This window comes from Pagrus pagrus (genome assembly GCF_965226575.1).
Source record: "Pagrus pagrus genome assembly, chromosome: 8".
NCBI lineage: Eukaryota > Metazoa > Chordata > Actinopteri > Spariformes > Sparidae > Pagrus > Pagrus pagrus.
The window spans coordinates 17,742,472-18,028,055 of record NC_140192.1 but is presented as its reverse complement, the minus strand read 5'-3'; the positions used below and the strand labels follow the sequence as shown (position 1 = coordinate 18,028,055).

The 285,584-nt window shown below is 40.3% G+C and overlaps 19 protein-coding genes across 32 annotated transcripts; 9 read left to right on the top strand and 10 right to left on the bottom strand.

Moving 5' to 3' along the window:
- Positions 1-4,278: 4,278 nt before the first annotated feature.
- On the bottom strand, positions 4,279-16,189 carry p2rx7 (purinergic receptor P2X, ligand-gated ion channel, 7). The gene is made up of 13 exons (XM_084360814.1): positions 15,943-16,189; positions 14,832-14,979; positions 14,665-14,736; positions 14,226-14,298; positions 13,423-13,519; positions 12,744-12,824; positions 12,064-12,199; positions 10,941-11,077; positions 10,176-10,266; positions 9,819-9,884; positions 7,510-7,614; positions 7,253-7,360; positions 4,279-6,379 (listed from the first exon to the last, which is right to left on the bottom strand). Exons 1-13 carry the CDS (start codon positions 16,053-16,055, stop codon positions 5,873-5,875), a joined length of 1,734 nt encoding a protein of 577 aa, XP_084216940.1. The 5' UTR covers positions 16,056-16,189; the 3' UTR covers positions 4,279-5,872.
- Positions 16,190-18,721: 2,532 nt separating this feature from the next.
- Positions 18,722-21,577, bottom strand: gstt1a (glutathione S-transferase theta 1a). The gene is made up of 5 exons (XM_084359347.1): positions 21,359-21,577; positions 20,501-20,588; positions 19,669-19,825; positions 19,210-19,386; positions 18,722-18,977 (listed from the first exon to the last, which is right to left on the bottom strand). Exons 1-5 carry the CDS (start codon positions 21,465-21,467, stop codon positions 18,777-18,779), a joined length of 732 nt encoding a protein of 243 aa, XP_084215473.1. The 5' UTR covers positions 21,468-21,577; the 3' UTR covers positions 18,722-18,776.
- Positions 21,578-23,136: 1,559 nt separating this feature from the next.
- Positions 23,137-24,219, top strand: LOC311261891 (uncharacterized protein; the record flags this gene model as incomplete). Its single annotated transcript, XM_084360904.1, has 1 exon — positions 23,137-24,219. The coding sequence occupies one exon, from the start codon at positions 23,137-23,139 to the stop codon at positions 24,097-24,099; it is 963 nt and encodes a 320-aa protein (XP_084217030.1). The 3' UTR covers positions 24,100-24,219.
- A 9,569-nt stretch (positions 24,220-33,788) lies between these two features.
- mmp11a (matrix metallopeptidase 11a) lies at positions 33,789-60,493 on the top strand. Its single transcript, XM_084359443.1, has 8 exons — positions 33,789-33,989; positions 48,425-48,651; positions 52,602-52,745; positions 54,563-54,696; positions 55,803-56,047; positions 57,452-57,656; positions 58,171-58,431; positions 58,653-60,493. Exons 1-8 carry the CDS (start codon positions 33,885-33,887, stop codon positions 58,769-58,771), a joined length of 1,440 nt encoding a protein of 479 aa, XP_084215569.1. The 5' UTR covers positions 33,789-33,884; the 3' UTR covers positions 58,772-60,493.
- Positions 60,494-63,932: 3,439 nt separating this feature from the next.
- On the top strand, positions 63,933-70,607 carry derl3 (derlin 3; the record flags this gene model as incomplete). The annotated part of the gene is made up of 7 exons (XM_084360444.1): positions 63,933-64,049; positions 64,968-65,033; positions 65,121-65,194; positions 65,336-65,429; positions 67,187-67,382; positions 67,816-67,906; positions 68,251-70,607. The coding sequence occupies 7 exons, from the start codon at positions 63,933-63,935 to the stop codon at positions 68,336-68,338; spliced, it is 726 nt and encodes a 241-aa protein (XP_084216570.1). The 3' UTR covers positions 68,339-70,607.
- On the bottom strand, positions 70,419-78,406 carry smarcb1a (SWI/SNF related BAF chromatin remodeling complex subunit B1a). The gene is made up of 9 exons (XM_084360443.1): positions 78,288-78,406; positions 76,778-76,889; positions 76,289-76,418; positions 75,956-76,093; positions 74,697-74,824; positions 74,407-74,573; positions 74,097-74,287; positions 72,702-72,833; positions 70,419-70,882 (listed from the first exon to the last, which is right to left on the bottom strand). Exons 1-9 carry the CDS (start codon positions 78,369-78,371, stop codon positions 70,843-70,845), a joined length of 1,122 nt encoding a protein of 373 aa, XP_084216569.1. The 5' UTR covers positions 78,372-78,406; the 3' UTR covers positions 70,419-70,842.
- Positions 78,407-80,865: 2,459 nt separating this feature from the next.
- ralgds (ral guanine nucleotide dissociation stimulator) lies at positions 80,866-133,428 on the bottom strand. 6 transcript variants are annotated; one of them, XM_084360409.1, is made up of 19 exons: positions 132,705-133,428; positions 94,710-95,014; positions 93,388-93,462; positions 92,187-92,380; positions 91,644-91,768; positions 91,295-91,510; positions 91,000-91,103; positions 90,777-90,861; positions 89,073-89,150; positions 88,685-88,771; positions 88,543-88,575; positions 88,303-88,424; positions 87,500-87,595; positions 87,125-87,329; positions 86,820-86,894; positions 86,330-86,368; positions 85,327-85,593; positions 84,985-85,099; positions 80,866-83,826 (listed from the first exon to the last, which is right to left on the bottom strand). In XM_084360409.1, the coding sequence occupies exons 1-19, from the start codon at positions 132,723-132,725 to the stop codon at positions 83,651-83,653; spliced, it is 2,418 nt and encodes an 805-aa protein (XP_084216535.1). In that variant the 5' UTR covers positions 132,726-133,428; the 3' UTR covers positions 80,866-83,650. The 6 variants fall into 6 exon arrangements, with proteins under 6 accessions (XP_084216535.1, XP_084216534.1, XP_084216531.1 ...); XM_084360408.1 differs by lacking the exon at positions 132,705-133,428 and adding an exon at positions 123,127-123,425; XM_084360405.1 differs by lacking the exon at positions 132,705-133,428 and adding an exon at positions 109,401-109,705.
- A 2,271-nt stretch (positions 133,429-135,699) lies between these two features.
- ptgesl (prostaglandin E synthase 2-like) lies at positions 135,700-141,260 on the top strand. The gene is made up of 7 exons (XM_084358874.1): positions 135,700-136,005; positions 136,822-137,010; positions 137,444-137,499; positions 138,234-138,386; positions 138,679-138,879; positions 139,068-139,185; positions 139,944-141,260. Exons 1-7 carry the CDS (start codon positions 135,715-135,717, stop codon positions 140,070-140,072), a joined length of 1,137 nt encoding a protein of 378 aa, XP_084215000.1. The 5' UTR covers positions 135,700-135,714; the 3' UTR covers positions 140,073-141,260.
- Positions 141,261-142,114: 854 nt separating this feature from the next.
- gle1 (GLE1 RNA export mediator) lies at positions 142,115-151,093 on the bottom strand. Its single transcript, XM_084360050.1, has 15 exons — positions 150,775-151,093; positions 149,824-150,066; positions 149,133-149,291; positions 148,358-148,506; positions 148,207-148,267; positions 147,302-147,559; positions 146,910-147,132; positions 146,228-146,340; positions 145,696-145,908; positions 145,179-145,369; positions 144,935-145,064; positions 144,738-144,842; positions 144,363-144,445; positions 144,167-144,230; positions 142,115-142,903 (listed from the first exon to the last, which is right to left on the bottom strand). Exons 1-15 carry the CDS (start codon positions 150,871-150,873, stop codon positions 142,835-142,837), a joined length of 2,160 nt encoding a protein of 719 aa, XP_084216176.1. The 5' UTR covers positions 150,874-151,093; the 3' UTR covers positions 142,115-142,834.
- Positions 151,094-151,542: 449 nt separating this feature from the next.
- Positions 151,543-159,314, bottom strand: odf2b (outer dense fiber of sperm tails 2b). 2 transcript variants are annotated; one of them, XM_084360288.1, is made up of 17 exons: positions 159,064-159,314; positions 158,642-158,737; positions 157,858-157,997; positions 157,211-157,343; positions 156,986-157,117; positions 156,831-156,905; positions 156,660-156,731; positions 156,389-156,505; positions 155,425-155,622; positions 154,782-154,891; positions 153,954-154,089; positions 153,649-153,759; positions 153,069-153,332; positions 152,777-152,877; positions 152,508-152,667; positions 152,254-152,379; positions 151,543-151,817 (listed from the first exon to the last, which is right to left on the bottom strand). In XM_084360288.1, exons 1-17 carry the CDS (start codon positions 159,160-159,162, stop codon positions 151,671-151,673), a joined length of 2,217 nt encoding a protein of 738 aa, XP_084216414.1. In that variant the 5' UTR covers positions 159,163-159,314; the 3' UTR covers positions 151,543-151,670. The 2 variants fall into 2 exon arrangements, with proteins under 2 accessions (XP_084216414.1, XP_084216413.1); XM_084360287.1 differs by having other exon boundaries at positions 152,508-152,670; positions 159,064-159,313.
- A 172-nt stretch (positions 159,315-159,486) lies between these two features.
- On the top strand, positions 159,487-161,918 carry LOC311261547 (protein cereblon). 2 transcript variants are annotated; one of them, XM_084360293.1, is made up of 3 exons: positions 159,487-159,655; positions 160,151-160,481; positions 161,471-161,918. In XM_084360293.1, the coding sequence occupies exons 1-3, from the start codon at positions 159,581-159,583 to the stop codon at positions 161,623-161,625; spliced, it is 561 nt and encodes a 186-aa protein (XP_084216419.1). In that variant the 5' UTR covers positions 159,487-159,580; the 3' UTR covers positions 161,626-161,918. The 2 variants fall into 2 exon arrangements, with proteins under 2 accessions (XP_084216419.1, XP_084216418.1); XM_084360292.1 differs by having other exon boundaries at positions 159,498-160,481.
- On the bottom strand, positions 161,727-165,919 carry seta (SET nuclear proto-oncogene a). Its single transcript, XM_084360289.1, has 8 exons — positions 165,694-165,919; positions 164,485-164,542; positions 164,026-164,168; positions 163,789-163,892; positions 163,594-163,707; positions 163,065-163,235; positions 162,695-162,826; positions 161,727-162,615 (listed from the first exon to the last, which is right to left on the bottom strand). Exons 1-8 carry the CDS (start codon positions 165,764-165,766, stop codon positions 162,592-162,594), a joined length of 819 nt encoding a protein of 272 aa, XP_084216415.1. The 5' UTR covers positions 165,767-165,919; the 3' UTR covers positions 161,727-162,591.
- LOC311261543 (serine/threonine-protein kinase N2-like) lies at positions 164,184-184,846 on the top strand. 5 transcript variants are annotated; one of them, XM_084360284.1, is made up of 21 exons: positions 164,184-164,439; positions 166,747-167,321; positions 167,618-167,780; positions 169,916-170,067; positions 170,635-170,848; positions 171,815-171,907; positions 174,362-174,471; positions 176,300-176,443; positions 176,887-176,962; positions 177,049-177,241; positions 177,724-177,862; positions 178,360-178,412; positions 178,503-178,560; positions 178,654-178,745; positions 179,081-179,257; positions 179,570-179,632; positions 179,722-179,798; positions 179,908-180,050; positions 180,232-180,339; positions 180,712-180,792; positions 181,453-184,846. In XM_084360284.1, exons 3-21 carry the CDS (start codon positions 167,624-167,626, stop codon positions 181,654-181,656), a joined length of 2,334 nt encoding a protein of 777 aa, XP_084216410.1. In that variant the 5' UTR covers positions 164,184-164,439; positions 166,747-167,321; positions 167,618-167,623; the 3' UTR covers positions 181,657-184,846. The 5 variants fall into 5 exon arrangements, with proteins under 5 accessions (XP_084216410.1, XP_084216409.1, XP_084216412.1 ...); XM_084360283.1 differs by lacking the exon at positions 164,184-164,439 and adding an exon at positions 166,076-166,514; XM_084360285.1 differs by lacking the exon at positions 164,184-164,439 and adding an exon at positions 166,259-166,273.
- Positions 184,847-185,995: 1,149 nt separating this feature from the next.
- zdhhc12a (zDHHC palmitoyltransferase 12a) lies at positions 185,996-191,619 on the bottom strand. Of its 2 annotated transcripts, none has more exons than XM_084360290.1 (5): positions 191,278-191,619; positions 190,161-190,294; positions 189,715-189,804; positions 188,341-188,510; positions 185,996-188,129 (listed from the first exon to the last, which is right to left on the bottom strand). In XM_084360290.1, the coding sequence occupies exons 1-5, from the start codon at positions 191,372-191,374 to the stop codon at positions 187,814-187,816; spliced, it is 807 nt and encodes a 268-aa protein (XP_084216416.1). In that variant the 5' UTR covers positions 191,375-191,619; the 3' UTR covers positions 185,996-187,813. The 2 variants fall into 2 exon arrangements, with proteins under 2 accessions (XP_084216416.1, XP_084216417.1); XM_084360291.1 differs by having other exon boundaries at positions 188,341-188,507.
- Positions 191,620-193,601: 1,982 nt separating this feature from the next.
- Positions 193,602-202,039, bottom strand: slc25a25a (solute carrier family 25 member 25a). The gene is made up of 10 exons (XM_084359026.1): positions 201,790-202,039; positions 199,943-200,069; positions 199,728-199,815; positions 199,527-199,638; positions 197,749-197,907; positions 196,704-196,856; positions 196,502-196,609; positions 196,233-196,400; positions 195,624-195,774; positions 193,602-194,966 (listed from the first exon to the last, which is right to left on the bottom strand). Exons 1-10 carry the CDS (start codon positions 201,949-201,951, stop codon positions 194,782-194,784), a joined length of 1,413 nt encoding a protein of 470 aa, XP_084215152.1. The 5' UTR covers positions 201,952-202,039; the 3' UTR covers positions 193,602-194,781.
- Positions 202,040-209,141: 7,102 nt separating this feature from the next.
- eeig1a (estrogen-induced osteoclastogenesis regulator 1a) lies at positions 209,142-241,246 on the top strand. The gene is made up of 12 exons (XM_084359815.1): positions 209,142-209,267; positions 209,357-209,669; positions 228,094-228,214; positions 228,949-228,978; positions 230,530-230,646; positions 232,890-232,936; positions 233,679-233,830; positions 234,880-234,984; positions 235,671-235,866; positions 235,991-236,112; positions 237,140-237,209; positions 237,783-241,246. The coding sequence occupies exons 2-12, from the start codon at positions 209,527-209,529 to the stop codon at positions 237,826-237,828; spliced, it is 1,149 nt and encodes a 382-aa protein (XP_084215941.1). The 5' UTR covers positions 209,142-209,267; positions 209,357-209,526; the 3' UTR covers positions 237,829-241,246.
- A 9,182-nt stretch (positions 241,247-250,428) lies between these two features.
- On the top strand, positions 250,429-255,395 carry cxcl13 (chemokine (C-X-C motif) ligand 13). Of its 2 annotated transcripts, XM_084360960.1 has the most exons (6): positions 250,429-250,512; positions 251,019-251,127; positions 251,517-251,637; positions 251,963-252,043; positions 252,472-252,528; positions 252,690-255,395. In XM_084360960.1, exons 2-5 carry the CDS (start codon positions 251,067-251,069, stop codon positions 252,521-252,523), a joined length of 315 nt encoding a protein of 104 aa, XP_084217086.1. In that variant the 5' UTR covers positions 250,429-250,512; positions 251,019-251,066; the 3' UTR covers positions 252,524-252,528; positions 252,690-255,395. The 2 variants fall into 2 exon arrangements, with proteins under 2 accessions (XP_084217086.1, XP_084217085.1); XM_084360959.1 differs by lacking the exon at positions 252,472-252,528 and having other exon boundaries at positions 250,432-250,512.
- A 516-nt stretch (positions 255,396-255,911) lies between these two features.
- cnot6l (CCR4-NOT transcription complex, subunit 6-like) lies at positions 255,912-273,482 on the bottom strand. The gene is made up of 12 exons (XM_084360948.1): positions 273,371-273,482; positions 269,655-269,776; positions 268,983-269,169; positions 267,749-267,834; positions 267,425-267,514; positions 267,193-267,261; positions 266,371-266,528; positions 264,469-264,623; positions 264,200-264,351; positions 262,873-263,100; positions 262,327-262,529; positions 255,912-259,349 (listed from the first exon to the last, which is right to left on the bottom strand). The coding sequence occupies exons 2-12, from the start codon at positions 269,764-269,766 to the stop codon at positions 259,128-259,130; spliced, it is 1,662 nt and encodes a 553-aa protein (XP_084217074.1). The 5' UTR covers positions 269,767-269,776; positions 273,371-273,482; the 3' UTR covers positions 255,912-259,127.
- A 90-nt stretch (positions 273,483-273,572) lies between these two features.
- On the top strand, positions 273,573-284,901 carry mrpl1 (mitochondrial ribosomal protein L1). Its single transcript, XM_084360958.1, has 10 exons — positions 273,573-273,649; positions 274,060-274,143; positions 275,905-276,013; positions 276,247-276,514; positions 277,471-277,554; positions 277,894-277,965; positions 279,035-279,146; positions 279,374-279,474; positions 279,613-279,694; positions 284,753-284,901. The coding sequence occupies exons 2-10, from the start codon at positions 274,113-274,115 to the stop codon at positions 284,848-284,850; spliced, it is 957 nt and encodes a 318-aa protein (XP_084217084.1). The 5' UTR covers positions 273,573-273,649; positions 274,060-274,112; the 3' UTR covers positions 284,851-284,901.
- The last annotated feature ends 683 nt before the right edge of the window (positions 284,902-285,584 follow it).

The following is a 285,584-nucleotide window of genomic DNA, read 5'->3' as shown; positions in this document are numbered from 1 at the left end:
TACAGTTCCTATCTCAAATGCATTTTTTTTGTTTTGATTTTAACTCGTGGAAATAAATAAACCACAGAGGGAGCCAGCAGCACGGTGACTGCAGGTGAACCACAGCAACAGGTGGCCCTCTGTTTTGTAAAGGTGCGTCTGCTGCTGCAGAGGGTCTCATATACAGAAGTTGTGGAAGAAGGAGGGGGGATAGGTTCACCTCTGGACCTCAGCTCTCCTACTGGTGCTGGAGCGGTGAAGTAGGGGGTTCAGAATCAGAATCAGAATTCCTTTATTAGTATAAGTTCAATATAACAATAAACAATAATAATAGTAAAAAATAAACAATATAATAAAAAGGTAAGAAATAGAAATAGAATTGTATTATGTACACATTAAACAGTGTAATTATAGACAGTGTGAGCAGTGTATTGTTATTAATAAATAATAAATATGAGTATGAAAATTGCCCAGTTAGCATGAAGGTGAGGTTCACCCAGGGCGTCATGTAAGCTAGGACCGCCACTGTTTCCCAGCATTCAAGGCATCAGTCAGGGCCTTTTGACTGGACGCTGTGTAATATCATTTTTATAGATTCATTTGATTGAATATCCGGATATCTACAAGACTGAATAAAAACTGTCCCTGCCAATTTAACTTCACTTAGAGGACAATAAGGTCCCCAGAACACTGTTTGAAGCTAGAAAGGAGGCAGGGTCCGCCACATACTGTATAAACGAAGTAAAACGGTATGAAATCGTGTTGTTCTTAAGGTCAGTTTGTTTATTATAAATATTCAGTCATGAAAACAGATTGTTTATTTAGTTTGATTAGCTATAAAATAATCAGTTAACAAAGATCTTTCTCTACTGATCTAAATTTCTTCCCCAAAACTACATAGTGCACCTTTAATTTCTAATTACCTTCAGTTTTGTGTCAGTAGTGTAATGAAGTGTGATGTTGAACACATGTTGGCCTCAGACTGAACTCATATCTCAAAAACACTAAAGCGAACAAACTGGCTCCATGCCTGTTTTTACTCGATCCATTAAATGTCTGAGTAAACAAAACTACAGAGACGTGATGGTGAGAGTCCAGACTGGACGTTTACATCATGCTCTTTATCATGTTTTATGCCCCACTACTTAATTCAAATATATTTAGTCCGACTGATGTATATTATTTACATTCCACATTATTTGCAGTATATTGATGGATTTGGTGATTTTTCTGGAGAATGCTCAGGAACGCCTCCAACCTCCTGTTTCACCTCAAATTAACTTTAAGGTGCAGAATAAACTGAAGGAAATACATTTTGTTTGTTTTTTTAAAAACTGACTCACTGAACCACTAATGCCTTTTATTAATATAATGTTGTTTGTGTCAATAGGGGCATAGTGTGTCTCTGGAGACAGACACACTTTGCTCCCATTAACACAAACAACATTATATCAGTAAAGGCATTAGTGTTGACTGACTGATTATCTTCTTTATTTCCTCGGAGGAAAAACAAGGGGAAAATAGCTGGTATGTTGCCAGTAATATCACATTTGTTCAGTTATGAGAGGGGGGATTGAGGACAAGTTCAACAGGGACAGGAGGGAAACAAACAACTGTTTCAGAGTGAAAACAGACTCAAGCCATGTTATCATATGTGAATGTAAAAGAGCTATTGAACCTACTGTCCAGTGTATTGGACAGTATGAGAAAATTTTTTGAGCATTAAAGCGTGTAAACCTTTTCTAATAGTAACCCAAAATAAAATCATTAACCAGGAAATAAGCATAATATGTCTCCTTTAAGGTCAGATTAAAGTAATAGTTTGACCATTTGGAAAATACGCTTATTTCCTTTGTTGAGAGTTCGGGAGGATGCCAGTCGGTCTGAAGCTCCACATTTGTCAGAAAAAATGTAATCTGTGCTTGCTGGCTGCTCTCACTTAAGTTTGAACTCAACCAGTGAGAGGTTTCTGCCCCCAAGAACTACAAACCAGTGATGGAGGAAGTATTCAGGCCCTTTATTGCAGTAAAATACTAATACTGTCATACTTGCGTATCATTAAATTATTATGAATTTCACGTGTTTTGTGTGCAAAAATCTTAATGTGAAACGTTACCAGTAACTAATGTCGCATTAAAGGGGCAGGGAAGGTCTTATTTTTCTATGTCGCGTTACAATCAGCTCACATCTGGCCAATAAAAAAGTGATTAATACATATAAATTGCTACAGATTGCAAAGTAAAAAGATCAGATTTCCCTCTGAAATTAAGCGGAGTAGAAGAAGAAGGTGGCATGAGAAGAAAAGACTCAAGTAAAGAACAAGTGCCTCGACTTTAAATTTAAGGATCGTACTTGAGTAAATGTACTTAGTTACATTAACCATTACTAAAAGCCCAGTCAGTGCAGAACAACCACACGTCACGCAGTCAATGTAGCCGCTGTTTGACCCCCGAGACTCACGTGTGTTTTTGTGATAAGTTAACACAACGTACACTTTTACTGTATTGTTCTGTAGGTGCACTGTGATCCATCCATCCATTAATTTAATCATCTACTGTTTGTGTCCATCCTCCATCCATCTGCAAATCCATCCATCCATTAAACCATCTGCCAGTGTGCACCAGATCATCCGTCCACCTCCACTTCCATTAGATAATCCATCCGCACTGGGTTTCACCCTACTTACACTTCACATGCGTCCATCCACAATCTGCAGGTTGACACTGTCAGCATACAGAATTAGAAATCACAGCAGTAAATGATTTATTTTTAGCTGCACAGGCTCTGTGGAAAATATACTCACTGTCAGATGAACATGTAAAGAAAACACACATAACACAAGTTATTTGTTCAGGGAGAATATAGGCCAATCTAATTTACTGGAAACCAGCCCTGTACAGTGATTCCTCATTCCAGGCCATTTTAAAAACAAGATTAAATCAAAAAGACACAAGTGAACAGATTAGCCACCAGTGGGTCCTGTTCATACTCCAGTGAACCAACGCAGCAGTGAGGGGTCAGTGGATGAGTAATGGGAGGAAACAGGGATGTCTGCCGCTGAAACAAGTTGTCGGGAGCTATTTCAGGCCGCCGGCTGTCTAACAAAGAGCCCTTATTTTGTTCAAATGGACCATTTATAAAAACAATGGTCGAGGCCTGGAGGCAGAGTCAGGAAAGTGAAAGGTTGAGAGTGCTCATAAATGTCAAATAGACCACCTGAAGAATGGCCGAGGGTGCGAACAGCTGATATTACTCCAACTATTATTGTACAGAAGAAGTGTTGGACTGTGTAAGGGTTGACAGGTAGAAGTATTTGTTAAAGCTGAACTAGGTTTTTATGTGAAATATATTTGTTTTATTGGCATAAATCAGAGGTGGAGGTGTAGCAACGGCCATTCTACACCAACCAGCCACAGATTTGTGATTTTTCTGCGCTGATTTTTTGGGCCGAATGTCAGGCTTTTCATTGGCCCGTAACTGAATAGATTACATGGCGTTATGCATACTTAAGTACCAGTAAAACTACAGATGAACAAATGCTCATGAAAGTACAAGTACCCAAGAAATCACAGAAATTTGAGTAGCTGTATTTAGTTACTTCCACCCTGGTTCGGAGAAGGGTTCAAGTTCAAGTCTGACTGTTGCATCTTTTATGGAAAATGTAACATAGCCCGTTTTAATGACTCAAATGCCAAAATGTTAGGGCTAATTTAGCTAAAGACAGGTTTTATGGTTATGCTCACATATCATGTGAATGTTTCCGGTGGAATTTTCTTGAGTTCAGGAGGATCTGTACCAGGAATATGTGGAGGGTAATGAGAAGATCTCTGTTGGTCTTCTTTGGCCAACTTTGTTGCTATCGAGTATATTTCATTAGAAAGCAAAATTCCTAATTTGGGCCTGAAGCGTTTTGCTTTTCAACACTTTAAATAAGGTCGGCTGCTTCATATACAGCAGGGATTATGGTTAATGTATGAGCATGCTCCCTGCTATCACACTGAAACCTTGTCCTGATTTGATAAATGAAGCTCCTTATCTTTGCCTGGAGACGTATGTACTTATTTTGGACCCTGCAGTGTTTTCTCGTTTCTGGCCAGAGCAGCGGTTTGATCTCTCTGAAGTTGACTTCAAGTCCTGTTGTATAATCCCCGAAAACTACAGAGCTAATACCACTTTCAACCTTGACACCGTTAAGTGCAGTCCTTACCTGTGAGAAACAAGTTAACAGTGTGCACGTGGCATGATGGGAAATATCATGAGACAAAGCACAGCAGAGCCACTCAATGAGAAAAGAAACAGTTCAACATGTGAATAGGTTTATTCTCTTTCCTGCAAAAAGTGAAATCAGAAGATCAATACCACTGTCATTGTCTGTACCGCAAATATGAAGCTACAGCAAGCAGCTAGTTAGCTTAGCATTAAGGCACAGGAAGGGAAACAGCTAGCTGGATACTCAAAACAAATAGGGGGCAGCGCATTACCAGAGTGACCGCTAACTGCTGCTAACTGTAGCTGCTGTTAGCTAGTTAGCTCGGTTAGCTGTGCAGCTAGTGGCTCGGACTGGGAGCTCGGCACACCAACAGTTGGTGTTTTACAGCAATACCACAGAAGCTTTGGACCAGGACAGGCCAGGGCTAGCAGGTTAGCATGCTAACTTCAGTAGATATATCTGCAATACAATACAAACACATCATAATGTAAAAGCTGTTATTTCTACACCTTCTGTTGAGGTTCTTACATGTTGCACCTTTATACTTCATGCCTATGCATCATCCCTGTCAACTAACAAAAAATAAAAAGTATGTCAGTAGTTGCCTAGCTTAGCATAAAGACTGGAAGCAGGGGGAAAAAGCTTACCTTGTTCTAATAACACCTACCAACACCACTAAAGCTCACTAATTAACAACTTGTCACAATGGCTATTTGTTGTTTTCGAAAAAGCTAAACGCTGGAATGATTTTCTGACAGTTTATCCATCCACTTAGCACTTCTACGTAGCATCTCCGGCTATAGTGCCGGTTGCTATATTTGGTCGGTGAGAACAGTTTTTGATTTTGGTCTCTGTGTAGGCACGATGTTACTTCACTATGATTATTTGTGTTTTTATTAAAGAAATAATTCCAGCAAATAACTCCCCCTAAAGTCACACACAGCATTCACACTTCATGAGACCTTGCCGCATGAAAACTTGACTAGTTTTATACAGTCTTCATTGCGTTTTATCCTCTCATGAGGACTCTTCTGAGTCAAGGCACATTTGTTTATTCCAGGATTTTAATAATTATTATTAAAGTGTCTCCTTTTCAGCCTGCTAACCAGTACCATGGACTTCCATTATGAGCTCACTGTTTATTATTTTTACTCTACCGTGAACCCTGTTCTTGAAGAGCACCTGATTTTTCACTTTTATATTACTTCATTATACTGATCCTGACCCAGAGCAGCACTTGGCATATTTTTTCTTCTTTTCTTAAAATGTTGCATCTCTATGATTTGATGGATGTGAGCACATTCCTGGCATGAGAAATCATTTCTCTAAATATGTTAGAGATGTTAAAAATGCTATTTCTGCCCTATAAAGGCAAAAGGCTGCTTAGAGGGAGTGAAACTGAGAAGGATGCTTCATGGATGTTTCTATTAAGCAACCAAATGACAGATGTTAGGTGACAGATGATCTTAGAAAATGCAGTGATTTATTGACTCAGTGAGGTTTTTCTCCTCTGACGGAAGGCAAGCTGACGAAACGCTGACTAATTTTCATTTTCTACCCAGTTTAGTAAACTGTTAGTTTAGTTATTACATGTTTTTCTTTGTAAGGCAGCTGTAACATAAGGACACTGTTAGTAGGTAAGTCAGCGGGGAGTCCCTGCTCTGTTATGTGGAATCACTCCTCTCACAGCTTTCCATTAGTGCAGGCCTGCGTGGACTTTATCCTGACGTGTCCGAAGCCGCTGTACTGTCCGTCCGGGCTCGGGTACTCCTCCCTGACTCTCCTGACGCAGCAGCTGGGGATGACCGGGTGGGTGCCATTAGGTGGGACGCCAAACCTCCAGCTGATGTACTGTCTGTAGGCGCAGTGACGCAGGGCGGCCATCTGGCCTCGATCAGCCAATGAAGACAGAGGGTCCCGGTACAGAAGGACAGCCTCCAGCAGAGAGCGATGTAACACAAGCTGCTCAAACAAAGGAGACGAGGTGATGCAGGTGCCGACGCTCCGCCGACAACACAGCTCCTCCTGAGGGACGGAGGAGGGAGCGCAGTGGTCGCACTTGCACCAGGCTGGACGACAGGGTTTTCTGTCAGGGTCGGGTTTATGGTCGAGGGAAGGCTGAACGTCATGATTCGCGCCAACATCCGACTGTAGCAGAGAGAGAACGGCTCTCAGGTGTCCTGCGTCCTCCTGTCAAGAAAATAATACATCACTGAAGTCATGACAAGGTTTAGCCTGTAACTGTAGTCAATTCAATTCGCTGCATACCAATGGTATCATAATACAGTTCTACAATCCTGCGGTATTTGATACTGACAATCATCTATGATATATCATGATTTCTGTGCTACTGAAGAGGGAAAAATGTGTATTTATTTATGCACTTTGGTGTCTGTTTCACAGAATTTCACAACCGAGATGAAAAAAAAGTTCATCAAGTCTTAGTGCTTAGTGCTAAGTGTCCATGTGTGCCATCATTATTAATGTGAAATGTACGGCAGGGCTGCCAAATAACAACAGTTCTTCAATTAAAATGTTTAAAAGGAAGGATGCAACTATGTCTCACTTAATTCTCTATAAATAAAAGTTACAGAGGTTTACACCATGAGTAGTGATGAAGTAATGACTTGTGAAGTCAAATTGTCAGGGAACTCTGTTGAGAGCTCCTGCATGTTAAAAAATATTGATTTTTTTGGCACCAGTGTACAGATAAAGTATCACAATAGAAAGCATACACCACCCCTAACCCCTACCCAAAAATTGGTGTCTTGTTGTTGCTCGGATCACATACTGAAAATCTGTCACTTTGTCATTGTGTTGGTGAACAAAGCCAGGTTATGAAACAGCCCAACAGAAGCGTATTTCACTCTAAATGTAAAGTCGAGACAAACTGAATGCTGAATCTACAAACACACAGTGATGCTTCATGTTCAAGTTGGCAGAAATTCATCAATCCTCAACTTATTTGAAGCTGATGTCTTGAAACAACAGGTTGAGTTTTAGGTCTTAATTTCCACGTTATATCTTTGGATATCTGAACGGGTCTCTGTGCAGCAGGTCTACCTTGCGTGGCTGAACGGACGTCGGCTTGATGTCTTGTAAACTTTTCTTCTGTGATCTCTTCACTAGTAGAATGTTGTTCTCATCAACGTGGGACACACAGAGGATGCACTGCAACACAGTCACATCGTCCCGGAGGACGTTCAGAATGACCGTAAACTACAGTTATCAGATTGAGTAATATACAATACGTGTTCGTATGAAACTGTAAAAAGTTTGACAGTGGGTTTACATATCGGTCATATCAAACCGTTCATCACCTTCTGTTTGTCCTGGACTGACTCCACTTTCTTCTCAGAGTAGTTCTGTCCGACCTCCGCAGAGTAACAGCGGGTTCCAATCAGCCAGTCGATCAATATGGTCGTCTGGAGGAAAAGACCCACACAGAGGCTCAGCTGGCAGTCAGCAGCTCACCCTTCAACATCAGCTGCACTAGCAATCAACCGCACCAATGTGTCAACATACATGTGATTTGTGTTTAACACCAATTAGACTTTATCCGATTGAGGTAACTGATTAAATCTGGAGGGAACATGTACGCTTTGCCAAATCACAGCAAGAATTCAGTGTGTCTACATTTTTGAGATTTCTGATCAACTCTGGAGATGAAGTTCTGTAATAGCTCACTGTGTGACGTAATAAAGGCCAGGTAAAGTTCACTGTCTACTGTTATGGAGACACTTTTGGATTTTAAATTAAGTTTAATTCCAAATGAAACTAAATTCATGAGAAAGGCAAAAGGTGAGTCCAGCTTTCTCTGGACCAACCACTGTTGGACCCTCCTGTGTCTTAAAGGGGCACTATGTAGACTCAGAAATATTAATTTTTTCCATAACTGAATAAACAGCCTGTTCTCTGAAGGAAATAAGGTCCCCAGAACACAGTTTGAAGCTAGAAAGCTGGCAGGGTCCGCCAAATGAACACTGAACAAAGTAAAACATTATGAAACTGTGTTGTCCTTTAAAGTGAAACTCTCGCCAAAAAGCAACCGAGGCTTTATTTATGATTGGGTATGAGTCAAACCTTCACGTACAAGCACACTCATGACCAAAGAGGCACTTTTAAGATTTACCGTAGTTTCGTTTTGGGGCAAGCTCATTTTGAACGGGAGTACATAGGGCATACCACGACGGCATCAAAATGTCTATTTTTAGACCACTAAGAAGGCTCCACACATCATGAAACTTTACTGGTAGCATCACCAGGGTCTCTACTCATGACACGAGCAGTAAGAACATTGTTTGTGTACACAAAGTGTGTGAAAAAGACGGTTTTGAACTACTTACGCTTAGCTACTGGGACTCCGGCGCGTGGATAATTCGTTGTTCTGTCGTTAGTCAAAAGCAACAACATGGACGTCAGTGTTGCTTTTGACTAACGACAGAACAACGAATTATCCGCGAATTCATCTGGAAATAAGCCCGAGGAGCGTCCCACCGTTACTCTCCGTCATGATGGCCGCACTCGGAGATCGACACTTTTTGCCTGGAATGGCGGCGGCACGCCGGAGTCCCAGTAGCTAAGCGTAAGTAGTTCAAAACCGTCTTTTTCACACACTTTGTGTACACAAACAATGTTCTTACTGCTCGTGTCATGAGTAGAGACCCTGGTGATGCTACCAGTAAAGTTTCATGATGTGTGGAGCCTTCTTAGTGGTCTAAAAATAGACATTTTGATGCCGTCGTGGTATGCCCTATGTACTCCCGTTCAAAATGAGCTTGCCCCAAAACGAAACTACGGTAAATCTTAAAAGTGCCTCTTTGGTCATGAGTGTGCTTGTACGTGAAGGTTTGACTCATACCCAATCATAAATAAAGCCTCGGTTGCTTTTTGGCGAGAGTTTCACTTTAAGGTCAGTTTATTTATTAAGTCATGAAAACAAAGAGAGGTTGTTTAGTTAATAAAGATCTTTCTTTTCTGATTAACATGTCTTTCCAAAACTACCGTGTACCTTTAACCTGCAGTTCTTTTAACAGCCACTAGATGCTGCATCCAAGAAAACCCCTCACCTCTTTCTCTAAAGCTCATCACAGTGAAAATAAATGTTTCAGTCATAAAAAATTAAAGTTTTTTGTGGTGCGTTTGTCTTGACTGACACATGCTGCTTGGTCACACACTCTTCAGGAGGTCATGATGACCTTTGACCACCAAAATATAACCAGTTAATCTTCGAGTTGTGGGCATTTGCGCCAAATTAGGAGAAAATCCTTCGAGATCTCACATTCATGAACATGGAACGAATAATAAAGCGACTTAAATTACGTATAAGTACCTAAAATTTTAAACTTAAGTACAGTTCTTGACTAAATGTATTGACATAAGTTATACTACACTACTAGTGTTTGAGACATCTCATATAATCTTAATCTTTACACCCAATCTTTTGCCTCCTGTAGCCTTCAGCTCACAGATTATTCTTATTTAGCTCTTTCTGATCACTTCATTCAGTTCATCCACATGCAGCCACTGTGGACTCCAACACTGACCACCACTGTGTTCAGGACTGACAGAGGGTGAATGCATGAATGGACACTTGTGTGACAGCAACTAACACTGGGTGGTCTCTCACCAGAGCGTAGTACGACAGCGTTGATCCGATGTAGATGATGAACTGGATGAAGCTGAACTTTCCAGCCTGGAAAACACAGCAAACTGTCACTTGTTTGTTTTTACTGAACACCTTCAGAGTTGGAGCCAAAACTGTAGAAATCATTGGTCATGTGTGCAAAGAAGGCGTGGACAAATACAACAAAAACAATAGATGCCTCATCAAGGCAGTATACATTGTGTCATTAAACAGAGGCCTATTGAACATTCAAAAAACTCTAATTGGTTTAAATTTAAGGTTCAGTCATATTAAGTCTAAAAGAATGGAAAATCCTTTACAAAAACATTTGAATTATGTGAGGAAAAAGAACAAACTCACCTGTCCGAACACCATGACATCAAACCTGATCCCGAATGCTTTGTACAGCGTTCGCTCCTCCACTCCGTCCACTGTGTTGTACTTTGCATACCTGATCAGGGGACAGTAAATATGATTAACAATAAAAAACAAGGCAGCTTGTTGTTACAGAGGAGCCTTTAACATGAAGCAGAGTTATTTACCCCGAATCTGAAATAACATGATGTGCCAGTTTGTTACGCAGTTTACTTATACACTTATCGTCTTGTACAGAAACTGCGTCATTTAGCTTAAGAAGGAGGGGAATTTTCTCAGTCCATAAGGAAATACACTTTTTCCTTCAGATTGTTAGAAAAATAAACATTTCACATCATCAAATGAGGAGATGTAAGTGTTTCACTGGACAGGAAGGGGATGAGAACATTTGTAATACGTAAAGTAACAAGTAACTATAGCTGTCAGTCAAATGTTGTGGAGTAAAACGTACGATATTTGCCTCTGAGATGTAGCGGAGTAGAAGTATACAGTTGTACAGCATGATACTCAAAGCACAAGTACCCCAAATCTGAATTTAAGTACAGTACTTTTGTAATAGTACTTTAGACTAAAAACATGTCAGGGTTTATTTTATTAATTTTCAGAAGCCAAGTTTTTACTTTCTCTTGATGGTTTTCATCCCAACAGAAATATAATTGTTGAAACAGGAAAAGTTTAACGATTGTGGACTAAACCAAAGCTCCTATAATGGTCCTGAACTGGTAAACTTGACCTTTGACCCTCACTCACCTGAAGTTGAGGCCGGGGTAGAGCGTCCTGTTGCTCTCTTTCTCATCCAGCCGTCTGAAGGAGTATTTAGGAAGGCAGCGCTCCATGAGCCAGTCCAGGTTGCACTCCCAATTGATCAGGATGCCAATGACGCCCCCCTGTGGCCATCAGAGGAAAATGGGGGAAAAAAACTCACTGAGCATGAAGCAGTTCAGTGTTGGCAGAAGATCTTGTACGCAAGTAAAAAATGTAAAACTACAGAGTAAAAAATGTGTGAAAGTCCCGCATTCAAAATCTTACTACATCAAAATATACTTACTGTAAGTACTTGCTATGCAGAATGGCCCATTTCAGAATCATATTATATTATTGGATTAATAATTATTGATGCATTAGTGTGTACATCACTTGCAGCTGGTAAAGGGAGAGACAGTTTTAATAACTGCTGGGCAGTTTAATTTATAATATATTTATTTATTAGTTGATTAACTGTATATTTGTATTAATAGTCTAAATTGTTTAGTACCTAGTTACTTAAAATACATAAAATTGTTTATCGATAAGTATTTATTTATAAGTTTATGCAACCTGATTTTTACAAAATACTTCTAATTTTCACTGAGAGGATGATATATTCTCACAGCGCAGATACATTTGTCTCGACTTGTTTCAAGAAAATAATACTTTAAGACCAAAATGATTAAATAAGAAAGACTTGATGTGAAGAAACACCAGTTTATTAAGTAATTATTCTGAGAAAAATGAGAAATTCTTCTTGGAGAAAGCAACAATTTATTAATATCCACAGTTACTCAGATAATGCTGACTTTTCACTTTCACCCAGACTGAAGAAAGTTTGCTGTGGTAGCACTTCCTCTATTTGGCTGTTTCAAATAGAGGAAGTGAACTTTACTTGATCTCTTGCTGAGGACAAGTGGCCTCAAAAAGCCCCAAAAAGAGAGAGTGGGTGTAAAAAGCTGCTCTGGCACTGTTTCTGCATCCTGAGATGTCAGCATTGAAGTCGGTCAGTAAAATGTCATCATAAGTGACTGTGATGGATGAGACAAGTGCAAAAATAAGACCCAGGATGTAAGAAAACTGAACTTTACTTTCACAGAAGAAACATATGAACATGTAACCCCACCTCTATTGCCATTTGAGAGAACTTTTCACCCGCCTCTCGAACAATGTCTCCCAGTCTGAAGATGGGACACAGCGGGTCGTTCACTCTCTGACAGCTCCACAGGTACGGACCTTTCATCGTTGGGAGGATGTTTCTTCTGTCACACCAAAAATAGACTTGAATATTCCCAGAAAGTCAGAGTTTCTCTTTCACTAGAGAAGGGATAAAGAGCTTGATAACAGCCAGAAATGTCATCAGTTTGTTTTTTAGTAGAGAGTTTAATGATAGTCTGAATGTTTCATTAGCTTTTCTTATTTGATGAGAATAATTTAATGCAGGAAAATACTTGACAGTCAGGCAAACTCTTTAGCTCTATTTCAACATGATAAAAATGTGCAATATGTAGGAATTTGCTACCTGTTGAATTCATACTCCAAACCAACAGGGGGAAGCATATCCCCAGAGCACCCGCTAACTGCTGCTAACTGTAGCTGCCATTAGGTAATTAGCTAACATTGCCGTGCAGGGGGGTGATGGTGTTTACACCACTAGCAGAGGGGCTAGCACTGGAGCTTTGGACCATGATAAACTGGGGCTAACACACAGAGATGAGGCTGCACTGCATTTAGTTAATAAACAGTTTCCAACACCATCAGTAGAGGTTTGTAGCCTCGGCACCATCAATCATAAAGCTGTCTCACCGGATGAAGTTGAACGCAGGGAACCTGATGTTGTTTTTGATGAGGACTGTGAAGTTCTCGGCTGCTGCCAGCAGAGCAGGCCTGCATCATGGACAATTGGAAAGTTATTACAGACTAAAATACACTGAATCTTTATCAGAAGGAGACTCAAAACTAAATATAGTTACTAAGCAGTGAGGCAGTGAGATTCTCAAGACACAGTTTGATTGACTGATGGTGACAGTGCTGTAACTAATTAAGTTTAGTACATAGCATGTGCTTTGTACAGTAAGTGTGTTGCATGGACTTGTCTCCAGCTACAATGGTGGCTCTGTGAAGCTGCAAGCTGTCTGCTGAAGATCATTTCACACCAGAAAACAAATGCATAGATTTAAAATAAAGGGACAAGTGTTGTTCTCAGGTCTCACCACTTGCATTTAGCAGCTAAAGAGCCAGATATTTCAGATATTTAGAGAAAAAAGAGTGAATATTGGACTTACATTTACACAACTGACACAACAATGAGTGATCATACAGTATTGCTCTGTAACTGCTAAATGTGTAAATAAGCAAATGTTTGCTAAAAACTTCTTATCAACTTCAAAGGTGATGATATGTCAAAATGCGAGGATTGCAAAAAGTTAAATTACCCTGTGAGATGTAACCTGAGGCTCTTATCTGACAACAAAATAGATTTTACCTCGGAGGGTTCCCCTTCTTCTCGATTGGACACCACGCAGAAACCTCACAAGTTCTAGTCAACACATCAAACTTCACACAAGATCCCGTCTGAATCCCTGCAGGAGATAAACAAACAGTCTTGAACTTAAAGCAACATTATGTAACATTTGTACCTTAAATAACACAGCTCAACACGTCTTAACAAACAACAGTGTTATGACATGTGGAGTTTCGATCATAGTTAGAAACGTTAGATTACAGCTGACACATTGTTACAGAATCCTTAGATTATTTTTGCCTTTAATTCAAAATAAGAGCGCACTGTTATTCAAGATAACTTCATCCAGGATTAACAAATCAATCCTCCTTTGGAAGAACCGAATTAGCTGGATGAGAATAAACAGGGTTATTTTAGCCTGATGACAGCCTGTTAGCCTGAATTAGCTAACAGGCTGAAGAACAGGGCCCTGGATACTTGTGGTTTCTGTACATCCACATGGATCTGCTCGAGGTTTCTGCTGGTTAAAAGGCAGCTATTTTCTCACCACCGTCGCCAAGTGCCTGCTCAAGGGGGAAATGTTGGGTTTCTGTAAATAAATTAATTAAAGAGTATGGTCTAGACCTGCACAAATTGGAAAGTGTCATGAGATAACTTTTGTTGTGAATTTGTGCTATACAAATAAAGATTGATTGATTGATTGATTGATTGATTGATTGATACTAACCAGGGTCCTGTTCTTCAAAATGTGTGCTTGGAAACACATTCTCCAGTTACCTCTGTAACCTGGTTTCTTGTGTGCATGTGAGATGAAGTTACTGTACCATGGCTCCGCAGATCCCAGGCTCCTCGCTCACAGTCCCTATCAGTGCGACATGATCTGCCTATCCGGGGAACCTGGAATATAAACAACGCTGCAAAATAAGAAAGGTTCGCTAACATTTCATCTGAATCATTGTACTATTAGCAGCACTTTTATACAGGAGCAACTGTCGCAGATTAAACTGCTTCAACTACTTAAAGCTGCTGTAAGTGTTTGGTCAGTAACCCGTGTCTCTGCTCCTCCTGCTCATGCAGTAGATATTTTCTGGTATCCCTGCCCACTTTATCCAATCAGGACAGAGAACTCCATACATAAGACTTCCTGGGGGCTTGGATTGCTAACTGCAAAAGTGACAGGAAGTTAGCTAAAGCGGCGACAACGCTCACAGCAGCTTTAAAATGAGATAAGTAATAATGATAATGATGATGATGAAAGAGCACCTCTGGACATTTTCCTTGCTTCTGATTCTTTGTCACAATGACGTTGGTCACCACAAAGAAGGAGTTTTTGTCCTAAAAAGAAAAAATATATATATAAATATATATATATATTTTCCTTCATGCTGAAAACCCCAGAGGACTGAGGACCATGAGGATCCAGCTCCTACCTGTGAGGGCCCGCTGTAGTCCACCCCATCCCAAACCACGTCCCCAACCCCGGTCAGGTGGGTCTGAGCTACACCCTTCACCTTGGTGGTGACAGAGCTCACCACCAGGTCAAACTCCTGGTACTTCCTGTTCCACAACATCATGATGCTGCCAAAATAAAAACAAATATTTAGTATGTCCTATGCCAGCATGTTTTTTCCGGCTATGCTGACCCACAGTGCTCTGTGCAGTGGAAGATACATCACATACGTCACAGTGTGTCACGCAAATATATACAAAGCCGAGAGAGCACCACGATGACATGTAAGTGTAAGTATGACGTTCTTTGTACTCGTGCTAAGGCTGCGACGGATATAGGAGAAAGAGGGTCAAAGTTCAAGGCCCACTGTCATCACAAAGTAGTATGTCTCAGTTGTGTGCATACTGCATGCAAAAGAATGAACTTTGTAAGTGCAGCTGCAGTACGTACTAAAAGTAGAAATAAAAAGTATGTGATTCTGGGCACATGCAGCTCTAGTCAGGTTATCTCTGCAGCTCAGGTCAGGTCATCTCTGCAGCTCTGGTCAGGTTATCTCTGCAGCTCTAGTCAGGTTATCTCTGCAGCTCTGGTCAGGTTATCTCTGCAGCTCTAGTCAGGTTATCTCTGCAGCTAGTCAGGTTATCTCTGCAGCTCTGGTCAGGTTATCTCTGCAGCTCAGGTCAGGTTATCTCTGCAGCTAGTCAGGTTATCTCTGCAGTGATAGTGAGATTATCTCTGCAGCTCTAGTCAGGTTATCTCTGCAGCTCTGGTCAGGTTATCTCTGCAGTGATAGTGAGATCATCTCTGCTGCTTCAGTTTGAACCATTCTGGTTTAATTGTCTCTCCTATGAGTCTCACAGTGTGGACGTCCAGCACTGAATGACTGGGCTTTATAAAATAAAAACAAACAAAGAAGTTGTTCATATTTTTCATCTGGAGAAATACTGCAGCCGGGAGTAAATCGCTTTCAGCAGCGTTAACGGGACCTTTGACGGTGAATATTAATTAGGAGGCAGCCGCAGAGTGCAGCCGCTCCCCGACAGACAGCACAGAGACACGCGGGGGCTGAAGTATTTCACATGTTCACTCACCAGATGAAGAGCAGAATGAACGCGTTCAGACTCCACTTCATGGAGCCGAGCCGGACGCTCTGGATCCGGACCAGCTTGTTGGTTTCATAATTACACAGACCGCACCAAGGCATGATGGTAGACTGCTACTGGCGCTGCTGGTGCTGCTGGAGGAGTTTGAGCTGTTTTTTTGTCTGATTTGTTTCAGGAGGAATCTCTGACTCATTTCTTCACTCTTCTTCCTGTGTGGACGGTCACATGTCCAGACTCCTGCAGCTGCTCTCACTTCACCACAGCAGCTGCAGCGCGCGCACACACACACACACGCACACACAAACGCAAGGAAAATCAATTGTTTTACATCACTTGATCGATTCAATCTTTTTATTATTATTATTATTATTATTATTATTATTATTATTATTTATTTGGTTGTCCATTAGCTTCCTGGGATCCACAAATAATCACGACAGATGGAAATATAACAATTCAAAATAACACACAAGAAAAAAGCTGATAACGTGAAGACAAATCGCTTTCATTGACTAAACAAGCGCAGCATTTACAAACTCTGATTTAGCAGATGACTGCACCTTGAGAGTTGGTTTGTGATCCCCCATAAACAGAAGAAGAAGAAGAAGAAGAAGAAGTAAGCGTGTCTTCACTGGTCAGTATGTTACTAAGGACAGTTTTATTACATCAAATCATATTAGAGCTGTGGAATATTAAAGGTGCATTATGTAGTTTTAGAAGAGATCTTTATTGGCTGTTTTTTATCATGACTGAATAAACTGGATAAACAAACTGACCTTAAAGGACACACAGTTTCACACTGTTCTACTTTGTTTATATGTGGCGGACCCTGCCACCTTTCTAGCTTCAAACAGTGCTCTGGGGACCTTATTTTCCTCTGAGAACAGCTTGTTTATTCAGTTATGGTAAAAATAACTATTTCTGAGTTTGTACTATTAATGTAGGAACAAAATGTATCATTACTTTATATGAACTTGAAGTTTTCATCAGACCTGAAGTAAACTGGTGTCCCCGGTACGTTTCATTAATGCTTGTGAAACTTGCTCTGCTGGTTGGGGCGACAGACGAACATGAACATCTCATGAAACTTTTCAGCTCAAAGCAGGTGGATGTGATTGTGATCAGTCACAACCACTAATATTTCTCCCTCGCTCTCTTTCTGATGTGTTTCAGCAACAAATGTACAAATGTGCGACTGTCTTTGTGCCTCTTTGTCAGACTCACCAAGTCCACTCCTGTCAACTGAGCTCTGTCCTTTCACCTGAAACAGACTGACGCTGTTATACTCTGTTATACTGTTTATCATTCTGTTAAATAAAACAAAGCCCTTTTTGTTGATCAACCTTTTATTTTTTCACTTCTCTACAATGAAATACAATAATTTCTTCCACAATTACTTCATTATATTGTAAAAACATTACGATTCTAAGTTTGAATTTCTTCTCCAAAACAACATATAGTAGTGCCCCTTTAAATAATGTCTTTTTGCTCACTACATCTGAGCTTTTCTTAACCTCAGGTTTGCATAAACTGCTGATTTAGAACTTAAAGAAAATGCAAAATGCAAAATTGTTAATTGTTATTATTATTGTTAATGGAACGATTACAAAACAGCAATAATTAAAAATAAGATCTTGAGATAAGCTTTTATTTTAAGTGTTTCTTTCTGAGTTTGTATTATTACTTCATTATTATTGTAGATATTAAAATTCTGAGGTCAAATTTCTTCTCCAACACTACGTAGTGCCCCTTTAAAGGGGACTAACCAAGAACATGCACTAGATGTCAGTGCTGTCCCTACTAGCCTGCTCTACACTCACTAGAATGATCTGACTTCAAATCAGTCCACAGACTTAACCAGTAAACATTTCCTCACCGTGTGCAGAGATAAACATGCTGACAAACTGATAAACAGATATTCTGATTATCTCCCCATAATATAGTGTAAATATTTGAGAACAAATCCAAAAGTTTCCTGTTTTCTATCTGACTCTCTTCCCTGATTTTCTTGGCGATAAAGACCTTCTTGTTCCCAGCACGACAAGTGGACCGCTGTCACGAAAATTTATCGGACAAACTGTCCCATGAGGAAACAATGACTCAGCCTCTGCAATGGTCATGTGTGCAGAACTGGAATGTAGCTGTGAACATCTGCTTGACGACAGTGGTTTTGGTAAACTTTGTGTTCTTCTTCTTCTGCTGCACCACACCTCATTGTGTTGAAATCATCATTGTGGTGACTGTGCATTTATTCAGGACAGTTAAAGGGGCAGTTACTAAGATTTCAGTTATAAATACAATCTAAAATTAACTAAAATGATCACCAAAATTTTAAGAAATATCAGTTTTGACATTAATATATCTATAATTTGTGTTGCAGAGATATCTAATGAAGTTAGCATGCTAACCAGCTAGCTACAACCTGTCCTAGTCCAAAGCTCCTGTGCTAGCGGCGTAGACATCAACACTTCCCCAGTGCTGCGAGTTCCCAGTCCTGACTGTTAGCTGCATGGCTGACTAAGGGTAGCCAGCTAAAGGCAGCTACAGTTAGCAGAAGTTAGCGTTCACCCAAGTGATATCCTGCCCCCTATTTGTTTTGAGTATGAATTTGACATGCGGATGGATGCATGGATTTCTTTGTGTCAATGTGATCTTTAACATGAGTTTTAACATAAATCAGCACAACACATTAAAGATTTTTTAATAATGCGGACACAGCTGCAGGATTCCAAATAGTTAAAACCACAAAATTAAAAACAAATGAAAATAATTTCTGACACCAATTCCAGTCGTTTTATTTCTGTTTGTACACAGAAACTTATTCAGCTGAAAATCTTCCGAAACTTTGGAATGAGCATCTCCAGGTTGCTGTTGCTCTGCATCTTCTGCGGCAGGCTGGTCACCTTCATGATCGCCTCGTGAGCTTCGTTGAACAACTTTTCGCCGAGCTCCTTCTTCAGCCGCTCCCTCCAGGCGATCAACTTTGGCCGGCCTTCAAACACATCCAGGCCAGTTCCAACGGGCTGCGAAACACATACAGCTTGTAAGGCGCAAAAAAAGTTTTTTGCAATCTTGGGGTCAAGATCCCTCTTTTATATAAATTCAGATTAAGACATTTCACTAAAATATCAAAACTACACATTTCCCCTCTTACCTGTATTGCTATTTATCCATCTAGATTGCTTAGTTGCCAAGTTTTGGAGATATCAGCTAGTAGCAGTACTGTAGTAGTAGTAGAAATAGTAACAGTATTACCTGCATGATCTCAACTACAGCCACCAGATCAGCCAGAGAGATTTTGTCGCCAATGATGAACGGTTTGTTCTGCAGGAACTTCTCCTCCAGCAGGTTGAGCGACTGATTCAGATCCTCGACAGCAGCGTCCATCTTCTCCTTCGGGACCTCAGAGCCCATGATGATGGGATACAGAGCCTGCTCAGAGAGACACCATCATCAGTCAGACCTTGGTAGTGTCAGTGGCAGCAGTCAGTGAAGTATTCATCATTCCCAGATGACAGCTGCAAATGACTGATGATTTGTAATTTTGGATTCATTAAATATAATGTCAATATATTCAAACACATGAACAGTTATTATTTAACTAAACATTTCAGTGCTACAAAAAGGAACAGGTCGAGCACATGAACTCTGAAGTCTGAACTGTTGAAGCAGGCCACGTGAGGATAAAGCACCAGGTGGATCTGGAACTCGTACCCTGAGCAGGAAGACCTTTGACCCATGAGCTCTGAGGTTCATGTGCTGCCAGGACAGGTATTCATTAACACAAGCTCGCTGCTTCAGGTCGGCTGGATACCAGTGATCTGCCACTGATGACGAATGTTTCTGTGCCAGGTACTTCAGGATCGCAACACTGCAACACAGATGGCATGAGGGAAATAAGAGGAACCAAAGGATGTTTAGGGGACCAACCCAGAGCTTCAGGAGCTGCAGATATGGGGGCCCCAAAGCATCAATATTATTCAGAACAACAATCAGATATGCTCAAAAAAAAACAGATCAATCTGACTGGACCTTTGATACAGTTTCCCTCTTTTAGAAAAGAGTGTAGAGTTAACAATAATGTGTTTTCTCACACAAGTCGTTTAAAAAGTAGACAAAAGACTTTTTTCAACATTTGTAGTGTTCTTGTTTGGACGTCACCTAGAGGCTGCAAATCTTTATACACCTGCTTGGCTGATATCTCTCAGATGAATGGGCAGGGAAACTTTTCAAAGCTTTCAGTAAGTAAGTAGAGAGGCCAATAGTGCCGACCTAAATACATCAGCAGATACTTTAAAAGCAGAAGTGGGGAGGTGGAAAATGTGAACAGACCCTTGTGAATTTTTGAAAGCAGCCTTTGAAAGAGTTCAACAAACTTCTCCTTACAGGTATCCATCTTAACCGAGTAATCGGACTGACTTGTTTTTAAAGAAATTTAAGTCAAATTCTCTGATCTCAGCTGCTTAAATGTGAATGTTTTCTGTTTTCTGCTTTGGGAAACACTGATCGACAGTCTAAGTCAGTCTTAAAACCTCAACCGTTGTACCTTTCGGTCAGAACGAAGCTTCCATCCTTCATGACAGGAACCTTCCTCATGACGCTGATCTTTCCAAACTCCTCAGTGTACTGCTGCCCTGAGACAAACATATAAATGAGAATCACAGATGTGTAAAAATGAGCAAAAAACATCTGCTTGCAGTTTGTTTGAATACATGAATACATAGCACATAACTGAGTGACGCTTGGGCTTTAGGAGAAAAAGAGATGAATAAAACATGTGATTGTGCAATCATCAAACTAAATATGCTGTTTTTTGTAACTCTCCCTCCCTGTTTCCTTCTTATCTGCTTCGAAAACGCATCTTGTTTCCTTTATCTTCCTTCCCAGCATGTCTCTGTTGAACTCGATCACCTCAGGGACGCAGGAATGTTTTGTCTGGATGCTTTGACCTCCGACCCGTGACACTTTCCTCCACTGTTTGCTTGTAAAGTTGGTCGTCTAGGAGTTAACTCCTACTGGATGAGACTTTGAGCTCTCTGGGTGAAATGTGAAAATGTAAACTGATAGCCCAGAGGTTCGTGCTTACAGAACGAAGTCCAAAAGTCCAAATCCTGCAGGACATTCAACTCACTGCAAAATGTGTCTCGAGCCACAATCTCAAACATGGTGAAAAAAAATGGCAGGACAGATATCCATGCAGCTCTCTGGGCCCGGAGCTTATGTAACCAGTTCAAAGTTTGCAGGTCATTCAACTCTACAGCTGGTAACTTTCTGTACATGAACAGAAGCTCGAATTAACCACTTTCTTAAGGCAGAACGTAAACTTAAAATCTCAAAAAAACCTATGTGTGAATTTAAAAAGTCTCCACTCTCTCCCTGTGTCTGTCTGGCAGTGTGGGATTACCTGCAGCGAGGTCCACAAGCTTAAACTCAAAGGGAATCCCGACCGCTTTGGCAAACATGAAAACAGAGCGGCAGGGCTGCGAGTGCAGGTCCAGATAGAGCTCCATCATGTCAGAGTCCGAAGGCTGCAGATGCTTCGTTTCCACCACGTTCCCTCGGTGTCTTCAGTCCTCGCCTGTTATCCTCCGTCTGCTCAGAACTCCGCCTCTCCTCGCTGTGAGGCTCACTGATTTTTAAATGGTGGTGACAGTTCAAAGTAAGCAGGCCGTCTTGGTTGAGCAGTCTGACCTTCGGCCTTGGCTCGGCCCAACATTTTGTAAACACAGCTCAGATAATCACATTTTTATCTGCTCAGGGTGCCTGCAATCTGTGATTGACTGTCTTCGTAATGAGTCTACAGCAGTGAGGAGAGGGTAACATCTGTCATCACCACCGATCATGTAGATTTTGAAATTTGTTTATGTCCTCATGATTTGCACCACATTTCCCAATGCAATTCTTCGCAAGGGTAGAGGGTTGAAACTAGTCGTCATTTAAAAATAAAAGAAACAAAAGACGAGTGTCAAAGCTGAGAGAAACTGCAGAGTCTTGTTGAGAGGCAATTGGGTGAAGTGTTCCCATGAGGGTCGAGGTCCCCTGGCCTGTTGCGTGCCCTCAGGAACAATGGATCTGTGGCTACAGTAGTAACAGGGTCTTTGCTCTGTGGAGGAGAGACAGGATGATGGAACGGGAGGAGACTGACGGGAAGCAACTAAATCAGTTAACTCCAGCATTAGTCTTAAGAGACTTTATAGTTTGGATCCACCACATTTCTGTTGAGCAAAGTTTATAGATTCTCAAGTTTCCAAGTCATAACAAAAGCTTTTGGCAGTGATGCTAGGCTCCAGACTTGGAGGACCCGACTGGTTCGAGGTCAGTGATCTGCAGTTTCTGTCTTCGACTGCTCTTCTCAGTGGAGATGTTGAGGGTGGAGCCAGTTTCCTTGGGGGGCGACATTGTCCAAGTTTGTCCGGCAGCAGCCTGTTCATTTTCCACCGAGTGTCAGGCGTGTCCTCTGAGTCCTGCAGAGGAGAAAACACCACAGCTTCAACAATCAGAAATGATCTCAACACAGACACACATTTTTTCTCATGTTATTGAGCTACTTGAATTTCACTGTAACACATCAGCACAATTGAGAAGCGTTTATACAATCAAGCCTCTCTGTCTTTTTAATTGCTTCTATAAAGCCCACTAGTTCTCGTTTTAAAAATTCCCAGTGTTTTAACAGTAAGTAGCCTTAATCTGTGTCTCTATTGCCATGTATGGTCCTCTAATTTGAGAGAATTAGGGATGGAAAGTCCTTAATAAATCCTTAAATTTGATGTTTAAGAAGGTTGATGTTGTTAATTCAACTGAATAAAATGTAAATGCTGGTAAAGGACCTGACCTCAGAATAGGGGAATAAAACCCATCACCATGAAAACAATTACAGACACATAAAGAAGCAGAAATAAACAAACAAAACATCCATACACTCAGCCTGCATGTCAGGTCAAATCTGTAATAGCTCAGTTTATATTCAAGGTCTGTCCTATAAATGAACAAAGCAGTGTGGTGACTAATCTAACTGATGTCTAATTTCTGTTTTCACATGCAGCAGCATTCACTGGTGACTCGAGGGGAACACATTTGCATGCTGGGTATTTTCATTTCCTGTGCAAGGACCCTGGGCATGCCATTCTGCTCCAAAGCCGGGAGGAATGAAGCAGGACCCATCTGCGCCGTGCCTCTGCAACCATGTTTGGAGCTGCTGATCTGAAGCTGTGCGGCACCGCCCTCCTGCTGGTCCTGGGAGTGCTCGCCAACGTCTTCAACTTCGGGGTCATGCTGCGGCATCAGTGGAGGTCCGGAGGTGTGAAAACTGTGGCCGTCATCATCTGCTTCATCTCGCTGGGCAACATCCTGCTGCAGATCTGCACCTTCGTGCTCGTGGCCTCGGTGTGGGCCGGGGTGCTCTGTAGACCGGACTTACCTTTCTTCTTCTGTGTCGTCCTGTTCATGTGGCTCAGCAGCAGCTCCGTTAGCTTCTGGTCTGTCGCCTGGCTGAGCGTCTTCTACTGCATGAGGGTTTTGAGCTTCTCCTCGGTTCTTTTTAGAACGCTCAAGGAGAACATCACAACCATCCTGAACATCACCATGGTGGTGACCTTGCTGACCTCCTGCGTGATGTTCACCCCTTTCCTCTACCTCCATTTCCAAAGCAAAACTCTTCCAAACGTGACAGAAAAGGCTGCGTGTGTCATCAGAAAGCCTCTGCTCCCCAACTGGGTTGACATCAATGTTTATGTGATCGTCTTCATCAGCTACCTCACCCTGATGCCGCTGATGATCATGCTTCCGACGTCACTGCGGCTGGTCGTCTACCTCTGCAAACACACCTTGGCCATGCAGAGCAGCTCTCACGCTGCAGACTCGTACCTGCTCGTCTGCAGGCTGACGGTGGCTCTGGTCTGGGTTTACCTCACCACATTGCTCACCATCTCCCTCTACTATTTCCATGCCATCTTCGCCTCTGGGCTGAGAGCGGACATGCTCTTCCTCAGCTTGTCGTTTTATTGCGTGGCTTCTGCGATCCTCCTCACCTGCTCCAACAAAAACCTGAGAGAGAAGCTCAGAGTGTTACTTTTTCCAGGAAAGACCACAAAGACGCTGGCCAGGAGGAGTGCTGAGGATAAGAGTGGAGTAACAGCCACGGTTTGACTGAACATGTATCCTGCATCTCATGTTGTTGTCTACACGTTGAATTATGTTCGCTTCTTGTTCGTAAAACTGCTGTAAGCGCTGTCGTCGTTTTAGCTAACTTCGCCCTTGAACTGCACATTCACGAGCAGACAGAACGGCTTATTGATGATGTCCTCTGCCCTGATGAGCGGGGAGAGGAAAGACATAGGTTACTGACCAAATACTCAGTGATTACTGTTGTTGAGTAAAGAGCTATTTAACACTTATTTTAATAAAAACTATATCACTTACAGCAGCTTTAAATTATGTGAATGTTCTTATTAAAAACATTAAAGTGGACCTGATTATCCAGAAAAAGCAGCCGTCATGCTCTCTACCCATGTCTCGTTAGAACGGTGGCTCTATCTCAGTGTGTGTGTGTGTGTGTGTGTGTGTGTGTGTGTGTATCTTAAAGGCAGTGGGTCCTTGTTGTTGCAGCTCCTCCTTATCACCAACAGAGGTCAACACAGGCCTTGAGTTCCTTATCATCCCTTGAAGTTCACATCAGTTCATGGGAGTTTGAGTCTGTGCAGTGGAAGTCAAACCCGCTGGTGAATTACAGTTTTGTTTATGGAGGAGACGACACAGAGGTGGCCGTGAGACAGACGGGATACCTCCACTTGGAATGCAGAAGGCAGAGGAAGAGGTCAGCCGGAGCAATTAATCAGACTGACTGACTGAGTGCTTTTCAACAATGTCCTGAACCCTATAATACAGTTATGTTACAGGAAGCCTGAGGTCATTTTAAGATACTACTTTACTACTACTACTACTCCTTTGCAACCACTTTTGGTCAAAATATTTCAGAAGAAAAGCATTCAGTACTAAGAGATTTAGAAAGATACGGTAAATATGAATCAGTCAAAGGAATTATTATCTTTCTGTATAAAACAATTACATTCACAATCACTTTTACAGGCCAAAGTCAAATAAAAAAACAACCCTTAATCCAAACAAACCAACTTCTGTGTATCTACTTCTTCTTTTCTCTCAACTACTTACTATTTTTAAAGTTACAAGAGGGAACCATCTCTACATAACACCCAAAACTTGCTGACAGCACTGCACAGTATGGTAGAGAAGAAAAAGGGTAATTTCAGGACTATAAACAAAGTGGAGGTGGACGTTCACTTGAAGGAGCGATATGTAAGAATTAGCCACCTGTCACATTCATACATATAGAGAAGAGCATATCACCAGAGCAACCGCTGGATGCTGCTGACTGTAGCTGCCATTAGTTAGTTAGCTCAGCTAGCCATGCAGCTAGCGGTTCAGACTGGGAGCTCAGGGACCAGTTGAGTGCTGGTGTTTATGCTGCTGGTAAGATTTTTTGGACTGGCCAGGGCTAGCTGATTAGCATACTAACTTCCACAGATATTGCTACAACACAATACACAGACGTCATAATACCAAAACTGCTATTTCTTCACATGGTGCTGAGAATTTTAGTGCATTTTTTAAATGTTTTCAACTAAAATTCTTGCATATTGCCCCTTTAATATACTTATTGTACAGGTTAGGAGCCACCAGACTCAAATACTTTGGTCCAGTCACAAGCAAGTCCTGAGTCATTCTTTCTCGGGCAAGTCGAGTCGAGAGTTCTTGGTCAAGGCAAGTTAAGTCCAAAGTCAGTCTTACTGCTTAAAGAAGTCTGTCTAATAATGATATCTTGGGCCTGAAAAAAGTCTGACAATGAATTGAAATTATATTACAATTATTGATATTCAGTGAAATAAATGTAATAAATTAAAAAGAAAATTCCTTTATAAATGAAAATATTCATTTAAATATTCACTCCCCATCACTTTTAAACGTTGATCTACTGAAGTCAGATACAAACTTAAAACTTTGTTGGTTAGAAAACTAAACGTGTGAAAGGAAAGCTGCGTAAATGTTCAAATGTTCTGCATGTATTTAATTATTTTAACAATATCAATGGAGACAGAAGTACCATAAAGTACAGTAAGTCCACTATAATACTGCAAATCCCTGTATTCCTATAAAATTAAGTTTTAATTAAATTGTGTAAGATTTCTGGAGCAGCTGCAGGTATTTTATCTTAAAGCCACAGCCTGAGGTCAAACTGCTTTGAAATGCAAAGTATTTCAACCATGCTGGCGATCAAAAGTCTTGAACACCCGCAACATCAAACTTGTTTTTATCACAGAAACGGCAGCAAATTGTTTGCTGACGTAAACTCAAAGCTGGAAAACTCATTATTTGACCACAGAGGATGCTGAGGCATGAGGTCCTTAAAGGGAAACCAAGATTAGCAGCAGCAGCAGCAGCAGCAATGCACGTTCCTGGGTCTGTTTTGATCTCCCCTCTTTCCACCTTTACCCCTTTGGCCTTTTTGTTGTGGCGAGGTCTGCCAGGGGTCATCTGGGGTCATGCCAAAAGGAGAAACTGAGGTTTAATGCCCTCAAACCCACTAATAACCCCCAGTGAGTCCCCCTGTCCCCCTCCCCAGAGTCATTTTTCATAGCTCCCCACACGGCCAGACAGAGGAGGCAGGCAGCTGGAGGCTGGTCGCTTCCATCTACCCGTCTGGTTTGCATTAAATGGACACATGTGGTCTTTGTTTCGTGAAGTGCGGCTGACACGAACTCATAACCAGCCTTATGAAAAATGAATTTAGCAGGCAGCGGGTTTCGGCTAAACTTTGTTCAGGGCCAGCGTTTCACTTTAAACAGGAGGTATCGTAATGACAGGAAGTGCATGATTCCACTTAAGTCCTTCGTTAAGGATGACGGGCAGAGTATCGCTGCAATGTGGAAGAGTCAGTCTGAGAGGGACTTTGTACGTCAGATATGAATCTATTGTCAGGCTCACGTATGTTAGATGTTTGGGCTCAAACGTATATATCACATGTCAGAGCTTTACAGCTGGATGTTGCCGTAAAAAGCAAGCCAACTTTTCTGTCCACGATGGAGATTTATCCTCCAGGCTCCCACACAATGGCTCAGTGTTTAGCTCAGGGACACGTGCCGGTTGATGGACACATTAGCTGTGGCGGCGATCAAACCTGTGACCTTTTTTTATGACCGGACAACCTATTCAACCACTAGACCACCCGGCAACAACAAACAACCGCTGGATGCTTTAATAAAGTTTCTTAAAGGATTTTCTTTATTTTTCTTGCAGGAAAAAAACAAAACCACCAATGAAGTAACTAGTAACATGTATTGTGTGTAATATATCTTATTCACCTCTGCCATAGAGCTGCACTGGTGCCCAAAAACTATTAAAAAACACATATATTAGTGTTGGTGATATATTCCTTGTTTACCATGAAGACACACACACTGTAGTAGTAATAGTAGTGGAGTATTCTCACTCAGTCCCACATAGACTGTCCTGCTGCCCCAAATACTCACCAGAGCACCAAATGCAGATTAATCCACTGCTGAAAATAGTCCCCAATAAATGCAGTACTTCCTCCTGTTTGAACAGCGCCAGAGTGTCCAGCTCTTTGAGGTAATAACTGAGTCTTTTTAAAGATGAAAAGACTTACAAAAGGTAGGCATGGGAAGTCAGAACGGACTGAAAGTCAGACTCATTGTTGGTTTTATCCTTTAAATAATCATTTTGGCGCCTTTTTGACTTCCTTCACATCTTTATAGGTCACGTCTGCATAGCTGCCAGTATCACAGCTCTTTTTTTCTTCTTCAGTGGAATTAATGTTGTGCCATTAATTCTTGTACGATACAGGAAACACTACCAAAAAGCAAGATAAAACCTTTGAGTAACCATAAGGGAGACATTTTCAGTTTATCAGTGGTGCATTGTATTCAGCTCTGTTTCCGCTCAATCACCTGAAAACAACAGGAAGATTGTTCTCACCTCACTGAGCCATAAGCAATACCAATTTGCAAGAACACACACAGTCACTCTGGTTCAAAAGGTGAGACTGAAGTGAGTCTCAAGTTTTGGCTATAATGCTCCACTTCAAGACCAACAAGTCCCAAGTGGGATCAGGACATACGTTTGCCTCCTGCTCATGTGGGAATTGATTTAAAGTAAATCTGTTGTCAGAAAAATAAGGGTTATAATTTTAATCTTATATCAGGATATCAGGTCATTGACAAAACATGGTGTTAAAATCAAATTCCTAATTCTATCCAAAGTTTTGATTTTGCCAAGTTGAGTCAAAAGTCACAAGATTTATCATGCAGCATGACCTTGGGGGAACCCTGGCACGACATGACAAGAGACTCGTCTCAGCTCCCAAGTACCACCAGCAACAAAGTATCTGTAGCCATTTTACAGGTTTATTTAAAATATATTAGACAAAGAACTAGAATGCTGAGAGAGGAGAGAAGACAGGACCTGGGAGCAGACGGCCTTAAAACTGGCTGGAACCAATCAACATTCACTCAATCAGCTAAACACACCTGCAGCCAATCACACACTCACACAGGTAACACAACAGAGGTGCATTAAAGCACAGAGGACATTAAGATGAATGATATGCACACTGTTTCTTGCCAATAAGAGAGGAGAGAAAACCGATTCGTTATCATTGGAACAAAAGGAGTCAATGGATTTTGCCAACTCATGCGTCAGAACAGAATTGATCACCAGTTTTTTACATTCTCATCTTCATTTTGTCATGTCGATAAGGAGAGCACCAGCAGGATAATGTGGGCAAAACAGTAACTTTCAGTGAAGAACAGATTGGCCCCTTTGTGAATTGAAGTGATGTCAGCAAAAGCCTGAATAAGCATATTTCCCAAAATGTCAAACTACCCCCTCAAATCCACACCACTCTGCACCTTCATATATTATCTGCCAAGTCCAACCCCAATCTGAGCTGTCGTCAATTTAAGGGGATTATGTACCTTGCTCTAGGGTACATCAGTAATCGGGGGGTGATGTATGATCAAATGTATCAAGCTTTTTTTCTCTCTTTTATCACAGAATACAGATACAGAATGCAGTTTGTATTTGACTGTGCTGTGAGCTCAGGTGTGTACGTGGGCAGATGTAGATGGAGGGTTAACAAAGTCAAACCCTTGGAAGGAACAACCCTCATCACACACATGCAAACACCAACTCAGCATTAGCTCACTGGAATGTCACGCCGTGCGCTTTTGTTGTGTGCCTTTTTTATGGTTTTTGAATTTTCACCAAAAGGAGAGCACTGATGATCTGCGCATGTGATAAACAGACCAAAGACTCCATTCATATGGGACCAACAGCTGCTGCATCAGGACCAGATGGAAACCACAAAAAAACTTTCCTTTGAAAACCTCTTCAGCTTGATTTGACCTGGACAAAGACACGGTAAGACAAGATGGATGTAGGACGGGAACTAACTTGCAGGTGTCAGATTGGGATAATTATAATGTAGATATGGATATTTATGTTTTAATCAATACAAAGTGTATATGGATATTGAATGGTTAGTGTATACATTCAAACCACTTTAAAACACTTGGACTTGGACCAAAGTTCTGGGCTACTGAAGCATTAAAAGTCCTCAGCCTCTGTTTTCTCGTAGGCCAACTGTGAGAGCAGGAATTAGCCTAATATCTGAGCCTCCTCTTATAAATTCAATTATTCTTGAACACAGGTGGAAAGTATTAACTTCTGCTTCTGCTCAGCTGTTTACTGTAGAAACAACAAAATGCAAAACCAAACAGCAAGAAGGGACCGGGAACTTTGTTTGAGCAGTAGGCTGAATGTTGAAGTTAGCATGCTAATGATAGATCATCAAAGTCACTGAGACTCACTGATCCTCTGCCAACAAAGAATGTCTTTAATAAATTCAGATACAACTGTTGCTGATATACTTTAGTGTGAATCCATAGACCTCCCAATACTGCCACCCATACTGCAAGTGACGCCCTAACTCTGCTAAAGGGGGAACAAACACCGTAGCATCAGTGATTTAACACATTATTTCTTAAGAGACATGTTGCAGCGTAAACCTTCTGCTACTGACCAAAGCTGGAAAATAAATAAATTGGGGATTTTCTGGGTCACCAACATAAAATTGTTGCTTTCTTGGAGCCTGTGTCTAGTGGTCATCAGAGAAACTGCAGCATTTTTCATTGTTTTTACCTTTTTAACGCATCTGTTGCCATTTTAACTTTCACAGTTGCTGCCGCTGTCGTCTCAGATAACTTTATACTCATTAACATCTTGTCACAGCTGTTTAAAACTCATTTCGAATGGGGTTTCCCAGTATGTCCTTTTTGTGCTTTAACCTGCATCACTCTGTCAGCATCTTATGTGAAACTCCAGTTGGTTTTCAGCTTTTCCCTGCACCAGTGTCACTCGCGCAGATCTCTTTATATTTATTGCACTTGGCAGTGACTTGGATCCCGATTTTGAAGCGTATTTCTTCTTTAATTGATAGCTGCTGTCATGTGTTGGACCGCTGCCACCTCTTGTAAAAAGTACTGAGGAGGAAAATGTATTCAGAACATCTGTGGGGAACATGAGATAGCTTGTTTATATAATTCACGTGATGACAATGGCCGGCGCAGCGGGGGATACTTTAGAGTTACAAGAGCAGGAGTCTGCGACCGTAAAGACAATAAAGAGTTTGTGGACGGTTCAGAGTCAAATAGCAAACCTGGAGATCAAAAACACTCTCCACTCAAACACAATAAAAATAAATAGAGCGCGATGAAAACGCAGATCATTTGACTTTAAGTAACAAACCTTTCTCAGATGCATGCCTGAAGCACCAATTGTCTCGTTGGTTGAGTTAAATCTTAAGGGCGGAGACACATATACATTTTTTGGAGGGTAGGTGAACTATAAGTGAACTAGTGAGTACCAATTGTGGATCAAGACACCAGACTGCACTTCAGTCAAAGTCTAACACAAGCAACGACTGTATAGGTCTTTGTGTTAAAGATCAGTCCACATCATTTAAGGAGAAGAGTAGCGCGGTTGCCACTTCGTACTCTAGTGAGCTTCAGTGATCCTGCTGAAAGTTGTTTTCTCCAAATAAATGATCTTGTTATCTCAAGGGTCTGCCTTTTGTCATGTGGTAACGAGATAAATTGTTCATGAGAAAACAAGCTTTGTTATTTCGAGAGAACAAAATATTCACTCCAAAGCTGATCTGAAAGGGCTTTAAAAAACTTTAAAACTGTAAGCGCAGCCGCAAACACTGTTTTATTAGCTGTAATAAATGAATCGTAACAACCAGCAATGCCCAAATTTTGGCAACATTGTGTTAAAAGCTGGTATTTTGTGCGATTTGGCGCCCCCGCAGTGACTGAAGGCAACACAACCATTGTAAATAGAAATCACAAGTTTCTCAGATTTGTGTCCATCTTTTCATCTCACTCTCGACAGGAAAGCAAACAAGTTTATTTCCCCAAATTTTAAACCACTCCTTCACCCTGCACACAATAGGAGCGCCCAATTTGGCCTAGAAGGTGTTAAAAATACATTTAAAATGATACATCTGATTCGAATTTGTGTAAAACCCTAATTATTGTAATGCTTGCATCCATTAGATATCGCTGTTGCCTTGCTTAACTTCAGGACCACCACCTGACATAAACGTGAATGTGATATGACACATACTGTTAAAAAATGTCAATGTCACGGTGCATGTGTCATGTATAACTGCCCATTTTAGTGGTTTGCAGAAACGTTAACCAGCAAAATTTTATTTTTCTGACTAAATATATTGTGTCTGCCCACAGACATCTGACCAATCCAGCATCAGCTTTAACTCTAATTAGCCTCTCTACGTAAGACATCTGCATCGGTAACATTGATTACAGTCTCCCGTCCAGAAATTAGTAGTGTCACTTTCTTATAAAGCCTTTCCCTTTTCTCTTTCATTACACTTATAAGATAACAGGCCTGCTGTAGTGCCAAGCTTGCAATTCCTTGTCAGGCAATCAGAGTTTATTAGAGCCCTGTGTTGTGTCCAAATAGCCCTCCGAAACCTGACAGCCATTACACAGGAAAGCTCTGCAAAATTCTTTACTGCTATTAGTGGTTGTAATTATAGAAATGATCTCAAACTGACTCACAGAGAGTTTTTCCTGCACAAAGGGACGGAGGAGGGTCAGAAACCTCCAGTGGGTCCGACTGCGGTGCTTGTGCATTTTATCTTACAGCTGCAAAAATAAATCAACAGCTTCCCTCCCTCCAAGTTGTTTTCTTTCTTTTATGTTTTGTTCTTTTGCTGCACTTCACACACACACAGTCTCCACTGTTGTGTTAACGATCATCGTAATTATTCCCTTTTATCCGTAGTGGATTTAGTGGATCAGACGGACATTTTCTGTTTCTGAGAGTTAGATAATGATTATTGATCAATTTGCATCAAAGGATAAGTTCAACCAAAAATGAAAACTAAGTCATTCTCTATTTAAAACCTCATACCAGCGGAAAGTCAGGTGAAGTTGTGTCGTTCACAAAACATTTCTGGAGTTTCACTGTAAAACAACATTCTCCTAAATAAATGAAGTAGATGGAGATTTGTTTTAAATGTAAAAAAACAACTGAAAAATAAATAACATCGCATTGACGTCACAACAAAGCTGGTGTGTGAGTCATCAGCCCCTTCAAGGGGTTTGCAGTTTGTACACTAGCTAACGTTGCCAACACTAGCTAGCCGACATTAAGGCAGAACAGTCAGCCAGTTTTAAATTTTTTCCCTGCAAACTGGCAACTACCAAGACTCTTGATGCTGACGCAACAGAAATACCACGTGGTACCAACCTCTGGAAGCATCACAAACTGGCGTGGTTCGTGCACAGCCCAGGACAGGAAGGCTCTACAGCGCATCAGCGACATCGGTGATGCCCAAAGGGCACTAAAAGACAACACCCTGCTGCCATTTGGCAAAAGATACAGAAGTATCCGCTGCCGTACCAGCAGACTACAGAGCAGCTTCACTCCTGCAGGCTGTGAGACTCCTGAACTCATCCTCAGCACTCTAAATAGATGGAGCAGGACTCAAGGACTAAAACTTCATTTCATTTAAGGTACAAGGTACATTTATTATTTGGAAATACTTTTAATCTGCACCTTTCTACGAGCTCTGTTGGGTTTTTTTTTTTTTTTTTTCCAACATTAAAATGTTCTCAATGTGACCTTTAACTATATAAAACCCATCTGAAAAACGCCCTTCTTTTGCTCCAGAGACTAAAAAATATAAAAACTTTATTAAATATAAAGACATTATTTTTGGTGTGCATCCGCTCTGTTGTGCTTCAATGTGTTTCTCCTCATGCAAAGGATTTAAACAGGAGTTGTGGTGTGTTTAGTGGTGGTTGATTAAGACTTTTGTGTCCTTGTAATACTCTTACAATAATCCTATAACATTCCCATATAGGTACTGGAGTGTGCCTGGCTGTGCGTGCTGTGTCGTGGTGTTTATTGTGGTCCATATGGGGATATTATGTATGTTTAATGTTTCCTCCTAAAAGTTAAAATTGGGTTTCTTGGTTTCCTTATTAAAAAAAATCAAAAACCACAGGTGGGAGAAAAACGCACAGCCATCATCATCTGTTTTGAGTTGACGGGCACACGGGAGAGAAAGAGTTAAGAGTCACATGGTACCGGGTGGTATTATCAGCCCTGGGCTGTAAAAGAAAGAGAGAAAAAAAAGTGTATGTGGAAGAAAAAAAAAACCTTAGGAGAACAAAGAAATCAGAGTCTATTTAAAGAGAAGTCGCCCCGGATCCTGCAGCCGTGTGACTCCCGGCACTGCGCCCCGCACTCAGCTGCGCCAGAACCAGCCTGCCTGTGCACCACCACGGCTCGGGACGGCGGTGAGGATGCGGACTTCTCTGCTCGTGTGCTGCTGCGTCTTCGCGCTGCAAGTCCTCCCGAGCACGCTTTGTCTTCCAGTGCGAGGAGCCAGCAGGTACAAAGTGGCACCGGTGAGTGAGAGGACGCCTCATTTGTTTTCTCTTTTACTTGTTGCAAAAGTCGACGCAGAAACAACCCCCCAAATATACTTTATTCTGCAGCAGTTTGGACATTTTCGGATGTTTTGCTGCAGAAGGAGGAGGTTTATTTGAACGTGTTGCACGCATGATGAATGATTCACTCTTTTGCATTTTAAAGGAATCTGCAGTGTTTGACTTTCTTCATTCTTCCTCCTGCTACAAGTGCGCCCCCCGCCTCCTAAACACACACTGACACTACATGTGCACACACACACACACACACTCATGCACAATAGTTTGCTTTTTTAAATTTCTTTCTCACTTTGCTCCAAAATCGAAAATCTACCTTATTGTGTGCGGGATTGCGTTCAGGTGTAAATAAATAAATGTCCTGGGACTCATCAGGACCAATGACACTTGTGTTGTAATTAAGAAAATGGCTATTTTAGGAGCTGACCTGTCACTGTAATCAGCACAGGGGGGCTGCTCTAACTTTAAAATGACTATCATCACTATTTATTTTTTGTCTGCTCAGCAGCTCTGGGAGCAGTGATGACTTTGCAGCTAAATACCTGACGTCTTCTCTTCATGCATGCAGGATGACAGCAGAGTGTTTTGGTTTTGCTTCAGTGGTGCCAGGTTTGATCTCTGAGGGAGAGAGAGAGAGAGAAAAAAAAAATAAAGGTTGCTGAGTTCCCCTGTCTGCAGGCCAGGAAGCAGTAATAACAGGTCTTAAAGGCATTTTGTCAACAACACCATAAAAGCGAGGGGTCCTCCATATGGACCCGTCATGAAGGCGTCAGTGGCACGCTTCACACATGCACAGATGCTGTCACAGTCATGAGTCCTGGTGGCTTTTTTCTAACTGCTTTTCCATGTTGTTTATTGTCATTTTAGTCAGTTTATTGCAAGGCTTTGGTCTGCACACCTGAGCACATGCTGCAACTCACTGTTTCTCTTTCCAGCCTTTCCTGTTATGTAATTTTGCATTCCACTATATTATCATAACAGCCTTAATTTGTATTTCCCTTGTTTACATCCTCTCCTCTTCTGTATCGTATTACTCCTTCCTGATCTTTTTTAAAAAACACTTAGCGTGCATGCTTCACCCACAGGAATGTCTTGTTTACAGGTACACAGAGAAGTAAATAGATTAATTTACAGCACAGATAAGCAGTTACAGGGAAGAAAGGAGTAAATAACAAGGATAGTCTTGAATTTCCAGAGAAGGGTTATTTATTTTGTTTAGTGTCCAGTGAATCACGTTTGGTTTGTTCCTGAAGCATCAGCCAATCAAAGTGTTTTGAAGCAAAGCTGATGGACAGAAGATGGCAAGAGAGCTTTACAGAGAAATAAATACAACAAGGAAAACAATCTTATTATGATAAAATGCCATGGTGAGTGTTCTTAACAGTCCAGTAAATAACTGTTCGAGGACTATAATCAAACATGCTCTTGAAGAAAAGGGTCCGCACATACTGTAAGAGGAAAACAACAAACGTCAGGCACTCATGCGTGGATCAGGAACAAAAATACTTAGATTTTAGATAATTAGATTTAAAAGCCTTTATTCAAAACATGGCTTCTTATAGAACAATGAAACACTGACCGGTCACGACCTTTAAGATCTTTATCAGGATATAAAATGGTGGACAAAGATCAGGCAAACATTTTATAAACTTGGTGAGGGCTGTCACCCAATCTTGATTGGGAGAATGCAGGTGGTGATATCGATGAACCCCATGTGAAGATGAAGTGTTTTAACACTTCTGGTGTCTTTAACCTAATTCAAGTATTTGAGTGCCTGAAGTTTGGCTCACATCATATATTTATTAACAATTGTATTTGTACCATTGACTCCTGTCTTCTTTATGGAGAAGATAGGAGAGGAAGGTTATATAAAAGTGGATGGTGCAACACAGCTAATAGCCTCTGATAGCTTCCTCCATCTTTGATTCTGATTCACAGATTTCCTTTGTGACTCGAGCGAATCAGCTGGTTGCTCTGAAATCAACTGATTGCTACCAGAGCTTTCGCCATTTTACTGCTGGTCTGACCGGACCTTAATTTCCTGGATCGGACTGCGCAATTATCAGCACGGTAATGGGCTGAGCCGACAGGTGTGCGGCGTTGGAAAAACCAAAATGAGTGTCAGGCAGGACAATTACTCATTTTAAACTGAGAAGTGTGAAATAATGAGGCCACACAACGTCCCAACAAAGAGCTTCTCTTTTAGAGTTTAACAGCTGATGCGTTCTGTGACAAAGCCTGATTATTAAAGTAATAGTTTCAATAGATGGAGACGTGGTGAGGAGACGGGAGTAATACTGGTCTCCCCTTAATAATGGGTTGAGAAGTGGCTTTTCCCAGTTTTGAACTCACATGTCAAAAATGAACAATCTTTCCATAACGATCAGTTAACAGGCTTTGAGATGTTGTGCTTCATTAATATCCTCACTATGTCTTGGCATACTTGTAATATTTTTCCAGTTTAATTCACACTAATCTGAAGTCAAGCCACTGTAATGTTATGACATGTCTTTGTCAACAGTGTGATTTGCTGTTGAGCTGAAAACCTGGTTTCAACACATGATAAATGACTCTCTCTTAGCAACACTTAACAGCAGCTAAGTTGCACCTGTGGTGACAACTTTGTTATGTCTGCTGGTCATTTCACTGGAAAGTCTAATCAGTAGTTTTCAATTTGTTCCCCCATCGTTGACAAAGGAGTGAGTGATTACACAGGCCTGGACAGGCCTCAGTGTCTGTGGCATTCAGGGCAGCGGGATTCACAAAGTGCCTGTTTTCTCTCTGAGTGAAGAGGAGGGGCTAACAGATAACTGTTTGAGTATTGCTTTTGTCAATAAAACCTGAGTCCTTGGGTTTTCCTTTCTGGTTTGCCCCATCATGTTGATGTCTTCGGGCAAAGCGATTGGTTGGGGAACCGTGAGAGCAAAGGTGACATCAGAGCCAGCCTGGGTTCCCATCGAATAGATCTAGGTCACAGCTGCGCTGGGCTGTGAGTGGCTGATGAGACACAACAGAGGGGGATGCAGTTAAAAGGCACATGCACCCCTCCTTCATGAAGTTAATCAGATGCTTTTGTTAGTTAGCGAGTGGAGCCCTTCGCCTCATTCTGAAGCCTTCACTAACAAGGTGAGAGGAGGGGGGACAAGAAATATTTACAGTTCAGGTGATTCTGCAGACTGAATGAACCCTGTCAGGACTGGGTGAGTCTGGCAGGATGGTGTTGGTACTTGAATTTATTAAAGTGCACATCACTGAGCTTCTGGATGGCACAGAGCCGCAGTTTGAACCTTGATTAATTTCATATGGTGCGTCTCCATCTCTTGATCCAAACAAAGATTGCAACTGGAAATTGGTCTTTCATCTTTGTCTATTGTAAGTAATGTAAAGGCAGCTTAAGAGTCAAAATCCACCCTCACTGTAAACCAAACAGAATATAAAGAACTGGTTGTTGATAGTAGATGGGATGTCAACTTCCAAAAAATAGCCAGCAAGCTGTCTACCCTGATGGTGTGTTCACACCAAACTTGAAGCAATTTTTTCACGCAGTCGATGCAAAGATGCAAATTCTCTCTTTGTTGACTACTGACTGAATGGGAAATGTGCGAAACATCATGAATGTATCGAGAAGATGGAGGAAAAGGAAGAGAACTGGAGTCTCTGGTGAGTGCTGAACTTAGTCAGAGGCTGAACTGAAGACAAACATGCAGATACACACACCCTCGGCGACTGTCGTTGTTCGCTAGCTTACGCCTAATGTACAGTAAGGTAGTCTGGCTGATTTGGGCAAATAAAAACGATGCAAACGTGCATTGCTTTCTGTGGGAACACAAAGAAAATTGAACAATGTTGAGCGATGAGAGTGCTCCCAAAAACTCTAAACTCACTACACTCTCTGCTGTAGCTATCTTTGGCTGTATTGATGGGCTTCCGTTAGCAAGTAGCTCAGTTAGCAGTGGAGCTATGTGGCCCCGTTAGCTGAAAGGAGTCTCGGATGACTGGGGAGAGTCATGTGGCTCGGCCTGACTGTGCTCCTCCTAGTGAACATGACTGGACACGAGACTGGGACTGAACACAGTCTGCAAGACCGACAGATGCCAGTTTGAAGACAGGAGAGAGTATGGAGGCGATTTACAGCTGTGACGTGGCAGAGGACTGGTGAGCAGTCGGACATCAGCAGTGGGTGAATGAGTGCGTAGAGCTGGAATATTTTCACATCTTACTTTATGAATTGAGGATTTACTTCGACCAAACCATAGGTGTTTGTAAAAAAGAAAAAACATGACTGTTTTGGTGAGTTTTATGTTGTTTATGTTGAGTTTGAATGAAGTGTTACATGGTTATTATTTAATTCAGAAGGCGCATCTTGTATTTTTCTGTTTAGTGAGGAAAATAGGTGTAGAAATAGTTTTTTTTTTTTTTTTACATTTTGTGCGTTTATTCTGTGTATTTGTTGGAGTAAGTAATGAACTTCCTGATTTGTCATTTGTCACAGGCCGGGTCTAGCTGGTTAACATGCTAACTTTGGTAGACATCTCTGCAACACAATACAAAGGACTTTATTTTTTCTTTTTTACACTCTGCTGATCATGTTACTTCATCTTTTGAATGTTTTAAACTAAAATTGTGGCCATTTCTTACAAATTGCCCTTTTAAGTATCAATGATAACCTTTCAAGCACCACATGTTGCTCCAGATGGAACTTTATTTTGGCCCAGCAATCAATGCTGTGGTTTTAAAATAATTCCTTTCCCTAGAAAGAGAAATCTTTTGTTAACTTGGATGACCCCAAATTACTGTGATGTCCTGACTTCAACTCCGACATGGAACTTTTCTTGACTCAAGTCTTATCATTCTTATCTAAATCAGCCATCTCTGTCTGTTCCTACCAAACGGAGGCCGTCTGAAAAAGAGAAGATGCAAAAAATAAAACAAACCTTTAAACCATAGATAAAGAATGCATGATCTACCTGGTAACTATTACTCTCCTGCAGATGTGCTCTCTTTAATAATCAAAATCAACAATGAAATCATTAGTACTGTATGTCGTCCTGTAGCCAGAAGATCTGCAAGTCTGAAGTCTCAGCGGAAGTTTTTTGTGCCAGCAAAGATAAGAGATTTATGCAGTTGCCCAGATGGTTTATATCACCTTCCACTGCCGGGTGTTTTTGATTTTCAGTCGATATATAGGATTAGGAGACTAAGAGGGACGATAACAAGGTATTTGTTGATGAAAAATCGTACATCCCCTCCTCCTCCTATCTATCCTATCTATCTATAAATCCCGTCTCACTGTAAGCAATCCTTTGTCGCCTGTTTTTTCATTGAGAGCACACCCTTCAAATTGAAACCTTATCTGTCTCCTCATGTAAACACTCGCTTATGACTTACTTCCTATCATCCGGATTCAGTGTTATTAGGTTTAGACAGTGTCTTTTGGACAGTTAGCGATCATGTTGATGAAAGAGCTTCTGACTTTACCAGACGCTTCTTGTTTTTGTGCTTGAATAGATTCGTGTTAGAAGCATTGGCAGGCTCGACTGTAGCTACTTTGAATCAATCAATATCCTGCTTTAAATGTAAATCCTTTTTATCGTCAGAATTTCAGGAGGGATTTTTCAATCAGCTTTTGTCATTTCCTTATAAACCCACTGTCCCTCAACCTTTCTTTTCTACTTCTGCAGCAGTTGTACATTTCCTACCACTCTTATTCAAAACACATGTTGTGTGGCTGCAAAGCATTGTGGTTTGTTGACGCTAATGCTAGTGTACAAATTGGTCTCTACGCCTTTTTGTGATGGTTTTCCCACAGAATGATTGTTAGACATGCCTTTTACGAACTGATTATTGTTTTAGATTGTTAAAACATTTCTGAATTAGCGGATATATTTTACCAACATTTGTCAAAGCATGAAACCTTGAATACTGTTCTTAAACAGCAGGCCACTGTAGTTTTCAGCCAACAAAATATGGTATTTAGTGGGGACTACTTTCAGTGGCGGATTGATCCATTTTTTCTGTGGCACAGTGAAAAAAGATGTGTCAGGCTTTGATACACACACAATACTCGTTAGTAGGATACAGTCACTGTTGGTTTAAAGGCCCCAAATACCCAGTCTGCTCTGATTGGTCAGCTCACACATGCCTGAGCCAGCACCGCTCACCCTGTCTCCAGGGGACTCTGTCATGTTTTCAGCCTCCAGTTAGCTTCACTTCTACCATGAATGTAGGCATAAATTATGCAAATATGTGACATGGTGACGTAGTGTGATGTCAAGAAGTCACAGAATTAAAGGCAGGACTACAGACTACAGGCGTTTCAGGAGGACAGAGGAGGTGCCGTGTCCGCAGACTCTGGGACTTTTTAACTTACATGACCTTTCACATGCACAAGAACATATATAAAACCCTGAAGGAGAGGAAAACTAAAAAAGCATACAAGGTCATTTTCAGTACAAGATAACAAGTTGCCTTATTAGCTGTAAATGTAAATTTTACTGTCAGGATTTTTGTGCTTTCACATGAAAAGAGGGAAAGTTGAAAGCGTCACTATATGGAGAAAAAAAAGCAAGTGAAAAGCCAGAAATACCAAACCTTACTGTGTTTAAGTACTACAGTTGAGTTGATGCACCTAATTGCTTTCCACCTTTGCTTTTAAGGTATTAAGTTAAGAATCGCTCTCCTCAAGTGGTTTGGCTGAAAGAGGACTTGAAGTTGGACTCTGATGAAAGGTTTTCAGATAAAGCAGCAGTGAAAACGTCCTGACTGGCTCCCTGCAGCTTCTTGGTCATGTCAAAGTCAAGCACAGTGACCTGGTGGGGGTGATGGTGGTGGGTTTGTTGTTAGACTGGAGACGCTCTTCAGACGCAGCGTGTACAGACATGTTTCTTTGAATACCACTGTCAGATCCCCAGCACCGTAGATCTTGTCATCACTGTAACCAGAAGCTAGATATGTCCATACTTGTAATGGACGTCCCCCTCGCCCTCCACTACCACTTTCATCACAAACTCCCTCACATGTTCGCAGCATGAAGAAGCATCCGTGATGCCCGCGGGCTCTTTGGGAGTTTCATGTCTCATCACCGACTTCTTGCACTCTCAGCAGAAAGTGACAGACTAATAGTCCCGAGGGTATTTTTTTCTCTCTCTCAAACATCGTCACAAAGTCTCCTGACAGGACTCTCTTTGTCTGCTACAAAATTACACGTGAAGACACGGGCATGGCTACAAAACTTCTGTTTCGGCGGCTGAGTCACTGACATGGGATCTCCTGGAGAGCACTCAAGTTGCAAAACAAACCCTTTCCCATTTAAACGCCTGTCAGAACTAGTTAGAAGTTATTGACACCACAATAACTCAGCATTTTGCATCAAACGTTTCCCAAAAATACACGTCCCTTTGAAATGAGAGTAGAGAGCAGAATTATAAACACCGTTCAAAGTTAGTTTCTGTAAAACTAGCTTTAAATTGTTTCACTGGTTTTGCCGAAAAGCTCAAACACAGTCCTGAGTCTATCTATATTCTCTAATGAATGAGAATCTACTGTTTTCTCCATCAAACCTGAGCGATGTCATTTCACAAAGCACTGTGTTGTTGGCCAATAAAATATAAGTGCATTGCAGGTATTACACCTTGTAAAGTGATTCAGCTGTTTGCCTTGTGGTCATTAGCTTGGAGGATAATAGTGGTTAAATCCCAGCTTAAATCATTTTGGGAAATAGACTTACTCACATCCTTGACGAGCAAGATGAGGAGATTGATGACGCTTTGTTGTGTGCCTGCTAAGCTATAGTCAGCAGCTGCAACAAGAAGGTAACAGAAACTACCAGCACCTCCAAAGCTCACTTACTTACAAAATTTATTAATATTGAACGTGTTGCGCATCCAAACTGCACCAAATTCAACACTGCACTTCTTTGGGTCCTCAGCAATAAACCTGCCAAGTATGAAGTAGATCAGTTGAAAGGTTCTGGAGATACAGAAAGAAAAAACAGACAAGACAGACGGAGAGTCCTTGCTTTATAGTTCGATGGTAACAAAAGGCTAGTTATTTCACCCAGTTTCCAGTCTTTATGCTAAGCTAAGTTAGCGTACAGAGGTCCGTCAGAGTGACATCAATCGTCTCATCTGACAAATGTTTTTTCCAAACGTTTCAAAATGTTCCTTAATTCAAGAGATAAACCTGCAGATATTCTAACCACATGACACGTTCCTTCATTACCATGAACCTTATCTGACATACGCCATCCTGCTGCCCCAAATACTCACTCAATCACCAAACACGGATTAATCTTCCACTTAAAATAGTCCCCGACTGCACTATTTGCTCCTGTTTGGGTCACGTTAAACTACATTGTCCAGCTGTTTTAGGTAATTACTGAGCCTTTCTCAGCCTTTATGAGGTGCTTTTTAAAAGAAAATGTCTTCAGGTGCATCTGGGTTGGGAAGACCTTTGGGGGTTCTTAAAGTATATTCAGTGGTGTAAGAATCAGTTTTTGTATTTTTGTCTGCAAGAGCAAAAGAATGAAGGGCAGGTAAATTCGGTTAAAATAGATGAAGTTTTGTGTTTATAGATAAGAGCTGCTCAATAAAGCAAGAAAACATACAGGATACTCTAGATCAGGCTAATGCTCTTGTTTGGGTTTGACCTTGAACTTTGATGTGGAACCTGTTGGGAATCAGGCACATTTAGGGGTTTACTCGACGGTGGGGTCAGACAGGTCAAACAATCCATTTGACACACAGGCAGGGGGGGTTTAAGTCCTTTAACCACACTTTTTAGGTTTTTTTTCATCTCCCTCTTTGAAATGACAGAGGCGGCTCCCCGTGCACCCACCACTTAGAATTAGCCAAAGTTTTACGAACCTGAAAGCCGACACTCCCTCCACTTCACCTCGCTGATTGGGATCAGGCAGCGGGCAGCTTCAGTCTAAACTGTCTCGTTTGGGGACAGAGGTCGGCTCGCGAGCAGGTGATTTACAGTTCAAATCCTAGTCCTCAACAAAGGACGCTGTCCGCACCATGCAGCAAAACAACAGCAGCATCAGTCGGTTGTTCAGATACCTAAAATGACCTGTGTTTGCATTACCCTGACAACGACCAAGGGCAGATTACCAGCCAGGCAAAGCCGGTTACTGCCCAGGAACCCAGACCCAGAGGGGCCACAAAAAACCCTGAGCCACTGCATGTTAATTGGTCACGGTAATCGGATTAATAGCAATTTTTTAGGGAATTTTCATCACTATTGTTGTGTTCATGTCTTGTAGAGGGAGGTTTTATTAATTTAGTCTATACTGTGGTCACATGATGCATCCTCCTAATGAAGTTGTGATTAACCCTTTCATGCATGAATTGTTCAATCCCAAAGTTATATTTTTAACTTTTACTCCTGAACTAATACAAAATCATGGCAATAACTTTTCTTCTGTATGTTATTTTGAAGGGGTTTCTACGTAAAGCAGGGGTTCCCAACCTCCAGGCCATGGACCAGTGCCGGGGCTTGTGTTGTTCAGTACTGGGCTGCGAAAACCCAATAGGATCTAAGGGGGCTGCTGTAATTGCTATTTATGTACTGCACTGTGTTTTGTCATTTATTTTTCTGGAAGTGGCAACCTTTTATTACATATCACAAGGCCAAACATTTTAATTTAACATTAAGTGTAATTATGACATTGAAAACATTGTATTTACATCACATATGGGTCAACGTGTTTTTTACAGACTGTTGAAAAACGGCCCACAGACAGAGAAGATAATGGAGGCAAAATGCAACTGAAACAGCTTATTTAAGTGTATATTGGCTAACACCAAAGCTCCTCAGCTTCCTAATGGCTGGCTGCAGTAGGCCTCCTCATGCCTGTCAGGAGAAGACCAACAAGGGCCATGTCATCCGCATACTTAAACAGCTTGACATCACTGCTATGAACAGTCAATTCATTTGGGTAAATGGAAAACAGCAATGGTGACAGCACACAGTCTTGTGGTAGCCCAGTGTTTTAAAACATCTGCGTAGACCCCATTCATCATAACGCTTTGAGTGCGGTCAGTTCAGTCCGCTAGCAGTCTTCTCTCTTGACTTTCCTGCTGCGTGTCTCCAACTGTCAGCAGTGAAATATCAGAAAACCCTCAGCAGGAATTCATACGTACTTTTGCGTGCAAGAGCACAAATAAACACCACGAGTGGCTAGAAAACATTGTTGTAGTTTTTGAGGCTAAAACTTCATCCACACAGAGGGAAGATGCTTTGGAAGGCACTGAGAAGCAACCTGTTTTATTGTTAAAGGAGCACTACGTAGTTTTGGGGGAGAAATTTTAATCAGAAGAGAAAGATCTTTTTATGCCTAAACAAACTAAATAAACTTTTTCGTTTTCATGATTGAATGAACTGAATAAACATACACAACAAACAGTGTTGTGAGTACAGCTTGTTTGTTCAGTTATGGAAAAGATACATATTAATGAGTTTGTGTTATTTCCTCGATATTATCGTAAACATTGAAATACTACAAAATTGCATAATAGCCCCTTTAAGGTTGGAGGACATTATGACAAATGTTGAATCCCAAATTTTAATTTAACTTCATTATTTTTCCCAAATAAGTCACATTTAAAGCATTCAAAGAATATCAAAATGAAACCTTAAAAACGTACATAAATCCGTAGTGTATGACATAAACTCCTCAGAGGGTCATTAAAAATCCCCAAATTCCAACGAACAATACTGAGGACATGAACTCATTGTCCTCAGTGGCGGCTACGGGCCTGTAAGGCTCGCTCAGCGTCTCCAAGGTTAAACAAATAGCGACTGAATTCCAGCTAGTTTCTTGTAGCTTTTACATTGATATGTTTCAGACCTGCTTTACACTACGATAAGGCTTTTGTGTTTATCAGAGGGTTTTGTTGTCAGTCTGTACCGCAGATAACAGTTAAGAGAGACAAACATCAGATCGGACTCCTCTCAGAAAAAAAAGAGCGAAAGAAGCTGAACAACAAGCGATTTCCAGTTTGGGGGCCACATCTCTTTTAGCTCATTTAACAACACAAACAAGCCATTTAGGGAAAACTGTAGGACGTGGGCTAAAACCTCCCCCCTAACGTGAGTAAGTACTTTGTGCGACAGAGTAAGCAGCTGAAATCCCCTTTAAACAAAGTGAAACACAGGAGGTGGAGAGGTGGAGGGGGGGCTCAGGGAGGTGTGTACTGTTTGCTCTGTGATCCAGACCCATCAGTCACTGTTTCTGCAGTCTGGAGCACATTCCATGAATCCTGCTGGGTTTTGTTCCCCTTAAACTACAACAACGACATGGTTTGAGTCCTGCGGAGCTGAGTGAGGCTCGTTTAAACACAACAAAAACGCGATTGTGACTTCGCTCACACAGACAGTTTTATTCCTATAATTATATATCTTATGGATCTATAGTGAATTATTGTAGGGCTTTTGATGTAGGAATGTAAGCTTGATTTAAAAAATGTAATAATGCTTACTGCTGACTTTATTTCCCCACGGCAGTCTTCTTGTCAGGGCGGAAAACCTCTGTATCATTAAATCTGTCTTGGATTGGATTTTTGCCTTCTATTTCTAATTCTAGTGCATCTTCTGATAACACAGACTTAATGAGTTGTGAACATGAGGAAACAAGAACTTCTATGTAGAGAGTTAGTTTTGACTTGTTATTCTGTATCTTTTCGGAGCCTGATTACCAGTGTAGGATAATCAGTATCACTTTACTTTATTTACATTACAGCTCCACAAATTTCATGGTACGTAGGCAGTAATTACCATGTTTTCTTCAAAATTACCCCCAAGTGACCACAATAATTACCTCAAATTTCATTTGAAATTACCCCAAACATTATATAATAATAATGCTAGCTAGTTTCCAATAGGCAGGTAGTAAATACCTGGTAATTTTATTATATTACAAGGAAACCTCCAACTGATTTCTGTCGCTAAATTGAAGTGAGTTGCTGCAGCTTATCAGAAGAAAACCCGAAACATGATGGGACAGTTTGTTTCATTTTTGCACAATCTGAGCAAAATTAAGTCAAAAAGTGTCATAATCAACCAGATGTGTTAGTCGCCCTCCACAGCATATCAGTCATTTCTGTTTTAGTGAGGCTACCAGTTGGAAATTTGGTCAAACGAACCGTCAGTATTAACTTTTGTAAGTAAAAGGCCCAGCCCAAAATTACTTCAGCCCATCCAAAACTGAAATCCTGGTGCTGTGCCTGCTCTTTGTAGAATAATTTCAAGGTACAAGTGGCACGTAGTCTAGTGGTACGGCAGCGGATACTTCTGTATCTTTTGCCAGATGGCAGCAGAGTGAACAGACTTTGCAGACATCTCACATCACTGATGTCGCTGATGCTCGGTAGATGGGTGCCTGTGATGTTTGGGCTGTAAGGCACCTGGCAACACTGGAGGTAACAAAATACTGCCTAATCAATTTTAATCTGGTGACTTTAAGCTTCAAGGTTTGTCTTTATAGTCCCACTATGTTTCTACATTTGGTATCAAGCAGAGATATGGAGTCTTTTATTCCTCCGAACAGGTGCCTTAAAACGTATGGCAATGGTCCTGGCAGTTCAATGAAGCATGAGCCTTCCTGACGACCTGCCTGTTATAAATGAACAAAAGTTCGGCCTGACTCTTCCCTGAGTGAGTGGTGACTTCACACATTACAGTTGACTACTTGGAGACTCTGCAGCTTTGGAGTTTGTGTAAAAATATAGTAGAACTGCAACAGAGCTGGTCTGCACAAGTTTTAGTACCTACAGATGTAGTCTGGTCCTGCCCTGTCAAATATATCAAATACTGAAGAAGCTGTGATCTTTTAATCTTGTTCATCTGTGCAGTAAAACCAGGATTATCAATTCTTGGCAAAAACCATTTAGCCAGGTGTTGGAAATCAAAAGCAAACATTCTCGGTCTTTCCTGGGACACATTCATGGTGTTGTATTCGGTTGTTTACAAGAAAAGTGACGATAGTAAAAATAGCAGAATTACAAATCAGAGCTGTTCGGCCATCCGAGAAGCCATTCTGATGAAGTATACCGGTCCAATACCATTTCAGGTTACAGGTCAGCAGTGTGGCGAGCAGAAACAGCAGACATTGCAGCTAAAAAGTTGGATAGAGAGTGGGGAAGGGGTATGTGTGTTCAACTTGTAGTTATGACCTTCCTCACGCTGAAATATAGTCGTTTAAATGTTGTTAAAACAACCGTTATGCAATTTTCACTTTTCAGCCGAATGTTTTGTTGTTTAGAAGCTTAGGCGTCGTTTTACCTGCACGTCACCGAATTGAGGATTACGTAAGAGAGAAGCTGGGAAGACTCATAGGATGTGATGATGGAGTTAATTACTTTAATCTCGACGCAATATATCGATAGCGTCTTTTCCCACTGAGCTGCAGCGGAAAAGGAAATGCTCATAATTTTGTTGATAGAAGCAGAGAACACCCAACAGTTCCTTGTAAGTGTAGCCCTGCAGATGTGGTTCGGTTTAGAGGCGGAGGACTGAGTCAGATGAGGACTTGGGTTGGGATGGCTCTCCTCTGTAATTTGCTCTGTGGAAATGAGCAGAGCCATTTCCTCTGGATCTGGCGGGGGTGCATTAAGGATAATGGAACACCCTGGGACCGACTGTCTCTTAAACTGGGGCAAAGTACGTGGCTCAGTGACCTGATTATGTGTGCTGTCATTAAACCTACGACAAGAAAGTTTGACTGGTTATGAAACAGTCTCAATTTGATACTGATGTCTCTAAATGACCTACATAAGCAAACAAGACCAACAGTAAGAAGATGGATGGACTCTTACGTGTTCAGTCTTCCCACAGGCAGCTCAAAACCAGAATGTCTTTGGAGCAAACGTACCCAGTTAGATCAGAACTGAGGACACAGAAAATAAAACATTTTATGACACTAAGTCATAATGCAAGTTAGACGTTATGATTTTCCGGACATGTGCTTTTGGGGATTTCTTTCTAACTGGATCTCTTTTCTCTGAATGTTTGTCTCATCTTACATCTCTATGGTTTGTGTTCTCCCATGTAAAAACTCGCCTGCTGGTTATGAGACAAGTCAATGGTACAAAAATATCTTTTGATTAAACTGTGCAAGCTTATTGTGCCTTTATTGACCAAGCCATCATCAGCTTGTTCAATTACTCATTAAGATAAATGATTTTAATCAGAGAGCATCCTTGTGCATCCTTCTTGTCCCTTCTCCGTTTATTAAAACTTTGCTCTTCCCTTTTCTTTCATTTTCTTCTTCCCTTGCATCTTCATCTGAAGTACAAATGATTTTATTGTTTATTTCAGTACACTGTTGCACCATACCAAAGACAATTAGAGCGCATAGCATAAAATATGTTTAATTATTCCTGCATGTGTTCCAGGTCTCTGAAAAGTTCCCCGACCTGAAGAAGATGGGAAAGGTTCCTCACGCTCAGGATTTAGTAAAGGAGACGAGTTTATCAACCAGCGCCTCAAACACATGGAACCGACCTCGCTGTGGCGTACCGGACTACCCCGCCCAGAAGGGGTTGCATTATCGGAGGCGACACCGCCAGAGACGCTTCGTCCTGTACGGAGGACGTTTGGAAAAGACAGACCTCACGTACAGGTACAGATCTGCAGAGCTACGTACCCACACACACACTGCTGCTCAGTGAATGTATTTAAGGAATCAAGTGAACTTTTTATTTAATTTTACGATTTTTCCCAATTCCTTATTGGATATTGAATAAAAAGAGAAATGTTTTTGTATCTTCATAACATTCCCACCAGCTGGCTTGTTGAACTTGCATTCATGCCTGAAATTCAATTGAAAAGACTTTATTTGTGCAGAAAGGGACAATTTAAGATAAAAAAACTAGTGAAAAAAATCTATTCATGCAAGAATTAAAGCAGCTATAAAGAATCTTTCATGTTTTGTTGATTCTGGCAGCCCCTGTGGACAAAAGCGGTATGAGCACCGTCACCTCCTGTCATTAAAGATCTCTCTGTTAATTATAACTCTATTACAGACGAGATCTACTAGATTTCAGACACATTGAATGATGAGCTGAAGGGAAAAAATGTCAAATGTGAAGGCCTATTATAGTACTTAAGTCTTGAAATTATGTTCGGAAAAACGGGTGCTGGTTTTCTTTCATCTGAGGCCTTGGCACCATCCAGTGTCTGGCAGTCCTCTGCTGGCTGCTGCCTCTCTGTCTGTGTCTCCTGGGGTCCCCTCATTGTAGTCATTCTTTAACGTAACACTATATTAAGACAGAGAGAAAGAAGGGGGAGGCAGAGCTCTTTAAACGGCAGTACCGGCCACAGACTAATAAGATTCAGCTGGATCGGACCAATAAAGCGCTCTCGGTGACACCCGACAAAGTGACATGGTTAACCAGGACCATGGCAACAACCTGCAAAGTTAAACTACACTTCTGCACGATCTAACAGGGCCACCGTCCTTACTTAATGCCTAAAATGTGAGTGTTGAAAGAGTGGAGCCTCGCTAATGAGTCCCTGTGTTTACTTTTTATTTAGAATCAGCAAGGATTTGGAGCTTGTGAAGCATGTTGTGGCACGACACGTGAAGTCATGCCGGGTCAGCTGAGAGCAGAGTCGTTTAAACTGCTTTAACGGTTGTTAACGAAACTGAAAAGAAGCTCTCAGGTGGCTGCAAAACGTTAAAGGACTGAGCTTGTTGTGGAGCCGTCGCAGGAGAGGAGGCTGACTGAAAGATCAACTTAGTTTTCCAGTCATAGTTTAATCGTGTTTAAGACTTCATTCTTCACATTTTAATTATAAGTCAGTAGGTGAGTAAGTCTGGTGGCATTCATATTTTACAGTACCATCATACAATCAATGTATCTATTCACAATAACACACACACCATCCTGCTGCCCCAAATACTCACTAGAGCAATCCGCTACTGAAAGTAGTCCCCAACAAATGCACTCTTTCCTCCAGTGTGTTTGCTAAAAACTACAGTGAGCAGCTGTTTTTTGCAAATTAATGAGGCTTTCTTAAACATATTTGTGAGGTGTTTATAAAGTTCCCATGAAACAGCTAATGGAGGACTATTTGCTTCAGCATAGTTACATGTTTCCTGTAAATACAGGAAGCAGCCAACAGCGCAGAATCTAGGTTACATCCCTCTTTCTATATATTCATGGCAGCGTCATAAAATAACGAGTTTATTGGACGAAAAATTAATGTACGCCCCCGAGTGCAGGATGAGCCATCAACATTTTTTATGAGTTTTCAGGAAGTTACAAACTCTAAAATACCATTAAAACCACCTACAAAACTGCTTTTTTGCCACCATTTGGCCTGATATTGGTGTACAGGTGAGATATGGAGCAACACGTATGTGAAATAATCACAGCTATTACGACTTCATGGGAACTTTAAAGGTTGGCTGAGAGAAACAGCAAGAGTCAAGGGGGAGTCAGAAAGTACCAAGAGACAGAGATAGAAGAATGACTGTATTATCCTTCCATAAAATCCAGGTGTAATTACCTGTTCGCAGCTCAAGAATGTGCCTCTGATGACTCAGTCAGAAAATATTTTATATTTAATCTAATCTAATCCTCTGTTGCTGAGGTTTCTTCCATTTTGCCTGTGAAAGGGGGTTTTGCGGGAGTTTTTCCTCATCTTAAAGGGCAGAGGGGAGCATATGCCGTCCAGATTGTAAAACCCCTTGAGGCAAATTTGTGATTTGTGATATTGGGCTATATACATAAAACTGACTTAACTTGACTCAACGTAATCCACAGATAAGGCCGAGGATTTCAACCTATATGTGAACTTTGCACTGGGGAAAGTCCATTTGTGCTTTCTCAAGGCAACCTGCACAAATATTTGCACCTTTGCAGAAGTTGTTTTGCAATGTGCATGCAAACTTCAAATTGACCATGAAACAGGAATTATTTTTTGTCATTTTTTGAAAGCAGTGTGTCAGTCCTGCTCTTTACACCTGAGTTTAAATGAACACTTTTCAGAAAGTGCCATGGTTTAGTTCTACCTTTGCTCCAACAGTAAATACTTTATGTAAACAGAAGAGACAGTGGTTGAGATGAATGCCAGTGGTATTTTTTATTGCTTGTTTGTCTAAATTAAAACCACATTTCCCATAAACCCTGCTACTTCCTGTCCCCCTTGACCCTCCTCGCACGAAAAAAAGACAAGAGCTGATAACAGCCTACATAAATCTTTGCTGCTAACTGACCTGCTCTGAGGCAGACGGCCCTTCTTCCTGTTTCGTGCCGTAAATTGATGCAGCAGATTTCTCTCGAAGTAAGTAAATACAGCAGAGAGGCCGCTAGAGGCGGACACCCTGCATAGAGATGGTCTTGTTTGCCTACAGCAGCTGCAATTATCTCCAACGCCACTTTATTAATGCTGAAAACTTGCTGCAACTATTTCAGATTTATAAGTCAGTCACCATCATGCCAAAAGCAACACCTGTGTGCACCAGTGGCTATTGCCAACCCACGCCATAGCCAGAAACGTTGCAGAGTACAGTGTGAACATGTCCCGGCAGCTTCATACGTGTGGTTTCAATCTTCTCATCTCATTCACAGAGTGCAAAGGAGCATAGTTCATCTTTCATCACTGTGACAGGCTACATACTGTAGTTGGTGGGAAAAGGAAAACTTTGACATTTCGGAAATATGCGTAACAAATCATCAACTAGCTTAGCTTAGCACACAGACTTGTAACAAAATCTGGCTGCCAGATTAAATCATTTATCTTTTTTCAAGTTAGCCGGGCGTTAAACCAGAAGTTAGCCAGCTCGTTCAGCGCAAGTCTCGTGCGCACACTCTTGGGCGTCTCACAATGAGGAAGATCCAAGTAATTTTATACCCCAGAAGTTGAGCTTTGTTGGCTTCATTAACCGCTGAGCTGCTTTCACAGGGACGAATGAGGCTCTGTCTCCAAAGCCGTACGCAGATTTTATTTGTTAGATCCATGGGACGGACCAGTGCTAGATAGTTAGCATGCTAACTCCAGTCGATATCGCTGCATCGCGTGATGTCAAAGTGGCTATATTTTTCACATTCTGTTTAAAGTGTTTTAGCTCCAGTAAAACTCTCCCATGTTGCACCTTTAATAACAGGGTTGAACCTGGGGCCTCTTTTACATACTGAGATAAACTGTATGTTACCAGAGACCATCTTAACAAATGATTATGTCGACCACTCATGTTGATTTATTCCAAACTGAAATGTAAGGCATTCTTTGCATTTTGCTGCAGCAGTAACTGTCTGATCTGAGGTTTGAACAATGTCATATATAAATGATACTTTTTGGATTGTGCATCCTGCTGGAGAGATAAGGAGGTTTCTCTTCTTTTTTTTCACTCATCATACTGGGTGGTTTTATCAAAAAGGAAAGGGAGGAGACCATGATGCAGTGTTTTGTTAGCGTGCCTGGGGGCGTCAGTAACAGCACACCTCCCTGCTGATGAGACGACTGCAGATATCAGATTAGAGGGAGGCCTGCGAGGCCGGTGGTCCCCTTCTACTATACATCCTGTGTGTATGTGTGTTTCACACCTGCCCCGGTCTCCCACAGGATTGTCCGGTTTCCCTGGCAGATGGGCGAGGAAAAGGTTCGACGTGTCTTTCAGGAAGCGCTGAAAATCTGGAGTGACGTCACCCCGCTCACCTTTACAGAGATCCGCAGTGGGAAGGCCGACATCCGCATCGACTTCACAAGGTGGGAGGACTAAGACGTGTAAAAAAAAAACTTTCAAAACATGATTGTAAAAGGAGAAGGAGCCTCAACACAAGCAGATTTGTTTTGTAGCAACAGAACAGACGTGTAATAATTTTAGATGTTAACTATTCGAGGGATTTCCATTAAATTCAGTTTAGATATTGGCAACACACACTGGCGGAGTATGACATGTCAAAACAAACAGGAGCAAAGTTTTCTATTTCAGCCCACAGGCACAAATACACCAGGATATATATCCTTTACTTAACCTGGTAAAAGCCTCCTTGAGATTAAAATCTCTGCTGGAAGAGTGACCTGACCAAGAGGGCAGCATAAACAACAGCGAACGTGATACATACATACACATGCAGCTGTCGCACATTACAAATGAGTGAACATAATCTCAAGCCAAAGTGCAGTTCAAGATCTTGAACTTGATGATACATTTGAACAGAAAAATCCTTAAAACGATTTCAGGCGAGATTTAAGAACAAATGTATTGACCGCGAGTTTTATTCTCGTGATCTTGGATGCACCATTATGATTATTGGATTATTTTCTGGTGTACCCGATTCATCATTTAGTCCATAAATCATCTTTAAAATGGATTCGTCTGATAAACTGTCCAAAACATAAAGATATTGACTAATTTGTAAGTCGGAGAAAAAGCTGAAACAAGCAAATGTTTGTTATTTGTGTCTGGAAAAGGACTAAAAATGCCAATTAATTTTTTAAATGGTTGAAGATTAATTTTATTTTGAGCAATATATCCATGAATCAGCTCATTGCTTAAGCAGTAAATAGAACATTTGATAAAAACCCTGGATTTTACAGAAATACTTCACATTTTAGATTTCAATTACATGAATCATAAGAATAACGTTGGTCACTTTTTCTTGATTTCCTGCATATTCGTTAAACTCTAAGCTTCATGTTGTGGTCACAGCTCAGAAGCCTCCATCCAACATTTACTCAAACTATCTGTTAAGCAAAATGTTTATGTGAGACACCATTACACATCAGTCAACAGTGGCATGGAGTCAAACGTTTTCAATTTGTTTTTGAGTTTAGACTGGCAGAATCAGACCAGCTCACATTGGACATTGACAAAGATCTTTGTTGCAACAAGCGTCAGAGAGCCACAAAGTTAAACAAGAGATAATCGAGCAAGAAATGACACGCAGATACAAACCAGATTCAAAACTACAGTTGTATGAGGGATCTGTGTCATCTCTGAAATGACTCACTCTCTTTCATGTTGCATGTTTTGTTATTCCTGCAGCGATTCCGTGTTTTTCCCCTTCTGAATCATGTTTTCGATCCAAGCTTTATTGTTCGTCACGTCAGCAGTCTGTGTTTTCCCTGCTGCACGAATGCACCTCGGAAAATTGTTCAATTCACAAAAACAGGAATTGATGCTGTCGACGTTTGCGATTTACACTGACAAACCACACACACGCCCTCACATAAGTATCTCATTATCACACAAAAGATAAGATGGTGGGAAACATGGAAAATGCTGTGTGAGGAAAACACTGCAAATGTATGACAAGACTCAAAAAACAGGAAATCTCAGGAGCTGAATTAGACGGTTAGCTAGAGATAAAGCTGAAGGTGAGGTTCGCCCAGGGCGTCATGCAAGCTACGACCGCCACTGGTACCAACTGATTCACTGACGTAATCAGTTATGTTTTCGACTCTTCTAATATGTCAGTTGGCAGACTAGTGGTTGGTGTAGGATTTGTTGAGTCTATCGTGCTTTAAACCATCAGATTGGTGTTAATGTTGATTCGAGTGTTTGTTTCACGGACCTGCAGGTACTGGCATGGAGACAATCTTCCCTTCGACGGCCCGGGTGGGATCCTCGCTCACGCCTTCTTCCCCAAAACGCACCGACAGGGCGACATTCACTTTGACTACGATGAATCATGGACCCTCGGAAACCACATGGGTGAGTGTTTGGCTGAGAGGGTGAAGACAAAGAGAGGAGGATTTTAGTTAACAGGTGGTTGTGTTTTTTTAGTTTAACCAACATTTCTTTCTTTTTACTGCTTTTAAAAAATAAATAGGATAACAGTTAGACCAGGTCAACAGGGGCAATAGATACGTTCATACATTATTAGGATGTGGCTACTGTATGTTAAAGATCCAGTGTGTAGGATTTAGGGGAATCCTGCAATGAGGAAATTTAGTGTATTATTCATGAATAATGAATAATTCATATAATGATGTTTTTCCTCCAGAAAGTGTTTAGGAGCACATTTTAGCCATTTGGAGTCGGTTGGTACCTGTTTGTATTGACACTTTTTTGGATCACATACTGTAGTTGGACCTAGGGTTTGGTTAGAGGCAGGCTTGCAAAGTGAATGGGATGGATCAGAATTTGTTTTTGCGTTTTTAGCATCCGCTGTAGGGGAGGGTTAGATGAGGGGTGTAGTAAAAGGTAAGCAGTAGGGGATAGGGTTTTCAACTAATGTCTCCTCAGGTTCATTACAGCTGCAGGATCAAATACAATATTCAGGCTCATGAAAACAGTGAAAGTTGTGGCCAGGAAGGATTTTTATTCTAGGAAGCATTATTCATTTTCCTTATTCCACATGCATTAAACATTTTGGCCAATATGTAACAAATTCACCAAAAGACTGTGACAGAATGGTTTCTACAAGTCAAATTGTAGAAGATGTTTGTAATGGGTTTTTAACTTTGTTCAGATTATTACTTAAAAAATATTCTACTAAATCTCTAAACCCTGTGTTGATTTTATTTAGTGCTACCAATATTTCTTGGACGCAAAGAGGATCTCAGTTCACAGCGAGGGTAAAAAAAATAAGGTCAAATCTATCTGATGCATCTGTAACACAAGCTTCTTATCAGTGTGTGACAGGAGAACAGGTATATGAGATACAGCAGTATGAGGCAGCAGTGACACTGTGCTGTAGCAAAATCCCCACTGTCTGCCACTGCAAGCAGGTCAAAACAAACACCTAAAACTATTTCCAGACGACATTTGAACCAGGTGTGGTTGCATCCTCTGAGGCTTCTCTACCGCCCCTGCAGGCACAGACCTTCTCCAGGTTGCTGCCCATGAGTTCGGGCATGTCCTGGGCCTGCAACACTCCCGCGAGCGGGGAGCCATCATGTCCGCATACTACTCCTTCTCCTACCCGCTGACGCTGAGCGAGGATGACAAGCAAGGCATCCAGTACCTGTACGGAGCTCATCCGCAAGTCCTGCCCTCACCGCCACCGCCACCCCCGCCTCCACCTCCATCAGACCCAGAAACCAATGAAATCGTCACTAATGTGAGTGGAGCTGATGCAACATCTAAAGAACCAATCAAAAAAAAAAAAAAAAAAAAAAGCCGCATAAGCTCAAAATAACTCAGAACTTCAAAGAGGGAAAAAGGGCTGTGGTATAAAAATTACAATACCGGGCAAGTGGATAGTTATTTATCCCATTATATGCTCATTTTTAGGTTCAAAGTTTTATTTTGGGTGTCTACTACAAAATGTTTACACGCTTTTAATGCTAAAAAACACAATTACTACTCCATTTTACTGTCTGTCTCTTTAAGGCACCTACTCCTGAAAAGCCCAGTCTACTCTGATTGGTCAGCTGTCACAGGCCTGAGCAGACATTCCCACCTCGTTTCCGCATATGTTCACGGCTGGGGGCGATGACTGTGTAGTTGGGACATCACAACTTTCAAAAGTCCTGACGACTCGTTAGAGGCAAAGTTTCTTAATGCAGGTTTTGCTAATTTCCCCATGGATTGAGGATTTTAATATTTTCACAGTATTTATAGAACTTTACCTGCTATATAATAAAAAAAAACACATGTACATAAACTTTGCTCATTAGCAAATGTTAGCAAGGTAACATTCTCATCTAAGATGGTGAATATGATAAACTTGATAAACACCAGCATGTTAGTGTTAGCATTCAGGTCTAAACACTGCTGTTAGCATGTGAAGCTGTCAACAAATCCCACCGAAATATCAAAAATCTAATTATATTATTTTGTCCCTCAACACTTTTTGACTTCCTGTCTGTGGCTCTCAGCTCCAAGCCCATTGGTTCCTACTGTGGGCATTAAACTTTATAAAAAAAAACACCTCAAAAAGAGGGAAAAAATGCATCTGTTGGGGACTATTTTCATCAGGGGATTGATAAACTTTTAGTGTGGGGCTCATTTATGTGTTTTTAATAGTTTTCGGACAACAATGGAGCTCTGTGGCAAGGAGGCATGTGATATCCACAGGGAATACTTGTTTGTAGGATCATCTCAGTTTTATGCAATTTGTTGACAAGAAGAAAAATATATACCACCAGCCTCATCCTTTAAGGAGCAGTGGTTTCTGTGGTTATGACACACTATAAAATAGTGACGCAACACCACATCATACAAGAGAGTATTTTTGAACCAAAGATGATAAATGAGGATTTAAGACAAAACTCTTTTCTTTTTGTCCCGTAAGAGTCACATTCAAGCACCCGGAAAAGGTTCCACTTATTTTCTCTGGTAAAACTTGTGACTGAGAGTTTTTCACTGGACCTTAAGAAGCACAAAAACCCTCCTTACTTTATTTTGGGATCCTTTTCAGACAATAAAACGGATACTTAACACTTGATCCCACTGCAATAAAATGGCTCTTTCTGGAAACGTTAACATGTGGATGTGAACAAGTGATCTGTGTCATTCCCAGCCCGACGCCTGCCAGACGGACTTTGATGCCGTGTCTATGATCCGGGGGGAGCTGTTCTTCTTTAAGTCGGGCTACGTTTGGCGAATCAGAGACGGGCATCTGCAGAGCGGTTACCCAGCACTGGCGTCCCGTCACTGGAGGGGGATTCCCGACAACATCGATGCCGCCTTTGAAGACAAGTCAGGGAATATTTGGTTCTTTCAAGGTGGGCAGTGAGGTTTTAAGTTGCTGTTATGTGGTTTATGGTCTCTTGTGAGCACAGGATCATAAAGTATCATGTGCTTTTAGGCAAGTTTAAACTGGTGTAAAATGTTAATTAACATAGAGCTGTGAAATTATTGCAATGAAGTCTTTATGTCAACATTTCCACTGCATGTGGATAAGGTAGTATGAGCAATTGTGTGTGTTTCAACCAAATATATTGAGTCAGTTTATGACTACAGTTTGCTCAAAAACCCTTCAGCAGGAAACACAGATGTGTTGTCTCCTGTGAGCTACACTGCAGCTCCAATTGACCATTCAGAAATAAATACGTCGTAAGAGAAAAAGAAATGGGGAAAAAATGAAATGGTAACCATGAGGATAATGGTAATGTCACTGTTGTAAGTCAGTGTATAAAATATCATCAGTTGCACTTATTTAGACAAAGAAAACTGAATGAAAATACGTTCCTGAAAAACAGGAAACGTATTAATTGTTCACCATCTCTCTCTCGGCAGGTGAGAACTACTGGGTGTTTGATGCTGAGAGGCAGATCAGAGGACCGGAGTCCATCAGGAGTTTGGGTTTGTCAGTGTCCGGGATCCAGGCGGCACTGCGCTGGGGCCACGACTCCAACTACAACACCTACTTCTTCAAGTCAGGCAGCTACTGGAGGTTCAGCCCCCGGGAGAACCGAGTTGAGTCCGTCTACCCACGCAGCATGCAGGACTGGAGCGGCATCCCTTTCGATGTGGACGCCACTTTCAGGGACATCTATGGTACGGTCCAAAGAACAACAACAACCCCTATTGGGGTTTCAAAAGTTAGTTACAATGGGATTTTGATCGATGCTTGTTTTGACAGCACAAATATAGATCTGATTATCCCACAGCCTGCTTTATAGGATACATCTGGCCCATTTTTTTCTTCCCAATACATGAATATGAATATCACTAAGTTCCTTACACACAGATTTCTCACTGTGTTTTCTATCTTTCAGGCTATGCTCACTTCATCCGAGGGCGACAGTACTGGAAATTCGATCCAGACGGCATGAACTCTTTGGAGGGCTACCCTCGCTACATCGGCGTGGATTTTTTCGGCTGTAGAAACGTGTGAGTCTTTAACCTGTGGAGAATCAGATTAACAATTTTTTTTTTTTTGACAATGAAGAGGAATTTTTTGGAACAGAGACGTTTGTATGCTCAAGGGGATGAGATGATCTCCTTTAAATCTGGTTATGCTTTACTCCATTTATTGATACTCAGATCAGTTACACCTTCTTCTCAGGAAAAACCAAGGTATGTTTCCTCAGACTTGGCACCTCCTGTGCAGCTATACTCATATTTATTTTGCACATTTGTCACCACACGGCTGAGATCTGGGCCCTGCATTAATGATGTGTGATGCTGGTGTGAACTGCATCGTTCTCACCTCCTGTCTCTGAGTCTGAAATTCAGATTTTTGACCGATTTTGGTTCACAGACGGAGCCAGTACTGACTGTAGTGGATCTTTTCCATTAAAACTGTTCTGTTTTTTCATCATGGATGGACTTGCTGATCCTCAGGTGTTTGAAGAGTGACATCAAACCTATGGCGGCAGAAGGTAGATTTATCAGAGTTAACTTTAAACCCTGAAGTGAAATCAGTCAACATGATCGGTTGGTAAACACAATTTTCAGCTACACTTTGCTCTTTAAGGATGTGCTTCACACTGCCAACCTGACTCACACTGACCAGAAATGAAGTTACGTTGTTTTTAAGTTGCTCTTTTATTACACAGAGTTTTGGAAACATGTCGTTTAACCTGCATAAAGATTGTTTGTTGTACCTTCAACCAGGCATTATGGACTAGTGTGTGTGTGTTTGTGCTCTTTATAAGTTAAATGTCTCCTCCTCAGCCTTCACATCATTTGGGATTTCACGTCCAGAAATTAATCTCTTGGGCACCAGTCACTCCCATGCTGTGTATTGTCACCACTAGTCGAGCAAATTTTAACAGAATTTCCTGAATATCGGAGAGGAAAATGCAAATTTAAGCAAGATCCCATCTGCTGGTGTTGTCCAGTCAGGTGCTATTAAAGGATAAGTTCACCCAAAAATGAAAATTCAGTCATTATCCACTCACAACCATGCCGATGGACTGTCGGGTGAAGTTCTGTAGTCCACAAAACATTTCTGGAGCTTCACAACAGCGTCGCATTATTCTCCTAAACAACAACAGTAGATGGGGACTTGTTTTAAATAAAAAACAACTGCAAAAAAAACCATAAAATGGCTCCATAAAGCTCATCCCGCGTAATAACAGTCTCCTGAAGCCCTGACATCCCAAAAGATGTTATTTTTAGACCCCTTTTAAAGCCAAAATCTTAGTAGCTGCTAAGCTTAAAGCGTTGGCACGCATCCCATCTGAAGCGGGTGCACAAATTCAACCGCACACCGAGGGTGTCTTCGGGCTTCCAGATGTTATGGATTATGCCAGACATTTTATGTTGTTGTTTTTTTTGGTTGTTTTTGGTTGTTTTTTTACATTTTAAAACAAGTCCCCATCTACTTCAGTTGTTCAGGAGAATGCTGCAACACTGTTTGGCCGTGAAGCTCCAGAAATGTTTTGTTGACTAAAAAACTTCACCTGACAATGACTGAACTGTCATTTTGGGGTGAACTGTTCCTTTAACCACGTGGAAAAATTGGTGGAAATATTGCATTTGTGTTTATTTCATGTTTTTATTTGAGCAGATTTGATGTTTTCATTTGCCGCTATTTTTTTTTTGTCTTTTTAGTCCTGAGTGACGTTCATGTCACATTTAGCCTTTATCGATGAACCAACTTTTCCACATCAGCCAAGCATAAAAACTTTTTGCCTGAGAGACTCAATTTAGGGCAAGAAAATCCTCCTTCCATGTAGGAGAATGTCAATCTAGTTTCTTCTAGATATAAGGTTGGTTTGGATAATGTTCGCACTCTGTACAGGAGTTAGTCATTGGAGATTTCACTCTGTCATGATTCACGGCTGTTTAAGAGGAAGTTTTGTGTTTATTTTTTCAAATTACAATATACACGTTTCAGTATGTAGGGATGAGTTGCTTCTCTCTGTTGTTGTGACTTTAGCTGTGACACGTCTTGTTTCCAATTTTTCTCCCCAACAAAACAGAAGAAATCTGCATTTATAGACACTAGCTGTTCATATGGGAACAAAAGATGAGTCCATCACTGTGTGTCATACTTTGATGTTGCGCTTCGAACATGATGGTGTGAAGCCTCACTCATCAGTCTGCAGGCATCTGTGGCAATAAAAACAAAAAAGCTCCAGGGCGCCATCTAGAGCGCAGCACTCCCTCCCTGCAGAAGTGTCCTCATTTTTTGTTATCAAGTCTTTGTTGCTCTACATTAAGACATGGTGCTCTATTCAGGTTGGTCAGTGTGGCACGTTCAGGGACAGCAGCTGCTGCGTGGATCAGTGGCTCTCAGCCTGGTCTGGTAGTTACTCCAAAAACTGATGGCTCCGGAGGCCGTTTTGCCCACATAGATTATTGGCGGGATGGCAGTGGTGGAAAGTACATTTACTCAAGTACAATTTTGAAGTATGTATTTTCATGTTCTGCTCCTTTCTACTCCACTTCTTTTCAGACACAAATATTTTTCTGTTACTGCACTACGTTTACGAGAATCACATTTTACATTAAAAATAACCTTGTAAAATACAAGATATATACATAGTACACTGTTAGAATATTAGAATCAACATATTTACTGGAAATAATACAGTGCCTGCAAGATTGGACGTTAATTAAACTGCAATTTTGAAACATCTTAATGTTTTTCCTAACATGTGATACCTATTTTTTGTTTTCAAAGATCTTTCAGGGGCTGTTTCACCTTCATCCACAATTTACTTTAAAGGGGCTCTGTGGAACTTCTCTGTTGTGTTGGAAGCTGGTCATTCATGTTAGCAGACTCCATTTCTAAACTAACGTTAGCTACTGTTACTCTCTGTTAGCGGAGTTGAGAGATGCACTGAGACGAGGCACTCAAGAACGTGCATAAAGTCACATCCTTTGGACTGCCGCGGAAAATCTGACCCTAGTCCTTCTCAAAGAAATCCACAGTCCAACAGCATTAAACAACTGAAACAAAGGTCTCATTTTCCACGTCACATTACAACCCGCTCACAAATGGCCAATAAAAAAGTGATTAATGCATTTGAATTGCAACAAATTGCTCCATACAGCCCCTTTAATGTTTTGCAGCTGTGAGAATCTCCATTTCCTCTGTGCATTGCATTCTGGGAGAATAGTTTGCATCAACAGCACACGTAAAACCGTACTTATTACGCACACTATCTGGTTTGATTATGCTTCATTTTCATTTTCCACTGTGAACACACAACAGACTCAAAACCTGTTCAGAAGTACTATGTAGTCTGGTTCTGGGACACACTGTGAACTGGAGGTTTCCAACATTTTTGGTTTGTGAACTCAGCAGATGTCTATGATATGTTCCACCAAAGAGGAATTTCCCCATTTATTTTTTAAATGTTTCGCATGGTCCCGTTTAAATAACAGTATGAGGCTCAAAGAGGTAAGAGGATCCAATATTTCAGAAAAGGATCCGTAAAAAAACCTGTAAAACTAATAAAAATGTGTCCCATCAATCAACTCAGATGTATGTTGTGGCCTTTTGAAGGGGCCTGACCCCTAAACTTAGTAACTGTATATAAAGTAGACAAAATATCTCCACCTGGATGCAACAGTAAAATGCTGTTTACACATGATGCATCAGTATTAACAATCTAATAACGTCTGCAGTAGTTTGACTTTTGTAACTTAAAGCACATTTTGCAGATAATACTATTTTTTTTATGTAAGTCAGATTTTGAATTCAGAGCTTTTACTTGTAATGGAGTATTATTTTTCACTGTTGTATTGGTACTTTTACTGACGTAAAGGATCTGAATACTTCTCTCACCACTGCTGGATAGTGAAACAACTCATGTCGTTGTGGGTCAGGACACCCAGGTTGAGACCCGCTGATCCAGCTAATGTGACATTTCCTCTGCCATGTCCCTGGTCGCAGCACTTGAAATGTGAAGGCTCAGTGCAAAGTGTCGTGTTCATCAGATGTTAGTTTTTCAGTGCAGGACACTGACGAGTCATTACAGTTTTCACCATTCAGACATTGTTGTTTCTTTTCAGTCTGTTGTTGTTTGAATTATTTCTACAACACATTTCAAGTGTTAATCAGTGAACTCTGACTGCTTTGAAAAACTATTTATACACAAACAACTTAGCAAAAGTTTGTTGTACATACATGTCTTTGTTGATTATTATTATTTTTTACTCGTATGTAGCCTGTACCCTGTACATTGAAATGTATTAACTGCGTATTGTTTTCTTTCTAATAAAACCATAACCTTTTGACCAAACTCTGCTGCCTCTAGAGCTAATTCACCACCCGAAGTGATGCGGGGAAAAATGTCAAGCTAAAAATATTCATATGTTTTTTATAATTCACTTTTAAACAACTTACCGCACCCAAATATTGAGCTAAACTTTCTGCTTAATAAAAGAAAAAATATGTTTGTCTGTTTTTTTTAAGTCGCCAGCAAACATTTTGAAAGACAAAAAGTTCACTTTCCAACCATTGCTTAATATTGGCAGTGTTAATATCCTCAGCATTGTTAATAACTTCTACCACATTTATTGTGTAATATTTTTAGTATGTTTAGAGAAAACAAAGATCTTTGCTGTGACAGAATGATGTTGTGGTTTGTTTAACGAAACTGTTTTTGAAACATCTTTTGTAGACGAATCATCAATGAAGATGATTATATCTGTATTTACAAACGTTGATTGTTTTTGAAGTCTTTCAAAAATTCATAATTTTGTGAATAAACTCTAAAATAATGGCCAGTGAATGTTATTTTCATTCATTTATTTTTGTGTCGTACAATTATCATTGCTATCTAATTTTTCAGCAAGTTTTTTTGTATTCCTTTTTAAATATGAGTTTTATTTCACACACTAAATCCCAATGACATGAAAAAAGTTTAAACATATAATGACACAGGAATTAAATGTAGAGATGTCAGAGAGAAAGAAAAGTCACTCATAAATTATATTTCTACCTCTGTATTCAAACTTTTGGGCATTAGAAGTGACTGTATTGTGTTAAAAGTTTACAGTGTGTGGGCTGGATGGTGTTAATTGAAGCGTGAATGTGATTGGCTGGAGCAGTGAGGGAGGGGCGGGGCCTGTGCTGTTCATTCAGTGAGTAAATCATGGCTGACAGTGAGGCAGCAGCAGCGATGGCTCACAGCTTCGCTCAGGAGTATTTTCAGATCCCTGTGGTGACCCGAGCGTACACGACTGCCTGCGTCCTCACCACCGCTGCTGTGGTAAGAAACAACAACAACAATAACTCAGTAAACAAGAAGAGAACAAACTGTAACCTCCCAGCTCTGACAGACAGGAAACAATTATTAAGATAAAGTAAGAATCCACTGACTCTGATTTGTTTTTGTTTTTTAATAGCTATATTATGAACCAAATAATGAACCTTTAAGAAAGTATGTTGATTTACAAACTAGACACGTTGAAACATGATGACTGCAGTTTGCTTTCTGGTGCTTTTTAAATGTCAAATCAATTGATTTTCCACATTTATTGAGAAAGTAAATGTCTTTCAACCACAGAGTGCTGACCGAAAATGTTAATTATTTGAAATGTAAAAAACATTTTTGTGTTGATAAATCTTTTTCCATTTTTAATAACACATCTACAGAGCTTGTAGAAAGGTGCAGAATAAAAGTATATCTTCCTTAAAAACATTATTATGATTGTGAATTAATAATTTTGACATTTTGGGTTCAAAATGAGGGCAACAGAATTTCATACTGTGTTACTTTGTTTATATGTGGCGGACCCTGCCACCTTTTTTGAGCTTCAAACCGTGTTCTGGGGACCTTATTGTCCTCTGAGAACATCTTGTTGACTCAGTTATGGAAAAGATAAATATTTCTTTAATTTTTTAATTACCTCATTAATATTGTAAAATCTGACTTTGAATTTCTTATCCTAAACTACATAGTGCCCCTTTAAAGTTGTGTTTTTATTGTTATTCAATGTGTTTATACAGCAGCTTCCACTTATAGTTACAGTTGTGGACAAATACATAAGTAAACACTTCAAATGGAAAGTTATTTAATGTTTGTATTCTGCTTACAAATGCAAGTGCAATCATTCAAATACATTACGTATGCATGTCTTGATGCATTCATGATTATTAATCTCAAGCTGTGTGTTGTTCTTTTTAGCAACTTGAGGTCATCACCCCATTTCAACTCTACTTTAACCCAGACCTGATCATCAGAAGATACCAGGTCATATGTATCAACTATTTATGCATTTAAACCCTGGCTATATGGAAGGTTGTTATGTTTACACTCTTTTGTCTTTCTGTCTCTCAGATATGGCGCCTGATAACCAGCTTCCTCTTCTTTGGTTCTCTTGGATTCAGTTTCGTGTTCAACATCATCTTTCTGTATCTTTTAGCTGCGTTTGCTCAGGCAAAAACAGAATGAATATTTTGTTTTATCTATGAAAACACTACCATAAATTATAAACAGCAGTATTATCATTGTCACTGGAGAGAATCTGCCGCAGAGTCCTTAACTAAATCAAGTTATCGATACTGTCGGATGCTGGAGGAAGGCTGTTTCCGAGGGAGAACGGCAGATTTTGTTTTCATGTTCCTGTTCGGAGGAATCGTGATGACTGTATCCTTTTACATGATTTGCAAAAGAACAAAGTGTAGAAATGAATGTTTTACAGCGACTAACAATGGCATGACAAGCGTAAGTCTTTCCTTAAAGGGTCAGTTTACACAAATGACAAAAAAGTAAAATCCTTAGATTCACTTTTATTGCCAGTGCCTTCTGTTGGTGTAATGTAATTTGTCAAACTCTTCCCCTGCCAGTTGCCTCGATTTTATTGGTGTGGAGACAGAAATCTGGGAAACAGGGCCAAATAATGAAGGACTGCTGCCAATACAGGATCCTCATTTCGTTCCAAAAGTAGTGTTAGAAATGAAGAAATCCAGACAAGTAAAACCAAAACTGACCATCTGCATCGTTTAGATACCACAACTAATACAATGTTTTTTGTAATTTGGATGAACTGACCCTTTAAGGTGGAAAAGGTTTTAGTCAATTGGGAGCTGTCAGCTTTCAGGTCGGTCTGCTAACAAGCTTTACGTTGTACTTCAGATTTGTACTGAAGTCCAGTACTTGAGTAAATGTACTGAGAGGCAGCTACTGTACATGCAGCGGTCTCTTTTTGACGATGCTCAGCAGTTTGTCGCCTGGAGCTCTTGTTCACATTCCAGGTTAATGATACGGTCCTGGTTCCCTCCAGGCTGCTGTGAAACGGTCAATGTGCAGGTTTATGGGTTTTTCTGGAGCCGTGTGATGTTTCATGGACAGTTTTAAATGCACGTCTATGAGCACTAATTCTGCTGTAATATCAGGACGGTAGAGCTTTGAGCATGTTACCCGGGCAGTGGCATGCTGAGCTGAAATTAAAGGAATGTTGTAGGTTGGCTTTTATTGTGAAGGGATCAGCATTCAGTAAACAAACAAAAAAAATATCATTGTATTAGGCAGGACCATGTTGTAGTTTAGACTTTAGTCTAACAAATACATGTTATGGAATTGCATCATGTCATCAGGTACTAATTAATGTCCAGTATTTTACATATTGTGTTTTGTTATTTTAATTTTCTGAGGGCAAAACAGTTTTTCTGACTATAAGCGAGAACATGCAGCACCTGTATGGAAGCCCATCTCCCCCCAGAAAAATAAAAGACTTAAATTAATAAGGAATAAAATCTCTAAATGGTGAAAAAAACTTTGTGAAAGTTGTGATAGTCAATAAATATGTTTGACTCAAAATGTCATAAATTTGCCTTTGATTAAATATTGTATATACTGTCATTAGATGTTTTGTCTCAATGAGCCAGAATGAATCAATACTAAAGTTTCACCACCTTTTAATTTAGATTTTTAACCCAATTTATAAATAATCTTAGGGAGTTAAAAGTTGTGAGACACTAAGTCAAATTGTGACTCCTTCAGTAAAATAATTAAATAGTAACTCTGTATTTATTAATCTGATTTAACAAGTCAACATTGTTGGTTATTATCTCATAATTTTGAAAAGCTGTCACCAATCTTGACTTATTTCATAATATCAACTCACTAAGTTTGAATATTTAGAAAGAACGTTTCTGACTTTCTATTTCGTGATTAGGAATCTAGTCACACCATGATTTACCATTTTTACTTCTATCAGCCCAAACTTTCAATCAATTTTATTTATCTTCCGGGCAGAAATGGGCTTCCATACAATAAGCATGAGATAAGAAGGAAGATATTTTATTTGCTGGTTCGTTTTGACATTTAAAGTTATTCATTTCTCCATCTAAAACAAACACTCTCAGCTCTCGATTAGTTTTGATTAACCTGAAGGCCCTCAGCTGTTTGGTCTGTTCGCCAACATCTTCTTCCTGGGTCAGGCCTTCATCATCATGCTTGTGTACGTCTGGAGTAGAAGACATCCGCTCGTACGCATGAACTTCTTCGGCCTCCTGAACTTCCAGGCCCCGTTCCTCCCGTGGGTGCTTATGGGATTTTCACTGCTGCTCGGAAACTCCATCGTGGTCGACCTCCTAGGTATGAGAACTTTCACCAAAACGCAAACCAACAAGATCTGATGTAACCAGACCTTGTTCTTTCTATCTAGGATGAGCATCTTCTCAGATATATGGCTGATATGAAGCAGAGCTCAAGAAGGCTGAACATGACACTGTAGCTTTTAGCAACCAAACAGCAGAAAAGAGTGCCTCTGTTGGGACTATTTTCTGCGGTGGATTAATCCACTTCTGTTGCTCTCGTGATTGTGACCTTCTAGTAGATACGTTAGTGTTGGTTTGGGTCTGCACATGGGATTTGTTCATAAAAAAGAAAAACAGAATGTGTCTTTTCCTTTAACATGAACCAAATGTTGTCATGATGTAGGTGCTCTTATTATTAAGACTAATGCACTGGAGCAATCCAGCGAAATCCTCCAGTAGTCAGATGTAAGATGAGTTCCTCCTCTCCTCAGGTATCAGTGTCGGTCACATGTACTACTTCCTAGAAGACGTGTTTCCAAACCAGCCGGGAGGAAGGAAGCTGCTGATGACACCAGAACTTCTGTGAGTGTAAATGTTTCCCTTTGCAGAAACCTTGTACAAAAATAGAATTAGAAAAGGAGATTTCACACCTAAATCTGGTGCTTTACGGACTCTGCTTATAAACGGCGGCAGCATCATGTTTCGGAAACGTTTTCCATTCTTACTTTTGTATCTTGCATGCTAAAAACTTGGTGAAACAGGCCTCTGTACGTGGGCAGAAGTTGCAGGGAACAATCAGAGCAGATTCATCAGATTTTTCACTTAAACTTAAAGCACTTAGATACAGAAAATCTTTCTACATCTTATTACAAGAAATGCAAAGACATTTTTTGTCAGCTTCATGCGGCCCCATTCTCCATTTACAGGAGGGCCATGTTTGACCAGCCTGAGGACCCGGACTACCGGCCCCTCCATGAAGAGCAGCAGGGTGGAGATCTGCAGCAGGACGACTAACAGCACCAAGAAACCAGCTAGCAGGAGCACAGACAGAGGATGTGGATGTGTGGAGTCCTTGCAGAGGACAGTGGACATGTATGAGGATATTCAGTAACATGTTTATATTTAGCATGTTAACTTTGGCGTCGCAGCGTTCACTTACATTAACAAAAACACAGAAAAAAGCCTGAAAAAGCAAATCTCAATTATCTACTAAGAAGACTGCAGTCTAGTGTCTTCAGGACAGAGAGCACAATTTAAACAAGCAGGGAGAAATGGCGCCAAAATGCAAGGGATTATGGGTAGAAGGAACACTGACGCAGTTAGTTTTTCTTGGAAAGCGGAGCAGACCAGTGTACCCTGTGGAGGACTTGACCACTACTGGACAGAAGTTTTCACGAGGGGGTCACCATGTTTTTGATGTTTTACACGATGAGGAACACTGACTGTAAACAGAAATTGTGCTTGCTTATAAGAAAAGGGATAGGGCATCTTGTGGTGAACTGCCCCTTTAAGGTCCACTAACTAGTTTTTTTTAACCTTTATCCTTAGTTCATGGTCTATATTGGGGATCATCACATCATGACAGGTGATCGCATATGAGGGGAATTAATAACCGCAATTTCCTTAGACTGTGAGATGATGAAGAAGAAGAGATGATGAAGCGTAGCTAGTAAACTGACCTTTAAATCAAGATTATTCTGTCATTTTTAAGGTCAGAACTGGAGCCAAGGAGACAGAGACACTGTTTCACAAAGCTATTCACTTAAACAAATAAAAACATCCTGAGAAAACACACTCCAACTGTGTAAAAGAAGTAAAAACAGTCACAGATTCCTCAGGAAGAACTGAAAGGAGCAGGACTGCCCCACAACACTCTCCCCTGCTGTTGTGACACTGCTGCTGGTGCACAGAACTGCCGACGGCCTGAAATCCCCTCAGCCCCGTCTGCACACTCTGCACTTTCACCCGCTGCCTTTGTGGGTCAAACACTGGGACAAAATGGAAACTGCTTAGCGCAACAGCCCGCAAACAAGTCCCTGTGGGAGCTCGACAACAAAACACATCACAATCATCCCATATAACACAGCGCTGCTCGCAAATATGAATCACAGCTGAGGTGAGACTGATGAGGGTCACTGTCAAGAAACCAAGTCTGTGTTTGCTGAAATGTATGGAAGTCTATTTCTGCCAGCTATAGAACAAAAAGATAAAAACATGATTAAAAAAACTAAATAAAAAACAATCCCATGGTGAGTCATACTTCTTATGTAGAACGTCGAAGTTATGAGAAAAAAAGTCAAAATTGTGACAGATTTTGGTTTTAATCTCATAATCATGACTTTATTTTATAATTTTTGATTAATTTGAACTCATGATTAGTACTTTCTGTCAAATTATATGACTTTTTATTTCATAATTACGATTTACCATGGGAATAATTTATAACTGATGGTGGAAATGGGCTTCCATACAGTAATGACTCCAGCTTTCACCAGGAGTGTTTATTTAGACACAAGAACAAGTGTTTTGTAAGGAAATTGGCTAAATGCTGACGTTTAGCAGGTAGGATGCTTATCATGTCCACCATCTGTTATCATGCTAACATCTGCTAATTTGCTCACAACTTCAGTGGAGCAGAGACTAATGGGATGTCGTTAGTTTTGCCCCGATCCATTGGGCAAAATGAAGCTTTGCCCACTTCAGAGTGGTTGATACCGCTGGCATGGCTACAAATATCTTTATATATATCTTTTATAAATGATTTTAATCCTTACCTTTTCAAACATTAAAAAATGATACTGACTGGTCTAACATCAAGTGTAAATGTTGACCAGGTCACAGCCAAGATGACCTTTAAACTATCTGCTGCTTCGGCATGTTAAGACACTGTTAATTATAAAAGTGGTAATTAAAAGAGAGATTTCAACATTGCACTCTTTCAAATCACAGTTTTGAAATACAAACGATTGCTCGTACAAAAAAACAGCTGATCAGTCAAAACAATAATAGCAGACTCATACATCAGTCTAATCTTAGCTATGGCAGAAATACTTATAACATTTTTAAATGATGCACAATATCACCAGACAGGAAATCAAGCTCTTTCACTTTTTTTTTTTATTTTGTAAGAATTATTAAAATGTACAAAAAGACAACAAATACAACATAACAATATATTATCTGAGCCTGGTTGTGTGGTTTCTTCTCCCTCTGTGGTTAGGTAACGAGAGTCAGTGGTCAAAGTGAGAGAGCAGCTTCTCCACACAGAGGGTCGCAGGGGAAACACGATGGAGGGACATTTTCTACCGGGGGTGGGGGGGCTTTGCCAAACATAACATAAAATTAACATTAATAATAAAAATAAACACGGTGAACAGCTGACTGAGAACCCGGTGGAGGAGGAACGACATCCAGCGCTTGATGGAGGGACTTCAGGACGTCTTCGTTGCTGATGTTGCAAAGCGATCTCCTCAATCAGATGAGCACCGTTCCTGTAGGGGGCGCTGATGCAGCTTCGTCTACCATGCAGGTGCTGTGTTAGCCAGTCGCCTCATTCGCCTGTAGAGCAAACGGGAACAGAGTCAACACCTCAAAAATTGGCGAAAATGCTCCTTTGTCTTGTCATATCAGAGAATATTATAGCTTCGATAAACCGCTTACACTGGTAATCTGTATTTTCAAAACTGTTGTGTTTAAAGTTCCTGTTGATCAGGTAACTGAATAACCGGTATTGCTTTATTTTATGGGTCCATAATTTCCTGGAAATTTTCCTAGAAAGAGGCATGTAGTTTGGTACTAAATACAAGCTGAATGGTGACGACTAGGGCTGTAGCTATCGATTCTTTTTGGAATCGATTAATCTAGCACTTTATCGATCGATTAATCGATTAATCGTATATATATATTTTTTTGCATTTTTAAACAACCAAAACAAATAATGCATGACGAAAATGATGTGGCTGTAAAATGATCAACCATTTGGCTTTTATTTCTTTAAAAAAAAGAGGTATTTCTTTAGGGCTGTAGCTATCGATTCTTTTTGGAATCGATTAATCTAGCACTTTATCGATCGATTAATCGATTAATCGTATATATATATTTTTTTGCATTTTTAAACAACCAAAACAAATAATGCATGACGAAAATGATGTGGCTGTAAAATGATCAACCATTTGGCTTTTATTTCTTTAAAAAAAAGAGGTATTTCTTACAACTCCAACATTTGGCTCCAAAACTTTATTGCAATTTACTCATTTAGTGCAAGTGCAAACAATTAAATAACAATACAGTTTCAACTTACTGTAAAACATGTATAACATGTAACACTATGAATCAATACAAACTTAAATAGTAACGGCCATTTTGCCTTAGTGTTGTCTTATACAACATTACAAAAAGGGATTGCACCTTCTAACCACCTACTAACAAATAATATATAATCTCTGGGATAGGCCTATTTGCTATGGTAACCTAGCAACCTATGTGTGTGGACGCATGCTGTGTTATATATAATTTTATGTTATACATAGCACCAAATCACAACAGAAGTCATTTAAGGTCACTTTTCCTATGAACCGGTCCGGACCGTGTTCATTTAATTAATAATTTCTTCATCGTCGCGCATCTACAATTCTCCTCCGCTCTGTTTTACGAAGGGAGGAGCTCCGGACCGACGTGAACAAACACACGTGCACACACACTTACAGACAGACAGAGAGAGAGAACATGTCACGTCGGTCTCAACTGTCTGTAAAGCAGATATCATATCTACGTTTTTTAAACGCGCACAAACTGATTCTGCTCTGGCATGTCATCTCGAGCCTTCGCAGTTCTCCGTCGTGGTGGCGGATACGCAATGCAATCTCCTGCTGGAGAACCAGCGTGAGGACGTGAGTTTAGAGGACCAATCACAGCCCTTGCAGTCTCCGTTTCCCCTCGACGGAGTGACGGACACTCCGCGCCCGGAGAGTACGGAGAGGCTCTCCGGCTCTCCGGCGGGTCCGTGTGGAACATTCAAGATCGCTGCGCGTCATAGGAATTTAACGACGCTTCGAGGCAGAGTTTTTGCCTCGACCAATTTTTGTAATCGAGTAACTCGAGTAACTCGATGAATCGTTACAGCCCTAGTGACGACAGCTGCGATGATTAGTCAATTAATCGATTAGTTGATTGACAGGAAATTAATCTGCAGCTACTATGATAACTGATTTATTACTTTGAGTTATTTTTTAAGAAAGAATGCCAATATTATTTGGTTGCAGCTTCTCAAAAGTGAATATTTTCTGGTTTCCTTATTCCTCTAGCACAGTTAACGTATTATCATTTCAACTGCTTGTTGAACAAAACAACAACATTTGAAGAACAAACCAACACTGACCTTGTGTTTCTGTCCTGATCTCTGATCTTCTTCTCCATCTCCGCGTCTGTCAGCGTCTCCAGCAGGGGGCACCACTGGTCAGCATCACCTGTGTTTCTAATGGCTATCTCCACTGTGGGCAGCGGGTTCTCACTGCAAAACACCAAAAATAGGAACAAAACACTTCAGTCTGACTGGATTTACTTTACTGCAGTACTCACTGACTTTTTTCTTCTGCAGCCTCAAACTTCATTGTGGCTTTTTCCTGTCATGTGACTCAGATCGGATGTTTTCTAATCGATGTGAAACACAGGGTTACTTTTCTGTTGAAGCTTAAGCGAATCCTAAAACATGCAAATTGTACTTGAAGCTTCAAAGACGGACACCTGACATTGTTTCTGTTACAATAACTAAATATTATGGCATGTATTTAAACATTTATCGTGTTATCTGATGGCCTGGATAAGCAGCGTGAGAACAGACAGGATCATGAAAGAAAACCACATTCCAGACTTTGCTGATATTTTAGGAAACACAACTAAATGGAAACATAAATGAAAAGTGAGAAAACAAACGTGAGAAGCGGAGGTAGACAACGAATCTGACCCTAACCTTATGCATGTGACTGTCGCCTTGAGGACATTCTGGCTTTAGATTCAAGTTATACCCTCAACTAATATATGAACACTTAAACAAAGTTTGTTTCGACACCACCATGAGGCTCATTAATCATCATGAAATGAGCAGGAAAATAAAATCTTTCTTCCACACCAGATGTCTAACTGTGATAGAGATCACAGCTGCTGTCTGGGTTTTGAAATATTTCATAACTTCACATCCTGGGAAACTCAGACAGCAGACTGTCGGCCGTATTTCACCCACAGAAGAAACATCAGAGCAGCAAAAACCAAACAAGACCTTAATTTAACCTCTTTCAACTTCAGTCTGGACATTATGTAAAAACACATCAGGGAAGATAGATTGGCTGGTTTACGATTAGAAAGTGAAATACAGTGACAGGCTTCAGCATCCTGACAAGAGAGAGAGGTCAAAGGTCACAGCCACATCACTATAGCAACAGCATATACAACAAAACACATCTCTCCTCTGTTTAAGCAAGTCTTCGAAAACATTTCAAAACCAGCAAAAGGTCAAATTCTTCTTTTGGATTTGTGTAGGAAAATTTGCCTCACAACAACAAGAGAGTTGTTGCACGGAGAAATCAGACTACACAATCGTTCTAAAGGTCATCAGTAACTTGTAAGAAGATGTCTGTTTAAAAGCAATAAAATACTACAATACAAATCATAATGGCTTTCATAGTTGTCCAACTATACACGTATGAGTATATATATATTCAAAAATGTAGCCAGGATACAAAATGTGTGTATATTCTGCGTGTTGGTGAGACAGTACCTGAAGGCGTATGTCCTCTGGTGCCAGCTCAGCTGACCGCGGATGCTGTAGGCGATGGTGGTGACAAACTCCCCGCCAAGGCCGAGCTCAGAGCAAAGCTTCAGGGCAAACTTCTCAGGAGAGTTCTCCCTCTCAGACATATCCCACTCAAACTGGTCCACCAGGGAGATGTTCCCAACGTGGATGTTCAACTAAAAACAGGACAAACGACAGTTGATGAATCACTCATACTGACTACTAGTCTTGCTCTGAAAACACTTTGAGTTTTAAAAAACTCTCAGTGAAAGCTGTTGGCAGTGTAGAGTGTCACCTTGATGATGACCCTCTGGTCCGCCTGATCCTCCAGGATGCTGTCTGTGGGATAAGACTCGATCTGCTGTCGGATGGCGGAGGCGATGGCAGGGACGAAGGCCAGCGGGCTGAGGTCCAGGTCGTCACAAAGGATCTCAGCGAACATCTCAGGCGTCATCAGCTTCTCTGAACATTTCACAAGGAGGAGAATTTCTTTTAATACTGACACACTGAGATACTCTTTTCAGTGCCATGGAGTCTTTGCTTTGACACCGACAGAGACGTGAGGAAGTGATGATGGGGCGTTACCATTCATATTCCAAGTGAAAGCGTCTCTGAGCTTTTGTCCCTCGATCTCCATGTCCAGACGGATTGGGACCAGAACTTCAGACTGAGTGGCGTTCTCGTGGATCACTGCTGGATCGTGGTCGTCAAAGCTGGCCAAGACAAGCACACAGGGTCAAAACTTAGCTATAATTATACACTGCACTCAATCAATGTGAATCAGTACCATTACCAGCTGTATCAGGAAATGTTTATTTAATTTAATTACATTCGTTGTCTGAAAGAGTAAAGAGTTCATTCCAACAGACATGATGGTAGCAGAGTAATAAACAGAATGAACTGCTCCCTGATGTCCCAACAGTCCCTGGCTGTGTCCAGATCACTCAATTTCTGCTACCTAGTATGCTTTATATACTTCATGCTACTTCATCCAAGCATCCAAACATCCAAATTCTACCTGTGAAATACAACAACCCAACAAAAAAGTGTTTTTGCTAAAAATCTAAAAACAAAATCAGTTATGTGGCACCATTAACACAAAATAACGATGTTTCAGAAGGGTCCCAAATCTTCAGCTCTCTGTAGATTAAAGTACTGGGTGTTATATCGTACGGAAGCACTAAAGGGCCATGCCTTCATACATTTTATTTCCTCCGTCTTCCCGTGATAACGAGTTAATCTCATTTGTTTTCTCGAGATCTCGAGTTATTATCTCGAAATAACAATTGCCGTTTTCCCGAGATAATGGGATCATTTTTCTCAAGATCTCGAGATAATGAAACTTTGTTTTCCCGAGATAACGATATAATTAATTTGAGATCTCAAGATAATGACTGTGATATGATAGGCCTGAGATTATGGAGATGCCCGGGACCTCGTAGCTGGTCAGCTATGTAGTTAACGACGACATCAGGCTCACTTAGATTGCACCGCTGGAGCCTTGATAACCGCCTTTTTAGATTACGAACACTAATGTGTATATCATCTGTAATAGCAAGGCATAATGCTATTTCAGCCTGTGTCAGGCCTTGATTGAAAAGATATGTGACGCGGTCTGCATGCAGTGTGCATAATCGAAAAAGACGGAAAACTGTCCCATTATCCCGGGAAAACGGCAGTTGTTATTATGACTTGAGATCTCGAGAAAACAAATGAAATTAACTCATTATCATGGGGAAATTAAAATGTATGAATGCATGGCCCTTTAGGGCTTCCGTAATATAGGGAATAGTGAGTGAGTGACAATTTCAGACACAGTCCCTGTGCAGGATCCTGTTGCTCACCACAGTGGGAAGGTCCTCTTCTTATCACGGCCCAGTCGGCTGCGGTTGATGGTGGTAGAGCAGGGCACCGCGTCCAGATGGTGAGAGCTGTTGGGCAGCGTAGGAACCCACTGACTGTTCCTCTTTGCCTTCTGTTCCCTGGTGACAGAACAACACATAAGGATGTGTGAAAATCATACAAAACAACAAAGTATACGTCAGTATTGTAGGCTTTATTCATCTCTAATAGGTTAAGAAGGACAGTAATGTAATAACTAAAAGAGGATATCTTCCAAATAAGCAATGTCCACATTTTTACAGACAACGGGTATCACTTGACATTAGTTGAGGTACCTGAGGTAGGCGGGGGGCTCAGTGCTGATGGAGACAGCTTTGTACTTCTCATCATTTCCTTCAAGAATCTCCTCGACCTCCGAGGCCTTCAGCAGGGTCACACTGGTGGCCAGCTGAGTGTAGCCGTGATCTGAATGACAAGAACGACGAGTCAAATCAACAGACTTCACAAACTGCTTACATTATGTTTAGAGCTCATTCCTTTTTTTATTTCTTTAATAGAACTGTACCAGTAGTTTGGCATAATGAAAAAAGATGAATATCACATTTATAGAACTATTATTTTAACTGTAGTTAGTTTACTTAATACTTAATAGTTCTAGGGTTAATACTCTTATTTTCCATATTATTGAATTGACAGATGTAACTTAATTTGTTCTATTCAAGTCTATACTCTTGAATTTCTAAGTACAAACAGCTGCTCAAACTAGAAGAAAGAGATAACAACCCCACCCAGTTGTAGATGTGTTTAGACTGCACTCTACTGACCGTGTGATGACTCCACTATTTTCTTTCGTTCTTCTACTGATGCCAGTTTTCTCCATAACGATGGGTATCTTTTATACAGGGAGCCTCTGAACATACGGAGGTAGTTTCCCACCTGAACGCACACAAACAAACAGACGGAGAAACAAACAGAGAATCAGGAATCATGAAGGCAAAACACTTTGGTTAAATGTAGATTCTTGATGATAATAAAGTAATCATTACAGTCTGTATTTTTTTGCTGGCTACTGTCTAGGTATCAGAGTAAAGTGATTATCTTTAGAATTTGGATTTATGGCATGTCATGTCCCAGAAATAATTGTTTAATCAAGACAACTATTGGCAGATTCATCTAAAATGATAATAATCATGAGTTACAGCTTTATACAACATTTTAGGATAATCTATAATCTATATCACAATAAATCCTCATATTAAGTTATTGAATAAACAAGCTGTTCTCAGAGGAAAATAAGATGTTTGAAGTTAGAAAGGTGACAGGGTCCGCCACTGAAAACAAAGTGAAACAGTATGAAAATGTGTTGTCCTTTAAGGTCAGTTTGTTTATTCAGTCATCATATGTTTATTTAGGCAATGAAGCCTTTTCTCTTGTGATAAAAATGTCTTCCCCAAAACTACATAATAACCCTTTAGGTACAAATGCAGTAGGTTCATGTCAGTGAGAGAGAATGCTTGCGTGTGTATGCTTATAATTAAACCATCGCACAAATTACACATGGTTAGTACCATTAACCCAAATGAAAAATTTCAATTATTTTTTTTTTTACTAATGCTCACTACATGAAGTGAGTATAATAGCTGTTACGAAACAAGGCACACCTGTAGTATTTAGATAAAGTCAAGCATTTTTATAACTGTTGTTTTTGAGTACCTATACACGCAATTCTCTGCTATCACGGCTATCGAAATATTGTGACCCTAGATTAAATACTATCGACTGAAGAGTCTGGTATAACATTCACATTTATTTATTGTGCAAGTAACCTTACAGCCAACATGTACTGTCACAGTTCCTAGGGGGAGCCATTGTCACGTACCAATATACTAGAAAACATGCTCGCATGTATGATTCTTACAATTTTAATATACCAAATGTTAATGTAACTTATATAACACCGAATAAACCAGCTTTGGTTTGCTGAACGTTAGCGCCGGATAAACACTCATAACGTTAGCTAGCTAATTGATTAGCGTTAGCTAGCTCAGACGAAGAAAAATGGGTGAGAAGGACAAACGCTTTCAAAACAAACTTATTTCCGTTACACCCAATTAAAGGATGAATGTCGTGATATTTTAGGCTGTTTTCAGCTGCATTAACAATTAATAAATATACAATAAATGAATGAGTCTTCGTGCGCTGTCCTACCTCTCTGCTAGCATGGTAAGCTAGCTAGCTAGCTGCCAGCGGACCGGCTGCTAGGTTAAACGACACATATCTGCCAGATGCGTGAATCGTTAACACAAGAGTTTGTTAAAGAGGTGAAAAACTAACCTCCGATCCGATCATGTAAAAGTCTCCATCCTCCTCAAGCTGAAATTTGACCGGTTTTTGTCCAAACGTCTTGCTAAGCGCCATACTGAAACGCAATAACAAAGCTCTGTGCTACTGCGCAGGCGCGACCGACAATAACGTCCAGTCGCTGAAAGATGACGTATTACCAATCTCTCTCAAATGACTTTAAACTCCTCTTGAAGAGGAGTTATGTTTAATTACAGGTTTCTTTTTTTAACTATATATGGGTTGAATGTATAATTAATTCTATAATATGAAATGTTTATTTCTTGTCCATTTTTGGTTCCATGTTATTGTTTAATTAAACCTTTTTGTACATTATTCATATATTTATATACTTGCTTACATACTGAGTTGCACTACACTACTTACTTTATTTCATGATGTGCTGAGATTTTACTCTGGAAATGCAGCCGATCATAATAGAAGTGCATTTATGTCACTTTGTATATTGAATTGAACATCAAATTCCCTCTGGAGGAATAAATCCTAACTTGATGCAAAATTCCCGTGCACTGTACTGTATCCATTATCATCTTAGCTCTGATCTGCTGATCATTTTCAGCCCGAGATTGAATTTCGGTGTTATGCTACTGTACGATTTGCTGCAGTTATGGCATGCAGAGATTCTGCAGAAGCGGATCACCATCTCTGTTCCTTGATCTTTACACAAAGGATGCAATAATAAAGACAAAAAGAGTCCTTTCACTTTTATAAACTTAATGTTTATTCGTATATACATGAATATATTAATCTATAACCAAGAAAGGAGAGAATGTACAATGCAAAACAAAATCTCTATATACAAATCAATAAATAAACAAAGACATAATCAAGGACAGTTCTGTATTCTACATGGGTTTGTGTTCTGGGGAAAAGTAGGAAAAGTAAAACAAAGAATAGACTGCAGTTAGAAAAAGTTCTGAAATCCTTTTGTTAAAATGGAAAATGGCACCCGAGCACAGTTCAGGGGAACAAAACAAAATAAGAAATAAAAAAAAAAAAAAAAAAAAAAAAAACAAAACAAAAAAAACACACAGACATACCACACCAGCTGGTTTCCAGTTTTTTTTTTTCTTGTAAACGCAGCCTTTTTGTTCAAACTCGCACAGAATCAGGTCAAATCACAAAAGGGTACGTCATTGTCAACACGGGCTACAACGACACACAGACCAGTCCAACATCAACCTCATCAGTACATAAAACGCTCGCCGGGTCAGGAAATTCAGGTAAAGTTTCACTCATGTGCACAATGTTTACGTTCGCAGAGAACACAAAGACGGACTGAAAGTCAAGATGGAGCTGCTGCAGAATAACAGAGGGGACCGACCTTGTTTTTAATTACAGGCCCAATAAAATTACATTTTTGTTCCAACCAAACTCTACAGAGAGGGAACTGAGGCTTTTTTAAAATGTCTTTAGCAGGAACCAGTGAAGTCAGAAAGTATTGATCGGTGGACTAACACATTCATGGATTTGTGACATCAAGTAACAGATACCAAAACACCAAAACACTTTTTTCCAGACGTTGTGGTGCACTGAAGGTCCTAAACACTTTTAAAGAAGGAAAAAAAAGGCTCTTCACTGCTGTGTTGGATTTTCACCACAGATGAAGTGGTTCTGAAGTGGTTTTATCTTTAAAACTTGACCAAAAAGACAGTAAAAATATCTCGGGCTGGTATAAAATGTGAAGCACCAGCAGGAGGAAATATATACAGTTATATTCAACAGGTCTGTCATCTCGATGAGGGGTGCAGGATCTAAAACTAATGACACCACTGACCACCTGTACTCACTTTATCAACGTTTTGGTCCTGAAACATGGTTAATAAAGTGAGTGGGATTCTGCACCTCAGATGAAAAGTTTGGTTGGAATAAAAACCTGGTTTATGGTTAAAAACTGCTGGTTTTGATGGCAGAGATACTCCAGTTTTGAATATTTGCAAATTCGGCAGCTGTTTGATTGTGAAAGACATTAAAGAAGACATTTAAACGTGAAAAACAGAAGCATAAATTCATGAAAGTGGGATTTCTACAACAGCTTCACCTGCAGCTCCAGACAAATATCTCTGCTTCAAGTTTCTTGGACGACAGTCTAATTCTCCACAGGGAAATGGGTCCAGACATCATAGTGTTCTCACCCTTTTTTTTTTTTTGTTTTCCAGAAAAATGCGACAACAGTAAACATACAAACTTGATTTTTTATTTCACTGTGAAAGGCAGAGGACTCATCTGTTAAAAGCAACCTTTTTCTCTCTTTCCTATTTTTGGCACATGTAGGGTCAAGCCTGTTGCCTCCGCCGCTCGCCAACAAGCTGAGCGGAGGGTGGATGTTCACTACTACACCATTAAGGGGGAACGAGACATTATCATTTCAGTTCACAGTGCTCAACATGACGCGCTGATCAACAGGCAGAGAGGGCAGAGTGGAAGGGTCAAAGGTCACAGTGTTCAACAGCGAAGGATTTCACGCCACAGTCGCACAAACAACATCCACAACGTGCCTCCTGCCGCTTGTCCCCATATTGCTTTTGCAGGTTTTTTTTTTTTTGTGGGGGGGGGGGGGGGGGGCGCGCTTCATTCATTTGATCGCTAAGAGAATTACGAACTTCATGCAGGTGAAAATGACAAAAAAGGCAAAACATGGTCGCAGTGCAATCCAAGCGATCTAGTGTTTAGTTGCAGTGATATGAACAGGAAAAACCCAACCTTAGATATTCAGTCATTTAGTGTGTTTGGGGGACCCACTTTCAACTGATCAGTTAATTTCCTACATTTCCTAGAAGGCTAGTTCAAATATGGTACGTATATTGTATGGTAGTTCAAACGTTGCATTTTAAGTGTTTTAAGTGTGGTTCCTTTTTTAGGTTTTCCAAAACAAAATACACAAAAGCAAAAGGCATAAGAAACGCATTTGTCCACTCTAACGTAAGCTGCAAAAGTGAGCATTTCTGGCTAAATAGTTTACAACCTATTAAGCGCCTCTGTCCTGCTTCTTATTGACTTTGGGAAGGCTTACCAACAGCAACTAAGGGGGTTTTGGGCTTAGCCAACGGTGAACAAAACAGATAACTTAGCAGTGAGCACTGAGAAACTGTGCATAATCCATAAAAGAAAGGAAGGCCCTTAAAAATCATAAAGATCTCATAATTGTATCCATAAGAATAAAATAAATATGGACCCCAAAGATGGAAAGTACACCACCAAAAACTGCCTGTTTAAAAAAAGTGATAATGTGTTTTTAGGTTGGATTTTTCCCTTAAAGAACAGATCACAGACAGCACAGAAAAGTTCCCTTATGTGCGGTTTGGAAGGATCACCGTCGTTCACTGGGGCTCCTATGCACAGCCTCATTGATAACTCTATTCAAGACTCCACGTTTTACAGCCTGATTTTAGGACCTTTCTGTATTTTGGATTTTCCCAGATCTGGAAATAATCAAAATCCATCTTTTTTTTCACACTCCAGCAGAGGAAAGACTCTGCTGTCATCACTGGCACGTAAAACCACAGCCGACACCACAAGAAAAAGTCCTGCAGGATAAATCAGCAGGACTCGTCGGGTGCCTCTGCAACACACAAGCCTGTCATGGCACATTTGGGAAGTGGTTACTGATGGATATGGAGGATGATCCGCCATGTTGGGAGAAACCTCAGACTGTCGCTTCCTCCTATGCAATGTTATGGGCTAAACAAATATATCGGTTTGCTGTTCCAGGAAATTTCATATTATTGTTTTTTTTTGCCAGAAAGAAACACGGAGGTCTGATAGAATATCTTGTTGCTTATTTTAAGTATTTGTTATCAATATTTATTCTTTAAAAAAAGGCCTATCGTATCCCAGAGTTTCAGTTCTGCAGGATTTCGAGAACACAAGAAAAACATACATCGCATCTCAAAGAGACACAAGTGTTTAGTGTCTTGCATGGTCAAAATGTTGTTTCAAAGACAAATACTTTTTTAGGTGTATGAGAGCCCATCTAAACGTCTCACTCAGCAGGTAAGAATAGTGGCTTCTTTTGTCTTCCAACATGGCGGCCGGCGGACAGGAAATAGAGAAAGTGCAGCTCGTACGACCTCCTCAGAGGGATAATTAGCAGCACCATATCAGAGCAGAGGGATGCAAAAAATGTACAAAGCAAAATGAAAAAAAAAGTGTTGATATCGTGATGAGTCTATTAACAAAATCTCATGGTCCATTTCAAAAGAACATACTGCACAGTCGGTGTTAACTGATATATACACTCAGTTTTTTTTTTGTTCTCAGCTCCCTTGTTCTTCTCTCAGTTTTCTAGTGCGATCAAAGGACTGCCACATCCTTCAGGGTGTAGTGGTTACAATTCATTCATTAAAAAAGAAAACATTGGCATGTGATTCATGGCTGTGCCCACTGGATTTTGACACCACATCTCCATTCAGACTCCTCGACCTTTTTGTTTTGTTGTTTTTCTTAAGTAACATGGCAGCGTTCAGAAGTTAGAAGAGTTCAGGTCCCTCCATGCCAGCGTCGCTGGTGGTAAAATGCTGAAACGAGTCCCAGCATCTGAGAGCGGAGAGCGAAACGTTCAGTGCTGCAGTCCAAGAAACACTGTCGACATCAGGAGCCCCGGGTCGAGACGGTAAAGGCGGCGGTACACTCACAACAAAAGTTCCCTGAAAAAATAGAAACATTCGAACACCCAGCTGTTACACACGTCTGTGTTTACTCGCTGCGGCTTCGTATTGTTCGTTTATGTACACTCCATGCCAGGAGGGGGCGTGCATGAAGACTGAAGAGTCAAATACAGGGATGAAGACTGCTGCGGGAGTCTGGGGCTTTAAAAAGTGTTTTACCGAAGGTGCAAATTTCCTCTTGTGAACAAGAGGCTTAACCAAAAATCTTTAAGAGCTGACGAGTGATGTGAAGATGTAAACACTTGTAAACAAAAAGAAATAAAATGGATCTGCTCTTCCGCAAGCCGACACAACCGGTTAGGAGAAATTTCAGAAAGAGCAGCTACGCCTGACACCAACACAGCTGTTTCTCTTCCCCACACGTGTCCCAGCCTCTTTCTGGGCGTTTCCTGCGACAGACTCAGCCTTTTAACGTCCTCGGAGGGTCCTGATGACACGACAGCTGTTACTAAGTGCTAAGGTGCTCCTCTGCTTTCTGCTCATCCACAGAAAGGTTGCTTCGTCATTTATCTCATCTCCTCTGGCATCTCAGTCTTTGTCCAAAGCAAAACTCGGATACTTCAGGTAAGTTCACCTCCAACAGATCCGAACAGAAATGTTTCTTCTGAGGAGCGGAGACCAGAGAGGGTTAAGGGGTCATAGGGGAGGCAGGAAGTGGTGCATTTCTCCTCAGAAAATCCCTTTAGCGATCTTCAGTCCCTTCTGTTTCATGCGAGGCAGCGTCGAACTGGCCACGTTCTTGGCCCGCATGGGCCGGGCCGAGCCGCGCTTCTTTAGCACAAAGTCGTAGTTGGCAGTGGAGTTCATGGCATAGAAAACATTGGCGTTGTCCGGGATCCGGAGCTCTGCAGAACGAGACGAGAGACAAGAAACAACATGTAGTCAGTCGAAACAAATCTTTTATGGTGGGGAGAAATGCCAATAAATCAAAAGAAAAAGAACATTATGATTTATTCTTTCACGACTGAGGCTGTCCCAGATACCATTTATGACGCTTCGATGCTTCAGTGAGAATTTCCTTAAAGGCTTAAAGAAACACACACATGCTATACTTTCCTCAAACTTGCAGCCATTTTTATTTACTTACACACTTACTTTGCTATTAGTGTAATTATGAGTCAAATGAGAGACGAGTGCACGAGGGGAAGACATCAGCCACTGTCTATTCCATCCCCTCCTCAAATTCTCAAAAGTCAACTTGACCAGCCAGCTAGTTTGGAGCAGGTGCACAGGCTCAGGGATTCAGAAATGCTCCCTTGTGGATTCTGTGCTGTGTGCTCGCATCACGTGTGCGTGCCTGGAGGTTTTGAAACTAATCAGATGCCATTAACGAGCTCCATTGCGAGTTCATTATCAGTCTTTGGCCTCTTTTTGGGTGCTGCTGACACAATATCTCCTTTCTCTTAAAAAAAGAAAAAAAAACAAATTGTGCAAAATGGATTTGGACGCCGAATACTATGGCAATGGTAGAAGCTTCAAAGCTTCGAAACATTAGGGTCAACTCATCACTGTGGTGATCTGTATGCAGACTCCACTGCACCAACATATTATTTGGTTTAATTCACAGAATTAGATACTAAAAAGATCACAAGATACTAAGTGCAACATTGTGTTACTGATATACACAGAGGACCACTCTACAGCATTTTCTTTCCTTTGTCCAGGAGGAGGCGGTTACAAGTTCATTTTTGCTGGTGGTGGTTCCAAAATAAATTCTGAGTTCGGTAGGCTGATATATCCAACTGAATAATAAACTTATTAGAAATATTTGGTCAGACTGGGATTCCTCCCTGGCTGCCACAGCAGCCAAAATCCTAGAAAACCTGGTTTACAAACAGTTTATGTCATTTGTAAACCTTTGCTCAATCAATATTTTTACGACAATGAAAAAAATAAGGAAAGTCAAAAAATGAAGGAAATATATCATTGAAGATCTGGCCACTTTTCTGATGTTTCATCTCACATCTACCATCACAGCCAGAATGTTTGTTTTTCAGTTTTACCTTTGTCCTCAGAGATTTTCTGCATCAGCTCGTATTCCTCGGTCTTCTCCCGCTCCAGGTTGTGTTTGATCATGGCCTTCCGGATGACAGCTGGAGTCTTGTCTTGACTCGTCACCTGGATCAAGGCACAAACATCAAAGCCTTGTATCTTTGTCACAGTCAGGCACGCAAAGACAAAGTCTGAGTGTAAAACGAATTTTGTTTCTTACTGCTTTGTCAGCATGTTCTAAGACATTAATATTTCTTACCTGCTTATGCTTTAATATTATTTTTACTAAATCAGCAAAGGGTTCAAAAAGTAATTATTTTCTTACTAACTGAAGATCTAGTAAATGCCCTCACCAGGATGCTCTTGTACATGTTGCCGTTCTCCACGTCCAGGCTGACCCTGATGATGCAGCAGTCATCTACCTGCTGGTTGTACAGCGGCAGCGACAGAGTCGAGTAGTTCGACACCGCCGACACCGAGCGTTTGTGTGAGCGGGAGGCGGATAGCGGGGTCGAGCAGGAGACGGAGGAGGAGGAGGCGCTGCTGGAGCCGGAGGCCGAACCGGAGCTGGAGCCCGTGCCGGAGGTGTCCAGAGACGACAGTGACGTACACTCCCAGAACTGACGACAGGAGAGCAGAGAGGGTGGTGATGACAAAACTAAAGCCATAAACGACATCTGTCCGTATTAAAGGAGTACTACACCAATTTTACATTATCAAGATCAGTTTGTCACAAAAAGTGCGAGCCAGCCTGTGAATGGTTAAGTGAAGTTGTGTCAAGAGTGTGACAGTAACCCTGCTGATGTCACAGTGATGTCATCGGCATGGGCTTGTAGACTTTTAACAGAAAGTGTGTGTCACAAACTCTGGGTGTGGAGTTAAAAAGATGTGGACCATTTACAATTTACCAGGTTTAATAAAGAGATGTAAGATGGAGCTGCATAATGGGATATGAAACCCAGTGCTTTTCAAGCTTGACCCAAACTATGGATGAAGAGTCAGGATATCTCAGCCTCTGCTGCTACAGTTTTTTATTACCATTCTTTTTTTAATCTCTGAAATCCTGGGGGCAAACTCTTCAAGTGATAAATCATTTAGGCTGGAAAATTCAACAAAATAGTGAAAATTTTTCTCAACATTTTTCAGAGCCCAAAAGTGATTTACTATGTTATAAATCAGAAATAAAATCTATTTACTATTTTTGCCTGTTTTATCAAAATCATGTCGATCCAAACTGTTTAAGTGACTAATAATTTCCACATCACCAATACTGCCAATACGGCAAAGTGCAATATCCAAATCACAGAAGCTGGAATTGTTTTTAGGTAAATGAAAAACAGCATTATAATGAAGTACTGTAGGCCTGCAGAGATGTCCTGGTCTACAAATCTTGTTCTACAAATGTAAGAAAACATGTTTGTTTGGTACAGACTCCAACAAATATCACATCATCATGATTTGAATATAGTTTTTTCTGTGAAAATGAAAATTGTGACGCAAAAATGATCATTCCCACTAATCGTGAATCATACTGCAATTGTAATAACTGTCAGAATAATAGCGATATGATTATTTTACGATATCCTGCAGCCCTATTTACTATGTTAACATTTGACATCATTAGCTTGGTGACTTGCTAACACGAAATATCTACTTGATGAACTCAAGTGTTGGGAGAAAGGAACATTATGTATATTCATCTACAGAAATATACAGACCCGGAAGCACTTAGAAGCTTATATAATTGTAGTTAAACATTATTAACTTCAATGTCATACTGCTATCTTTAAACAAGGAAGATCACGTTCTAAGGATAAAAAAATGAAAATCAAAAAAGTCTTGTTACCGTTGACGTTGTATCTGCTGCTGGAGCTTCTCTACCCAAAGCAGAGACACTAAGTTTCACTGAGGGAGTCGACGTCTAGAGAGACAGAGAAGAAAACAGAAGCCATCAGCAAACAGCCACACAGGTGAACATAAAACACTAGAGTGTAATTGCCTGCTTGGAAGTGAAGTCAGCTGCCATAGTTAACCGCATAGATTAACTGTAAAATGCAGCTACCAGGATAAGTAGACAACATTAGTGTTTCAATAAATATCCTGTCACATAATCATCAGCAGTGACTCCTGTAACCCGTCTTCCCTCCTTACCTTTCTCTCATGTCCCTCCGGTGAATCTGACAGGAAGCTGGCGTTCACATCCTCCAGGTCTGAACCACTGGAGCTGACAGACGTGACACTGAGGGCGTCGCCGCTGTCCCCACCGCCCCCTTGATACGGTCTGTAGTGTGAGTGGTCAAAGGACTTGGAATGAGAGCCTGGGGCGCTGCTGCAGCCGGCCTCCGTCAACTGCCGGCTGGACACGAAATAATAACAGGGAGAGGAGTTTTAAACAGTCATGATAGTGGAGAGAAACCATGTTGTGATTATAATGTGAGTGGTAAAACATGTGGACAGCTTATGTGTTGTAAAATGTTTGTCTCTCTGTCAACAGCATATTCTCCACCTCGGTACAGATCGACTTACTCGCTCCAGCGTTTCATGATTCCTCCATTCTTCTTGGCTCTGAGCGTGTTGCTGGCCGACTCTGACAGAGGCTCGATCTCACAGGACAGATTGTAGCTGCAGGAACAGGAAGTCAGGATAGATGACGATGTTAAACTGAACTCATGTCAAAGGATGATGCTGTTTTTCACAGCCATCCTGAACCCAGAAAATCCTGCACTTCAGAAACATGACACAACACTGAGTGCTGCGTAATTTATTTAGTCAACTTACAACAAACTTGCCTGACGCTGCTTTAATACTTTATCTTCTTAAAGTTCAGATGACGTATATAATTTATCTGTTGTTTCCCGATGCAGCCAATGGATTTCACCAGTAGGAACTGCATCTACCACACATCTTCCCTTTAGCGATATTAGAGTTTATAAATAGTTTTCAGTGTCTCTTAAGTGCTCGCGGCCTCCTCCCTCCTCCTAAGTGCTCTGTTGTTTTTGTTCAATAGCAAGCTTATGAGCACACCACTCAAGATTATTGAAACCTATGATGACTAGACAACCTCCACATGCTGTAATGACCACTTCCACCAATATACCGTACATAAATGTTTAAGTCTGAACAGTCAAAAAGGAGCATATACTGAATTAATGAATGACCAAATAACCAAAAAACGATTTACTAATTGATGCAGCAACTTGCACAGAAAAGGAAAAGCATGAGATTTGGATAAAGTCGGTGGATGGAAAGATGAGGGCAACAAGGTCTGTAAACTTTACAGACAGTCGGGCACATATTGATGAGAAAAACAGCTTGAGCGGACGACTAACCTCTCTGCCTCGCTGAGTTTCTCCACGCCTGCGAACCACTCCCTGAAGTGGCTGTCCTGAGTGAAACTGTAGTTGTTGGAGGCCAACTGAAGCAGTTTGATCTGAGCGATCACCTCAAACTCCTGCAGGTAGAGAGCAGAGCAGAGCATTGTACAGTTTTGATTAACCAGATATATTTTCATCTCTTCTGAGGTGAAGGGTTTTCTGATCATTACAACCAAATAAGAAAACAGAATTCACCTTTCTCCTCTTCTCGAAGTTGATCAGACCACCCTACAAAAGAAGAGAAAAAAACATGAAAAGTGAGGAAAGAGGACAAAAATCTGCTAAGGAGTGTAAAAACAAAACTCATGACAGTAAAATCACACGTCAGGTGTCTGACCTCAGTGTAATCCTTCATGGCAGTGTCCATCATCACCAGGTCTGTCAGGAAGGTGCCCAGGTAAGGAATCGTCCCCTGCATCACTCCCTGTTCACAGAGGGACAATGCGTGGAGGTAAACATTGAGGCAGGTAAACATCTCCTGAAGGCAGAATCACTGCCTTCAGGAAACAATTACTCAAGATAGAGACACTCAGATGCATCAAGTCATGTTTTGCAGTTGGGTCTCTTTCTCGTCTGTATGGACGGACTGCAGTGACCCGACTTGCCACTAGATGAGGCTGTTGTCACATAATTAATGCTGCCCGTCGCTCAGAAGAACAACTGTGATGGATCTTTAGTTATTCATAAATAAATAAATAAAGATCAGTTTAAGTTTGTGGACTCACCAGGTCTCTCTGCTGTTGGTGTCTCCTCTGAGCTCGTTTGGGGTTGATTTCCAAAGTGGCGAACTTGGAGGTGCCCTCCTGCAGAATAATAAGAAACAGCATGTCAATGTTACGTACACAAACAAATAAACTGCAACACTTTAGGTCTTGTGTTCCTATCGTCTGTGCCGTTATAACATGAACAGCTAATACTTGCAGCTGGCCTGGATGTCTCAGGGGTCACAAAGTGGGAACCTCCCTTCAAGGATCTCTGAACTTAGGTTTGGAACGCATCCAAAAGCCTCAAAACTGAATTCTCGCACACTTTTAACCCACTGAGGTATTAAATGTAAATAAATTTTTTATGGCCCTAAAAGTGCATGAAAGTAGAAGGAAAACGATTTGACGAAACATTCGTTAATTTGGTTTTTAGGTTTGCAAGAAGTCGTTTCTGTGATAACAAAGCACAAACATAATTGCGACCATACTTTCATACTGGCTGTTCTTTAAAACACTGTTCCTTTTTGCAGAATCTTTGAGGCAAAAAACATCTGAGTAACCTCCTGGTGTTCCCAGTCACATTCCTCAGAGTGATGTAATGCTCAGAGGCCTTCTGCTGCCCGTGTAACTGGAGCTGACCGAGTCAAGTGAACGCAGCCTGCTCTGAGCAGATAACGCGAGACACAGGCAACACCCTGAGGTGATCTCTTGCACGGAGTCAGAGCAGAGCTGTTATCTACACCTGCCAAAGGTTTCCTCCTAACCTTGACGTCAGCGGGGATTCCCTTGGAGGAAACCCGAAGTGTTCGCTCACTGTTACATCAGCAAACTGTTACAAATAATGGCAGTCTTTATTTTCACACATTGAAAAGATATTTGTATGAATGGGAAGAAAGTGGTGCAGTGTCCACGTACAGTACACCTCCGTTTGTTTAATTTGGCAGCAGCAGTTTATACCTCATTAGGGGTTACTGAAAGGATAAGTCTGAATCTATTCTGTGAATGAATGATACGATATGACATCTTTGGAATGTGTGAGTTACTCTGAATGTAAAACATGTGTAACATGTCTGTGTTTTCAGATGATAAAGTAGAGAGGAATTAAGAACTTTTCTTATCATTGTGATCTTTTGTTTGTTTCACTTATTATGACAACAGCACTATACGACACATGTAGATTTACAGTCTCATTTCCCGTTCAGTCACGTTTCTCTGTTTCTCTCACGTGTGTCAGCTCCTGCTGTCCTTGTACCGAGTGCGTCAGTACAAGCTGCAAAACACTTGAGGTGTCAACACCTCCCTGCATTAAACTGCATAAATCAGATTAATGATGACAGCAATCTGTCAGCTGTATGGAGCCCACCCAGGACATCATGAGCAATATAAAGATACTGTGATCCAAGAACAAGGTGTTCTCTCCTGCAGGATGTTTCTGTGGATGTTCCTCTGCAGCTGGTATGAGACCACAGGTGGGACAGGTCACCATGCCATACATCCTGCGGCCATCTGTTCTGCTAAGCATTGACGTTATTTACCGACGCAGAATGATGGACTGATTTGTGAAATTAAAAAGAGCCGTTTACGCAACGCTTTTTACACTGTAATTTGTTTAACAGCAATTTACTGTATAATACTGGATAATATGACTGTATTTTCTGGAAATTTAAATAACGTTGTTTGGTGTTCAGGCATTTCTGTGCGTGCTGTTGAGAAGCGGTGACCCACCTTCACCAGCAGCTCTCGGCTGAGGGAGTAGTTGTTGTCGTCTGAGAAGATCTCGGACAGCTCACGGAAGGTGCGGAAACTCTCTCTGTGAACAAACGCAGAGGTCAGTGCACGCAAAACAAACAAATTAAAACCCAGATAGCTCCTCTGCCTTTGACAGTAATTAATCTTTGCATATATGCAGCAATATACAAGGAGCCCACTGCTTTTAATCAAAACCTACCGTGACACTTCCTCCCAGGTCCTCTTCAGGCGGTGGATGGCGTTGCACTGCAGGGCAGAGAGGATGGCTCGCAACGATGAGAAGTTTTTCAAGATCCGACACTCCTGAATGCAACAGAAACAAATTTCCAGTCAGAAACAGATATAACAAACTGTGCCATAACTTAAAATGTTTTAGTAGCCATATTTGTTTCTGTATGATAACAGCTGTAAGGAGACGGTCAAAAACATAAACCATTGATTTAAATTGTTTCTAAGCGCAAATAAATTGAGTAAACCAGATGATGGTTGCTCACCCTAGCCACGTCTATCCATCTCTCCAGCAGCCTCGCTCTCTGGTTGGGCTTCAGCGTCGGGTTGCTCAGGCAGGTGGTGATGACACAGTTGGTGACTGAGTTGAACTGAGCCACAGTGGCTCTGATGGTGGGAGCCAGGTGCTCCTTTCCCTTCTTATCCCGCTGAGACCAGATCCCCCCCAGGCAGTGGTAGGGCACCACCTTCTTAAACAGATCCTGGACAGAGATGGAAACAGAGAGAGGTGAAATATTGAAAAAAAAAAAGGTTCATTTTGAGTCCATCCTTGACCTTGACAACCTTATAGAGATGAGTGGGCGTAGAACAGAAAGGAAAGGGAAACATGCTCACCGCGTCCATGAGCGTGAACTGCTCGGCCACCATGATGGGGTCAAACGACAGGAAACTAAAAGCAGGAAGTTCGTCCTCAAAGCCGCTCTCTTCCTGCGTTGCAAAAGGGCAGCCGATGTGTTCCCCTGAAGAGATAAAAACATCTTTTTCACAACACCGCCTGGAACTGAGCTCAACCTACACACAGTTCCTACACTTCTCATCCTCTCTTTGACCTTGGTGTTTGTTTCTCCACACAGGGTTTAAAAATTTAACTCAGTGCTTAAACCCATGTGTGCTGATAGTGACTGTCAACTAGTGCCCATTGCTTGTACAACGACAATATTACAACATGTGAACTGACACTGTGTCTGCATCTATATGAAATGCGTTGATATACGTTAAGACAGTTGTTTACATTTACCAAATAAAAGAGTCATAATCAAAATCAACACAAAAAATAAATCTAGCAGGTACATCTTGACCACAGCTTTAGGTTCTACTGGGAGCCCCTTATTCTGGAGGTCCCTGCCCTGTTGTCCCTCTCCTGTCCTGCCTTCATACCATCAGGATCAGGCTCACACTGCTGTCGGCGGTGGAAGTGGGCCAGCAGGTTGCGGGCGCGGCGCTCCAGGTCCGAGCCGGGGAAATGGCGGTGAAGGTAGGAAAGAAGCTGGTGCAGACAGTCGTAGTTCGGAGGGGTCCAGAAGTCCTCAGAGTACTGGTCCAGCCACGCGCCAAGGATGGACGAAACAGTGCTGCAACACACAGAAAAGAAAAGATGTCAGGATATATATTCTCAAATAAATATACATTTTCAATCAGAGTGAAAACTTTAGGCAGGTTTTAGTGTTGCTGTCACTGCCAGCTGCTGGGCTAAATTTAAATCCATCCACTTGCTGCAAATGTTTATCGTTGAGGGTCGCAGGAGTGCTGGGGCCAAGATCACACTCACACCTACGGGCAATTGAGAGGTGCTTGTATTTGGATGTAAATGTCTTTGAGCTGTCGGACAAAACCGTAGCACCATGCCGTGCAAAAATAAAAAATCTTAAAACACTCTTTGAGTGAGGAAAGCCAACGTTATTAAAAAAAAAGTAGTTCAACATTTTGGGAAACAAAGTAAGATGAGAATCTTTTCTGTAAGTATGAAACTGGAGTCAGGACATGGTGAGCCTAGCTTGGTTAAAAGGGGAAACAGCTACTCCAACTCTGTTTAAAGTTTAAAATATATCTCCCAAAATGTTGAATTAGTCCTTCAAAAAAATAACTAAATGTCATTGCCACAGCTTTGACAATACCCAAAATGTAGAGACTTAAACTGGTTGTGTCTTTTTCAAAGAAACAGCAAAAACTTTTTGCTTGTGGGGAATCAAAGGACCACAACTTACATTTTGTTGAACAACCCTGTGTTGTAGAACGGCAAATAAATAAAACCTTGAACTCTGCCCTGTCGTTTCAACGAGCTATGCTAACAATGCTAACGATCTGTTTTAGTAAAACTGAAGCTCTAAAGGGCAGAGTTTAAATGTTTTTTCCTGTGATTTATTACATTTTTATCAGTTCAAGAACAGCGTTTTATCAAACTCCTGCTGCTCCTCCCGCCCCGGGTTTGACAGACGTCTAGAGAAGAAAAATTACCCATTACCACTTCAAACTCTGTTGATATCCCTTTAACCCAAGGAGGGGGGGAGAGGCTCAGTGTTGTGAATGTACTCAGTGATTAATGTTGGCAGCTTGACACTGAAGGTCGCAGCAGACTCACTTTCTCAGCTCTGTGCAGTCGTCCTGGGAGACTCTGTGTGCTGTGGCTGCAGGGACGTTTTGGAGCTTGGCATACCTAAAAACAGAAACACAAGTTGAGTCCAGGTTAATGAAAACATTTAAATTCGGATTCTAAAGAGGAAACTCACTAAGCTTAACATACACTGAACTTGAAAAAAAAAAGAGGACCCTGTGTGGTTTGTGCTTTAACTGTAGGAAAAGGCGATACTTTCGAAAACTGTGAGTCATGCATGGAAAAAACGTTCTAGTTTTAGTAAACTGTAGCCATTTATTAGCCAACTACACTTTTTTAAATTTCTAGAATGCTAAGTTTGGCTGACAGCTGGTGCCATTGTGCTTGTTTTACTAACTTTAATGACCAGAATGGATTTTTATTTAACATGTATAATAACTATCTGGTTTAAATATGGAATATAAAACAAAGCAATTTTTTTTAAAAAAGACAAGGACATTAAAGAAAAAAATTCAAAATGCATTTATGATGTCTTTAACACACAGCTTTAAAATGTGATTAAAATGACATAAAATCACAAGTGTAAAAGAGAAGCCATCTACAATTTAACAGGTTTCTCTGTTCTGCCATTTAAGAATAAAGTAAAAGCTAATCACTACTTCCATTCTCTTTTTTGTTACATATTCATAAAATGGGAATTAACATTTAGGGAAACGGTGCTTTATATTTCCACACATTAATCATTGGGGATGATGTTAGTCTCGTCATTTTGTCAGAACTTTTCTGCTAATTTTCAATTAATTTGACTAAATTGGCAGTAGCTACCCATTTTTGTTAACTTATTTGAACAATTAAATATTTTAAATTCAAAGAAAAGTCAGGCATACATTTTCTGGCTTTAGCCTCTTATAATTAACGACAGTCTTAATGTGGACACTTCGTACTTGCACTCCACGACATTATGAAGGAAAATATTATACTTCTACTCCACTACTTTTATTTGATTATTTTAGGCACTCGTTACTTTGCAGATTACAAGCTGCATCAGAGTGCTTTTTTAAAAATAATTTATTTTATTCGCGATTGGATACATAAAAACACTGAATATGATCTGAAAAATGCTAAATATTGGATTCTACAATTGACCGGTCAATAATTACTCAACCCATAGTATAAAGTGTATAAATATAAATATAGTTTTGATAATAAAGTACCTTAAATATTAAATATTTTACTCAAGTTCTATTCAGTAATATTTTAGCCCAATATCTTTACTTTTACTCAAGTACGACTTCTAGATACTTTTTACAACACTGGCTGTACACACCAGGTGCGTCGGACTGCCATACCTGTTGAGCAGGAGATCCAGCACCTGCTTGGTGGTGGCGAAGGAGCGGTAGGTGCACAGGAAGATGGTGACGTAGGTGGAGTCTTTGCCCCTGAACGCCGACACCATGTACTCCACCAGCCTCTCCAGCGTGCCGGCCTTGATGGTCCGCACCTTGCAGGTCTCGTAGAGGCTCAGGGCCGAGTCCGTCTCCACGCCCAGCCATCGCTGCCCCTTACTGGCCGACTGGTGAAGCTGCACCTTCCTCAGCGTGATGGTGAAGATGGCGTCCTCCTCGGCCTCCTCGCCGATCTCCTGCGTCGAGCTCTGCGAGATAGAGAAGACAGAAAATAAAGACATTTGACTTGGACTAATGACCTTGGTTATTCGCTGCTCTTTGACACAAAGTGCTGTTAGATCCTTAAATTTTGTGTTGGACTTCACACGTTGGAAGCCCTTCAAATATCTAATTTGAGCAGATTAGAGGGAGTTGAAAGCAGAGGAAAGATGCCACTGTTACCATGTGGAACGACTAGTTAAAAGTGACCGACATCTCATTTCGGGATGAAACCCTTTAATTATGACCATCTGTGTGACCCGGCTCTCTTCTTTTTTGGCTCATCTCCCTGTGAGTCATACTTTGTGAATCATGTGCGTGGCCGTGCACAAACAAACAATAGCTTGTTACTAAACAGAGCTTACTGGATAACTGGCACTACAATACAAGCTGCAGCCTGTATATACCCAACAGGGAATTAACACAAGCCGCTTGTTGCATGAATGAGAGCTCTGTAGACTGTTGCATGTCACCATCGCTGCATTTTGTTGTTGTTTTCTCCTGAACGTAAAAAAAAACTAAAATGCAACAAACCACAAAAGAAGACAGTGATGTTGACAGAGTCGGTTTGATTCATCGATAGCCATACATGTAACACATATCAGCACTGCTGAATGTTACCCAACAGAAACTCCACTTAAAACAGCATTATGTAACTTCACTACCATGAAGTAACAGCTTTAAAATCATTTTGATGGTACAGTGTCTTGTAATAAGGTGAATGGTGTCTCTGTCTCAGCCACTGCCCCCATCACTTGTTCCTGCTCTATGTAATTTAAGCGAGAAGGTAGGATCACATCATTACATACATGTTTACTGCAAGATACACGTTTTATAACATTGTTATGATGTAATGTAGTTAGCACCTATAAGTCTGACAAACTGTTACAGACCTGGGATTTGTGCCCTAGAATTACAACAGTGGTGTTGCACTGCGTAAAATGCCAATTTTAGACAATGTTGCTTTAAAGCCAGCTGGTTTGCTAAATAATGAGTGATTTCTAACAGCTTAATAGGAAAACCAGGTCTTTCTCGATCATTTAGTTTGAAAGACAGAGTTGTAACAATCCAACACGTCCTAGTTCTGTCTTCTAACTTAGGAGGATTTGCAGCTTTTCTTTTACCTTATGTAAAAGAAAAGGATTTGGGGCTTTAGAAATGCTTCATTCTTAACATTCAGACTACATATCTGTGATAACACTTTTTTCCCTGGACCGTATCCCACAGCTTCTTCTGTGAAAAGAATGTGCTCCCTTTTCTTAAGCAGCCCATGGGATTCAATCAAGCTTTGGAAAAAGCGAGTGCACCTTGAGTTGACAACAGTTTACTAGTAAAATGCCTACTTTATGAAATAGAAAACTTAATTTCCAAGATCCTGCACAAAAGACTAAATGAACACTGAAAACAAACAACATCAGCTGTCTGTAAACACCAGACTGAAACCAGCTGCGGTATCGGTTGGGAGAGAGGTCACAGTCATCAATACTGTCATATTGATTTTAAAGCACTTGGTCCATTCAATAGTACCTTGTTTCCCTACTAGTATTACCAGAAAGGCATTAAATGACACCAAAAAGCTCAAATTTGTTTTATTCTTAATTGTTCTGTCAGACAATTTGAGATAACAGGCTATGTCAAATAAAACTGACCTCACTTACATTTTTAAAACTAAATTTGTCTTCCTTATATTTGAAATTCCTGGTCTGTCTAATACCAGCTACAAAACAAAACAGTCAATACCCTAAAGGACCTAAGCCATCTGCTATCACTTACAGAGTTACAAAATCTCATTCCAGTTTTATGCAAACATGTCGTACAATTCAGTAGCACAACTAAAATGTGACACAGATCAGTTTCATGAGCCTCCAATCAGCAGCTTGTACCACCGACGATCCTCGACAGTCACACATCCAACCTAAACAGCAGCGCTACAGTGGCATGAGTCATTAAAGCCGAGGCCTCGATGGAGGAATGGCATGTAATCTGGCGTGCCACAGTCATCCGTCATGGCCCCTTGTAGTGCATCCTGGGAGCATTAGTCATCAGAGTCCAGTCCCAAGCCTCCCTGCGACTCCCTGCTTCACTGCCTGCTTTCTTGGTCAGGATGTATTCGGTTACATCTCAGTCAACGCCAAGTCTCTCTGTTGTGTCTTTGTTACCATGGAGACAAGCTCAAATGGGGATGGCTGTGAGCTTGGAAAACCAGTGTAATGAGTGAAACAGTATCTTCAAGCACTACTGCTGTTCTTAAATTTCAGTTTCATTAATTCCTGTATCGTACAGCATACATCTTTTTAACCCTGTTGTGCAGCCCTAAACAAGATCATTCAAACTCAGGTGGTAGCACACAACAACTGAGTCATGTAAAAAGATTAACAAGACAGTGAGATCATCATCTCAACGACCTACACAGAAAAACCTCAAAACACAAGTGACAGAAGAAGGTTGATACGGTTCCACCTGCTTGAAAAACAACAAGTGTACCGTCACGCAATAAAAAAAAGATTGGATTCTTGTGAAATAAAGGCAGAGAAATTGGCTCTAACTGGGACTTTGTCCACCAAACAAGATACTGGTGAGTCATGTGACTTCTGTTTCAACATGAACTTAAAAAAGTACAGCGAACTTTCCCTCTATGATCAGACTACAGCTCACACAGAACATGAACTTCAGTGACCCCAGCGAAGATCCTTACAGTGTGTTACAGAGGGCGGGTGTGTGTGTGACAGATAGATGGGAGTGAGAAAAGGACAAACCCCTGAATGGTTGTAAATCCAGTACAGTATAATGGCTGAGGCACAGCTGCAGCTGAGGGCCTTGACAGCAGGAGAGGTGCTTATCAGCCAAACCACAGAGGCCGCGCTGCTATCACTTCAAGCTCTGAAAAATGCAGCGCTCAAGGGCAGCGCCTCGCTCCATCCGCCGAGTCAATTCCCACCATAATGCTCCTATTCATGGCTCTTCCAGCAAGGACGAGCGTTGCCATGATAACCAAACTCTGCCTACTACTTGAACAAAACACTGAAGGATCAATACTTTAAATAGAAGGGTTCAGTGTCGCTTCAAAAGGCCTGAAACACTTCAATAGAAAGAATGAAACCGATGAAAGCTGAATTTAGCTGAGGCTTCTGAAGGCACAAATATCCAAAAGCAGAAAGTCCAAACAAGCAGAAAAATCATCAAGTAAAGACCAACAGTTTGCCTGTTAACCATCAGGAAGCAGGTGAGCATTTTCTAGTCTAATCTGACAAGAAACCACTTCAATTAAAAGAGTGGCTGTAGCTGCAGTTGGTAGGTTGGTCTTCAAGAAAGCAATTTACACTTGCAGCCAGTGATGAGGGGCTCTTCTCTCACAGAGTCTGTCTGCATGTTTGTCTAGATGCCTCTTAAATGAATAAGATGAAACCTCTCTGGGCACTTAGCGCGCAAATAACTTGGGTGTGAGAAAATGAGGAGAGATTCGTGCAATTCAGGGTCGCAGACTCTCAGCAGACAGACTCAGACAGCTGAACAAGCCACACCATCTGGAACCGGATCCTAGTGCAGCTACATTTTTCTGAAAAAGTCGATACGAAGTGAAAGTGGAAATAGCAGGAAGCTCTCTCTGAAATGAGGACAGGAAGCTATCCCACTCACTTCTTTTTATAAATGTAGGTTTGTTTCACATTCCGTCGGCCTGACTCAGTGCTTAGTCAACCAGATCGGCACCATCCTGGGTACAAACAGACTGGAAGTGGCGACTAAAGATAGGCAGCAAGCTGGTTCAACAGAAGGGGCAGGTTATTATTTAGGGATGCACTGATTGTGAGGGCTGATACCGATGTTTAACACAACAATTTGGCTGATTATTTTGTTTTTTTTGTTATTTATTCTCCAGTTTAATACAATGAAGTGTTATTTTTTAAAAGTAACTGCTTCAAATGCTTTTATTTAACATGCTAGACAACTATCTACTAAATAATAAGCATTTTTCAGTAGTTACCTAGCCTTATAAACTAATTGCAAGGAAAAGTAGAGCCCAGAGATATTTCGGTTAACTGATATTTCTGGTCAATATTGACCTATCAGAGATATATCGATATCTATAAAAACTTTTTTCTAGAGATTATAATGGAGGAGAAGGAAATGGGGTAGAAGGAAATGCTAAAATGTTGAAATGTGTTATTTATTGCTTTGTAGCTTTGTAAATGCTGACTCGTGGTTTTGAGGCTGTAGATCCAGTATGCTGCTCGTAACTTGAGTCTGTCACCACCTCTGATATCCAAAGTTCTGGTCTTCACAGTATACCTGTAACTTCCAATGTGCCACTGATATGGTTAGTTCACTGCTCACATTAGCTCATCTAGAAAAGCGGATGTTTGTCACAATCTTTATGCCATAAAATCACAAATGTTGGGTGACGTTGCAGCGTTGCATCAGGAACACGAGACACTATAAAGTTTTAAAACAACACCTATTTCCCCTTTGTTGTCATGAACTATGGAACTTAATAAACTGCATCAAAGACAGTATTTTGTATTTTCTGGCTGCTCTCCAACAGAGACTGGTCTAAATCCAGTTGCCACATGTTCCTGCACAGGACAACAGAGTGAAACTGGCTCAGGAAGTATTTACAGTAAAAATATAAATGTTTGTATTATCCAGATGGTGGTGGATTGAACATCAGGGCAAATAAAATGCTGACAACTTATTAACTACACAAAAGTTCATCGTTACTGTCTAAACATCCAGAATATGGAGTTACAGCCAGCTCAGCTCATCTGGTTCACCAGGCAGCTTAACACAAACGCCAAGAAACACAAATCAGCAGTTGCACAGTTGTTTGACGCTCTACAGTCACAAATACTAATACATGGACTGAACAGTAATGTTATATGCAAGAAAAACCTAAACGTATTCAGATATGATATTAAATCTACTGCAAAATGTTTCTTGGCTGAATAAAATCAGAAAATAGTGAACCTCCAGCAGGGTCCACGCAGAAATGTCTGGCATCCAGAGTCAGCCTCCTCCACACTCGCACCAACACTTATCAGATCTACATTCACCTACATCATCCTGACCATGAATGACCATGAATGTACATGTGGGCTGGAGGAATGTGAGGCGAATAAAAGTGTCAGCAAAGAGTGATGAGGCAGAGAGAAGGAAATAAGTTTCCAGAGAGAGGAAAAGGGAAAATCAAGTCACATGAGCCTGACTGGAGAATGATTTGTTCTGCTGTAGGATGAATGGATTTACTGTTTTTGTTTCAATGGCCATTTAAATTAATTAAAAGTCAGTGAGTCAAATGTAAATCATCTATCTAAAATAATCGCTTTATCCTTTATCGCACTTAAGTAAAGAAAGCTTTGCACTTTTTTAAGATAAATTTGGCTGATTTAGCTGCTTTAAGCTAACTCTGATAAAAAAAAAAATCAGGATTGGCTTGAATAACTACTAGAATCTATAAACTGCATATCCACAGTGATTTAAGAGAAACAATTGTGTCAAATAAAGCATAAAATATTTAAAAACCTCACGCTGAATTCTGACCACAGCTATTTCTCAATCACAGCTGGATCTAATTTTCATCTCAGAGGGAAAACAGTTTTCTGTGTCTGGTCTGCAAATTAACTGACACCATGCTTCTGACACTGTTTTGCGACTGTAGAGGAATCCTCACAAAGTCTATCAGAGACAAAAAATAGATAAATAAGAGCTTCCCTCAGACACACAGGGACACATCCATGTTCCACTTCATGCAGTGCTGGAACTAAAAACACGCCACAGAGTCTGATTTGAGAAACAGCAGCTCACTTCAGGGTTTCCTGAATCCGTTCTGAGGTTTCTGGCTTTAAGTCATGTATTTAATTCAATGCATGTATCTGCCCATCCTGTAAGACTTAAAAAATCTGTAAAACCTTAACGGACACTGGTATTAGGGCTGTGACTAATGATTATTCTCACTATTAATGAATTGTTTAGTCTATCAAATGTTAAAAAAATTAATAAAAAACATCTGAAGATTGTCAATATACTGGCATATACAACGAAGAAAAGTAGCAAATCCTCATGTGAGAAGCAAAACCAGACAATGTTTTCTTCAGAATCTAAGCTCTATGTCCTATTTTCATTTTCATCCAAACGACCATAGGTTCAAGGACACTTTGACATGCAGACAGGAGGAGCTGAGGACTGAACCACCAACACTATGACCTGTGATGGATGTTTACAATGCACAGTTTGGGATATAATGTTACCAGTTCTCGCCCTGTCTGACCTATATTTAGTTTTCATCTTTTCCTCAGACCTCAAACATGAACTTGATGCATACAAAGTTATTACGACTGATAGGAATAATGGCTTAAACTACAAAAATAAGACCCTGGTTTTATATAAAGAGGAATGATCCATTATGGTAGTTAAATGTTAAGGGCAGTGACATACAGATGTGAACACCTCACAAACATCCAGCCTCACCCTCAGTCTTTATAACCGGCTGAACTATTGGCTGACCTGCTCAGAGAACACAATCACGCTTCTTCATCTAGAAATACAAAAATGTTTATCTCGCCTAACAAACCTCCCATCTTGATATCTGATGGTGTGCAGTCTGTATAAACACAGCCACCTGGCACAGCGACAGATTAAAACAAACACACAGGGACAAAAGTAAACCCTCACTCTGAGCCAAATCCCCTCAAGGCCAAACAGCGCTCTGGGAGGGTGCTCGGAGGCGCCTGCCAAATTCTGACGCTCATCAACAGAAAATACACCTGCCTCAATAGCAAGGGTCCCATATGACCCACATAAAGCCCCTTTGAGCTGATCTCTAAATGTAGTTCATCGGGGAAACTCCCAGTGGAAAGATAAAACCTGCCCCCAAAACAGTCAACACCTAAACAAAGCCAACAATAGCGCGTCCATTACAACCCCGTAGCACAAGCCAGTGACTTCCCCTCGCTAACAATGACTGCTGAAAGCCAGTGAGATCATTTGGATGTGGGGCAAGAGACAGAGGAGGAGAAGGGGTGGAACCAAACGTTCTGAAAACTCTTCAGTTGTCGAAAAATTGAGGCAGCGTGGCCTCGGCTAGCAGAGACCATGTTTGTTCACTGAAATCCTCACATTGGGAGAGCCAGGTTAATGGTTAGTTTGTGAGGCAGACGGATTTACGAGATAACATGTTCGGATGATCTCGAGAATCTATCTCGTCAGGCTTGTGGCCAAATCATGGTGGTCTGGACCGGGCGTGGTTTAGGTGTGATGACCAGAGATTGTTTTTTTTTAAAAAAACAACAATTTTGGCTCCCAAAGAGATTAGCGTAAATGCTACTTCAGCTACATCAGAACTGAAGAGTATTTCCTCATTTATAGAAGAGCAAAGAACGGCACTGAAGGCTTCTCTCGGTGGAGGGATGTTTTCATTCCTCTCAACTGGCTTCAGTAAGACTTTGATTTACCAACTGGCACCGCTGGTGGTAGCACTCTCCTACTGTTGATCTGACTGGTTGAAGTTATCCCCTGATAGACGTTGATAGACAGATGATTTGTCCAATTACCTGCAAGTATCTTGTGAAAAGTGTCTGCCTTTAAAGCCACACAGCTAGCAGGGCTAAAAAGTAGTTCAAATCTATTGGGAAAACTCCAGAAGAAGAAAAAGTGTAAAAGGGGCAAATAAAACACAACAGTGAAAAGATGACAATGATGATGTCCACAGAAGTGTGCCAACATCATAAAAATGTTCTATTTAAATCTCTCATTTAGTGTTGAACCTACTAACAATTACTACACACACTCCCTTCTACTACCACACTACACTGCCTGGATCCAGGGAACGCAGTACTTTTACTGCACTTGAGCTTATCTCAAACGTTCTGATACTTTCCCTTTCAAAAGGGTCTATTTTTGCCTTTGTTTGTTTCCCTTCCAGCACAAGATTGATATGAACATGAGAAAATGTTTCTGTGAAATTAAGTTGACAGACCAGCCGTGGGCCAAAGAGCAACTGATTAGATTTTGGAGAAGACTTCAATCCACTCTTCGTGCAGTTAGATAATTATTTTTATTTGGCTGTAACTTCAGATATACGCCAAATCTTGGGCTTGTTTACAACGTCAGGAAATCAATGTTAATTCAAAGTGACGGGAATGACTTGAGTTTTTTTGAAGTCCCTTCTAGTTATCTGTACTTTTTGCTTAGTCGACTCCCACACACAATTTGATATGATGTCTCTCTTTTTTCATTCTCTATCTTTGGCACACATAAAACCAAAACACTGAATTGGCAAAGTGCACTCACGTCCATGCGTTGCCTAAAACTGGGTGACAGAGCTGTTGTGACAGGTATTAGTAATACATGCCAGCAGCTAAACTGGCTTTGTCAGCCATTATCAATCACCTACATGCATGTAGAGAGTTTCATTAGGAGAATAACCCTCTTAACTTTCAATGTAGTCTGGTGGGGATTCTGGCTGTGCCCTTGTCCCACTTTCTTTTATTTTCACCTTTTCTTGCCTGAACTATTGTTCATTGCTGCTGGGCTTCAGGTGACCCTATTCACACACACACAACTGGTTTTCCTTGAAACTGCAGCTTCTGTTATATGAATATTTACTTGTTTTATATCTTTTACATCATTGTAAATCAAATAGTTGTATTTTTTTTTCTGTTTATATGGTAGAAAACAGAACAAGAGCAACCATGTCTTTAAAACAGTGCACACAGACGCAGCAGAATAACCTCTATACCCCTGTGCAGTGAGCAGATAATCCATCTGAATCAAATCAAATCCCTCCAGAACCTTCTCTACTGCTCTGCTCTTCCTTCCAATACCTAACTCAATAAAGAAAAATACTCAACAATCTTGTTTTGAACAAATTACGAAGGTAAACAGACTGAGTTCTTGAACTTATATGTAATTTCTCTATCTCTTGTGTGTGTGATCACAGGTGTATATCTGTGTTGGTGTCCTCTGCAGGGAATTATTCTCTCAACCCCGCTCATTCTCATTCTGCAGTTTAATTTTCCATTAAGCACCACAAGTGACATGAAATACTCTACATGTCTATACAGAGTAAGAATTACAAAAGATGTCGTATCTGACAGACTCAAAGTTTCAAACTGAGTCAACCAAAAAGCTGATTAAGTCTCTCCATAGCCATCAGGTTGCCAGGTTTGGAACCATGATGCCAGCACAGATACTGAAACCAAAAAATGACCTCACAGGTATCTGGCAACCAGTGTTAAAGCTGGGAATAGACTTGAGTCGGTGTTAGATATTATTATCGAATATAAAGGAAAGCAGCAGATCCACACATTTAAGAAGCTGGAAAAACCCCAGAAAACATGAATCGATTATCAAAAATGTTGGCAATCAATTTTCTTTTAATCAACTAATAAGTAACAACTAACAGCACATGAATGTAATTTGTTTCTCCATAAAGTGAGTTTTCTCTGCTCTAAGTCTTGATGCTCAGATAGACTAATCCTCTCTTGGCTCCAGCTTGTATTTAATGCACAGACACAAGACTGATATCACTTTCTTTTTTAATCTCATCGAAAAAATGCTAAAAATATTCCCTCTACGATTTATAGGCTCAGATTTGAGATTCATGTCAGCTGCATATGAATCACATCTTGTCCCATATTTTAACTCAGTCCAGATGGGAAGTCTAAAAAGGCAACATCCATGCAGCTTGTTGCTGTTCAGGCCGATCAGAAACCATCAGATTTATGTCACATGGAAGGAAAAAAAAAACCTCTGATTTTGGACCTTTGATCAGGAGCTTCTCTACAAAAACACTTTAGTTAATACAGTCTTTCAAAGTGCCTTATGTAAGACCAGCCCAGGTAATTACACTACACCAGAGAGACAGCGAGTGCAGAATCAGACGATTTTAAGTATTTTTCCAGATGTCGGGCCTTCACATTCCAGCCGCTGTCTGTTTCTGTCGTTCTCTGTGCTGCTGAGATCCAGCGCTTGGCTACTCGACTCCCTTCGAAATGAACCGTGGAAACAAAAGCTCCTCTGTACCGACTCGGACGGTCCAGCTCCTGTTTCTCACCGCAACGTTTCCGCATGCGCTTCAATCAATGCTTCAGTCCTAAATTAGAGCTCTCCAGTCATTCACGCTGCAGCTCAGAGTGTTCTGACATGACATCTCAGATCTGATGTTGTATAATCAGTGCTAGCAACAGTGAAGACATACTTTTCTCCTGCAGATCTGGGTCACATGGACATAAATACCAGCATCCAACATAACAATAAGGAAACTCTAAACCAGCATTGTGTACTGTCCTGTTTTTGTAATGAGATAATATGTTTGCTTTTGATTGCCCATGAGATTATTTCTACCATGTGTGTTAACTGGAGTTGTACTGTGTTATTATATCATTCATCTGGGACTGCTTGTAAGCTTGGCTGAGTCACTGTTAGCACTGGGGACAATCAGACCCTGATTGACAGAATGAGCTGTTTTTAGATCAGTTACAGTAGCACAATGTCTCCGATTTCACTGTCTCTTCCTGAGTATTGATCGCCTACTGAAACAATGCTAAAATCTAAAGACACATCAGACACAGTTGCAAAGCTTAAAGGTGAACAGGAGCAGCTCTGTTGTTCAGACTCAGTTGTCCGACAGAACTTATGTCCTCTGCGACCAATACAAACTGATTACTAACAGAATGAGCCGGCAGTTTGAAGGACTCACTGTTTGAGCCCTCTCGAGACAGTCTCAATGAGCAGCAGTCTATCCTTTGTTTCGCAGTGTTTTATGTTGGTTTGGCCTCTAATCCTCCTGTTTTGCTACTGGACTACTGTGTTTGGAAAGCTCACTGAACTCCACTCTTAATTATGGCTATTTTTAGCTTGAATTGCACTGTTGTATACTGTTTGAAGGCAGGTTTTACATCTGCGTCGGTGCAGTTTCAATGGCTCCCATGAAAATGGGATTACAGTAGAATACATGATCATATAAATTCAAATAAAAAGATACACACTACTCAATCTTTTCTTCTCTTCGCTCTATATTATTTAGACAAAGTTCAAATACAGCTGCTTGAATTTAGACTTTTAAATTTGGTAAATTTGGTTTCTTTGTAACATGAAATTGTACGTGAGCTGATTAGTTGATCAATTGTTACTATTCAGATGATTGTTCAAAAGAATGCCAGGTATTTCATGTGTTCAGCATCTTAACTTGGAGATTTTGATGTTTTTCTTTGTCCCATGTGACAGTTAGCTGATCATTTTTTGATTATGGACGCCTTTGGGACCAAACAAGCTATTTGAACCAAATTATTGCATGATCAACTGAAACAAATAATCATTAGATGAATCAATAATAAAAGTAGTTGCTGAATGCTTGTCTACAGCCCTAATCTTTGGAGGTGGTTGCTGCGAATGGTGGCCTTGCTAAGTTCATGTTAGCCACAACTTAATAAATGATTAATAAATCAAGCATCAGCAGCTACCCACCATCAGAAACTTAAGAGGTGCAATATGTAGGAATTGGCCACCTGCTGAATTTATCCTGCAAACAAAACAACAAAACAAAAACAGAGGGCAGCATATCACCCGAGTAACCACTAAGTGCTGCTAACTGTAACTGCTGTTAGCCATGCAGGTAGCGGTCATATTAGCTGACTCTGCCCAGACTTTTGTTGTTGACAGTGTTGGTTTTGTTTACTTTTCGACTTTCACCTGTTGAGGTACAAGTGGATAGAAGTTAGCAGGTTAGCATGCTAACTTCAACAGATCTGTGCAACACAGTACATAGATGTCAAAACGTATTTTTTTCAAATTCTGTTGATAATTTTAGGTAATTTCTGAATGATTTAAAGTAAAATTCTTACATATTGCACCTTTAAATTTCAGATTGTAACAAAAAAAATCTCAAATTATTAGCCAGCATAAAGGCAATCATTAATCATCTGCCAAAGTCAGGTTTGAGCAGCATTTTATGCTAATCCAGTGCTTGTTTCAGGACTATTATGTTAAAAAATAAAAGAAAGAGAAAGCATTAGGCAACGCGGCATCATTTTTCTGCCTCACGCAGCAGCAACCTGATCTCTATTTTAAAGCTATTTGATCCTCAAAGCTATACGATATGTAAGGTACAGACTCTGATGCTGGTACATGAAGCCAGAGGGATCAACAAATGACTGAATCCAACTCAACCTCCTCCTCCATATCAGTCCCAGTGACCCTTTATACTGTAACAGAACCACTGCATTGAATAACGTTCACCTCAGCCTGTGAAGTGAAGGGAAGAAAGGCGGCGATTGTGGAGGAAACCCCTCGGCCTCTGCAGGAGGGGGATTAAGTATTAGGTAATTGTGTTAGAGTAGAGGATTAGATTAGAGCAGAGAGACGAGGCAGAGCAGGTTAGCTGGAGACGAGAGACCAGTGCGACCTCTCTGGACTGGGGATATGCAAAGGGAGACATACAGTTCTTAATAACAAGCTTGTGATATCAGGTCCAGGCCTGATTGATGACAAACAGAGCAGAGTAGATAGTCGGCAGAGACAGGATCGTCTCCATGTGGTATCAGTTAAGATGTTGTCCTTGTGCGAGCCCAGGCCTTATGCTATAAGACCGTTAAACATGATTACTCATCTTCCCTCCTTATCTGATCAAATGTACGAGATACAATAAGCACAGTGCTGGAGAATGTTCCAGTTAATCCATAAAAAAGGACGTTTTTAACAGATATCAGTGAAACTGTATCTCTGAGTAATGGCTCGGAGAGGAAAGTGATGCAGTTGGACATAAAGCAGTGGGCTTATGGATGTAAAATGAGATGTATTTGATGACGACAATAAAGAATACAGCCCAGAGTTTAAAAAATACACTGCCAGAAAAGCATGAGGGTAATAATGTAGCAATGCTGGCTCTTGTGATGGCAATGTCGGTCGGTTAGTCCACAATTTTGATCCACAGTAAAATCTCTGCAACTATTAAAAGGGTTGAAACACAATACAAACATTCATGTTCCTGTGAGGATGAATCCTGATCAATATGGTAATCCATGACCTGTCTCTCGTGGCCACCGCTAGGATCAACTTTGTGCCTTTACACGAAACATCTTAAGTATCAATCTCCTGGGTTTTGGACTGTTGGTTGTACAAAAAAAGTAATGTGAAGATGTCACCTTGGGCATGAGGATCTTTTTTTTTTTAATAGACCAAACGACTAACGTAATCCAAACATTTATCAGCAGATTACTTAATAATATTCAACACAAATTAGCTGCAGGCCGGGCATTTAGCACAAAACAGAGCTGCGCTCAAGTACAGCTTCACAGACCCTGTCACTATGTACCTAATTGTCAATTCTGCTGTGAATTTACGTATTCTCCATATATAAAACGGATTCTCCCCACTACACGGACATACAGTATAGTGTAAAAGCAGTCTCATCATATTAAGCCTCTGCACCTACTTACAGTAAATCTTTAACACCTCAACATGACAGGAAACACCACTCTGTGATACGACAAACATACCACCTATTCTCAATATCAGTATTATTATAACGTGTTTTGTTATGTTTGGCAACTATGACTCACTGACACTTACACTGGAAGATTTCAGTAGGCGTCTCTTCAGTATCGAATTGAATAAGAGTGCACTTAGAGGCAGGAGTGATAACCACAGGGGTGACACCAGCGAAAAAAGCAAGTCATCCTACAGTCCTCTCGTGCCAACGTCTGAGAGAGTCATAACAGTCGCAACGTTTTTCACTTAAAATAATTATTCTGTCTATTTTCTTGGCTTATGTCCATTAAATGGCCTCATAGACAGTCATAGTCCATCATTTCTAGCAATTCAGCATTTGACAGTGATAAACTGTTTAAATAGCATCTACATTAGGTTATAATAAGGATTAAAAACACAGGATTAGTAGAGGTCTTCATGTTGGATTACATAATCTGAGCTAGTTATGACAAGAAAACAGCATCATCTTGTACTTATAAAATAACTTCCTGTGTATTTTGGATACTTAAGTTGTTAAATATGAAATAAACTGTTTAATGTGGGGATTAAAAGTGAGGTAATCAAAGCCAATTAAAGACCCACAGCTAAAGCAGACAACAGTGAAATCATGTCCGTGTCTTAATGTAACATGTAGTATACTTCTACAATAATGTAAACGAGATAAATCGTCTTAAATTGAATTGTTTTTATTATTGCTATCAATCATGTCTTCTTAAGGAACAACCCAGGATCCCCACCCTACACTCTCAGTAACAACAGTCTGGATCCCCCTGAACATCCCCCTGATCACAACACAACAAACCGCATCATCTAACGGACCTCAGCCGCCTCTCATCCCCGCCTCTCCTTCACCCTCCTCCAGCCCCCGGTCCTGCCACTTCCCCCCGGCCTCACCTCCAGCAGCGGCAGGTCCGGGTCCAGGTGTGTGAAGCTGTGCAGGACCACCGGGCTGCGGTCCTCGACCACCTCCAGCCTCACCCCGTCCCAAATGTTCCGCACCCTCCACGACGAGTCAAACATCTCGAACAGCTGTCCCGAATTGACGCCGTGCGCCTCGGTTTGCATCCCCGGGAAATAGACCATGGATGCCAGCGCAGCCGACCGCTCAGTCACAGCGACGGTGGCGACATTTTCACTGTTTTTCTCGGTGTTTTGAAACCAAAGCGTCGCCGTTGCTGCTCCGTGCGGCACCGCGGCCGTGTTGGATCATCGCCGCTGTGTTCAGGAGCGTCATGACTCAGAGAGGGGCTTTTCTAAACCCCGCCCACAGGCTTCTGCTGCATTCAGGGACGTCGGAAATATCAGAGACCGAGGAGGTAACGGTGGATTAACGCTCCTAAAATACTCATTTTCAGAAAAATAGCTTTGCCCTGTAACCAAATGTCACTTCATGCTTCATCTGTCTGATCTCTAAAACTAAAATAATGTGTTTCACCTTCATCCCAGCAGTCAATAACAAATAAAACATATGAGAAATTGTCAAACAAATCTATCAATTGCAATGTGTTTAATATGCTACATACACATCTTTTGAAGCAATGTTTGCATAGTGCATGACTCATATCTATAAGAAAATTACTATAATGTACATGTAATGTACATAGTTTTTCAATATGCTTATTCTTTATCATATTCTGTTTTACATACTGCTTTACCAGGTAAATTTTCCTTCTGGAGATTAGTTCAGTCTTATCTTAATTGTAGTCATTATTTTTAAGTAAAATAACCATTAATGTACTTGTTTTACAACCTATATTTCTTTTGCATTTTAATTTGATGATCGTTTGTGTTGTACAAGTGTTGGTTATACAAATTAATCAGAGTATAACAATACAATTTTAAGTTTCTGCCAAACAGGCCTTCATCAGCATACAATTTCCGTAAGTGACCTTTATGTATACACATCATATGACATTTAATAGTCGACCTACTGCTAATCTTAAACAGTTTTAATGTCTCATGGTGGTGTTACAAGCTGCTCTTTTGGTGGAAATATTGCAGACTTCTAGCATGAAAATGATCAGATGTAAAAACAATGTATTACTTGTAAATGTAAATAAAATAAAAAAGTAAATTTGCTGCAAGAGAATCAGCGTCACTATTGATCATCAGAAACCGCTATCAACGAGGGTTAAACTGTGTGGCAAGCTAATATTTACAACACGTGTTCTATAGAGTACAAGTCTACGAGGTGTCCCTGAAGGTATCGTTACACTCCCCCTCTCTTATGTCATGCCTTTGGGAAATGATGGCAGTGTGTTATTTCTGCTCTCACTATGGCAGCAGGCTGGTATGGAAAAAGAAAACACAGTGATGTACAGCTCACTGTCCCTGCTGTCTGATGGAAACTCACATCTACACTGGATACATCAGAAAGTAACTCAGTACATTTACTCAAGTAGTACTGGACACAATCTTAATGGTACTTCACTTTATGCTAAAAAGTCAGCTTTCCTACAAATTGGACCTTTGAGGGAATACTCTGACTTTGTTGAATTATAACTTATAGAAGTATAGGATTGGAGTAGGGCTGCAACTCATGATTATCTTAATTAAAAATAATACTGCCATGTACTTTTTCAATAAAGTCATTAATCCTTTGGTCTATAAAATGTCAGAAAACAGTGAAAAATGACCATCACAAGTTCCCAGAGCCCAAGGCGACGTCTTCAAACGTCTAGACTAACAGCCTAAAATCAAAATAATATTAATTTACACAGATGTGTAACAAAAAAGCAGCCAAGCATTATGTCTGTAAAGCTTGAATAAGCAATTTCTTTCACTTTTTGCCAATATGTGCACTGAAAAAAACTGACAACAACAGCAGTTTGACTCCTCCTATGACTAACAAACACCACCTTAACTCAAAGATCGGCAGTTCTTCACAAAAAGAAAATAAGATGCTGTCCAATATATTAAATGGCAGAAAGCACGACTCCTGAAAGACCTGATAAACCCATCAGTCCCTGTTTTGTACTCCAGTAAACCTGTTTTATGCATTATGATGACAGTACAAGCCCATACGTCTCTGATGAATTCTGCTGGCAAGTGTTGCAGGAGCCTGATCACAGCAGGAGCCGTCTCAGTTTGACATATAACACTGCCTCCTACTGGCCAATGCCAGGAACAAACATCTCATGCCACACTAAGACATCTATCATCTTAACAAGATGCCTGCCAAGCCTTTAAAATGATTACGTATTCAAATTAATTTAGCCTGGGTTTAAATGAGAAGCAGATATATCAACAAAACAAATGAACACAACACACTGCCGGCCTGTATGTGATAGGATAATTAATGGTGAACTTAAAGGTTCTATTTGTAAGAAAGGTTGATCGAGTCTCATTCATAACTTGTCAAATACTGAAGCTTCGTCCCCGGTCACCACCCCAAAGTGTCAGTATTCAAGACTCAGGAAAAATCAACTTTTCTTACAAATAGGACATTTAAAACGTATGGTCATCTATTTCCAAAATGTTTCTGGAAGAGAGTGAAACATAATCTAAACTGGCTTTTCACACAGATACACCAGCAGGAAGAACAGGTGTGAGAGTGATTGAGCAAATTTAACAAAAACATCTGGTGCACCAGCTGTGGCTGAATCAAACCACAAACATGTCTGACCTCTCTGGCCTTTCTCATCACCAGGCTTCATAAACACTGGTTTTCGCATAACTCGAAAATCTGCAGCTGCTGGAGGAAAAAGACAGCGTGTCTGTGTGTGTGTTTGCGAGAGAAAGAAGGTGATGAAGGACCGATACGGTTTCTGGAGATCAATAGTATTGCAAATATTTTTTTGAAAATCCTTTTGTTTTTGTTTTTTTACATCTGATCATTTTCATGCCAGAAGTCACGATGAGACCCTAAAACTGTCTAGTGAAACAAGAAGTACTGATAATTATACAAAAAGTTACTTAACAATTAAATGTTTATCTAAACGGTGCACAGATTTAAAAAGGCTTAGAGGATAAATATTTACTTATCATTCCGCATTTAAATGATTGGGTTGGTATTTTCTATATTTTTCTTAATGTCAACAAATTTCATCTATCTCTTAAAACTTTCTGATTCACACACGTTATATTTTTGTCACAGTAGTTTTTATCAAAGTGGACTTTGTTGGGGACTATCTTCAGTGGTGGATTAATTCATTGCTACTTCAATATTTAGTAAATTGCAGATAAAAGCAGTCCAATTCCTACTGCCTCCTGATTTATTGCAGTGCGCTTAACACCAAAATGTCGAAACCTGAAAGTTTCCAGAGAGGGTGCAACTGATTCATTTTTTGACCACTTCCTCTCTCATCTGCAAGTAAAAAGTTGCTGTCTTCCAGAAATACAACCTGAGGAGGTACGGCTCTTAAACCTGCAGCACAGTATGTTGATACAAGGAAGAGGAGAAGGAAAGGCAAGCTGGTAAAGAGTTTGAAACTCCTGATCTATATGTTGTTTCAGCAGATTTTTCAACCAGATGAAAAGCAAATAAAACACTTAAAACCTGACTTTTACATTTTGGTTGTTTAAAAATTTGAAAAATCTAAAGTCGCTGGTATCCTTCTTCCCCAAAAACCTGTACTGGCTGAATCCCAGAAATCTCTAAGAGCTCGAAGGGACGGCCAACTTTTAGTCTGCTGTGATTTTACTAAAGCTCTGCTTCCATCGGCTGGAAATCAATACCAGAGGATGTTGTTGTGCTGCTGTGGCTCAGGCTGATTCTCCGACATGTTTTACTGTTCCCTGAGGAGGGTGACGCTAACAGACCCCTTTACTTTACTCTCTCGCACACACAAAAACACCGTCAACCAAACACAGCAAAATATTTCTATCGTGACGTGCTCAAAGTTAAAATCAGAGCAGTGACATCAGGAAGATGTTTTAGTCCAGATGACACTAAACAATGCAAAAATGTCTTGACAAGTTCTGTTTAAGCAAAACTGCTGTCTGAGTGCCATTTAGCAAGACACATCACCCCCAGTGGAGGCTAACTGGGCAGCCTCGGAGGCCTGTGGTTGTTCTGGGCGGCTGCCAGGCGCACAATGTTCCCCAGTGCTTCACAAACAATATATCTGCAACAAATAAAAGCCAATGAGAGTGCCAGACATGGACAGAGTACAGAGTTACGTAACAGGAAAAAAAACAGGCTAATAAATTGAGAATAAACAGATTTATAAATCATAGACACACGTACAAAAGCCTGCTGATGAAGATACGTTTGAAGAAGTCACAGAAAAATAACTAATAAAAAGGATTTGTTTACATCCTCTGGGCTCAGACTTTGATCCTTTGTTCAGCCAAAATGTGTTTTTTGTTTGTTTGACGTATCTGGGTCGAAACCATAGGTACCAAAGGTATTATATTTTCCTTTGCATTTGGACCACAGAGATTCAAAACCAACTCTGCAGCTCTTCTGAGACTTTCAGCTCCATTTTTAGTATTTTTTCTGGATATTTACTTTATGACTCAGTCTCAGCACTCTCATCAACCTCTTTTCTAGCAGCAGCAGGCAGCTGTTGTCACAGCAAAATCTCTAAAAAAAAAAAACCCTCTGTACCACTTGTCCAGCACCAGACGACTGACAGACAGTTCCTGACTAGCTGGTGAACATAGTAAAAGATTTCGCTAAATATTGATATTTTTATCAGGAGTTGGTGGAGAGCAAAGCAGAGCAAATATTAGACTTATATTGAACAGGCAGACACAGAAACAATACCAATGGGAGGATCACGTTGCTCTGTGTCTGCTGGATGTCTAAATAAAAAGCTATTTGCCAAAAACAGGTACAAAAGCAGCTAATTATTTGTTGGTAGCATTTAAAAAACGTTTTTGTACTTTTGAAAACATTACTTTCATTTTTGTGAATGTTTGATGGGCTTTGTTAATATTTTTGTTGTTTTTCAGACTAAATGATTAGTTGCTTAATTGAGAATTTGTTTTTAAATGTTGATTGATGTAGCTGTCAATAAATGTAACTCCTCCTGTCGCAATAACAGGATTTTAGTAAGTAAAGTGACGTGTTCTGTCTGCTCCTTCTACACTTGTGAAAGCCGTACGAAGGCGAGTGGTTACCTTGGCCTACAGACAGCTCGTCAAGATGATCGACAGGTGACCGACTGAGTGGGAGGACGGAGGTAAAAACAACACATTTGGTGAATCCTCACTAAGAAACTTGGCATACGGTTGCTTTCTAAACCCACACCTGATGTCAATTATTCAGGTATTTTCTGCCTCCATATCCCCAAAATCACAAATGTGCCTTTAAGAGGCCTTTAATTGAGACCACAGGTTGAAAATCCTCCCGTATCTGAGGATCCCTGATTGGACGGCAGCTCACGAATCTGAAATGCTGACAGTGAGTCAGACTAATCCAGAATTATCACTTGGGGGTTGACTTCCATTTTAAAGACTCAGTTCATGTGGCTGCTGTTTTTCCAATCCGATGGTCAGACTGAGTGTGATGTGGGCAGAGAAAAGGTTGGCCTTCTGCTCCTCCTGTCAGCTCAGTTCGACAGCTCTTAATGAAAGCAGACAGATGAGGTCAAGCCTCTGTGCCGCTTTCATGATGCTGTGAAGACAGAACACTGTGATGATGGTTGATGGGATCAGATTATAGTCAGGGAAGCATCTATTGTGTCTTTTCAATTGCAACAATCTATTTCTACTGCAGACACATCACGTGAATGTTGTGTTTTGCTTTAATCAGCTCTATGTGTGAGGGGAAATTCTTGACATATTGAAGCTGCCTTAAAAAGCTAATTTAATTCCTTTTTTCAGTTCTCTACGTGCTTTCTACTACAGCGACACTGGATTTGAACAGTTTGATGTCAGTTTAACGGATCGACCAGACATTACCGCCACATTAATTGCAGCCTCTTTAACCATGTTATTACACAATTTACAGTTTCTCCCAGACATAAATTACAGTTATTGAGTCATGGCAGGCAGGTGACTCAGTTTTTAGCGTCACTGCACTCCTGATGCAAAATGTTTAATTTTCTATGTATCGACTATGACTAAGACTAGATATTGGAAGAAAGACTGACTTTAGGTATCAGAATCAGTATGAAGAGAGCAATAGTCAGATTAGTGCATCTTAGACAGCCCACTTACTACATGGACCAGACAATTAAATATGTATAAAGCCTGTGAGAGCGTGCAAGGCCTGCCTGTCTCTGTCTCTTTTAAATTGTTTAAGATTTAACCATGTCAAAAGATGTGGATATTACTGTCAAGTCAAAGTGTGTCATTTGTGACTAAAACCTCAAGCCTGACTAATACTGTTTGAAATGAATACCTACATCAGATACATTAAAAAAAACAAAATCAAGTTTCTTGAGCTCGACTGACACATCATTCAGCAATATAAGCATAAACTCAGCTTTTCAAGATTTCTTTACATCTACTTTAAAATGCCAGTAAAGATACAGACAGATATTAAAAGGAGAGAGAAGACACGCAACACATTTCTCCATCTTAAATTACACCGCTAACATGTGTTTACATGATGTGCACCTTAGCTTTACAAAGCCTATAGTAACTTAACCAAAGCAAAATGTTAGATGCAGATAATTTAAAGAAGAAAGGAAACTGCCTCTCAGCTTCAGATTTAATCACCAACTATCATAACTTTTATCATGGAGATCAATCTTAATTATATCTGTCTCATCAACCAGTCAAACTAAAGAAGTGCTAATTAATGTATTCTAATGTGAAATTAACCTTTAGAAATGCTAATTCATCAGCAGATAAATGGTATCATAACGTTGCCTGTAAACAGTCTAACATGATTTACCTAAAAATAAAAAAAAACTGACTTATTCAGCAAGATAACCTTTTTGTTTCCAGAGAGTTCATTTCTTATAAACGTGGCCTTAGACTCTTAGAGTTACACTGACCACATGCAGCTCAGCCTTCTCACATGTACTGTCAGGAGGTGAGAAATGTGCAGAGAAATAAAACATTGATCAATCCAACCTGTCTGCCGGCTCTCCTGACTGTTCGGTAATAATCCTCGCCGTCCCAACAGACACCTGTCTTGACCAGCAGTCCACAGGCCCACGGGCTCCAGCCCAACATCACGACCAGAAGCCTCAGGATCAAAAAGCAAAAACGAATCCACGAGCCTCCAGAGCTTGTACTCCCCTCATCACAGATTGGCCGGTCCCCTGCCGACCCTCTGCTCATACATATTTACTTTACCAGCTGTGTCAACACACGCAAGGAACAACACTAGAAAAAATTAACTTTTGCTGGGAAATGAGAAAACGGGGTTACCAGAAGCTCAGCAGGTCCGTCTATGTCAGTGTAAGGTGAAGTGAAACCTTTTCAGTGACAACACCACCACAACGCTGTTGCCCTCAGACACTTCATTACTGTCAAACAGAAAATGAAAGCTAAAGATGAAGCAATTAAATTCAAAGGTACTTCCCTGATTACCCTAAGGAGGGAAATACCTCCAACCACAGGCCAGAATCATCAGTGGTTGTTAGTTTAGTTTAACGGCTCTACAACTTTGTCAGGACATGTTGCATTCAGCTGCCAGAAAAATCAGGCTGACGTGCAACTTGTGCAATCAATCATTCATACATTCTGCATTGAATAAGATAAATTAAGCCACTTGTCTGTTATTAAGTTTGTTTGTTGTTAGCCTGATTTTAAGGACTGGACACAGCAGAGTCCATGACTAATCATCTGAACAAAACATACTGAAATGGTTGTTTACTCATGTCGAGTCTCAAGTCCAAAACCCACCTTGAAGTCAGATATGACAAAGAAAAGCATCAGTGTGAATAAGCCTGTATTATGCCACTTAATATACTGATGTTAGTTCATATGTGTCATGTGAGACATAGGTGTGGGGTTTGAAAGGCCCATTTAAAAAAAGAAATTAATGTGAAGGGTTGCCTTGTTTAAAAAAGACTGAGAATGAAAATGAATTCTATAATATATGGTTCAAACAATAAATAACATAGAGCACAAGACAGGGGAAGGGAAAATTGGTCTACCTGTAGAACAACTTAAAATAATCAAGATTTTATTTTTCCATTTACAGACCACACGACGCCCTGTTTCTGCTGCCCTGGGAAATAAACCCCATGAGAGAGTTTCCCAGTAACAGACAAAGACAAAAAGAAGATTCCCATTCACACCCATTGAAGCAGCTCCGGTCTGAGCTGCCTCTGACAGCCTCTGGATTTATTCCCTGCCATTATTTCAGCACGCAGAGCCATTCAGGTGCTCCTCCGAGGTCCTGAGGTCCTGGCATTTAAAAATGCTTTCTCATGCCAACTGCGAGATCACTGGGAGAGCAGCTCTGCTCCAAGAAAAACCTGACAACCGTCACGCAGGCTGAGGAAGAAACAAGCTGGCCTCTCTCTGATCGTTTCTTTTGATTCACTTGATTTCAACAGCTAAATTGTTGTTTTGTCTTTGAAGTCAGATATTGTTGTCAGCACCTGGGATTAATTATTTGACCGGCACTAATTAATGGTTGCATCTCTGCTTTTGCTCATTTCCATCACTGCCTCTACCTGCCACAATACACAACTAAAATAACAACCAAGTATGCAAAGTTATTGTACCAAAACGAAACAGTCCACAAAATGTCATGTCAGGGGCCAGAAGATAACCTCAGAGGGAAACAATAAGAAAAACTGAAATAGTTAAAGCTAAATGTCAAGTAGCCTTTTTTCCTCTGTTGCCAGTTACTGACATCTTCACCCTCCTTGTCCCAGAAGGTTCCCACCGCTCCACATCACCACCATAGCCACCTGCACTCCTGTTCCCCAATGCCCTCATCACTTCTGCTGTATACAAACCCGCCCTTGAGCCACTGTTCCCTGCAGAACTGTTTACTGTCCTATCCAAGCACCAGCTTTTCTCCTGCCTGCTTTGTTTTCTGACCCTTGTCTGCCCTTTTCAGACTTCAGACCGTCTGCTTAAACCCCTTTGGACTTGGTTGCCTGTTGTGACTGCCTATCTGTTGCTGAGCCTCTTCTCTTTTTTTAACGACCCACATCAGCATCAGATCATTTGTGGGGGCTTCAGGGACCAAGTGGGAGCAAAGAGTGAAGGACTAGCAGTACATTAAGTGCCTGAGGAAGAAAATCTGCATACTGTTGGACTTATAAACAAACTAAACACTGGGCAGGAGTGTGATTGTGCAACAAACAAGAAATTAGCTTCAACAATAAAACACTCCACTACTCATCACTTGTTGAAAACCATCTCGAATAAAATACTTGAAGACAGACTAAACACTTACTGAGTGTTCACAGCCAACATTATCAACCAGTCTGCAGACATCCTTTCATTTCCTTTAGAGCCGACCGACAGTTTGACAGCTAGACCACTCGGCAGCTGAGAACCGTTGGCTGCTTCTTACCATCGCTGGCTGTCAACAAGTGATCACACTTCTGCACGGCTGATCGCAGCCATTCAAGAGCTCACAGCTTTTAGCTTAAACATAACAGAGTCAAGACTCCGAAAACTGAACAGCTGCATAAATTATTTGGGCCGATGATGAACTTAAAAAATGTTTGTTTTAAATTTTTTATTAACACTACCCAGTTACTAGGGCCAAGTAATAATGTGAACTGTATCAAACGGAGTCAAACACATGAATTGTTCCTTATGAAAGGAACTAAATACGACCCATTATATAAGAGTGACATTATGAGAAGATTAACCATTTAATCAATGAAAAATCATGATTAATAATTTTGATATAAATACTGTGTGACATCCAATGGTAAACCCAAGACAGATGATGTTGATTTCTTCTGATTATCTCTCCTCTCAGGGCTGTGAGGGTACAAACTGTGCTTGATGAATATATTTGTTGCACCTGTGAGGGCAGGACAAGTTACACTGTTATCATTCTTATTGGTACAAGGCAACCCTGTCATCGAGGAATTACCTTTATATACAACTAATTTGTTTTGCCAATGTGGTGATAACAAGCGTAATAGTTTGCTGTATTATATTAGCGAATAAAGTGCTACATTTTCTGAAGTCATAGGGCGGCTGGAAGCACATCCTGAGGCCCATCTGTGGTCAGGTTTACACAACAGAAGCACTGTGGTTAAGTTCAGGGAAAGGATATGGTTTCAGTGAAATGCTAATACGTTTTGTCTCGTGCACTTTTTTCAGTATCAAACCAAGACTGTGAAATTGAAAAACTTTACCAAGCACTTAAACATAACTAGAAAAAAGGCTGTAGTCACTAGTCACTGGATGTTGTATTGCAAGATATATTCTAGGAATAGCACAAGGCTGTACATTGAGTCCAATGACCTCACGTAACTACCTAAACTGGGCAGGTTTCCATCCAAATAAAATTCAAGTTTATACTTCATTTAGATGCGAGGAGCTTCAGTTGGTATTTAAGTCACACGTTTCATTTAAGTCATGATTTATCTGTTAAGTTACTTTCCATCGCACATCTGCTTTTAATACACCATTTTTTACACCCAGCCAAGTGAAAAACCCTGAATTATCTGCATTTCCACACAGTTTTTTTTAAAAAAACAGGTAGATGCAAACATACCTATCCATTAGTTTCATTGGGAGGTTGCGAACCTATATGTCGTATTCCAGTTAAATAAGCATGTATAACTTTGGTCGAGCTCTAATTAAAAGAGTTCAGTGATTCAGTAGCATATTTTCATTACATCATTTCTCCGCCTCCAGATCATAACAAAGGCTGTCTGTTATAAACATGTAGTCTCCAAGCTGAAGCTGAGATAACCCCGCTGACATCACTATGATTTCATCAACTTTTCGTAGACTTGACAAACAGCCCTCCTCCACAGCCACTGAGCACTTTATACAAGTGTTTCCACAGCCTGGTGGTTTCCTACTGATATAAAACAACTCTTAAAAACATGCCTGAACTTTACTTCAATCACGATGCAACAACAGACTGACAGCAGGGAGAGCGAGTGACTTTGTTTGACCCCGGAGAAGAATTCAGGCCACATGAAACACAATCAGGTGTTGCAGGCTTGAGACACTGAGTGGGTGTGAGAAAGAGTAAGAAAAGGAACAGCAAACAGCTGACAGCACAGCAGAGTGTCAGAGCTAATTAAATATTATTGTTAGAGCACATTTCATACAGCAGTATAACCTCAGGTGCTCTGCAGATGTGATGGAAAACTGTTCAGGGATATGAACAGTAAGTTAATCAAACTCATCAGATCGAAAACAGGAGGTGGAAAGTTTCCTTTGTGGAGTCAACTTCCAGACAAAGCTGCATTCACAAGCTGATTTCTGATGGACGTCACTTTTACGATCTGTGTAACTGAACATGAACGCACCATTCTTCCCAACATCAACACGGATATACGATGAAAGGGACTACAAGGCTATAAGTCTGTGAACACCCAAACATTACACCAATACATTCATCATTTTTTAACATAGAATTTCAAAACCGTCAGCTTTAATCTGTAGCTTCTGGTTTCGGGCTTTCCACCAGATTTTATAACCAGGCTGCAGGGATTAACTGCCACTCAGACACAAGATGATGTTGGCTGATGCAGTCTGGCTCACAGTTGCTGTTCCAGCTCATCCCAAAGGTGTTGGATGGGGTTGAGGTCAATGCTCTGTGAAGGCCAGTGTGGTTCTTCCACAGCAAAACCATTCTCTATGGATCTGACTTCATGCAGGGGGGAAATTTCATGTTAAACCAGGAAAGGGACAAACACAAACTGTTAACACAAAGCTGGAAAAACATTATCGGGCCTTCAAAGCATGAAAATCAGCCCCATGCCTCGAGTACAGTTTGTGCACAAGGGTGTCGACATACTTTTGGCCATATAATGTATTTATACGGGGAAAGCTGAGTAAAATGAGAGGTTACAGTCTCACATCTGCATGTCTAGCACTGCACTGGAGCTCCAATCTAGGGATTATAGGGATTGAGTTTATCTCAACTTTGACACAGATTTTTATTTTTCCTGTAAATCTATATTGGTTTCAATTATCGATTATCAGTCGCTTCGATTACTAGCAATCTGTATCAGCCCTAAAAAAAACATAACCGTTGGCCCCTACTCCATTCTAATCAAATAAAACATAGTCATTTAAACGGATAACTGTTTAGTGGGGACACGAGAACAAAAGGAAACGATGATCTAAAAGTCCAAAAGATCAAAAACAGCCGACAACCCTGCAGGTTTAATATCAGGCTGTGCCCAACATAATTAATCTAATGTTCACCCACAACAGCAGCGGATGTGTCTGCTTTTCAGTCTCAGCATTTATTAACAAGCTGATACGGGAACACATTCATTAGGCACCGTGGGATTATTATAGACACGACCAAACATGACAAAAATATCACATGGCACAGCATCCTCTGTAGGGAGACGGTAACCTTGGTGTGCACCGTTTGGTGGCAGTGGCAGCCCAACACACACACACACACACACACACACACACACACACACTCACACACACACACACACACACACACACACACACATAAGTAACTTGGAAACAAGTAAGAACAATGCTTGGCAAACTTGACAGATACCAAAAAGAAAAACAACCATATGTTCCCATGTGAGACAACCTCACACTGTCATGAGGTGACAGATTTTGAAATCAGATAGCCAGAAGCAAATCCAGGAAGACATAATCAACCAAAGGCAAACTGAGAGTTAAGCTGAGGTGAGAAGCCACCTGATGAACAGCAGAGAAAGTAAAAGACATAAAAAAAAATTGTGTTTATCTCAAATTACAGCTGAACCTATAACCTGTTGGGCTAGAAAGTTTGCAAAACTGCTGAGTCATGTGACTTTTGTTAACAAGCATTAATTGGCTGTTAATTGGTGTGAAGTGTGATATAAAACAAACCGAGTACAAAAATGCAGCAAAAACATCTTCTCCGCTCCGGATCGGAGAACAAGTGCACAAAGCCGCAGCTGTGAGCACATTCACACTATAAAACACACAGATAATAAACAACACCAAATATACACACAAACACACTCATACAGTATTAATTTACATTTGTACAAGTGCACAAATAAACACTAAAGTGCAGCTGCAGGCCTGCACAAGTCTGTGCGTCATATACACACAGACACTCATATATTCAGACTTACAAACCTTACACACACAAGCTCACACTGCGGCACCTGACAAACACACACACACACTTGGGGGTGTCCCTTCAAATATTTGAATATTGTAGTGCTGTCTATTTTATTTATTTAGGATAATATTTTGTGTTTTGCCTGCTAAAATTGCATAAAAATGTGCATTTAACCCTCTTTTCTGTTATCTGAATGATGACAGAGCACTGATCCAGCCACACACACACACACACACACACACAGTATACAATATGCAGTATACAGCATGGCACTCATGAGTACACAGACACACACACACTCCTACACACAATGGGCAAATAGGCATACACACACTTGCACAGTCACATAGAAAAACATAATGTAGCACATGCACACATGCATACATAAACCTACTTCAGTGCACTTGTGGTCTCACACAGATACACACTGCATGAACATGTACACATACACATACACACACACACACACACACACACACACACACACACACCACACATCTGCAGTTTGGTGGTGGAGCTCACCAGATCGTCCAGGATGGTGACAGGGAAATCGAACATGCACATCTTGACGGGCTGAGCGAGGGCTCTGTGCAGGTTGAACAGGGACTTGGTTTCCATGCTGTACACTGAACGCACCGCAGAGATGCAGCTCGTCCGCTCCGCAAGACAAACATACACCAACAGAAAATGTAACAGTGTAAAAAAAATAAAAAATAAAAAATAAAAGAGGGAACTCCCCAAGCTGGCTGCTCACTCGCTCTGCCTCTCGGTGTAGACTGCGAAGAATCCGTCTCGGAGAAAAAAAGAGAAACCCCTACACCTCCACCTCCTCCTGTTCTTCCAAGCCACCAACAACCCTGCGCTCCCCTCGCTTCTCTCCCTCCCTCTTCCTCTTCTCGTCTTTCCTCGCTTCCTCCTCCTCCTCCTCCTCCTCCCCTGCTTTCCACCCTCACCAGGGAACGTCTTAACTGTCAGCAGCTGCTCTCTTGTCTTTCCGTCTTCTGGAGGTATTGCCCAACAGCTCGGCAACACTCAGCTGTTATGCCACGACCGCAGTGTGTTTGCTCTCTCTCTTCTCTCTAACGTTCAGGCTGAAGTGCTTCACAAAACCAAATGCATCTGCCAGGCGGAAAGAAAAAAAACCTCGCCAAATGAAATGCAGCAGGTACAGAGAGGGCTTCTGAGTTGCCGTCTGACTCTCTTCTGCTTCATTATGCTGCAGCGATTTAATCAAGAAAGAGGGACCAGCTCTGTTTTGCTCCTGTAGTGCCAGACTGTCTGTGTGAGCCCATTAAAGATGAAGCAGGGTGACTGCTTCTGAGGCTGATGTATGAATCCGCCTCCCCGCTCATTAATGTTGCTGGTAAATCTGAAACTAGACATTCTGGCATTTTTCCAGCCCCCATCTGAAAATTATTTTCTTTTGTAAATATCTGCTGAGACAATGAAAGTGGCCGATCAAGTCTAAAAATCCTCCAGCTGCTGTGACGATGAATCCTGCTTTCCTATTGAGGGATATTGAATATTTGTTGGTGTTTAGAAAGTCAGTGTTTCGCTCAGAGACCACCTGTCAGCCAAACAGTGTGGGCAGTTCTGTAATATCTTTTCCAGAGTTTTTTTTCGATGATTTCATTCTGACCTTGTCAGGTTCCACTTGGTTTTTCCCACGGACTAAAAATATATCGAAAAGACGTCTTTTCAGCCTCTTTGAACTCTGACGGAGAGCCAGAATTAAGGGTTTTAAACGTCTTTTCAGCGTTCACTAGTGATGTCCAAGTGACATCCTTACAGGGTTGAAAATTTAAGTTTTTACAATGTAATTTTAGACATCTTTTCAACTTCAGTCACAGATGTCTTAAGTACTTCTTGTGGTTCAAAATTAAAGACGGCCGAAGTTTGCTCCATGCAGCAAAAGCTACAGGGAGGATTTGAACCTTGAGCCTCAACCTCAGTGGCCTGAATGAGGCACGCACTTTACCAGGAGACCTATTTATCATATATCATTATAATATGTGCCTGTTGTGTTCAACACCAGTTCAAAACAACCCATTAATACCTGACAGTCGTTTTTTCCTGAGGAGGGACTAATGTGTTTCCTATCAGGTGGTCTTTTAGCAGTAAATGTTAAAGCTTTTCACAATGAATATAAAAAATGTCACAGATTATTAAATGTGCAGAATGTAATGTTAGTGTGAATCTGTCACATCCTCTGAGCTGTTCTGTCAGCTGTCCTACCCTGACAGACTGTCTAATCTGACAGCAGATAACACATGAATGATCTAATTACCTGGTAGATTCATGGTAGGTTATTTCTTGAAGAAATAACATTATGAATCAGGCTAGTATATCAGTGTATGAATGTGTGTATGAATTGGTGAAAAAGTGTTGTAAAGCACTTTGAGTGGTCGGTAGACTAGAGAATAAGAAGACCATTTACCATTTAACTAGAGCAGCAATCGGTAGTTGATTAATCGATCGACATGCATACCTTCGCCAAGGCCCACCAGTCCCCGGTAACAAGCCTAGTCCCATATCAGATAAAAATACTTCGAGAGCCATCCTCCATCGAGGTTTCGTGGAAATGTCTTCAGTGGTTTTTGTGTAATCCTGCTGACAAACCAACCAACCAACAGAAACTTCCTTGGCGGAGGCTAAAATGAATCGACAACTGCAGTATTTTCAAAATCAAATAATCGTTGTCATTTTTAAAGCAAAAATGCCAACATTTAACTTCCACCATCTCAAATGTGACCACTTAATGCTTGTCTTTGTCATACATGACTGAAAGATAGTGTAGTTGGACAAATCAAGACTTTCGAAGACGTTAGCTCGGCTTATAACTGTCATTTTTTGTTATCTTTCATCGACAAAACAGTACATTTATTTATTTTTATCATTTAATTGAGAAAATCTCCAGGTTAATCAATAATAAAAAATAATCATACTCATACACAATATTTTAGACAGTGCATTATTATATATGATTACATAAAGTGAATCTAAATTTAAGTCCTCCAGGTACGAAGTACGCAGACAAGCAGGTGATGCTGCTTGTTTTGCAGCCATGTGTGTGTCTTTGCGTGCATATGTCTTCAAAGCAAGTACATCATGAGCCTTGTGCTTCATTTGCAGTCTAGTTTGATTCAAGTTTCATCATCCAGGTGCACTAAGCTTATTAATAACAAAAAGCTTTCTTTGTACATCAGCAAACACACTGCAGCACTTCCATCAAACTTTCTATGTGGAAACAAACCACAAACACCAAACTGAGGCTTCTGGCTGCCTCTGAGGAGAAGCTAAACCTCTACATTTACCTTCACAGTAAACTGATATTCTCAGTCTGAGTTAGACATTTGTTTCTGCAGTGTATGTGTAAGAGGTTCCCCCACAGCAGCAGGACTGAGTCCATCTGAAACATCTTTTCCTCCACCTGGACTCCATATTGGCTTTTTGATATTTTCCTCATCATCTTTGCAGCCTGAACCTGAAGGCTCAAATAGCCTCTTGCAAACTCGGAATATTTCTAGTCAACCTCGTCGTATGTAGGTCATGCAGCTTTTACCCCAAATGGCTATAACAGTGACAGAGAGGAAGTAAGTTTGCTCTGACCTGAAAAAAAGTCTGCCTCAGAGCTGTGAAAACGTGTCTGTGTTTTGTTTTTGAAAGCTGCTGAGGTCTTTTTATCTCACCTACCACGTGTCATGCTGTCAGTTTTTACTTTCAACACTGCTTCGACCGCTTTGCTTTTGTGTTTCATCATCATGCAAATGTACTAAACTAAACTGAATCTCAACAACCAAAGCTGTGTAATTATTAACTTTGTCTTTGGGGATACATATTGCAAAATAAAACCAGATGATCCTGCGAAATGAGCAAAAGATGGCACTCATTCCTTTCTTTTAGGCTCTTCTTTCTCGGATAATAGTTGCATATTTACGGACAGTCGCCCTAAATATTTTAAGTGTGGGCAGGCTACAAGTCCGAGCTTGAAGTCTTGGGGAATGTAAACAGGTAACAAAAGCAGCCCTGATTCAGATGCAAATGATGTTCGACGTTGTGATTTAAAAGTACAGCCGGCGAGTGAAGATGAATGCTACTGCCTTTAAAAACGCAGACAGTAGAAGAGGAAGAAGAAGCAGCTGAAAGAAAAGAGCGAGAGGGCCTGAGACACCACTGGGAACTGCTTTCAGATGCAGAGGCCGTCCCACGGCTGAATACTGTAGGAGAGCCGTCGTCATGGAAACAGGGAGGCAAAGCCAGCTCTTCATAGTGCTACATAAGACCGACCCCCTCCCCCCTCCACTCCTCCCTTCCTCCTCTACAGATACAGAGCCAGGACAGGAAGCCAGACTGTAACCTGCAGGTCCGCTTCCTGTGGCCTGAGACAAAGACAGGACGGGCGGTACAGGTACGCAAGAGGTCAGTTCATCTGCGACACGTGACTGTAACCTGTCATTTCTGCTCTGTGTCCAGTGTTCATCTGGTTAAACGCTGCTTCAACACAATGATGACGTGTTGATGCAGTTTAGGTGTCCAAAACGCCTTTCAGGACAACATGCAACAGGAGGACAACACTGACATGTCCAGTGAAATGTCTTTTTAATGTTTAAAGATGTTTTCATGTGAAGCAAACGACTAGCACTGTGCCCAAGATGAATTTTCCCTTGGAAAATAAAATGTACTCTATTCTGCTCTATCTCAGGTGACCGTGAGAGGACGGAGGGATGTGAAACTTATCGTACATTCTGTCCACAATCTTTTGAACTGTGCAGCTCTGTTTGCTGAGCTCCGATTTTATCTTGAGTTTTTGTCACCACAGCTGCTTGCTTGCAACCAATGGTTTTGAAGTCAAAGATATTCAGTTGAGTATTGAAGAAATCTCAGAAAAACAGCAATTAATTACATTTGAGAGGCTGCAACCACAGGTGACCTTTGGAGGGCACCAAATTGCACAAAACGCCAATTTCTACACATTATTGCTTTAAATGTTTAGAAATGCTCCGAAAGAATAAAACAGAAAGTTAAAAATAACCAGTGAAAATGTGTCTGTAACTGTCATGTTAAGATGGATGTGATTTTCAATTATTAATATATAAATATATGCCATAATGTTGATGTCAATCCAAATATCAACATTTCATTTTTAAAGCCATAACTGCAGGCAGAAGCAGATGTTTTATTCAAGTTTATTCAGGGAAAATCACATATGATCGAATCAGGCCTGGAAGATAGGGTAAAAGAAAAATCATTTTGTGATTATTCTGACAGATATTGACAGATATGGATTGCGGTATGATTCATGATTAATGGGGACAATCAGTTTTGCATCACAATTTTCATTGTCAGCAAAAAACAAAACAAAACAAAAACACTAAATAATGAGTGATCACGAATATGTGACATTTGTTGAGGTCTGTACCAAACAAACAGACCTTCTTACATCTTGAGAACGAGATTTGTAAGCCAGGGCATCTCTGCAGCACTACAGTACTTCACTATAATGCTGCTTCGTCACACACTTTATCTAAAAATTGCAGCTTCTGTGATTTGGTTATTGCACTTGGCCATATTGCAATTTCAATAATATTGTGATTAATTGTTTATCCCTATATTCCAACGTTACATCAGATCTGATATAAAATGTCATTCAGCTCCAGGCGATGTACAACAGACTTTTTTAAATCACACCTCAGAGGGAGAAGACTTCATGAAGGGACTTCATCCCTCCTCTCTTACTGACAGCCTATTTTGCAGCCTGAGAAAGAAAAACACCTCAAAACCTGAAGAAAAAATCAATAAAAAGTGCGTACGAGCAGCAGCCAGACTTCATGTTTCTGGCCTGCAGAGACTCTGGATGGAAAAAATTGCCTCCAGTCCGCATGAACACGCCTGCAAATGATTACAGTGTCTCCACACATACAAATCTGATCCGGTCACTTGGAAATTACAAACGTGGACAGTCGGCTTTAAAGAGCAGATTTAAAAGACAAATTAGGGCTGTTGCTCACTGAACAAACAGTCCAACAGTGAAACAGTTTGAAACGCTCGGCAACAAGTCGAAATGTTACACAGCTCCTGCAACACTGTTCATCATACACTTCTCCTCCACACAGAAATGCTTCTGACAAGACATTTCAAGGACAGGCCCTTCCTCCACACACACACACACACACACACACACACACACACACACACACACACACACACACACACACACACACACAACTCATGCTTATGAAAAAGAAAAAAAACCCTGGGGACTAAAAAACTGGAGAAAAAATGTATGATTCTTGTCACATTCCATCAGACAAAGAAGTCAGATATGCTTGGAGTGAAGTCAAGCTTCAAGAACAGAGTGCTTTCTGGAGCGCCGTGCAGAAAATGGAGCGCCGTGGCAGCAGCAGAAAAGCTTACAGCTTTATCTACAATTCCTACAATGGTGGAAAAGAGGCAAATAAATGTTTCAAAAGAGGATAAACATCAATAATACCAGCGAGAGGAAACAGGATTTACGTGGAGGGGAGTAAAGAAGAATGAGAAATGGTTGTTTACAGTGAAATCTAGGCGACGTTTTTTGTGTGTGTGTGTGTGTGTGTGTGTGTGTGTGTGTTGAGGGTTAAATAGACCTTTTAAACAGAGGCAGTGGGGAGCCTCACATCCTGAAGCAGCCTCTCTCATCCTGCTTACTCAGACCTTTGACACAGATTCATCATGTTGTGTTGGAATAAACCTTGCAGCATTGGTAAATGTTGGCTTACAAGAAAAAGTTGTAAAGTTTTGTAATAAAACTGCAGTAAAAAAAAGATGTTTGGCTTCGATATTTCATATTACAACTTGGCAGATCAGTGAAGTTTTACACCAAAACAGTTATTTCCTGTTTATGTGAAGTGACCAGGCTTGCACTTGTGACTCATTTCAGCAAACAGGGTTTCAACTTAAAACCTCAGTTTGTCATCTTAGCAATTTGGCAATTTTACAGAGATATGTTGCTCAGGGCTTGCAACGTGTTTGTCTCTTATAGCCAGACCTCCACTGGCAGGTTAACAGCTGCTAGCTTGTTTAGGTCTGTACCATTAGCGACCAGTGTAATGTTAAAGTCACTTGCCATGTTCAGTGTGTTGGTTCGTAGCTTGGAGGTCAACGACCTCGTTGTTATATGGTGTAGCGACGGGGATTTTGAAAACAGTAACACACAGATAGCAGACAGAAGAGGGGAATGCCCCCTGAAATAGGCGCCCAATGAGACAACGACTATCAACGTGTAAGATGTGGCCATCTGGTAAAGGTTGCTCCAAACAGACAGAGGCAGCATATCACCCGCAAACTGCTGCTCACTATACCCTTTGCTATAGCTTTCTTTGGCTAGAGCTACTAGCTGCTGTTAGCTGCTGTCCCTACAGGCAATTAATCATCCATACAACACATGTTCAGTCATCTATAACAGTGGTTTTCAACCTGTTTGTCTAAGAGACAAATGACAACATTAGGCTATAGTGAAGAAAAACTACTTTCCTGAACTCACATGCAGCAGAAACACTTTAAAGTCTTCAACTAATGTGATGTTTTTTTGTTTTTTTTCTGAATAAATATCAGTTTATCCATCCATCTATTTTTTCTACATCCACTTATTCTGTTCAGTGTCATAGGGGGCTGCAGCATATCCCAGCACGCACTGAGCTAAAACACATACTGACACACAAACACATTCACACCTACAGGACCTTCAGATTTTTCCAGTTCACTTCACCTGCTTGTCTTTGGACAGCAGGAGAAAAAAAAACTCAATATAGAAACAATCAATCTTTATTTAACAATTAATAGAAATTGATTAATTTCCAGCTGAGTGACTAATGGATTTATTGACTAAATGTTTCCAGGGGGACAAGTCGGCGACATCGGCTCAAGAATCATCTCCCCCAGTCTCTCCTCTGCCCCTCGTCTTGAGCAGACACACCTCACATCTCTGTAGCTGTGATGTATTATTGATGTGTCAGCTTGGGCTTATGGTCACTGATGCTGCTGTGGGGGGTAAACAAGAGGAAGTAACCCTCCCTTAACATCCTCTGACCCCCCCACACAATTCTTGGACAGAAGAGGCTATGAGCTCCACTGACTGAGGGATTTTCCTCGAGGGCTTCCGGTCTGCAGCAGAAAATAACACCCTCGGTATTATTCTCAGCTGCAGACGAGATCTAATGAGTCGGAACGCAAGAGGACGCGACAAACACCAGCAGGTTTATCTTTAGAAAACAACACCATATTTTTATCCGTTGGTTATTTTTTTGTTTAGTTTCGGGAAACAAGGACAAATGCTCTTTTCAAGTTCCCAGAGCCCAAAGTGTCGTCTTTTGATTGCTTTTTTTGTCTGAACCAGTGTTCAAAACCCAAAGGGAGGCAGTTTTATCATCGTATGAGATTATGAAAAGCTGCTCATTCTCACCCTGTAGAAAGTCCAGCGAGAGAAAACACCAATCGATTAATTGATTAATGCTTTCAGCACTATTTTACACCCTTTGTCAAGAATATCACAATGCATACGTCTGTTGACATTCCCATTACTCACACTACATGTTTCAATGAATATATTACATTACATACTACACTACTATACTACATTGACTTTAAACTGTTTTTACTTATTTAAGGTTGGTATTTCCATGGTCAAGAAATCACTTACTTTATCGACAACCATTTCAATAGATTAATGTGGAGCATAAATGCCAAATTCTCTTATTCCAGGCTCTCAAATGTGAGGATTTGCAGCTTTTTGCAGAAATGTCCTTTCTGGATAGTTGGTAGAAGATGACTAGACATTTGAGGACATCACCTTGGAGCGTGGGAACTTGTGGTCAGTATTTTTCACTAATTTTTCACATATCTTAGCTCATTTTTAAAGGGGCTGTGCAGAATTTCTGTGTTGTGCTGGAAGATGGTCGTTAGTGTATGTTAGCAGACTCCATTTCTATACTAACGTTAGCTACTGTTGCTCTCTGTTAGCAGAGCGAAGAGTCCTTCACAAAGAAATCCACAGTCGAGGAGTACATGTAAATTGCTACAATGTTTTCCATTGTTGGATTGTTGGGATGTGGTAAATTCAGAAAATTCATCACGTCACTGTAATGTAGCCTTCAAAACCAGGAGAATACAACACAATCACGATATCCCAAATCTACACCATGTATAGCCTCACGCCACGATAACAATATAATATTGAGGTATTGCCCAGCCCTAGTACGACACAGAAAATGTATTGACAAAAATTAATACAATTCTTGGAAATGTATTGAGGCAAAAAGGCCAAATCTTCTCATGTTGGTTCAAGATTGTCAAATCTGATGATGTGCTTCTTTTCTCTGGAGATGTCACCTTGGGCTCTGAAGACTTGTGATGGGCAGTATTTGAAAGAAGGCAAGATCACAGAAAAAGAAAGAGTGAGGAATTGTCCTCGCTCTTTCTTTTCATCTTGCCTTCTTTCTGGCTTTTATTCCTTTTACTTGAAATGACTCATATTGCTTTATGGTGTTTTTACATGTTCAGTTCTGCCGTCTTGTCTTGAAATAGGCTCCCTTGTGTTTGGCTCGACCATTGAGTGTTTCTTTTTTTAATATTGTCTTACTTTAGGTTGCTGATTTTGCTTGTTTGCCAAAGCACTCTGCAAACTGTTTTTAAAGCTGCTATATAAATAAAGTTTGTTATATTATCATATCATAATAAGCACAGATTCATGAGGCTGTTATTTCATACCTAATTTGGCACACTACAAAGCCAATCTCCACAGGTTAAATGCCTTCACAAAACAAACAGCAGCTCCAGAGACATGTGGGAGAGAGAGGTTGGCTTTAAGCAGGGCAGAGAGAGAGAGAGAGAGAGAGAGATGGTAGGAAGGTTATAATGACGGGAAATATGTGCAGCAGGGTCATCAATAGAAAAGATATTGATCACCTGAAGAATCACTGCACGAATCCACATTGATGCACGACCATTTGCTCGGACACGAGCTGCGAAAGACCTCTAATTAACGCCTAATCACCACTATGCAAATGAACTCAGGTGTGTATTTGAATATGAACCCTCTGACTCCAAGCTTATTTTTTCCTTACCTGTTTTTCCAGCATGATCATTCTCTCAGTATCATGACCTTCATGGAGTGTGTATCCATGCGAGTTCAGGTTCACCGTTAGACACACTCCTCCTCAGCCAGCATCTTGCTCTTCACGGGGAAAAAATAACGAATAATAAAAAATTTAAAAAACGGGTTAGCTAACGAGCGTTAACGTTGGGAGGCTAGTACACAGCTACGGTGCTTTATCCTTGAGAGAAATGTCCTTAGTGGCTCCAGCATGTCTCGACATCAATATAAAAAAGCATTAAGGAGTGTTTTTTTTTTTTTTTTTTAAACACCACGTCGGTCAGTGAACGGGGGAGGGAGAAAAAAAACAACCCACTGCGAGCTGACTGAGGGCTAGCTAACGTTAGCGTGCTAGCGTTAGCCAGCTAAACCCAGCGATTATCAAAATTTTATTTGTCTCCCCCTGCCTTCATCCATCGCCGCCCCGCTCCCTTCACAGTCACGCTCGAAAAAACACGGCGGAGAGGTCCTCTCGAGCATCGGCTCTCCAATCCCCGCCGTTGCTCGACGCCGACATCCCAATGAGGAGTGGTCAGTCCGGGGGAAGATGTGGTGATTTGACCACTGTAACACTGATGCTTAAATGGATGCTGCCGCTGCTGCTGCTGCTGCTGGCTGATGAGGGGAATCTCCGCTTTCACCAAGACAAGACGCTGCTGCTGCTGCTGCTGCTGCGGTCGGAGAAATCAGAGCGCCTCAGAACAACGACGGTCCTGAACGCACCACACGTAGAACGACGCAGGGGCGACACAGACTCTTGAACAGACTCCAGATACATTTTAATACACATTTATAAGACTTTTAAACAATGTTCGTGTTTTCATATCCTTTTTTTACGACATATTTAATTCATTGAACCTCTCCTTCTTATACTTTCTCAATAAGGCTATAGCAAATTCATTGTTATCCTTCAAAAGAACAATACCAACATTGTAATTACGATCACTGACATTTAATATAGCAGTTTAAATATTTATATAGACAGAGATTGTGCAGTTTTGCAAAGAAGAATGGAGTAAAATTGCAGCATCCAGATGTGCAAGCCTGATTGAGACATATCCACACAAACTAAGTTTGCTGCTGTGATTGTGGCCAAAGATGCATCTGCTAAATACTGACTCAAAGGGGGTGAATAATACTTATGCAATCACTTATTTTACTATTACTTTTGACATTAATCATTTGTCAAAATAGCCAAATTATATTTACCATGATTCCATTTATAAAACCAATCAAAAGGGGAAACATCCAAGGGGGTGAATACTTTTTATAGGCACTGTACATGTGGCATCTATTGCATGCCTGTCCTTCCTGGGAGAGGGATCCTTCTTCTGTGGCTCTTCCTGAGGTTTTCTTTTCCCCTGTTAAAAGGGAATTTCTTTTTTTTCTCGATATGGCAAGATTTTCCTCACTGGAATCGAGGGTCTAAGGACAGAGGACGTGAAACACTGTACAGATTGTAGAGCCCACTGAAGCAATGTGTCTGATTCTGGGCCGCGTAAATAAAATTGATGTGATTTGATTTGATATTTGTCACATGAGCTATCTCCATGACAATAATGGCGATGAAGACCATGAGAAGAAGCTACTAAGTGGACCTTGGACTTTGTTTTTGTCAAACAGAAAATGTTTCATATATAACATATAATAAGCTGATACTGATAATTGGAAAAATGCTGAATATTGGCCCGACCACTACTCTTTATAACGCACAGTTTATAAATTATACATGATGATAGTGGTGGGAGTCAGTTGTGGTGGTTGGGTGTCTGAATTAGATGGGTTACGCCCTCTGGAGGTTTTCTGGACATGATCAACAGGGAGGAGACCCAGGGAAGAAATTGGATAAACTGGATTGATTGCACATCCCATCTGGCCTGGGAGTACCTCCGGATCCACGGCTGAGAAAAGACATTTGCTTGCTGCCACTACAACCTGAACCCAGATTGACAGCACAACATGGATTGATGGATATAAGATACACATATGAAACAAATGTTGAAATGTAAACAGTATGAGTATTGTATAGCTTATCTCAGTTTTCTATGTTTGTAAATTGGATATATTTCAATCCCTTTCACATTTTTCTCTAACCCTGTCTTCTACATTTTTGGGTTTGATTGCATCAAACTGTAGGCTACACATTGGCTTGTCTGTCTCCCTTCAGTTCTCATTCAACAAGAGAATAAGGACAGATTTGACATGAACCAGATAAACAACATAAGTTGATGCTTTATTGATCCACAGAAGTAATACTCAGGTGTCGGGCAAATCAAATCAAATCAAATCAAATTTTAGAAACAGAGCAGAAACAGGTACAGATAAGTAGAGAAAAAGAATTAGATAAATAATTAGAAGTATATAGAATTAAAAAAGAAATCAAATTACAAGGCAAGCAGTATACATACAGTACCCATGACCAGTGTTGCACTTTAACTTTTAAGCTTTGTTGGAGTTATTGAATGCTGTGTTAGTGTTGTCATGCAAGAAAAATTTAAGCCATCATTATTTTACTATAAAACTACCATTTCAGTAGAAAACTAGAGCATTATGATGACAAAACCTTGAAATTTGAGGATGCAACATACAAAACAGAGAGATATCTCATTCCCAGCTGCGATCCTTGGTTGACTGTTGCGGCTCTTGAGATGCCTTCAAAACAATAGTAAGTGCTGTCACATGAAAGTTCAACATGTCGGCCTTCTGTATTTAAGTTTTAAATGTTTTCCTCTTGGTTTGTCCAAATATCAATGGAAAAAGTCTCAAATGTTAAATTAATGCTTGAGTGGCATAAACATGGGCCAACAGGTTTCCATCATGCCCCTACAGATTATAAAGGTTCCTCTTTTATTGCCCTGGTCTCAGACTGAGTGTGCACGGCCCTGTGGCCCAGCGCGCAGCCTGACAGGCTCGACTGAGGGCAACATATCCCAGTTACCTCATCGCTCGCGGTGCATCTTGGGACTTTATGTAAAAGCAACATGGCGGCCGCCTGCGCCAGAACGCTTTGTAAGGTCGGCTGGAACATTTTGGAGTCTCCGGCCGCCCGCCGGTCCGGTACCGTCTCCTACCTGGTGGGGAATGTCGGCGCACAAGGGTCCAGGAGGGCGTACGGTACCGGCGGGACCGGGGTCCGCTCCAAACTGCTGTCCTCTCTGCGGGGAGGAGGAGGCAGAGTGCTCGGCTGTGCCTTCCTGCTCGGTGGAGGTGTGGGTTTATACCAGACTGTGAAGTTCAGTGTCCAGCAGCACCTGGCCGAGGAGGAGAGCAAGGTGAGTCCGTCCACTGGTGACCGTTATGCGGCCACACAGTCAGCCCGGCCCGCGGTGTCCTGGTTGTCTCTGGTGGCAGTTTTCCATTGACAGCAGTTATCTAACTTCACATGTCTGCAGACAGGGTCACCTGAATGCACTGAGGTAACTGAGTATATGTAATCAAGTAACGTACTGTACTTCAGTACACCTGACAGCCACTTGTACTGTATTTTATGCTACTGTTATTTCTGATTCACTACATTTGAGGGGCAATAAATATTGTTTTTATTGAACTTTTCAAGTTTTATACAAGAAACAACACCAACAAAATAAACAGTGTATCTCCCACATTCTGCTATGAATTATATGCCGTGTAACAGATTACTTTCATATAAATCAGCCATGTTTGCTAAATTTGGTGTAGGCAAAGGAAAAGCTCCATGCAACCTGCATTATAACAGTCTACAATTCACATCTTACATCCAGTAATTACAGCATCATAATGCCCTCGTTGATGTTGTTACAAGGGCTGGACATAATAGGACACACGAGGACATAATATATGGATTTCTGTAATGCAATTTTGCTGCTTTTCAGGCATTTTGTTAGTGTTAGCACTTGCTGTTACAGCAGCATATTAATCCATTAGTCCACATAGTACATTTTGAAATGCATGTTCAACATCAGTCACACATCGATGAAACGTTTGGGTGTGGCAGTATTTTTGGAAATCTAGTGTAAACCTAAAAAACTGGAAGATATTGTCTGCTAGAATCAGCCTTTATGAAATGAGCTATAATGGCGGTTCCTCTTCTCTCGTCTGCTTCGTTCCAGGTTTCAGGAGGAGGTCCGAAGTTGACTCTGTACCAGTACAAGACCTGCCCCTTCTGCAGCAAGGTGCGAGCGTTTCTGGACTACCACGGGCTGCCGTATGAGATCGTGGAGGTGAACCCGGTGATGAGGAAGGAGATCAAGTGGTCAACCTACAGAAAGGTTCCCATCCTGATGGTGGATAGCGATGTGGTAAGACGGTTAAGTCTCAAGAGGAGAACTATGGGATCTCTTTCCTAACACCAGATAGAGGTTACAAAATAAAATCATTTGCATTTATTGGAGTGTTATTTGACTATTTCTGGCATTTCCACTACTAAAATACGTCTTTAAACTAAACTCACACTTAGGGAAAGAAAATTGCTGAAAGTTGCACACCTTTCTACTGCCACAGTAAAAAGTCTTATAAAGTGACAAATCTTTCTCAATCACTTTGATTTGGAAATCAAATATGCGAGACAACACCAGGGAGCTGCTTTAAGGCTTTTCCAGTCTAATAAGAACCTTTTGTACTGTTGTAATTAAAAGGTTTTTATAATATAGATTTTTTTAATATCTTCCACAAATGTGCTGTCATTTTCAAACAAAACTTCTGTCTTTTTTGTCTTTTTTTGCTCATCTGCAGCAACTGAATGACTCGTCCGTCATCATCAGCTGCCTCAAGACATATTTAATCAGCAAGTAAGTAACTTTCCTCATGTGATTATACAATATGAGTCATGAGTAGATTTATTTTTACAATAGCTTTTGATATTCAGCCATATAAATGGTTTTGGTTTAATTTGGTTAGGTTTTGTTAAATCTCTTTCTGTGATTTCACCCGTCCACCCCAATATAATGGAGGTGATTACATTTTAGATTTTGTTCAAAACATCAAACAATTATTAAAACAAACAGAAATGTGTCTTTAAATAAAAAATAAAAAGCCCCAGGTATTCTGGACAATCCACAGAATTCACTGTTCACAGTAAAGCTGCGCCGAAAGTTGATTAATCAACTGACAGAAAATTAATTGGCAACTGGTTTGATCATCGATAAAGTCTATTTTTAAGCAAAAATGTAGACGGTTCCAGCCCCTCAAATGGAAATGTTTTATGTTTTTCATTGTCATACATGATGGTAAACTGAATCTGTTTGCGTTTGGGACTGTTGGTGAAGACATCACCTTGGACAGTGGGAAATTCTAACTTGCAATATTTAACGACAAACTGACATTTTACATTCAAAGCAATTAATCAAGAAAATAATGAGCAAATTATTGATAGTGAAACAATTGTTACCTTTTCTATAATTGCAAATAACCAAAACTATCTGCATGGATCGATACTACTGATGTAAGAGAGAAAATACATTGTACTGTATATTTTTGTCATTTGGCAGCACTGACCCTTTACATGTGAACCTTTGTCATCCAGTAACAAAAGTGTCCCTGACATCCTTCGCTGCTACCCGGAGTTGAAGTCGGTGAACGACAGAGGAAAGGAGGTGACAGAGTACTCCAACAAGTACTGGGTGATGCTGAGTGAGGCCGAGATCGCGGTGATTTACCCCGAGAAGGGAATGCAGAAGTAAGTCCAGACCTGCTGCTCACACACAGACCACCAGAGATCAAATTCATTGCACTCAGTGGCTCGGCTGTCATCCAATGGCTACATTTACTACTGGATGTCATAGGGAATTGTTTATATTAGTATCAATACAGACAATATCTCATATTAAGTCATTTCTGTCCCAAATGATTCTGTTTGGCCCACATTTGCTCAGCCTACAGTACAGTTGTACTATGTAAAAAGACATTTAAGTCTCATTACTACTATGATGTAAATTGTTAAAGTGTTTGTTTTCTTTTCATGCTGTCAGAGAGGAGATGAAGTGGCGTGAGTGGGCCGATGACTGGCTTGTGCATCTTATATCTCCCAATGTGTACCGAACCACCGGCGAGGCCCTGTCTGCCTTCGACTACATCGTGCGCGAGGGCAAGTTTGGTACTTACGAAGGTTTCTTTGCTAAATACGTCGGAGCAGCGGCCATGTATCTCATCTCCAAAAGGCTGAAAAGTCGGTGAGTTACACATAAAGAAATATCTTACAATGATCATCGGTCCAGCTTAATTTTCTAAGATGGAGGAACTGCATCTCTGGTATATGGAAATGTTTCTTCTTAGTTGCTTAATGGGTTCGACCTTGTAGATTTTTAAGTCAATGTTAGAATATCAAAGTGTTAATATTTCTGCTTTTTTGACACAACAGACACAACCTGCAGGACGACGTGAGGCAGGATCTCTACAAAGCAGTCAACGACTGGGTGGCAGCCATCGGCAAGAAGAGGAAGTTCATGGGTGGAGATCAACCCAACCTGGCAGACCTGGTGAGGAAATATGCCCGTCTCTCTCTGCAGGGTTTACGCCCACTGTACCTGAACTCGTGAAAAATCACAACAATTATTGATGGATTAAAGATCCATAAAGATGGATTTCCAGAAAATGTGGTCATGGAAACTTGGGCCCCAGAGGATGAATGCTAATTAGTTAAGTGATCCCAACATGCTAGCAAAATGTCTTGTGCAAGACATTAGTTCATGACAGAGTTGTTCTAAAACTAATTTCTGCCAGTCTCCGGTTTATTTTGAGATAAAAGTGATCATAGTTAACATCTAATAGTAAACATGTACTGTATGTTAACGTGCAAACTTTGAGCTTGTTAGCATGCTAACAGGCTAAAAGTTAGCATACTAAATGTTAGCATAACTGTCATCATAGGTAACAATCAGCTTTAGGCATATTAGCATCCTGATAATTTGGCATGTTGGTATACAAGGTGTTGATTGATTGTGTCATTATTAGTTTATAAAATGTCAGAATGTTGGAAATTAAAGCGTAAGTTGACATCTTTGAACAACTCAGTGCTCCTCGATGGCAAACAGATTCTAAGATGTCCTATAAAGGCCAATCTACAGAGGATAAACCTGACATTTCTCAACCTCGCTTGATGTCTCTCTATTTTTCCTCTAAAAATATTGTTGTGCATAATGAACACTGCAGCCTTTACGACCTCACTTCACTGTTTAAGCGGCTTCAGATTGTTTTTTGGGGGTCAACATTTCCCCCGTTTTTCCTCCGTCTACAGGCCGTGTATGGCGTCCTCAGAGTGATGGAGGGCCTGCAGGCGTTTGACGACATGATGGCGAACACCAAGGTCAAAAACTGGTACAGACGCATGGAGAGGGCGTCGCTCAACCACGAGGGCCGCAAGTGAGTCGAGCGTGAAGGAGACCACAGAACACCGAGCACTTTCAGCCTCAAAAAGACTGAAGAGTGAACCCCCAGAAAGACAGTGACCTGCAGCATCAGGAAGCAAGAAGTCCTGATTTTGTTGTGGCTATTTCAGCTTGAGAACGGTTATTACTGCCCAGATTGATTTCCTGCCATACTATGAGTTTAAACCTGCTGATGTGTATGAACAAGTTAACTGTAGACATTTATGTAGAGAAACAGATTGTTAAACACACATGAAGATACTGTTGTCATATATTTAACTTTACCATTTAATGACCAAGCTGCTTCGTGGAGGAACCAGTCTGCTCCTGATTTAAGAGTGTTTTACTAACCTCTGCTGGTTAAGTGTGGTAACTACACTATATCCTAACATACTTGACCAAGACAGCAACGTCCCATTTTCACATTTTGGGGAGGTGAAAATAAATTGTCCCCACAATAGTTAAATATCTCTGGAAATTGGTGTCACAAAAGTTAAAAAAATGTGAAACAGAAATACTTTTCAGTCCTCATCGTTACCAAAAAATGTAATTTTGGAGCAGCTTGTATTTCACATACAGTACTGTGTATTGTTTTGTTTAAAAATCTAGACTGACACAGTCAACTTCTGTGGTTCTCAACCAAAGATTGTAGGCTCCAACAAGGACTTCCAGTTTTATTGTAATTGTGAAAAAAATAACATATAAGTAGACTTTTATGTCTATTTTCTCTCATAAATGTGTCAGTTCTGGTTCTCAATTTAAAAAAGGCCACAACTGAAAAGAGAAACAAGTGGAAGTAAAAGCTAATTTCTAATATAATTTAATTTAAGTTTAAGGGCAGACATGTTGTTTCCCTAGAAAAAAAACTGCTTCTTTTGATTTTCTTCTAGGTTCAGTAGTTTCTGTGTAAACTTGTAACAGAAACCATGAGATCAGGTTCAGGTTGAGATCTGTTGTATCTTGTTCTCTGTGTGTAGCTGATGAAGGATCCGTTTGGCAGCAAGGAATCGATCGCTCATCGCCTGGTGTCCTCTCTGGGGTAAAATGAATAAAAATGTTAAGAACTGGTGAGCTGCCAGTTTGAATGTTATTAATATGCAAACTGCAGATCAATCTCTGAATTAATTGTGTTAAAATGAACTCAATGTGCATAGTTGTAAAAAGGTAAAATAAAAAGGAAACCTGGAGTTGTGTGTTTTTTGTTTTTATTGGAGCACAAGGTAACAGTGGTGCTGAATAGTGAGTTTTAATCTACAGGGTTTGGTGAAACACATAATTAGTTGTTGGGTGTTAAAGTAAAAGAAAACTACAAATACATAAATCAGTATTCTGTAATAACACACATGCAGGATCTGACAAAGGAGGGAACATGCAGCTTGCAGAGGCAAATGTACTTTTTATTCCACTGCATTTATTTGATGACGTAGTTTGCAGATTATAACAAATTACATATTTTCATTAATGAGGGAAAGTTAATTGACCTTGACTAGTAAATTCACAAGTTAACAGTATATAAAGTTACTAAAATATCCTCCATCTTCACCTACTGCAACGTGAAAGCAATGAACACATTTATGCATCAATAATCACGATCCATTTCTATAATGTGTATGATTCTGAAATATTTCACTCTGCATTAGTACTTTTTCTTTTGGTACTTAAAAGTTCAAAAGCATAAATTGCTTTAATTGAGTTAATATTTTAAATGAAGGACTTCTACTTCTAACAATATATTTAAAACTGCTTTATTACTTTAACCAAAGTCAAAGATGTGAGGACTTCTTCCACCGCTGTCGACCATCAGTCCAAAAACCAAAGATGTTTAATTTAAAATGGCACAAATACAAAAATGCAGAGAATCCTCACATTTAAGCCTGAACCAAGTCATTTTTACTTGACAAATTGTTCCTGCCAATCAACTTCTGCTCTTCTCCAGGTTTGAAGTTTCTGATTCATTTTTTCTTCTTGAAAAAAAGAATTTTGCTTTTCAGGAAGGCAAAAAAAACCAAACCAAACAAAAAAAGGTGACAGACATTTCCAATAAAATGCTGATGAGATTTTATTTCAGACATTTGGTTTATGGATTACAATCATTGAGGTTATACGTTACATTAAGAAAACACCTCCAAAATGACTGCGTGAACAAAAAGCACACAGTTCCACTTTGAAGCACCAAGACAGATTTCTGTTTCTACATGAGGATGAAATCATTTGTTTCTCAGCATATTTCTAATCTGGGGATAGTGTCCTTCACAATGATTACACCGACAGTTCATCAGACTACAAATCTTTGTTCCACATGGTGGATTTATAAAAAAAAATAAATAGCAAGGTTTCAAATCATTCAACACACTTTTGATTTGAACAGCGATTTGATAAAAACACAAACCGCAGTGATCGTGTGGTGAACAAGAGCTTTTAAACCTACAGGGATTACAACAAATAAACAAAACAGCTCCACATTATTGTCTTTCAATGCTGGAGAACTTATTCACTTGTACAATTAAGCCTAAGGCACTTTACAAAAGTACATAAATGATGACGTCCTGTATATTTTAAAGCTGTTAAGAAGCAGAAAACTTTACAGTGTTTGAACAATGACACCCGGACAACAGATTGAACGGATGTTGGGAGGATTGATGTGTTGGTGAGACGATGTCTTCAAGAACAGAACACACACAGTTTCCCAGCATCAGACTTCATCCCTTCCTGCTTTATTCAGTACCAAACTACATCATGCAGCAACATCCATCTTCCTCCATCACGTCCTCCAGAACCCGGAGCTCAGCTGGCCTTTGGGCGGATTGATCTGTCGGTTCCGCAGTGACGACTACAGGTGGGAGACAATACAACAATGAAACGATCATTCAAACTAATCAATGCACTTTATAAATGGATATTTTTCTGTTAAATATAATAGAATTGGTTTCTTCTTTATTTCATTACTAAAGTTATTTTTCTTATTATACCCTGGTTTTACTCTATTCACATGTTTTCTGTGTGTGTAGCATTCAGGGGGCTATAACTGCATTTCACTATTTAATCATTTATTGTATAATGGCAAAGCTGATTCCTTAAAGGGGCACCATGTTGTTTTGGAGAAGAAATTCAAAGTCAGAATTTCATTTTTTCATTTAATATTTTTTCAATATTAATGAGGTAATAATACAAACTCAGAAATATTTATTTTTTCCATAACTGAACAAACAAGATACAGGCCCTGTCCACACGTACACGGGTAATTCTTAAAATAAAGCTTTTTATCTGTGTTTCGCCTTCTCTTCTACTACTCTCTCATTTAAGGTCACCGGAGACTGACATTTTGGAAAACTCCCTCCAGGGCAGAGATATTAGAAACTCCGTTTTCGGTGTTTACGTCGGACAGAAATAGAGATTTTTGGAAATGTTGACGGAGACATGTTTATAGCATTATTGGCAAATGTGAACTCTGAGTATCTGTTTTGATATTGGAGTATCTGAGTTTGTACGTTGATGGAATGGATTTTATATGACAATACAATGATGGAAGACAAAAACGGTGAGAATAATTGAGACAGAACATGTCCGCGTAATATCAATTAACACAAAACAATACCATCTAGATGTAATGCGGTTCTTCTGAAACACACAGGCTTGTCAGATATTTCGTGCTCACATATGGAAGTAAAAGTTCAAATCAGCGAGGTGCTGTGGTGCGCTGCTATCAAAAGTCCCCAGATGTCACTGTGCCGCTGCGTTTGAAGCCCTGAAGCTTTGAAGCTTTTTTCAGCACAAATAGAAAGAAAGCTTCATCTTCCCATCACTACTGAAGAAGCATTTTACACGTAGTGTCTAAAACTGTCATCTTGACAGAAACTGCTGTGATATAAATAAAACTAAATTTTGTTGCACAAACAGACTGTCTGTGCATTTCTAAGCAAGAAATAAAAGGTGCAAAGTAACGTTGCCTCTCTTTTTTCGACAACACTTTGAAGTAGCAATCTTGTTTGAATAAAACCAGTGCGAGTAACAAGGCTCTGACCTTCTGAACCTCAACAAGGGCACAGACATTGTAGGTGTTTTGGCTGCGGAGGAAGATTGTAGTTTGAGTTACCTCTAGAAACTGTTTGAGTCTGATGACCGAGCCCATCTGTCCAGTGGTGGTCACCGCTTCAATTCTGGAGACACCACAGAGACACATTCAACACATCACACAGAATGAAGTTAAACTGGTGGCAGCAGCTGCTGGAGAAACACTCGACATGCTGGAGAAACACTCGACATGCTTTAAATGTAAAATGAGTGTGTACCTCTGGAAGTATTCTTCTTTAAGGAGCAGGATGAGCTTCCAGAACTGGCCCTGATACTGCTTCATCAAAGCATTACCACAGACCTGAAGGAGACACAAACAAAAAGAGAGTTAACACTGAAGTTCACATGTTGAACACACACAGCTGCTTTCACTGAACACAGGCTTTAAGAGCGTGACGAGAGCACAGTAACACGATGAGACAATCTCAGTCTGTCTCAGTGAGTGAAGTAGCTCTGACAAACAGTGAAAATTAACCCACATTGATCATAGCATACTTTACTCTTACCTCAAGACAAATCAATGAACAAATAGAGATGCACCAACTGCAATATTCTTGGATGATACGTAGAGAGCTGTTCTAAAATAGGCTCACCTCAAGAAAGTCGAACAGCAGCGTAGCTGTGATGTCTGCCAGAGGCTCCATGTTGAGCATCTGAGCCAACCAGCGCCAGCCGTGGTTCAGACCGTGAGGAGCAGCCTGAAAAACATTAGGTATACGAGTCAAAGTTATAAAGATGCATAGTATTTTCAAATGGTGCTTGGAAGCAAACAAACAGGGACCATTCTTACCCCCTGCTTGGAGCCGTAGGGCCACCTCAGCTGGATAATGGCAGCGTAGAGACGAATCATCCCGGACATCCTCTTCAGGAAACTGTCCTGACCTTCCACCCCGGAGTCGTTCACACGATAACCAAGAATCCTGATGAGTGGAGGATAAAACACCTGACGCAAATCTGTATACTTTTCTGTTTTTGTGATTAATCAGACATAATAACTGAGTAAAAGAGGAGTGACATGTGTCCGTCTCCCAGACCTCTGATAGTCCTCCACTGCTGTGCCTTCCTTCATTGGCGGGTAGTGTGGGACTGCGTACGGACATTTCTTGTGCAGATGGGCCAGGATGAACTCTCCCACTCGAGGGTGCAGCTCCCAGATGCCAGAGGCCACGACAGCGATAGGGAAGGCAGCTTCGTGGTGGGATGCAACCTCCTCCTCCCCTTGTTTCTAAAAAAAGTTTGAATTAGTTGATTTTTTTTCTACCAATAATCCAAAACCCCCAAAATTTCTAATTAACAGTGATATAAACATGGATCAAGCAGCAAATCCACGTGTGAGAAGCTGGAACCAGCAAATGTTCCTTATTTTGCTCAATATATGACAATCATTGCAGCACTAATGCCAACTGTAATGCTATATCATGACATTTTTAAATTAATGTGACCAACTGTGATAATGACTAAAGAATAAGCACATTTTCCTTAACGACCCTGCCTTGTGATTTATTCAAGAGTTTCTGGGATGATATATGAAACTGCACCATCTGGACTCACCACAAACTTCTCAGCTAGTTTATAGCTGACGAAGTCAAGGCCCTGTGGATGATGGGAGGTGGAGACAGACTTCCCCCCCGACACTACCGCCCGTCCTGACAGCAGCTTGTCAATTTTGTCGAAGATTTCTCTGAGCTGCGATCCAGAGTTGCTGGAGATTTGACTGACGGGGATGGTGGCGGCTTTCTGGAGCTCCAGCTTCAGCTTCTTTGTCTGAGTCCAGAGAAGATACATGAAATCACCTGTACAGAGTTCTGCTCACAAGTGAATACTGAAAATGTTAAGGAAGTATCACCATCACTGCACTGTTTTCCTGCCGCATCAGTGCTTAAATATCCTGGCTGGTTATTGAACCATAACAGTTCTGATTTATATAGAAAAACTGTCCCAAATTCAGACTGTATTTTATTTTGGCAAAGCTCTTGTATTGCTTAATCCACATGTGGGGAAACTCCTCGTCTCTGCCTGTAAAAACAATCTGTAATATAACTGGTAATATTATAAACATTCATGCAGAGAATCACACACCCACCTGAGCATCTTTTGTGGCATTGAGTTGTTCAAAGGACTGAGCGCACTGAGCAGCTGACTCCTGCAGCTCCTTGTACCATTTCAGTGTGCTGTCTTCAGCACTGTTTTGTAGCCCTGATGGACGACAATAACCATAAAATATTTTTACATTTACTCATTTTAACTGAAATGTGGTGATAACTGTGCATAAAAGGACCATAGTGGCAGTGCTGTCCAATCAAATAACTAATGTGGCAGCAGAAACCTCTAAAAGGAATTATATCATACAGTGAAACACTGATAAACATCTTAAAAGGTTACTTTCCTGCCTGAAAAATATTGAAGCTTAATAAAATTATATAACAGCATTCCCAGGATAAAAATTATAACAGTTTTAAGCTGCACTCAAAATCCCCACCATCATTGCTGGTTGTGCAAAATGCATTCTGTGGGACTTGGACCTCTGAGCAGTACATGAGCTGTGACTGATTTTACAAGAAAAGAAGTACAGACATGAACACAGATTGAGATAGACCTGGTGTTTTTTGTTACACAGCCACCTGACATAATTTCTCCCAGCTTACAGGTCACAATTCTGATCTTCAATATATTATGAGCAAACCTGTAACTGAAACGTCAGACTTCTAGGTGATATTGATGTATGGTACACAGTATATGATTCTCAATCAGAACAATCCCCTAACCTTTCTTCTTGGCCTTCTCTTTAGCCGACTGTGCTGCCTTCTTCTGCGCCTCCTGCTGCGCCTGCAGTTCCACCTGCTTCCTGTGCTCCTCTTCCTGCTCCTGATCCTTCTTCTTCTTCTCTTGAGCCTTAGCAACCTCCTCCTGCATCAGCCGGATCAGCGCCCTCATCTCGTGAAGGGCTCGCTCGGCCACGGTCATGTCCTCCACGCTGGGAAACTCTCCCTGAAAAACACACGGCAGAAAAGGTTACAAAGAGTCTGAGGAGTGGGATGATCCTCAGAGATCATGATGTACAAAATACAAAACACAGTGACTCCAGACTTCCATCCCGTCAGTGTAGGAAGGAGCCTCGATCCAAACCTAAACTGTACCAATCAGCAGTTAAACTGACCTCTGCAGTCTTTCGCACCACTTCAGACACCTGGGAGCACAGCTGGTTCCCGCGGGTGCTCAGGGAGCTGAGGCTAGCTGTTGGGAGATCAGCTTTGGTCTGGCTGGACGGATCCAGCAGCTGGTTGAGCTGCAGGATCTCCTCCTGGATGGTGTTAAGGTTACGCAGTCTCTCCCTGCCCTCTGCCTGCCGTTGCCGCTCGAGCTCCGCTTCACGCACACGCTGTTGCTCGGCCTCTCTCAGCCGCAGGTTGAGGATCTGATGCAGAGGACGATGAAGAAAACACAATTAATTGTAATTACTTTACAGGATATGCAGTTTCTAAACTTGTAAAGAAACAATAAGGGCCCCACATTAATCGGGCATCTCAGAATCAATCCTTGAAATTGAGCTACAAGTGAAGCTTGGACGACAAACTCAGTCCCAACTCAGAATGGAGCTTGATTATTTTTTAAGCTTCCTACGCAGACTTTCCACAGTGAGAAGGATTACTCCTAAGATAGAGCGTCACGTTGCTGTTCTAAACAATCTCTGTCTCAAACAAAGTTTCTGCAGGTTTCAACAATTTAGGACTTTACAAGACTATTAAGAATGCAATTTTAGTCCTAATTTAAGCCCATACTGGCAAAAAAGGCATGAAGCTCCAAGAGTTTGATTTATTCCTGTCAAAGCTGTTGGTTCAGAAAAACTCCAATAACACAGTTTCAAGCTGCATTTTCCCATAAGTTTGTGAGGACAGGCTTCTAGGCCTAAAAAGGAATATCTTTATACATTTTCAGACAGTGAGGACTGATTTTCTCCTCTGAGATGATTGTTAAATGCAGGATTTGGACACCAGACTTCACACTGTTCCCAAACAGTCAGTCACACCAGTGTCACATCTACAAGTGTTCTGATGATTATACCTTCATTCTGTGTCGCTGTTCCTCCTTCAGCTTCTCCTGACGCCCGATGCTCTCTTTAGTTCTATTGTGCAGAAAGTTGACAAACCAGATGACATAACATTTCAGAAATCTTAAACACCATAAGACTTGAATCCCTGCCAGCGGCTCTTACTCTCTGTCCATCATGTCTCTCATGGTCTGGAACTCCTGCCTCTGCTTCAGCTCCATGAACTCTTCAAAGCGTTTCAGCTGCTCAGACTCGGAGCTAGCCACTGCCGCCACCAGCTTCTCTTGCATTTCCTGCCGCAGTTTCAGTGCCATCTAAGAGCACAGATTTAAGGTGTCAGTCAGGTGAGCCTGCAGAGCTTCCTCACTGCATGCTGGGTTATTCCACTTTATCACATAAACAGGTTTTATCCATATATCAGGGCCGGTATGTAGAAAACAACCAAGCAATAGTCCATTAACTTTTGACAGAAACTGTTTGCAAAAAAGCAGGACTAAGGTGGTTGTGTAAAAAAGCTTGAAGGCCTATAAAGAAAATTGTCCAACATCATATAATTCACTGAAACATGAAAGCTTATATAAACAAACTCTATTTCTCCTGTAAGACATTTTTATTCCTAAAAATCATGAATAATGACCAAAGAAAAAAGTAAAATAAACAAAAAACAGATAAGAATTAACTTACAATAAAACTATTTTGAAAGAATACAGTAAAAGTACATAGAATAAAATTTTTTTTAAAAAAAAGGTTTGAAAGGTTTTTCCTTTAAAAAATAAAGATAAATTTATCAGACTTCTTCAAAACACAAAGAAGGAAAGCAGAGCAGCCGGCACCACAAAATCCTGTGCACATCTGTATAAAACACTACATACCCAAAATGTTCTTATCACACAGCCATTAAGTTGACCTCATGGGATAATCAACAATCTTTGTGTCTGACCTTGGCCTTTTCTCGTTTTCCCTCCTCAAATTTGATAATAAGGCCTGCCGTCTCCATGGCTTTGGGTGACAGCAGGGAAATGGCAGGCAGCGATGCAGGACTGGAAACTTGGCTGACATCTGCCTCTGGGTCATCATCCATCGCCTCATCACTGAGCGCCTGCAGCACATTGAAGAGACAAAAACAGTTAGAAATGAAGTGAAAATGAGTAACAGGCAGTAATAAAAAGTGTGCAGCTGTTCTCAGAGGAAAGCCTTAACAACTAGCTCCACAGAAATGTTAAATAACTTCTTTTAAAAAAAGCAATGTGCACATTTTGAGAGTCAATATTAAAACTTTCACAATCTCATCAATGGAATTATTTAATAGAATTTCTACCACAAAACATTTCAAAGCAATACTTTCAAAAACGTGCCGTCTTTAGACTGCGTTTATATTTAGATTTCATGACCTTTCTGAGTACTGCGCATGTACCATGACTTTCTGAAACCAATATGGTAGTACAAAAAAAAAAGCCATTTTGCTTTTGGGTTTTTTCAAATATATAAATATACTGTACATTTGCTCTCTGAATGCTGACAAACAAATACAATGAAGCTATAAAAAGCTATTACATGACAGAAAATAGTGTGCAAAGCCTTCTTCTCACATACAAACACACAAGGAAATGTAATCAGGAAGAGAGACTTGCCTTCTCACTCTCGGTCCTTGAAGGCCGGGCTGCAAAAAGCGCTGTGTGCTTGGCGTTGATGTCAGAGATGGATCCTGCGGAGGAAACAGAGGCGGACACCTCCTCAGAGAGGCCAGGGCTGGACTCTCCGGAGCTGGAGCCTATGAAGCAGGACTTCTGCAGGGGTGAGGAGTTGAGACGCTGCAATATGACCCCAGAGTGCGATGACAAGCTGAGGGCCTCCTTGCAACCTGCCAGAATGTCCTGGAAGAAAGCAAACACATTAAACATCAAGTATACTTCATGCATTCACATGAAGCTTGTTTAATGTTTAAATATACCAAAGATTTTAAATGTTTTAAGAGGAATGCACACTAAGACACTATGGCTGATATTAACTTAATACTGATTAATCAACATGCAAGTAGCATTATAATGTTGTAGATGCTCGAGGTGGAGCTAGTTTAACTACTTTAAATACAGTTTAGGTAGTTTAATCCAGGGGTTTCCAACCTAGGGGGGGGGTCACAATTTAAATCTGAGGGTCATGAGACGATTAATGGGAGAAGTTCTGCTACATAAATCTGTATCATTTTATGGAGTTTATGCTAACTATAAAAGCTCTAGAAATGTGGTTTAGAGGGGAAATGTCTCCTCTGTGGAAAAACTAACAACTCTTCTCAAACATGACAGGTTTCTACTCGTGTTCAAAGTGAGTCAGGTTGGAAGAGTGAACAGAAATTGAAAGCGTTGACTAATTTTAGACGGTGCTTCCACTTGCTTGTGCTCCTTATTATAAGTCTTTATCAGTTATTAGTTATTTAATAATGGTGTGAAATAGCTAAAAGGTCACTTTAGTAAATTAATTCGTCAAGAGTATGCAGGTAAAGAGGCAGGACAGCTCGGCCTAGCTAACATTAACTATCCATTAGCATAGCCAGCTAATGAGTTTGTTAGCTCGCGTTAACTCACCTCTCCCCTTTCCGACCAGAATGGGTCGTATGTGATATTTGCCTTTGATGAATTTTTTAATGCCTGTAAAGTTTCCCATCGTAGCTTTTCAGAGGGCATCACGACAGAATAGAGAACAGAACCCAAACTACAACACGATAGTGCAGGATACAGGTACCGCTAGGCTAACTTTTGAACAGCCGGATGAGGTTACATAAATTACAATCCGACGAGAAACAGCCCGCCTACTGCAGCGACGTTCTGGGCTGGGCCATGCTGATGTACGTTGTTCTACCTTGTAGTAACAACATTTATTTGACTTTTTATTTATGTGTGACCAGTATGTACAAATGTGGTCACCACATCCCTGACAACCCAATTATAAATGTTGACATTTAAATGTCAAAGATTTTGTTGCATCATATGAATGCCGATTTGAAGAACAGACCCGAGTCATTTAAAAAATGTCATAATTTATGTCTTGAATCGTTTTTATTTTTGTGAATGAGCAAGAATATCTCGAATTGGCACATTTCTAAAAGGCTTTTGGCATAAGACAACACACACACACACACACACATATATATACATGTGTATATATATATATATATATATATATATACACACACACACACATACACATATATATATATACACACATATATATATTCAGAGTTCAGTTCATTCACATTCATGAGCAAGCATTCAAGCAACAGGAAAATTTCTTTGACCAAAAAATCAGAATCAGGACGTAATTTATTCAAAGGAATATAAATACATTTCAGGTAAACTTTTTATTAAAAAAGCAAAGTTTTATTAATTTCATAGACAGTATATATAACTCTCAAGTCAAAATAGTCATCAATAAACTTCATTTATTTCCACTACAATGTATGAGTGCTGGTCAGGTTTTGCAGTCAACTTGTGAGCAAAGAGTCACCAAACACGTTTCCATATGAGGTTTTGAGAAAATGAACATAGTTCTGCAGGCTGCGGTTTGTAGAGTCTGACTGCTCCAGTCTGTCCTTCATGTTCTGCAGCTGACTTTGGAAACGACGCTCCATCTGAAGGGAAACGGAGACACAGAAATGTTTTGGGGATTTTAATATCCACTTTTTGTGACTGTGTACAGCAGTTCTAGCATGTTAACCTACATTTACTATTTTTAGTGATGCATTTATGTAAGCAAAATTTAATGTCAAATAGGGGCTAATACTGTTTTGTAGTTCAATGTGTTAGAAGCCATCAGTCATTTTGAAACAGATCAGTGTTTTACAGGTGAAATTGACCTGAAAAGCAATTAGTTACTACAGCTGTGTATGTGTTTGAAGTGCAATATTTCTCTATGAAATGTGGTAAACTATAAAGTAGCATGAAAATGGTAAAACTCAAGTTAAGTACAAATACCTCAACATTGTACTTACGTACAGTTGTTCAGTCATTGTACTTAGTTACATTCCTCCACTGCTGAATGGCAATGGAAGGGACACAGTGACCTACCTCCTCCTTGCTTCGCTGTAGCTGACTCTGCTCTGTCTTGGCTCGGCTCAGCTGGCTCTGCAGGTCCAAGGCTTTAGACTGGGACCCTCTCTCTTTGGCCAAAACCCTCTGCATGCTGTCGTCCACCTGCAGGTCAGAGAGGAAAAAGATGTCGAGATGAAGTTTTCCTCACTTTACTTACATGGACTGCAAATCCTCAGTGTGTCTGTGGACACTGATGTACAGGTAAATTAAGTGTCTTCAAAGTTTCACACCTGTCTCTGTGCGTCTTCCAGAGTTTGTTGTAGCTGTCGGGACAGGACACTGCACTCTCGGGTCTTCTCCTCCAGCTGCTGTTGAACATACTGGACGCTAGCTTCCTTTGAGGAGAGAGCCTGAGACATCCCTTTGTTTTCTACCTTCATGTCCTCCAGCCTTCTACAGCAAACAACACAGAATTCAGTGTTTGCAGTTTGGAAACGTGTTCATTTTGTTCTTTCTGCAAAAAAACTGCATACAAGTGTAGTTCTGTAAGTGTCTGTACCTCTCCAAGTTGTGAATTTTCTCTTTGAGAACGTTGTTCTCCTCTTGCAGCAGCACGTTCCTCTGCTGAAGCGTCTCCAGCTGAGTGCCTTGCTGTTCCACCTGCAGAGGAACACAGTATCATGATAGATAGCCATGATAGAAATCCACCTCCATGAGGTGTCCTGGTGGCCTTGGGCTCTAAATCACCAGCCTACTAACTGTAGATCTGCAGCCAGGATCTCAACCAAGTGGAAAGAATGACTGCAGACATCGCTCTTTCTTCTCACTATTATGGAGCTGAAGTTAGGTACCTTGTGTCTGACATCAGAGAGGGCGGAGTTGTGCTCCATGTTCCTCCTCTCGTGGACATTGGCCTCCTGCTGTACGTCTCTGAGCTGCTGCTCGGTCCTCCTCAGTCTGTCGGGCAGCGTCTCGAGCTCTCTGAGCCGGCCCAGCAGCTCCCGCCTCACCTGCTCCTTCTCCCTCTCCAGGCTCACCTTCACCTCCCGCGCCTCCGTCTGTGTCATCTCCAGCTTCAGGCAGTAACCCTCAGATTCCAGACGAGCCTGATGGACCTGCACAGAGAAGTCGAATGTCACTACAACACAGCAGAAACGGTTAACTTCTGTAGTGTTTCCATGAAGAGAAGACTTTTCCAAAATAAAGAGAAAGTTCAGAAGTGCAGAAAATATATTTTTTCAGATTTTATCAGATAGCAATGCACAAGTAAACATCACAAGGGATAAAACAGATCTTGTGTATTTTTGTGATTTGGATGAACTAGCCCTTTAGCAATGTGTGTACATTTCAGTAACAAATTGCCAAAACTTACAAAAAGCAGTTTGTCTGTATATCCCCTTTGCATTTAGAAAAGTTTGAGTTTGACTCTACCTTCTTCTTGTATTTCTCCACCACGTTTTCCTGCTTTTTGATTGACGATTTGAGCTGACGGGCTTCAGACTGCAAACCTCTGAGCTTCTCCTCAGATGACGTCAGCTGACCCTAAAAATGCCATGTTTAGAATAGAAGTGCCCCCGAAATACATTTCTGTTCGAAAATCATAAAACATAAATAAGAGAACACTTGTTCTCTTTTTAATGTGATGAATAACGTGGTTTTTCATTTCATTTCATGTTTATGAAGCTGATTTTAGGTTGTGGAAATCTCAGATCTGCTGTCCTTTTTTCTGAAGGTACCTTGAGTCTTTGGTTGTCCAGCTTGGCGGAGGTGTTTTCAGCACTGAGACGATGAAGTTGATCCCTGAGCTCCTCCCTCTCCACTCGACTCCTCTCCTCCGCTGAATGAAGCTGAGAGTTCAGCTCATTCACACGACTGTGAGAGAAGCAGGGATCCAAAGCTTTTTGTCATTGCAGTCCCAGCAATTATTTATTTTTTAAATTATTTTCCATAAACTATAACCTACAAAATATCTCCGTCTTCAATGTGCGAACAAAAATGTAATGGTATTTCAGACATTTCAATAATGTCCTAATTAATCAAAGGAACACTACAGCTAAAGATTCATTTTCTCAATAAAAAATATCACCATATGAAAAATGACAACTGCTGAACACTCAGTTGGTTATCATATTTATTTTGGATCCATATCTTTTGATCTTTGTTTAGACTTACAAACCGCTTTAAAAAAGGTAATGTTCAAGTCTTTCGTGCAGAGTGAGACTTGAACATTGTGAGAGATTTTTTTTACATCTTTATTTGGATTATTCAACATGGGCGTTTCATTTTGCTCATTCAAATGTGAAATTATGATATTATTGTATACCGGCTCTAATCTGCTCCTAGAAGATTGTGACTTAAATTAATATCTGCTCGATTTGAAGTGCAGACATAAATTCTGTCAACACTCACATGTTACAAATCATGAAAAAGTCACCAAAAACAAGTATGATTTTGATTTGATTTCTTGATCATCCCTGTCTGTAAATAGGAATGATTGTATTAAGTATCAGTTTCACACAACAAACTAAGTCTGTGTCTCCCATGGGCTCAGAATGTGCACTCACAGTTTGAGAGCAGAAACCTCCTCTTCCAGCTGTCCTTTAGCAGCTGCCTCTTTAGAATGGCGGAGGCACCAGTCACTGGAGGTGGACAGAGCCTGAGCCAACTGGGACTCCTTAAACAAAACACACGTTGTCTTATCAGTTTGGTTCATTTTGTACCCTTTCAAATTATTTCGCTCTTTGATTACATTGATGATTTAGGAAATTTTTCTGAGACTCGAGCTAAAGACAAGATTCACAGTAAAGTCAAACAAACTCGACCACAGAGAGAAAAATATCCATTCCTACAACACGTCTGCACTGTACAAATTCAAGTCATTATGTGGGCAAAGACTCCACTAATACATCACACTAGCCACCAGAATCTGGTGTTTGTGTTTCACTGGAATATTCCTACTGAACCAAGAAACTGGCTGAACTTCCTGTGAACTCAATTTGCATAAAACCATGCGCTCAGACAAGACACCGCCACCAGTGAGAAAACTAATTTGCATGCAGCATGAGCCACAGAGATGTCTGTGGATCATCCCGGAAGTCTTTTTGCAGAAACAAGTTCTTTTCATGGTTTGTTACAGAACCCTTCTCTGCCCAACACTCTGACGCTCTGTGAGTTACAGACGTTGTGACTGTACCTCTGAATACTGACCTTCTCCTGCAGTTTTACTGCGAGATGTCTGGCGGACTCTTCCCTTTGCTCTGCCTGCTGGGTCAGCAGTGCGAGCGCCTCCTGGTCCTGCCGCCCCTGCTCCTCCTTTTCCTTCTCTGTCTGCCGCTTCAGAGTCTGTAGCTCCTCCTGCAGAGCCTGCAGCTCGTCCTGCTGCTGCTCCTGGCTCTGCTGCATCCTCTGGTCCACACACAGAAGAAAAAAAACACACATCCAGTTTAAATGATAATATAGGCCCTAAATATGCTTTTTCTGACAAGTCTGAGAGTGATGATAAGTCGTTTTCAGGGAGTCAAATAAGGATGGTCTGCATCATCCACTTTATCTACATCCTGAAGGCCAGGTAACACTATATATGAGCATCCAGTAGCAAAAACAGACAGAACTGTATCCACTCCTCAATTCTAAAGTTTATATGTGTTCATAATCATACTTTTAGTACAGAATCAAAAGAATAATGTCTATTTTAAAACAAATACCTATTCTCTGTACGGGTTGTACACCAACAGATTGCTTAATATGCTACTTCAAGCGGAGCTGCTGTGCCACAAAGAAATAAAAGAAGTAGTTATTTTCACCATATTGTGGACAAACTGTTGATAATGCAACAGGAGCAGGCTTGAAAAGTTTCCATCAAAGTTTTGACACACTTTTTGTCATGACTCTCGGTCACCAAGCTGGCTTAAGCTGCTGTCCTTCACAAGGCACTGAGCTTTCAACATTTCTCCAATCTAGCTGTATGAATCACAACAAAGATAAAGGCAAGACGTAACACCATTGGACAAAGAGAGCAACTGTTTGAAATACGTTTTGACGCTGCTTATTTCCTTCCAACACTGACAGTAGCACCCGTTTCACTGTCTGTGTGCGTTGGACTGATGAGAACAACTGGTTCACATCCGACAGTACAGATGTGTGTGTTTGATTGTATTTCATGTTCACAGACCTGGATCTCAGCAGCCAGATGGGCCTTTTCAGCTTCGCTTCTGTTCAGCTCAGAGTCCATATGGTTGCGGGTTGACTGCAGTAATCTTGAAAGCTCCTCCGCTGTCTTCATGTTGTCCTAACATGACAAAGGGGAGAAGAGGTTGATGGAGAATTTCTGTTTGCGAACACCTGGACGTTAGAGGGTAAATGGCTGTGTGAGAGATACCAGTGTTTTTTCTACCAAGCCTGGTCAGAATACAAGTTGTGTACACCAGTGTAGTAGTTCAAACCTTTTCAAAGTCCAAACGCTCAGCAAGCTTAGACACCTCTTTCTCCTTGTTGGTGAGTTTGGCCAAAAGTCGCTGCAAGAGGAGAAGAAAAACAAGAAAAACCTCCTCTAATGTCTGACTGCTGACAATAATGAATGAACACATGCATGCAACCAGTTGATAATTACTCACAATGTTCTCTGCTTCACTGTCGGCCATTCTCTTCTTTAAGGCATCTTTCTGTTCTGACCACATCAGTGATTCCCTCTGTGGATACAACAACACTGCACTCAAATAACAGTCAAAAGAAGATTTGCCCTCCTTGAATTTTCTTCTACTTCCTGTACCTCGTATTCACTCCACTCCCTGAGGAGCTCGCGAAGGCTGTGGTTCGTGTGGTCAAACATCTCTATCTTCTCTAACAATAAATCTTGCTGCCTTCCAAGTGAAGCTGCGTGCAGCTTTGATAGCCGCTTATCCTAAAAAAATAAATTACAGAATTAAAATATGCGATGCACGGCATCCTTTTCACCAACTGTGGACTCAAAATGATCCACTGGTTCAAAGTATACCTTAGCAAGGCTGTCGATAATTTCCTTCAGGGCTGTGAGCTGATTAGCTACTGCTACACCATCGATTTCTGCTTCTACGAGTGCCCTCAGGAGTGTGTCTGTCCCTCTGTGGTGGTGGCCCTTAGACTCTGACCTGTAAGCAAGACAAAGAAAAAAATCAGACTGATAGACCAATGTTTGATGCAGCTGTCATCACATGGCACGTATATGTCATAGGCCTGAATCTTTTCTGGTGATTTTGTTGGGTTAGATTACAGCAAATGTACAGTGTAATGTACAGTTTCTTGGAAAAAAAGAGAAGACTAACATACTGGATTACGTCCTGTAACCTGTGCCTCATCACAGATGTAAGTTTGAAAATATCAGCAGAAAATGACGTCCCAGGAGAGAAGTCCTTGCTTTTTCATTTAGAGGGCACTGATGCCAAAAACAAGTGATGTGTGCTTAAACTATCTGTCTCATTGTCTACATTTAGACTGTTGCAGTATCCACCAAAAAAAGATAAATCATCACAAAAAAATGTCACCAAAATTGAGAGGTACATACATTTTTGAGCACTATTAAAGTGAGTTAGGGTGGGCCTCCTTTTGAAAATGACACATTAGTACAAAGCTTTGTAATTGTACGACTGCTGAAGAGACTCGTACTTCTTCAAACGGTGACTGCTTTCTTGCTCCCTGAGAAGGACACTGAGGTTTTTGGATACTGCAGCCAGCTCCTCCTCTTGCTCCTCTTCATCCCGCCGATGCCTGATTCCACTTTCTGATTGATGCTGCACTCTGCTTCTCTGATGATAATACGCAAACAAACAAGACTCATGTTCAGGGAACACACAGACAATAAGGTTGAACTTGAAAAGAGTTTCAAAACAACAACATGTACAATAGGGATTCTGATTAACCAATAAAATATCTGTACAGAATTCTGCAATCAAATCACAGGCTGAAATATTTTCTGATACTAAAAGATGGTGAAGTATTTAAAGAAGTCAGTGTTGCCTAATTCAAGACCAACAAAATATGCTGCATGTCAGTGAACATCTTTCTTTTCCTCCTATCCATCCATCACATGTTAGGAACGTGTTTATGTGCTTATTCTACAGGCGTCAAACTTGTTGTTGCATGTCGCTGTTTCAAATTAACAATCAGACAAAACTAAATGAAGTTATGACAGCTTTAGGGATAATGCTAACTTTATTTCATGGTAAGCATGTCATTAAATTTCATTCAATGAGATTGTTACCTCTTTTTCTATTCTGTTTAAATTCAGTTTTGTTGGAGCAAATCTAGTATTGGGTGTAAACCTGTCTGTCCTGTTTGGAGAGCAAATCCCTGCCAGAATTCATTCACCACCATAGTCATTGGCTCTGCTTGCATGCATTGTAGGGAGAGATGAACAGTATAAAGAGGCCTGACACTTGTATGAGCTCACATCTCTTCTGCAGGACAGTCTTCCTGGAGGAATCCACGGCGTCCGCACCTTTGGCCTCCCTCCATTTCCCATCACCTGGGCGTCGTTTGTCCAATTCTGCAGAAAAAAGGAGGGAATCCACAGATAAAACTTATACATCTTACAGTGTTGTAGCACCCTTATCCTCTTAATTTCAGTCTATTTAATACAAACTCTTTAGATGTAGTGTAAAGTCTTTAAAAAGTAAGAGACATTTTTAAAAGGTACTGTAAACAAGTTATCAAATCAGGAGGTGATTTTTACACATTAGCTACAAAATAAAGTTGGGTTCATTTGGGATATTTAATCTTTGATGACCGTATATATAGCAGCGTTTAACAAGCGACCTGAAGAAACGATAAGATGTATTTCCAGTTCAGTAGTGTAAGTTGTAGTTTAATAACCTGTGGGGTCTTGCTGGGACTCCTCCTCATATGAACATGTACAGGTGTGGTCTCCGGTACATGAACATGGACCGGCGGCGGTGAATCCCGGGTTTTCATTCTTCCGAGACGTCACAGCAACATTCATACCGTGTTTGGGTTCAACGCACACCCAACCAAACAGATATTAAACAGTAGTTGGTGGTTCATTATCACCGTGCGAAGTTTCCAGCTACATGTTTTCCCAGACAAATCTCGACTTTTGTCTGTGGAGCGGACGGCTGTTTGGACTGACAAACGATCCCTCTGATTGGCTCGTTTGCAATATCCCGTCCTGTGATTGGTGGAGGCGAGTTGACGATGTGCGTCGCCCGTGGTAACCATTAGATGTAAAGGCTAATGTATACACTCATTTTTAAAACGCATTTAAGAGCCCATCTCCTCTCAAACGACTGACGTAGGTTTTACTTGATTGAATATTGTGTGTCTCACTGTCCCTAAACTTAAAAAATAGAAAACAATAGTCACAAAAAACACTATGAAACCCAAGATGGAGGTCACCGAGGGTTTCACAAAAACGGCTTTTGTGGCGTTCAAATGTAGCTCGCTGATGGTGAAAATGTTTTTCTGTTACAGCTCAAGTTAATAACCATCTAAAAGTTACACTATGATTGTTGTGCAGAAATGTGCAATGGGCGCAGTTAAGAGTAGGAAATGGTTGGGATGACTGCATTTCCTGTTTCTTTCCATGGCACTTCCGAGCTTGCCAACGCTCATTGTACCACTAGCTAGCAGCTTGTAAGTTCACGAATCACCATGTAGTTATGTATTAACAGTGCGAGTCAGAACTTTGACCGAGTTACCACAGTTACGTGATAAATCTGATACTTTCGATTGGTATTTGACAACCAAACGATAACTCATCGATGCTCCACCAATGTAGCTCGCTAGGAGTTTAAGCTAGTTTTGCATTAGCAGAAGCCTTCCATGTGCGTGCGAGGCAGCAATGACATGCAAGCGGAGCCTGCGGCTGCTAGTGAAGCAGCTGGAGAGGTTAATAATACAGTATATTTCCTTTGTGCTCCTGTTTTATCCCGCTGCATACCAGCCCGGTGAGGCGTGTGCTGCCGCGGCGGAGGAGGGGGACACCAGCCCCGCCACTCTGATACTGTGCCGGGCGTGTGGACACGAGCTGGCGTTCGGGACGGACATCAACCACGTCCACAGCCGGCTGGCGCTCTCCAGCCGGAACCACACGTTGATCGGGGGCCGAAGGGTTAACATTCAGCTTTTTGAAAACCCCCATGGAAACCAGTTTGAGGTGATCACGTTCAGAAAAGCTGACGTTACTCAGCACTGGCCGGCAGATAAACACTTCTCCTGGTTCCCCGGGTTCTCGTGGACGGTGGCCACCTGTCCTCGCTGTAAAACTCATTTAGGTGGGTACGAACCCGTAATGGCGCAATAAAAATGCAGTATTCATCTTAAAACCTGCAGTTTATAATAAGTAATCTACTTCATTAATTTTTTTGATGACCTCTGTACTGTGAGATGAAACAGACATGACTCTTGCCTCCAAAAAATAAACCTTATTCTGCACAATGTTGGAAGTTAATGCAAACAAAGACAAAGGATTTAAAAGTTTAACTGTTTTGTTTTTTGGTTTTTTTTTAAACTGGGTCTACAAAATGTATGCCAAGTTGTGAAGTACAGTACTGAAAATTAGTTTTGGATATCAGTGCATATATGCAACTAACTATATACTATATATAATATTCACAAAATATTCAGATATGTCACAGAATAAACAATCAAGTGAAATACTGAAATATCCCTATCTAATTTTGAGTAGTGTGTATATCTACACAACAACCATCAGAATGTAATATTAGTATGGATTATAACTTAATCAAACCAAAAATAACCAAGTTATTCACGTTCTCGTATGTTTTATTTATGCCACAATGTTGTGATTTTTAAAAAGTCTTAATTATAAAACAAGTACTTTCTATTATGTCAATGTTAAAATTAAGATTAACATTAAGCCCTTGTATTGGTTTATATTTCATATATGAAGGAAATAATATTGAACAGTAAGTCAAAATAAAGCAACATCTTTACTTTCAGGATTTAGTGTACTAAAGCTAAATTATGGAGCAAATAATGCCATACATTTTTCATTCAAAGCTAAAGTTTAGTAAAATCTCTAGGAATACACTGAAATATGTATGCCGATTGTGATGGTGTAGTATTTGGGAGCAAGTGATGAATTCAAATTTCTTCCTCAAAGTTAGACTTAGCTAGTATTTTCATTGTCATCTCATCAAATGCTGGCAAACCTTGTGCTGCCTCCATGTGCCATCTTTTATAATGTGGTGCCCATTATAAGTCTTCATTTTTGTTAAAACATTTCGTTCTCTCACTCCAGGTTGGGCCTTTCAGCCAAGTGACTGGCCAGACATGATCACAAAAACCACCTTTGAGGAGTCGGAGCGCACCTTCTTGGCTTTAATCGTCGATCGTCTTCTACGAGAAGACTTTGCTTCGAGTCTGCTAATGACTCCAAAATCCTTCATGAGCTGATTGACTGTTGACTGTACAATTAACCTAGGTGCCTTTGCTGCAACCTAAATCTATTTTTTAAAATGCATTTGTATAAGCCCACTTGAAAACTCCCACACGTGTAAACACAGTAAGTTTTATTATTGTAACAAAGCAAGTTGTACACCTCAAATTTAAAACAGTTTCTTTTCCCCCCAGCGGAAAAGGAAAGTGTGATTAAATGTAAATTCTATGAGATAACAGGTTTGTTTTACCCATGAAGCAGTGGGGCCAAAATTTACAAGCTTGTTTTTTTTCCATTTTGTTCTTTATTAAAAATGTCATTTCAAATCTCATGGATATCTGTAAAACAATACAATGAAAAAAAAAAAGTCCCATAGAAATGGTGTCAAAATAACCACTCTCCCCAATAACCAACATACTCCTGCCCCACCCCAGCTTACCCCACCCCCCTCCCCCAAAACATTACAAGTCAAAAAGGAATGAGCTGGTACTCGTTAACCACATTGGGGAAAAATAACAGTTTTTCCAAGGGATCGACACCCCAACTGAAAAAAACAAAACAAAAAAAAAAAATGGGGGAAAAAAGTATTGAGAGGTAAACTAGCGCTGGGTCACTACACCATGGCTTTAGTTAATTTACCACACAACCTTGAACAGGAGGAATTCTGTGTGAATTGTCTTCAAATTCTACTCAGGATGCCGTGCTGATTCTATTTTTATAATTTTTTTATTATTATTTTTGAGATGACTTTTGGGATGGTACTCACAATTCAGGGCAAAGTGCCATTGGCCTAAGATGAGTCAAAGGAGAACATAACATGGCACCAACAGGTGAAGCCTCAGAATGGAAAATGAAGCACACATGGATTTTTTTTTTTAAAAAAAGGAACAACAAAAAAAAAAAAATTAAAACCTTTGCTCCCGAACGTGAGTGGAAAAACCAACAGGGAATAGAAGGTTGAGGGTCTGGGTAGATGTTATTTCTTAGTCGTCTTCTCCCTCGTCATCCTGAAAGAATAAGATGTCTGTCAGTGAGTGTTGAAAACAAACTACTGTTAAAAACTCCCTTTTGACTTTGTGACTGTACCTCTCCATCTTCTCCATCATCTTCCTCATCTTCCTCTCCATCTTCATCTCCCTCCTCGTCTATGTCCTCCAGACCCTCTTCGTCCTCCTCATCGTCTTCACCTTCACCCTCTTCGTCATCCATGTCAGGGACCTATGGATAGCAAACACTTTCAGCACTTAGTTTTCTTTCAGTTACCAGACTTAATTGAAAGTTTCCAGCCCTGATTGGAAACACTGTACGAGCAAGATACAGCACCTGGGACATCCGCACAAAGACAAAACTGAAGTATATAAAAGGAAAGCTAAAAGCTGTCTGCCTATTGTAGAAAGTGTCTGTGGGAAATGTATATGCAACAAGCAAGGAAATATCAACCTAGTTGTAAACATACCAGGTAGTACTGCAAAGGGTTTGGCCAGATGTCGTCCTTGATGACTTCCCCGAGCTCATCAGCGCCAGCATCAGCGTGATCAGTGAACCAGGTGAAGAAGCTCTCAGGCTCTTCATGTTGCCTCTTCCTTCCTGCTTTGTTCTGTGTCTGGCTGGAGCGCTTGGTCAGGTCCTACAAACACATGGGGAAAAAAACAAAACAATGTCCAATGGAAAATTGCCACTATGCAAACATTCGAGTTGGGTCAAAAGCTAGCATAGCAACTTTTGCAAAATTATTTCTTTAGGGCACAATTGTAACTCAGTTTATAAAGAAAAGAAAACAAACAGCTATATTGTCATGTAGGAAAAAAATAAATAAAAAAATCAGATTACATTTGCTACATAACTGGTTTAAGGTAAAAATAAAAAGCCTAAAGTCTTAACCACCCCTCTATCAATCAAGTTTATTTATCACATGTAATCATATAGAAAAAGGTACAATCACAGTGACATTTATTTCACTTTGCTGACAAACTGAAGATGCATACCTTTCCTGATTTCCATTTGATTTCTGTAGACTTTGAAGATGGGTCCCCGCTCTCATTCAAATGGAACTCTTTGGAAAGTACTTTGTTTTCGAAGTACGGATTTTCGTCGAAATACTAAAAGATAAAATGCACCCAGGTTAGAATATAAAATCAAACTTGAACCTGTTGCATGCGTGTGCATCGAACAATACTTACAAAATCTATTCTGTAGCCTGACTTGATGTCTTCAAACTCTGTCACCTCCACTCGGCTCAGGTAATGAAGTGCTTCTTCATCTTCCTCTCCCAGTAGGGCAGATACTGCAGAGGGAAAAACCGATTCAGACCAGACTTAGATTTGAGCGACTGTCAAAATCCCACATACTTTCACTGTGATTTCATTATTTCCGTACAATAGAGAATGGCAGAAAAAACTTTATGGTTTATTCCTCACCTTGTGGATGGTTGACAAACGTGGTGACCCAGAAGTTGGGGATTTTGGCGATCAGTTCTGACCTCTTCTGAAAGAATGGCTGACGGAGTTTGTTGTATTTCTGTTCTACTTTGAGGATCTCCTCACTGGCCTGCTCGTTCAACCTGCAGGGGAAAAAACAAACATTGATTGTACAGAACAAGGCAGAAAATTAGTTCTTCTGTTCTGTACGTAAAGTCAATTAACGTTTTTTCTAGGGTCCAAAAGTGTGTAACAATGCACCATGACACATGGCGATTCTGCAAATGTTCACACCAACCACAGATTACAACATCTGATTTCATCAGTTAGTTCCTCTTCCTTTAAGAGATCCACTAACCACCTCTTTGATTTACCTGCTGGGCAGAAAAAAAACTCAACCCTAACAAGGACAAGGTGCAACCTCCATGACTTATAATAAGTTAATAAAATGTTTATTACCTGTCAATTTCGTTTTGAACTTCGTCAATGTGTTCAATTGCTTCTTGCTGCTCTTTCTCTGTGGGGGAGAGATAAAAAAAACAAGGTTAGAAAACATGTAGAATTTATTAAATACAAATTAAAATGCGCCAAAAACGGAAGAAAAAAAAAAACATACGGACATGAATTAAAAAATGTGCGTATTTACTCATGCCCATACAAAACTAGGTGTGTATTAGTTTATGTTAATTTGCCATCCCTGTGAGTAACTTTTTAAAGCCGCCAATAACTTTACTGTAAATCCGACAACTACTGAGGTCCAAGTGTTTTGCTATTCCGATAATTAAGGGGTTTCCAATGGCTAATTCCTCGTTAGTACGCGTTAGTTGTAAAGATGATAAAACCCAGGATCCCCCGGAGGTTAGGGTAATACGAGCGGCCAATAGCTGCAGCTCTAGCGGCTCAGACACTCACCGTTTCCTGCCGGCTGCTACCGACAAGGCCGCGTGGTTTAAATGTGGGACATCTGACTGCACACACAGAGCCGCGATAACGTGAGAGAGCTAGGACAGATGCCAGGATAGACCCCCCTAACTATCAAACCGTGGCGCATACGGCCGAGTCCTGTACCCTGTTGTCTAAATATAAAAATTACATAGTTTGACTGATTGCAGGGCTGGTGGATTTAAATGCATTTTAAACCAGCAACAAAACATAACGTCGTCAGCTAGCGTTAGGTAACAGCACAACAACAACACTAGCTGGCTAACTGCTAATGCCCAAGTGAAATGGCAAACTTTTGTGTTATTAAACCCCGCAACAGCTATGTAAACATTGATTGGTTAATTTGAAGTGATTTTATAACAGCACACAAAACACTGATCCTCCAGCACCGCTCACGACCACTCAGTCAGTAGCCAACGACACAACTGGCCACGCTGATGATGCTAAATCAACTAGCTAACATGGCCTCTCAGCACCGGTCTGAACTGAACAACAGCGGGCAGGAGTAACGGCATGCTAATAAACGCGTTAGCTGGCGAGCTAACCGCTCTTCTCGAAACACGCAGCAGCCGCCGTGGTCTACAGCAAACCGGGTCCTGTGGCGTTAAGCAAAGTCCAAGCAATACACAAAATAAATATGAACAAAATCTCACCCCCTGGCAATGCAAATTATGTTAGAGAAGAAAGTGAAAATGGCGGTGAATAGGAGGCCGCCATTCCCCTTACCGGAGGTTTCGTCCGCTCCGTCATGGTTCGAGTTCAGCTCCTTTTTACTCACTTTTGCCGCCGAGGCCGACATGTTTTCGCAAGCTGGGGTAACTTACAGACGTCTGAGAAAATAGCTGGTAGCTTTGAATCTGGTTTCTCCCTGGACAGGAGAGCGGTAATTCGGCGTAAAGTTCGGCGTGCAGAAGCCAACAACGTGCTGCTTTCCACACAATGTAGCTGCCGATGAGCGAGGAAGTCACAGCAAGCGCTGCTCACGCGCTCCTTTCATTACGAACGCGCCTCGCCGAATGGAGAAGAGAGCGAGCTCCGCCTCTCAAAGTAGGTCTCACTACTCGGCTCCAATTTGCTGATTTACCATCGCATCTTCTCTTAAAATTACACCCAAAATGAACAGAGCCTCAAATTACAACTTATATTTTTTCTCAAGAGCGATTTTAAAATTAATTTGCGGCCAAAAGTAACGTTTATCCAGGCCAGGCCAAACCTTCAGTTGGACCGACTCGCACTTGCGCACTTAAAAAAAAAAAAAAAAAAAGATGCTGAATATGGTTTGAGACGCAGGAGCCTCTTTCTGGTGGTCAGTGCTAATTAGCCTGTCAGTCAGCTTGTCCCGAGCTTAGTGTTTGTTGATAAGAGAAAAAAAAGGCCGAGTAAACAGGATATTTTAGTTCAGGTTATGTCCAGTAGCTTGCGTGCTACTTAATTCTTTTTTATAAACAAAGCCAAGAGTACATAATAGGTGTACATTTTGTTTTGTTTTAGCGAGGGAAACCCTGAAACATGTGGACGTTTTATTGCGTAATTATGACAACTATATGGTGAGGCATGAGTATTTTCAAGTGTCGACATGTTACTGTATAGACCGAGTAACAAGACGAGGTAACAACCATTTAACTGTGCGTGCTCGGAAGTGCACACAGTGGGAATTCATAATGCTATCAGTAAACCTAGCTGTATGTCCGGGATCGTGTTCAGTGCACCACGGATGTATGTTTACAGATCAGTTAAAGGTTATTGATGTCTCTCACACCCCCCTTCTTGTCAGAGCAGGTTAAACAAATCTCCTAAACGGTGCTGGCTCGTCTCTGCCTTGTCCCGAAGAGAGCAGCAGCAGCTCGGTGTTTGTCTTTTGGTTGGTGACAGCGCAGGAACATGTGGTCGTGCAGCGGCCAATGCCGAGCTCAGAGCAGGCGATCAGCTCTGTGGGACTAGCAGCAGCAGCAGCAGCAGCAGTGCTGGCACTGGAGAGGAACTCTGCCGACGTCCCCTGCAGGAAGAAAACCCCCCTAAAACAGACAGAGAGGGAGAGAGACACACACGGAGAGAGAGGGATTTGGTTACAGAGCGGAGGATGAGGATGCAGAGGGAAAGGGATGTTGCAGAGGAGTCTGCAAGGAGGCAAAAACAAACAGGAGGACAGGCTGTGTGATCCTGGTCTCAAGATGTAGGAGCCGCATCAAGAAGAGCCCTCTGTCAGAGTGTGTGTGAACGCACCATAACATCAGGGGACTTGTGTTTCAAGGATAGTGAAGGTGGAGAGGCGCAACCCGAGAAGTCCCCCCTCCACCTCCACAGAGCATGCCAAATTAGTCCTTATTCAGCAAGGAGCAGAGCATCACCCTGAGGTTAGTGAAGTGCAAAGTCATACTGTTTACACCTGATATGAACACATTGTTCTCACTCACTGCATGTCTTCTTTGGCATTTGTTTTTTTTTTTTCTTCCCCAGCATGGAAATGGGTTACATGTGGAGCACTGTCGCTGTTGTTTTCCTCATGTTCTGCCACTTGTTATGAGAAATCATGGCTGTGTTCAGTCAGTGTGTTGTTTACCAATGTGCTCCCATCCCAGCGGACCTGTCAGGGAGAGAACGTGGTGATGAAGTGGGGCTTGTTGTCTCTTGATGTGATGTCGTTATCCAGGATCAGATGTTGTCCACGGCTCAGCAGATGCTGCAGGATAGCCGCTCCAAGATCGAGCTGATCCGACTGCAGATTATCAAAGTCACCCAGGCTGGCAGCAGCAGCGGCGGCGGAGGTATTGGTGGTGATGGTGGGTGCAACCAGGACAGATCTACACATGGAGGTCAGAGTCCTGGGCCATGACCCTCTTACAGGGCCACTGAATGTCAAGAAAAGTCTTTTTTACATACATAAATAGTTTAATTTTGAGACATGCCTTGTTTTTGTAAACTTAGAGATATTACCAGCCACTAAGCTTCTTCTAGTAACAAAACAAACCTAAAAGAGGCATGAAATGATGGCTTTTTATGGCTTTTTTGTGACAATCAGATTGTCTAAATGTAGAGTATTAAGCTGGCTCATTAAACCAAACAAGAAGTGAAAACATTATAGATAACAACTTATTGGAATAATGCAACAGTAATGCCATTTTTGGCTCAAAATCCTCAAGGGCATCTTCAACTCTGAAGCTTAAATCTATAATTGAAAGTCTTATGGAGGATGGAAATTGGCTGGAAACTCAGTTATGAGAACTGGAAGCCTCAAGATCTGCTAAAGAAATCAGTGAGTCATTGGGATTGATAACCAGTTCAATAAGTCTTTGTAGATACTATATGCCATGGGGTTTTTGTGCAATGTGGCAGTTTGTTCCTAACAGTTTGGTGTCAGAGGTCAGTGTCCTTCCTCTGTTTTGGGGATCCTAGCTCACAAAGACTTTTGGGAGCCAAAAGGTGAAACAGTTGAGAACTGAATGGAAAATGAATTGAAAAGGTGAGGTTATGGGGAAGAAATCTTCATCTTGGTTCTTTCCTGTTGTTTTTAATGTTAAGCTATGATAAATTCTTCAGTTAAATTAAAGACAGTAGTAGATGACAGTGCTTCTTCTTCTTTGAAGAGGTTTGGGTTGACAAACTGTAACAAGCTGCAAAACAAATGTACTATTTTAGTTTCAGTAAAGATTTAGTGGTCTTGAAAGCAATCAGGATGTTTCTAAAGCATTTCCTGTGAGAAAGTGCAGGTTTTCGGTTTTAAAATGCCAGAGTTCAGATGGTAAAATACTGCCTGTTAGAAACTTCAGTTCAGAATTATCAGTGCTGGTATGAAAAACCCCATACTGGTTGAACCGTGCTTCCTGCCAACTGTCATCTTTGCGGCTGTTATTTGTATTAATCGGAAAGTGAAACCACCACAACGGCAATTGTAGAGACGGAGAGAAAATGTGACTTTTAATTCCAAACTGGAGATGCGTGCCATTTGAAAACTCTGAAACTAACACTTGCTAAATGATTCCTGGCTTGACAGAGAGAGTATGAAATATGAAACAAGTAACTCTGCACTTTGTTTCCTCGGCTCATGTTTCCTTTCCCTGACCCCTGACCTGCTTTCCTCTCATTGATTCCTCATAATGTTGGGATCTGCCGGGAAGTAAAGTCCTCTCTACTATTGCAGGCAGTTTAATTCACCGTGTTTCCAAGTGTCAGCTAAATTTAAAGTAGCAGATGTTAACACATTAGGGTGCTTTAGACATAACACTCAGTGCCACTGTGTTGTTCACCACGTCATCATCTTTACATAGGAAAAGTATCAGTTTATGATTAAATAGTGCTGTTTTTTGCCCACAGAATGAAGCTCTACTATTTCAGTTTCCACAACCCAAAAAACATATGCAGGACTTGATTAAAAAATGTTGAGAATCTAGATATATAGTGAATGCCTTTCCTTACATCCCATACAAAAATATAACATTCAGAAACCACCAGAAAGTATTAAACGGTGTCGATCCTCTCCCAGTAAACTATTTGTTTTTCTTTAGAGAATCGAAAAATCTCTCCAGGAAAATCATGATGAATGGATCCAGATTTTAAAACTAGACATTTATGAGTCAATATTACCAAAGCCCCAAGCAACATGTGAAAAAAACAAGGATTCTTTTAGTCTTAAGTAGCACATTTGATGAAATATCCTTTTTCTCCAGTGCTTGTCTCCTTAAATTAACTTAGCGACAGGTGAAGGGTTTTATTCCCAGTCAGAGCTTTCATACATTTAGGCTAAGTGTCAGCTGAATGCCAGAAACATAAAAAATGTAATGTTAAGACCTTTGCCTGGAGCACAGTGACATTTTAGAGAAAACGGCTCACTTCAGCTTTATAAATATTGATTGCAGAAATGAAAAGATTTTCAGTGAGGCTCTATCGCTCATCTGAAATAAATTCTCTCATACTGAAGTACTCTCTCTCCCTGTTCATCTCTTGATCTCAGGGATCTCTCCAGTCGCTGTCTGTCCTGTGGATGCTCGTTTGGCAGAGCTGGAGCACTACATGCAGAGAGAGACAGATGCGTTGGTTCTGGCCAAAGATGTGGTGAAGCAGCTGGAGGGAATCTCTTCACTGGACCAGAAGGCACTGGCGGAGGTAGGACATTTAATCAGTTTTGTTTTTAAAGTAGTTCAAGTACAGGGGAGCCAGAATGATGATTTTAATGTGTTGTTGTGTCTTGAAACTTGAGTTGTGCAATCAGGTCTGCAATGTGATAGAAAGATAGATTAGATAGATTAAACAACAGAAGATGATTTGCGCAGTTTGCCGTTGGATTTTTACATAGAAATGAATGGAAACCAGGCTTATAAAGTGTTCGTGATTTGTATTGAATGACCTCAGACATCGAACGACACCCACACAGTGTGGTCCTTTAAGGGTTAACTGAAAACATCAAATATACAACAAAATTAATGTTTACTGTCTGTGTAGTTTTGCTCAGAGCGGCATCTCCGCTGTGCCAAAGGACACTGATTAGCTAAAATCTAATATAAAACTAAAAGCACAAAATAAAAGGAAAAATCAATCCTAGTTAAAAGGATTTAAGTCTGGAAAACAAGCTTCTGTTCCAAATGGAGCTACTTTAACCGTATCCCAAAATATCAAACAGCACTATGTTTAAAAAGACCAAACATAACAACACAATGTTTATCTACCCGTCAGGCTCAGTCCCGGGTGCAGGAGTCCTCCCAGAAGTTGGATCTTCTGCGGCTGTCCCTGGAGAAATGCCTGAAGGAAAACAACCAGGAGCCTTTACAGCAGCCTGAAGGGGGGGTCGACCATTCAGAGGGACCCCTGTCTCCACAAAGCTCCAGACCTGAATGTCCCCTGTCGACCTCCCCTTCCATATTCTCTATCAGGCCTGCCTCCTTGACTGGTCTGTATCATTGCAATTTTACTGTTTTTTAACAATGCTGGCAAAAAAGATCAAATTGCGGATTTAGAAATGGATTTCTCTGCATTTTTAGTTTCCAGTCACTTGTAAAGTTTGTATGAGTGTACGTCATTATAGGAAAGAGGACCACTCTAATACTTCAGGTTTACTCGGTCAGGCATTTTCTGTCATGTTCAGCTTGATTTGTAGGTTTTGGATTCTGCACAGCACCAGTTTACCTTAAAAAATGTCGAAAATGAAATTTTTTAAACCAGATTTACTTCTAAGAGGGTAATTGCAAGTTCAATTTTTTCCCTTATTTCCCTCAAATATGTGGCCGTTCTCATTAGTATCATGCACGCCCAGTATTTGAACATGGTTTACCATACGCTGACCTCTGGCAGTGGATAATCAGGACATGTAATCTGTTGGTTTTGGACAGTTCAGTTGTAAGCTGGTCTCTCCCTGCATGAGGCAGAAAAGGCAGAAAAAAGGCCTTTTGATGATGTAACAAGGAGACAAATCCTATAGTTGCTCTGTTGGCAGCGAATAATGAGAGCGAGTCTCAGAGCGGGGAGAACACTCGGGGTGATTTTCTGCTCCACAGCTGTTAGCACTACAGCGAAATGAAGAAAATGAGGATGTGAATGCTCAGTGTGCAGCTCCAGACAGCTCTGATTAAAGGCTTCAGTCCGAGAGATTTATTCATGCCGACAAATGAGGGGTTTTATTTTGAAATGCTGCTTTCATTTTAGCCAACTGTCTTAGCTGAGATTCATTACCAGCCACTGGAAACACGCATGGTTACACATTGTAGAGTTGAAAGTATTTAGTAAGTATATGAAGTAACGATCACTTCAAAACTCGTGTGTAGGCATATAATATTGTAGATGCTCTTGTTGTTAATTAAGAGTCAAATATTCTGGGGGGGTTTACGTCAAAATTACATTTTCTTTATAATTTTTTCAGGCAAACTTGAAGTCAGCCTACTTGGATGTGAGGATTTACTGAAACCTTCGACAAACTCAGAGCAGGATAACCATCTGAGTCCCGGACCCTCTGGTGAGTGGAGATTGGGTATTTCTGAAGTATTTAGTTTTTACATTTAACTGTTTTGATAAAAGTTTAGCTGGTTTCTCAGCAGTGTCTCCGCTTGAAGAAACAGTAGGATGAAATTTAATTTTTTATCACTCAAGTACAATTTAAATCTTGCAGCAAGAAAAAGTAACAATATGAATAATAACAGTAAAGAAGCAGCGTTTTATTTTACAGGTCTTTAATTTCTTAATAATCCTCTTGGATAAATCCTAAATAGAGCTACATAGCTACTATAGAGTTAATGTATGTTATTTGTTAATAATTATAGAAAGAATTGAAAAGGTATTTAACTGGTACATTTTCCAGTTGACCCCAATTACTTTCAGTAGAGTATTTTAGTCAATGCACAGCTGCTCAACTGAACATTAAACATTTTTTTACTTGTCAAGCACACAACAACTATGGAGAATTATGTTTTCCTATGATAAATGAATAATGAATAAGTTGGGTTTAAATTGAGCTTCTCTTTAATTAAACCACAAATCACATTGCTATGTCTAGAAAAACGTCCTTCGAAGTTGTCATGAAATGTGGAAACCCATAAAATTAAGTGTCATAAGATGAAACGACCATTTATAGAATTATTAAACACTAAAATCCAGTTGTAGGGTCATTACATTTAAACGTGCTTGTTTGATTGTTGTTGTTTAGTTTACATGGATACACAATTGCTACTTACAGATTTTTAAATACCTTTGAATAAAACTGAAACATGCTCGTTGTAAAGTATGAAACACTTTGGTAAAGGTTAATCTTGTATTACTATCATTGCGCTTATTACATTTTATTCCACTAAATCCTCCATATCCAAGGATGCTGGAAGGATGTCATCTTAAAAATCCATTTGCTAAATGGCATGACATTTACTTGCTATTTTCAGAACAGAGAAGACAAATTATAAACAAATATGAACTGATTATAAATATTTTTTGAGCTTTAGAAAAAGGACAATTACTCATTCACTGTTGAGTTTCCCTGTATGGCTCAGTGGGAATAGCATGCCATTAAAAGGATTACATTTTCAGGTTTGAATCCAGCCGGAGTGACCCAAACTAATGTGATATTAAGCTGGTGCTCTTATTCAGCACATTAACATAAAACAGAAACCCTGGACACCGAGAGTAAAGTGCGTAGAAGCAACTTCTTAATTAGGGAATTAAAGGGCCGTTATTGCTGTTCATTGCTTTTCTTACACAGGTGAACTTAATTAAAACGCAGCTAATCAATATTCTTAAACGATGAGTCAGATGACTACATTCAGTTTAACGTGTGATGAAAATGCTCAGTACTTCACAGTTCTACAGAGGGTTTCACAGTCACAGATGTATCTGTTTCATCAGATAAGTCCCCTGTTCTCCTGTTCGTCTCTACATCACTTCTGTTCTCTGCTGCTGCTGTTCCTCCACCTGCCAGCACACCTGCTGTCATCAGTCAGTTGTGTGTATATGTATACCTGCTCCTGCTTCCTTGTTACTGGTTCCTGTTTGTTGTTATGCTGTTTGATCTGTTCACCGGTCGTGCCTTCTTGTTAGCCTTTTCGTACTGCCAATTTATAAGCCTGTTTGTGACCACTGCTTTTAGTCGATGTCCCTTTCTCCCACCAGCTCCTTACTTGTATATGTGGTTGTCTACATTTGAGTCCTCCTCCCTCTATGCCGGAATTCACATAAATCTTTGCCTCTTTTTATTTCCTTGTTGTAATTTTACACACGTTTACTTTAAGTCTCAAAGCAGCGTTGTTTCCAGCAGCATCAGCGGCTGTTTTCAACTGGCAAACTCTGATAAACCTGCAGTACGCTACCAGCCCAGCAGAAAACAGCAGATAGAGACAAGAAAGTGGAACATCTAGCAGCAGGAGTCATATATTTTTCTCAGGAGTTGGTGGAGAACAAACCAGACCTAAAAAGACTGAATTTTGACTCATCAGGTGGACACAAACATGATGTTTGATGCCATGATGATTGCCCATGTCTGCTTGATGTGGAAGTACGGGAAATTCGCTGGTAGCTACAGCAACGCTGATTAGATGACATGTCAGGGTTGTGTGCCTGCCAGCTTGTTGTGAAGGTTTTTTGCCTTAAAGTGGACAAAAAGAGCCGATGAATGTAGCTTTGAGTTAATTGAAACTAAAAATCCACACTGCCACAAGCCAGAGCACTTTATTATTAATACTCAGGGTTTAATGGACCCGTACATTTAAGAGGTTTTTGTCAGTTTTATACTCTTGTCCAGAAAAAAACATTTAGTTTTAACTGTTGAAACTAGTTCACAGTTAAAATGAAAAATTAACTTGAACTCTCTGACTGCTATTGTGATGTGCAAAAAAACAAGACTAAGATGCTCATACTGTAGTCAACTAACAGGTTAATCAGTTTATGATTTTTGGGTTTCAGTGGCGTGTTATTTTCTGTCTCTCAGCTGAGGTCAGTGCGGTGCTCAGGCTGGACACCAGAGTGGTCGGCCGGACACGCTGGGCAGCCGTCAGCAGGCTGAGCTGGGATCAGACGTTCTGCATCCAGCTGGAGCGGGTGAGTGTAGTCACAGATATGCAGTCAGTCTGAGTATGTTTACACTTGAAGAACACTATTATTTCCATTTTGATATTCCTGTGCCCTAAACTTGATCACTGAGTGTATGACTTTTACATGAAACACAGAGAAACCTGTTTTTTCACCTCCCTGTGGACATGTTTCCAACATGATGTGGGGGTTTGATCTAATGCTTCAGTGTGGGCGTGCGTTTGACTTTGACATCTTAAACAGACATCTTAAGACTTGATAGATTTTCGGACCTTTCGACTCCATCTTAAGGTCTTCTTCAGCAAACAGGATGACGCTTTAGCCAGCTTCATTGGACCTTTTGAGATCAGATTACTTTGTTACTCATTATATCTTTAGTTTTCTTAACAAACATACCTCAGGTGAACATGACAGACAAAACCTGGATCAGGTGTTTACACGCCACAGTATCAGCGTCTATATCATAATACTGCAGTCATCATATTCAGATTTTAAACACCCAGAAGAGAGCTTCTCCATTGACTCGTATCACAAACACAGCTAAGTCTGCCTTTCTTTGGATAACCAGGGGATCCTGGACAACCGGTATCATTAAGCTGTTTATGAAATGGCTTAGTAAACATGTTGTTACAAGTCAATCACATGACAGAAATTGCAGTCTGTATTAAGGTCTGTCAGTTGAATTGGCAAGTTTGTGATCTAGAAATGGAAGGTAAAGCTCAAACAATGGCTCCACCACAGATTTCCTATCATTTGAGCCCCCTTTACAGCTTCCAGTATTTGTGAGTCATTTTTTCATGTTCAATCTGATCCACACCGCCCACGTTCAAGCAGTCTTTCCTGTGTATTTACTTCCCTCCAGACCATCCTGTTTCAACCTGAAATAAGTTGAGTTACAGACACAAGGCACCATGGAAAAACTGAAGATCAAAGACAATATGTTCTCCTTGTGTGATGAATGTGCTGGACTTGGCCTCTGTGACACTGGTGCAGATACACACAGCATCAGCAGCTTACCGGCTGTGGTAACGATGTATGTGCTGACACATATAATACAGCAACTACAGGACTTTACAGACTTTACAAGGGCACAGTGCAGGAAAGACAGTACACGGGAAATATACACAGGCGCTCGACATACAGTAGGAAGAGTTGCATTTAAAAAAGAGGCCCTAATCTAACAGAGCACGTGAAAAAAGAATAATGTTTATAATTCTGAAAAAGCCAAATACGTATAGACAGAGGGTTTTAGACCAGTTCAGTGGTGGATATAGCAAATTAATTTACTCAAGTACTGAATTAAATCATTAAGGTACATTTTGCTGATGACATGTTTACTAAAGTAGCATTTGTATTGCAATAGTTTTACTTGTAAGGGACTACTTTTACATTGCGGTATTGCTATTTTCTTCTTGAGTAAAATATCAGATACTTTTACCACCACTTTTCATACACATACTGCATGTTCAACACTGGTTGATTATTGTTGTAGTTCTGTCTCTGACCAGCAGGTGTCTCCCTAATACCTGCAGATACTCTGTCATCACAGATACGGCATCATTTGATAAACAGAAAATGTACAGGAAGGGATCAACTTAAAGTATGTTCATGTCATGATACAAGTTCTCCAAAGTATTTTGTTTGCATGTTTCAATGACTTGAAACAGAAGTGTATCAAACACTCAAGGTCCAAGTTTATCCTCTACTTCATGAATAAGTTGTATAAACCCCAGTCAGACTCTCAGTCAAATTCTGTTTTCGATGAATTGACAGTTGTCAGTTACTGATTGTGTTCATGATCGTGTGCTTGTTGTGTCTGCTGTCACATTGCTGATAGTCTCGAGAGCTGGAGGTCGGTGTCTTCTGGCGGGACCAGAGGGCAATGTGTGCACTCAAGATCCTGCGACTGGAGGAGATGATGGACAAGCCAAACCACAACCAGGAACTCAGTCTGGAGCCACAGGGCATCCTCCACGCCAAGGTGCACACGATGACATGTCCATAATGTCTCATCAGGCTTTTGTGATGATCTAATAACTGGGGAGGAGAAACTCTGATAGTGAAATTATAATTTTAGTGTTCTCCTCATAGAGAAATACAAAATATATTTGATATTTTACAAGAATTCAAAGCATTATATTGTCTGGAAATGTAATAATTTAAACATGGAAAATAATGAAAACCTTGTTTTCATACTGACCTGAAGCTGTTGTGTTAATTTTACTGGGCTGAAACATACTTAACATTTTCTTGCTGTCTTGTCTATCTTAATGTTTAAATGTCATTTTTTAAAGTTGTTAATATACACATGGTATCAATTGTGCAATTTAACAGATAAAGGTATCATATAAAATGTTAAGGAATCGAGGCATAAACAGAAATGAATGTCCCCAAACAAATTATTACGTTTTGGATTTTTTACAGCTTCAATTCATTGACACTGTTGTTGAGCGGCAGCCGAAACTGAGACGTCAGCGATGCATCTTCACTAAAGAGAGAGGTACAGATAAACAACCTAAAGGATCAATTCTTCACTCTTTTAACCTGTGGGTCAATTTGTTTATGTACGATTCATTTCATCCTCAGGGAAGAACTTCCTCAGAGCGGCCCAGATGAACATGAATTTTGCCACATGGGGTCATCTGATGATGAGCATCCTCCCTCGCTACAGCTCCTTCACCACGTTCAGCTCGACCCTCTCTACGAACCCCGACCTTGTGGCCAACAACACCCCACGTCCAACTGAGAAGGAGCCTCAGACCAACACTCCACTGCCAAGGTCAGAAATAATCTGAGCATCAAAGCACGATCTGACATAGTGTTAGGTAGCAGGTGTAGTGGTTGAAGAAGTATTCAAATCCTTTACTCAAATGAAAGAAGGAATACACGCTGTAAAAATACTCTAGTACAAGTAAAATTCCTAAATTCAGAGCCTCACTTAAAAAGTTAAAATAGAAAACAGTGTTTATTTAGATTAACAAGTAGGAGAGATTTCTCAACCCAAAAAGAAACACTTGAATAAAAGCGCTTAGTGTAAACCTCTGACAAAACTGTGCTAACTCCCAGTTGGCTATGTAGCATCCTGTGCAATAGTATGTTTGTTTATTGTTTGGCTCTGGGGTTTTATTTTATGACAAAGAATTACTGTTTAGCAGCCAAGTTTAACATTAGTGTGAGTGGACCCAGTTTGAATCAAGTTGTGGGTCCATGACTGTTGGGGTTGCCATTATTTTGTTGTCTTGTCTTGTTCGTGTTATGCAGCGAAGCTCCAGGAATCAGACTCAGCATCACTGATGATGATCAGCCCTCCCCCACCAGCCTCAACCAGGGAGAGAACACCTCCACCATCATCACCACAGCACACAAAACCTCATCTGTGCCTGCACTGCAAGAAGATCTGGTAAATTATTTCTGAGAAACCTGCCATAAAGGACATGTCCTTACACTTTGAATTTTGGATGTTTTCTCTTTCCCTTATACTTTTATCCAAAGTGAAAGCAAAAGCAAAGCCTAAATGATCTCCAGTATCATAGATATGTAATAAAAAGACGAATGAACACTATAAGCACTTTGAGGCTGCATAAAGCACAGCAGTGCTCTGCAAGCGTGGCTAAATACATGAATGTTTTCTGTAGGTTTGTTTTTTCTCTGATCTTAAAACCAAAGGCTTCAAATATTCTTGTGTCCTCAAGAATGTCATGTTTGATAGAAACGTGTTTCAGAAACTCATGTTTCTTTATTTTACCATTCAAAAGAACAGTTAATCAAAATGAAAACATTTTTATTTGGATTGCAGTATCAGTTTCTTTCATGATTGGAAAAAAGATCTGATATAGTGAATCATAGAATCATAGATGTGACTGAATGGTAAAATGTCCCACTTGTCTTTATTTGCAGTCATCCATAAACAACACAGAAGGGAGTGAAGATCAGCCTGTATCTGCTCTAAAGTACACACTCATACACTTCTTATCTTATATACTGTAAAAATTAAGAGTGAAGCAAGGCCTTTATTTTCTCTCTTTGTCTTTTTTCACAAGGATGCAGATGGAAGACTATAAATATATTTCAGTTCTGGGCAGAGGACACTTTGGGAAGGTAACAGTTGTAAAGTTTTTCCCTTAAGCTCGTCATGTTTGATCAAAACTTCGTCGTTTTGCGTTTGTCCTCAGTGGTTTGGTTTCTGTCTAGGTCCTGCTGGCAGAGTTTAAGAAGACAGGAAAACTGTACGCCATCAAAGCCTTGAAGAAAAAAGACATTGTGACTCGTGATGAGGTGGACAGGTGTGTGCAAGAGAGCTGGGTTACATAAAAGTAGTGCTGCAAACAGTTATATAGGGGTCAGTAGAAGACAGGTCCATTTGTAACTTGGGAAAATGGACCTTTTCAAATGTAATACTAATCAGATTTGGCAGTTTTTCTAGTTAGAGCACATTCAAATGATCCACCTTGAGAAAAGGATGGTTTTCATTGTCAGCACATAAGCGAAGCTATTACAGCAAAATAAGGACAATTTAAAACTTTACAAGAAACAGTTATACCATATTCAAGACATTCAGTCAAAGTTAGGAAATGTATTAAACTTAGAGTAAGTGTTAATCTGAGGCGTTATTCTGCAGCCTTATGAGTGAGAAGAGGATCTTTGAGATGATCAACGCATCTAGACATCCGTTTCTGGTGAACCTCCACGGCTGCTTCCAGACCAGCGACCACGTCTGCTTCGTCATGGAGTATTTACCAGGCGGCGACCTCATGATCCACATACACAACAACGTCTTCACTGAAGCCCAGACCAGGTTCGTATTTCCTCCTGTTGTTAAAAGGCTCACTGCTCTATTACTCCTACTCTTGTGAACAGCATATTTGTGTAATAAGAGATCTGTAAGAGTATTTGTATTTCAGCAGCCTTACACTATAAGATCAACAGACCCTAAAAACCATCAGGGGAGACGCTTTATGTTCGGGAGAGACAGTAAAGGGAGTTTTTTCCTCAGTAGGGTACATCAAGGAAACATTCCTACTTTTTTATTTTTCTACAGATATTTATGTGGCACATTGATTGTGGTCATTTTCATCCTTATAATCTCAAATCTGTTGATGTTGTGCAGGTTTTACTCCGCTTGTGTCGTGCTGGGTTTAGAGTTCCTGCATCTGAATAAAATCATCTATCGGTGAGTCATAACTGTCAAAGTGGTGTCATGTCACTGTACAGAAACTGTAGATTCAGGTAATTTAGTTTGACTGCGTGTTTTTAACACAGAGATCTGAAGCTGGACAACCTGTTAATGGATGCAGATGGATTTGTGAAAATCACAGACTTTGGACTATGTAAAGAAGGTGAATTAATTTAACTTTAAATTATTCTTGATTTAAACCTAACTCAAAACTCTTACTCGATGATTCTTCAGTGACAACACCTCTAACTCAGCGGGTAATATTTTGGCAGGGATGGGTCACGGAGATCGGACGTCGACTTTCTGTGGGACTCCCGAGTTTCTGGCTCCTGAGGTCCTGACAGACGACAACTACACCCGAGCGGTGGACTGGTGGGGGATGGGCGTCCTCATCTTTGAGATGCTTGTGGGAGAGGTTGTTCACTTAAGTTTAATTCTCTGTGTGGATTATTAAAGTTGTGCCCCCGTCAGATCCATAAGCATGTTTAACTCACCTCATACAAGATTTTTCTGTAATCACTCTTGACTGATTTTCTGCACACACTCAAAGCTTTGAATGAAGGAGTTAAATCACTGACTCAGCATCTCTCTGCTAGTCTCCGTTCCCTGGTGAGGATGAGGAGGAGGTGTTTGACAGCATCGTCAATGATGATGTGCAGTATCCAGGGTCTCTTCCTCCTGGTGCTGTCGCCATCATCCAGAAGGTTACCCTCCCAGTTTCACTTCTCTTTTAGATATATTATCATTTTATGCCCATACAAGATCTTGAATAGAATAATGTTTATGGCTCAAAAGGTCAAACTTTGACACAGAGCCCGGACAGAAAGCTGTAACAATCAGAAAGATGTTAAATATTATAATCTCATCTATTAGATATATTATAGAGCCTCATGGGACTGTGATAACTGGCATTACTTTTTAGTAGTTTCTAATTGGGGGAGATTGTTGTAAACTGAGAATAAACACAGCTAAACTTTGACAAACTCTCTGGTGAAGTCTACAAATATCAGTAAGAAGTACTGCCAGGTAGTTCTCTAAATATATATAGTATTAACAAACTGATCATCCGTCTACAGCTGTTAAAGAAGAATCCTCTGAAAAGGCTCGGAGCTGGAGAGAGGGACGCAAACGAGGTCAAAGGAGAGAAATTCTTTGAGGTAAATCACTTTCCCTCACTGTCTTTAACTAGAATGGCACTCAGTAGAGCACATACCTCCACCAAGGCCCAACAATCCCCTTTTCCACCCAGTCATAGATACCAGCTATCTAAATACACATGTTTTTTTTTTACCAAGATCCAGGCATTATTTCCTGAGATATTAACAAAAATGCCAACAAACATCCTGTCTCGCAATGTTAAAGAAAGTGAGAAAAACTTCCAGGATCTGTCCCTCCAGAAGTGAATGGGGTCTATTCTGACCCATCTTCCATCCAAGTTTTGTGTAAATCGGTTCAGTAGTTTTTGTGTGTACAGGGGAAAACACAAATTTTCTACTAAACTTCTGAACCAATGTGTAACTCTGCAGACATTTTGTGCTTTTGTTAAAATCCATGTCCAATACTTCTGATACAGCTAATGAGGTACTGATTAGACATTGACTGAACTTGCCAAGACCCATCAAGTCTGTGATAAACATTTTTGGGCACACCACTAAATTATAGATTGCTGGCATCTTTGTGACTAAATACTGTTACATTAACGATTCGTTTATCTGCATAATGTATGGGTGTATTATACATTTTGTTCAGAAATTACAATAAAATGTTGACAATATGATTCAATATGAAGAGATAACTTCATTGTCCTCATTCTTCAGACCATCGACTGGGAAGCCCTGCTGGCCAAGAAAGTAAAACCGCCGTTCCTGCCATCGATCAAAGAGTCCATGGATGTGAGCAACTTTGACAGTGAGTTCACTCGACTCCAGCCAATCCTGTCGCCTCCCTCCAAGCCCTTCATCCTCTCTGATGAGCAGCAGGAAGCCTTCGCAGACTTCGACTTCTGCGCCTTGCATGGATAAAAGATGAGCTGAAAGACCAGGGTGGGAAATCACTACTGACACATACATTTGTTTTCTGGCTTCAGAGGTTAACTTGGCAGGTAACCAACCATCATCATTAACGTTAAACCCCCAACTGGCAAGTACAAATAGTTTTAAGAACTGGATCATTGGATAGAACATTAAAGGGACAATAAGTTCATCTTGTGCTGTATTAGTTAGGCATAACATTAATGAGTGACAATTTTCAGAATCGGTTAACGTCCGTTATCAAGTATGAATACAAAACATTTGCTGATTTAAGCTGCAAATGCGAGGATTTGTTTCCTTTCACTGTAAATCACATGATTACTAGCAAATAGAAACTTTTTGACCTATCAGAAAAGTGAACATTTAAACATACATCAGTGTGATAATAAATACTTAAATGACAGAAATCATCTTTGGAGAAAACATATTTGACGTGTGCTTTGTTTCAAGTTTGGCCCATATCCCATCTGCTAACATGGAGGGGGCTGTGTTTATGACATGTACTGCAGCCAGCCACCAGGGGGCAGTCAAGATGTTTGGCTTCACTTTAAAGGAGCTGTCATGTCGTCCATCTTTATACTGTATACAGGCAGTGGTTGGCCCTTTATTGTTCGAAAACAGATTACAGGCCAGAAGCCAGAAATCTGATCTCCTTTTTGTATTGATCACTAACCATTCAAGCCTCTGAAGAGTGGCTAAATCCTCTGAAGCAGTAAAACTCTCATTGATCACCCCTGAAAGAAAGTTTCCCACCCTGGTCTTGACAGTACAACCAAATGAATGAACAACTTGGATAGTTTCTGCAGCTCAGTCATTTTCAAACAGGACACTACAGACGATCCCATGGCTGATTTTGCTGACTGTTTTCACTCTCATCCAGTCGACAGCCAGTCGTCGATCAAATAACCAGGCAACAACTTATTGGTTTTTTTTGGTTTGTTTTTTAACAGAGCAAAGGAAGCGATTGTAGCCCTTTATATATTCTCTGTGGAGAGTCAAGCTTTGTTCTGACTGTTAAAGCAGTAATACAACTTTACCCTCACCTGCTCCTGCTATTAGAGTTTATTTATAAGATCTGGTCAGCTGAAATGTACAAACAGATGAAACAGATTTGATAGAGGATGCTTGAAGAGTTTATAACATTATTACCTCTTCCTTCCACATCTTTATTCCTCTTTATAGTTTAATATAGTTTCAATACTCCAGTTACTCTTACTAATCTGTACAGTAGTACACTTCATAAAGTTCAGAAATATCCAGGCATTTAGTCTGTAGTGTTCCTCCTTTTGACGTAATAATTTCAGCCACTTTTCCTCTTGCTAGCTGACACAATTGTGTTTATTTTGCATCTGATACACCAGTAGTTAGGCAGCGACTGCCTGGACCCTGTACATCAGTTAGCTGCCTAATGTTGCCTCAAAAATGTATAAAATGATGATTGTCAGTCACATAATGCCGACTCAGTTTCACTTGTGTATCAGTGTTGGCTGTCTCACTTGCTGGTGTATCAGTCCCAAACAGGGCATAGTTATGTCATGTGGTAAGAGGACATTTATTAACGAGTCATGAGGACGTAATGTGACAAAGGAAAACCACAACGGCACAAAGAGGAACAAACAGTACAATTGTGACAGTCATCCACACTGACCGAAAGACACTTGATGGAAAATTTTCAGGGACACAACAAACAAACAAAAGGCCGTTGAGTTAATTCAACACCTCAAAAACCAAAAAATGATTCACTGTATTAGCATCACCAAATTTGGATTCACAGCAGAGCTCTTGTCTTGAATTGTGTTGTGGATCCCAAGAAGAATAGCTTCTACCTCCGTGGTGGATAATAGGGATCCAAATAAATAAGCTGTAATAAAGTGCAGATAAGATGATATATCAGCATCAGCCAAATGAAAACATAATTTTTATTAGATTTCTTTTAATCAAATGTTGATATTTATTCACTTTAATTTTTATTTATGTGATTTTAGGAGGGATACACATATAAAACCAACAGGTGACTATATAAACACACACAACTAAAAGAATAGAAACAGTTTTTTGTTTGAGAGTTGAAAAAATATTGATATTTTTAAACACATTAATACCAGTCTCAAAAATCAATGATTACAACTCCAAAATTTTTATTTAAGCTTCGTGAACCAATTGTCAGAGCTAGCTAAAGTAGCTAGATAGCTCTCATTGCTGATATTAATATGCTAATGCTAACTGCTACTAGTGACATGCTACGCAGGTTAACTATTCCCAAAATGATCAATGTAGCTGAAGTAAAATTTGGTATTTTCAAGACTATGTTGTATTAACATAAACGAATAGCAAGGTGCCGCTAATACTCAGTCGTAGCCTCTTCAAGCATCCTGTGTGTTGAAGACAGATTCAGCTTGCTTCGTGGCCTTTGCTTATGACATTTATTTACAATATTTACCCCTCAGTGGTACAGTACGTGCTGCCGTTTCTATGCATCACTGTGACAGGCTTTGCCCACTGCCTTGACCAAACAAATGAAAGAAGCTAGCCCAATTTCTGGTTACAAGCCTTTTTTAAAAGATGTTAAATCCAACATTGAAATGTTTCATGTATTTGTCAGGTCATTCCCTCATAGCAAAGACGAGCGCATTCATCAGGCTCATACTGACCAACTGTTTTTTCTGTTACAACGGTAGAAGTGCATGGCACCGTGGTGAACTTGTGCACTAGAAATACTGTAATTGCTAGCGGTATAAAAGAAGCCATAGAGAATCTAATATAGCCATAATAGTAAGAAAATATATGTATTTTGAATTTAGCAAATCATATTCTGTGATACTGAGCTCTAATGATGTCAGTGCAATAAAAGAAGAGGAAGAAGAGGGGGCGGCAGGGACGAAGCTTGAAGGTGCATGGCCGGATTTTGTTGAAGTGCACCCAAAAGTCAAAAATATTTTCTCCCAGCTAATTTTTGAGCTGAGTTTAAAAACATCTGACAAGGGGAGAGCTGGGTGGACTACTGGGCAAGTTGATCAGAATCAGACAAGGGACTTTAAAGAGTAACTTAACACTAAATCCACTGTTAAGATTTAGAAAATGATATGTATTTTGTATTCATGCCTCTGGAGTACAAGTACAAGGAGTACATGTTTGGCCTCCAGTGTAAACAACTGGATTGATTAAAGCTAAGATGGACGTATGTCTACTCTGTTTTTTTCCAGATGTTTTGGCAGGTTCTTTGCGAGAATTTGAGAACACAAACACACTTCCATACACAGATGTTGGGGTTATGATGAGAAACATTACGGATATATTAGGAGGGCTGGATGCATCACCACCACACAGACTAGCTGCTAATTTGTCTCAGTGGCCACTCCCTGTAGTGTGAAAAAATATCCCCCGCAGCCCAAAAAGTGTTTTCCCAGTAGATCACCATTATAAAAACAGATGTGTGTAATGCTGCTTTTGCAGTCTGGTCTGATGGAGACCAGGTAGAGGTGGCAACGCCGCCAACAGGAACGTGTTCACCCTGAAGCACAGCTCCCAGGTGACGCTGGACGGGATGCCAGACCTGAAAAATACACAATAGTGGTTATACAACTGCTGTTGATGTTTATTTTTAGGGTTATTCTCCGCCCTTGCCCTATTTACATAACATTTTTATCATAGAGAAGTAAAATTATTGAATAATTAACTTGCAAATGATTCTAAAAATTACAACTTTTTCTTCAAGACTTCAAATTGATCTTGTGACTTCTCATTGGGGCCTCAGTCACTGGACCGTAACTGTTACTCCTTAAATGTTTGTCAATTTGTTGTGAGTGAGAGAAGCCAGGTAGCTCAAAACTTGTTGGACTCAAGGTAAAAAAAAATGATTCTGCTCTTAAGAGATCTCAAATGTTATCTTGCAGAGTTTTAGTGCTCACGTAGTTCTTTTGTCATTTATTTACTTCCATATGTAAAGGAAAAATTATCTGTCAGAGTTGTGAGGCGTTTTTAAAATATTTGAAGGAGGTGTGTTCAAGCTGTAATGGGGTGTTAAGTTACTCTTCAAACAAATCAGACTACTGTCCTGAAACTGAAAAGTTATAAGTTTCACTCTCCTGAAGGCCTGTATGTCCACTCATGGCCGAAGTGTCCCTGTAATGCTTTGGACGAGGTTCTCAGCTGAATAAGTAAAATGTAACTGGACAGCAAGCCAGTGTTGATTTAGCTGCTGTAGCACTTTAAGTTTATGCTGCTGAATATTACATGTTACTTGTGTGTCAGTACTGTATTTATGTATGTATGTGAAGCATCCTGACTAGGAATGTCAGTCTGTACAGATGTACTCTATAAACAAAATGCATATCATCAGTGTTTTAATGTAATCTTGTTGTCAATAAATACAAACAGAACAAATACAGTAAAAAAATGTAAAATATTTGGCTCTCAGTGTTCTCGTAGTTAAATTAATTAATAATAACAGTAAAAATTATTACTTACATTAATATACAAGTTATATTAAACCAAAGGCACAAGACATTCATTTCAAAAGACATAAAGGCAGTCAGTGTTACAGCGTGGGGTCACCACACTGTCACAAGGCAACAACAGAAACATCTGCAGAAGAGAAAGTGGTGACCAGACCTGAGGAAAAAAAGTATTTTCAATCAGAAGTTTCAATCAGGCAGGAAATAATTAACTACAATTCTATTCTGTCAAACTGTAAAGGGAAACACGCACCGGGAGAGTATGACACGGTCAAACCACCCGCACAAACAAATCTGGACTACTTTGACTACGGCCATGCTAGCAGCTCTTTGAGCATTTCGGTGCTTTAAGCTAAAGGCCACAGTTAGCGCGCTAACATGCTCACAAACATAATGCCAACATGCTGACGTTTGGCAGGAATATGTTTACCTTGTTGTCCATGTTAGTCAGTATGATAGTTTACTTTGTTAGCTTACTAACAATTGTGAATTAGCATTAAACACCTGAGGCTAATGGGAATTAGTTGTGTGGGTATTTGGCCAGTGTGCCCACCTCTAGCAAAAAGAAGGAAAAAAAATGTCTTTATAGTTCATGTATAAAGGTATGCTAAAGGGTGTTTTGATAGCTCACGCCAGCTTGTTTACTTTTAGTAAATCTGTATAAAAATGGCGGCGTCTCACTCAGGAGGATTATCAGCATGACATCTGAGGCAGTTTCAACAACTGGAAGACATGCTGGAGTTACATCATCAAGATTATCTCTCTGGTCACAAGTCTGGTAATTGTTGCTCTGGCGATAGATTTTGTGATAGTTGTCATGGTCTACATTCCTCTTTCAGACCTTGATTAACTACTGTACATGGGCAGCCCCACCACCACAGACAAAACACCCACAACACCAGACGCCGCCAACAGGAACGCGTTCACCCTGAACCACAGCTCCCAGGTGACGCTGGGCGAGATACCAGACCTGAAAAATACACAATAGTGATTATATAACTGGTGGTGAAGTTTATTTTCTGGGTCATTCTCTGCCCTTGCTCTATTTACATAATATTTTTTTCCTAGAGAAGTAAATTTATTGAATAATTAACTTGCAAATAATTCAAAAAATTAAGACTACTTCAAGACTTTTCAAATTGATCTTGTGACTCCTCATTGGGGTCTCAATCACTGGACTCACTTATAGATACCAGCCATCGAAACATGCCATGTTTTTTAAAATCAAGATGCATTATTCCCTGAGAAGTTAACAAAAATGCTTAAAAAACACCCTGTCTTGCAATGTTAAAGAAGGTTTAGAAAAACATTTCTGGATCTGTCCCTTTATTCAGATCCGCACCAACAGTTAATGGGGTCTATTCTGGGCCGAGACGCAACCTCCATCCAAGTTTTGTGAAAATCCTGCTGACAAACCAACTTACAAACAAAATGGACATGAGTGAAAACATAACATGGCCGTCGGAGGTAATAATGTTGGGTGTTTATAAAAACAGAAAATATCTATAAATTCACATCTTTTTCTTCTAACAGACGCAAAAGAAGGAGTTAATGCATCGGTTGGACGTGAGACAACTCTGAATATCCTGATTCAGGGAAAGCCCTACACCAAAGTCATTAAGGAAATATGATTTCTTTCCCTGAAAATAGTGTCTGACCCTGATGTAGATTCTGACATGCTGCCTGGTTATCAGTCAGACAGGATTTGGGGTGGTTCTGTGGTACAATTGCTCCCACACCACTGTCCTGCAGATGCAGAAGAAATCCCACAGGTTGCAGAAGATGCCACGGTCAAAAGGGTTCTCCTCGCCTTCGCAGTTCTTCAGGTATGAGATCCTGTGACGTGACATGAACTCCCAGGTGGTGCAGTTGATGGAGACCAGGTAGAGGTGGCAGCCCAGCAGCAGCCCCACCACCACAGAGAACACACCGACAACGCCCAACGCCGCCAACAGGAACGCGTTCACCCTGAACCACAGCTCCCAGGTGATGCTGTGCGAGATGCCAGACCTGAAAAATTAACAATAGTGATTATATAACCGGTGGTGAAGTTTATATTCTGGGTCATTTTTCTAACAGTTCAGTTCAGGTCCTTCAACTTAGAGCCTGTAGGATTGATTTCTAAACCGAGGGTCACTTGAATTTTGGAATTCCACTTGTGCAACACATTAAAGCCCCAGTTTATCAAATGTAAACAGAGGTTAGTTTGTACTAGACGTACAGGGCGATGTGAAGAGCCCACAGCAGAGCGAGCAGCTGCACCAGCAGGTAGACAATGAACCAGCGATGGTTCCTCTCCCCCACGCAGTTCTCGATCCAGGGGCAGTGGTGATCGAAGCGACGAACACAGCGTTTACATGTCTGACAGTGCTTCGCTCTCATTGGCTGCTGCTTGGGGAAAAAAAGACAGAGAGAGAGAGTGAGAGAGGCTACTTTAAATGGGAAAACTCAAACCACTCTTTCATCTTTCTTATACTAAAATAGATGCCATCGTTGGTTATATTTAAAAAAAATACACACTGACATTGTGGCAGGCACATCACCAGCACAGCAGCAGCTTGAGTACTCCATCAGTGTCTGCATAGGATGCATTCAGGCACAATACTATTGTGTAGGTCACCCTGTGCCCAGAACACACAGCACTGCCAAAATGCAGATGACCTACACTCAGTACTGTGCCTGAACGCATCCTGTGCAGACACCAGGGTTTCTACAGACTTACAACAAATTAAATATAAAACTTTTTTAATATCACATCCCGAATCCCAACTTTTGTTTACAATAACTTCAGGGAGGAAAACTCCTGTATCACGCATACAATTTAATTGTCTTGGTCCAAGAAGCACAGTTAGTTAGATAGCCTATCAAAGACACTAGCAAAGCTACATAGTGCTAAAAATAAGCACAGCAGAAATGCCAGAAAGGGCGGACCACAGTGTTTTACGATATATGTTTAAATTTTATAATTACAGCTGAAAATAACAACACAATTAAAGTGTGCCGATTTCACATGTCTCCACAGTGCAGTTCAAAGACCAGTTTTCTACCAGGAAGTAACTGTTGCTGTTGCCACGATGTCACGGTGATTCATTCTACAATCCTTAACAACACATGGACCCAGATAAGTAGCAGGAAAGTTATGGGTGTATTAACAAATGAAAAAGGATTCTTTCATTTTAGTTTTTGCCATAAATCAATGCTTGCCTATTCCTAACTATGTTTCCTAGCTATAAATAAAATAATAACCCTGCTTTTATTTTAGAGTAGAACATCACCTGGCAACCTGAAATCGCACGCAATTACATTTTATAACCAACATTAGTGCCTTTGACAAGCAAAATATGATGTGAACAAGCACAAATCTAAATTCAGAGAATACATAGAAAGAAAGGAGCAGTAAATACAAGCAGTATGTTCAAAAAGATTTCCGTTAATGTCCTTTACAGCCTGACTGACTGTACTGACTCATCATGCAACTAGATGTTCCACCACAGTGAACAAATATGTGACTGAACAAACTTGAGAAATCACACACGTCACTAACAAACACGAGCACACAGCGAGCGTAGGTTGGCAGCTGGCAGCAGCTGGTTACCTGCAGCAGGCAGTATCCGCAGCGCCGCAGCCGAGGGGTCGAAGTCTGAGGGATCATCGACTCCATTTCCTCATGTGAACCCTGAACACCCTGCAAAACACAGACTGATGTGGGTCACACGTGGGCACACACATACGCACATGCCATCTACGTAGGTCAAGTCACCTTGACTTAAAGGACTAAATCATGTTGTTGCATTGTTTTATTTCTTTTTACTTAAAATCACGTTCTTCTCATCACATGCGACCATAACTTACATAGAATTTAAAAAAGTGATCTAGGATGACAAAATCTGGTTGCATTATGAAAGCACAAAGTGATTTATATGCTGGTGGAAAACTAGAGTCAGCTGTAGTGCAATACACAAGCCAAAAATACCTTTTCACCTTTCATTAAGTCTGTCTCTGCCTGGTTTTTGTTGTGTGGGTTTTGTTAGATAATCTCACCTTAACAGTGTCAGTGAGAACGAAGCCAGGGTCCATTAAAGAAACTGCAAAGTATAACAGCACCGACAGCACGACCAGGAGGAAGAACAGAACCGGCAGCAACAGCTCCCCTCGCTCCTCGCACTTTCGCAAATCTGCACACAAACACACACAATATAGATTAACTAGTCCAGCCAACTGTGTTTTGTCATACACTGGACACGAATGAGGCAATGATATTTTGGGTATGACAATTGTTGCTCCCACGCAAGTTCAGAAAATTGTATACAACTGTATTATAGACTTTCAGACGAGGAATATACAGCACTAAAACTGTATCATGATAATGCTACAATAACCAAATACCAGGAAGATAGGCTTTGTCATATAAACATATTAAAGGGACCTGCCACTGATTTCTGGAAAAGGTAGTCTGGAAATTAATCCTGATGGCATCTTATGAAAGACTCTGGATATTAAAAATTAGAGCCCAACTGATATATAGGTTGGCCGATTGACCCATTACAGATATATCGGTATCAGTGTATATGCTGTGTGATATGCGCCGATATGAAAACCTTTTCAAAAGATTATAATGCAAAAAAAGATGCTTATATTCCCTGCAAAGTTTACTGTTTCAGTCATTTTATATGATACATTTGATTGTCGGCCCATATTTCAATATCATAATTTGTTATGAAAGAATTGGCCCCAGAAACTGGTCAGGCTTTTACAAATCAGGATGTATTGAAGCGCAATACTAAATCATATACTAACCCTTTAAAAGCTCCATGTTACAGGCACACACAGGTGATAGCTTGCATGCCCCAACTTTTCTTTCTGTGCACTTATTTACAGATTAACAACATGGAGCATGAGTAGTGTCCAGTTCAGGTGCATGCAGAGGTATTTGAGTTTTATTCTGAGTTTGAGTAAGAACAGGGGGTGACCTGCATGGGCCAGGTAATCTGGAGCTGGACAGGTCGTCCTGGAACGAGCCAATCTCTTACTACTTTACTATTTACCCTTGTCGTGGTGGAGCCAAGTGTGCTTTAGGCGCTATGTGATCAGCTGTCAGGGGTTTCAGATATTAAAACCTCCCCAAGTAGAAAGCTGTCCGATTATTTTATTAACTTACCAGTGTTGTGCAGAAACAGCACCAGAGTTATGACCCAGGTTAGCAGTGTGTGTGTGGCCCGAACCAGAAACCCGGTCCGGAACATGTTCTGCACCATTATAATCTTTCCTAAGCACCGCTGCTAACTAGCTAGCTAACTGTTTAGCATCGATTTCAACATAGCTAGTTTGGCTAATGTTACGAAAATAAAACAAATACATACAATATCAAATACATTTTAACTATGCTAGGACATAAATGTGGAATTTATAAAACAGTCATGTAGCTAGTTACAGTAGTAAATGTGAGTTTCATGATTTGTTTGTCTGGTTCTCTCTTGTCCATCCCGGTGCAGCCACTTCCTTGTTTTGCTACGGGAGGCTGCGTGGGACAAAATACACGAACTGAACCCTAAGCGAAAAAGTCAAACGACATTTAAAATGAGTAATTCAAGGTCAACCACATTAATATAGCTGCACTGATTACTATTAAGCGTACAGTCACATCCCGTTAAAGTATCCGCTGTTATCTGTCTTGTATTAACTCAAGACCTGTGTACAATCTCCACAATGTAAAAAACAAACAAAAAAAACAGTCCTAATAACTTCTCAAGGTCACGAAATAATGGTACAAATGTACTGAATATTTGGTGATAATAATGTCGGTCCTGACAACACCATTTAATAAGTCAGCCATTTTATTGTTGTAATTTATTTATAAGTACAGAGTCAGGCTGTATTTTTTCATCTTCCCTGTCCTGAGAAACTTCCTGTAACTTCTGGGAACAGCTAATGTGGCAGAAAGAGGTATTTCTCACCAGAAAATTAATGTTTCACTTGTTTAAAGCAAAACATTTTTAGACTCTATTTTCAGACATAACTCCTAAATCCCCCCACCCCCCTCACCAAAGTTATGAAAAATAGAAACATAGTTCTCTTTTACCTCTGCTGGTATCTATCCATGAGAGTTTGATATATCCAGGCTTTCAAGTGTCTGTGGCTGCAATGTCTGCCAACCCAGTTCAATGAAGGTGAAGAAAAGTGAGCCCATAGAGTAAATAACTCAAGTGTCAAAAAACTTTCTAATACTTGCTACTTGAGAAATAATCCCTATGAATGGTTCTGTGAATTAGCTAGAATAAAAGAGACACCTTTACTTTAAAATGTTGTTGAATTTGTTTTATTTATTGCAATATTTCAATTATGCATGTCAGAAACTAAATTATATTTACCACCATTGTGTTTGAGTCTCTGCAGATACAGTAAACCAAAATTTAGATATAAAAAATTGGCTTTTTGTAACTTTAGGTGAAATGAGTCTTCTAAATGCAGCTCTGCCAATAAACCTTTATTACAAACCAATTCCTCAGTAGCCAATCTGTGTTCATGTTATGTGGGATGGACGGTTGAATTAAGAATAAGATAAGATGTTTGTTTATTGATCCCCCTTGGGAGAAATTGACAGGCAACTTAGCAGTACAGAGGGAAATAAGTAGCACCACAAGAGTAAGTCTCAAAAAATAGAGACAATAATAAAGAGATAAAGATAAAGAGAAGATTCCTGTGTTAACTGGCCAACATTCACTCCTTTAAGATTGTTGTTAGGAAGTGAATTCTGTGCATTTACACTGTAACACTGTACAAGTTAAATGTGGATTTAATTCAGTTGGACATTGTTTGGCTGACACAGGTCATCCACATTTGCTTGGTTTTCAGGCACTGAGACCAATACTGTCATCGACTGAAGTTATGCACCGAGTCGGACCTTTTACAGTTGAAAAATAAACTTGTCAGTTCTCGCTGGTGAACAAACTCTGCAATATAGATACGGTTTCAAAATTACCTTAAGCCTAGTTCGACATATCTGTATTACAGATTATTGTTACTCATCAACCAATAATCATATCTGCAATAAGCTATCAGCAGATTTATCATTCTAGTTCCAGTGATTATGACTCTGTTATTCACATGGAAGCTTTACAAGTCAGAAACTTGTGATTGTTAAATACCATAAGTAAGTGTCACCCAAATGAGATCATCAGTTTCTGCCTTCATTGAATAACAACTAGTTCCACATACAAGGAAAAAAAACCCTGGACAAATTTTAAAAAACCCCAGTCTTAATCTACTTCTTTCTTGGTCACATGCAATGCCTCTGGACCTGTAGGTGGGAAAAATATGGTATTTCCTTAAACCAACATTCATATTTCAAAACTTTCAGTACAGATTAGAAAGCTAAACCGACACCAGCCGACTCCTCTGGTACATGAAAGTGACAGTGAAAAAATCTCACATCTCTTTCAGAGACTTAATTCTCTACAAAAGAAAGAAATCTCAGACTCGACATTACAAGTAGTTGCATTTATTTGCATCAAAATGGTCCATTAAAACAATACTAAAACTCATTTCTTTACAAAAGAATTAAATCTTAATACCTGAATTGACATTCAAAAGGCCCTTCCAGCATTGATTAAAGTGCATTGTCGCCGATCTTTTCAAAGCCCTTGTTTTTCCCAGAGTATAAATGTTGTGAAATGAAAAAAAACACACAACAAAAACAAACCATGTGTGCTCTCTTAATTAAATACTCTGTCCTTCAACCTGAGGTGAACATTAAGACATTTATACCTGTCCCACACATTAACAGACATAATCTGAAGCGGTTTGCAATGGCAGTCCAACTCTCCTTTCAACATTTCACCAGACAACTACATTTAGTGTTTGATAGCCACGTGTTAAGGCTGTTGCTTGGTTACAGTTTCCCTACCTGAATATACTCAGACTGCATTTTAAATTAAGTTGCACAGTTGACACATGCAAAATTATACCTCCTCTCTTATCTAGACAATAAAAACAATAAATACAGGATGGATGGAAATAAATACTCCATAGTCATTCATTCAGGGCAGGGGTTGAGAGAGCTCAAACTCACATGTGCAAAATCCTCTCACTTAGGAACACAATAATTTCTTCCTACAGGCAGAACTGGTAAAGAGTAAGACTTCTCAAATAACTCATTAATGCTATATCTGCCATGTAAAAGTATTCTGTAAGAGTGTTTTAAGTAGAATTAACTTAACAAGCATGTTTTACTGGCTGACAAAAGCTTGAAATGTCACACTAACATGAACAAAAGGACGTTTGCTCAGGCAACATAACACGAAATAACGGCAAGAGCAAAAAACATTTGGTCGTTGATTTATAGACGCTTACATTTCTCTCTCAACACAACTCGTTTAAAACATAAATAGCAGCAGTCACAATCCTGGCAACCTGAGCTCACAGAGTCCATATCCTCCACCTTGGCTTTTCCAACGTTCAGTGTCCTTTCTCGTCTTTCGTCAGCTGACATTCACAGAATGAGATGACTCCACGAACCCGCAGAGGGACCAAAGGGTCCCTGGGATTCCCTAGCATTAACCCTGGGAGAGAGGGGGTGGGGGGTGGTAGTTCTGGGTTGTTTGGGTTTGAAGGGATGAGGGTCATTTGTCACATTCTTGCTCATGTGACAATGAGAGGGTGAGTATCAGCGTGATGTCACTCCCAGCTGTGTCTTCAGGTGCTCGTACACAACGTAGCTGATGCTGACTGCAGGGATGACCTTGAGGAAGTTGGGGGCCAGGCCTCTGTAGAGCCCTGTGGGGCCCTCATTCTGCAGGATTTGCCTGAAGAGACCAGACATCGTCACCTGCTGGCTGCCCTCTGTCGCAGCTGTAAAGAAATATAAAAAAACAGGTTACATTGAGATGGTGTACAAGCTCTTATTTGTAACTTTTTTCAAAAAAGGGAAAAAAATTCTCTTGATCGTAAAGATTAATTGATTGTCGCCCATTTTAATATCAGTTTGTCATTTAAGTCTTTTTGATGCGACAAATGTAAAAAAGTTTCTGGTTCTCGAGTGTGAGAATCGATTGCTTTTCATCAGTTTAGACAGAAGTAAATAATCAATCATAAAAACAACATAATTCGCAGCCCAAAGTTTAACCCTCTTGTTTACAACTTCTGTGTTACTTTTATCAGGCCAGTACAATTACTGAATTATGATCTGCCTTTGACAGGAATGTCCCTAATCACAGTTATGGACATATCCTCCCTTTCCACAGAAGCATAAAAAACAGGTGTGGTCCTTTGAGGAGCCTCTACTCCCCTAAGATGACTCAATGTGCACTCGATGTGCACTGTGTTGATCTAAAAACATTTGGTGTTTTTTCACCCTGAGAATACGACAATTTTCTGAGAAGCCACCAGATATCTAGACAATTTATTGTCGGCATCAGCTAATTTAGTATCTGTGTTCAACCATTCATCCCATACTGTACAGTAGTCTTATTAATGCAGACAAAAAGGATCAGAGGTGTGAGGCCTCACCTTGTGCTTGCATGCGGGTGCGAACCAGAGCCAGAGGATAACTGGCAAGCTGACCGCAGGTGCTCGACACGGTGCCGCAGGCCAGCAGGACAACCACGCCGGGGTCAGTGCTGTTGGTGCCGTACTTCTGCAGGTAGCTGTTCTTCAGTGTCTGAGGGGGGGAAACGTATGACATTAAAAACTAATTCTCTGAACTATGTTGTGTTTTTTTCCCCTCAGTATTACATAATTTGGTCATTCAGTCTGTTACGCAACCAAGACGTGTTTGGTGCCATTTTTAAAGCGGTGAGGTAAGATATTTCACAAACTCTTAGCTTTTTCCCCAATGCCACCTGAACAATACTCCCTCCTTTCTTTCCTAATATAAAAGGTGTTTGCTTTATCAGTGTGTAGAGTTAAAAAGCAAGTAAAACTTTAAACATAGTGAGTTTTTAGCTGAAAAGATTAACATTGTTGTTCTGATTAGAGGTTGAGGTATGAAGAATGGTATGTGCCGAGTTTTTTTTAGCAGGCTGATGAAATGGAATCACAGACGGACTACTTACTAATGTAAAAATAACACCACAGAGGTTTTACAGGATAACGGTCTGTGTAGTAGTGACTGCTCACCTCGTACACTGCCAGGTCGATGCCTGCATAAGGGATGATACCCAGCATGTTGGGGACGTAGCCTTTATAAAATGCTCCAAGTCCTTCCCTCCTGAAAATCTGCTTGGCACAGTCTGAGATACCGGTGTACTGCCCGGTCTTCCTCAGAGCAAGACGAGTTTTCAGGACCTGGGGACAGATTCAGTGAAGAAAAATGTTTCATTTCACTGCAATGCTTCAAGTCATGAATAAGGTTTCTTAATGCCTCTTTAATCTGTAGCGATAATCACCTCCATGGGGTAGATTGTGCTCTGGGCGATCACTCCAGCCAGAGACCCGGCAACCAAACGCTCCAAGATGCTCAGAGTCTCCTTATCACTGCCAATTAAACGTTTAATCTGGAGAAGCCGAGAAAGAAAATAGATTAGTGAATGTTCATCAAGAAAACAGAGCATCACAGTTACAGTTAACAGAATGAGTGACGTGTCATACCTGCTCATATGCCATGAACTTGAGGGCCGACTCAGGGGCAATTTTGATAATGTTCACACCGTTGCCTCGCCACAATGACCTCGTACCACCCTCTTTGATCATCTGCATCAGCCCGGACATGATGCACATGTTGTTGGTCCGGGATCCATAAACCTGACAAGGAAGAAGAAATCAATTAAATATAATCAATGTTTGACCATGAGCAGCTCTAAACTTGTGTCTACATTGGCAGGGGACAAACTACTACGATTTGGAAATCTGACTTGATTTTTCTGGCTGTAGGCCAAGATGTCTTCGGACCCAAAAACGAGCCCAATTGGGTTTATTTAATTATTTGATGGGAAAACAACTAAAGCATATAACTCCTAATCGATGGGGCTCAAAGTCAACAAGATTGTTTCAAAGTTGACCTTCCACCTAGCAACTGACGCAAATCGGGGCCACTGACACACATCCTGATTGTGAACAGTTAGACCTTCATCTCATTGATGACGGTGAGGATTACACGGCAGAGGGTGTGACGCTCGAATGTTAGCCATCATTGGTCGGTGGTATAGCTCGGCTTTGACACATCACCAGTCCCTGGACTACAGCCCCGCGCTCTTACACACTGTCTATTAAACATTAACTTGTTTATGACTGTTATGCAACGTGATCTTGAGCAATTTATTCCAAGTTTCTTCATGACCAACTGATTGTGCCACTTGCATGGTCGCCTCAAGGCGAGTCTCATTAACATCCCCTTATCCAAAGTTTTATTTTTTTAGTTTAAATCTCTGGACTCTACTTCAGAGTTTGTTATGTTTTAGCATGATGTGCATTATGGAGGGGTCACAAAGCAAAACAGCTGAAAAAGTGGGTCACATAACCCACCACCCTTGCAAATAGTGAGTAAGATAAGAGTTTCCATGACTTCCTCAACACACTGTCCAGTTCCCAAACTCCCCAAGACCTGGAAATTCAAGTCATATTTTACATACTTTCCCCCATGTCAGTGCCATTTTTCATTTTAAGTAAAACTTTTATTTAAATCAAGCTCAATTACCTGCATCATGACTTTGAGTCTGTCCAGGGGGGCAGTGACGGTCCTTGAAACAGCTCCAGCTCCTCCACCTGCGACCAGGTGCCTCCACCACATCCCAGTCTGCTTCTCCTCTATGGTGAACTCATCAGGCACCATCAGGTTCTCACCCACATCAAATATCTGCCAGGGACAGAGACATTATTGTTAGGAACACAGTAGATCTTGAAATAACTTTTCACTTCAGGAAGACATGACAAAGTATAGAAGAGGTCAGTGTTTTCAGGTCATGTGGACAACTTAAAAATGTTTTTAGTAAAACCATTTCTATTTTGTTTTTGTTTGTTCATCTTCACTGTCACCAGCTGCGGTCAGAGAACCTATATTATCCAAACATCCAGTTAGCCAGTTAAAAACCTTCACATGTAGCACTGAATACTGCTGTACGTGTACCGTTCTGAACAGGTTTCTTGTCACAGCACATGACAGCGGCCTTGTGTGGCAGGCAAACATGCGTCACCAGGCCCCCCTGTCACAGTAATGGTCAAACCGACTGTCCGACCAGGTTTTTTTTTTTTTACAGACTAAACAGTATAGGTCAATATTGAATTGATCTCAATGGTCAATTATCAGCACACTGCACAGCTTTGCCTTATTAAACTTTAAGCTCAAATTTCTAAGGGCAGAAGGTGCATGTCCATAAGGAGACAAGATGATTTAGGTCAGGAGAAGAGCAGGGACATGGGTTAACACTGGATCTGTCTGAACCTGCAGTTTTGGATCTCTGCCAACTCTGGTCACCTTTAACAGGAGTCAGAATTTTAAAAGCTTGAAAAAAGAAAAACAAATGCATAATTAATATCATAAAAATAGAAATCTAAGTTTTTCCTCACTGAGCTGAATGGCAATTATCTTTCAACGAGACATTTTGCAGTTTGTTTTGCACCTCATTCTGAGAAGACTTATTTTGATTCTTTGCCCACCAGCCAAAAATAGCTGGTAGTAAGTTTCAGGTTGTGCTGTGTGGCCTAACATGTGACCACACAGAGCATTAAACATCAGATTTTTTTTTTAAAAACTCGGATGACCCAGCAGCTCATGTTTCATCAGTCATCTGGCTGCGTTTTGCTTGGCCTCCCAGAGGGGTACTCCAACTCTATTCTTGGCCTTGGGTCAGCCTGTCAGTGTCTCCTCGGCGTAAAGTCGAGGCTACTGGACTCATTAGATGGCACAGCATTGGAATAACTTGAACACCCCCCAAGATCACACAGTCCTCCAGCAAGAGCTGTGCTATATTGCCTCAGTCTCCACCTGCTCTGATTGACCGCTGCTCCCTTTTACATAACAGAGAGACAAATCGACAAATCCTGCCAACATAATCCTTCTGGAATGGGACCACGGGTCCTTTCATAGCCTAATAGAGCTTAATTGCTGACGCACAACTTGAGCTGATGTAGCCCTTCAGGGAATTGTTCTTCAATTGACCTGCTTTCCAGTCAGGACAAAGGTGCAATGCCCCATGCACTTTGATTAGCTTCAGTCCAAGTGATACAATTCTCAGATACCCTGATACCACTATCTGCTCTGAGACTGTGTGAAATAAGGACATCTGACAATTTACGTAACACCAACAATGTTTCTTTTCGCTCTTTCCACATTAATTCAGATTTGTCGAACCAATGATTCACATCTTCCCTATTAAGGTTCTGGTAGTGAAAGAGCTGTATTGTTACAGCTCAGCTGTCTCTACATGTGTTCCTTTCAAGGCAATAATCGTGGTTTCAGTGCAGTGCTGAACTAACCGTGGAGTGTTTCCAGTACAGGATGATCTCAGGAATGTTCTCCGTCTTCTCAACCATGGGGTAGTTGCTCCAGTCTTTACTGCTGATAGTTATCATTCCATTCTTATCCATGCTTTAAAAAAAGAGAACAAAAGTAAGATACTGAGCCCCTTAATTAAACAATCCAAGGTTGCAGTGGATTAAATGGATGAGTGAAATTACCTCTTAAGGGCTTTTTGCGCATGCTGTGGGGAAATATGCACACCGAGGTCCTGAAGAGACTGCATGAACTCCTTAGGATCAACACGACCTTGAAAGGAAACAAAGACAAGTTTTAAGATCAACTCTTTTACTGTGGGTGAACTACTGACTAGGTGAGAAATGAAACCAAGCAAGCACGACACATCTGAAACAAAACGAAAACCTCAGTGTCATACCTGCATTCTTCCTGTCGATGCTTTTCACCACAAGCTTCAGGTCTTTCTCATAGTCTTGCAGATAGTGAACAAACTCCTCAAAGTCCAGCTGTCCGTCTGACCCATTTTCTTCCCCTTTTAAGGTTTTCTGCAATGAATACAGGCATTGAGTCAATGTCAGATGTAGAACAAAGAACGACATTTCATTGACTCAAAGATGCACATATAGTGTGGTGTCACATCATTTTAAATAGTTTCAAGGATAAACAGTGTTAACAGCAGATGACAATTTACAGTGGCGTGCAGAGGAGTTGTCTGTTCTGACACAATTTAGCAGTGGTTTATGAAACAGGTACAGCAAGTTATGAAATGTACTCTATGTCCCTTTGCTGAATCCACAGTCGAAACTGGAGACTTAGAAGTTGCCCTGGCTTGTGTTTCATGACCCCACTGGACAGCATCACGACCAATTTGCTAAGCCACCGCGCTCTTGGCAGTCTTGAATGACTGGGATGACGTCCATTTCTGCAGAACCGGGGAGTGTGTGTGGGGGGTATTAGGTAGTAACACTCAGGTCTATCTTTGACCTCAACTGCAGTTCGCCCCGCCAACTGCTTTAATCCAGTCTAAGCTCATACCACCTGAGCTAAAATGAGACGAGGACACCGGCAGTCCTCCAGCCTGCTATCCAGCACTGACACCTGACCCACTGCCAACAGTGCAGGCATATGACTGTCAGCCAGTAATGATACACTTCTGCTTGCACCTGCAGCACAGACTGAACTAGCTGCATGGGTGCATAAATGTGACCCGTAACATGGTCAAAAGGACATCATTTTATTATATAATGCCATTTCTGTAGTCAGAAACAGGTTTGGTCAGTGTTTGTGTACTTGAAATAAAAGTTTGCATTTCCCAGAGAGCGAACTGTTGCAGCTGCTGTATTGACAACAAATGGGGCAGCTGGCTTTGCTGGAAGCATAAGATGCTAACTTAGAAGTTAACAGCAAAATGCTGAATATCATTGCACTGCCATCAGTTCATGAGCATTAATGTGGACTTCAGCTGAGTGCAAATAATAAAAACCCCTAACAGGACAACATTGTCCAGTTGGTTGCAGAAGGAGCATGAGTCACAGCCCAGGTCAATCTTTCAGCACAAAAATCAAGGTTCACTTCGCCAGTTTTCTGGTTTCAGCAAGATGCATGTGTGAACAACAAGCTAAGACTTAAACGATCCTGAGAGGAAATAAAAATGCAACATGCACTGTCTGCGCAAAGTAATGAGTCTTGTCTGAATTTCACAACTTTATAAAATAAATACTACATTTTTAGATATTTTTTACCTTTTATTATTGTAATTTTTCATGCATTGATTCGTCGTATATGAACTGTCTCCTTTCACTTTCGGAGAAGAAGCGGGTGATTTTGAACATTTTCCTTACTTTCGAAATTAACTCAAATAGCCTAGCATGGCACAAATTCCTTTTTAGGGTGGATTTTCCCTGTGCCGGTGCCCGCGCCCATTCAGTTAACAGAAAGTAGTTTAAATGGACGGACAAATATCAGCTATATTACCTTTAAAGACAATAATGTTACGTTAACAGTGTATCAACAATAATAGCAATGTTTACCCACTAAAACTGAAATAAAGTTGCTCTCGTGGCGACTTCTCTGGAAGCCGGTAAGCGGCCTAGTCGTAAGGCTTTTTACAACCCCGTGCTAATTCTTACGGCGCCCGGTAAGAAAGGATTTTAGTGGCGGTCAAAGTAATGGGATTGACACAGTTAGGTGATTGTTGATGCTAAACAGTCTGTGCGGTGACATACAAAGCATTAAGAGTTTACATTAAGTATTTTTATTCCTTACCTTTCGCCACTTTTGGTAAGTCGAGAACTCCTGGGATGGCAGGAACACGCTCAATTTGTTAAAGAGAGACTTCAGCTCCGACGGCAGTCCGTTAGACTCAAAATATTCCACTTCAATGGGGTCCGAGTTAGACACAGGGACGTAAAGGCACAGGCCGAGCATGTTTGGTTCACAATAATTTAAAAGAAACTACAATATATAAATAAATAGCACAACTCTGTGCGTCTCCTTCACGGGGCGATACTGAAATGCCGGTAAGGAAACGCCGGCTTCTAAAGAATGACAAGAGGCCACGCCCCTTCCCGGAACAGCGCGACGTCATTGGCTGTACAGGCGGTCCCGCCGGCAGCATGTACGTCCTTTTTTACTACTGACCAATCACAGAGGGCGCCCATTGACGGGCTTGACTCGGTCCCGCCCTCTCTTGCCAAAAAAAAAAATTGAGAACGGCCAACCAATCATGGTGCTCGTTTTATCCAACCCTTGAAAGAATGACCAATCCCGTCTTTCCTTTTGTTCAAACTGTGGCAGAGGCAGACACGGGGGTTGTTTGGCGGCACATGTGCCAGAAGGTCACCACTAATGTCACCAGTGTCAGAAAAATAGATAAATAAAGATCGAAATCAATTTAAAATTAGAAAATTGGCTCAGTATTATTACTATAATAAGGTACTAAAGTTATTCAATGTATACTTAAGCTGTCTGGCTTATATGTAGTGTCTTATATTTTTATGCTCTATTTATACTTATTTTAATTTATTTTGTTTTTATCATAACCCTATATACTTTTTATCCATAGTTTATATAGATTTTCATTTACATTTTACTTGTTGCTATTATTATTATTATTATTATTATTTGTATTATTATTATTAGTAGTAGTAGTAGTATACTCTTATTAACCTTTTTTCAACATACTTTTACATGCAATATTTTATTTTATTGCTTTTTTAAAATATTTTATTCTTTATCGTATATTTTTTAACTGTTAATTTTATTGCACCATTATTGTTTTCTTAATATACCTTGTTTTTTTCAGTCACCTGTAAAGCACATTGAATTGCTTTTGAGTTGTTTGAAATGTGCTGTATAAGTAAAGTTTGATTGATTGAGTGATTGATTAATTGATTGATTGCTTGATAAAGCTGTTGAAATAACAACATTAGAGTGCCTATTCTTATCCAAACATCCAGTCAAACCTTCACAGGGGGCACTGAATCCTGCAGCTCTGCCTCTCTTATTGGCAGGACATCACAGCGGCCTTGTGTAACAGATGTCAGCAGCGTCCTACTGCCAGAGTTAAAGTCAAATTATGACTGTGCCCAGCACCAGGTTTATTTTCATAGGTCAAGATATGACATAAGCAGTGCATCGTGGACACACTGTACTGCTTTGCTCGAGGAGCCTCATAAAAATTATTGCTCAAATTTCAAAAGGCAAGAGGTGGAGGTCCATTGGAGAGAGAGATGTTTCTAAAGGCTCCAGGTTGGGTGTAGAAAGTGGACACTGTTTACCACTGGATCTGTCTAAACATGCAGGTTTGGATCTCTGCCAAATCTGGTCACCTTTAACAACAGCCTGAATTTTAATTTAGACTTCTCAATAAGAAATTTTACTGGTAAAGAAAATCATAACTAATATCACAAAATCACTGATGCATGCTCCTGCAGAAATCAAAAACAACAGTGATATTAATAATGATTGACTTTATTTCATTTTCATAAAATAACAAATAGCACAAAACAAAGAAAAAACAGAGCAAGACAAAAAAACAAAACAAATTCAGTCCAGTGTGGGACATGAACAGATGAAATGAAATTGACTAGAAAATGCGCAAAAAATGATAAGGAGAAGAGGAACACGCTTTTGTTTGTACAGCACCTTTCAGAATAAACCTAAAAGAAGTTAATGGAATAAATTACAGATAGATGAATATAATAGTGAAACATCAAGGTAAATGTCAAAGGTATACAAACAGCCAGCCCAGCATGCATGCAACAACAGATTTTAAAGCAGGACAAGGCTAAATGAATGAGATTAAAATGTATCTGCATATCTACGTTTCCAAATTAGGCTGTTTTAAGGGGTCTCTTTATGTCTCATGAAGCAGAGCTATAAAGAGCCTGTGGTGCAAAAAAATGCGTTGTCAACTATTGAAAGGACCACAACATTAGCTCACAATGAAGGGTCATTGCATGCATTTGTTTATTTTTCTACTTGAGTAGTGCAAGTTCCCTAAAAATAAAGCTTTGAATTAATGACATTACCATCCAACAATCAATGGTTGCCTGCTTTGCTTGAATGCAATCTTGAAATTACAAATCAACATTTATTAGAAGTTTTTAACCTTAAATAGTTCAACAAACTTTATTATTTTCCTAAAGTTTATATGGTTTGCAGCAGGTATTAAACGAATGACAACCAACTTTAATCGTGAATCGGTTATTTTCAGTTAAGTCTTAACTGTTCTTCATGGCAAATTTGGTTTTGCTGCAAGGCAAAAACAGACGCATGGAAACAGACTCATCCAGCAGCAAAACAGGTGTATCAGCAAGTGAAAGAAAAAAAATCCATGCAAAATCAATAATCAAGTTTGGATTATGAGCAAAAGTGAGTTTTAGAAAACTCTGCATTTGTTCCCCCACTTCATGATTTTTTCAGGCCCTGTATGCTCAACACCTTCTGCATGTCATGTCTGACTATACAGGTCTTTTTCTATGCGCTCTTGAGAGGCTAAAAACAGTCCTCATCTGTTTCTGCGACACACTCCATCGGTCTTGTAATGTAGTGATTATTTTGTTTCCCTGTATGTTATTTACTCTGCTGCAGACGGTATTGCATAATTTTTTTTGGCCCCTGACCGCAGTGGTTAGATCTCTCTGTCAAAGCCACCCTGAGGCGGACAGGCTGGAGGGATGAAGGCTGTAGAAATAAACTGGAACAAAGAGCACCGGAGGAGCGCCAAAAGCCTAAAAAAGGCGCTGAAGGAACGCCAAGATCTACCAGATGAAGCCCCGAGACTATCAGCTGATCCTGTCTGGGTTTACATACAACACACACACACACACACACACACACACACACACACACACACACACACACACACACACACACCTCTGCATGAGGCTTAACTATCAGTCATAGCAAAGGTCTGAATATTCATCAGCTCAGTGTGTTTATATATAAATATGTTTTCACTTCTCTCTCTGTCAGAGTGTTTTTGTTTGTTTGTTTGTTTTTTTGCATTTTCTCAAAATTGAATTCATTCTCATAAGACACACATGTTGACCGTCATGTCATGTTATATATGATTGTCTTGTTTTCTTTGTATTTTACTAAATCGTGTGATGATTAGAATAGTGTTTCTTTTTCCTTCGTTCCCTTTGTCAGTTGTACGAGCATCTGCTTAATTTGTAAAACAGAAAACATAAAAATGTTTTTCACAGTTCGCTGTGGAGAACTTGGTTGTGCAGAGCCCTGCACTCAGCTCTATCTAACTCCTGGACTCAACTGTGAGCCAGACCTTATTAACAAACGTCAGTGTTGGACATCAGCTGTTGTGTCTGAGTGGGAGCAAATCTGCAGCCAGGATATACAATCAGATGGGAAGCCTGAAACCAGAAGAGTGGAGGATGGGACGACATGCTCAGTCATCACATACTGTACTTCTGTAATGTTTTGGTATCCACAAACATTGTGCAGGTGTCCACATACTGTCTCTCAACATTTTCTTGCCAGAATTCAGTCTCAGCATTAGATTGTTACAAAAAGTATTGATTGTGTGGCAACTTAAAGACTTTCCACTCCTATCCCGAGATAAAGAGCACTTGAAGGTTGGATAAAATGTGCTGATGAGGACATATTTCTCTGCAGGTTTTATTTTCTTCAGCTGTGATCAGACCCTCAGTTAGTCCAGATTCACAGATTACCAAGGCACTGGTCATTATGAGCATTATATAACTGTAGCTGGTACTTTATATATACAGCTTAGTGGTGTTGTCCAGGCTTTCATCAGGGGTCACAATATAAATCTAAGATGGTTTACTGTAGATGAAAGAAGAAAAGTCCTGCTACACAAATCTGTATGAATCTTTTGGACATCCTGTTATATTTTTAAAAATGAATAATTTGACCTATTTCAGCTTCAACCAGTTCTTTAAATTCAACCATGTGAGAAATTTAGAGGAGAAACGTGCGGGGTTTTGTAAAGGGAGCAATAGAAAGTACTCAAACATCAGAAACAGGCATGGTTCATCACAGCCCAGGACAGGAAATCTCAACAGCGGGTGATTGAAACCACCAAGAACGTCACAACCCATCTACAGCGCATCAGTGATGTCTGCATAGAGCCCAAAGGATACTTAAAGACAACACCCACCCAGCCAGAGTCTGTTCACCCTGCTGCTGTCTGCCAAAAGATACAGAAGTATCCTCTGCCGTACCAGCAGACTACAGAGCAGCTTCATTATTTCTGCAAGCTCTGAGATGATCCTCCACATCCCCCCCCCCCCCTCTTTATGTAACATAAAGGGACTGCAACCTACATTTCATTTTACAACCCTGGTGCTGTAAAATGTCTAGTAAATGAAACTTTGACCTACTGGTTTAATTTATAACCACACTTTTTTTTAAATGTAATTTTGTTTTTTTAACTGAAAAATAACTATTATCTAGTGGAGTAGAAAGTCCAATATTTGCAGCGGTGGACTAACATGCAACTAACATTTACTCAGTTGCTTCTATGGAGTGGTTAGTGATAAAAACAGAATAATGCAATATTTTACACTAATATAACCCTTTGAAAGGAGATACTCTGCAGAGGAAGTACTTTCACTTCTCATACTTTTTTTTAATACTTGTACTTTCACTTGAGTAACATTATAAGTTCAGGACTTTTAGTCTTAATAGAGTATTTTTAGATAGTATTTCTACTTTTATGTACGTAAAGAAACAGAGGATTTTTTTCCACTCCTGAACATTTGCCTATAAAGTATAATGAAGTGGAATTATAAACCACCTGAAAAAGAGATTGGTTAAGTATTAAGTATTCAGTAACTTTCCACCACTGCTCTCATGTGAGTCAGTTTTGTCCTCAGTTTTTAGTAACTTCAGTCTACAAGTGCTCACGTTTGTTTTGGCTTATATCAAAAATGTTCAAACTCAGCTGTCCATTAACCGACCAGATAAAGTCCAGAGCGAATAACAACATGTTGGTCTTGTTGGTGCCTGTTGTTGAATCCTCTGCGTCACACAGCTGAAGGTAAATGATAACTGTTTGCTTACGACAGAGGCATGTGTGTTTGTCACAAAGAGGTCTCAGTGACACTTTAACCTACATTGGAGAAGTACAGGTGAGAGGTGAGGGGGCTCAGTCTCATCAGTAACAGAGGAAATCTCACAACACAATCATCTGTAACACTGTTGTTGTCTTGCTGAGGAAAGGGTACAGTTTTACAGTTGGATTGAGGTGTTTTTATGGCTGGGTTAATGGGTTATTGTTGGGACAGACAAGTGACAGGATGTTCCAGATAACCAGAGGTGCACTTTGGCATTGAATTGCTTATACATCAGTTCAGCTGACTTCCAGAGAAAGAGGAAGCATGTTGTCCTTTATAAATGATGCAGAAACCCCTCAACCAATCAAGGAGTGAAAGCACAAAGTTCAAAACAGGGACTCTGAATTATGAATTCAGCCATGTGTTGTGAGTTACATGAAAATACAACAGAAATCTACCAGTAAATAAACAAAAACATTCAGAAACTGAAATAATATTCTCTTACTGTTGAATGTATCACCTTTCCTTGTACTTATATTTATCTATATTATATTAAATATCGTTTTATTTTTCTCGTCAATATTGTATTATTATAGTAGTTTAAGCTTTAAACAGTCTACTGAGGCATTAATTGGCCTTTTACTTCACACTTCACTGTGTACAAATGTGTTTGTGACAAAAAAAAGTATTTGAATCCTGTAATAAAGCATATCACATCACCGTTTGTGCATAAAGGTGCTGCTGAGGAGTCAGTATAGAGATTTTAGACACAGATCCTCTCTGCCCTGACTTTGATGCTCTGCTGCTCTCTGTTGGCTGAACTTAACAATGACGTTCACTTAAAACTGATCAACCTACCACTTAAAAAATTAATTTCCCCTCGTTGAAAGTAACATGTCTTCATGCTGACATATCAGTTATTTTTTAAATATATATATAGACCTACAATATAAAACAATACCACAAAAATATGAATTGATAAGTAACTGAACCTGTGGTGACATTATTAGAATTGATAAACTCCATCTATAATTAAAAGCTTCAACAACAAAAATGAAATTTTAAGACTGCTGACATAACGGTGCCCAATTTATTGAAATTTTGTCAGAATAAAGTTTGCAATTGTGCCGCCTTAAAAGATGAATTAATAACTAACTTACCAGGCAAACATTCTGGTCGACGGCTATGCTTCCACGTGCCTCATAAAACTATTTAATTATTTTAATCTTCACATGTGAAAAAAGAAACAAATAAATCAATTTAAAAAAAAAAGTCCGTGAATGTAACATCGCTGAACTGCCAGCAGCAGACTGTCACCACACGGTGGCGCTGCTTCACCACTCAGGCTGCAGTGTGTGCTGCAAGCGCGAGTCCAAAGAGCTGCGTCAAGTTTACAAGAGTGAGGTAGTAAGCAACCGGATGTTATGTTCGATACGTTTAAAAATAAAATCCACAATTGAAGCAAGCAACCATACCAATGATGAACAATTATTACTAAAGAAATTTCTAAATTCATCTTTTTTGATTAGTTGTAAAATCCAAAGTCATATGAGCTAGGCAGTGTACTCCACAAGAGTGAAAATAACCATCGGTGCAAAAAAAAAAAAAAGGGAATTTACTGATTCTGACTCTTTAATGCATTAATTTTATTTATTATTTGCAGAGAGTTTGTAGTATTAGCAGATCACTATGCTTGTGCTGTATGTTTAATGTCACCCTGCAAGGTTTAACATAAACGTTTGCCGCTTATGCATCAGCAGCCAGAATTCCAAGCAAACAAACAGCATTTATCAAATGCAAACTGCTTTTTTCCCCTTCTTTTAGATGTGAAAAGTATTTAGATGATCACTTTAATATTGCATGTTGAAGAGATGGAGCTGGTTTTAAATACTTCACATACTACTGGGCAGCTGAATTATCAGTTAAATGTAGTGCAGTAGAAATATAAGGCAGCCTTACAGAAACAGTGCAGTGGCCTACTTGAGTAACTTGATATGTTGTCAAATGCAGAGTTGTGACTTCAGATTTCAGCTTTTATTCCGAAAGGTGCCAACCGGAAGTCACATGACGCATTCCCAACTAGCTTGACGGTACGAATGTAAAGTTCCTCCTCTCGGTACCGAAAGAAACAAGAGCCCAAACGTCTTTTTCTGTCATTTTATGTCGTCTGGACGAACCCCACAGCACCCGAAATGTCTCCAGGTAAGTTCTCTGTGACTTTCAGACCGCAAACGCGACATTTTCTCTTCATTTATACACATTTATAACGGAAATACTTGATTTGTTTCCAGATTTCTGTGCTGAATCATCTCTGAAGAAGCGGAGCTCGCATGAAAACACAGACTGAAGCATCAACTGAACAGGGACGTTGCATTACGCTCAGATAGTTTTTAAGTAGTACTTTCTTTTAGTTCTTTCGTCAGGTTTGGCTGTGTTTTATGCGAGTGAAGACAGTAAAACAATGGCCTTCTTCGTGAAAAAGAAGAAATTCAAGTTTCAGACCCATCTGACCCTGGAGGAGCTGAGCGCTGTGCCTTTTGTCAACGGAGTTTTGTTCTGCAAGCTGCGCCTGCTGGATGGAGACTTCGTGGCCACTTCTACCAGGTAAAAACACCACAAAGCACAAGAGCAGTAACAGTAAACTTCACTTCATGCGTGCAGAACTTTTTAAAAAGGCATTTCAAAAAGTATTTTGCCCTTTTTGTCTTTTATTAAAGTCACGTTTATGATGAAAAATTTACTTTTTTTGACACTTCATGGAGGTTTTTAAACTCCTGTGCAGTGGCTGTAATTCTCTATGGCTCCTAAACTTGTTTGTGGTGTGTTTATGTGTGTGGGATTTTGCAGTGGACGTGTGGGATTTATTGTCTTTCACTATGTGTTAAGTGGTTAGTTTGGGTTTGTTTTTTCCTCTTCTAATTTAATAACATTCAAAAACAGATTACAGCGTTTTGCTGTTGCATCTTTGCTAAATTTACTATAAAATCATAGCCATGTCGTTGGGGATTTAAAGGTGCACTATGTAGTTTTGGAGGGGAAGACATTTTAATCACAAGAGAAAGATCTTGATGATTGATTTGTTTTAAATGCCTAAACAAACTACATAAACAAACTCCTTTTGTTTTCATGACTGAATAAACTGAATAAACAAACTGTGTTGTCTTTAAAGGACTGTGTTACTTTGTTTATGTGTGGCGGACCCTGCCACCTTTCTAGCTTCAAACAGTGTTCTGGGGACCATATTTTCCAATGTGAACAGCTTGTTTATGCAGTTATGGAAACATTTCTGAGTTTGTATTATTACCTCATTGATACTGCAAAGTTTGAATTTCTTCTCCAAAACTACATAGTGCCCCTTTAATACATTAAAGGAGTATATAGTGCATTTATGAAGCTATATAGTGAATGTATTGACTGAGTTTTTCAGCTCTTATGATGCAGCTATAGTATTCGATGTGGCTCCAAAAAGTTGTTTGCGGTGTGTTTGTTGTATTCATAAAGTGAATTTGCAGTGACTATATTAGATTGCTTACATTTTACTTGAGGTGAGTGGTTTGGGTTTGTTTTTCCCTCCTCTAGTATCATAAGATTCAAAAACAAATTTAGTGTTTTGCTGTTGCATCTTTTGTAAAACCTTTCTATAAGCTGTTGCTGCTATTTCCGGTGTATGCACTTTGAATCTAGGCTCAGGCTGGTTAATAAAACACTGGTTTTCTCTGAGTCACATTTTAAAAGCAGGGTGTTGCCATGTTAAGTGGCCTCTCCGTCTCTGTGTATCTGCACTGGCACCTCAACTGGACTACCAGACTAAACAGAAGCCTCCAAACCAGTCCACGCTGGTCAAATTATCCCGTCTACTAACTCCAAACCTCCTAAAATAACTCTCCACTCTTAGACCCAGCTGCCTTTTGGACTTGCTGTGGACTCTGGGACAATAGGATGCGGTGAACTAAAGTTGAAGATGACTTTCATTTGCTTTCTGGGCTTTTCATCTCCTCCGTCACCTCCCATAGCTCCAGACTCCCTCCCTAAACTTCAATAACATCCACCACTTTCATCTCCTTTGCCTCCCTTGTCTTTGATTCTCTAGATGAGATTAAACGGCCTTGAAAGCCTCATCAGATGTCTGTTACAGTGTTTTGCACTTGTGTGTGGACTCTGTTTGACCGTCACTACCTCATTATTCCAGGAAACAATCTTCCAAAAGAGTTGCCAGTTTTAGGCATGACTTGTAAACCTGCAACACAATTTTCCAAATGTTATGAACGGTTGCTCCTGTGAGTTGCAATTTTTGCTCTCCTTATCCTTTCCATGACAGGTGTAGTCGTGTCAAAAGGGCCTCTGGGTGCTCACTGTGTCCGATGAGTTAAATAAGTGAACAAACGTCACAGAAATCTTATTTAGTTTCAAACCCCACCTGAGGCACAAAGACTGCCTTGAAGCTCTCTCTTTCTGTTCCTCTCTGACCTACTAAACTAAGCTCGACTTGTAAAACAACATGAGGCGTTATGTTGATAGCCGGCGCAGTGTTTTACTGGCAGACTCTGTGAACTGCTGCTAACCCATTTTTCAGATGAAAGGATGGCCCTGATTTCCCAGGTCTGGCTTAAGTAAAGGATGCCCCACATTCAGTTGTCTCAGTGTGTGTGGTGTAAAGCAGTCTGTGGTTGGTGTCGATGTCTCCCTGTTTGTTACCTTGTGTTCAAACATGCCTGTTAGACATCAAACCCCCGCGTTGACTGAGGCGTATGTGGGCGAACATTTTCTCTGCGTCCTCTTTGTATACGCTCGACATCCCCGTTGTCACGTAGCAGCATCCCAGTGCAGAGTGCGTGTGAGTTTGTGTGTTTGAGTGAGAGGAAAAAGTAAACACACTCACAGATCTCAACCATCTTGATCAGGTTTCTTGTCAGCGGATGTTTCGTTTTTGTTACCTTTCATCAGTGAGGAAAGAGCAGATTGGGAGATTTGGTCATGTAAACACTTCTGTGAGGTGGAGATTGTCTCTTTGGTTGAGTGAAACCTCAACAGGCAGAACTTTAGTTGCTGTTGCCCCTCAAGATGATGTCTTGGTCTTTATTTTGTCAGACAAAAGTAAAAAAAAACCATTGAAGAAGCTGGATCCAACAAATATTTCAGATATTTTTTCAATACATTTCTCAAATTGATAAAATGGATCAGTTCAACAGTTTATCTTTTTTTTTATTTTCTAATCCCGTTGTTGCAAACACAGTGTTCAGGAGTTACTGGGTAACATATTTCTGCTGCACAACGTCTGTTTATTTATCTGGCTTTTTTTGAAAGTTGTAGTAATGAGTCATTTTTAAAGTAACAATTAATCAAATGAAAATGTATAAGATGAAGGTTGTTGCTTGTGGTGTTGACCACAGAACATCCTTTTAGCCTCATTTAGCCTCTTGTTTCAGTTCTGTGGTTATCAGCGGCGGCCGTTAACAGCCTCTACTGGCCTAAAAGATGAGTTTATGAAGATCATGAGTAAGACTTTGTGACTGATTGAAACTTCCAGAGGAGTTATTCAGCGGCCAATGTGGTGGGGTTGTTTTGACGAGTGCTGTTCACCAAGAAATTTTAAGTTTTTCAGTGGAAGCACTTTTCCAGCACACACATTATACACATCCTGCCACTTTTCGCATTAAAATGTCTAAAAATGACTACACCCTTAGACCGCTATGTACTTACATTTTCCCAATGCTCGACATCAGATGAAAGGTCAGAGAGTGAGGAAGGAAGTTTACGTACATAACAAGACGTTGTGAGTAGACATTGCTTCATGTTAACATTAACCACTGCACTAATCTATTAATCAGCTTATTGCTTTAGCTGCACTGGGCTTTTTATTCCACTAACTGATTCATCTTGTTGCACTTACTTTATCTTCCATTTTACTTTATTTAAAGTCTACTTTACACTATATAGTATACTATATTTTTGATTTAATGTTTTTAAAATTGCACGTTAACACAGAAGCACGTGACAATGCTGATGTTAGCTTCTAGCTCAAAGCACCACTGTGACTAAATGCAGCCTGACAGAACAGTTAGCATGGCTGTTGACTCTTAATAGCCCTCCTTATGTTTAACTGGAAAACAGGAAGACGACCGACCACACACACAACCAGTAGTTCCAAGAAATGTTGTTGTGAATGAATATTGTGAAGTGGAAATGTTGTTATGGATATCTGCTTGTAACTATAGAAGAAAACATCGATGTTCATCTCACTGAACTGCGTTGTACAAAAGTCTGGTTGGCTTTTTTAATCCAATGATGCAGATTGAGTTTAAAATATAATTTGCTGGAAGGTTTTGTTAATGTTACATACTTCATTGTGATGTATTTGTATTGAAAAACACGACTTTGGTTTGTTAGTTTAAAGTTTCTCCTTTGACATTTAAGTGTGTTATGTCCTGATACGAAAACATTGTGTTTCTTTGGCTCATGATCCAGTGAGATCATTTTTTCTGCCTCATAAAAATGTTTGTTTGTCAAACTAAAACTTGCTGAGAAATAACAAACTGAATTCTTTCGAAACCTCCATCAGTCCCTCAGCTCTTGTCCTCAACAGCGAGGACTGCGTTGTTCGAGGCCTCAGAGGTCATTCTCCTCTCTGGAGGTTATATAACAGCCCAGATTCACTGCCTCCCTCCCCTCTCAGTTATCATCTCTGTGACTGAAAACAAGGCCCTCTCAGAGGAGCAGGTGACGGCGCAGGGAGGCTCCCTCCGCGGCGGACAGAGATTAGCGTTATGTCACAGATCTGACAAACCCGGTCTTTGTATGGGGCCTGGCCGGGGCCTGGCCTTGTTGTGGGCCGGGAACAGTGGAGGAATTAACAGCGAGCTTACCCAGTGGACCGCGCTGCACCACACGAAACCCCTCCCAGAGTCCCTGGTTGGCTCAAAGTCTGGCTGGAAGCACAGAAGATCACATGCTGCGAGTGTGAGTGTCCGGCTCTCAGACCGATATGCTGTTTGGCCAGTCTGATATCTGTCATCCGCCTGTGATATGACCAATGTTACTGCTGCACAAAAACACTCTGGAAAACATTAATCTGTTTTCTCATGAGCTTTGCTACTCATCGTCAGTATTGCATGCCAGTGTTTCAGTCATTTCATAGATATTGTGGCTCCTGAACTCACAGCTGCTGAGATTCAAGAGTGCTTTAGTGGCTGATACACTTGATTTCAACTATGATTTGTTGTGCATACCAGCCGTCCTGTGTTACTTAAGAGCGATGATTGTGTGTGTCCTCAAGAGTTAACGGCATTATATATCAGGAAGTGAAGTAAGGTCAGCAGCAGAGCAGTGATGGCAGCAATGGTGGAAAGTTTTGCAGTGAAACAAATATCAAATGTCGTGGCGGCTGCTTTTCCTGGTGGGACTATAAGTGTCACTATGTTTAGTTATGTTTGTAAAATCAGAAGTTTTCAAGGAAGATTTTCTGGCATTGTCTTTTGTTTTGGTCGACCTGCTTGTCCAAACCCCAAAGATACAAAGAAAATCAGCAAATCCCCAAAGGAACCTGCAGATTTTTAGATAAATTACATAAGCCTTAAATTAATTGGCACAATTACTTGTACCCTGGTGAAATGCAAAAAAAAAAAAGTAAACCATGAGACCCTCATGAGTTATACACCCTTGACTTGTTTTTGATGACGTAAGCTTTTTAATGGCAAATGTCCCGGCAGACAGAGGACTTTATGTTTTGTCGCCTTGATTCAACTTTTAGTTTTACAGTTTTGGTGATATAACATCAAACAGTGATGTGCATTTATAACACTTGGAAACATTGTAAACACAAAGAGCAGCCAAGGGCAAAACATGTGTTACATAAAACCCTTTGTACATGTTCAGTTTTTTTCTTAGAACTTTGTTAAGTTTAACACATGAAAGAAGAAAAAGGAAAATGAGTTGTTCCAAAAAAAGGTTTGTTTGTAGAAGAAAATTTAAACCAACCCTGTGGTTATTGTTCTTAAAAGGTATTTTTAAAATTGAAAAACACTTTTTTGTCTAAAGACACAAAAAAATGCTCAAATATAGTATTCTGCTATATTCTGCCTGCTACTTAATTAGAAGAGGTAAAGTTTAAAGCATTATAAGTACAAACCTCTCCTTAAAGGATAACTACCGTTTTTTACAACCTGGACCTTATTTCTGGCAAAATATATGATCATTTACTCACCCAGATAACTTTGGTGTCATTCGGCGTCGTTCGGACGAAATTAGATCCAGTGTAGCGGCAATATATCCATATAATGGGAGAGACGGGGCAGCGACACACAGCCTCTATATAACGCATTATCTGCCACGAAACTAGTTAATTTCATCAATATTTTGTTATGAAATGCTAGCGCTATTCCCCTCTGAGTCCGGGCTCGTCCGTTATCAACATCCGGGGTCAAACTAGCAGTAGCAGCTACAGGTAAACAAGCCGCGCTGTCGCGGGTGCGCGCGCAGCTCAGAGACGACATCTTCCAGGTCAGAGGTAGTAGATCAGCCTACAGACCCCGGATGTTGACAACAGACGAGCCCGGACTCAGAGGCTAATAGCGCTAGCATTTCATAACAAAATATTGATGAAATGAACTAGTTTCGTGGCAGATAATGCGTTATATAGAGGCTGTGTGTCGCTGCCCCGTCTCTCCCATTATATGGATATATCGCCGCTACACTGGATCTAATTTCGTCCGAACGACGCCGAATGACACCAAAGTTATCTGGGTGAGTAAATGACCATATATTTTGCCAGAAATAAGGTCCAGGTTGTAAAAAACGGTAGTTATCCTTTAATGTGCGCCCATCCTGCCTTCATGTTACAGTCACAATCATTTATGTGCACTCAGTCTCCAGAAACCCATAATTGCCAAAATCCTCATCATCTCCACACCCTTCAAAACACTCTCACTCAAACGTATCAGTTTTTTTGTGTGTTTTTTCTTTTCTTGTTTGTGGCACTTTGCACAGAGAAAACTGAAAACAGGTGCAAATTACAGAAATTCAGTTCACTCTGGTAAAGATATCAAAGAAGAATCATATGCAAACTGCTGTTGAATTTTCAGTACCAGGAGCTGGCCACTGCATCCAGCCAGCTTTACAGTTCATCCAGCCAGCCAGTCAGATGTTTCTTCACTCTGTGCAGCTTTACAAACCAGATGGTCTCCATCCTGATTTGGCAGAAAAACCTCAGTGGTGCATCAGTTCAGGCTTTACCTGCTATGTCTCATTTTTTGTTTAGAGTTTAGTTTACAGTTCTTGACATTGAGCTGATGTTTTTATTCACACTGTCCCTGAACAACCAAAAGAGCCTGACACAGCCTGACAGTAATTTTGTCCAATAGAGCTGTGCCAGAAGTAGAAATAACTGCTAAGGGTAGAAGATGCAAGGTATTGTATTAGAAGCTCAGGAAAAAAGAGACATATTGGAGCTGTTAGAGGCTAAAGACACCTGAGAAAAAGGTGTGGTGGAGTACAGAGATGTTGATGTTAAGTGTTCAGGTGAAGAAGCAAAAGAAGTATAGTCCGGGTGAAACATCAAACTTCGAGAGGCTGCAGCATGTGTTTCTGATGTGGCAACGTGGACGGATTGTGTTCATTTCCTGTTCAGATGCAGGAACACACACTGCTCAGTAAGAGACTTTAACCACAGTCTTTCACAGATATACAACATATCGTCATGGTTATTACAGGGTCAAATGAGGTGTTCATTTCCAAAAAGCTTCACAAAGTTTGAGTTTGTTCCCAAAATCAGTTTTTTCTGAAGTAATTCTTTCCACAACTAAAACTCTACTTAATCGAGACCACACTGACTGACAGAAACTAGCTCTTGATGTATTTAAACATGAAACTCTTGCAACAGCAAAAATGTCAGTAAGTGCTTTCGATTGGGAAAAGTGCTTCCACTGAAAACTTAAAATGTCTCGGTAAACACCACTCGTCAAAACAACCCCACCACAGTGTCCACTGAGTAACTCTTCTGGAAGTTTCAATCAATCACAAAGTATCATAAGAGATGAGTTTATGAAGATCATGAGTAACGTGATCTTCATAAACTCATCTTTTAAGCCAGTGCTCAGAAAGTATCTACAGTTCCTAATCTACTGAGAGAGCTTCCTCTGTTCACGAAGATCACGTGACTTGATCAGTCTTCAGAACAGCTACTAAATGGACGATGTGGTAAGATTGTTTTGTGAACCATTGTTTTCTTTTGTTGGTAATGATGGTTGAAGTTCTCCTGAGCGCTAGAATTTTATCCAAATGGCACACTGTCAATGGATTTGTTGTGTATGTGGTTTATATAAATGTGATAAACTGGCGTAATCAAACTGGTATACTTACTTATATCTAATGGACATTGTTGTGGAGCTTTTTCTCGTGGTGCCACCATCTCTTGTCCACAATGACATCACAAATGAACAATGGCTTCTTCTTACATCTTACATGCCAGGTTGTAAAACAACAATTTCCTTTTGCAATTTTCCCTTTTTAATGATACCTTTATTATAACTTGGATACTTTTACTTTGAGAGCGTCTTTATTTGAGAAATTTGGTCTTGAATTCCTTAATTGTATGTAACTGAAATCTGCTAGTGTACTTGTCCTGTATCGTGCCGTGTTGTCAGACCGTGTCCAGAGGTTGTGTCAGTGTTTCCCAGCAGGAACAGTCAGGATGTAGTTCTTCTTAGGACCCTTAAAACTACCAAGAACTTTTGGGTGGAGTTGGCAGAGCTTCCTGACCGTCTGTTGTCCGGCGTCACCAGCACTTGACTGGTTGAAGTGTTGTTTTAAGTGATTCTGCTTCATGTTCTCGTTGATGAAATATTCAACAACAGTAAAAATGAATGTGAAAGACGATGAAGATGATGGCTTGTTGTTTATCCAAATTTGTTCCTGGCATTCTCACATCTTAAAAGATGATGTTTGCCTTTTTTCCTGAGTATGACAGCAGAGAATGACAGGAAGCAAGCAACCAGAAATACTCCTGCTATATGGCTTCCCCTACATCATGTTTGAGTCTGTTCAGGGACCCTGATGGACTATAGACATGCATGCCGTTCTGTACATACCAGAATGAGTGTCAGCGCACATGTTCCACACACGTCTCATGTTCGACACGTCCAGTTGGCACACTTGAAGACACGTGGATATGAGAAGATGATGACGTCATGCAGCCTCTCGCAGCTGTAGGGAGTATACATTAGGGATTTTAGTACAGATATATCAGCTGGGCTGTCATTGCATCACAATCAGAAACAGTATAATATATAATACAAAGTATGTGATTTTAACATGAAGTGTCCATGGTGTGGGATAAGAGTCAGTCATTTAATGCCTATAGCACACACCAGATCACTATACAGACAGAGGAAGAAGTAGTCTAGGTACAATACTCCAGGTGTGCCAGTCTGGGGAGCGATTGTGCTAATGATGCTGCTTTCTGGAGTCTTCACTTGCCAACGATTGGAAAACAGACAGGAGATACCTTGATATGGGTCAGCACTGTGCACTGAAGCAGTATTTGGGCTTATACACTGTGAAAAACAACAGGCACAAGTTTTGACGTGCTTTATGCGCTACTTCATGGGCTTTTTGTTGGGCAGCCCACAAGGTGATGACACAAAGGAGCTACCTGTTTACCTTCCTCTACGAGTCTGTGTAACCCTGTGGGCGACTGCGCTCCCTTCGGTGGTTTTAATCTCAGGACTGTTTTTAAGTGCCACGCTCTCATGAGATCTACTAAACCGGCCTGAAAGCAGCTAGATTCCCTGAGCTCTGTGGAAGAAACATGGTTCCCCTGTGGTGATGGCACAGACGAACAATAGTCATTAACCTCACTGGCTGCAAACTGGCCAATAGGTGTAGACGGTGCAGCTAACATTAGTTGTGATGTAAGATGATGTTGAGATGGACGTTGTTCTCCTCCAGATTTGGCTGTCATGACTAAACGAGCCTGTTAAAACTGATGTTTTAAATAACACAGACACATTTCTTCCCTTCTACTTTATCAAAACTTCTCGTGTGGACACAGTCCGTCATTTAATCAGTTATATAATCAGCATAAAAATGAATTGCACTATTTTAATAATCAGCTAATCTCTTTAGTCATTAATAAATTGGGAGGAGTTGATGTATTTTCAACTGTTTATCACTGTAAATGAAATATCTTTGGGTTTTGACATGTTGGTTGGGCAAAAAATAGACTGATCAGTTAAGAAAGGAGCGAATAGTTGCAGTACAACAAATTACAGAAAGAAAACAAGCATCTTTGTCAATCAGGCTACGACTTCCACTTTTCACAGACACCCCATGGGATCATCTAGTAGTAAGAATCATCCAGTTAAAAATGGAGAATTGGGTTTTTATTGTGGTTTGAAGGATGTGAGGAACAAAGCAGGAGTAAATTGCCTTTGTAACAGCCCCATGAGTGTTGGCTTGACCGAGGCAGCCAGGGAGTTGAGTGGGAACACAAGCAGGAAGTCATCCCTGGAGCCACCTCTGTCAACCAAGGTATCAGCCAAAGTCTTACAGTGCAAAAATGTGTTACTTTTTTTCACCTGGTCGACACTCTACAGATGTAAGTGGGGTTGGGCATTTGCCGTGTGAGAGAAGGGAAGAGAAAAGGAAGGAAGAAGTCCAGAGAGGAGTTTGTGAGGAGAGTTAGGAATCAGTGGGGACGAGCGGCTTTTCAACAGCTGTTTCCTGTTTTCATCTCACTTTTCCAGCCGTTAGCGTTTTGTTGGGATGTAAGGGGAGGTGAGTGTGTGTGTGTGTGTGTCGTGCGGGGGTGTTTTGGACATTATTGCTCTGATATCTAGCCAGGTAATCAAATTTACCTTCCTCCATACAGGGGGAGTTCCTGTGAAATTGATTGTTCGAGCTTCTCACTGTAAGACTGAAGGTTGATTGGCCGCAGAGTAAAGAAAATGCAATCTCATGACATAACTGAATTGAATGAAATAAATGAAAAAAAGAAAAAGCTTTCAAGGTTTTAATTTATGTTATGTTGGTAGATTGAATTAAATAATCTTTTGGTTGTTTGTTAGTCATCAAGCAAACATGCCACACGTGTTTAAGGTTAAGTGTGATAAATAGCTTATATGATTGATGATTGTAAACTTAAAATCATCAGGTTTTATTCTGTTGATTGGACAACACAAGGCATTGAAAGACATCACGTTGGGCTCCGGGGGAAATTGTGATGAGCATTTGTCCAATATTGTAATGGCTAAACAATTAAAAATAATAATTGTGACTAATTACTTTTGCCAATGATAGTTGCGGCCCTGCTGGTAAATATTTTGTTTTACAAGGTGCGATCAGTATTACTTAAGTCTAGTAAAATAACCTAGTATAAAACTCCTATGCACACAAAGGAACATGGTTTGTTTCAGGCAATGGACCTTTGTTACCAGTCTTACCCTTCTTAATCAGTAAGACTCACAAGATATATTGAAAAATGGTCAAAATTTATGTAGCAAAGGGTGTGTATTGTGACTTTTAGTCTGTGATTTTACTTGTCAGACTTGACAAACCTCCTCCAGAACCACAGGCAACATTATATAACAGCTAATTGTACTCCTTGTAAATGCAGACTGATGTTTGTTTTATTGTTGTTTTAATGGCTAATTTAACATCTGGCCAGGTGACAGCTGTTGAAAATAAGCCTTTTGGCTAACACTGGCACATTTAACAGGATGTTTGTCAACATGTGTTGCCCCTGTAAAAATAAAGAAAGATAAATAAATACTGAGTGATGAGGTAGGTGGGAGGGTTGGTTTTCTATCCAGAGTCTCTTCAAGAGAGCACGTGGTTGTTTAAAGGTCATTAGCATCATCGGCATCGACCTTGTGACCTTTTGGGTACAGGAACATCCTCAGTGACTCCTCGTCCCTCCTGCTGCCTGCTGGTTCATCCTTACGTCACCGGCCCCTCTGCAGGATCTGTCTGCTTCCTCAGCACTCTGCTCTTGGCCTGTTTATCTGAGCCCTCGATGTGACCCGACCCGGCCGGGCCACTGTTTGTCTTTCTGCTGTGGCCGGGGCCCCCAGGAGCCACGCATCCAGGATGGGAGATAAGGATCCCATACTGCTGCATTGCTGACATGTTGAGTCATCACATGCTGGGGTCCTGTTGGGGGCAACTCAAATCAGGGACTTAATGTTTACATTCAGACTTCATAAAGACTGAAAGGGTGCAATCACAAATTGCGTTTGTCTTCTTCAGTCCAGATCCTGCTGGAGAAGTTTTCTTTCTGTCGCATTTGTTGTGTTAATTTTGTTTAGGTTCAGTTTTCTTACATAACACTAGTGAACCGAGACTTATAAACAGAAGTAACATGGACTCAGAAACAGCTCGATTACTGGACAGAGTTTTAGTAACCTGTCGTCTTGCCAGATTGTGGATTTTGGCAGCAGTGAGAAGGTCAAAACAAATCTGATTCCAGTTCCTGTAACTTAAGCTCAGCATGATAGATTTAATTTATTTTATTATGTAAGGGTTTCTAAGCAGGGGGAACAGATGATTAATAGATGTCAGCATGAGTCAACTTGCAAACTTAAAACTCTGAAACCCGAAACGATTCTGTCTGGCTCGAAGTGCATGAAGACAGGGATTGTAACATGAAAAAAATACTTACATTTGAGAAAACCTCGTAGTTCCTGTGAACAAATTTATATTTCACGTTTCTTTGATTTAACAGAAGTGAATTTTTGCTTCTATCCATCATATCCAAATTATCCCTTGGGATTAGGGTCGGCAAATTATATCTCACAATTCTGAGATCGATTACATTTTGAGTGGAGGCTCTAGCCATGAAAGGTTGCTACAGCTAAAAGTTAACAATATAAAACAGCTTAGAAACAACCAGAAAGCTGTCTGAAAGCTAAAATAAAACCAGTCTAAAACAGGAAAACAATAATGTACCTCAAAACGTCAGCAGCCAGAGAAGAAAACAAAGAGTTTCTGAAGCAATCATCGAAATTCCCAGATGAGAACAACTTTTTTCTGTCTATTTTCTTCACCACATGTCTGGGGAGTCCTGGTGGCCTTGCGGTTACGTCTCATACCACAAAACCTCAGCGTCCCTGTTTCACTTCCAGCTGGGCACTGTCGTTGCATGTCATACCCTTCTTCCTCTTCCTGTCTGTGTCTCTACAACAATAATCCAAAGAGGTTCTTCATATCCTTACTTTCTCATCCCAATTAAGTCCTTGTATCCCAGTTCTTCCTCCTCTGCGTGCTCCACTGCTTGCTTCTCTGAGACTTTTTGAAGTAATAAATCTTCTCCTCCTCAGCTCCTCAACTCTGATTTGCTTTGCTACCACTTCCTAATCTAATCTGATATTAAGTCACAAAAAAATGTTGTTCCATCTGCTGTTGGCTCACTCTGCCTTTGACTCTTGGCCTCCTTACTTTAATTTGCGTGTAATTGCTGGTGATTTCGGATTCGTGCTTGTTCTGTTTTTGCCTTCACTGATTACATTACTCTTCGTACTGAGTGTTGGTCTGCCTGCAGACTTTTGCTCGTCTGTCTGCTGTTTCATGATCTGTGTTCTTGGTTTGAGGTTTTGAAACCAAGCTCATTTTTGGACGCCGTCTCTTTTTGAGGATTGTTTTCCAACACATGACTGCATCCCTCCTCATCTAACAGTAGTGACAATGCATCAAATGTAGATCTTTGGTTGATCACAGCCGTGCCACGTCTTCCCGAGCTGCTACTCCTCCAACTTCAGGATGACGTCCGTGGGAAACATCAGGTTTTGCTCTATTTTCAGCTGGTGGAAATTATGTTTGGTTGAGGGACACGGCAGTTTTCTGTTTGAAGTGCACTAATTTGATTCAACTGTACAAAATGATCAAAGTATTGCCTGCAGGACAAATGTATGGAAGAGGACACGCACAATGACGGCCTCTGTATTAGTTTGTCTTTGCACGCGTTATGATGTCGGCCTTCAGTCCTCTGTTTATGTGAGCTGTTTTCAGCTGGAGTGAGCGCAGCTCCAGTCTGTCTATTGTCAATGTGGCCTGCTTAACTGAGAGGCTGCAGCTGGGCTGCGTTCTCAACAAAGTGCTGAAGAACTGCTCATATCTAGCCTTCATTTTTGATTGAGTTAAATGTTTTTACTCAGGGTTGAATTATCAAAAGATGTCCAAAAAATGAAATTATGCAAACTAGAAAAAGTACAGGATACTTCACGAAGGCTTCTTATTGTTTTAGCAATAGGTATCAAGTTCTTGCACACCGTAATTTCCTGCTTTGATTACATAATCCTGACAGAGAAGCAACCAAAGTAACAGATTAATGTTAAATACACAAAAAGTAAAATGTTTGAGATTAAGAAGAGCGAACAGAAGAAATCCAAAGGTTGCAGGTGAGATTGAAAACAAAAGGCGGAGGGCTTAAAAAATTACTGAGGCTCAAAGAAAGAGCGTTGCTGCGAGTGTCTCCTCCTTCTCGGAGCTGCTGGCAGAGTGTCGGTGGATTTGAGGAGTGTGAGGTTTCCATGGAGTCTGAACAAAGCCATCTGGAGTGAGGAATGTGGTTTGGGAACGCTCCCCGTTACACGCTGGAGGACCAATAGCGTGGGGGTCCTGATAAGAGCTGAGAGAGAGTGTGTGTGTGTGTGTGTGTGTGTGTGTGTGCTTTTGTGTCTCTACTTTTCTGAGAACCGCACTTGTTTCCAGGGATAGCTGGATGAGGGAGAATCAAGTTGAGAACATTTTAACCTCTCTTCACTTCTTCAAAGAGTTGGTTTAGGATTAGGACTTCAGTTTAGGGTTAAAGAAGATTTCCAGCACGTTTTGTTTTTGGTGGTTTTATTCTCTTTGTTGTGAATCCCCAGTACTTCACTTGCATGTGCCACGGTTTGTGGTTAAGCAAGCCACAGACCGTTACTTTATACTGTCATACAGTTCTAGCTTAAAGAGGCCCTGTGGAGTTTTCTTCTTAACAAATAAAAGTTATGTTAACATTCGTTGTTACTCACCAAAACGCAAAAGTATTTTAAATCCAGGATTGTTTACATCCTTGGTTACTTGCTTTCAGCCATCGTCTTCTTCTATTTACCTTGTTCAGCTATTTTTTTCAGTTCTACGATCCATAACAGTTGCACATCATTGGTTCACAGGGCCCATAGTGACATTTTGAAATTGCCGATTTTGTCTGACCAACAGTCAAATAACCTTAAATATTCTATTTGTTATAATATTGAATGAAGAAAAGCAATACAAGTTGATTTGAGAGGCTGTGGACAGCAAATGGTTTGTATTTTTATTTGTAAGTGAGCAATCATTCGCTAGAATTATCACAAATGAGTTAACTGATTGATTAAAAACTAAAACAACCGTGTACCCTATCAGTATTTTGTATCCATCGTCTATAAAAGGCTGCCATTAAGTTTAATTCATCTGACAATAAATACCCAACTGTGTCCTTAATGTGAGATATTTAATTTGATGTAAAAAAAAATATACAAATATACACCATTTTACTTGTAAAACCTGTAATTTGTGCTGAGGCTGGAAGTAGCTCAGCTCTGGCAAATATTTATTATTGAGGGTGTTTGTTCAGATAACTGTGGAAAATAATTGAAAGTGGTTAAAGACAGAGAATGACAGAAGTGGTAGAAATCACACAAAAACACTGGAGAGATGGTGAATAAGATGAAGGGGGAGGGGAGTGTGAGGAGCAGCTGCTGCTAGTTTGCACTATAGAGTGTGTTTTTGTGTGTGTGGTTGTTGTACGTGTGTCATTTTCCACCTTCTGTGTCACGGGATAGCTCATACTGCCTCATGTACATTGATTAAAAGAAATCAAAATGACTGAAATTACACTTCTTGGAATTAAAACCATTAAAACAATTGTAATGTAAACAGAACAGGGAGGCCCAGCTCATTTTCTTCCCATTCTCACGATGGCTCAACCAGATGATTAATCACTCTTTGTTTCAAAAGTGATATCTCAACATCTTTATACCAGATTGCCCGTTAAATTCTCTGTGTGTATTCATGTGTGCTTGAGGCTGCTTCGTAAAAGTTTTTGCTGATCCCATGACCTCGCCTCAGGCTAAAATTGGACTCAAATTTGTATTTGTACACAAGAAATACCTAAATCTAATCTGGGTGGAGAGCCAGGAAATTCCATGAATACATTTGTGATCTCCAGATGGTAAACCCTTTTGATTTTAGGACAGGTCTTGAACAAGTAAATGTCCTCATTAATCATCAAGTAGGACCTTTAATTGCCTGTTTTTGTTGCCTGATTGGGTCCAAGGCTGATGGTAATCCTTGTCCTTGCATCCTGATTTGCTGGAGACGATGTCTGATGATGCAGCCATTGTAGCTGATTCTTTATTCTCTCTTTCTTTCTTTTATCCAGAACTTTGTCAGTGTCTTCTTGAACAGTCTGAAACAGACTTTAAAACCATCAGCTTTATTACAGGTCTTTAGAATCATGTTTATTTCCTTTAAATGTTTCTTACTTTGTTACCGTTGACATGGTTTTAATATACTGTATAAGAGAGGCCCTTGTTTATGACCCGTTGCCCTCCTCATTTTGCAGACGATCTTCTATAGTATTAAAAGTATTAATACAATACCCAATCCTACAGAACTGCATGCAATAACAAACTTGAATAACCCCCCAAAAATGTACATACTGTATCAAGACTCATGCAGGCTATTTCACTTGATGCTGAAGAGTTGCTTCAATAAAAACATCTCATCAGTACAATCATTTTTCTCTTTCACCTTTTGATTTGAAATGCACGCCCCACCGGGAAGTGCTGTATTTGTGATTTATATGTGGTGGAATTAAGGAGGCGTCAAGCAGTTTAAGTGACTCCAGAAACATTTGGCTGCTCAGTTGATCTACTTCTTCTCAGCATGTCGTTGGACAGAAGCCAATGAAAGTTTCTAAATGAGCTGTTTGCCTTTTAAGAGGAGAGAAACTAGACTTTTCTCTCTTTCGCTGGTGATTGACAGAACATTTACAGAAATTATGGGGCTCTTTAACAGGGCGGTATTTAACTTAAATGTTTGGTCGACATAATGATTCACAGAACAGTGAAGATTCTCATAAATTAGAAATAATGAAGACCTGTAGCTAGGATTTTGTAACGATTTCCCCCCCCCCATAATTGGTATGTGACTTTGGTTATTTGGACGTCTCCCTGTTTTACTACCAGAGACATTTGTAATTAACTACAAATAACACAGTAGAATTACTCCTGCTCACAGTGAAAATTATATTTTTAGTCAAGCTAGCTGTGTGGCGCTGTTGATTTGAGATTTTGAGTGAAATGCCTCGAGAACTACTGGATGGATCTCCATGAAGTGTCCTTTGGTATTCTGGCTGTGGGGACCTAGAGCGTTGGATTTTGCCATTTGATATCACTTCCACAACAGTAGATGCATGTGTTTCATGATCAGGCCATATTGTGCTTCAAGTTTCTCATTGTACTTTGTTTAGTTCAGCCAAACATGCAAAACCCCCCAATATGGAGTTAACTATGTCATAAGACACAGAAAAGCTGGAAGTACTCACAATTGGAATTTATGAGAGTATTTATGGAGCATAAGACATTTTCTCTAGAAAAATAAACTCAGGAGTGAGAGTGATTAAAGGGGCACTATGTAGTTTTGGAGAAGAAATATTTATTTTTCCCATAACTGAATAAACAAGCTGTTCTCAGAGAAAAATAGTTTCCCCGAACACTGTGTGAAGCTAGAAAGGTGGCAGGGTCCGCCAAATATAAACAAAGTAAGACAGTATGAAATTGCGTTGTCCTTTAAGGTCAGCTTGTTTATTCAGTTTGTTTAGACATAAAAAAAACAGTCAATGAAGAGCTTTCCTATTAAAATGTCTTCCCCAAAACAACATAGTGCACCTTTAAATGACCAATCGTTCCAGCGCTAACCAAGAGTGATGCCTTATTTAATAGATGACATGTAGAGCTGCAGAAAATCTGATTTTGATTGGAATGTTGTTTTGGCAACAGAAGTGCTATGTTAAACAAATTAGTCTCTTTCTCAGTACATACCACACAAATCAACATTCTCCTCTTTTTCTGCATGCGGCTGCGTTTCCTGGACATTTCTTTGGAATTTGTTGGAGTGCCAGTCACATCAGCTTTTGTTTTCAGAAACAAACAGATCAGTGACCCGTTCTGTTTGTACACCTACTGCTGTGTTCCCACCCGTTAGCCAGGATGTATGGATACTCTGAGGTTTTCCACTGGCATTTCTGTCAAGGCAAACTTTGTTTTCGCAGAAGTCTCTTGACCATTGTACACTGTTTCCTCGACAGGTTTTCTTGTCAGTTAAGTAGGTGGGAAAATCCTGAGAGACAAACCAGTTTACATATTGGTAATGTCATTCCACCAATGGTTTTCACTGTCTTGTTGACAAAATGTCACCAGGTCACTATCCTCAACCAAAACGCTGCATCTACCTACAAAATCCTTGGAAGGATGAGCTAAGTTAAGTTAAACAAAAACTGTCCCCAGTGTCAGAAGCCATGGGAATCAGCTCTGTAATTCAGTTAGTTGCGGAAAAACTTGCTCACAACATGTTTCCCCAGTGTTGCTCTGATAAATCTGATCCGCTGGTCATGGGGCTGTGAGAAAGGAATGACATAACTGGAAAAAAATTGTTGTTTTGAGTCAGAAAATATAGCGGATAGAAATTATAAATTGCCAAGTGTTGAGAACATTTGGGTTTGACCTCAATGTCAGGAAAAGTTAAGGGAAGAGTCCTTTTTTAGTCCTGGTGTGTCTATTATACATAATTTAGGTTGCTTCCATTTTACCTTATATGTTTCAGTGTCATCGTCAGTTTTATTGCATCAGCAAATGGGAAGCTAAATCATGTTATCATTAACTGAGTTTATAACTGAGGAAGTGAGGAGTAAGCAGAAATAGAAAGAAATGAATAATTCATTAGAAGCACAAGAATGCGGAATACTAAATTGTTCTTTCCAGAGATTTATGTGCTTCTGCTTTTTTTTTCTTTACAGAGAGGAGGTTCAAGAGAACTGTGTTCGCTGGAGGAAGAGGTTTACCTTTGTGTCTAAAATGAGCGCCAACCCCCACACCGGAGTCCTGGATCCTTCTGTCTGCAGGGTGTCGGTCAGAAAGGTACGACTCTCGAAGTGTCCTCCTCAAGTCTGTAGTTAACTAGCACTCAGTTGAGCGCACATCTCGGCCAAGGCCCCAAAGTGCCCTTTTGTGCTCAATCATAAATACGCATGGATGCTTCCATACATTATACCCTGAGAAAATAACTAAAATGTCAAAAAACGCAAAAAAAAGAAAGTGAGAAAAAAACTGCAAGATCGGTCTCGGCCCAGAACAGACCCCATTAACTTTTGGTACGGATACGTAATCTTTTTCACACTTTTCTTTACCATTGCGAGGCTGACTTAGAAAACAAGACCTCCTTGTAGGAGGTCATCTCAGTCACCTGCAGCATATCCTCCGAAAAATTACCCTCTGTGGAGTTTAAAGTTGATGTCTTTTGACACTGCAAATCTTCAAATCAATGCTTATGGGGAAGGGTTTTGTAGAAACACATTCCTCCACATACGGTAATAAAACTAAGTATTATTTTTGGTATTGGTATTAAAATTGTTAAACCACACAAAAATGTATAAAGAGGTTTGGAGAAATTCTCACAGAAATGCATGCGGGAGGATATTTCAGTACAGACAGTACAGCGCCGCCTCGGTGCCATGCTCTGAGGAACCGTGAGTGTGGTCTCAGCCTGTAATTTCAGCTCTCTCGTTGCATCCCTGTAATTGGAGGCCTCTGTAATATAAAGTTGGATCAGTTGGATCACTGGGTTCATTACTGTCTTCCTGTTTTCCCTGCAGGAACTCAAAGGAGGAAAAGCATATACGAAGGTAAGAGCTTGTGTCTCCGTCTCGGCTGCCTTACCTCTCACGTACATAAACACATAGAAACAGTTACAGATGAGCTTGCGTGAGTCTCTGTAAACCATAATGCCATCTCGTGTAAATATTAGCATTTCTCACAGCACTTCGACGAGCATGCCACCAGTAGGGTGGGACCATAAATCAAAACCTCCTCACACTCACGTTTGCCTGGAATCTGCAAAACGTCCTGCCAACACCTTTCTAACCGTAACTGTAAGAGCTCCTGACAAATGAGTCATGCCTGATGAGAGAAATTACAAGGTCAAACCCCTCATGAAGATAAACTTTTGTTGATCCATGGTCGTTGTTGCCAGACAGGAACTGCTTCCTCTGTTTTTACCCATTCTCCATTTAGATTTCCTTTGGGTAAATATATCCCGCTTCCCTCCTTAGAAGTTGGCTTCCTTAACTACACACCTATGAAAACAGAAGCTCCTGAAGAAAGGGAAACCTGGAGAAAGAAGAATGGGAACCTTTAGCTTGAGGGTGCTGCAGAGTTAATTTAAAATAACATCATGAATGCAGTCAGACAAAGACAGTTTCCACAGGTATAGGTCAGGAATGTTTCACTGTACAGCAAGACCACTTTTATAGGTGCTAAGAATAATGGTGCCCGTAACTTCAACTCAGTAGGTCTTATTTTAGACTGAAGCAAACAATACACTTGATTGCCAAGAAGTTTAAGAGACATTCAAACATTAAAAGAATGAACGTTATTAGTTATGGCAAAGACATTAATGTATTGTGTTGCATCGATGTATATTAAAGTTAGCATGCTAACCTGGTAGCCCTTGTCCATCCTGTCTTGTAATACCGCTTTGTACCCCAAGAGGCGATAGACCGATGGTATAGCCCCCTTAGTTTCAGCTGGAAGATGCGAGTAATGAGTTTGCTATGTTTCATAAGCTCTTTCAGCTTTTTTAGTCTAATAAATAGGCAAATTATTCACATAAGAATTAAACTGTACTCCGTCTAAATTCATTTTTACCCTTTTACAGAACCTTTTATTGTGTTAATACATGAATTCAAACTGGGCTTAAACTAAATGAATCTCACCTAAACATTCTTGATTTGTCTTGAGTTGATCCATGTCTGGTGAAGCCCAACTCCCTCTCTGTCCTCTCCCACTTCTTGCTTCTCGAGCCATAGTCCTGGTCAGAGCCGCTGTAAATCACCTCAATACTAAATTCCCTTCTGCAATCTCATAAATGGATTGCATCTTGCAATTGGAGACCCCCCTGTAGTGTAAAGACCTACCTGCAAGAGCGTTTTGCCTTCATCAAAGCCACTCTAAACTCACTCTTAGTCTGATTTGATGCCTGTTAAGATTGACGTGTGGTTTTTGCACCCTGTCATGCATCAAAACTTCAGAAGCTCGTGACGATGTGAAATCGCTTGTTGTGCCAAATGATGGGTGTTGCAGAAATCACTCCTTTCTAGACACGCCAAAAATAAAGGCCAGTGAACCCCTCCATTAGTGAATCTAGAATTAACTTGTCTCCTCTTCGTTGCCCTCAGCTGGGCTTCACAGATCTCAACATGGCGGAGTTTGCGGGTTCTGGCTCCACTGTGCGCTGCTGTCTGCTGGAGGGATACGACACCAAGAACACACGGCAGGACAACTCCATACTGAAGGCAAGGAGACATGGGTGTGACCAAAAATATGTGGGGAAAATATGGCAAATTGATGGGAAGAAGAAGAAGTGATCTATGTGCATATTTTGTATAATATGCCTTTATTTTTCTTGGCTAATGTTAACACCATTAAAATAAAGAATAAAGAGAGGTTAATACGGGAATATTTTTTGTATAAACAAGAATTTTAATGTCCTAAATGTTATAGGTTCTAATGCCTGGAGCAAGCTTAATCATTAACTCTTTGACCTTTGACATTCGACCTTTTCATTGATTGCTTCCACTCAACAAATTAAGTCAGAAGCGGCCGGAGTGGAAAGGTGGACGATCATTTTTCTCTTTGTCATGTAAAACTGGTGAAGGACTTTCATTTAAGTGTTTTGTTTTTCTTGTTCAAATGAAAATATATATTAGTACTGTTGTTCCATCTAGAGCTGAAACGAGTTATTGATTAATCAGTTTGTTGATGTAGAGACAATTGATCTGCGACTTTTTTTTGTGATTGTAGCAAAATGTCGACCATTCCCTAGCTCCAGTCACTAATTTGTTTAGATTAGCTGCTTTTAAGTCAAAGTAAACTGAGTATTTGGGGTTTTGGACTGGTGGTCGGACACAGCAAAAACTACAACTCATCATCAAAACAATCAATAGAGAAAGAAGATTAATTGATAATGAAATAATTATTATTTCAGCCTCGCTTCAATCAGCTTCCAGGAGGGATTGAATTTCCTTTGAACCTTTTTACTTTTTAATGCATCTTTGTTTTAAAACAACAATGTAGTGACAGTTTGGGATATATGTTATGTAGGAGAAGCAGCTCAGAGCTCTGAAACACTGAACAGTGTCCTCAGCAGCTGCACTGAAAATGGTCGCGTTACATGTCATGCCGATTAATTTAGGTCATTTTAACTTTGTTATCCTGTAATGAAAAATCGAGTTGTCAAGCACAATTTGTTACGAAAACAGATTAGGAAAAACTGTAAATGTAAAAAGAGCCTCAACTAACGATTGCTTTCATTACTGAGTAATCTGCAGATTATTTCCCTGATTAATTGTCTCATTCATTAAAGGTCAAAGGACAGTGAAAAATGTCAGATAACGCAACAAATGTGCTGTTATGACGGACCAACAATCCAAAAACCCAAAGATATTCAATGTACTATCATGAAGAGACATATCATGTCTCATTGCAGGCAGTCTTATCTGTGTGTTGTCTCTTGCTCCTCTGTTTGTTTTGTTTTATTCATGGATGGTGAAACGTTTCTTAAACCAAACCATTAACCTGTGCCTTACAGACACCACCTATGATGCAACTATTAGGATGTATTTTGATATAAATCACCTTGCCATACAATAATTAGTCTATTAATTAATTAGTTGACCTGCTGAATTCATCAATTAATTGTTGTAAATAACAAACAAAATGTCATTTGTGAGGATTTGCTGCATCTCTTCGTCTTTTCAGATTGTAGTCTAAATATATATTTTGGTTTTGGACTATTGATTGAATGAAAAAAATAATTTGAAGATAACATCCTGGCTTCAAACATTTTTCACAACAACAGGATTAATCTATATATTGACAACTGTGGGTGAAGGATGATTGATTGATGATTTACTCACTGAGGAGTTGAGCTCTGTAGCGCCCCCCAGAGATCATCAACACAAACCTATTTGTGAAACAAAGAGCCAAGACAGTCACAAGTAGATTTGTCATCTCGTCCCTCTGGAAGACTTTGTGTTGTGTTGCTGTGTGTAACTCATACGTCAGTGAGCTTACTGGGAATTTACCCCCAGCTCCTCCAGTTGATTTTTAGTCATCACTTAAGCAGCCAACACGCTGTTTAGTCAAAACATGTTCGTAGTTACAACTCGGTAACAAAAATGTAGGACAGTGATTTCTGGAACTGGGCTGGGCTGATTTGTGATGAAGTTCAGGTTTAGATTATCCCCCTGTGATTAAGACAGAAATAGTGCAGTGATATACAGGATGTTGATTAACTGCTGTGCAGGGATACAGTCAGGTGTACAGGAAAGGGAAAGAACATGCACAGCAGAGGAAAAAGGCAGTAATTTCTAATTATGGAAGAATAACTCATCATTTTGTTGATGTAAGATCAGAGACAAGGGGAGCAGAATGAATCTATTTTGTAGAGCACTTCTCGACATGGTAGTAAAACAGACATTTTGCTGATGCTAACATTTATAATGTGGATTAAAATTTCTTTTGATGTTTTTTAAAGGTGATCATCGGGATGACCCTCCTGTCTGGAGATCCGTGTTTTAAAACGTGAGTAATTGAAATTGTGAGATTGAGATCATTTCTAAATGTCAAGGTGAAATTAATCACAGATGTTTTTATACACTTTTCAGCCTCACATTGTTAAACTTGTCATCATTTCTGCCATATTCTTTGTTTCCTCTTAGTGTTTTACCATGTTGCCACTCCCTTTTAGCTGTGTTTAAGTTAAATCACTGCATTTCTTGACTGAAAATACATTTCCACCTGGATAAACTGCAGATATCTTCTATAGTATATTTCAATTCAGTAGTGATTACAATGAGAATTCCTTCCATTTTGTGATACAAATTACAAAGAGCAAAGCATAGTACATCTGTGTTATTGCATGTCTATAAAAGTTCTCCTAAGGGTTTGACAAATACACTATTTACTGAGACTTTGGGAAAATAATGCATCTCACCAGTGTGCTCCAAGTTTTTTAAAGTTATGTTTGTCCGAAATATGTGAACTTGTTTGTCAAAACAGTTTGTCATGTTTGTTGAGGGGGTTCTCCATTATGTGTATCCACAGGTTTTTATTGGTGTCTTGGTGTTTTCTGCACATTTTTGACCTTTTAACCGGATTCTTAAACACTTATAATTGTGCGCCGTCCTTTGTTGCCGCAGTGACTCGCTTTCCCCGCGGTCAATAAAAATTAATCTTATCTGAGCGTGCCAAGCTAAGCAGAACTGCAACTCTGTGCTCATTTAATCTGTTCCAGACTGATAAGTGGTGTTTTTTTTTCCTGCAGGCCTCCCAGCACAGCAAAGTCCATCTCAATCCCAGGACGAGAACACACCCTGCAGCTGGACTGTAAGGGGGAGGGAACAGCCGAGCCCGGGCCGGCTGGAGGGGTTTCTCTGGGCCGAGTCGCCAAGCCTCGACCCTCCATCATCAGCTCAGGTACAACTCATGTTATATTTTGTATCTGGTTCAGAGCTGGAGAAATATCCAGTGTCCTTAAGCCACTGGTTCCCAAACTGAGGGATGGGCCCCCCTTGGAAGTATGCAGAGCCAATACATGACAAGGGAAAAATGTAGTATTAGCTCAACCTGAAGGGATATGATGAGGGTTTTCGAAAGGATTTTTGGATTGGTCAGCAGACTTGTGTCTGGATTCAGAATCAATAAAATGGTATTGAATCCCAGCCGTCTTTCCAAAGGCCAGATCCAAAGAGATGTGAGACAGAGTCTAGACTGAGCACATATCAAATGATGTCATTTGCCTTATTCATCATAATTGTCTTGGACTTTTAAAGTAAACTACTGAACTCTTCAACATCCAACAAACTAACTTATAGAACTTTAAACATGTCGTTCAGAAGACAAGAAGTTAACTTAAGTATGAAACATCAGATAAAGTGGTCTTGAGACTGAAGTCTAGTCTTTTGTGTCTTGGCCCAACCTGCCCCGACCCAGATGTGTTTCAATCTGAGCCAGAACTTCCTGGAAGAAGTTCTAAAAAAAACCTTTTAGAAAAGATTTTCCTCGCATGGAATACCAGCTGGCATTGTTAAGGATTTGTTCAGTTTGAATTAAAATTAAAAAATGAAACCCAACATGTTTTCTTCCAATATGGAAAACAACTTGAAAGGCCATGTGGTTCAAGAATCTGTCCAAAACACCTTTTACAGACAAGAAGTAAGTGCAAACTCTCAGTAACGAGCCATGAGTGCACAAGAGCATTCAAGGTCTTGGTACAAACAAATGTTAGCTTACACGTTCAGATACTTTGATAGATTGGATCGGAGTGGAAACCTGCCAACTCTTTGACTTCACAAGAAGTTACAGTAAATGGTTGTAAATTACAGCTCCTATGAGTCAGACATGGCTGCCATCACTGAGGTTGTGCAGCTCTACTGTTAAAGTAAACAAAGACTGATTGATGTTTGATCCTGCAGATGAATTTCGACTGAATAAATATGAGCTGCTAACAGTTGTTGTCCCTTCAGGTCTCCTTGAAGAATCAGAAGTGAACCAGCCCAGCCCTGCAGAAGTCTTCCAGTCCGGTCACTCTCGCAACTCCAGCTATGCCAGCCAGCACAGCAAAATCTCAGGTACAGAATTAAAGTTACATATCAGTTCCTTTTAAGAAACCGATCAGGAAACTATGGTCAGGCTTTTGTAACCTGTAATACCCCTCTGAAAAGCACCACCTTGCTGTGGCGGAGGGGTTTGTGCTGCCCTGTGACCCTGGGAGCTGTGTTGTCAGGGGCAACAGGTCATGATAGCCTCTCCTAATGCAAACTGGTCTCAGGTCACAGGCCAGACAAAAGAGCAGTCCACACCAACAGCATTTTGGAAGCATATTCCATTTTGGCGTGGTCTGTCTGGTAAAGAGATGATGTATCTCTTTTAAGACACTTCCTGGTTAAATAAAGGTTAACTAAATAAATTAATAAATCAATTATAGCTGTTGAAAGTTTGGCCAGCCGCTTTCTGTGCTGCAGCTTGGTTGACTAATGTCAGTCAACAGTGACAGTCATAATGGAGCTGATGAGAAAAAAATTGATGCACACTTCTGTAGTGGTTATTTACTTGGCTTCCTGCTTCTGCTTTTAATTTGGGCTAAAAGTTCTATTGCATAACTTCAGTTAGGATAAAGACTGTGTGCACTTATTTACTTTTCGCCTTTGTTCTACACTGCTGTTCTCTACCCAAATTGACAGACAGTAGTTCTTCTAACCTCTGATATCTTCTAACGTCTCCTCTGATGCCCTCTTATGTCCCCGCCGTCCTGCAGGCTACAGCACTGAGCACTCCTGCTCCTCCAGCCTGTCCGACCTCACACATCGCAGGAATACCTCCACAGGAAGCAGCACTTCTGGGGGTTTGGGCTTCACTGCTGACACACCCACAGAGGGTGACAGGGACGCTGGACGTCCTGAAAGACCCCCTCGACCCCCTCGGCCTGTCTTACCCTCCAATAGGCCTCTCAGGTACAGATGTTGAGGCATTGAATTGCTAGGATTTACACTCATCCTGCTTCAGATTTACATAATAAGACAGGAATAGAAATGTCTGATGTCCCAGCTACAGTTTTCTTCTTTTATGGTATTTCAGGAGGAAGCAGGACTCCGTGGAGAGTCACCCCTGTTGGGTAAACGACACTCGCATGGATGCTGACGACATCGTGGAGAAAATTGTCCAAAGCCAAAATTTTGCAGATATCAACAACACTGAAGGTACAATGGGAGCGGAGAATGATAACACATAGTGATCTGCCATCAGTAGTGCAGCAGAAAAATCAGGTTGCTCTATTGATATTGTTTGAAAATGTGTGCCAATATCTCCATATTTAGACAGTTCTCCTGAAAAACATTCATAGTGTTGCTTTCAGTCGTTCTCATGAAAGGTGAGAGAAAGAGTTATATCAAGAATGCCATAAAGGAGAGCTGAGGGAAGAGTTCAAACCCCGGCTCTTTTCTCACATCCACACGGCTGACCAATCACAGTGTGAAGTGGGCTTAAATGTAAGATTGCCATTTTTAAAGTTACATAATTGCTCAGATGGTGTGGAGGGAAAGGGTTTCTATAGCTATTCAACCATCTGACAAGTACCTCTGACAGTGCACTGGCCCCATCAGGGTAAAACTAACTAAGACAACAGTTGAAAACTTGAACTTATGCCAATGAGAGCAAAGTTCGCCCAAAGTCCTGCGGTGATTTTCCCAAAAAACTGTCAAAGAAAGGGACAGAAGATCACCGTTGTTGTCTCCAACACTAAAGATACAAACAAAAACATGCTGCCTGGCACAATGTCACATGAAAGAGAAAGTGACGGCTTGTTTACACAATGTTGGCGAACAAATGTGTAATTTGCATTGACCTGCCCTCGAGGATAGATAATTGGCACAGTGTTGTTTTTGAGTTTCTGGCTGAGGAAGACGTTGGAAGGAGTAGTTTATGGGAAATGAAGTCCTAACCTTGAGAAACAGCAGCAGTGATGATATCATTGGTGTGTGATGCAGGCTATCCCTTTTCAACGTGCTCTCATTTGTTTACAGTGAATCTCTTCATGTGAAGGTTTGACAGTTAATATGACTGCAAAAGTGGTGAACACAGTGTTTGTAACTAACTGCTCCATCTTTGGACCGAGCTCTCCTTCAGTTTTTCAGCTCTGTGTTTCGTCACCTTTTATTGTCTGTGTGCTGATGCCTTCTGGTTTTCGTCAGCAGCTGCTAACTGGGTTTGTGTATGTCTGGCTTTCAGACAGCAACCTGCGTCTGTTCGTCAGCAGAGATGGAACCACTGCGCTCAGCGGCATCAGGCTTGGAAACAGGTGAGAGGCCTGACCCTGACTTCCTGTCGCTCTCTGTGTCTTTATCACTTCCTCCTCTTAATGTTTCTCCACTCGTTTCCCCTGTCTGTGTGCTGCTCTCTCTCTTCCTCTTTTCCTTTAATCACTTCCACTTTTGCGGATTGGAGTTGTAGTTATAGATACATTTCTGAATTCAGAGGTCACCCCAGTTTGTGGTGCTGAGCCTGTAGTAATGACTGAAATGTGTCCAGAGTACATAGTTTTGGATTGAAGTCCACCCTTGGTACAGCTGCTTTGCTTTAGACAAAAGTAAGCAAACATTTGGCTTATTCAGATATATATAAAAATGACTTAATAGAAAAACTTGTTTTGCACTGGTATTAAACCATTTCAAAACAGTACCCAGCCCCACTAACAACAGGTTGAAGTAGGCGTCCTTTTCAATCCACTAGCCTCCACTTCCATGAGATTTTTCACAGCATTTCATTTTTAAAGCTAAAAAATGGACTTAATAATACAATATGGATCAAAAGCCAAGTATAATTCGACAATAAGCTCTCTGACTCTTTCCCCTTTATGTTTGGGTCTTTGCAGGGTGTCTGCAGGCGGGTACGAGCCTGTGGTGATTGAGAGCCATTAAAGCGAGACCAGCAGGAGAGGCGACGTGTCGACCTGCGGATCGTCCCGTCTTCTGTCTCGCCGGTTTTCCTGGAGCTTCAGCCGGTCTGACGCCATGAGGGGAAAACCTTGTCAGTTTGCACTTTATGTGAAATTTGTGGCAGTCTGTGTGTCTGCGCTCCGTTCACCTGTTTTTCGTGATGTTGAGAGCGATTCAGAGTGAAAGCACTAATGCACAAAACGTTTCTCAGACTGCCGTGTAGTGTGTTTACCTGCTTCTGTGTTTCAGTAACACAATTTTCAAGATTGGAAGAAGTGACACTATATATAGATTTGACCTTTTTCAGTGATAATGATACAGAAACCAAAATCATCCGTCTGTCCCCAGGTTACTATTATAACTGCTGCTCTATGCTAACTCTACTGGTAGTAGGTGGGAAACATTCAAAGTAAGAGGAAGGAAACATGGAGTTAAACTCAAGTTCTCATTTTCATATCTGAGATAAAGCTAATAGTCTGCCGTCACTTGATACTCTCTGCGTCCCAAATTTCATACTCAATACATACTGTATACAACTTTTTCTACAGCTGTGAGCAGCTCTTCCATTTCACACCACACACTTTGAACCTGCTTAGATCAATATCTGATATGGAACTGGGACACAGCCAGTGTCAGCCAGCCAGTTACAGTCAGTGTTATCTTGGAGCATGCAGGGTCTTGTCAGGGACAGCGATAATTCTTACTTCAGTGCCTGTCTGGAATTGACTTTGACTGCTGAAGATAAACTGCAGTATAATCCATATAGTCTCAACTCCTCAACCTCAGCCTCTAAAACACATTTAAGCCAATGTCATTATTAACACAGTTCATTTTTACACTTTATTATTTTTATACCGGATCTGTTTCTTTCTGTATCCTATTTTCGGCAACCTACTTCACCTTTCTAAGCAAACTGAACACATACAGTAACTTGCACATATATCACACCAGTTTAATGAATGCATCAGAAAAAGTGCCAAAACAAGAAATAAGTAAATAAAGACTGGACTCTGCAGACTTGAAGACAGATTCTGGTAAAATTTTTGGACAAAATTACCATATTTTACTTTTCTGCAGAGAACATCTTGTGTGTGTGATTCATGACAGCCTGTGAGAAACTGTGAGAAACTCCCACCTGCTGTTAGCACTGTGACAGTGACAGGCAGTTCCTGAGGATCAGCTGCACTGCCAGCTGGACTTCATGACAAACTGGGGATGTATAGATGATAATGGTGTTCATGGTCATTTTCACTTTTGGTAACAAATTTATAATAAACTTGATTTATGAATCTAATATTATAGAAATGTTGAATGCCCACAACACCTACAGCACAATATGTTTATCTGTACCAACAATCCCTTCACTCTGCACAAGTCCAGCAGCGGTTACATGTGGATTCAGTAGATTATTTTTATAATATATCTGTACTGTTGTTTTTTCTTTCACCATTTGATAAAAATGAATCAGCCACATGTTTTATGCTCCAGAAGTGGTAACAAGACTCCTTCTTCCTTGTATGTGATTCATCAGGAAAAAGCTTCCACATTTAAATCTTCTAAAATTGGACATGCTAAAATAACTTTTCATGCAGAACAAAAAGTCCTAAACTTGAAGTGTATCGATTTCCACTGAGCAGCCGTGAAGATGCAAAAACTCTGAATCGCTTTTGTTTTTTTTGTGTGTGAAGTTGTTGCTGTTCCCTGTTGATCGGGGAAACCGAGTCAAACCACTTTGTGCCTGTGAAATTTCTCTTGAATGACCCTAAAGCACCATGAAAGCTGTGATGACAGAGTGCTAGTGATGGTGAGGAGAGAAATAATTGTTATTCTTTTTGTTTCTTTGTTCTGTTTTTTTTTTTCAGTGTCAGTCATGTCGTAACTTGCAGGTGTAGCCATTTTGGAAATCCCACTGTATGCTCACTGCATGTAACTACTGCTGCACTGTTGCTTCATCTCCACAAGGGATTCATTTTATAAAATTGAGTTCTCCTCTCTCCTCAGCCATCAGAGGTCAAAACGAAATGTGAGGTCAGCTGAAAACACGTGTTCTGTGGTACAAACTGTTCTGCTTATACGGTGTCAAGTTGAAGAGGGGTTTCTGCTGTGGCTATGACTGTAAAAGTCTTTGTTGCCCCCTGGTGGAGCAACGGCGTCCATGCCTCTGGTGTTCACACGGATGTTTACTTGGAGTTAGTCCGGGTTGTTTACAGCTGTCATCAGGTGAACAAACACCAAAGAGGCGGAAAAAAGGACAAGTTTCTGCAGCTCTGACAAACACCGAAACACAGGAATTGTTATGTTGGCAACCAGCTGGCTGGTTGACGCCTGTTTTTGTTAGTTTAAGAAGCTAGTTTCGTGTTTCGGAGTTTGAACTCTGCAAACTCGTCCACTTCAAGATGGAACAAGATGTTCTCTTAAACAGAGTCTTTAAATCATATTTTTCTGGTTGTAAAAAAAGGTGAACAAAGCTGTCACTTTGAGAAATAATGCACCCTTCAAATGCAGGTCATTAATTTCACTAATCTTTTGTTTTCAGCTATATGACATATAGATGTTTTGTTTCAAGGCTGCCCCAGAAAAAATAAGCCTAAAGGCTCCAACTTTTCCAAGTCGATTTAATCTGGTGATAATTTGCTTGACTAATTGTTTGATAAATTAATCGTTTAGACTATAAATTGTCAGAAAATGGTCAAAAATAGTCAGTAGACTTTTTGTCAGCCCAGAACTAAAGCATATTCGATTTGAAATTGTATTGAAGCGCCTGAAAAATAACAATAATCAATGATATTTATTTTCTGGCGAGGCAACTAATCCACTACTCGTTTCGACATCATTAAGTTGCACAAGGAACAAATAAAATGTTCCTTTTGACAAAACGTTTTCCCACATTTACAATCAGAATCTGCTTTTAAGACTCCTCATGAGTAAACTCATTTTTCCAGTGAAGCTCCAGTTTTTATCATCACACTACGTTAGTTAAATCCAGCTCATTATATAAGTTGAATCACTTTACACTACCCACCCTGTTTGTATTTTGCAGCTGTATGTTTATTAATCGCATTATTCTCACATTTTGGGGATGAACCACTGTTCTTATAGTCTGACATCACCACAGCCTTTAGTATTCTTTTAAAGCATCTATTTATATATTTTTGTTCTCTATTCTTTTTATGTTGTTTTTGTCTAGAGGTTGGTTATAAGCTATGCACACAACCTGCCTCCCTGAGCTTTTTTTTCTATTGTTAATTCTAACAAATTATTCTATTGTTACAAAGCTAGTATAACCTAAATTTATAGAGAATCAAGTTGGAACAGTTCTTCCAATCACCACGTAGTTACTACGACTTTTCTTCATTGTTGTTTTTTGTGGCGCAGAAATGACAATAAAAAGCTAATCTGAGTTTGTTTCTGTGTCCTGTTTTTAATCATCAATAACATAAAGCTCTGTAATCACATAGTTACTGTAGGACATATAAGAGTGGGTCTTACGACAATGTATATGCATGTGTGTGGTTTTGTACGCCTGCTCCCCATTTGGACACAAAGGCCATGTCTTCTGTATTTTTTCATGTTTAATCTGTTTTTTATCTCAGAATTACAAAAAGGATGTATTAGGTCTCTGAGGGTCCTCAAAAGTACTGTATAGAAGAACAAAGGTGTGTCTAACATTGTGGATTATTACAGCCATGAAGAAATTGTATCTTTACTCTACAGAGACACACTTCAGTTGGTAATTTGTCACAGAGTCTCCAAAGACAACACATCTGTGAGGCAGACGTTTTGAGAGATTTGTATGAAAGGCCTCCCACTTCATCGCACTTGAGATATTTGTGATTCTCTTCCTCCAGCAGAAGAGGGCACTCTCCACAACATTATCATCTGTCCGTGCAGAGATGCTCTGTAGATGGCAGCAACTAGCCGTAATCTACTCAGAGGAGCTGAATACTGAACAGGAATAAACATTTTGATCTTGCGTTTCTTGTATTTTAGTCTCAATCCCACAAACACTGCCTGCGACAAAGTTGCTTTAGATGCATGCCGCCTCAGAGCTGTAAACATTTCACATTTGTAAACTGATGTATTTTATCTGCAATTGGATAAGAAAAAAAAAAACCTGATTGTTATAGTCAGAAAGAGGCTGAATATCAAGTCAGATAATCGGCAGACTGATGATTGATGAATCGTACATTGTATGTATATAGTACATAAGTCTAATTTACTCTTACTTGAACTTTTGATACTTACCTTAAGTACACTTCATATCGGATACTTTTACTGAAGTACTATTTGTATGGGTGACTTTCACGTTTACCAAAGTAATATTTTCAAACGTTATCTTCAGTTTTACTTTTAGTATGTATGACTTTTGGGAACTGCTTAATGGAGATACTCAACAGCAGCATCTGAACTGCGTCTGACTGCTTCTGAGAAAGCTGATTTTATGCTTTCTAGGTAGTAGACAGGAACTTTTCAAAATGTCATTCAATGCACTTTCTGCAACTGGTCAGCAGTGTGATGTGGCTGGTTTCAGGGTGCATCTTTTTGCTTCCCTATAATGGAGGTAAACTTTGAGTGTAACTCGTGTTTTATTGAAATTGCAAGTCACATTTGCAATGTCTCATCGTGACTAATAAGCCCCATGTGGTTGCGGCATCTTTAAACAATAAGACTCTGAGTAACAGTAGAGAGAAAAAATATCAAATACAATCCTGCATGAATGGATCTTTTGGTGCAGCAAGCTGTAAACACAACACTGACATAAGTCCTTATAAAGATGACATGGCTAACATGTCATCAAACTATATGTAATGGCTATTTATACGTCAGCATCAATATACATACACATCATCTGCTGAAAATAAGGTTGATGAGGGTGGCAAGACTGAACAATACAGTAAATGTACCAAAAAAACAAACCTACATAAAACCCTAAACTGCAGCTGAGGGAACCAGTGACACCTTTCACATACACATGGTCATTTTTCCAGTGTTATCATAAAAATATTGATTGTTGAAGATTTATTTCAATTTAGAGGAATCTCGGTGTGGATGGCTCCACTGAGTGAGTCATCCCCTGAAATATGACGGTGTTAGTCTCGGCCTAGTCACTCCAGTACAAATGCTATATTGTCAAACCATGTTAGTCATAGTGTAGTGGGCTGCCTTGTATCCATCAGCAAAATAAGGGCTCAAAGTTTTACTTTTGTTTCAGACAAATAATAACCACATTTCACACTTTTTGAAATTTTCTGCTGTAAAGGAGAGTTGTGGTTGACACCTTACAGTCTCAATCTCAAGAGCTCCCGTCTGTGCAGCATTAAAGTATAGAGGCTTTCCTGTATCTTATGAGTCAAAAAGGCTACTTGTTAACACGAACTGTAACTGACAGTTACAGTGAAATAAGATGTGTGACATTAAGTGGAGCAGCACAGTGTGTGGTTGAAAGTTTCCTTCAAATGAAAAAAAGCTAACTGAGGAGATTTATTTGTTTCCAGCCGGAAACTAAAGACATGCAAGACTTTTACTCTTGAAAAGGAACATTTTGAAATATTTTAAAGAACACAGAACAACACTTGCACTAAACAAAGGTTAAAAAAAAGTGGGTCATGGAATAACCAGGGAAGTGTGGGCATGTGGAGTAGGGTTTCAACATGAGTGCAGATGTTCCTCTAATGTCGTGGTGTGCCTCAGAATGACAATAAAATGCAAATAAAATGTAGAAAAAGTGTCTTAACTATGTGTACTGGCTTATGACAACAAGAAAAGAAGACAATCATTGTTGATTTCTTTTCAAAAATAATATATAAGCTGTCTTGTGGAGTTTTCTCATAAACAATTTTAAGTTATACCTAGTTTTTCACGAAAAGACATGTGGTGTGGATGGATTTCAGTATTTGTGTTTGATACAAGAGACTAGGAACGTGTATTTTCTACAAGTTTATTTATTTATTATTATGAAAGTACCATTTGGGAGCTGAAAGCTGCTTCTTTATGCTGAGCTGAGCTCCCTATGAAGAGCTGAAATTCCCATCACTACTTATTATTTAGAGGCCTGTCTCAAAAGTTAGTTAGTTAGCGAGTTCTTGTACACATACACGTACTCGGTCGAACTTGACTTATAAGACACCAAAAATGCCGTTGCACCGCTGAAATATTTTGTCAGACATTAAATCTCACCTTACATTGCAAGCAAAAAACTTGGACTCTGCAAATAAAATCAGCCATACAAATGTCACTTTCTTTAAAACACAGCTTCTTATAATCATCCATTCACAGTAACTAATTTTACTATAAGAAATAGCCCTTAAATCACCATATATTGGTAAATAAAACATTAAATCAATCTTTGGTCTTTTCTCTTTGGGGAGACCAGTAAACTGTCGCCTGTTACTATAGCTTATGGTAATGTACATAGATGTAACTGTGCAACTTGAGAGATGTAACTTAAGCATTTATCATTCATATCATCAGCATAAAGTCGTATACTAACAATCAAACTTTAACCCCATCTTATCTTAAGTATTTCAACTGTTTCTGAGTTATGCACAGGGAGCAAAACAAAAACTATACATTATTGCAACAGACTATCAAACAAATCATTGAATCCAAACACTGAATGGGCTTCAAACTGCTGACTCAAGCAGTTAGGTTAACCCCGTTCTTTCAGCATTTTCTCGAGGGGAAGGCTAACAAGTCTATTCTGATCTAGAAAGTCGGGAAATTAAAATTTTGTGGTTTCTCTTGCTGGTAGACAGATGGGTTTTCACCTCACTGGTAGTACCCCAAGCATGCCAATAATAGAATGCAGATTTGGTAGCGGCTGCGCTGCCTCTCATGAGGAAGCATCTGTACTTGCATTTCTTTTTCTGCATGGTTCTTTACTTTTGCTTTTGCAGCGACACAAAGTCCCCCCCAGAAAACCTTTAGGTTTCATCTTATTTCAGAAGGAGAAATGAAGAACAAAGTCAGCGTCTGTTTCTTTTTTTGCTAGATGTGTCAGACCTGTATACAGCATGAGGCCAGTCTTAATTTAACTCCTTATAAAGATGTAGACAGACTTGAAAAAAGCCTAAAAAAGTGAGCGACCCTACACCCAGGATAACTTACAGCCACCCTTACATCACTGCTGAAAACTGGCACCAGATGACCAAAAAAACCCCAAAACTAACAAACAAAAAAATACAAGTCTCATATTTCTTTGGTTTGCTTAATGAGCAATGAGACAGAATAAAAACATTTTAACATAAATGTTAAATAGCTTTCTCTGCTGTGGTTGCTCGGTCAGTCATGTTTTTCAGATTGAAAAAAGTCTAATTTACCACTAATGGAGAAGTAGTTACTACTATAAGATAGTAGATAGTAGTAGGGGTAGGGGGTCGATATTCAGCATTTTCAGATTATCAGTATTGGTGATTTTTCTGTCAGATTGTTTACACATCACAATTGATAGCCTATTAACACTGAATAATCTGAATCTGCAAAGTAGTTAATAAATGCATCAAATAAATGTAGTCAAGAGGACGTTTAAAGTAACAGAAAATGAAAACACTCAAGTAAAATGCCTCAAAATTGTACGTAAACTTGAATAAATTGTGCTTAGGTTTGTTTCATCCCTGGTTGCTTAAAATTTTGACACCAAGAGTTACTGTTTTCACCCTGAAAAGTACAGTTTTTTTCAAAAAGGAAATCCTGTTCACACTTCATAAATGTCATAAAAATGTCAGATAACAATTTCATGAAATCAGATAACCTGCATCATTTCCAAGATTAATGCATATCACATTTCAAACACAGCAAAGCAAAGTTTCCTGTTTAGCACTGAAGTGGTGTGAAATCTCGATTTTAACACCGGCAGTTGGTGTAAAATCGATACTTCACACCATCTTAGTCTTTTATCCACACCATACAGGCAGCCTCATGAAAAGGATTTTCCAATCACTCAGAAAATCACAATGCCGAAATCAAGATGACGAATAATGGCAATTATTATTATTCAAATAATGACAGTAGAAACTGCTTAAACAAGCTATTTTAAGGGTGTTTTGATCATGTAAGAGCCCTGTTTGACTTGAATGCTAATTTTAAGTATTAGAATTAGATATGACTGTGAATGACTCAGGAAATAATTAATATAGTAGAATTTCTTTCTTTCTTTCTTTCTTTCTTTCTTGTTGATAGAGAAATTTTATATGATGATCTACTCTTGATTATTATTTCTGTCAATAGTCAGCTAATCATTCAAGTGCAACCTAAAGCCAATTTTAATCTTCAGTTTAGTGTTGAAACAGATATTTGCTGCCTCATCACTCCATCATCATCAGGACTAGTTTAACAGTAGTTTTGTTGTTAGTTAGTTGATCTGATTTATCCTTGAAACTGAACTGTGACTGAATACGTCCTAAGCCCTCATTTGAACCTTTGATTTGACTTCTTGGGAAGAAGAAATTGGAAATGGAAAATGCTAAATATGATTTAAGGTGCAAAATATCACAAACATTTGTGACAGACATGTTAATCTGATGTCATTTTGATTTGATATTGAGCTTGTTTTGTTGCCTTGGCAGAGGCTCCATGAATGTGTAAGGAGCCAATCTGACTGAAACAGCTGCTCGGTGAAAATGATGGAGGGAGGTCAGAGAGTATGATATACTCCTAAATCAGACCAAATTGATCTTATTTGATTTTATTGCATTAACAGCGAGACTGTCTTTTAAAATTACTAGTAGCACTTAACTGTGACCTTTAATGACCTCCAACTAGTAGTAACATTGAGTGTGACGGTTTGGACTCAGACTACTACATCATACACTCAAATTTATTTCCACTTCCCTGTCCCTCTCTTTTGAGGAAGGCAGCAAATCACTTTCACCAAGGACTTTCCAAGGTAGCACAATGTTGTACTGAACAGACAAAACCATAAATATAACTACGTATCTGAGTCCAAGATAAAAAAAATCATAGTGGGGGCAACTAATTAATTGCAAATTAATTAGAAATAAGTTAAGATAGACAACTAGACCAATTAAGAATTAAAGGTATAGTTGGTAATGTTGGAGAGCTAGCAAGATTTGAAAGTGGCACCTCGTCTAAGCTCCGCCCCCTTCTCCCCCTCCCGTCAGTGCTTCGTCCAAAGCCCCGCCCCCACAAACTTGAACGCATCAGACAGTCCGTCAGCAGGGCAGAGGAGAGCCGTTAGCATGGGGCTAATACAAGCTACAAAAGTAGCTGAGTTGGCTAACGTTACATATTTCATGAAAATAACAAATCCCCCCGAAGCAAAACAAATAATTACCTGTCCAACAGAAAGACAGCAACCTCTGCATCACTTCTGGAAGTGCTACTTTTGGCTGCATTTTCTCTGCCATTGTTCTCTCTTGCTAACTCTGCTTCCCTTCTTCTTCTTCTTCTTCTTCTTCTGCTGTTTTATGGCTGTTGGCAAACAACTTTTAGGTGTGCATTACCGCCACCTTCTGGAGTGTGGATCTCCTGCTAACTCCATGTGCAGTGTGCTGAATATTGCTGCATTCCAGTTACATGGGAGACGACGCTACATGGACAAGTCGGAAGAACATGGACGCCATCAGGGCAGTAGCAGGCTAGTCATTGTTTTGTTATTGTTAGCTACATTAGCCTCTTTAGCAAACCAGCTCAAAAACAATACTTTACATTGTATTGCACGCACAGCAAGACCGTGCAATGCATACATTGGTGACCGGATTAAGGCAGCAATGTAATCAAGTGTGTAAGAGCATTTAAAATCGACATTAAAACGACCAACGTGGTACAAATGCAAAGACAATACATCAATTAGAGGGGGGTGCAGGCAGGACGAGACATGAAGGCATCTGATTGGTTCTTTCAACTCGGACCCAGAGGCAGGGATTGGTCAGAGTTTTTACAGGCCTGCAGCTGCCACAGAGGTCTGATTTATTTCGTTCCTTTTTCTGAACACATTATGTATGGACTACTCTCAGTGTGGAAAGACCATTTCACCCAGTATAACAAAAGTGTTTCTGAACAGGATTACCAACTATACCTTTAAGTGGAATAGTGAATCATGCATTTCCTGTCGCCAAGCTGCCTGTTCGAGCCACAACTGGAGTGTAGTCAGGAAAAGTTGAAGCTACAAAAGCAATAATGTGTTAAGTGTCATTACAGGCACCGTATATTAATGTGAATCATTCCTGACGTGCAAATCTCTCAAAATAAATTGCACTTAAAGTTGAGAGACTCATTCCCAGCTCGTCAACTACTGATGCTTTTGGATTGTAGGTCGGGTCAGGGGGTATATCTGGACAAACAACCACCTCACCTCACCTACGGGCAAACCGATTAACCTCACTTGCATGTCTCACTTGTACTGTGGGAGGAAGCCAGAAGCAGGAAGCCTCCCCGTGCCTGCGTAGGGAGACAACCCAACATGCAAACTCTGCACAGAAAGGCCCCAGTAATGAGTCTCAGTGTGATACAGATGCCTCTATGAACTACATAAGCAAACGAGACCATCAGCGAGACGACCGGCAATTATTTAAGTCATAAAATGAAAACTACTTTTCATGGTGGAGTGCTGAAGATAAACTAGGGGATCTCACAGTCTTAGGAAAGAGGATGCTCTGTAGTCTGGTATTACGGTCGCCTTTTTGTCTAGAGGGGACGAACCTGAAACCAGCAGAGTTCACTATTTACTGCACATGACTGAGCTTATCTAAATCTAATCTTAGGACATATACATTATTTTCATTTATGAGAACTAGAGTCTAATTTGGGTAAGTGTCCCCTCAATTAACTGATTACCAGAAAAGGGTGTGGTTATCAGTAAATACAGAAGTACAGCTCTGCTGAAGCTTGTTTCTTGGTACTCCCCAGTATCCTGCTGAATATTTTCTGTTCCTGATTCTTGCTTGGTTGAAACCAAGCTGTTGCAATTACTGTACGGTTTGTCTGTCCTGGACCGAATGTTCGTGGACCTGCTTTGGAGTTGCCGATGATAGTTTCAGTTTTTAGAGCTCTTCTGTCATGTGCTGATGCTGTGTCTAGACACAACTAAGTTTTCTTAAGTGAGCTTTTTTGTCTCTATTATACATGATACTGAGTGCTTCTCAGCTTGCAACCTGACTGTCTGTGTTACTTTTAACTGAACAGGTGGAGCTAAAATGCAGCAGCAGTTCAGTTCAGCGACCCTCAAGAAAAATGTGTTGTAGTGATGTTACGTTCGTGAACGATTCGTTCAATATGAACTAATCTTTTTTATGACTCGGGAGTAATGAGTCGTCTCAGTGAGTGATTCGTTCATTTTCATGCAGTACCTTCCCTCGCCACATGGCAGCTGCATAAGCTCTGTCAGGAGGACAGTAAACCGAAATGATTAGTTCACGACTCACTCAACTGTGCGTCTGTCCTCAGGTCTTCGTTCATTTGTCACGTGACAGCCAGGCCGCTCAGGCTGTGTGACGAGCATTAAGTACAACCGTTCATTCATAGGCCTACGGATTGTTCATACGGATCGGTCTCTCGTTCATTTGTCACGTGACAGGCAGCTCACGCTGAACGGTTTGTTCTCGTTCGTTCTCGTTCATCGGATCAGATTTGTTCAATTTACTGTTCGAGAGTAAAAGATCCGAGTCAGTAAAAAGAGTCGAATTTCCCAACACTCATGTGTTGCTAGGCATTTGCAAGCAATTCTCAGATTCAGTCAGAGGGATTGGTTATTACCTCAGCTGAGGAGGTTATGTTTCTGGTTTGTGTGTCTGTTTGTCAGCAGGATTACAGAAAAACTACTGCCCAACTTTCATGAAACTTGGTGAAGGATGTAGCATGGGCCAAAGACAGAAAGAACCCATTAAAATTAAAATTGAAATGGATCTGAATCTCAGAGCGAATGCACTAATTATTTTTCACTTTTTGGAAACATTGTGAGACTTTGGAGGGCATTTGGCCTGGGCAGTACTTAATGGCGAACAACCACAAGCTACTTACAGAAATGTAATGACTCAGTCCACATTGATGGATTCTAGTAATCCTCTGGGTCAGCAAACTTCATCCAGAAACCAGTTGCTTTGGAGCACTCTGGGGCAGTGGTTTCATGGGAGGACTGGTACAATTTTAACAACGCCTTTTTCACAAAGGTTTGGCGATGAAAATGTAAATACACACATATATCTATCAGGGTAAAATGTTTAAAGTTTACCCTCAACAAGAACAAGCGATAATATTGACTGCGGAGTTTGCATTTGCAGAAGTGTAGAAGAGTGGACTATTGGCCTTGGCCGAGGTCTGCTCTCTGAGTAACCTGCTAGTTGTATATGTGAAGCTTGTAGATTGTTGGATACTATGAATATTCTTGAAGAGAACAGACCCAAAAAAACATTCAGTAATATATTCAGTAAAATATAAAGATATATGCCTCAGCTACGTTTCTTTCTGTTTGTCATACATCTATATGTTCTTGCCAAACAGGACAGCGAGGGTGTTTGGTCTCAGGGGGATCTTTGCGCACAAAGTTGGCTGTCATTGGGGAGACGATGTTTCTTCGAGTGACTGAAACCACATTTAGTAGGCCTTCTGCTTTGGAGTTGCGGTGATGTGGTTGGGATGGATGGCTGACAAACAACCATGGTCTGTGGTCTGTGGTGAGGTGATTTGGGCAACAAAAGCAATTTAGTCAAGGTAAGGTCAAAAACATGGCTTTTTTGGATAAATGTTGAATCGTATGTCTCGACTCACTGCTGATTGTTTTTTGCATTAAAACAGGCTATGATCTTTCTTTAACCTTAAAACTGCGCTAACCATAAAAAGTTTAACAATGCTATAGTCACTGCAAGTGCAAGTGTATTGCAACTAGGGCTGGCCAGTGTGTCAATATTATATTGTTATTGTGATATGAGACTACGTATATGGTTTTAGATTTTGGATATTGTTATATTGTGACAAGGGTTTTCTTTTCCTGGAGTTAAAGGCTGCATTACAGTAAAGTAATGTAACTTTCTGAAATGACCAGACTGTTCTACTTGCTGTGATACTTGCCTCTACCCACTGAGTCATTACATCCAAATTACTGATGATTAAACAAAAAAAAAAAGAATGAAAAAACAAAGGATGTATTCGGTTACACACTTCACACTTCCTTGTTTGCTGCTATATAAACCCAGACTCCACTCCATTCACTCTCACAGACACTCTCACATCCTCGCTGGTGCTGAAAGATCAAAACAACCGCCAAGATGATGATGAAACCACTGCTCCTCCTGGCTGCTCTGACTCTCTGCATCGGCACTGTGCAAGGTACAAAACTTTTTTTTGTTTAATTTTTATTAAACTCAAGGTCCACTTACTTGCTTTTTCAACTGCATCTTACAGTCTTTCTCTGCCAGTGGAGTTTGCTCATGTTAGACTACCTGTAATTACATGAACAAAGTTACATACTTACCTCAGGTAAAAGTTTTTTACTTGACAACTGAGCAAACTCTGTCCACTCAGTGAGACCATTAGATGTGGAGGAAAGCTCCAGAAAAAGCGACTGACAGGACCTTGAAATAAGTTTTTTTTCTGTCACAGTTCACTCTGATGTGCAGAGTTTTCTAAGGGTAAAATGTGTTGTCCTCCTAATTTAACAAAGGCAGACCACCACACAGACTGGGATATTAATCAAACTCCTTTTTACATTTTCTCAGCCTTTCGCAGAAGGGAGACATGTCTCTGCATTGGGACGATCAAGAATCCTGTCCCTCTTCGTGCCATCATGAAAGTTGAGGTGTTTCCTGTTTCAGGACACTGTCGCCGGACTGAAGTCATGTGAGTAGTCATGATTAAAAGATAGCTGGACTGTATATTTTAATTTTAAGTATAGTATTTGAGTAAACTTAGGCGATGCTTTCCATCTTTGCTCTGGTTCGGCAATCAAAACATGGACGAAGCTTGGATGTGTCCCATTAGCAAACAGACACATCCTTGTTAACCAGTGGTACTTCTGCACTCAGTGTAAAAGTGAAAGTAGTCAGGCAAAAGAACAACATTGCACAAAATGGAAAAAAAACTTGATTCATCATCACATCCAGTGTGGGATTTTCTGCAGTGTCAACACATCTTTTTTTTTTTTTGTCCCTCTATTTTTCCACAGAATCACCAGAAGGAACGGCTCTAAAGTCTGTGTTGATCCAGAGGCCGAGTGGTTCAACAAACTGATGAGCACTGTGAACAAGTAATGACTTCTTTTTATATTTATCACTGATTGTGTTCTTGTACATGATATCGTTTTTAGAACCAAAATAATTTAACTGTGTAATATCTTGATATAATGTCTGACAAACATCGCCAGATCACGCAGCAAGCCGGTTTCTACATAATGTTGCTTTAAAGGAGTCGCACTAGACTCTTCGAAAATTGAAATGGACATTTTTATGACATTATATAGACTAAACGATCAGGCCAAAAAAAATAAAGTATAAATAAAAAATAACAATTTGTCAACAGCAGCCAAGAGCCTCTAGTTCACCGCTGATGTTTTCCAAACCCCAATTCTTATTTGACATGAAAAACTTTCTGTTAGAAATAAAAGGAAAAAGGAATTGTTACTCCTGCCACAACAATTTGTATTTACTGGCCTTTGTTTACTGGTTGTGTCTAAAGGATGGGCTGTATCAGAGGAAGGGCTTCTTGTGTTGGTCGTCATTTATTGTGATAATGGTAATAAAACCTATATAATACCAATATTGTATATTTTCCAATCAGGTTGTTATTATGTCACCCTTGATCACAATATACAAGTACCTTCCACTGTATCTTTATTTGCTTTCTGAATTATTGTTATTCACTCTTTAATTAATACTTTTCTTTTTCTTTTCCAGAGGAAATGAGATGTCCATCTCCACCGCTGATCCACCCGCCGCTTCCACAATCAACCTCTGATCACGTTTAATGGCAATAGCCAATAGCTTCATATAAGTCTATTAAGCTACGAATTAATTCTGAGAGGGCTGAGCCGCTACTTCTGGATTCAAATGTTATGTTTCACACCTTCAGTAGATAATGTTCTTTAACTGATTGGTCCCTCTGGTGCTATCCTTTTGGAAAAGCTAATAATTACACAGTAATACTGTCTGAGATTTGATAATGTTCTGCCGTAAGTTTGTAATGTGTTATTGGTGAATTCATTAAGCAAGCTAAAAAGCATTCTTGTTGTAAGTGTACACTCTGAAATGAAACAATTTAAGTGTGTTCATGTTGCCATTTTATTGTCAAAAACAAGAAATCTGTATTGTGAAGTAAAATTTGAAGAAAAACAGAGAATGTCTTCCTGCGAATGTGACTCAAATCTTGCTGTCCACATTGCATTGATTATATTTAACACAACATATAGTGTTGTATCCACGACTTAAAGAATAAAAGTTCAGACACAAAGACTGTTTCAAAAAACGACATGTTTATTGCCTACAGGAGGAGAGGGGAGTCGGGGCTTTGGGTGTAGAGATGATACAAGTGCTGCTGAGCATGTTTGGTTTCAACTGAGGTGGAACTGCTCACATATTAAATACAGCTGAAGCTTTTGTAGAAGTCCTGCATTCACTTGTGTCGACACCACTGCTTCAATACAACAAGAAATTCTCTCTCTATACATACATGTGTTGTTTGTGCCAGAGCCGGCCAAAGGAATCAGCCAGAAATACACCCACATATCCTAAATGTTAGATTTTATAGTATCCCAAATAAGTGTCCAGTTGTTTGGTTTTATTTGTATTTGCCTTTGATTTCATTGTTCTTTCTCTTAATAGTCCAGTGATTTAGTAACTCACTTGCATGAAGTTGGGGGACTTACAAGAGACAGATTAGTTCCAGATTACAGATTAATCCCCATAATGCATTTTATTAGCATCTGACATTAGACCCTTTGCTTTCTAAACCCTAACAGTTTGTTACACAGACTTTTCTGCCAAGATTTTTAAGTCCCTTGGCACCAGCTAAGATAACAACAATCTAAAATCTGAGTTTATTATTAAAAAAGCTTTCTGAACTCACACAGTAGCATGCAATCTTTCTGATTATAAATAAGCATGAAAATTCCAGAAATTCAAGCAGGTTTTCTTCCAACATTGGTGAAAGGTTGTCACTCTTATTTTTAAGTTATATTTATGTCAAGTGTTAAAGAAACTACGAGGTAACTCGTGCCTTTCGCTGATTTTAAATCTTTTTCTTCCATATATGCGTGGGCCGACCCTGATGACGTGCAATGTGCAGTGGTAACTTAGCTATCATAACACAAGCAAACAGGATATCTACAAAGGATAGAGCTGCATTTGTTTTGTCAGAGGAAAACAACAAAGTCAGCACTGCCACCTACATTAGACAAACTTCCACCCGTCCTCGCAGGCGAACAGTTACTTGTGTCGCTGCAGTTTTGCACCTTTTTTGACATTTAATTGTCAGACACGATGCATACTTTGGCATCCACAACACAAAAACTGCTTTGTTTTTCATCTGATCCTAGCATCTCTCCACCACAGAGTTTTCCTTCCGAACAAACGCGGCGGAAGCTAGTTGGATTGAAAACCACTGTGGTGAAGAGCTGCTCATCTGGAATCTGATAACAGAAACTTAACATCGTTGTTACACATAACAGGTTTGAGTGCAGTCCTTTGAAATCCTCTTGAGAAATAATGTAGCACCGTTGTTGGTGACTGCTGGTGGCTGAGGACCCTCATTCTGTTTTACTATGCTTATTACACATGAATAAAACAAATCTGCTGAACGTTTCCGAAAGGCAGCAACTTAAGGAATGCTCCAAAGAGATAAATTCTTTGTTTACACAGATAATAGCCGAGCATACTTTGTTCTCATCACTCGTATTCTCAGAATTACAACTTTGATAAAGATGAGAAACTTAAAGTTGCTTGGAGAGTGTTTTGACACTGAAGTTGCTGCCTTTCCTCTGAATCAAAATCTTATTCTATAATGGCCTCGTTCCAGCAAATTAACCAGTGCATTAACCTGTGGTCAGTGCTGTAAATTGTCAAAGACACTGTGTCAAATTGCGCATAATCTCAATGTTTGTCGTGTTTTTGAATTCCTTTTCCTTATTTATCATTATTCACAGGTTAATACACTGGGAAGAAAACCGTTACACGGCATCCTTTAAATGTTTCCTGGCTTGGAAGCCTGGCCTCGTTGTAGACTTGTCAATTTCAACATGTAAAAGTAGATTAAAGACAACAAACCCTCCTTCCAAATGCTAAATGCTTTGTCAGATAATCCTCATTTTCCCAAGTGGACATTGCTGGACATTTTATTATTGGCCACCACAGACTAAAAACCTCATGTAGCAACCACATTGCTGTAAAATGAGCCTGAAGGAACAGTGGAAGGAAAAAAACAAAACAAACAAAAACAAGCCAGGGCCAGATATTGACTGACAGGATTTTTACATTCAGAAATCACATGAGATGATGGTTGTGATAATCCTGTGCAAGATACAGCGACCTCTGCAATATCTGGTATAAATGACTGATTTGTCCTTGATGTAATGGATACAAAAAAGCCTTTTGATTAAAAAAAAGAAACCAATCTGAGGAGAGCAATGATTGACCAGTTTCAATTCCTCATGATCTCATCCCCTAAAGTTGGTTCAGGAAGGATTGGAGGGATGAAAGCATGGATGGATGGATGGATGGATGATGGATTGATGGCTGGATGATGGCGCTGGGTTAATCTCTGAGCGTCTTGGTCTCATGGGCAGTGCTGCTGTTGGAGAAATTGTACAAACTAGGCACGTTGTTTGTAGAAAAATTATGTGAGGTGCGCTCTACAGAGACAAAATCAACAGGTCATATGCTTAGGTAATGATAGTTGGATATTATTGTGTAAAAAGTAAAAGATGTGCAATGTTGTTGGATAATGTGTGTAGAGAGATGTGAACGGGATCTGGAAAACAATTGCTGGGAACACCCAGTGGGGACACACCAAATAGAAAGAGGAAGAAACCAAAATAATTTTGCTTAAACATCATCTCAGAGCATGAAAAGCTTTGAGCGGACACTTAGATGTGCACTGGAGAAATAAAAGCCATCAAGACAAACTGCTTTTAAACCTAAAACGTTTATGTTTTTTCTCAAAAACTTGGTAATAGTGAATTGTACAAAGAACCAATTGAAAGACTGCATGTTAGTAAGAGACAGAAAATGCCCGTAGTTCAAAAACAACGTTGGACAGAGACGTTTTGTCTCGACAAGAGTTTCAGAGACAGGTGGAGGTTGTATTCACATATGAGAGCTTAGTGCACCGGGCAAAGAAAAAAGTACAAGTACATCTTTGATTTGTGAGAAAAAATACGCCCCTTAATCGGAGAATGGTACATTCCCCTCACAGATGTGAAAGACGCCCTGTCATCAAAGGCAATTTCATTTATGTACAGCTGTTGTACAAAAAAACCCAGTGAGGTGAGTTTAGGAGTGAAGTATAGGCCTCAAAATGCTCGTAGAGATGGACTTCATCAACTCCACCAAAACTGGAGGTGCATCCGTTAGCGTCAAATCATGTGCAAATGAAGCAAAGCTGATACTGCCCGTCCAGGCCGGTAAAACTGATCTGTTTAAAGCTGAGGTTACAGGGTGACACCATTTATCCCGAAATTATGGCTTTTCTTTTCAAATACTGAACGGAGCAAATGCTTTGACTAATTTAACTAATTCAATCTTAGAAAGTCAGGGTTTACTAGACACTACAGTGGGAAATGTGCCAAGTATCTTAAACACTGTGAATGCATGTGCAGGCAGCTATTATAGCAAAGATAGGGCTGGGTATCAAACCGCAGTGTTTTTTTTTGCCAATCTAATGTACTAAGAACTCAGGTAAGAACTTAATAATACTTAATTATTAACTAATTCTTCTTCTAACCAGACAGTTTCTGATTAGAAATCAAATTGTTTTCAATTTGAGACATCAATTTTATATTAAATGTATGGCTGACTGTGTTTAGACCAGTGGTTCCCAACATTCTCTGCTGGTGAGTGACCTCCTACTAATACAGGCCATGTCCCTGTGCTTGTCGCAGGCTGGACGTCTGAACTTTTAGTAAAGACCCCTAGTGTGGGTCCGAGCCTACAGGATTGGAGCTGACATTACAATTTTGAGTAGTCTTGTAGAGAAATCCATTTATTTTCTCTCTCTCTTTTTTATTTTTATTATAGAATTAGGCTATAATATTTGTATTAGTGCTGAAACTAAGGTGCTGTAACATATTGGTGCAAGTATTGATACCCAGTCCAACACCTGCATTAATTATTTCTTACAATCCCACATTGAGACGCGATCGTCTCTTAAAAGCCTTACAACAAAACCAAATGACGATGTTTTAAAACTCCTAAACTTTCTCTAAACCAAATTTATCTCAACGATTTTTGCATCTTCTGGCGACTCCAAAAAGGAATTTCCCCAGTCATTCTTTTTGGAAATGGAGCAAAAGTGCAGCAGCAGTTTTATCAAAAATGCACAAAGACGTGGGACTTCTACGACGACAACATATACTATGTATGCGAGTACATACATTACCTGTGCTTATAAAGGATTTTCAGAACAATAGCTTCCTGTTTGGTTTTTGCTCGTACGACGCGACTCTGAGAGTCTTTCGTTAAGAGAGGTACTGCTGGATGCATAGTATAGCCCTGAGTTACAACTTACATAAAGGGCTATTAGTTCTAATTATCTGACACAAATATACAAAGTCTAGAGTCCACTGGAATCTGGCATTAAGAGGCTCCAACAACCAATTTCATAGTGAGCCTTTGGTAAATACATTCGTCTCCTGGTCGCGAATCATTTGCAGATTCTTCTCAGGAAGTTTTTTTTCTCTGGCACCAATAAATAAATATTATTTTATTATCAACAGAGCATAAGTGACTCATTCTGGAAGATTCTTTGGCCAGTCAGGTGATGGGAAACAGGACGATTATCTTTTAAGACCGTAGGTGTTCAAAAGCACGACTTGAAAAACTAAAAGTGTAAAGCGCATTGTTGGTGTATATCAGGATTGTGTTACAAATATAGTTTGTTTTAAAATATCTTCTTCAAAGCAAGTCAAAGAGTAGTGGCCTAATTTGGTAGCAATGCTGACAGAAATATAAGTTTTGGGCACTAATATGGCCTGAATTGATTGTTTCATTTCCTCAAAGTGCTGCAGAAAACTCATTAGTTGCACCTTTTAAACTACACTGAGCGTGCCGAACGGCCAACACCTAGTAAAAGAAGAAATTCACAGAAGTGAATTCAGCAGCTTAGCAACATAAAGGCAGCACTGTGAGGCAGCTTCAGGCTGAAAATTGCATTATTTGGGAGTCAGCTATTATCCATTACTATCCATTCATTCATTTTCTCATGGCAAGTGTCAATCTGAAAGCCTCCTAGAACAATCTGTCATCTTTATTTTCAGTGCTGTTACCTGCAGCGGTGACATAAGACGATTTCATATTTTAGTTCCCATATGAAACACACCATTTTAGTGCTACAATGACATTACATTACTTTTAAAAACACCCAATCGGTACTTTTTAACCTTAAAAATTGTAGCTATTCACTAACGTGTAGTTGACTTAAGTATTTTGGTGATCAGAATTGAAATTACGGACCCGTGTTTACAAAAAATAAACAAACCTTTCACACCTGCGTACAACATTCCTATCGTAGATTCAGCTGTTTGTAGTGATTCGCCTTTAATTAAAATGTCTGTCAGTTTATTTGGGAATGATCGAAGGTCCCACTTCTATAGACCTTAACGCAACATTCTGGTTGTGGTGCAGAATCAATATCATGTTGTTTAATTTTTACTCTAAAAAGACTATTTCACAGCAAGAAATGCAAATGAAATTCAGCTAATCTGCCGACGTCTGTGTAGTAGATGTATCTTTAAAAAGTTGATAGTATTAGTTAAGGTTTGATGATGTATGAGCAGAATCTACACTCGGTGATGATCATATCTAAGGCAAAGGAAAAAAATGACATTGGGGGTTACCATAGCAACGTCTTCCCAAGCCCAACATTTGGTATTAAGCATTTTGAAGGGGAGAAAGAAAAAATAAAATATAACATTTACAGTGTGCAAAAACACAAAAAGGAGCAACAAACAGGCGAATACTTCACTCCTTTTGGCTGGGTGTGTCTCAGGGTTGGAGGGGTCAGATGACGTCTGTGTTTTAACATGACCGGTAAACTGTACAGGGTCCTGTATAAAGCTGGAGGGAGGGGGAGGACAGTGTTTGAAGGTGGGGTAAGAAGGGTGGGTGGGGCTTTCTCGGGCTGCACTACCTGTGGACCGGCAGGTGCAGCCCGTTGAGGGGGTTGAGCGGGTGGGGCAGGGGAGGCTGCAGCTCCAGCTGGGCCAGCAGGGAGAAGTGGTCCGAGGGGATGTGGGGATGGGGGCAGCCCGTGATGTTGTTGTCGACGAGCCACTGGCTGTCCAGCGGTCCCAGCAGGCCCAGGACACTCATGTGGGTCTTAGAGAAGAAGATGTAGTCGATCACGCCCTGCAGATACAAAAAATGGGTTAAGTCACTTAAAATGTTCTCAGCTGTGATGAAAATATGTTCTTCTAAAAAAAAAGACTCCTTTTTCCATTTAAAAAAGCTATGGTACATTTTTTTAAACATATTTTTACAATTTGGGAAACATGCTCATTCATGTTCATACCGAGAATTAGATGAGACCATTGATACCACTCTAATTTATGTACGCTAAGCATGAAGCTGTAGCCGGGAGTCTGTTAGCTTAGCTTAGCTTAGCATAAACTGGAAACAAGGGGAAAAGGCTAGCCTGGCTCTGTCTACAAGTAAAATTTAACAGTGACTTATACTAAAACCACTGTCAAATTTTGTGTTTTAAACACTTTGCTGTTGTACGCATTAAGCAAGCTAGATAATTGGTGTTAATTGGCTACCTTAGAGGTACTGGTAGGCAGATGTTGTTACCCTTTTTTGTTACAGAGCTAGGCTAGCAGTTTCCCTTTGTTGAGGTTTTTCGTGCTAAGCTAAGCAAACTATGTGCTGGCAATTGCTACCTATTGAGCATGCAGACTGAACATGAATGTCTTCTAATCTTATTCCTGGCAAGAAAGTGAAAAAGTGAACTTCACAAAACGTCGAACTGCCGAAATACAGTTTGTTTTTTAAGACAGAATGCTAGACAAGTCATACCAGTCACTGGCCAAATAACTATTTCAAAATAAGAGATTGTAAAGGGAAAAGAAGCTCCAGTTTTGCCCCTTCAGTGCTTTTCTCAAAGAATTTCTTTGCAAGACTCAGTTTTTATTTTCAGATTTCAGGCTAAGAAAAACATGCTGTATAAAAGATGTCTTTTTGCACTCTTTGCTGAATCTTGAAAGACTTGTGTCAGAATATCCACCACAGGACAAAAGATCCTGTACACTGTCCAAGAACAAAATACCTGAGAAAGAACATACATTTTATAAAATGTTCCATGTTGTAAAATGCAGGAAAGGATTATTCCCTTTAAAGGATAACTACCGTTTTTTACAACCTGGACCTTATTTCTAGCAAACTATATGGTCATTTACTCACCCAGATAACTTTGGTGTCATTTGAAGTCGTTCGGACGAAATTAGATCCAGCGTAGCGCCGATATATCCATATAATGCGAGTAACGGGGCATCAACCCACAGCCTCTATAGCGCATTATCTGCCACGAAACTAGTTCATTTCACCAATATTTTGTTACGATATGCTAGTGCTATTCCCCTCTGAGTCCGGGCCCGTCCGTTATCAACATCTGGGGTCAAACTAGCAGTAGCAGCTACAGGTAAACAAGCTGGGCTGTCGCGGGTGCGCGCGCAGCTCAGAGACGACATCTTCCAGGTCAGAGGTAGTAGGTCAACCTACAGACCCCGGATGTTGACAACAGACGAGCCCGGACTCAGAGGGGAATAGCACTAGCATATCGTAACAAAATATTGGTGAAATGAACTAGTTTCGTGGTAGATAATGCGTTATATAGAGGCTGTGTGTCGATGCCCCGTTACTCGCATTATATGGATATATCGGCGCTACACTGGATCTAATTTCGTCCGAACGACGCCGAATGACACCAAAGTTATCTGGGTGAGTACATGACCATATATTTTGCTGGAAATAAGGTCCAGATTGTAAAAAACGGTAGTTATCCTTTAAGTTTGCGGTCTGAAAAACAATAATTGAGGATAGACTGAGCCCAGCAGCTGTCCAGCAGCTGTGTAAATCTAACATGAATCTTTAGTCTGTACCTGCATACTTAAATAGAAGAAGTTGGACAACACATTTTGGAATAACCTCCATGATTGTCCAGTATAAAATTAAGGCAAAGATGATGTTAGTCAGTCCGTTATAAGAAGGGATCATGTTGTTTGGGTGAAGGAAGGAACTTCTCACACCCAAAGCCTCATCCACTTTCACTTTAATCTACGCCCACTGATAATAATGCTGACTGACGCACAAATGTGTAGCACTGATAATCAAGGAAGTCCATTATTACTGATGTGCAAACTAGGAGCAGCCTGTGTGACAAATGCCTGAATGACGCATTAGGAACCAAAGCAGAAACCACAGGACATCTCGAAATGCGAGGGCAGACTCAGATACGGGCATATAAACACTTTACCACCAACACACTAAACAAGGTAATAAGGTTGTGCCGTGTTGTGCATTGTTCAGGGTTTTCCATTCCCACGCAGATCTCGAACAGCAAAAAATACGTGCCATCAAAATTGATATGAAACACACCACATGCGCCGATTTACTGTATATCCTTTGACTTGATGCTCAACTTGACTGATTGTACCTTCAGTATATTCTAGTTAAATGCAAAGTTTAACAGCGCTAACTTTTTCCCATTGCATGTTTAAAGTGCCACTACATTGGCCTCAGTGAGAAGGGTGATTTAGACAGCTCCTAAGATAATTTGGTTTTGGTGGAAAGCATGCAGTTTTTCTTTCATTTAAGTTTTTGGTTAAAGAATGTAGCCGATGCTTGGCATGATCGCAGCACAGGATTTTTGCATTGGCAAGTATTGTTTTTAAATAGTTTTAACCCCTAAAACCTACAATATTCAAATTTTGGGCTCAAAAGTAATGATCAGGAGGTCAGGAGTGCAGTCAGGGTTTGTTTGCTCACAATTCTTGACTTCAAAATTGACTTCCAAGGCCATAAATCAGCTAGAACCAAGCCAGTGGTTTTATTTCCATGCCTGCTATCCATTTTTAAACCATACTGTTTTACACATTTTTATGTCTAAAATTGGTCAATCTAAAATATCTACTTGCTAGACTAGACTTTTGTCATGTGAATTTCTAACCTCTGCTAGCTGATTTGCTACACTTGAGAAATTAATTAAGATCACTGGGAAACTGCAATGGAAAGAAAAATAGATCCAAAGGCTAAACTTACTTAAATATGTAGTGAATCAGTTCTTTAACACTTGCAAACAGACATAACAACACATAGAAGAGGTTTTCACCTTGAAGTCATATGTGTAGTTGGTGTAAGGCATCAGATTGCTGTCGTAGGCGCTCTTCAGCTGGAAGCTGTGTGTGATGCTCCCGTCCGAGTTGCCGTTCTTGCCGTTGCAGTTGAAGTTGGTCAAACATTCATTGTAGCGGAGCTCCTTGAAGTCCTTGTGGTTATCGGCTACTCCTCCGTTGCTCAGGTATTCCACCACACCTGCATCATAAAAGGTTCAAATTTGAATGTAGACAACAACCGTCTTATGTTTTATGAAACACTTAAAATGGCTTCACAATCTTTTGTGTGTATTCATCTAAATGAAGATCAAGTGTCCAACTTCATAATTTATTGGCTGAAAGGGGAACTGAAATCAATGAGTGTACTGAACTGCCTTAACAGTTTCAGTTTAAGAGAATCACACTGTGCAAATAATATAAGATACAAAGTTATCCAACATATAAATATACTGAAATAAACCTGCAACAACATGAGCTGAGGAGGACTAAGAGAGTGTCAAACTGAAACGTTGGCAAAAGGTCCTGAGAAGTGGCAGTCCTACCAGAGTCGGGCAGTGAGTTGAGGTCAGCACACAGGACGATGGGGATGGAGGACGGGTCGGAGGTTGGTGAACCGGTTGCCATGGAGCCTGAGGCCCTCTCAGCGATGCTCTTCAGCTCCGACAGAAACATCATGGTTTGGATCAACTTGACGTCCGAGTACTCGGGGTCCCAGTGCATGTGAGCGTTGGCAACCAGGATCAGCTGCCTCTCCTGTGATGGCTTCATGCCTGAAAACGGAGAGCAAAAAAATGGATTACGCCACAGATATGCAGTGACATTAAAAGTGGATTAAATCAGATACAGTTTAACAGCACACTGATAAAATAAAACACACAAAAATAAATCTTTACAAGAGTAAAAACAAAACTAAAGTTTGGGTAAAACCCCCAAACCACCAAATTATTTATGGTTTTATTGTGGTTACAGAAAAGCACAGAGCTCTGGTGCAACTTAAGAAACCGAGGAAGTGCTGAGACAGTAAATTGATATCTCTAAGAGCATGAAGGGATTTACAGGACACGAGAATAAAAAAAAAAAAAGGGAAGTTATACTGTAATGTCACTGGAGTAAAGGTGTCCTGCACATCACTCACTGCAGACTTTAATGAATTAACTGATTAATACTGATTTAATGATACATCCAAATAACATCAGAACACATCAATGAAACAGATGTCATCTTTTACATATAACATGACTACTGGTGGCAGGAACTCAGCCCACAAGGCTTGAGTACCGGAGGGTGGCCGGTTCAAGACAGGGCAGCCCCCTCGCCTTGACGTCTCTCCATACATTAATGCATGTGTATGGGTCCTGTTTGTGGATGTGAGTGTATTTTGGGCCTGTGTGTGTGTGTGTAAATAATAAAAACAGAGTGAAAACAGTGATTTTCCCTGAAAAGGGCTTAATAAAGGATGTCTTCTCCTTCTTTTTATTCTTCTTCTTCTCCAAACATTGAGTGGATTCTGTTGATTTCTAATAAAAGTCACTGGTGACACCTTGTGGCAAAACATTATTACAGGTTTTCTCTCCTGCCATTACTTTCATTTCATTTGACCAACACATACTTTTGAATTGCTGTGTGAAGGCCGACTGCTACGTCATTGATTAAATTTTAGCTGCAGTGCAACCATGAATCCATGTATATATTATACATTTTATACATACTTTTTCACATGTTTCTGACAGGAATTGACAGATAAATTGTTAATGAAAATCGTATTTAGTTAGTGTCCAAGTGGGTAATATTGTTAGACATAGTAACATTAAATCCTCAGTTTTGCGTGATGTTCTGCAGATGGTTCACTGAGTGACTGTCTGTTCTTACCACCGGAGAACATGTCTTTGTTGACTTCGAGAAGAACAGCCACTCCGATGTTGTCTTTGGTCATCACTCTGTTCAGCATGACCTCTGAGCCCTCAGAGTTGGCCATGGCCACCTGGTTGAACTCCACAGTGTGTTTCTGGACCAAAGTAAACCTGCAGAAACATCCACGGAGTGGCATAAATATTCATGGGGGACTTTGAAAGCCTAAGGCCTAAGACTGAATTTCACTCATATAAAGTAAGAATATAAAGTAAAGCTCTTAAACTCACTTCTCGGTCTTGAAAAACACAGCGCAGCCATCCACGTGTTTCCTCTCCTGTTCAGAAACCAGCTTGGCACGAGACTTTGGACAGAAGTAGCCGTCGTAGCCGCGTTCCTTTAGTGTTTCCAGAAACATAGTGTAGTACTGCTCCGTCTCCACCTCCTGCAGACACATAGGGTAAGAAATGTCATTTGAAAGAGTCAATAAAATGTGTGTGTGAGGTGATTAGTAACTGTAACAGCGGAGTGAAGAGGGATCATCAGCTGATTATTTAAAAAGAGATATTTCAGGTCAGTCTCATGATGAATAAATAAAAACAGTGCTGTTACACAGATCCCACACAATAGTGTCCAAAAGTCTAGTTATATCAAAGACAACAAGGTCACAAAGAGAGGCGTTCATGGCTCTTCCAAGCTATCTAGTCCAAACAACAGAATCCAGTCTCCATCCAGTGGATCAAAGAACTGAGACACCCTAAGGCCTTACTCCTTCTGAGTCAACAGTCCGATTAGAACCACGCTCACATGCTCGGCAGAAAAAGAAAAAAAAAGAAAATAAATGAAAACCTCTCTCGAGGGAAAAACTAACCAAGAAATTAGACAATAATCACAATCCAAGACTGAATACTTTCATGTCAACTCTCAATTATCTAACACATAACATCTCTTTAACTTTCAATCAATTTCAAAGATACATTTGGGGTTTTATCCAAGCTTATGTAGGATATACTAGCACTTTCCATTTTACGTATTGACCAATCTTCAGTTTTTCTTCCTTTTTCCTGATTTTCTGAACTTTTCAACCTCAATTCAGATAATACTCCATTGGTCTAGTTTAAGCTTTAAAAACGTCCAGGTAGCTTGTAAAATAGTTAGTCATTTTTTGACATTATATCAGTAGGAAATAAGGCACTGTCCAGAGAGACAAACAGTTTCCTTTGCTTTGGACAGAAGTCTAAACTGACTACAGTTAATCAGTAACGTCTACCTCCTGATGTACAAGACAAAGACTTTGTTGTGTTGAAAGGAAATGGTTGGATACTGTGTACTGATATGAGAAGCTGATAGCAGCAGTGCAACTCTACACAGAGTACAGTCTGACAATTACAGCACAGACGGGACTGAACGACTTAATAAAATCAGTTTCATGATCTACTAAAACTGACTTTGTTCTGAGTGAATCATCCTCTCTCGGTCAGTGAAAGTCAGGGATGGACAGATGGTGGGTAAAGACCTTTCTTTACATTAAAAGTCACAAGTGAACTGCTAAAATCGCAGCCAAAGCAGGTATAATTTAGTTGTGAATATTAGGTTTACCCTTTATTTCAGACCCTGTCCCATATATCCATGGTTCCAAGGTGATGAGTCCTAATGAGTACAGTGACACCCGACTTTTCCTCTAGCACCATCATCTGGTCAAAAATTGTACTTTGTTCAAAACTACTGGTAATGACGATCACATCAGCCCCATCTGTACTTTGTGTTAAGTGCTAATTAGCTAATATTAGCATGCTAACACACTTAACCAAGATGGCAAACATTACACCTACTTAACATCAGCACTCTCATTGTGAGCATGCTGGCGTTAGCAATTAGCACAGCCTCACAGAGCCACTAGCATGGCTGTAGAGCCTACACTTGCTTACTCTTAGCTGTCAAGCTAAGAGATATTTCAAAACACATCTTGACATGAAGCAGGGGAGTTAAGTATCAGCAAATAGTGCCACAAATAAAAAAAAACATTATATCCCTGGGGGAAAAAAAGACGATTGTGAAATGTAATTTTCAATACTTGCAGCAAAGTTGTGACAAACAACCGAGGTTATTTGCTAAAAATTCAGCTTATAAATCCAAATCTAACAAAACATAAAGGTAATGTCAGCTTCAAGTGGAGTAGGCCCCTCATTTACCTGCAGGCTGATGATGTCAGCGTCACAGCTGGTGATTTCCTCCATGATGCCTTTCTTCCGGTACTCCCAGTTGAGGGCCCAGGATGGGCAGTAGCCGTACAGCTGCCGCGTGGCGTACTTGTCACAAAGCACGTTGTAGCACATGACCGTGAACACGGCTACAGGAGAGGACAAAGAGAAGAAGAGACGTTTAGAGTTGGTGAAAAACACAAAATGATTATCAATGAGATCTATGTAATTTAACTGTACTTTCTGGTGTTTGCTGGCCCATGAAAAGTAGCAGGACAAACTTTCATCAATATGTAAATGCTGCAGGTTATTACTTTTTTGGAAAGATATTCAACTAAAGCTTTTAATGCATCGTTTGTTCTCTGGATGGACTTCTTGTTTTCATTACCTGTGTACCTACAGTATGACATGAGGGGAGCATTTATATATTCTGGACTGGCAAAGAGCTTTCTGGTTAACTTGTGTTTTATTAAATGTGCTTTATAAATAAAGAATGGGGTTGTGACTAAGTTACATCCTACTTGGCAACTCAGTGACACTTTACACCCTCTTACATCACTGCTCCAATAGGCCTGTGAGTGTTGTTGTTTTGTATTGTCACAAACATCCTGAGGGGCGATGTCAGGGAACTAAACACAACACATTCATGTTTACTAACCTGGCAGCTTTAACACTACAGAGGGAAGCATTTTCTGGGTTATTTGGGTGAATAGTTCATAAGCTTTTAGGCTTTTGACCCATGATAATAAAACACTGTCTACTTTTGATCCAATGAGTCGTTTCTTGCACTAAGTTTAACCCTGATGAACTTACCTGTGGGAGTCATTTGGTCTCGCTCTTTCAGAGTGATCCAAGGTCTTTGGGGGAGCTGCTCTGGGTGCACTGGAAACAGGGTAGGGCAGGGTTAAATTAGGGATAAGCGCTCACTTGTCTGTGACAAACACAATAGTATTCCTTCTATGATATACCTGCGTTGCTAACGGTTAAATATTCATGAGTTCCAATAAACAGTTGCGCGGTAAGGTGAAGCGACCAAGCCATTTACCTGCTAGATTGTCGAGCATGTAGTTCAAAAGCTTTCTGGTTCCGTCCGGCTCCTGGTACAGATTGAGGATGTCTTGGGACAAAGGGTTTCCTGCAAAACAACCATGTAACAAACATAAATATATAGAAAACTACAATGCAGGGAACAGTTTTCTCTGAATTCACCAACACTTTTAAAACAGGTTTATACTTAAAAATAATGACAGCAAGCATTAACTTGTATTTGGTGTATAATGGTAATTAGAAACCTGTCAGAAGTTAATTTAAAATATATAATTTGAGTTCTTGGTCCAAAATAATGGTAATAACAAAAGAGAAGACTCACCTTTAAGCCCCAGGGTTTGTAACTGGAAAAGCCTCCCAAGTTCATAAGGCAGAACTCGTAAAAGATTGTTGTTTAAAAGCAATTCCCTGAAAGAAATGGTAAAAGAATATTAGTTAACTATGTCTGGGTCTTTCTTTTCTTTCAGAAACTTTCTCTAACAATGTGGTAATTCCTTGTCATTGACAGATTTTTTCTTCATTCACTTCAATTAAGTCTTCCAGACAAAATCTGTCTTTTCTTGTTATCTTCATTTTTGCTTGTTTGTCTGTCAGTTTTGAGGTAAGATGCTTTCCGGAGCCCTGCGGGATATCTGTTCCCACCCACACATTTAATAATCCTCCTCTTTCACCTGAGTGTTTGATCACTGTGTAATCACCATGTTCTCTCATGTAATCCCTCGAATGAATCCAATCATTTGTTTTTCAAAACAAAATATACACTGTTAACCCCTCTCTAGTCATGAGCAACTTCCTGTCCGTTTTGCAGTTAGCAATCCCACTTACAGCAGCTTTCACAATGATGATTCCCCTTGTTCAATCCGGACTGCCAATGTGCCTTCAAAGTAAGTGATGGGGGACAAAATCTACAGACACAATCTGTGCAAAAATCAAATCAAGTGGATATCTTTCAAAGTTTCTGTATTTTGTTTAGTAAAGACTTCCCTTTTAGCTTCTCCCTGGCCAGTGTTTCCTCGCTGAGGGACAGAAACGCCTCTAACCTTGGAAGATATCCACTTGATTTGTCTAACTCAGACTGCTGAAGCCTCATATTAGCTTCAGATTACATTTTAAAATGGCTACTATGAACAGGAGAATCACAGTCAAAGTTTACCAGCTCCACTAACTCATTTCCTGGGGGGAATCCTACACTGTTTACACAGAGACAGTTATTACTTAAAACACCCTACTTGTATTTGACCGTTGTGGGCAATGTTACAAATCAATGTGCAGATCTGCTTTTTGATCAATTGGATTTACATGATGTCTGGACCAATATAATGAAGAACCCTGATTTGTCAGGTATTACATTGATACGATTAGAAAAAACCCCCCCACAGATATCCCTTTCTGGTTAATATATTGATGTTTGTAGGCTGCTCCTGTTATGAAGCTCTGTGTTCTAGTGAATTCAGTCTGCCCAAGTTTTCACTACTCTGTGGACTGATGTCAGTCCTGAAATCCCTAAAAGTATCTCAGCACTGTTGTGGACAGGACCGACCACACTGACGGCCTACCTGAGAGAGACCATGTTGCCCAGTTCGGCGGGCAGGCTGCGGAGCTTATTGGACGACAGATTCAGGTAGACCAGGTTGGGCAGCTTGGCGATGTCTGGCGGGATGCGGGTCAGATTGTTGTCGTTGATGTGCAGCGCCGTCAGGTGGGTGAGCGTCCATAATGAGGTGCTCAGACTCCTCACTCGTCCTGCGTTAACACAAGCATGGGTACAGATTGTCTTTAAAAGGTCTTTGCTTTCCGATCTTATTAAAGAAACATAGACTTTATATCTGAGCTTTGTGATCAGTTGAACCAGGGAACAAAACTGGTGACAATATTGATTTTCTGCTCAGTGGAAAATTTTAGTTTCCTATCAAAACATTTCAATTTTAGACTCTTTTCATGCCAAAACAAAAGCTTCCATTCAGTTTCTGAATCTAGAAAATAAATCTTATCAGGGTGTAAAATCCCACAAAACAGCATTCAGAAATTCATGTGACACAAAAACCAGACTGGTGAAATTCTGCAGAACAACCCAACATTGGCTGAGAACTATAGTCGACTATTTCGATCAATTTTAATATTTTCACCTGGACCTGGTTTTCTCTTATATCTATTGGCTACAGATTTACATCTGTGCTTCAAGGCTTCATTTGGGATGTTTTTATGGAAGCAGATTCAGAGGGACTGACCAGATATCTCGAGCTCGGCCCAGTAAGACTTCTTCCCATTGGCCGCCTCCTCGGCTGACATGATGGTGTAACATCTACGGGGATCTGGAGGATCATATTTTTCCTTTGGCATACCTGTTAATCTGAAAACAAAGCAAGAACACAGAGGTTTTAATTTGAATTCTAAGACGAATAAAAACATATTTGCTGACAAAGAATAATGACAAATATAATTGTTACATTTTAAAAAAGTAGTAAAAAGCTTGACTGTTCTTTAAATCACAGGTGCCCTGTGGACCTCTACTAGTGTAATGAAGCTGTTTTTCTATGAGTGGGTCCCTGTTTGTTTGATATTATACAATGCTGTCCCACTGCACTAAAAAAATAAATTGCTATGCAAATTTTTGCGAGGAAGAAAATGTACTAAACCCTTTTTTCCAGACTTCAAGGAAAAACACGAGCGTCTTGATTAGTTACAATGAATCTAAAAATAACTTTTGTTCACCAGAAAACTCCACAAAGCTCCTTTAAATAAAGGAAAAGGTAGCAAGGACAAAAATGTGTTACACAATACTTACTAAAATAAAGCTTAATGAAAAAACACATAATGTGAAATAATTAAGAATCATTTAAAACAATGCAGATGTAAATAAACAAAATAGTGCTACTTATTAAGTGACAAAAACAACAGTTTATTATTTTCGATACTGGTTCTGGTACTGGTACTGTATTAAATATTATTTTGGAGAGGCTGGGACCAGAGAATGTTTGGAGTTTTTGCCTTTTAAATATTACTTTATTGATTAATTAATAACAAACAGTTGCTGATTAATGGTCTGTTGATGAACTAATTGGAAAATCAACAAATAAATAAGAAAAATGTTGTGTCTTTATTGTCATATGTTTTAAAATACACTGCATGTTCTGTTTAATTTGTATAAGAAATCTGTGCTTTTCTTTAAAAGAATAACCTGATGCACCAAGAAGTACGATTGAATTCCTGCATAAAGTGCCATCAGATGTGTGTAAAACAGGCCCAATTTGTTTCTCAGACAGATTACTATAAACATCCGCCGTCGACAATTTCAGCCATTCCTTATAACGGTGCCAATTTAGTTTCCTCCAAGCCTCAGTAAATGGTCAAGCCCCCCAAATTATCCAGCAAACTGCAACATATTTCCCCACCTGTTTGGATATTTTAACGCGTCTGAACAACCAAATAAATGAATGTCTGCCCTTTCAAGTGGCTGGTGGAGTCAGCGACCTCAGCAACCTCAGACAGCATTTACCGGCACAGGGCTGCTGGATGGAGGTGATTTTCCACACTGAGAGCAGCACAAAGCCATGACCAGTTAAAACACGCCGGGACGGAAACTGGCGTCTATATAAAGAGCTGAGACACGGATGTCAGTGGTGTTCAGCATGCGATTTCAAGGAATTTATTTTGACTAGCCAAGCTGAAATCAAAAGGAGAACTAATCATGTGAGAAACCCAGGAAGACACAATGTCAATCTACAAACCACAGCAGCTGACTGAATTTAAAAATGATGCCAACATTTTCAATATTACTAAACAGCTGGCACTCCAACAGCAGCTCACCTACCTAAGTCTAAAATAAGAGTCACAATCAACAGCCAACACATTTCTGTCCTAATGTCATCTCAGCTCTAAAAGGGATTCATATAAAAATATTTTGAAATACAAGTTTCAAAGATTCTTATAAAATCATCTCCTTCACAAATTTGCAGTGATCACAGGACAGAAAAGTGCTAGTGCTACCATTCTCCTTTCAATCTGGACTAGTCGACTTCTCAGACTTCTTCTTGGTTATATAGAACTTTTAAACATCGGTAATTTTATCAATGCATGGTTGATTTGACTCTCAGACATGAAGGCAGGGGAAATTTAGTGTTATCTTTAACAAGATTTTCAGTGAAAATACATGGCGATGGTCTTCAAATGATGTCACAGTTTAATAAACTCTGTTGTATAAACTAATAACATTAAACAGACTGGCAGATAATTAATCCAAGGGAAATTCAAGTGTCAATGCAGCATAATAAACTAACAAAATAATGTATTGAATCTTGAATTATTATCAACTTTGTGAGGCTGATTTTAATAATATCGCTCATGTTAATCAGGCATAAAACATTTAAAAACTTCAACCTGTACGTGACAACTTTTAAGGGCAGCTAACAGAAACAAGTCAGACCAACCAAAGCATCCACAATTAAACTTTTCAACAGAAGCAATCTTTTCTACAGCCTTGTACTTAAAGGGGCATGATTCGAACTCAGAATATTAATACATAAAACATTAATGAGGTAATAAGGCAAACTCAGAAATATTTGTATTTTCCATAACTGAATAAACAAGCTGTTCTCAGAGGAAAATCAGAACACTGTTTGAAGCTGGAAAGGTGGCAGGGTCCACAGTATGAGATTGTGCTGTCCTTTAGGTCAGTTTGTTTATTCATTTCATTCAGTCATGAAAACGAAGAGATATTTAGTTTGTTTAGACATTAAAAAAAACAGCCAAAGATCTTTCTGATTAAAATTTCTTGCCCAAAACGACATAGTGCCACTTTAAAAGTTGCATTATAGCATAAGTGACATGGTTTTCCTCAGACATCATGAGTATTGCTGGGAAGCTCTGCTCACATGCAAAAAGTTACCCAGTCAAAGATATTATAATTCCTTATGCCCTGAATATCACATCCGCTCTATTAACAACCATGCAATGTTGTCCCTTTAGAAGTTGCAGTAGGTCTTCTCAGAAAACACACAGCTTTCAGTAGAGTTTGCAGCTTATTTAAACTCCCCTGCTCTCAGCCTGCTGTCCATGCATGGCTCATGGGCACATATAATAACGTGTCATAACACTGCATGGCTCTCTTACTATCTGAACACAATGCATATGAGCAGTGTGCAAAGTGGGAAAAGCACGGGGTGCAGGATAATATGCATGCAGCCGCCATGAGGTTGGTTGAGGGTGAATAAGTTTGGAGAAGACTTACATAACCTGTTTACACACGACTGGGTCACAAGTAAGCGGCAACAGCGGCTGCGGACAGATATACGGCCTGCTGGCATTAGTTCATATCACAACCATACGGAGACAGGCCCGACACTTAAGTTGCAAAGGCGACTTGCACCACATCACATGCCTGACATGATACCCACATTTTAGACTCCGGAGGGCTGTCACAGATACCCTTAATATCATGACAAGCCCTGAATCTGTTGCTTTGGAAACTGCAGATATTCACTTATCAAGACGGGAGTTTTATTACATGGAGAAAGGGACAACTGCGCCGACAGCTGAGTGTCCAAACATAGCTCTGTTACATGTCAGAAGTGACAAGCACTCAAGTTAACGTTACACGGACGGGCCCGTTCAGGAGAAGTTCGGCCCACCGCTCACCAGCTGTCACACCTGACAACGAGGTAAACACGCCCTCTGAATATGTCTGTTTCTACGTCCTCAAGTGTCAAAACTGTTAAAATGCGGTCGAAACGGAGTGTGGACCGGTTGACAGCTTAGCGAGCTTAAAGCACGGCGCTGGATTTGTTGGGCTAACGGCTGCAGGGCGCACGCCGCCCGGGCTCACCGAGGCGGACTGCGGGGGAGACGGAGTTGTCACTAATGTGAGCGGATTTAACTGTGAAATTTAACCCGGGACAGCCTGGACAAAGTGTCCGCAGCATGTGAACAAACTGAGAAATGACATTACCTTCATTCGGGGGCAGTAGAAGACGATTTATAAAGGGAATTGGTAGAGACATGCAGACACGGCTGTTGAACCCGTTTAGACCCTGAACGTCTCGGAAACAGAAGGAAGAACAACAAACGCGGCTTCCGCTCGTACCCGTCCCGCACACGGCATGCACCCCCGATCTTTGTCCCTCAAGTCATCGCGTCAAATATCATTAAAAAGTATCTCTTAACTGAGTTTTATCATCACAAGAATATAATATAACACAGGGAGCTTTTAGGCAGCCGTAGTTCGAAGGTATCCTATCATGAATAAGGCATTTTCTGTATTAGGTATCAGATAAATGTGTCAGCAAACTCAATTTAAATCTCAATGTAATATTATATACAGATACATAGATTGCAGAGGGTCAATTCAGTTTTATCAGAATATTTAGAAGGCGCTGGACAATTCGGCATGTATCTACTCCGGCAAGACTATTTTTTGTTTCGTCAAAATTGAGTTTGAACAATTTCTGATTGGACGTATGAGTCAAACATTTCTTTAAACGGTTAAAATATTTGTAGCAAACACACGCCGAATATGAAAGTGGATCCTAATAATTCTATATACTTACTTAGTATTTTATGTAAGTTTTGAGTAATACCAATAGGTAAGGTGATATTAGATTGACGGTTTTTGAATAGAGATATGGTTTTACCTCCCAGGTGGAACTATTCACTACGTGTTGTTTTCACACGGACCTACGGCATTCCCAGACATGGCAACTTGCACGCGGACTGTGTGGAAAGGTCAGTTGTTTTTGAGTAATTTACTGTCGTGTGACTGACAGTAAAAATTCTGTTCGTGAATGTGCTAAGAGAAGTACATACTAGTTCTTGCAATCTTCATTTTTGGTTTGTCTTTTCTGTTAAGGACTAAAACAGTCGTTGTAGCCTGTTAGCTTGCGTGCAGCTATGCTCGCTAATCCCACTCTGTCAAGTACAGACAGCCAAACACATCGCAACTATATGTCATTTTTAGTGTCCCCTTACGTATTGAATAATTTGACACATGGGGCAACGTTACTTAAGGTTAGATCTGAATAGCTGAGATTCTACGGTTAATTCGGCATTAATGTCCGTATCAAGACATCTTCAAATGAAATCAAATCAACAATTTTTGCGACGAATGAATCGGCCTTTGCTTTGCGCCCTTGAACCATAACACGTTGGGGTAGGCGGTGACGAGAAGTGCGAACGAGTACAAAAAGTCAACATTTGGATATTTTTCAGTGTTGTTTTGAGGATTATATTCATGCCGAATTGAAGAGTTAGCGTTAATGATTCAACCGATGTTTTAAATAATGTTATTCTAACTATAAGTCTTTGTTTATGAGAAAAAGCGTATTCAACCGTAGAGTTTCTAAACGCAGTGTCAGGCGAAGAAATTAAATCTGTTTGAGGAGCTCTAGACTTTGAGTTGCTATCAGTCAAGAAGATCCATACTGTTATACATAAGAGTTAACGAACCAGAGAAGTAATACAGTAAATCTTTTTAATACTCTGCTCAAAAATAGTTAGGGATATTGGGATATCGGTGCATGTGCATGGATATGCAGTAAAAGTCAAATGAAACGTGTCGCATTATTTGTGGGGACCAAAAATATTCACAAAACACAAAATATAAATTTAGATATGTCACAGAATAAACAATCAAGTGAAAGACTAAAATATCCTAACATCCCTAACTAATTTTGAGTGGTGTACTGAAATTCAAACTTTGCTCACATATCATATATCATATATGATTTACTTCATATACATTAAACCATGCAAGCAGTAAGTAAAGCTGCAATGGACACAGATGTATTACTGTAAAAAACATCAGACAGCTTCTCCCAGCATACATCCCTGCAGGCATCTCAAGATTTATTACTTCTAATTAACAGAAAGACTTAGATTCTCCCACAGACTGGGGAAAAGTGCCTTTGTCGGTAAACATAAAAGTAGCACTGGGGGCATATTTACTAGTGCCCAACGAACAAGTTCACACGGGCTTTAAATTTGCAAAGCACATTTTGTCTTGCATTTCAATGAGCTCACTGGTAGATTTTCCTCCTCATGCAAATATTTGTAAATCATTCCAGTTTCACGCAAATAAAACATACATTGGATTTGGGCTGTATCAGTTTTGGCAGGGATATGCCCTGATGTATTTTGCATTTTTATTAAGGTAGAAGGGACACATTTGAATAAACATTTCTCTGCATCATTTGAGCCATATCCAATTCACCAAGCTGGGATCACTTTATGAAGTATACAGCTGGTTTGTATGGCTTGCTCCCATTGCATCCTCTGGTGGAATTAGATTGATACTTCTTGGAGCACCTGGTTTGTGTGAGATTGAACCGTGTTTTATGATATCACAGAAGAGGTATAAAACTCTGGTTTGCAGTGTCATGTAGGGTCACACAAACAGAGAACAGCATCTCTTTGTGTTATATGGCGGTTATATTCTGTACAACATGTCTGACCATTTATTTTTTACAGAGCTTTTTCCTTTTTTCTCAGTTTTAGCAGGATGTCAGCGGCAGCTGCTGAGAGCCGGCGGTCCAGCCTACACAGGCGCCTCACAGACTGCACCGAAGAATCTACCTGTCAGGACTTACGCTGCTGTCAAGTGAGTCTACAAACATCCTGTTTACTAAAACAAACTTTAAAGAGCTAAATGCAGAGAGGAGAGAGAGTTCCTCAGCATCTTTCTGTTTCACCCATAGCAGTTTGCACATTTAGATGATGGAGCTGTCCACTAGCTTCCGTTTGTTTGTTTGAATCATAAATACAAAAGACGATGGAGGTAGACCTGATGAATCGATTATTTCTCAGTTTAACATCTTCCATATTGTTTGTCAGGGCACTAAAGAAAGACAAGAAAGATGACGCAGCGAAGGACTCGAAGAAAGAAAAGAGGGTCATCGATGATAAAGACAGACACAAGCCCTATGGCAGGACAGCTTGGGTGCCTGTAGATGACGTGTACGTTATGAGATTCTACCCCAGGACGACCTATGGTGTAGAAGACGCCATCGACATGCTCAAGAACTTTCAGAGGTTGGATTTCACTCCTCACAAACAACCTGTCTACATCGATCTGAGGCTTAACATGAAACTGGAGAAAAAGGTAATGGCATCGGCAACAACACTGCAGTTGTGTTCTGTGCAGATCTATGCGGAGTGAATGGAATTCTAATTAAGACGTTTAAAGCATTGTTGCAGTTAAATGTGTGATCCATCTTTTGATTTCTGAAGGTCTACAGTTCTGATGTTACGAATCATTACACCTACCAGTGAAGCTTATACTGTCTTCTCCTGTAGGTGGTCAGATTGTCTTTTTAGTAGGATGCAATTTGTAAACGCTTGCCTGAATGAGTGCAGATCATAAATAGAGCGCGACTTGGCCAGGCTGACATTCAGTTGCCAGATTATTAGGAACACCTAGCTACAAGTTTGTATAAAGTCTTAAAAGTTTGGGATGTGCTTAATTTCAACCATTATGATTTCAAGGTTAGGAATATGCTTGAATATGAATATACTCCTTGAAAAATGCTTCATTTAACATAATCTGGAGTTTTAACTCCATCTCTCATGTAAACCAAAAATCTCTTAATATTTGAAATGAAACAATCCCGTCATCATATTTATTTGCTTGTAGTTTGGTACTCTGGCTGTTACTGTAACTGCATCAGTCTTTGCTACATGAGCAATTTTGGTTAATCGACCAAAACTGCACGACACAGAGGAATAAAAACCTCATGAGTTTGTTTCCACATCACTGAACTGCAGAGCTGCCTTGATGTGCAGACAGTCCACATGAGATGGACTTACTTACTACTTACAGCCTCACACTCATCTGTCCGTCTCCGCAGAACCGTGCAGAACCAGGAGGGCTATGCATAATGAATCATAAACACTCCAGTGAAATGAAAAATTAAAGTGATGGCAGAATAGATTTAATACTTGATTACCAACGCTTGGTCTGTGATTGACATTCCTCCTTTTCCCTATGTTTTCTCCCAAATCCTTTGTGAGCAGGAGTGTTTAAAGCTGTAATAATTGAATCTTTTCTTCTCCTCACAGAAAAAAGTGGACCCCTTCGTCAGCACGGTCCACGTACCGCACCCCATCAAGACAGAGATGAACAAAGTTTTAGTTTTTACTGAGGTAAAAGCGTATTTTTTATCTTCTCCTTCAGCCTCACTTAATCTTAATTTCATAGCCAATTGATCGCCTGCTGTTGATGAATTGCTTTAATTTTGTCTGAACATGATTCAGATGTAGCAGTAGCACCTTTTATTCGTCACCCCCTTTATCTCTAATGAATGGGCTCAGAAATCTTCAAGCAGGAATTGATTAATATTCCCGGCGAGCAGCACAGGTTGTGGGTTGTAACTTTGACGTGCATGTTAACGACCATAATGAATGACACTAGTGCGGTCTGCCACATTTTGACACACCCAAATCGGATGAAGTGGGTAACGTTGGCTCTGCTTTTCTCTGCAGGATCCTAATCAAGCTAAAGTTGCCCAGGAGAATGGAGCTGCGTTTGCTGGAGGAGCAGAGCTCATACAGGCGGTGAGTTGGTAAAACATCACATACTGTATGTTCAGTTCGTTTCTCTCAAGAGAAAGCTATCATCATTGTCTGAAATTATTTTTTGTAACAGTATAATGTCAGTGTGTTTGCTTGTTACAAAATACATTTTCTAAATCACCAAATCCAAGCAAAGCTTAAAAAACAAACAAAGAAATGATCAGTTTGATTATTTTTACATCCTACTTTAGAAACAGTTGCCACATTGTTATGCACAGAATTATCATTATTGAAAAAAAATGTATTGTGATGTTGATTTCAGCCACATCATCCCGTCCCTTTTTTCATTATTTAATGTTTGATCGGTGTAGTGAGAGCTGTGCAGTAACACAACCGCAGTCACAGGGGCAGACAAGGTTGTAATGCCTTGATCTTCACCTTGTCTACACCAGAGTGTAGCAGGATAGAGTCTGACACTGACAGACGACTGCAGCTGCTGCTGTTGTTCTGTTGATGTACTGCTTTTGCTACACGGTCGGTGTAGACGAGGTGTAAGGCATAATGCAGGTAGTTTCAAAGGCGGAGGAAAAAGTGTCTCATTCCATTTTCCTGCAGTCACTTAATTTGTCCCCAAAAGGCAAATGGTTGCCCAGCAGTGAAACACAAGCACATGAACACATCATGATACAAAACTGGTAACTAACAGAATACACATTGATTTAAAAACAACATAAAAAACATTTTTAGTAACTTTAATGAAGTTGAAGTAAGTTATAATGATGTTATAATGTTTGTATCAACTGTAATAATGGTCTGACAATCACCATTTCTATGAGTGAAGGACTGTTGGCAACTAAACAGGTACAAAGAAGCCAGATAGCTGCTGTATGCTGTGTTCATGCATGAATTCGCTGCTAAATCATTCCCATGATCTGAACTAAACAGAAAATCAAACGGGAAGGACATGTACTTGTTACAGAGGCTACACACCTAACACATCAGCTTTAACCTGTACTGTGCAGTTCAGACTCTGAATTTATATCTAAATATTATTTAGATCCACTGCAGGAGTGTTTCAACTGACACCTAATCTGACTTTATTCACTTCCAGATCTTAGATGATGAGATTTCAGCAGACTTCTATGTAGCAGTGCCAGAAATGCTCCCGAAGCTTGTACCACTGAAAAACAAACTGAGGAAGAAGTTTCCAAAGAGCAAGAGAGGTAAGCTGAGGCCCCAAATAATATAACAATCTACTTCGTCTTGCCAAATTGAAGAGTAACCCAGAGGACAGTTGAACTCGTGAAGAGCTTTCATTCACAAAAGTAAAAGCTGTTTTTATATCAGTTTGTGATAACAAGGAGGACCAATTCTCATTTCTATTTATTTATTTGTGGCTACAGAAAACATCACTGATTCTTTTCTCTATCTCTCTCTTGTTGACACTCAGGCTCAGTCGGCATCAACATTCCCAAGATGTTGGCGTTGTTCAAAACAGGTCATGAGTACATGGTGGAGAGCGACTGCTACATCAGGACCCAGATAGCAACGGTACGTCTCAACAAACTGATGCAGAGTGTGTCTGATGCAAATATTATAATAAATAATTACAAATGGTGAAGGTGAGACGCAGAAGACAAGCCGGGAATGCTAAATATTATTTCATACTTTTTTCTCTCCTCTGCACAGCTCGACATGCCCAAAGAAAACATCCTTGCCAACCTGCAAGCTATCCTGATTGATGTTTGCTCCCACCGACCAGCCGATATGGGTACGTTCACCAAAACCCATCACAACGCACGACAATTTCAACCACTGACATGAAATGACTTCAGGGCTGCTTTTCCTCAGCAGCTGCAGATAAACTCTGTCTCTAATTGCTTTGACAGCTCATCAGGACAGAATAGCACATTGTTAATGGATTTTTATTTGCCAAAAAAAAGGAAAAGCTTTCAAAATGTTCCAGCTTTTCCCTGCTGTTTTGCTTCCCTGGTTGAGTTTACACCTCTGCAGCCGGACTGGTATTGAGGCAGCGGGGAAGAGGTTAGCAACCTGCCAGCCAGGTGTTCTTTGCGATTTGTCAAGGCTTACTGTGTTTTAAACGTTTTTACCTCATAAATTGGAGCAAGTGGTCCATTCCCCTTTCCTGTGGTTACTGGACTGTATTTTGACAGAAACGCATGAGACAAAACTGTTGGAGGAAACCACAGGCAATTGGGCTTCATGTGGATCCAGAGGCTTGCTGTTCTTTACTCAGTTGAGTGGAGGTTTATCCAAAAACAATTCTTTCCACCAAGAAATTTGATGGAAAGAAGGGATAAGAGGTGACTGACTTATGCCATGAAATTATTATCCTGTACAAGATAATTTACATTTTAAATTAGATGCATAGGGCCGGAGCTCTCTGTTCATTTTTGAACACTTTGAAAATCAGAATTTGTGTTAATTCATCACATTGAACATAAAGTCTGCATTCATTCTTGTCAAAATAACGCTATTGTTATTTTAGATGGTCTACATTTAGACTGCGCTACCATACAGTGATGAAACACAAATGGAAAAATCTGAATCTGTTGAATGGTCAGCAAAAGTGTTAAATATATGGGTCATTCCATGTCAACTCATCTATAATTCAGAACTTTTCCCTGTTCATGTTCTTCAAAAAATATATGTAAAACTTATATTAAATACTTGGGGCTTTGCAAAATCCTATAGCTGTACTCCAAATACTTTTTAAGTCATGATTTTTTAAGATTGGCCCTCAGAGATGAGTTTGATCATTTTTGTGATTGTATGTGTATCCAAAGACTCACCAATCGCTTATTTTTCACTGGATTGGGTTGACTTTGTACTGAACATCCAGGAAACCCTAAGGGTACAAAATTTATTCATTCAACAATAACAAATCATGTTGTTTTCAAAAACTTAACTTGCTTGCACCCAAATGTTAATTCTGTGTTGTATTTAACATTTTATCACATCTAGAAGTTATTTGGTCTTGATCAATTTAGCTTCAGAGCTAAAAAGCACACTTTTTTGTGTAATTGTCACTATAGAATTAACAAATCTTATTTTAATTTCCTTGACACTGAAGTTACAGCTTATAATGGTTTGGTTTCTTACATACTAGATGATGTCATCTTGTTCCATTTGTCTGGACCAAATAAAATACTACATTACAATATGAACTGGGAGGGTGTAGGTGAGATGTTATGGAATGACCCATACATGATTTGTGGTCAAAGAAAATGTGAAACTAAAGCTTGGAAATCAACCTTTTAATCACTGAATGGAGGCCCTGAACATGAGCCCAGACTGCCCTGCTGAGGCAGTCGGTGCTCCTCACAGTGCTGGAATGAACCGAACAGAGAGGTAAAGTAAGAAAGTCAGCCTTTTCAGTCTGTTGGATTTAATTCATTTCCGATCTTCTATGCATTTGCTTCACTTTCCATTCGATAATAAGATGCAGAGGGTAATCATCAGCTAATGGACCGTCATTAGAGGGAGAGGCTTAAATGATCTGCAATATAATTGATTCTGAGCTTGCTAAATAAAATGTCATTAACAGTGGCCCCAGTGAAGTGAACTGCAGAGCTTTCAGAAATGCTGATTGAGGACACTTTAAAACCATTGGCCCTTTGTGACCTGGAACTTTTCATATCGAGTAGTCCTTACTCCCCTATTTATCTTGAACCTCTCCCTTGAGGACTTTATTGCCACTAATGCTGCTGTGTTTTCAGATGTGGTTTACACTATTATATTCAGTGGGCCACTTGCATATTTCTTTTATTAACAAAGTCTGGCTGTTTAGCTTTGTTTCCAGGAAATAAAAGTGGTGCCCATTTTGATGTACGCAGGAAACTTGTGTAGACCGATGTATGGTTAGACAGAAACGCATGCTCATCCTGGCTGAAGGGGGCGTGACCACCCATAAGGGCCAAAAGGTAGTTACAGTAATGTGCCATGTAACAGCTATTATCATAGGAAGAAAACATCAACACTGTACGGTTCTCATCCCTCAGTATTTCAGAGAAATCTTAATGTTTTCATAACATGCACGCTTGAATTTCCAACCCTTCATTTCAAGTAGAGTTGCCACAGTCATTTCGGGAAACTCCTTAAAACCAAATATTTTGGTAAATGGCACTCACATTTGGAGTGTGAAAGTTATGTGTTGCATTAACTCCTAATGGCCCCTGTGGAAATATCATGATTATCACCTCTGTACTTAAAGAAGCACAAAGTGTGGAGGAAGGAAAGGACAAAGTGATAGTTGGACTTTTTAATGGGATATCATTCAACATAATCATCCACAACAAACAATGGACTAATCCGCAGTGATAATATTGTCCTTATTTACTGTTCTGCTAAGAAAAGAGCTGCTTTAAAAATTCTTATTTGTGTCTACAGGACCTGCATCACTTTTAAGTGGGGTTTAAGAACCTAAAAATAAACAAAATACTTAAGCTGTAACGCACTCTGATAGCACCAAGCTCCACCAAGGCTTAACGTTCTCCCATTGTTATTTTGATAAAATAATATATTTAATTTGGATCCAGACACAGGATACAACAGCCAGATATTTTTCTTCAGGAAAGTGCAGTAGTTAAGGATGTTAATGTTAAGAAATCCTTCAGGATTTTCTGGATCCATACCAAAACCAGTCACTTTCCACCAATCAGAAAGTTGTAACGTTTTCGAGATGTTAAAGTAATAACCAAACAAATAGTTGGGACTGAGAAGAAACTTCTGTTGCAGAAGTCATTAAACTATTTCTCCTCAGACCGAAGAGAACTGCACTCGCAGCAGATGGTTTGTGCAGTTTCATCTCGGATGATCCCTGTGGGACTCTTCTGCGCTCACCCTGCAAGTGTTAATGCTCTACCGCATTCGCCCGGCTGCAGAAACCGTTCTCTGCGCTACCGTGGCTGAGTGAAGCTTCTCACTCAGTGCCTCGGCCCAGTTCTGCAATTTTCATCACAGATGAGCACTGGTGATGATGGCGGTACGTCGAGCTGAGCCACCCAGGTCTGTCTGAACTCTGTCAGCGGAGAGCCCTCTTTGAGTTTATGCCAACAAACATTACAGAGCAGTTCAACTCCCCGACAAGAGGTGCACAAGTACTGTGGGTGGAATTTAATTACTTCTGCAACCAGAAGTGAAGGACCAGAAACCGTGAACATTAAAAATACTTACGCTTAACTTGTATTAGCTTCGTTAATAGCTAAGGATTTTTCTCTATTTCCATTAACATCTTTTAAAGTGTCATTTGGACAGAAGCTAATGGCTGCAGCGTGGGCAGAAAGAAGAAGCAACTTTCATGGATAAATGCTCAAAACTGAGACGAGAGCACAGAAACAAAACATGTGGGTGAGGGAAAGCTAAACCCCAAGGGGCTTATGGGAATTATTCATGACAAAAGCAAAACCATATGCTGGTAAATAAAGACCTGAGTGCTGGAAAAATGAGACAACAGGGAGAATGATGCTGAAATAACTATTCATAAGTAAGTTAAAAGTAAATCTGTGAGAAAAATAAAAGACTGCAGGGAATTTGTGCATGTTTTCAAATAAATGAGAGACAGAGGACGAGTGGGTGAAAGAGATTGAAGGCAGCTGTTTATTATAATCTCATGCAAACTGATGCCTCACATGTATTAAAAGTTTTCTAGCTCCATGTTTTTATTTATTTTTAATTTTAACTTTGCTATCCAGGGACACACTGACTTATTTTATGTTCTTAATAACTTTTCACAACATATTTTTACAGCCAGTGGTCTTCTATACAACTTTCCCTTATAAATTATAGATGGGTTTACCTGGATTCTTAAGGTCTGATACTTTAGATCTTGTTCAGTCTTGTTCACTTCAGATATGATGGAGGTTTCTCTTTGAAGGCTGCTGCAAAAACTTAGCTTAAATATTTAAACATCCCCTCCAGATATGTTTGAAAATGTATAAAACTCTTCTTTAAATAATAATGTCTAATAAAATTCTTTAAAATGACATTCAGAGATCTCCCATATTGAAAAGTCCAGATAATGCAAATATTTTTGTTTCAGAAAAGTCACTGTTGAGCAAATTACCCACCTATAGAGCCAGTTCTCTGTGTGTGTGCACTAGAGGTTTCAAGTTTCCACATCACACTTGTGTACACCGGAGCATCATTGGCTCTAATCATATATTCAGTTTGTCGAACAAAGTACTGATATAGGAATCATTTTAATAGCAGTACTAACATTCATAATGGCTATTTAACAGTTTGAAAAGATACCAACCCCCAGCTGTGGGTCACCGACTTTACATAAATAATGATAACTGAGTTTCAACATTTTTGGATTGGATGCTTTTCTCACTGTGTCGTGCTTGACACTAAACTGAATATCTTTGGACTTCTGGACTGTTGGTCAAACAAAACAAAACACCCAAGAAGTTGTGAATATAATGGCTTGTTCCCGCCCTACAATTGATCAAAAATTATAAATCAATAGTGAAAATGATCTTAAATTTCTGCTGTAATGCCAAAGAGAAGAAACAGCAGCCTCAAAGAATTGTTAAAAATCTGAATTTAAATATATAATTGCTGGCTTTACTAAACCGACATCACCCAGCCCTGATATTTCTACATTTTGTTTTCATTTCAGTCTCATGCGTGTATATTTTTCATCATGTCTGACTTTTTTTGTAATTCTTGTCTGGCAGCGTCATCTTACAAATTGTTCTTTAGCTGTTCTACAAAAGTGTTGTAGAAATTCTTGAAGCCGTCGTACCTCCCCTTTTCACTACATTAAAACAATTAATGACAATTTTTTCTTTTCCTCTCCCCCCAGGACCTTTCATCGAACGGGCGATCATTGCCAGTCACACCAGTGAAGCTCTGTGGTTCAAGAGCGAAGACGTTTTACCGAAACCAGCAGAGGAGGAGTGAACTAATCCTGATTGTATATATTCACTGTATTGAATAAAGTATTTGTTCTGAGTTTGGCTCCTGAGTACTGGTACCTGTTGCTTTAAAGAAAGCCCGGGAGAGTATAAGCCGGACAAAACATACAAGGTGACCAAGAGAGAAAAGTGATCTTATTAAGTCCACGGATCACACAGTATATTTGTATTTTGTATTTATATTTCTCAGGTCTGATTTGGAAACCCTGTCCACATACATTGTTTTACTTATTTGTCTGTTACTGTTTTCCTGGTTTTGGGCTCTTACGTTTCAATTAAGGGAAATGTTATTGCCCCAGAAGAAAAATGGTATTTACTGTGCGTCAGAAGCTTGAGTTTGTTTCCAATTTCAACATGACGATGCCCGTCCAAATGCACACAGCGACCAAACAAGCAAACAAAATGTTTTTCCCAGTTTGCTGTGGAGGAAGTTCACAGTCCTGGACACAGCGCTTACCTGAACCCCATCCAGCACCTTTGGGATGAACTAACACCACTCTGAGCCAGACTGTATTACCCAACATCAGCGTCAGACCTCACTGATGCACTTGTGTGAATGGGAGTAGATTCCAGCCAGGTTATAAAATCTGGTGGAAGGCTACAGTGGAGGCTTTGAAGTGATTGCAATGTTTGTGTGTCCTAATACTTTTATCCATTTAACATGGTCCGCTCACAGTAATCTGTATAACTCTGATGTAGTAACACCATGTGAACACCAGG

Bases quoted from the DNA above. Each gene is read 5' to 3' on its own strand.
- slc25a25a (XM_084359026.1), bottom strand. From the start codon at position 201,951: ATGCTCGGCCTGTGCCTTTACGTCCCTGTGTCTAACTCGGACCCCATT. The intron at 200,070-201,789 runs GTAAGGAATAAA...TATTCATTGCAG, and splicing joins CTTACCAAAAGTGGCGAAAG to AAAACCTTAAAAGGGGAAGA. The intron at 196,857-197,748 runs GTAATTGAGCTT...CTTCCTTGTCAG, and splicing joins GACTCAAAGTCATGATGCAG to GTTTATGGATCCCGGACCAA.
- mmp11a (XM_084359443.1), top strand. From the start codon at position 33,885: ATGCGGACTTCTCTGCTCGTGTGCTGCTGCGTCTTCGCGCTGCAAGTC. The intron at 48,652-52,601 runs GTACAGATCTGC...GGTCTCCCACAG, and splicing joins AAGACAGACCTCACGTACAG to GATTGTCCGGTTTCCCTGGC. The intron at 57,657-58,170 runs GTGGGCAGTGAG...CTCTCTCGGCAG, and splicing joins GAATATTTGGTTCTTTCAAG to GTGAGAACTACTGGGTGTTT.
- gstt1a (XM_084359347.1), bottom strand. From the start codon at position 21,467: ATGATGGAGCTCTATCTGGACCTGCACTCGCAGCCCTGCCGCTCTGTT. The intron at 19,826-20,500 runs GTACAACGGTTG...TCTGTGTTGCAG, and splicing joins AGCTTCGTTCTGACCGAAAG to TGTTGCGATCCTGAAGTACC. The intron at 18,978-19,209 runs GTAATACTGTTA...TGTGTTTCGCAG, and splicing joins CTGTAGTTGAGATCATGCAG to CCCGTTGGAACTGGCCTGGA.
- p2rx7 (XM_084360814.1), bottom strand. From the start codon at position 16,055: ATGCCTTGGTGCGGTCTGTGTAATTATGAAACCAACAAGCTGGTCCGG. The intron at 12,825-13,422 runs GTAAAATCTATT...TCCATGATGCAG, and splicing joins AAGAAGGGGAACCCTCCGAG to GCCTGCTCTGCTGGCAGCAG. The intron at 12,200-12,743 runs GTGAGACAGCTT...TTGGTGTGACAG, and splicing joins CCTGCGTTCAACTTCATCCG to AAGAAACATCCTCCCAACGA.
- gle1 (XM_084360050.1), bottom strand. From the start codon at position 150,873: ATGCCCTCTGAAAAGCTACGATGGGAAACTTTACAGGCATTAAAAAAT. The intron at 148,507-149,132 runs GTCAGACACAAA...CTGTGCTCTTAG, and splicing joins GAAAACGAGAAAAGGCCAAG to ATGGCACTGAAACTGCGGCA. The intron at 147,560-148,206 runs GTATAATCATCA...CCTCTGCATCAG, and splicing joins AACAGCGACACAGAATGAAG to ATCCTCAACCTGCGGCTGAG.
- LOC311261547 (XM_084360292.1), top strand. From the start codon at position 160,049: ATGACATGCAAGCGGAGCCTGCGGCTGCTAGTGAAGCAGCTGGAGAGG. The intron at 160,482-161,470 runs GTGGGTACGAAC...CTCTCACTCCAG, and splicing joins TCGCTGTAAAACTCATTTAG to GTTGGGCCTTTCAGCCAAGT.
- ptgesl (XM_084358874.1), top strand. From the start codon at position 135,715: ATGGCGGCCGCCTGCGCCAGAACGCTTTGTAAGGTCGGCTGGAACATT. The intron at 138,387-138,678 runs GTAAGTCCAGAC...TCATGCTGTCAG, and splicing joins CCCGAGAAGGGAATGCAGAA to AGAGGAGATGAAGTGGCGTG. The intron at 138,880-139,067 runs GTGAGTTACACA...TTGACACAACAG, and splicing joins TCCAAAAGGCTGAAAAGTCG to ACACAACCTGCAGGACGACG.
- cnot6l (XM_084360948.1), bottom strand. From the start codon at position 269,766: ATGCCAAAGGAAAAATATGATCCTCCAGATCCCCGTAGATGTTACACC. The intron at 269,170-269,654 runs GTCAGTCCCTCT...GTGTTAACGCAG, and splicing joins GGCCGAGCTCGAGATATCTG to GACGAGTGAGGAGTCTGAGC. The intron at 266,529-267,192 runs GTAAGTTCATCA...CCTCTCCTGTAG, and splicing joins AGACCAAATGACTCCCACAG to CCGTGTTCACGGTCATGTGC.
- eeig1a (XM_084359815.1), top strand. From the start codon at position 209,527: ATGGCCTTCTTCGTGAAAAAGAAGAAATTCAAGTTTCAGACCCATCTG. The intron at 209,670-228,093 runs GTAAAAACACCA...TTTTCTTTACAG, and splicing joins TTCGTGGCCACTTCTACCAG to AGAGGAGGTTCAAGAGAACT. The intron at 230,647-232,889 runs GCAAGGAGACAT...TGTTTTTTAAAG, and splicing joins AGGACAACTCCATACTGAAG to GTGATCATCGGGATGACCCT.
- zdhhc12a (XM_084360290.1), bottom strand. From the start codon at position 191,374: ATGGTGCAGAACATGTTCCGGACCGGGTTTCTGGTTCGGGCCACACAC. The intron at 190,295-191,277 runs GTAAGTTAATAA...GTTTGTGTGCAG, and splicing joins GCTGTTTCTGCACAACACTG to ATTTGCGAAAGTGCGAGGAG. The intron at 189,805-190,160 runs GTGAGATTATCT...TGTGTTTTGCAG, and splicing joins TTCTCACTGACACTGTTAAG to GGTGTTCAGGGTTCACATGA.
- mrpl1 (XM_084360958.1), top strand. From the start codon at position 274,113: ATGGCAACTTGCACGCGGACTGTGTGGAAAG. The intron at 276,515-277,470 runs GTAATGGCATCG...TTCTCCTCACAG, and splicing joins ACATGAAACTGGAGAAAAAG to AAAAAAGTGGACCCCTTCGT. The intron at 279,147-279,373 runs GTAAGCTGAGGC...GTTGACACTCAG, and splicing joins GTTTCCAAAGAGCAAGAGAG to GCTCAGTCGGCATCAACATT.
- seta (XM_084360289.1), bottom strand. From the start codon at position 165,766: ATGTCGGCCTCGGCGGCAAAAGTGAGTAAAAAGGAGCTGAACTCGAAC. The intron at 163,708-163,788 runs GTAAGTATTGTT...TTTATCTTTTAG, and splicing joins CAGGCTACAGAATAGATTTT to TATTTCGACGAAAATCCGTA. The intron at 162,616-162,694 runs GTACAGTCACAA...TTATTCTTTCAG, and splicing joins ATGATGGAGAAGATGGAGAG to GATGACGAGGGAGAAGACGA.
- ralgds (XM_084360405.1), bottom strand. From the start codon at position 109,589: ATGGTCTATTTCCCGGGGATGCAAACCGAGGCGCACGGCGTCAATTCG. The intron at 93,463-94,709 runs GTATGGCAGTCC...TTCTGTTTTTAG, and splicing joins CTGGATCTCCTGCTCAACAG to GTATGCCAAGCTCCAAAACG. The intron at 85,100-85,326 runs GTGAGGGCATTT...GCCTTGATCCAG, and splicing joins ACATGTACAAGAGCATCCTG to GTGACGAGTCAAGACAAGAC.
- LOC311261543 (XM_084360284.1), top strand. From the start codon at position 167,624: ATGTTGTCCACGGCTCAGCAGATGCTGCAGGATAGCCGCTCCAAGATC. The intron at 180,340-180,711 runs GTTACCCTCCCA...ATCCGTCTACAG, and splicing joins CTGTCGCCATCATCCAGAAG to CTGTTAAAGAAGAATCCTCT. The intron at 180,793-181,452 runs GTAAATCACTTT...CTCATTCTTCAG, and splicing joins AAGGAGAGAAATTCTTTGAG to ACCATCGACTGGGAAGCCCT.
- odf2b (XM_084360287.1), bottom strand. From the start codon at position 159,162: ATGAAAACCCGGGATTCACCGCCGCCGGTCCATGTTCATGTACCGGAG. The intron at 157,344-157,857 runs GTACGAGTCTCT...TCTTGCTTACAG, and splicing joins AGCAGTCACCGTTTGAAGAA to GTCAGAGTCTAAGGGCCACC. The intron at 152,671-152,776 runs GTACAGACACTT...TGTTTGCTGTAG, and splicing joins AAAATTCACAACTTGGAGAG to AAGGCTGGAGGACATGAAGG.
- smarcb1a (XM_084360443.1), bottom strand. From the start codon at position 78,371: ATGGCGCTTAGCAAGACGTTTGGACAAAAACCGGTCAAATTTCAGCTT. The intron at 76,890-78,287 runs GTTAGTTTTTCA...GTGTGCGTTCAG, and splicing joins TTTACATGATCGGATCGGAG to GTGGGAAACTACCTCCGTAT. The intron at 74,574-74,696 runs GTAACGCCCCAT...TGAAATGTTCAG, and splicing joins TTTCACTTGGAATATGAATG to AGAAGCTGATGACGCCTGAG.
- cxcl13 (XM_084360959.1), top strand. From the start codon at position 251,067: ATGATGATGAAACCACTGCTCCTCCTGGCTGCTCTGACTCTCTGCATC. The intron at 251,128-251,516 runs GTACAAAACTTT...ACATTTTCTCAG, and splicing joins CTGCATCGGCACTGTGCAAG to CCTTTCGCAGAAGGGAGACA. The intron at 251,638-251,962 runs GTGAGTAGTCAT...ATTTTTCCACAG, and splicing joins TGTCGCCGGACTGAAGTCAT to AATCACCAGAAGGAACGGCT.